A 269326-nucleotide genomic window follows, 5' to 3' on the forward strand; every position below is an offset into this window, starting at 1 on the left:
TGCCATACAGGGCCAAGGCGGCCAAGGAACCACCGCTGACATCCGCCGATATACCGCGGGTTCCAGCCCCTTCTCGGCGCTTGTGCTGCTTAAGCTTGCCTCATGGCTTGTGAAGATGGCTTCCTCCCTATGGGTCAGCGTGCGTTCCACCTAGTGCGCATGACCGGAAGTGACGTATCTGACGTATGACGTCAACGCGTTTCGCCGATGGGCGTATCTCACTCAGCTTCGTCAGGACCAATGAAACAACCGCATTTCAATTGCCTATTTATAGTGGGTTGAGACCCACCCATTTATGCAAATCACCAACCTGCAGTTATTCCCAATGGAAAAAAGAAAGGGCTAAATACTGGGGACATTATGGTGCTATGTATAGGAAATAAGATATACCATCATATATATCTCAACAGGCAGAAGAGTCTTTGGGATGTGTCGTATCTTTTCCTACAAAAAGTGGTGTATAGTCCACATGCAGTGGTGAAGAAACCATTTCAAGCAGAATGCTGCTGTGTGCATCTTTTCCTCCATCCTGGAAATAAATGGGGCATATTTCCATCTAAGAGCTTTAGGAAACAGCTATCTATATTACAGATGAATGGGCCCCAACCACTTGTGCCGGCACAGGAATGTATTGTATAATATATTTGACATTTATGTCTTTCTTCATACAGGCCTGAGGCCTGCTACTCTCCTTTTTGACGCATATTGTGCTTGCTCTATTGCATACATGTGATATACACATTATAGCATAATTTTTGGATTCCTTGATAGGGATTTGCCATAATGGTTACTGCTTAATCCCTTATATCCTCTATTTTGGTATGCCCATGGCATAATTTTTGGATACACCTCCCTAGGGAAGTGTTCACCTATGTGTTTGTGCTACAGGGACACTAGACTCATGTAGCCATTTTCCCTGCTGTACACACACATTTAGACCGGTTCTGGTGTCATTTTAAATGGTTTTAGGTCTGTGTGTATTGTCTCATACTGAGGTGATGGTAAACCAGGGCAAATGCCCATATGTCATATCTATATATGTGTAATAAAGCATAATTTTTGGAAATTATTTCCTGAGTGTCACGTTCTGTTCATTATGTAGCCGCTTTTCTGTGAATCTCTTTTCACAACCCTCTTTTTTTGTATGCCTCTTTTGGCTACTGAATGGAGACCATACATTGGGTGACACGCTAATTTATCCAATAACCTCTTAAATAATTATCTTGGCCCCATGAGATGCCCCTGGTACCTTTTTCATAGGCTTTTTTGAGTTTGGGCAAGGACACAGGGGCCCTATGATCCCCTATTGCCCAGGGGCCCCATGAGTTGTCAGTCCGCCCCTGCTCCCATCACAGGCCTTTTCTCAGCATGTGTTACAGGTATTCAAGGAAGTAAATATATAGAGATCTTCACAAACTAAGTCTACACATTTCAAGATCATTCAGATTAATAGGAGTGGACTAGAAATAACTGAATTCCAATGTGGAAATGTATATATGATTTTACAATTTGATCATACATATTCATTAAGAGAAGTTCTTTTTTTAGAGTTTACCCTTTAAAAACGACACCACCCAGCGTGGAAAAATGTGTTATCTGCAGTTCCTTTTTGTAGAGAGACTGTTTTTAAAGAGTCAAATCAAGAGTCAAAAAAGGTGTATGTGTCCCCTGAGAGCTTTATGATTTATTTGTGTTTTATGTTACCCAGACACTGATAACAACTACTAACATGACTGTAACAATAATGAGATAGAGAATGAGGACAAGCCTGTCCAACACTGTCGCCGCGATATGCCACTCCGATTTGGCTTCGTCTTTGTCTTTAGACAGGATGAGTTCTTTATGGATTTTCATAATTTCAGCAAGTAATTTTTTTAAGAGTTTCACTTGTAGTGTTGCTTTATTCTTTTCCCGAGCAGCTATGCTTTTGTTTGCTGTCTTGCCAACTGTGTCATCTAAAATCAAATTGCATATAGGTAAAGAGATGGAAATGTAAATATTGCATACAATTAGGTTTTTAAAGCTAAACTCCAGAAATTATTTATATGGCATACTTACATTGGTCCAGCTTGACACGATGTAGGTATGCATTACTTATGTCTGATGGACCCACTGGGGAAGCTGGAAATCACTATAGCAGTCATTGCTACTACAGTGACAGCCAAGATCTTCTGGGTTCTGCTCAGGTTCTATGCAAGCAGCTGCTCCACAGCACCACTAAATGATTTGTATGGCATAGTTACATTGGTCCAGGTTGGCACGATGAAGGTATACATTACTTATATCTGATGGACCCACTTGGGAAGCTGGAAATCACTATAGTAGTCGTTGCTACTACAGTGATAGCCATGATCTTCCAGGTTCTGCTCAGGTTCTATGCAAGCAGCTGCTCCACTGCACAACTAAATGATTTGTATGGCGTAGTTACATTGGCCCAGGTTGGCACGATGAAGGTATGCATTACTTATATCTGATGGACCCACTTGGGAAGCTGGAAATCACTATAGTAGTCGTTGCTACTACAGTGATAGCCATGATCTTCCAGGTTCTGCTCAGGTTCTATGCAAGCAGCTGCTCCACAGCACCGCTAAATGATTTGTATGGCATAGTTACATTGGCCCAGCTGGACACGATGTAGGTATGCATTACTTATGTCTGATGGACCCACTTGGGAAGCTGGAAATCACTATAGTAGTCATTGCTACTACAGTGAAAGCCATGATCATCCAGGTTCTGCTCAGGTTCTATGCAAGCAGCTGCTCCACAGCACCGCTAAATAATTTGTATGGCATAGTTACATTGGCCCAGCTTGACACGATGTAGGTATGCATTACTTATGTCTGATGGACCCACTGGGGAAGCTGGAAATCACTATAGCAGTCATTGCTACTACAGTGATAGCCATGATCTTCAGGGTCCTGCTCAGGTTCTATGCGAGTAGCCGCCCCACTGCACACTGTCCACAGTTAGTTGTTTGCTCAGCACCGCTACTGTGTAACTAATGTATCCCAGCTGACATGAATGGGACTGCACATGGACACATGGAATACCCGTGCATCTATACAGGCCAAACAAGGCCCTCACATAGGTGTATGCTTAAAGTGAAGCTCCAATCACAATATAAAAAACTAATAGTCAACAGCTACAAAAACTGTAGCTGCTGACTTTAAAAAAACAGACACTTACCTGTCCCTCGATCCAGTGGTGTCTTCACCGCAGCCAGGATCACCGGCAGTCCTCTCTCCCCGGCACTGGTATCTTCAGTGTGGGCACCTGGCTGTGACAGCCTGTGGATTCACATCCAGGTGCCCACTACGCATATGTGAGTACAACTGTGCCTTCTGAATGGTCCCGTAGTATTCTGGGACCTGTCACATGTTCTTGAAGACTAAGAGGAGGAAGGCAGGACAACTAACCGATCACAGCGGAAGTGGGAGCGGGTACTTGTCAAAATCAGGTACCCGCTCACCAAAGTTGCCAATCCTTAATGGGGAGTGGGGGATGAAGCCTTAAAGTGGATCTTCCTCTTTTGGGTGGAGCTCAACTTTAATATGTCATTGTGAATGAGGCCTGTGAGTTTGGGGAACAGCATGCACCCACATGGATGTCAGATTGGGAGCAGAGGCCATGTCTATGATTCCTCTAAATGACAATTGACATGAATGGTACTGTCTGCACACAGATGCAGGCAAAACATGTGAACGATACCATACATAAAAATACTTATAACTGACACTTGTAAGTACAGTGTCTACCATTCCCATTGTCATTTAAAGCATTTCTGGGAAAATTAAAAAAGCACTGTGCTAACTGCAGAAGCCCATAAGAAGACAATCATACTGACCAATTAGCAGTGTAACTGTGCACATGGTCATTGCTATACATAAGTGGTTTCCAGACTACGGCCCTTTGCTTGCCCTTATCCGGCCCTTTTTCCTCCACTGATACAAAACACTATTTCTGCCACTGACACCAACAAGGGGGCATAATTCCTGCTACTGGCATCAACAACAGTCACTATTACTTCCATTGACACCAATGATGGGGCACTGTTCCTCCCATTCACACCAACAATTGGACACTATTCCTCTCACTGAAAATAAAATTGGGGCACTGTTCCTCCCACTGACACCAACAATGGGGCACTATTCTACCCACGGACACCAACGATGGGGCAATATTTCTCCAACTTACACCAAGAATAGGGCGCTATTCCTCCCCTAATGCCAAAGATGCATTGTTTACACCCAATGAAGTAGGTCAATTTCTACTCCCAATGGCCTCAGTCCGTCTGGCCCCTTATAGTCTGAAAGCCACTAAACTGGCCTTTTGTTTAGAAAGTTTGAAGACCCCTACTATACAGTATGCACTTCTTCAATAAATGACATTCTTCAACAATTCATGCCTACAGCAAAGTCATAGGACCAGTTTATTATTCCAGCAACTTGATCTTACCCCTTCCAGCATCACTGATTGGAATCCCTTGTTTCATGAACTCTGTTTTGAAGCACAGGACATGGGCTAGATGTTTCATAACCCAGATCTTTATCCATGGTGGGACGTTCGGTTTAGTTTCAGAGAGCATCAGCATGTAAGAAGTGGCAATGCAACCTAATATGCTGACAACCATGATGGCAAGACATACACAGCAAAATATACCTGTTCAGAAAACATTAAGTAATGCAGAGTATATCAAACTGAATATATTACATTTTTTGAGTGGTGCATTTGATTATCACATTTCTCTGCACAAAGTTACTAGAGATGTCATTTCCAATGTGCGCTGTGTTCACCACCTACTATTGCGAGGGCAATAGTAATAGTTAGTTGTCATAATCGCAGTCACTACATTGGACCATTTCTTGGTTTTATAACGTTTACTTATTTATACTGTATATTACATAAAGAAGTTCGAATCGACCAAATTGTTGTGCTCTTGCAGTTCGTATTTGTAGTACATTTTCATCACCAGGGCCGGGACAAGGGGTGGGCAGGAGGGGTGGCTGCCCTGGGCACAATGGTTTACTGTAGGGATGGGGGCACCTTCCTTCTGTTACAAGGCTAACAGGAGTAGTGATAGCTTCAATGATTTTGACAAGCAAGTAACTTCGAGGCGTAGCATCCCCTGAGCTTGAACTTTATGAATGGGGTGGGGTCAGGGCATCTTTAGCATCTTTGCCCTGGGCACTGCATGGCCTTGTTCCAGCACTGTTCATCACTATACACAAGCTTAAATTTGCACTTGCCATGGACCACAGGAAGAGAGGGGGGGAGATACTGAGTCTCCTGTTTGGATTACAATAAAAATAAATGACCCGAACTGGGGCGGACTGACAAATCATGAGGCCCCCGGGCAATAGGAAATCATGGGGCCCCTGTGTCCTTGCCAACACTCAAACCACACCCAAAAAAGCCTGTGAAAGGTATCAAGGGCATCTCATGGGGCCCCCTACTGACCCTGGGCCCTCAGGCAGTGCCTGAGTGCTCGAATGGTCAGTCCGCCCCTGGCCCCCGAACTGTAGAGCCTGTGCCCAAAAAAAACCAAAAGGTTACTCACCAGTGTTGCTGGTGGTCTCCCTGCAGCTGAACTATTCCCCAGTACTGACTTATCATGCCCTGTTCTGCACTGTGTCTCTGTATGAAGGCAGTCAGCTTGGCAGGGAAGCAGAGCTTTGCTACATCATTTCAGAGATGCCTCTGCCCCCTGGCCCTTTTTATTTAAATTTCTGTATAGCTGACAGCTGAATAGTATATCAGTACTCTGGGAACTATGTTTTTTTTCAGAATAGCTGAAATTAGTGTCACTTTGCATCACTTAGTTTAATTTAATAAACTCCTGCATATCCGAATGATCATTTTTTGGATATGGATTCCTTTTAAAGTACACCCATATTAAACAAATATATAAACTAAAAGCACTGTGGGTTGAACATAAAAAATGAACCAATTCCCTCATCTACACATTCAAGGTGGATGGGGGAACAATTCCTGCTGCGATATTGTATTCTGCCAGCAGGGTGCCTTCTCCTATTGCAGAATACAATGATCAGTGCTGCCAGCTATAGCCAGCAGCACTGATTATTTGAGAAAAACCTGATAGGCTGGCTGTACACAAATTGATCGATAGACTGAATTTACAACCAGCTAGCCTCTGCTGTCTCTGCTGAACCAACCAAATTTTGACCAATGTATGGCTGGCTCAAGAAAAACAAGTCACATAATCACATAAGTCAGGTCTTAAAAAAGTCACAAGTCCATCTACTTCAATCAATATAAAAAAAAAAAAATAAATTAGAAACTTTCATTTACAGAATCCTATACCCACCGTCAATCCAGAGCAAGGACAAAAAAGCAATAAAGCACAATCCAATTTGCTCAGGAGGGGAAAAATAAATTCCTTTCTGATCCCCCCCTAAAGGCAGTCGGATATCCCCTGGAATCTCTGCAGTACTATATTATATTAAATGGAAAATGGAAATGTATTTAAAGTAGGCCAGGAGTGTAGAAAATGGAATGTTGACCTACTTCTCTTGGTACCACTTTATAGACATGCAGCAGAAATCTGGTACAGGCATACTGTATACCAGGCATCAATAAATGGCGGACCACGGTCCGGATCCGGACCCATAAATATTCCTTACCGGTCAGAAGCCTCGCCAAATAGTTGCCTGAATGTCCTCTCCCTGCCACATCATTCCAGCAAGTCTGTCCCTTCCATAACATTGCAACACTCCCCCCCCCCTTTCCTTCCCACACTGTCCCACCTTATTCACGCAAGAGAGGAAGCACAGCAGGTCTGGACATAGTGCAGGGCTTTTCATGTTAGGAAGCAAGTGATTGGTTGCGGGTGATTGGTTGTGGAGCAGTCCAAGCAATCATTTACCTGCATTTAACATGAAAAGTCCCACCCTAAGTCCAGACCTGCCATGCTTGCTGTCTTGTGTGAATAAGGTAGGATAGTGTGGGGAGGGGGAGTGCTGCAATGTTATGGAAGGAAAAGGAATCTGTAATGTGCAGGGAGGACTGTGATGGGGTGATCTGTGATGAGGAAGGGGTCTTTGAAGGGGTGACTGTAATTGGGGGGGGGGGGGTCTGTGATGGAGGGGATCTGTGATGAGAGGGGCCTGTGATGAAGGGGGTCTGTGATGAGGGGTCTGTGATGGAGAGTATCTATGATGAGGGGATTTGTGATGAGGGATCTGTGATGAGGGGGATCTGTAATGAGGGGGGTCTGTGATGAGAGGGGTCTGTAATTATGGGGGTCTGTGATTTGGGGGGGCCTGTGATGGGACGGTCTGTGATGGAGCAGTCAGTGATGGGGGGAGGGGGGTCTGTGATGGGGGGAGGTGGTTTGTGATGGGGCAATCTGTGATGGGGCAATCTGTGATGGGTTGATGTGTGATGTAAAAGTGGGGGAATAGGGGTGGGTGGAGGAACTATGAAAGCACCAACATGACACTCGGACCTCCACTGGAAGAAAGTTTTACTGGCTGGTCCCCTGCCGTATACAATACAAATTTACTTTACATTCCCAGACAAGAATTCTGATATTCTCATGTTTCAGGTACCAGAAAAGAAAGAGAGGGGTTACCAACAGATAAGGCATTTTTTAGGAGTTTAGGAATAAACCAAACAAAAAAAAATATGGATTGAGAACAGAGAAAGCATAGATACCTATAATTGGTGGATTGTCTGAAGCAGGCTGTATTTTGTTTATTATGAGCAGAAGCACAGAGAACCCCAAAACCACGGTCATTTTGAAGCCAAGTCTCTCTCCAGTCCCCATCTCAATGAACATGCTGACAATATCCAAGATGACCAAGAAGCACGCCGGCAAAATGAAGTTAATGACATAGCCCGCAGGGACCCTTTTTATAACTATCTATAAAATAGAATATGAACAAGAAAGCAGAAAACAATTAACCAATTCAATACCGGGCAATTTTACACCTTCCTGCCCAGGCCAGTTTTCACGTTTCAGCGCTCTCACACTTTGAATGACAATTGCGCGGTCATACAACATTGTACCCAAACTAAAATTTTATCATTTTCTTCACACAACTAGAGCTTTCTTTTGGTGGTATTTAATCACCGCTGGGGTTTTTATTTTTTGCTAAATTAACAAAAAAAAGACCAAATATTTTGAAAATAAAACATGTTTTTCTTTGTTTCTGTTATAAAAGTTTGCAAATAAATAATTGTTCTTCATAAATTTAGGCCCAGATGTATTCTGCTACATGTCTTTGGTGAAAATAACCCAAATTAGGATGTATTATTTCGTTTGTAGGAAAGTTATAGAGTTCACAAACTATGGGATAGATCTGAATATTGATCAATCCTGAAGTACTGACAGCCAATCTAATTTCTTGAGGTCCAAGAATGTCAGAACAGTACAGATGTCCCCCAAATGACCCCTTTTTGCAAAGTAGACAGTCCGACGTACTTTATAAGAGGCATGGCGAGTTTTTTGAAGTTGTATTTTTTTTGTCATAATTTTTCGGAAAATTAAAAAATTAAAAAAATTAGTTTCACTATTTTTTTTTTTACATACTGTCACCAGTGCAGTACAGCATCATCATATAACTGGCCTGGCGGTGATCAGGGAGACTGACTGGTGACAGTATGAAAAAAATATATATATACATTTTTTTTATTAAATTTTTTTTCTTTTTTTTAAGATTTTTTTTTTTCATATTTCACTATGACCAAAGTAGTACAATGTTACCATAGTAACATTGTACTACTTTGGGGAAGTGATCAGTATTTTTTTTTTTTTTTACACAATTTGCTTATAGCAAAGAATTACTTTGCTATAAGCAAGCATTTACCTGAATGACATTGACAATGACATTCAGGGTTTTTTTTTTTTTTTGTGGTTAGCTGTGATTTGGCCACAGCTAATCACATGACATGTGCATGTGATTAGCTGTGACCATTCACAGCTAGACACTAGTATACAATGGATGGCATGAATGAAGCCATCCATTGTATACAACTGTCATGTGACCTGCTGTGATTGGTCACAGCAGGTCACATGGTACCGGCAACGGGGGCTGATACTCAGATCTGTCATCGGCCGTGTCCGAGGTACACGGCCGGTGACAGATTGCTCCGCTGCGCGGCTCTGCAGGAGCGCAATCTGCACATGTGCGGGAGGACGCCATATGGCATCCACCCGGAACGCTGATGACATTTGCCGGCCGCCATTCGGCCATAGGGCGGGCGGCAAATGGTTAAAGTCAACTAAATAAAAAATACATGGCCAGGTGTTTATCTGAGCAACATGAAACTTCTGTTCCTTCAGCTTTTATAAATTATATCTGTTCTACACAATTTTCCTGTTTAATAATGGAGAAGAAGCATCCAAAAGCATTGCTGCATCTTATGGATGTATTAGGAAGACCAATTTGTAAATCTTGGTCAGGTAGAGTTTCCAAGAGTGTTCCAAGAGTAAAGCACTTCCGTGCAACACAGGAAAATGTAAAATTCCTTGTGTGTGTAGCAGGACAACAGCCATTTCTAAACCTTAATCCTTCTGAGATAGGCTAGGGTAAAGGAGATCTTTTCTTATTTCTTCCATTTTGCATGGATTGTGAGCAAGGCTTGATCCAGACTCCAGAGCACCACAAGGATGTGATCAGGCCCTGAGGGCCCCTTTACATGTAGTTTATATGGTCTATTGTAGATTTAAAATGCACAGCTGTTAGCTAAGATTACAATATGCATGATTGTGAAGGCAGCTTATTCATTATGGTTATGGTTTGGCACAAAACCATATGTTATAATACTGTAGCACTAGCCCCCTTAGGAGTCGTTGAGTTTGGGTCCCCCTATAGTTTTGCTCAGCCAGGCAACACGCATTTTCTTCCACACCTGCACACTGAAGATAGTAAAGAGTCCTCAACCTTGGTTTTGTGATTTAATTAAAGGGGTTTAGAACTTGGATGGGGTTGAGGGGTGTATGGGATGCCCAAGGAAACTGTGAACCATGACGACAAACTCCTTAGCAACTAAGTCCACAGACAAAAAAAGTCTCTCCTTTAAAGAGCTCCTCAGCTTTTTGGTGTACCTCCTCAGACCCCGGATGAATCTTCCTCTTCACTCAGCTGCCTGAGGGTATCCCTCGGCAAGGGGACCTAGAAACTGCCAACTTTAGAAACAGTCCCTGATGAGGAGCTCGCTGGGTTCTCCACCTGGCTTCTCTCTCCCCTTATCCGACCCAGGGGGTGTAGGGTTACTCACACTGTCCTTCATGATAGCTCAATGGATAGGTGACTGCCATCAGGCCTTTCACTGGGCTGACTCCTTCCCTGCTGTTCTTTCCTAGAAGATGCTGGTACAGTGGAGATTCCCTTGTCAGCACCAGCCTGTAGGTAGGCCCCATCCCTATGCCCCCTCTCAGGCTCCACACTCCAGCCTTCACTCCATCTTCCACCCAGGATTACTACACTGCTGGTCAGGATCTCTCATACTTAAGGGCTGTCCTGGCCTCATCCCACGCCTCCCGCTTGGGGATTGGCCAAAATCCCCCAAGTATGCAGATCAACCCCTTCTCACCCACCAACTGCCTTCTAGAAACTTCTCCAGCTTCTATAGCAGGGGGAGATATTAGGGAACTGACCTGCAGAGCCCTCAGTCCTGACCTAAAATAACCTGGATGACTCACTCCCAGGCTAACTCATCCCAGGCTGTAACTCAGCCTCTACCAAAAAACCTAACTAGCTCCCCCTAGCTACACTTGAGGGGCGGTACAATACACTGTAGTGCATTGGCCTCCACTGTACAGTGTGTTGGAGCACCATTCACAATTAAAGGCTACACACAACGTAGCCCTCAAATATTTTTCACTTCTGTACTAGAAGACAAGGGTACTATAGAAGACTCATTTTGTCACTGGCCTCTTGAAATGTACAGGCTATCCTTTTGAAATGTAATTGGTTTGTGCAAGGTTATCCTCCATGGTTGCTAATAGTCTTTACTTCAACATTTAGACTGTACTTTACTGTCTTTTCTCTACTGCCTCCAGTAGAGTCAATGTGACTACGTAATACAATCTTTGCAAAAAAACTGGCACAACAATGCACCATAGTAGAACAAGTGTGTTGATGCTGATTGTTAATGAGTACATTACCACAACGCATGGGCCCTTAGCAAGTATTGACTATGTTCACTCAGGGTTTAGTAATGCCACACATGACCTATGTCTCATAAATTGTGGTATTTGGGAATTTTACTAAATTCTATTTGTGGTGTAAGTCCATTTGTTGTTGCAGCATTTTGTATGCTGTAGCCTCATTTGACACAATTACTTTATGAGATCATCCTTAAAGCAGAACTTCACTCTCTCAATCAACATGGACTATTTTAATCCTTCTGCTGCTAGCATTAGTAAATAAATGTTTTACCCTTTTTTATTCCATTTATTCAGTTACTTCCTGGTTTCTTGCCTAGGCAAATGATGTCATACATTTCAGGAGTCTTCAGGAGAGGAGGAGGGGTTTTCTCAGCTAAGCACACCCTCCTCCTCCCTGCATGTCTGCTGCATGAATCATTTGCCCTTACTCAAGATGGCCATGGCCAGTAATGTTGGGGGTCCAAAATGATTTCTCAGCAAAAATAAAGCATGGAGTCATTGATGGATGGGGGAGTTTGCTTACGGTAAAAAAAATACTTAAATAGCATTTTTGGTTTGTGGTGCTCAGATGCAGTTGTAGCACCCTCCGTTTAGCTAGGGGGAGCTAGACGCCAATCTTTAGACAGGGGCTGAGCAGCAGCCCAGATGTAATAGCCAGAAGGGGTAAAATTTGGGTCAAGAGCTGAAAGGCTCAGCAGGCTGACCCCCTCTGGCATTTCCCCCTGCTCTAGGGCTTTTGGAGGAAGGCTCTAGATGCAGTGGGTGGATCTGAGGAGTGGCTTGCTGCACTCTTGAGAGGTCCTAGCTAATCCCCAACAAGAGGTTGGCAAGGGGCTGGACACCCTTAAAAGTGTTTAAGACTGCTCAGTAGCAGGAGAGTTGGAGGGAGAGTTTGAGTGGAAGATGTGAGGCTGAAGGAAGGAGGCTGCGAGGAGGCCCAGTGGGATAGGGCCTACCTGCAGGCCTGGAGCTGGAGCGGAAGAAAGCTCAAAAGTCACCGGCCCCCTGAGAGAGGACCACCTGTATGGTAGGGGAAGGAGCGGCCAAGCTTATAGGCCTGGTTGCAGCCACCAACCCACAAGCGGTGCTGTAGAGGATCTGAGTGAGTACGCTTACACCCCTTGGGAAGATAGAGGAAGGAGCACTCTGGTGGAAAACCAGATTAGCCACCTACCAGTGACTGACTAGTTCTTAAAGTGGCAAGAACCAATCCCCTGTTCAGGGACACCTCCTGGTTGCTAGATGAAGAGGAGAAGTTCATCCAGGGTCTGGGGTGGTACATTAAGGCTAACTCTCCAACAGAGACTGTGCTGCAGAGAAGGCTTGCAAATAGTTCCAGAAAGTTGTCCTCAATTTATCAGTACCTTCCTGTACACCCCTACCCTTAACCCTATCCCAGTTCAAATCCCTCAATTAAACAACAAAACCAAAGCTCAAGGACTGATTTCTGACTCTAGATGCAAGCTTTGTTGAAATGCGTGATGCCTGGCTGAGCAGGACTATAGGGGGACCCAAATCTTCCAGCGATTCCTAAGAGGGTAGTGCTACACAGTTTAGTTCCGCTTTAAGGTGATTGTAGCCCTAATGTGTACTTGCAACAACAGAGTTCAGTACTGTCCATGATCATTTTTTAATTGGCACTAACAGTTACATTTTTGGGACAAACTTTCAGGACCTACCATTTTCTTTTGGGGCTGGTTCACACCAGATGCAGTCTAGTGCGGTTTTTTTTCTGCCTAAAAAATACATGCAGTGTTTCACATGTATTCCAATGGTCCTAGTTCATACCAGTGCAGTACGTTCCAGTGTGTTTCGGTGGAGAAAAAAAAATGTAGCACATGCTGCATATTTTCTGCACAGAACTGTACTGAAACACAGCAAAATGCCTCAAAAATGCACTGGAACAGAGTGTGGGGTGAAATGTAAGCAGAAACACATCCGGAACACATCCAGAGTGCGTTTTTGTGGTGTGGACTGACCTTTAGGGCTCATTCACACTATGGTACAGAGACGTTAGTTTTTCTGCACCCGTTCTACAAGTGCACAACAAAATCAATTAGTCTCTATGTACCCTGTTCACACCACAACCAGGGGCGGACTGACCATTTGGAAAGTCGGGCTCTGCCCGAGGGCCTGGGGTCAGTAGGGGGCCCCATGAGATGCTCCTGGTACCTTTTTCACAGGCTTTTTTGAGTTTGGACAAGGACACAGGGGCCCCATGATCCCCTATTGCCCGGGGGCCCCATGAGTTGTCAGTCCGCCCCTGACCACAACCCTAGTATCGCATGCAGATTTTTCTGCGCAGGAATCTGCAACGTGTATGAAACTCATTGAAGTGCATAAAAACTGATGTAATCTGATGTCTCTGCAAGAGAAAGCTGAGCATCAATTTTTCTGTAAGTATGAGGGCTAGTTCACACCATAGAAACACAATCCAAATGCATTCCGGATGCGTTTCCGACTCGTTCCAGTATGTTTTTTATGCATTTCAGTAAATTTTTTCCCCTCTCTTTTTCTTCAATTTAAATAGGGACATGTGCCTTCCAGTGCATTTTTGGTGCGTTCTGTGCATTTTTTATGCATTTTACCATGTTCCAGTGCAGTACTGTGCAGAAAAAATGCAGCATGTTCTACTTTTTTTTCTGCAACCGGAACGCATTGTACCTGCAAGCACTGGTGTGAGCTATGACACTGACAACCATATAACCTACTTTCTGTGCGTAAATGATAACTGTCATAGACGTTTGCTCTCCCAACCAAACTGTCAATCAATCAAATGGTTGGTGTCATAATTGACCACATGTGCTGCACCACTTCAGATCAAACAGAGGCCAGCCATACATGGGTTGAATCGCGAACGATTTTTCTGTCGAAAATCGTCATTTTTAATTATTGTTCGAATTTCGACCATTAGTGGGGCTGCAGCAACAACTGATTTTCATGCGTCTATCGAATTTGAGTAATCTGGCATTTTGAAATTTTTTTTAAATCGAATGAATTTCTAATCAATGATGGGAGAATTGTGCGAGAAATATAATCAAAAAAGAAATGCACATGAGCTGTGACCTGGAAAGAAAAGAAGATTCCTGGCCACAACATGAGGTTGGTCAAATTTCGAAATCAATGGTGGTACCATCAGTTTACAAAATGCACAAAATTTTCGATTCTGTACAAATATTTTCGATATCGACAAATCAGTTAGAATTCGACCCATGGAAGGTCTGCATAAGGTGGCAGTTTTATTGGCTGTAAAGGATAGGAGGGTTTAATTCCACTTTAAGAAGAAAAGCCGTCTGATCTGACAGCTGCATTAGGGGCAATGTCTGATGGGTGTTCTCAGAAGTCAAGCTTTTCCTAACTGAAATACACATTAGGGGGAACTTACAAAAACTGGAGTAGCTGAGCATGGCAACCAATCAACTTCTAGCTTTTGTTTTCAAAGCTTAACTACATGCCGCCCAGCCACTGTACATATACGGCGGCAGGGTGGCACTCGCAGGCAAAACCACGTTTTAAAACGTGTGTTCTGTAAACAAATAGGGGGCGCGCGAGGCGCGCCGCCGCCCTATCTGTCCTGTAGATCTCCTTAGCGGCTATATCCCGGCGATCGGCGGCAAACAGTGACAGAGAGCACAGCTGCAGTAGCTGTGCTGTCTGTCACTTCCCTGTCAGCTCGAGGATGAGCTGATTGAGAAAGAACAGTTTCTCTTTCTCGATCAGCCTTGTCCCGTCCAGTACGCACCCCCGCCCCCTAGTAAAACACTCCCCTCACTCCTATAACCCTTCCCTGCAAAATAAAGTTAACCCCTTCCTCCCCATTGCCATTAGTACAGTGTCAGTTTTTTTTTTTTGCACTGATCACTGTATTAGTGTTTTTGGGGATGTCAGTGACCCCAAGTCAGTACCCCCCAATGTCAAAATGTCCACCGCAGTCCCTCAGTCCCGCCATAAGTCGCTGGTCTCTGCCATAAGTCCCTGATCGCCGCCATAAGTCGCTGATCGCCGCCATTATTAGTATAAAAAAAACCTAAAAATCCCAGTATCTTTCCCACCATTTGTAAACGCTATAACTTTCACGTAAACCAATTAATTTACACGTATTGGGTTTTTTTTTTAGCAAAGACATGTCGCAGAATGCATTTTGGCAGAAATTTATGACTAAATTTGATTTTTGCATTTTTTTTTACTGGACATGTTTTATAGCAAAAAGTCCAAAATACTGTTTTTTTTTTCCTCAAAATTGTCAGCCTTTTTTTTTTATAGCAAAAAAAATACAAACCGCACAGGCGATCAAATACCACTGAAAGAAAGCTCAATTTGTGGGGAAAAAAAGGATGTAAATTTCATTTATGTACCGTATTGCATGACCGCGCAATTGTCCGTTAAACTAGCGCAGCCCTGTATAGCAGAAAAATTTCGTAAATTGCAGTATTTCTACCATAGTTTGTAGACGCTATAACTTCCACACAAAGCAATCAATATATACTTATTGGGATTTTGTTTACCAAAAACATGGAGCAGAATACATTTTGGCCTAAATTTATAACCAACTTTGAGTTTACTATATATTTTTTATAGCTGAAAGTAAAAAATATTGTTTTTCTTCAAAATTTTTGGCCTTTTTTTGTTTATAGCGTGAAAAATAAAAAGCGCACAGGTGATCAAATTACACCAAAAGAAAGCTCTATTTGTATGAAAAAAGGACGTAAATTTCGTTTGGGTGCAGCATTGCATGACCGCGCAATTATCAGTTGAATTAGTGCAGCGCCGAGTAGCAAAAAGAGGCCTGGTCCTTAAGGGGGGTAAATCCTCAGGAAGGCAAGTGGTTAAAGTGTTACATAACCCACAACAGTAAAATCAGTCTGTATATGCAGGAAAACATGCTTGTTATACTCACTGTGGAACCTAAGGAGTTTATCCTCTGCATTGTGTAAAAATGCTGTTTGATCCTGATGTCTCTGATCCTGCCCTTCATTCAGTGTCCCCCTCTTATCTCCTGATAAGACATATTGTGTGGAAACACTCTGCGCATGCTCAGTTTGGTGTGTAATGCTAGAGAGGGATATTTTTTTTTTCTTGAGAGAATATGTATGTGATCAGCACAGGGCAAATCAGCACTGTCCAGACAGAGGTCAGGGGATTCCGCATCCTCCTAGAGCAGAAAAAAACTCCTCCTACAAGCTTTAACCAGTGCTCTGCTGGACACTGACAGAAGTCACAAGACTGCTCTAACTGCTGATGAGAAAAGGTATTTAGCAGTTTATATTTACTAAAATAATTGCATTTCCATGTTGTGTGTACTGTGGGAGACCAGATATAGTGAATGCAGGGTCCTGAGTTTAGTAACACTTTAACTGAACAAGCTGAAGCTATAATCTGATTGGTTACTATGCACAGCTGCTCCAGATTCTGATTGCACAAGTTTCGGTAAATTCCTGCTGCAATGAGCTGTAATGAACAGTCAATTGAGCAAACAAATTTCACAGCTCAGTGCATAATTGAGCACATCTAATATGTGATATCACATCTGATAGATATTTCAAAGGTTACCTTGTAGATCACTTTGCTGTATGATAAATCTTTGTCCAAAATTGTATTGTTGGTCACACTGACTTCTAACAAGATCCAGTCCCCTTTGCTAACAAAAACATTTTGTGAGTTTTCATTAACTTGAGAAGAATTTAGTTTTGGCACCACAATGATGTCTTTTACTGGAAAAAAGCACAATAGATACAAGTTACATTTAGATGTTGGTTTATGCAAAGCTGTTTTAATAAAGGGTACTTTCACTTTCGTGGGGAAAAAATAGCAAAAAAAAAAAAAAATTAATATAGCATATACAATTGCAACACAAGTCATATTACAATTGAATGTTACTGAAAATGATTTTTCCTTTTCTATCTGCAGCGCTGTAATTTTCTGTAAAATGCAATGTAATATGGCTACATGGAGGCGTTCTGTACACACATGTGTACAGAACACCCCCCAGAAATGTCATATACAGCTTATGTGATTGGCTTACTGATTTTCCCAGAAGTCTGCAGTACGATACAAAATTAGATTTTGCGCATCCCGTGCAACAAAAATGTAATTTTCGGTGGGATAATCTCAAAGGGAAATCACGTCTAAAGGAATGCAGACCCTGCCACTTTCCTCATTAGAGCCCTGCAGGTCCAGCAGTTAATTGATAATTAGAAAACCACTCCCATACAGATTCACTCTGCACACAGACAAACAAACAGCTATTCCTTCAGAATAACAAGGTAGGAATCTGCAACCTGGTTTGTTAAAATTGGAATGTATATAGATCACCCAGAGGGAAATGTGTTTTTCTCAACAAAAGTGGAGTTACTCTTTAATCTTCATACATAAAAACAAAAAGATCAAATTAACTAATTAGAATTTAATACATCATATAGTAATGATCTACATTTTCCTACACAACAACCCTTCTGTCCAGTGGGTCTATTGTGGAATCCTACCTCTGTGTTTCCCAACCTCCTTTACAATACCCAAAAATGGCAACTAATCAAGAGCAATAGTTGACACTGCTAAACCACATAAACATCGATCATTTTCTTTAGGCTCCTCCAACTTTCCATTTCTATTATTAGGGAGCCCCAATACTCCTATTCGATCTTTAGTTTCTATTTTGGCAAACAGAAATTGCAGAAGGCGCTTAGAGGTGGGGCCACTATTAGAACCTATGGGGACCTTTAGTACATAATGTCTTAGGACAATCATTCTGTTTTACTATAGTAAATACCATCCCATAGCCCTTTTGTTCTTACACTCTTTAAGAATTGTATAATGACAAGGCATGTAAATTCAACAATTATGCATATTGCATTTACATGCATGCTAATCTCCAATTTAAAATACAGTCTTTTTTTAACATATGTAGGATATCTGACCCCAATTTAAAGAATTACTAGAATCGCTTTGTTGACTAAAAATTTGTCAGCATGGATCCACTATTCCTTTTTCTTGCTTCCCGAAAACTCCCAGAAACCTTCCCTGCATGGCAGGTGATGTGCATTTTGGATGGCAATGGTCCCATTCTATGCCCAGGACCCCTATCATACAAGATTAATGCTATTACTTCCCTGATGGTGGTGCTTAAAGGGGCTATGTAATGCTGGCCATAGATGGATCAAAATTTGGCTGGTTCAGCAGGTTTCATCTATAGCCGTTCTCACTAGACAGAAGTCGATCTAACAATTGGCTTCTATCCACCTGGAATGTAGGAAATTTTTCCTTCGATCGGGGCTTTGTTGATCATTGTATGTTTACAGTGGAGGAGTCCTGCTGTCAAAATACAATAGTAAAGTGGGGGGGATTCCTTCATCCACCTGGAATGTGTGGATGGGGGAATCTAGCTGTTTTCTTTTGGTCAGCCAACTGGCTAATCAAATAAAATGAGTGCAGTAAATAATCAAAGCCCAGTTATGGATGTCATTCAACCTCAAAGACTGGTGACATGTAATGGTAGAAAGGAATTAGTCTAGGGGACAACACCACATTAATGGTACGTATTACAGCAAAAGTAGCTTTTTTTGTACTCATACTGGGCTATTAATGTACTGTACCTGTAGTCTAACAACATTTAATAAAATATAATAATAATAATAATAATAATATGACATTTGCTGCTAATGAAGTTACTTCAGCCATTAATAAATCCACCTGGAAGGAGACAGAGGCACCCAAGGTAGTTTGGCCATCTAATATGGGTGATTCCTAGAACTTCTGGAGCTGTTCTATGAGCATTCATCTTAAAGGAGACCCCAAAGCCAAAATTGAAGACCATTGAATGTTTTCACCTTTCAGCTGAATAGGAAATTCCCTGGATCCTAGGAACAATTTGGCTCTACAGAGGGAGGTTTAGGTTGTGCTACCCATCGCTATGACCCTGCTAACCCCAGAAGAACGATACGTACTAAAATAGATAACAATGATTCACTGAAAGTAATGGCCAAAAGTCTTCAACTTACCAGTGTGTATATATGGTCCAAAAGACAAGTAACATGTCTGTGTGTCAAATGGGAATTTATAAACATCCAGAGTACAGGTACTGACAATCCGTATTGGCTTTGAGTTCCTGATTTCACCATTGCTATAGACAAGGTAGTATGGGATCACTGGAGGTGTGTCCTTTGCCTCTGTCCTATTTAATAAAGGACATGTTAAAATGCACCATTATGAATATGTATTGCTTGATATCATAAAAAATATCTGTTCACCTTTACATGCTTCTCATACCCTGTGCAACAATCCAACCCACCAGACACTCCTGGGGTTCAGTAATTAAAAGCTCAAAATGAACAGCAACATGGATTCAAATTAAAAAAATATATCTCCAAACATTTCCTACTTGAGAAGGGGTCATGTTGAACCCGAAACATAGAAATATGGAAAAAGGGGGATTGTCTTTGTTGTTGACACCCAATGGAAACAATAACATCTTTTCCAAAGGATTTATTTATTCAAAGTTGCTGGCGCTGTTCCTGTTGAGTTATGTAATTTTGAATAACACCGTACAGCTGTTTTTGCACTGGTTTGCACCATAAAATGCAGTGTTTTACTGTGCAGGCAGCTGTCAGCGTGCACTGTGGTGGGGAACGCACAATGTATGCTTCAGTATTGCCATATAGTGACACTTTGGGGTTTATTTACTAAAACTGGAGAGTGCAAAATCAGGCTCATTTAGAAACCAATTGAAAGGGATTTGTGCTTCTAATGACCACTGGTAGGTTCCGGTCCCCCATTGGACCCAAGAGACTGTGTTTTGGCAGGAAGAAATTAGCATGCACACACAGGTTTTCAGGAGACAATCTGAATCTTTATTCGTAGATTCTTCTTCTTATATTGTAACAAAGAAAACCATACAACAGGATTTCGCTGGGTACTTGTAAAAGCTGTGAACGTGAGATTTCTCAGACCTTGAAATCAGTTACAAGTAACCAACAGTTATTTTCCCATGGGACAGTAGTATTTGACTTTTAACTATATCATAGCAGAAACAAATGCTGTTAATACAAAGAAATAACTGGATACTTTCCCTGCCTCTACCAAGGCTAAGCTAAGATAAAAAACAAAAGAATGTGTGAGCACAGTTCTGTAACACATAACTGACACAGCATATTTTCATTAACTCATTCTAGGTATAATATAAAACAATTATTCAACATGGAGTACAAAATATAAAATGGAGGGGGAAAACAAAATAACAGACAAAAAAGACATACATTTCCCTTCACCAATCAGTTTCTAACTTCAGCTTGTTCAATTAATCTTTGGCAATAAAACCTGGAAGCTGATTGGTTTCTATGCAGAAGTCAGCCTGATTTCACACTCTCCGGCTTTAGTAAATAAACCCCTTCATGTCTTCTCTCAGCAGCATGGTGCATTGCACTGCAGTATGGTGACATACGGTGACATCCATGCTGCACATTGCCACACTGCACCACACATTTTACCAATGTTGTAGTGCTCTGGTGACCAACCTGCTGTGCGAGGGCCACATGCAGCTCTTTGGCACTTTTTTTGCAGCCCTCGCACCCTTTGCAGACACTAATCTGTGTTTCCCTGTTATAGTAGTGATTTCTAGCAGTGCTATGTAACATGTTTCCAGTCTATGACTGTCTCCTGAAGCCTGTCTCCAGTCTCCAATAATTTCTAAAGCATGTTCACAGTCTCTGACAGTCTCCTTCAGCATGTCTGCAGTCTCTGACCATCTCTTGTGTCATGTTTGCAGTCTCTAACCAACTCATGTACCATATCCGCAGTCTCTAACCATCCCTTATATCATTTCTGCAGTCTCTGACCATCTCTTGCAGCATGTCTGCAGTCTAAGACCATTTCTTGTATTACAGTATGTCTGCAGTCTCTAACCATCCCTTGTATTATATCCACAATCTCTGACCATCTCTTGTATCCTGTCCTCAGTCTCTGACCATCTCTTGTAAGGTATCCACAATCTCTGACCATCTCTTGTATCCTGTCCTCGTCTCTGACCATCTCTTGTAAGGTATCCAGAATTTCTGACCATCTCTTGTATCCTGTCCTCATCTCTGACCATCTCTTGTATCCTGTCCTCGTCCCTGACCATCTCTTGTATTGTATCCACAGTCCCTGACCATCTCTTGTATTGTATCCACAGTCCCTGACCATCTCTTGTATCCTGTCCTCAGTCTCTGACCCAGGGTTCCTGTTAGAACCACAGGGCCCCCTACATCCAACCTGAAAGGGCCTGCCCACCCCCCCAGAAAAACAGTTTACTATGCTTCAGCTATGAATTAAAACAATGAGTGATCCGTACCGATCACTCACTGTGTTCCATCAGGAAAGGAAGGGGCTGGTAAATGTGACATATTTATCCTCCATCCTGAAGGATCCTATTGTGTGCTTGCTCCCCCCCCGCTGGCCTGGGCTCCGTACGGGAGGACTGGTGGTACCCCCTTATCCACCGCCCTACTCTGACCATCTCTTGTATTATATCCAGAGTCTCTGACCATCTCTTTCATTATATCCACAGTCTCTGATCATCTCTTGCATTATATAACCAGTCTCTGACCACCTCTTGTATCCTGTTATCAGTCTCTGACCATCTCTTGTATTCTATCCACAGTCTCTGAGTATCTCTTGTATCCTGTTTGGGCAGCCATTTTTTAATTCCATAAACAGAAGATTCTGCATCATTCAGGATACTCACAGTGTGGGAGTAATGTATGAACAGAGCCTGACTGGTTAGGGAGAGAGTAGGGATAGTATTAGGGAGAGTACATCTGGAGGTGGGAGAGAGTCAGCCTTCCAATTTCAGGGTGTATCCTATATGTATCCTCTGTCAGCTTCCTGTAACAGTCTGCCACTAGCAGCTGGACATCTACAGGGACATTTGGGGATCACAGAGTGACTAGGCTCTGATAGACCCAACCCGGGACAGGGTCTTTTGGTGGAGAGTGCAGGCTAGCCCCTTGCCTAATGACTACATGAAATAAGTGAACAGGATTGGATAATGTACTTTATTGTGTGGAGATTCTTAACCTATAAAATAAAACAGCCTAAAAAAAAATCCAACCTATACAAACCTCATTGTACATATAGTTGACTTACAGTTCATAGATGTAGAGATCTGGAATCCATAGGTTTGTACCAGTAATTGAAACTCTTTCAATGCCACAAAAGTCATCCGGTTTCCAGTCTATAAATTCATTTTTCCATTCCTAAAGTTAGGGGTTTACAGTTAATACAAATCTAAAAGCAATCAGCATGTTATATCCATGTATTGTACTGTATTGGGAAATACCCTGACACACAGTATTTAGGTCCAGACAGACTGAACTCTTTGATCATGAAAGGGTCTTTATCTACAATTATGTGAAGTAAAATGAAACTTTTGGGGCCCATTTACACTAATGTGTCGTGTAATCATTCTGAATGGCTTCCTAATACACACACACTGCAACCCAGTTATAGTTATAATTTTGCTTAGTTACTAAAGTTTTACATCTCTTTCCATTTGGACAATTAACCTGTAGTTTGAAATAGTACAGTATTTTGCAATTTTCAGGCTTAAAGTATAACCAAAGATTTTAATTTGAATAGAGTATTAGGGGAATAGAACCAATGTCAGATTTTAACCTCTCTATAGCAGATACACTGCTACAGGGTCACACCTGTGCACAAAATCAAATATATATATATATATATATATATATATACACGTGATTTTGCATTTCCAGGTAGGGGGTGCGCGCGAGCCGGGAGTGCGCGCGAGCCGGGTGCGCGCCCTACCTGCACCGCCATTCACGGCCGTGTCAGTGCTTTTTTTTTTTAGCACTGATCACTGTATTGGTGTCACTGGAGATGTCAGTGACACCAAATTAGTTCCCCCCAGTGTCAGAATGTCCGTCGCAGTCCAGCTAAAAGTCGCTGATCACCGCCATTACTAGTAGAAAAAAAATCCCATTAACTATACCGCCATTTGTAAACGCTATAACGTTCACGTAAACCAATTAATTTACATGTATTGGAATTTTTTTAGCAAAGACATGTCACAGAATAAAATTTGGCCTAAATTTATGACGGAATTTGATTTTTTAATCAAAAAGTCCAAAATATATTTTTTTTTTCCTAAAATTGTCAGGTTTTTTTGCTTATAGCGCAAAAAATAAAAAACATACAGGCAATCAAATACCACTGAAAGAAAGCTCAATTCGTAGGAAAAAAAGGTGCAGTGTTGCATGACCGCGCAATTGTCAGTTAAAATAACGCAGTGCCGTAATGCGAAAAAAGGCCTGGTCATGAAGTTGAGTAAATCCTCAGGAGGGCAAGTGATTCGACTAGACACCACTCCTGTAAATTTCCAGGCCAAATCTTCCTTGATTTGGCTACAGTTTTTTTCAGAAGATAGGTGCCCCAGCTATTACTGAGCTGCAACCTCGATGAACTCCTGCAAACTTCAGCGACACTGCAAAGAAGGGCAGAAGCCCTTCAGGCTGGGGTCCTCACCTCCTGTACAAGAACCCTGCTACTTCAGGCTCCAGACTATTTATGCACTCGCTCAACCACGTACTGGGCATCCTTTGCCCCAGAAATTGGCTGAGACCACATGAATATTCAAGCCCAGGGTCTGCCTTTTCTAGCCCACTACATTCCAGAATCCACAAGAAGACAGGTGGAAGCAGTTGAGCCTGCAGCCAGTGAGACCCAGAGCAGCCAAAAATAATCACACACCGCTCCAATAATTACAGAAGAGCTAAAAGAGCTAAAAGAGCTAAATTTACCTGAACCTCTTTAGCAACCTATTCAAGGAGGTTGCTACATCCACCCCCCACCAAAAATAGACCCTGTCCTCATGGGCCAAATTGGACTAAAACTCTTGTTACCAAGAGTGGAGTATCCCAAAGCAATGAGGGAAGTGGAGAAGGGAATTAACAAGTAATAGAATTTATGCAACAGACAATAGGAGAACAAGCAACCCTGGGACTTCAAGCAAAGGAAAGGTCCCAATTCAGCAGCACTGGAGCAAATGCTCAAAGGGTTAGAGCAACAAACCAGAGCAGCCAAAATAATAATTACTATTGCAGGTTTACTTGAGAAAGAAATATAATATAGTAATAAAACAAGAAGCAGTGTAGCAGTGATATCACTGAAAAGGAAAAGATCAGCTCAGGTAATAAACCTACAAACGTACTAAATAATCCCCAGAATCTTACCATAGAAAACCAAACATATGTGATTAAAGATTGAAGGCTTGTGTCCTAATAAAGAAAATATGTATATTAGTACACATTCATTATTCATTCTTAGGATGACAAAATATTTTCACATCAGCCATAAGAGATTGAAATCATAACATTTTTAGGAAGAGATATACCATAAGATACTATTCTTGGAAAATGTCTTCCCTTATTTCTCATTTCTCTTAGATTGTAAGCTCCAAGGATCAGGCCCTCCTATCCCTCTTGTATTAAACTTTATTGTTGCTGTATTGTCTCCCGTTATATTGTAAAGCTCTGAGTAAACTGTTGGCGCTATATAAATCCTGTATAATAATAATAACTTCTAGTGTTCAACAGAAAACTTGAAAACACATTCAGGGGAATTTCCAAAGAGTGTCTAGAACACTCTGCAGAATGCCAATGTGCCTCAGCACTACAAATGTTGATGCAGGTGACAGATTCATGCACCTTTTAGAAACAGGTACATGAATCTGGGGCAGGCACCACATGCAGATGCACACAGAGGCATCCCTAGGGTTGATGCAGTAACACGTGGTGTCACCCCTCCAGAGAGGAAGGAGCGGTGCCGGTGTAGCGGTAAAATGAGTATCCCTTGAAGATATGTATCCCCTGAAGCAACTGCGCATGTGCCAGTTTCAGGCCGAAGAAGCCGATCTCCGACTTTAGCACAGAGCCGGTGTCCAGGTCCTACCTTTTCCCAGAGGTTATGCTGCTCCATGTGCTGGCATCCATCTTGGATTTCTGCAGAGCATGGTGGGAGTCTTTTATGCCTTCAGGCCTCTGCGGTCCATCCCCCAGAGGGGTGTGGTTGATCACATATAAGGCTGTTGTCCGCACGTGCCCTTTGCATTCGTGTCTTGTGTGTTAGTGTGACTATAGCTCTGTTTATACTCTCGTGGCTCTCCTGGAATCTGACTCGGCTTTTGACTGACCATTCTCTGCGGTTTCCATTGATCTGACCTTCCGTTGCTGAACCCGGCCTGTGACCTGTTATTCTTGTCTACCGCTCTGTACCGTTTGTCCCGCTGTTATTGACCCGGCCTGCCCAACTACTCTTTGTCTGTCTGGTCCCTACCAGCTACACGCCATTGGTGGCGGCCATTACCGCAGCTGGGGTGTCTCGGGGGCCGCGACCTGGTTCCTGGCTGCGTCAAGTCCATCCCCACCATCAGGGGCCCTGGTGAAGGGCAGCCTGGGACTTAGACTCCGTGCCCTAAGGGACTCCGGACTCCGGTCTACTCATTTTACCGCTACACTGGGGTGGGGGAAGCTGTCACTGTGCCTGCAGTCAATGTGCTGGCATCCTGCTCCTGCACCCCCTGTGATGGTGTCACCTCGTGCAGTTCGCACCCCCTGCACCCCCCCTAGGGATGCCACTGGATGCACATTGAGGCTGGAGTGTCCATATGGACACTATGTTCTCAATGCAGCTTAGCTAACTACTCAATACTGCAGCTGTCACATAGATAGAGCAGCAGCTGAGGAGTTCAATAGCTGTATGAGCAGAGCCTATCAGGTTCACTGTCCTTGTGAATGACAGCAGACACTGTGCAGATCAATAGCCAATAGACAGCCTGCTACTGGCTATAGTATCAGCCCACCGTTTGCTGTGGATTACAAGGAGAGAGAGCTATCAGTATGTAAAGCTGATAATGTCCTTGACAACTGGGGAAACGTGGGGAAGGAGTAGCGATGGCAAACATTCTGCTCTGCTCCACAGTGTACAGAGAAAAGCACTCTGCCTGTCTCTGTATGCCAACTTAGAGTTGGTCTTAATTACCTGCAGTTTTCTTTCTAAGAACAGAGGTAATTATTTTTTAACTTAGTGCAGCCAAGGTGCCACTTTATAAAATTGGTGCTATTAAGAATTACTGAACATGTCAGTAAAGTTACCGAAACGCTCAGCAGATATTTTGGAATCTAGCGCAGGCCATTTTAAAGCGCCACACCACCAAAAAAGTGTTGTTTCATTGGATTGGATGTTGTTGCAAATGAGGACATACGTATCTTCAATAAGATTTTAATTTACATATTCATTCAATCTATATGGCACAGAGATATATCCTAAAATTCAAAGCTAAATTGTAAGTAAACATAAAACATATTTTTAGGTTTGGATAGAGTAAGGAATGGTTATGACCCCTTTGGAGTATTATTTTTCTGCCTGTATCTTGTCAGGTGGGTTAAGACAGTTGTCACCAGAACATATATACATACCAACCGTGTGGTGAGCTACTCCTTAAAATCTCTTGATAAAAATATATATATTGTTCTATATATCCTAAGTAATTAAATATGTCTGTTTAGTAAATACTAAAAAAAGTCCATAATAGTGTACAGTATTTAGTCCATTGTCACAAATTCGGTGCAAACAAATAACGTGCTGTCCCTCCTTTGCATGAAAAACTTGCTCACCTTGTAATTAGACCTACAAATTAATATAGGTCAACTGCGCTGTGTTAATCAGTGATAATAATTCAGACTTTTCCATTCAAACTCTATTTGATGGCTCCAAAGATGTGGAAAATGCGCTCAAAATAAAAACATATATTTCATAGTGCAACACTGTATGACTACTATAAAGTGAATAACCTTAATAAGTGCACTGACATAAAAGTGTAGTAAAAATGTGCCCATTCAACCAAAATATCCTCTCTTGTGAGTGGTGGTGATTCTCAAACAACACCTCCAAAGTGTGCTCAATGCCCCATCACCACTAGGTGCAATGCACGCTCACCTTGTCATTAGACCCATATAATCAGAGGTCATAATTTCTTGAAATTCATCCCACTTGGTATATTAGCTCCCACCACTTTGCAGCTACTTCACTCCTCCTGTCCCTTTAAGGGACCGATATCTTGCTGTATCCACCCAAATGAGTATAGGTTCACAGGGAGAAAGGATAATTCATAGTGCAACCACGTAAATACATAAAATCATTTATTAAAGTAAAATATCACACTCACACAGTAAAAACCAAAAGGAAAGCTGATTTCCTTAATCAATATGGCTCCTGCTGTACTACTTCTGGTTTCCGCGGTACTGGAAGTGACATCGCTAGGCTGCTCTCTACGCATTACGTCACTGGTCATGTGAATTCCTCAGGGTGAGAAACCCTTTATAACCCTTTATAAGGGCTCATGTGCACTGCAGATGATGAACGCACATTTAGGAGCTGTTCAGCGGGTTTTTTTCAGCAGCTCCTGAACTCACCCTAATGTTTTCCTATGTGTCCATGTACACATCTTCGTTTACAGTCTGTATCAACATTTATAAGCATTTGCATTTGAATTTTTTTTTTCAACTCTTCCAGTTCCTGATGCTGTCCAGAGCCTTTTTTCATCATGGAACATGCATGCAAAGCGTATTCAAGGTGTTCAAATGGACAAAACACTGAACACAGGATGTTCCTACCAAGCTTGTCACACATTGTATTGACCAATTCACACCTCAGACCTCTCCCACCATTGGAAACAAAAGATATGTTAATGACCATTCACACCTCAAATTCCTCATGAAGACCCCATGCCAGTTGGCCTTAATGACTCACTCCACGAGACACCTTTCCCACCCTTGTAAACAAAAGAAATGTTAATGAGCATCTCACACCTAAGCTAATCTCAACACATACTGCTCTCTCTGCTTCTACTCTCTGTATTTCTCTGAAACAATCTGAAATATTTAATAATTTACCACTTTTCAGTGCGTTCTGGGCATTTGGGAGGTTCTCCTGTGCTTATCTTTAAAAAACACTTCTAAATGCAAACGTACATAAACGAGTTATGCAAACGCAGCTAAACAGACGTTTTTTAACCTACGTTTTCCAGCAGTCAGTTTCCATCGTTCAGAAGTGTCCCGTGTATACGGGGCCTAAAGGCCTCGGATGGTAATCATTAATTGCCATAGTAACCACACTGCTCCTCAGACATGGTCGGTCGCTACACAACCATCACCACCTGCCCTTCCATACCAGCACAAATCTAAGGCTGATAAAATCTACCATCTAAAAAGGGGGGACTACATCACTAAATAACAACAGTAATGCCTACAATCCTAACCTAGCACAGAAATAATATGATAACATTGATAATATAGTAATTTAGCATCATAATTGTTTGCACAGCACCGAATTTGTGACAATGGACTATATACACTATTATGGACTTTTTTAGTATTTACTAATGGACATATTAACTACTTGCCAACCGCAGATAGCCAAATGACAGCTACACTGTGGCTGGCCAGTTCTGGGAGGGCGGCATATGACGTCCTCCCAGAACACGCTCTCCTGCGCGCCCCCGGGGACGCGCACCCGGTGATCTTCGTGATTGCTGTGTCCTACAGACACAGCTGATCACGTGATGTGGTAAAAGGACAATCACAGTGGCCTTTTACCATGTGATCAGCCGTGTCCAATGACGCTGATCCCCGGGAAATGCAATTGCCGGTTCTCGGCTGCACTTTCCTCACGCTGTCAGAGCGTGAGGAAAGTACTGCCGAGAACCGGCAGTTGTCAGAGCAGGGATCGGCACCGATCAGTGCCCTGAAGATCGGTGCCCAGCAGTGCCACCCACCAGTTCCGCCCACCTGTGTCCAGCAGTGCGCCCACCTGTGCCCGGCAGTGCACCCACCTGCGCCCAGCAGTGCCACCCACCAGTTCCGCCCACCTGTGTCCAGCAGTGCGCCCACCTATGCCCAGCAGTGCCGCCCACCTGTGCCCAGCAGTGCACCCTCCTGTGCCCAGCAGTGCACCCACCTGTGCCACCCAGCAGTGCCACACACCTGTGCCCAGAAGTGCCACCTACCTGTGCCCAGCAGTGCCACCCATCTGTGCCCACCCACCTGTGCCCACCAGTGCCACCCACCTGTGCCCATCAGTGCAGGCCAGTCAGTGCCCAGTGCCCAGTGGTTGTGCCAGTCAGTGCCCAGCAGTTCCACCAGTCAATGCCTAGCAGTGCCGCCAGTCAGTGCCCAGCAGTGATGCCAGTCAGTGCCACCTATCAGTGTTGTCTATCATTGCCACCTATCAGTGCTGCCTATCCGTGACACCTCATTAGTGGTGCCTATCAGTGCTGCCTATCAGTGTCGCCTATCAATGCTGCCTATCAGTGCCCATCAATGCTGCCTACTAGTGCCCATCAGTGCCACCTATTAGAGCCCATCAGTGCTGCCTCATCAACGCACATCAGTGAAGGAGAAAAATTACCTGTTTGAAAAATGTTATAATAGAAACAAAGAAACTACTTTTTTTTCAAATTTTTCGCAATTTTTGTTTATAGCGCAAAAAGTAAAGTGCCCAGTGGCGATTAAATACCACCAAAAGAAAGCTCTATTTATGAGAAAAAAATGATAAAAATTTCATATGGGTACAATCTTGCATGACCGCGCAATTGTCTATCAAAATGTGACAGCGCTGAAAGCTGAAAATTGGCCTGGTAAAGAAGGGGGTATAAGTGCCCGGCAAGCGGTTATTAAAAAATATTTTTTTAATTTTTTTTATCAAGAGATTTTAAGGGGTAGCGCATCACATGGTTGGTATGTATTCTTGATAGGTGTGTTAGAGGACACATTATTAGTGGTAGCAGCATCCCTGGTGTTGTCATGTATCACTTTTTTGCATATTTTATTTTGTTTTATTTTTGATATTTTCCTCACATTATTTCATATTTAGGAATTGGGTGCTGACCATACTAGCACACCAAGCGCTGCTACCCCTTACTGTCACCAGAACATGTTTCCCAATAGGAATATTTGCCCTCCATGAATTGTCAATGTCAATTCAAAAATTTTAGATCTCCCATCACTTTATATACTAAAGACCAATACAGAGGCTAAATCTCCCCAATGGGGGCACAGACAGCGCTAAAAACCTAAAACTGGTTTTATAAACACTTTAAATTGTGTAACAAAGCGGCTGCTTAGTCTGTGCTATAATCTTCAGTTCACGTTGTACATCTCTGTAATAGTCATTGTGTGCATGAGAACATATGTGGACTTGTCCTGTGAACTTTATCGTGTTTTTGGAATTCAAAAATGATTATGAATCTCTTGCTAAAGCTGATTTAATAAGACATTGTTTATACACCATATCTATTTATCACTATATACAGTATATATTTTGATGAATCCTAAAATTGAAGGGAAATGCTGCATGTATTATGCTTGCAAACTTACAAGAAAAAATATTCAAAAGGTAAAATACAATCAAAATTATATTCTTACTAAGTTGACAACAGTGTACAGGGACAGATTAATCTCCACTAAAGTTGGAATGGTCCAGTCTTGAACAGGTCGGACATTGGAGTCTGGGATAGTTGGGCCATTTTTCAGGTATTGTACCAAATCATTGAAACTGCAGTTAGTTTCGCCATTGGATGTGCCTGTAAGTATACCTGTAAGTATAGCAGAGATCTGAGAATAAACTTATGGATACCACAGATATTAATATTAGTAATTGATTCTAAGGAAAATTCAATCACTCCACATGCAGCTGGTGCGTACAGTGATCATCAAAGACATGTACAATCTTGTGACAGGGTGGACTTCCATCATTGCAGCCTGTAGGCACACAACCTTCACCACCTATTATTATTATTATACAGTATTTATAAAGCACCAATAGTTCGCTCAGCGTTGTACATTACAAAGAGGGACAGAACATGTGACAGAACAATACCAATACAATGCAAACCATGAGGGGATCGTGGGCCCTGCTCTTTCGAGCTTACAATCTAGGAGGGAGGGGATAGTGGTACAGGAGGAGATAGCTGTGGGGGATGGAGTGGTAGGAAGAGTGGAGGAGGTCGGCAAGTTAGCAGGGGGTAGGCTTCCCTGAAGAGATGGGTTTTCAGGATGCGCCTAAAGGAGAGGAGAGTAGGTGATAATCTGATGGGTTGGGGCAGGGATGGGTGACACCCTGGAGAAGTCCTGGAGGCGGGCATGGGAGGAGGAGACCAGGGAACTAGAGAGAAGGAGGTCTTGTGAGGAGCGGAGTGTGCGTGTTGGGTGGTACTTGGATATTAGGTCGGTGATGTAGTTCGGGGCAGTATGGTGGACAGCTTTGTACGTCAGTGTTAGGATTTTGAATTTGATCCGTTGCGCAATCGGAAGCCAGTGGAGGGATTGGCAGAGGAGGGTGGTGGAGATGGAGCGGTTGGAAAGGTGAATGAGTCTGGCAGCCGTATTCAGGATCGACTGAAGCGGGGATAGCCAGCTGTGAGACAGGCCAGTGAGGAGGGAGTTGCAGTAGTCGAGTCGTGATATGATGAGGGAGTGGATGAGCTGTTAAGTGTTTTCTGGGGTTAGGAACGTGCGTATTTTGTAGATATCCCTCTGCCTAGATCGCCACTGGTACACAGAACATTTTCTTGTGTTAATTTCTAGTATTTTTAATGTTGATAGAAAAAGATACAGGGCCAAACACTGCACGTAAAACTGCTGCCTATTTGTATCTGTCATCTACAGGTACTAGTCTACTTTGCCTAATGGTAAATCAGGCCCTGCCTGTTGGCCGGGGTGCCAAAAAAGAAACCATTGTCATGTTTTTGGGATCTCTAGATTATTAGATATGTATTCAACTTATCTACTATCTTATCTTTCTGGAGATTCTAAGCCCTCATACCATGTGGAACAATAAATTGTTATTGAACAATTACATTTTTAGTGTATGGCCGGTGCTTCATTGTGGATTAGCATAGGACCATGGGCGAGCTCCATCCGATGTCTGATCCTAGTTGGACATTTAACTTTCCTCTTCAGTGACTGTCTCCATGAAAGCATGGGGCAAAAGACAGCAATATAAAACTGAAAGAGGATCTTACCTGTCCTCATGCAATCTAAATCTAGAAAAAAGATTGCTAGAGATATACTTTAATGGTGCGCCCTTTCACTATATACATAGTTGCATGAGATGGCTTTGAAATAATAGCTCTTTATGGCCCCAAACACGGGCATTGGAGCTTAGTGCATAGAGCCTATTACGCTATGCGGCATTTTTTGTATATGCACTTCAGGGAATAGTTGTCAAGCTATGATAAGGGGGTCACTCTGAGAAAATCTTTTCTTGAGAGTGACTATATCTAAACATTATTTTGTTAGCTGCTTTTCTCTGCCACCTCCTATCCCCCGGGATACAATACTTGTTCCAAGAAACAATTGAAGCTGAACCCATCCAATACTGATACTATCGAATTGCAGAGCTGGTTAGGAGTAAGCTCAGTGGGGTAAAATGCGTCTGTATGGGCCGCCTCTAGGTGGAAACTATTGTTATGATCATTTGTGGAATAAACTTGTGAACATGGTGTCATAAGAGTGCAGCTGTTGGTTTTTTCCTCGTTGTGTCGGAATACAGATAGCTCCATTCTAGACTGGCACCTGCTGTTCTTGTGATAGTAGGAGTGCATGCTTGGGAGTGGAGGATGGTGCTCTTTTTATTCAAACTGACATCATTACTTGTTCAGATTGTGGGCAGGGCTTACTGCGCCTAAGTGGGGAACTGGAGGAAGTGCTTGCTAGTGCCCCCAAAAGTGGGCTGAGGATGCCATTTAATGCCAGGTTGGCTTTAAGGCAGTACTCCAACTTAAATGCCATGCTTCTCCAAAAGACCACAACTAACGTGAAATTATAACTTAACTAACTGTACACCCACTCCCACCCCCATTCTAAAGCTATTCTATCTAACCCTGTAAAGAAGAGATCACTATACTTATGTATTCTGAAGCCGCTCTGGTCTGGTCCTAGGCTAAGCTGTCAGCGGCGGTATCTGTATAGAGCAGAGGCAGCCAACAATGGATGTGGCCCATAGTAAGTCTATCGGTGATGTCATCAACTATTTATTTCCCAGCCATTGTAGGATTTCTCCACACAGAAGCCATTGCTGGAGACTAGATCTGAACAGCTTCAGAATAGATAATTATAACAATGTCTTCTTTACAGGGCTAGATAGAATAGCTTTAGAATGGGCGTGGGAGTGAATTTACAGTTAAGTTATGGCTACTTTAACTCCTTGTAATCCATGGCACAGTTCTTTCACCTATTAGACTTCCTCAATACCTTCGTAACTTTTCTCTCTGTACTGTGTGGCTGAGCCTGTATCGGACTCCATCAGTCCAGTAACCCATCACTTCATTTCTAGTGACATTGATCCTTATATTACACTTGAATACTAGGAAACTTGACTCTTGTACAACATCGTGCCTATTATCTCCCAAGGCCTCACTCCTTTTTCCTTCACTATCAGGTTGAGTCCCTAGGATGCCCACGTTGGACCCAGTATTGGAAATATGGTCACTAGGGAAGGAGCCTAAACACACAAGCTCCTCCACTACCAGGGTCTTCGGTCACCTATGTCATGTCACAATGTTTCCCAACTGGCTGGTTGCTTATGCACTCAACACTAGTACTCTAGTTATGGATAATGCAAAACAGCCTCCTCCGAATAACTTCACTGCACGTTAGACATTTCATCTTCTCTAACTCATCTTGTCCCCTTTACATAAGAAGTGGCATAAGTTCATATCTCTGGAACCCCAACTGGGTTCCCACTGGGGGTGGTTAAGTGCAAGAAGTAGTTCACAGACCCAGAACTGTACCTCCAGCTATCTTACTAACGACTGTACCTCCTGAGAGATGGTTACTCTCCTTTTTTATGTGTTTGCCCCAGCAAAGGGTTTTACTTCCCCAAAAAGCCCAGGAAAACCTAGCCAGCAGAGTTAACCCTTACCTCCCATGGAGTACCACCTAAGCAGGGTAAGCACAAGGGTAAGTGTATTATTCTAACACAAAAATATAACCATAGAGATCAATTGAAAACAACAGAACATTTTAGTAAAGCATACACATCTGACATCCACCTGCTTAAAAGATTATAGAAATGTTTTATGATACAAATGTTAAGGATATTCCAGCAAATAAAAAACAGTTGACAACTGGTGTCTGTGCAGAAACCTATGATAATATGTTGTCAGAACCTTTGTTATTATAACCTTTAATGAACATACAATAAACAAAAGTATTCTAATATAAATAAATACATACATAAATCTGTTTCCCATAAAAAATGTATTTAATCATAAACTTACTGTTATAAATAAATAAATAATAGATAATATAATACTTTTTTATGGGATGTAGGAGCAGCATTTAATACTGCACCGAGAGTCTCTCCACTGACACCATTCCTGATAGACTAAGGTTATTAAAGGGTTAGTCCACCCTAACTTATATTTAAGGTTTTGTCTGGCAGCAGTAAGGTAAACCACCTAATGGCTCCTTGCTGGTTTTAGAAATTCTTGCTGTGTTATCACTGCACTTGTGTTGCCAGATCAGGGCACAAAATTAGATGTTAACCACATGCCGCCCAGCCACTGTAGAAATACGTTGACAGGGCAGCACGGCTGGACAAAACCACGTTTTAAAACGTGTGTAATCAAAACAGGTAGGGGGCGCGCACGAGGCACACCCCGCCCTACCTGTCCCGCCGATCACAGCCAGGCCGATGTCAGTTGCCGGGTCACAGTCGGTCATTACCGGCTGTGTCCCGGCGATTAGCGGCAATCACTGACAGAGAGCACAGCTGCAGTAGCTGTGCTTTCTGTCAGTTCCCTAGCAGCTCCTGACATGCTGAGCCAGAGAGAAGAGGTTATCTCTCCCGATCAGCATGTCCCTGTGCAGTACACACCCCCACCCCTAGTAAAACACTCCCCTCACACAGTTAACCCTTTCACTGAATAATAAAGTTAACCCCTTCCTCCCCAGTGCCATTAGTACAGTGTCAGCGGGTTTTTTTTGCACTGATCACTGTATTGGTGTCACTGGGGATGTCAGTGACCCCAAGTCAGTTCCCCCCCACCCGTGTCAGAATGTCCGCCGCAGTCCCAAAGTCCCGCTATAAGTTGCTGATCGCTGCCATAAGTCGCTGATCGCCGCCATTATTAGTATAAAAAAATTTTTTAAATCCCAGTATCTTTCCCGCCATTTGTAAACGCTATAACTTTCATGTAAACTAATTAATTTACATATATTAGGGGTTTTTTTTAGCAAGGACGTCGCAGAATGCATTTTGGCCGACATTTATGACTAAATTTGATTTTAAAATTTTTTTTTACTGGACATGTATAGCAAAAAGTCCAAAATATTGTTTTTTTTCCTCAAAATTGTCAGCCTTTTTTTTTTATAGCGCAAAAAATAAAAAATGCACAGGCAATCAAATACCACCAAAAGAAAGCTCAATTTGTGGAAAAAAAAGGATGTAAATTTCTTTTATGTACCGTATTGCATGACTGCGCAATTGTCCGTTAAACTAGCGCAGCGCTGCATAGCAAAAAAATGGCGTAAATTGCAGTATCTATACCATAGTTTGTAGACGCTATAACTTTCACACAAAGCAATCAATATACACTTATTGGGATTTTTTTACCAAAAACATGGAGCAGAATACATTTTGTCTTAAATTTATAACTAACTTTGAGTTTACTATATATTTTTTATAGCTGAAAGTAAAAAATATAGTTTTTCTTCAAAATTTTTGGTCTTGTTTTGTTTATAGCATGAAAAATAAAAAGCGCACAGGTGATCAAATACCACCAAAAGAAAGCTCTATTTGTGTGAAAAAAGGACGTACATTTCGTTTGGGTGCAGCATTGCATGACTGCGCAATTATCAGTTGAATTAGTGCAGCGCCGAGTAGCAAAAAGAGGCCTGGTCATAAGGGGGGTAAATCCTCAGGAGGGCAAGTGGTTAAATTCAATTTATAGTTAAATACAGTTATTTGCATTTATTTAAGACAAATGCTAGTCATGTTTAACCTTTCAACTTCTAGAGGTTGCGAACCAGAGGAAGGCTAATCCATTATGTTGTACGGGAAGAGTGGGAGCACCAAATGGTGGGTTTGAGACAATGCAACATTAGAAGGTTGGTGGAAACAGGGCCAGAAACTCTTACAGAAAATCTAATTGCTGCTTTCCCCAAGAGATCTGAGAAACAGTGGGTGAGTGTTACTAAATCAAGACCCTGAATTCACTATATCTGGTCTCCCACAACACAAAGAACATAGAAATGCAATTATTTTAGTAAATACAAACTGCTAAATACCTTTTCTCATCAGCAGTTAGAGCAGTCTTGTGACTTCTATCAGTGTCTGGCTGAGCACAGGTTAATCTTGTAGGAGGAGTTTTAATTTTCCTCTGACTGTCCTATGATGCTGCATGACCCATGACCCTCTGTCTGGACAGATTGACCCTGTGCCAATCACATGCAGCCCCCCCCAAAAAAAAATCTCTATGAATACACACTAAAGTGAGCATGTGCAGAGTGTCTCCAAGGGCTCAGTACTATCATTAGATGGATTGGAGGGGATGTGGAAGAAGGGGAGGATCCGAGATGACAGGATCAAACAACCTTTTTACATAAATCGGAGGATTAACCCTTTAGGTTCCACAGTGAGTATAACAAGCATGCTTTACTGCATATGCAGAGCCTTTTTACTGCTTTGGGTTTAGTAACACTTTAAGTCAACAAATGTAAAGGTATGTATAAAAAAAATTATATTACATATACCTTGGGATACCGTCAATGGAGGGAGGGGGCACCGGAGTGGCAAATTGCCAAGCCTGAAGTTATCATTTAAATTACAGCTAAATGAATTTTTTTTTGTTTTGGATTGAGTAGAGAGGTTTAGAATACCTGTCAGATTTGTATTGCTGTCTCAGCTCCCATTAAGGAGAATCACATTCTTTATTTGTCCCATAGTTCCCAACTATCTCCTTTTGAAGGGACTGTCCCTCTTTTACAACCAACTCCTCTTGTCCCATTTCTTCTTCAGTTGTCCTGCATTTTAGCCAGATGTATAAAAATACATTATTTAAAAAACAGCAGTGTTATATTACACTAAATATTTATTCCAACCTCTATATTGTTGCTTCTGTTATTTTAAAAAGTCAGTATAAAGTAAAAATTGGGGTGAAAACAGGCACTTTTGGGTTTAACCAATCATAAATTGCATTATATTTCCTCCTGGTTTGGGCAATTAGGGATGTGGCAGGGATTTTGTCCTTTGCTTACATATTTTGTGTTATAAGGGGTGTTCCTCTTCCTCATCTCAGAAAGTTGGGAGGTAGGATTTGTCCTGTCCACCAATATTACCAAGGGTAAATGTAAAATGAAATCCCAAATTTTGGGTTGTCATCAGAATAATAATAGAGGGGGAATCTTCCAATGGGGACATTAGTTCCAGGGAGCCTGGTGACCACTAGGGATTCCCTCATTTTGGAGAAATGTCCTCTAACTTTCTGTCTTGGCTAAAGGACAGGAAATGATGGAAAATCTCCCCAAAGTGACACAAACACTGATAGGGGTTTAAATCTCCCTTAAGCTGGTGATACACTGTTAGTTGGGGTTTTTCTTCTTGTTTTTTTTAGCCTGTGGGATTCTTTCACCCTGTTTGTGCAGATGGAGTAATTCCCCCTCCACATTGTATTCTGTTAATGCCCCTTAAATAGAAGTTGTTTAAATGAGTGACTTCTGTTCAGCTGAAGTTTGATAGAAGCTGATCCACCTGAAGTTCGATCAGTGTATGTTCAGCTTTACTCTGTACACAATATTTAAAAAGTTTTGCATTAAGTTGTACTTTAACCTGTCATTGATATATCCCTTCCTGGTGGAACACCCTTTAAATAATTTGTACAAATAACTAATATTGCAGTCTAATAAAGCTTAGATGGATTAGCAATGTTATTATATCATGAATAGTGCACCTCTATTAAATGAATACATTTGTCAGTATCAGCTTCATAATAGAGTATGCAGCCCTTATTGTAGTACTATAAACCAAGGGTCTCCAAACCTTCTAAACAAAGGGCCGGTTTACTGTCCTTCAGACTTTAGGGGGGCCGGATTGTGGCTATTGAAATTAGAAAATGTCCTGACATCAGTGGGAGTAAACAATGCCCCATCTTTGATGTCTGTGTGAGGAATTGAGCCCCCTTGGCGTCATTGGGTGGGAAGAAACATGCCCCATCATTGGTGTCATTGGGAGGAACTGTGCCCCATTGTTAATGTTATTGAGAGGAATGGTGCCCCTTCGTTGGTTTTAGTGAAGGGAATTATGCCCCATTGTTTGTGCCTGAGGATGAAATATTGCCGCAAGGGTCAGATAATTGTCAGGGCAGGCGCTGAGGAACAAACAGGCAGGCCTAATAACAATGTAACGCACTGGCTGACGACAACCACCACAGACCGAAGTCCCTTAGGGCATGGAGTCTAAGTCCCAGGCTGCCCTTCACCAGGGCCCCTGATGGTGGGGATGGACTGGACGCAGCCAGGAACCAGGTCGCGGCTCCCGAGACACCCCAGTTGCGGTAATGGCCACCGCCAATGGCGTGTAGCTGGTGGAAAGGACAATAGAGTAGTTGGGCAGGCCGGGTCGACAACAATGGGACAAAACGGTACAGGACAGCAGACGAGAATCACAGGTCACGGGCCGGGTTCAGCAACGGAGGGTCAGATCAAAGGAGAACACAAAGAATGGTTGAGTCACAAGCTGAGTCAGATTACAGGAGAGTCACGAGAGTCAGAACAGAGCTGTAGCAACACAAAGACACAAGACACGGCATGTGCGGACCACAGGCTTATATGTAATCAGCCACACCCCTCTGGGGGATGGACCTCAGAGACCTGAAGGCATAAAAGATTCCCACCATGCTCTGCAGAAATCCAAGATGGATGCCAGCACATGGAGTAACACCGCTGCTCAAGGTAGAGAGACTCCCAATCTCCAAGTACAACTCCTCCTGTACATGCTAGACCAGCTCTTGTGTTGCATAGATGAGAACAATAGAAGTCCGATCGGCTGCACTCCAAACAATCCATTTATTTGAACCAAGATAAAAGCAATACAGACAGTGTAAATACAGTGGGGAACTGGCAGATAAATGCGTTTCATGCTAAAGACAGCTCTTATTCATTACTCCTTAGGGCAGGGGTGTCAAAATGGTGGCCCTCCAGCTGTTGCAAAACTATAAGTCCCATCATGCCTCTGCCTTTGGGAGTCATGCTTGTAACTGTCAATCTTGCAATGCCTCATGGGACTTGTAGTTTGGCAACAGCTGGAGGGCCGCTAGTTTTACACCTGTGCCTTAGGGGTAATTAATTACCCCTTTAGCATGAAATGCAGTTGCCTGCCAGTCCCCCACTGTATTTCCACTGTCCGTATTGGTTTAATCTTGGTTCAGTAAAGTGGACTGGATTGCAGCCGATCGGACTTCCTTTGTTCTCATCAGTGTATGTTCAGCTTTACTCCGTACACAATTTTTAAAAAGTTTTGCATTAAGTGGTACTTTAACCGCCTCCTGCCCACCATATAAGGAAATGACGGATGGGCGGTGGTTCTCTCATTCTGGGAGGATGCCTGGGACACAGCGGATCACCGATCAGCGGAAAGAGCCGATGACGTCGGCTCTGTCATGTGATCAGCTGTGTCCAATCACAGCTGATTGCATGTAAATAAGGAAATGCTAGTTATCGGTATTCCTCTCCTCATGGGCTGTCACATTGACAGCTTGTGAGGAGAGGAGAGCCGGTAATCAGCATTCCTCAGAGGGGACATGTACACTGATCAGTGCCCTGATGATCAGTGTAGCCCCATCAATGCCACCTGTCAGTGCCCATCAATGCCACCTGTCAGTGCCCATCAGTGCACATCAATGCCACCTGTCAGTGCCCGTCAGTGCCCATCAGTGCCCATCAATGCCACATATCAGTGTCTATCTGAGCTGTCTTTCAGTGCCACCTATCATTGCCAGTCAGTGCCGCCTATCAGTGCCCGTCAGTGCCGCCTAAATGTTCCAGTCAGTGCTGACTATCAGTGCCAGTCAGTGCTGCCTATCATTGCTGCCTATCAGTGCCATATATGAGTACTGCCTTACAGTGCCCATCAGTGATGTCTGTCAAAGTCCACCATTGATGCCTGTCAATGCCCATCAGTGCCACCTACAAATGCCTCCTCGTCTGTGCCCATCAGTGCAGCCTATCAGTGCCCATCACTGCAGCCTCATTAGCGCACATCAGTGAAGGAGAAAAATTACTCATTTACAAAATTTTGTAACAGAAACTAAGAACAAAACCTTTTTTTTTTTCAAAATTTTCAGTCGTTTTTGGTTTGTTTAGCAAAAAATAAAAAACCCAGAGGTGATTAAATACCAAGAAAACTCTACCTGTCTAAAACAAAATGACAAAAATTTCATATGAGTGCAGTGTTGCATGACTGTGCAATTGTGATTCAAAGTGCGACAGCGCTGAAAGCTGAAAATTGGCCTGGGCAGGAAGGAGGTGAAAGTGCCCGGTAGACAAGTGGTTAACCTGTCATTGAAGTATCCCTTCCTGGTGGAACAACTCTTTAAAGATTTTTCCTACAAATAACTAATATTGCACAGTGTAATAAAGTTTAGATGGATTATCAATATTATGATATCATGAATAGTACACCTCTATTAAATGAAGACATTTGCCAGTTACCACTAGCAGTTAAGGTTATGCATTAGTGGATACCTCTGTATCAATGTACAGTATATTACATACACGTATATACACTAGAGTAGACTTACAAATTACTGTACAAGATAAGTATTATTATATTCAATTACTTACTCAGCTGGATTAATATACGCAGCAATAAAACCCGGCGATAAGTCATTTCAATAAGAGTGTGGCTCCTGTGTTCTCCCCTGCACACTCATCCATCTGTAGTCACCGGCTGAGCAATGGGTGGTGATATAGTAGGAAACTTGAAGGATGTTGTAGAGGTGAACAAACTTGTTCAGAAATTAGATGTGTCTTGTGATTTTTTGAAAACTGATGTCTTTCTGTCTGAATTAGCATTAGCAAGACATCATGGAGCATGGGTCATCAAAAACTCATCACTATGTGTGTAAAATATGTTCTAACCTTTGTCGCCGAACATTGCTAAGAGAAATATGTCATTATCCTTGTAACTATCCATGGTGACCTGGACATTGCCTGAGGCAGGACATTACTGAAGCCAGAACTGGTTTTGATGTGTACATGGGTGAGGAGACTCTACTGAAGGACAATAAATTAGTAGGTCAATGGCCAGTCATGACGAGGGGCGGACTGACCATTTGGGAACTCGGGCATTGCCCGAGGGCCCGGGGTCAGTAGGGGGCCCCATGAGATGCCCCTGGTACCTTTCATAGGCTTTTTTGGGTGTGGTTTGAGTGTGAGTGAGGACACAGGGGCCCCATGATCTTCTATTGCCCGGGGGCCCCATGAGTTGTCAGTCTGCCCCTGGTCATGACAGCTGAGTCATAGCTGATTCACTGCTTGTGTGCTGAATGCTTGTTCAGGGTTTGCAACTGAAAAATCCTGAAGCCAGGCATTTAGCAATTCCAGCAATGGCAGGACCCATATTTCTCTAGCAATAGGTGTGCTTTTTTTTTTTGTTTTTTTTTTTAAGCAGACAAAAAATTTCTTTATTGAAAAAGAGATCATCACATACAATGCTGGAAAATTAGAAGATCCTACATAGAAAACAGGAATTTTCCCATTGAAAACATTATTATTATTATACAGAATTTATATAGCAGCAACAGTTTACTCAGCCCTTTACAATATAATGGGAGACAATACAGCAACAATACAGTTCAATATTTATTTATTTCAGGTTCCTTATAATAGCACCATCAATTTACGCAGCACTTTACACATACATTGTACATTCACATCAGTCCCTAACCCTTAAGGGGCGTACAATCTAAAGTCCCTAACTCACATTCATACATACACATACTAGGGACAATTTAGGAGCCAATTAACTTCCCAGCATGTCTTTGGAGTTTGGGAGGAAACTGGAGTACCCGGAGGAAACCCACGTAGTCACAGGGAGAACATGCAAACTCCAGGCAGGTGATGCCGTAGTTGGGATTCGAACCAGCGACCCTAAATACAGGAGGGTTAGGAGGGCCCTGCTCCTTGGAGCTTACAATCTAGGACATGGATCATTACTGATACTTATTGAGAAAGGGACATTCTGCAGATGACATACTGTATCATTTAAAACCCAGGTACAATAGTAAAAATTATCTGGTGTATAACCATAAAGACATTGAATGTTAATAGATAAACCGCTGGAGCATCTTGAGTAAGACACAACAATACACATTCCGGGTAGCGTGAAAATCATGAAAGTCAAGACAGGTGAAACTCGAAAAATTAGAATATTGTGCAAAAGTTAATTTATTTCAGTAATGCAACTTAAAAGGTGAAACTAATATATGAGATAGACTCATTACATGCAAAGCAAGATAGTTCAAGCCGTGATTTGTCATAATTGTGAGGATTATGGCTTACAGCTCATGAAAACCCCAAATCCACAATCTCAGAAAATGAGAATATTACATGCAATCAATAAAACAAGGATTGTACATAGAACAAGATCGGACCTCTGAAAAGTAGAAGCATGCATATGTACTCAGTACTTGGCTTGGGCCCCTTTTGCAGCAATTACTGCCTCAATGCGGCGTGGCATGGAAGCTATCATCCTGTGGCACTGCTGAGGTGTTATGGAAGACCAGGATGCTTCAATAGCGGCCTTCAGCTCTTCTGCATTGTTCAGTCTCATGTCTCTCATCTTTCTCGTGGCAATGCCCCATAGATTCTCTATGGGGTTCAGGTCAGGTGAGTTTGCTGGCCAATCAAGCACAGTAATCCCACGGTCATTGAACCAGGTTTTGGTGCTTTTGGCAGTGTGGGCAGGTGCCAAGTCCTGCTGGAAAATGAAGTCAGCATCCCTATAAAACTCATCTGCGGAAGGAAGCATGAAGTGCTCCAAAATCTTCTGGTAGATGGCTGCGTTGACCCTGGACTTAATGAAGCACAGTGGACCAACACCAGCAGATGACATGGCTCCCCAAATCAACACAGACTGTGGAATCTTCACACTGGATTTCAAGCATCTTGCAGTGTGTGCCTCTCCATTCTTCCTCCATACTTGGGTCCTTGGGCCTCTCTATTCTTCCTCCATACTCGGGGTCCTTGGTTTCCAAATGAGATGAAAAAGTTGCTCTCATCAGAAAAGAGGACTTTGGACCACTGAGCAACAGACCAGGTCTGTTTTTCTTTAGCCCAGGTAAGACGCTTCTGATGTTGTTTGTTGTTCAGGAGCGGCTTGACAAGAGGAATACGACATTTGAAGCCCAGGTCCAGGATTCGTCTGTGTGTGGTGGCTCTTGATGCACTGACTCCAGCCTCAGTCCACTCCTTGTGAAAGTCCCCAACACTTTTGAATGGCCTTTTCCTGACAATCCTCTCCAGGCTGCGGTCATCCCTGCTGCTCGTGCACTTTTTTCTTCCACACTTTTCCCTTCCACATAACTTTCTATTAATGTGCTTTGATACAGCACTTTGGGAACATCCAACTTCTTTTGCAATTACCTTTTGAGGCTTTCCCTCCTTATGGAGGATGTCAGTGATGGTTTTCTGCACAACTGTCAGGTCAGCAGTCTTTCCTATGATTGTGATTCCTACTGAACCAGACTGAGAGACCATTTAAAGGCTCAGGAACCCTTTGCAGGTGTTATGGCTTAATTAGCTGATTAGAGTGGGACACTTTGAGCCGAGAATATTGCACCTTTTCACAATATTCTGATTTTCTGAGATTGTGGATTTGGGGTTTTCATGAGCTGTAAGCCATAATCCTCACAATTATGACAAATCACGTCTTGAACTATCTTGCTTTGCATGTAATGAGTCTATCTCATATATTAGTTTCACCTTTTAAGTTGCATTACTGAAATAAACTATTGCACGATATTCTAATTTTTTGAGTTTCACCTGTAAGTAGCATAGCTTGATGAAACAACACCACTCTATGTGGTTGTGGAAGGCTCATCACATGTAGAGGCTTGATCTAACCATCTATCCCAAATCTTATAGGATAGGTGTGCTTTTATTAAAGATTAGAGATGAGCGAATCGAACCAGGCAAACCGGAATTCGAGTCGAATTTCAGGAAATATTCGATTCGCGTCGAATCCGAAATTTTGCCTACTTCGGGTGCGCGAATCGAATATTTCCCGATCAGCCGGCAAAAGTGTCCCTGCAGTGAGCTCCGCTATTTCTGACAGTTCTCTGACAGAAGGAACACATGTTTAGCGGTTGAAACATTGTATCTATTAGTTTCCATTTAGGATACAGATGTTTCAACCGCTGTACATGTGAAGAAGCTGTCAGAGAACTGTCAGAAATAGAGGAACTCTGCACATACACTTTTTGCCGGCTTGGAATTATTCTTATTTTCATCCTACTTCTTCTTCTTCTTCTTCTTCATCCTCATCCTCATCCTCTTCTTCTGAGGATGAGGATGAAGAAGAAGAAGTAGGATGAAAATAAGAATAATTCCAAGCCGGCAAAAAGTGTATGTGCAGAGTTCCTCTATTCTGCAGATACACTTAGAGGAGCTCTGCATATACACTTAGAGGAGCTCTGCACATACACTTTTTGCCGGCTTGGAATTAATCTTATTTTCATCCTACTTCTTCTTCTTCTTCTTCATCCTCATCCTCAGAAGAAGAAGAAGAGGATGAGGATGAAGAAGAAGAAGAAGTAGGATGAAAATAAGAATAATTCCAAGCCGGCAAAAAGTGTATGTGCAGAGTTCCTCTATTCTGCAGATACACTTAGAGGAGCTCTGCAGATACACTTAGAGGAGCTCTGCACATACACTTTTTGCCGGCTTGGAATTAATCTTATTTTCATCCTACTTCTTCTTCTTCTTCATCCTCATCCTCATCCTCAGAAGAAGAAGAAGAGGATGAGGATGAAGAAGAAGAAGAAGTAGGATGAAAATAAGAATAATTCCAAGCCGGCAAAAAGTGTATGTGCAGAGTTCCTCTATTCTGCAGATACACTTAGAGGAGCTCTGCACATACACTTAGAGGAGCTCTGCACATACACTTTTTGCCGGCTTGGAATTAATCTTATTTTCATCCTACTTCTTCTTCTTCTTCTTCATCCTCATCCTCATCCTCAGAAGAAGAAGAAGAGGATGAGGATGAAGAAGAAGAAGAAGAAGAAGTAGGATGAAAATAAGAATAATTCCAAGCCGGCAAAAAGTGTATGTGCAGAGCTCCTCTAAGTGTATCTGCAGAGCTCCTCTAAGTGTATCTGCAGAATAGAGGAACTCTGCACATACACTTTTTGCCGGAAACCGCTGTATGGAGGGAATGTCCCAGAACTGTCAGAAATAGACTATTTCTGACAGTTCTGGGACATTCCTTCCATGCAGCGGTTGAAACATTGTATCTATTTGTTTCCATAAATGGATCCATTTATGGAAACAAATAGATACAATGTTTCAACCGCTGTATGGAGTGAGTGTCCCAGAACTGTTAGAAATAGTCTATTTCAGACAGTTCTATGACATTCCCTCCATACAGCGGTTGAAACCGCTGTATGGAGTGAATGTCCCAGAACTGTCAGAAATAGACTATTTATGACAGTTCTGGGACATTCACTCCATACAGCGGTTGAAACATTGTATCTATTTTTTTCCATAAATGACATTCTGCAAATACACTTAGAGGAGCGCTGCAGATACACTTTTTGCCAGCTTGGAATTAAACTTATTTTCATCCTACTTCTTTTTCTTCATCCTCATCCTCATAAGAAGAAGAAGAGGATGAGGATGAAGAAGAAGAAGAAGTAGGATGAAAATAAGAATAATTCCAAGCCGGCAAAAAGTGTATCTGCAGCGCTCCTCTAAGTGTATCTGCAGAATGTCATTTATGGAAAAAAATAGATACAATGTTTCAACCGCTGTATGGAGTGAATGTTCCATAACTGTCAGAAATAGACTATTTATGACAGTTCTGGGACATTCACTCCATACAGCGGTTGAAACCGCTGTATGGAGGGAATGTCATAGAACTGTCAGAAATAGACTATTTATGACAGTTCTGGGACATTCACTCCATACAGCGGTTGAAACCGCTGTATGGAGGGAATGTCATAGAACTGTCAGAAATAGACTATTTCTGACAGTTCCGGGACATTCCTTCCATACAGCGGTTGAAACATTGTATCTATTTGTTTCCATAAATGGATCCATTTATGGAAACAAATAGATACAATGTTTCAACCGCTATATGGAGTGAGTGTCCCAGAACTGTTAGAAATAGTCTATTTCAGACAGTTCTATGACATTCCCTCCATACAGCGGTTGAAACCGCTGTATGGAGTGAATGTCCCAGAACTGTCAGAAATAGACTATTTATGACAGTTCTGGGACATTCACTCCATACAGCGGTTGAAACATTGTATCTATTTTTTTCCATAAATGACATTCTGCAAATACACTTAGAGGAGCGCTGCAGATACACTTTTTGCCAGCTTGGAATTAATCTTATTTTCATCCTACTTCTTCTTCTTCTTCTTCATCCTCATCCTCATAAGAAGAAGAAGAGGATACAATGTTTCAACCGCTGTATGGAGTGAGTGTCCCAGAACTGTTAGAAATAGTCTATTTCTGACAGTTCTATGACATTCCCTCCATACAGCGGTTTCAACCGCTGTATGGAGTGAATGTCCCAGAACTGTCAGAAATAGACAGAAACTGTCACAGAACTGTCCTTCTTCTCATCCTTCTCCTTCTTCTCATCCTTCTTCTCATCCTTCTTCTCATCCTTCTCCTTCTTCTCATCCTTCTCCTTCTCCATCTTCTCATCCTTCTCCTTCTCCTTCTTCTCATCCTTCTCCTTCTCCTTCTTCTCATCCTTCTCCTTCTCCTTCTTCTCATCCTTCTCCTTCTCCATCTTCTCATCCTTCTCCTTCTCCTTCTTCTCATCCTTCTCCTTCTCCTTCTTCTCATCCTTCTCCTTCTTCTCATCCTTCTCCTTCTTCTCATCCTTCTCCTTCTTCTCATCCTTCTCCTTCTCCTTCTTCTCCTCATCCTTCTCCTTCTCCTTCTCCTTCTCTTTCTTCTCATCCTTCTCCTTCTTCTCATCCTTCTCCTTCTCCTTCTTCTCATCCTTCTCCTTCTTCTCATCCTTCTCCTTCTTCTCATCCTTCTTCTCATCCTTCTCCTTCTCCTTCTTCTCATCCTTCTCCTTCTTCTCATCCTTCTTCTCATCCTTCTCCTTCTTCTCATCCTTCTTCTTCTCATCCTTCTCCTTCTTCTCATCCTTCTCCTTCTCCTTCTTCTCATCCTTCTCCTTCTTCTCATCCTTCTCCTTCTTCTCATCCTTCTCCTTCTCCTTCTTCTCATCCTTCTCCTTCTTCTCATCCTTCTCCTTCTCCATCTTCTCATCCTTCTCCTTCTGCTTCTTCTCATCCTTCTCCTTCTTCTCATCCTTCTCCTTCTTCTCATCCTTCTCCTTCTTCTCATCCTTCTCCTTCTTCTCATCCTTCTTCTCATCCTTCTCCTTCTTCTCATCCTTCTTCTCATCCTTCTTCTTCTCATCCTTCTCCTTCTTCTCATCCTTCTCCTTCTTCTCATCCTTCTCCTTCTTCTCATCCTTCTCCTTCTTCTCATCCTTCTCCTTCTCCTTCTTCTCATCCTTCTCCTTCTCCTTCTTCTCATCCTTCTCCTTCTTCTCATCCTTCTCCTTCTCCTTCTTCTCCTTCTCCTTCTTCTCATCCTTCTCCTTCTCCTTCTTCTCATCCTTCTCCTTCTTCTCATCCTTCTCCTTCTCCATCTTCTCATCCTTCTCCTTCTCCTTCTTCTCATCCTTCTCCTTCTCCTTCTCCTTCTTCTCATCCTTCTCCTTCTTCTCATCCTTCTCCTTCTCCTTCTTCTCATCCTTCTCCTTCTTCTCATCCTTCTCCTTCTTCTCATCCTTCTCCTTCTCCTTCTTCTCATCCTTCTCCTTCTCCTTCTCCTTCTCCTTCTTCTCATCCTTCTCCTTCTTCTCATCCTTCTCCTTCTCCTTCTTCTCATCCTTCTCCTTCTCCTTCTTCTCATCCTTCTCCTTCTCCTTCCTCATCTCCAAGGGCATTTAAATTAAAGGTACAGTGTTCTGCACTAATTTAAAGGCTCTCTGAAGCCTAGAAACCCTTTTAATAAGTTAACTTCGTAGCGAATTAATTCGCATCGAATCGAATTTCATACTGGAATTCGCCGAATCAGCCGAATCGAATTTTTGAGAAATTCGCTCATCTCTATTAAAGATCATAAAGAAGGATAGCCCCTCTGAGTTCCTTTGTATTTGGAATATATGGATTGACTATGCAGCTTCATAATAGAGCATGCAGCCCTTATTGTAGTACTGTAAACAGTAGACTTCTTTCAACACAGCTAAAACATAATCATGCCATTGATGTGAAAAGAAGACTAGGGCTCCACCTGCTGGTAGGATAGAAGATGACATCTTATTAATATGCAATTATTCATATTTACCCAAGAAAACATACATTTTTTAGTTCTTACCATAAAAACCACTGTACATGCGTTTTAAACTAGGTAGCTGCCTAACTTAGTCTGCACCTTGATCAGTCTCTGATACAGTGGTCACTAGTGTAGAGAATCTTGCATAGAAATATGAATGAGTAGTATATGTTTTAGCCATATTTGAATGAGTTTTGTGTCACATAACACAAAAACTAAAACAACAATACCACTACCTTTTCCTAATTTCCATAACACTGTGAACCCTGATGTAAAGGGGAACTCTGATGCAAAGGGGAATCTGCGAACCCTGATGTAAAGGGGAACTCTGATGAAAGGGGGAACACTGCGAACCGTGATGTAAAGGGGAACTCTGATGCAAAGGGGAACACTGCAAACCCTGATGTAAAGGGAACTCTGCTGACTGTGCTGTAAGGGAAGGGGGGGCTTTGGTGACCAGAGACCACCTTTAATTAGAGTTCCCCTTTACATCAGGGTTTGCAGTGCCCCCTTACATCAGAGTTCTCCTTTATATCAGGGTTCACAGAGGTCCCCCTTGCACTGTAAGGGGCAACCCTGCAGATTCTGATGTAAAGGATAACTCTTAAGACACTGATGTAAGGGGAACTCTGGGGACTGGTGACCAGAGACCCCCTTACATCAGAGTTACCCTTTACATCACAGTCCGCAGTGTTCCCCTTTACACATATAAAAATATTGATATAAAAATATTTTATCAGGAAAAAAAAGTTAGTCTTACTGCCTTTTTTTGCGGGGCGGGGGGATGCTTCAGAATTCTCAGCCTATAGGCTCCTGAGATGCAAATCTGGCCCTGTTCACCCCACTGGAAACATGTCTGTATTCTTCTACAACCATACTAGATCACTATTTTATTCCTCCTGACTCATGTGCTACATCCATAGGTATGGGGATACCTAAGGACAGTCCTAGAAATTGCACAGAGGGGACATAAAATCAACCTTATACTTGGTACAACTCTTTTTAAAGTGAAGTTCCACCCAAAAGTAGAAGCTTTGTTTGTTTGCCTCCCCCCCACTGCCATATTTAGCACTTTTTGGGGGGGAGCAGATACCTGGTTTTGACAGGTACCCTTTCCCACTTCTGTCTCAGTTCGCTGCAAAGTGAGCCGGAAGTTTGGTCCCTTCCTTCCTCCCGCAGTCTCCTTGGAACCTTCACAGATCCCAGAAGACTGCTGGACCAGTCAGGATATGCAGCGTGACTCGCGCCTGCGCAGTGGGCACCCAGCTGTGAAGCCACAAGTTGTCACAGCCTGGTGCCCACAGCCGGAAAGAGAAGAAGGAGAGAAGGGACGGCTTGGATGAGCACATCGCTGGACCCTGGGACAGGTGTGTGTTTATTAAAAGTCAGCAGCTGCAGTTCTTGTAGCTGCTGACTTTTAATAAAACACAAAAACGTCTGGAACTCCGCTTTAAGTAAGTACAAGTTATTTCCTTTTTATCATGAACCAAATTTTGAGAAATGCCTATTCACTTCAGTCAATCTGTGCTATAAGTTGAAATACCTGTCTGCATGATTTCGTAAAAATCTGGCTAACTCTAGGTTCACACCTAAGCGTTTTCCACAGCGCTTTGCGTTTTATAGAAACACAGTACAGTGCATTTAACATGATCTACTATGTGACACATTTACATCTCCGTGTCTTCACCTAGTGAGTTTTTTTAAAAGGGTCAGGGACTTTTATGTGTTTTTGGTTCTATAGAATTCAATGGGATCGCTGCAGAAAACCATGTAGTGTGGTTTTGATGTGTTTTTTTATGTGTTTTGCGCTTTAAATCTGCCTAGCAACAAGAAAAATGAAAAACAAAAAAATTAAAAAATGCAAAACACATCAAAAACACGGCAAAAATGCAATCAATGCAGAAATGGCTCAAACGCAACCTGCATAGGTGTGAACCTAGCCTAAAGGTGGGAATACACAAATAGAAAATCGACCAATTGGTCATCCGATGACCGAGAGGCATTCGTTCGTTGGTGGAAATCGTGGCCGACATTAACCAATCTACAAAAATAATTCATTGGACAATACGTAGTGTTGACGTCTTCCGTACAAGTGGAAGTGATGCGGTGTGCATGTGACCTTGTAGCCACGCCCTTCCGGCCAGAACGAGTGATATACACAACAATTACCAGCAATGAGTATAATATCGTTTATTACATGACCTATATACATAAATAGTGATACATAAAATATAATCTGCAGAATTCTGCTTTCATTATCTCATTGGGCCAATCTACTTTTAACATTTGGATTTTTCGTTCGTGTTTATGAAGATTCCTTGGACATCCGGGTCATCTTCTCTTTCCGCTCATGCGTGATAGCGCTTGATAGATTTTTTTTTGTACGACCATCATACCAGGGGCGGACTGACAACTCATGGGGCCCCGGGCAATAGGGGATCATGGGGCCCCTGTGTCCTTGCCCAAACTCAAAAAAGCCTATGAACAAGGTACCAGGGGCATCTCATGGGGCCCCCTACTGACCCTGGGCCCCTGCGTCATACCACCGCATAGAAAATCGGTCATTAGTACTGAAAACGACAACATTTTTCACTGTTATTCAACCGGATTTTTTTGTTCACAATATTGTTATCAGTTAAAACATCCTGCTCATCAATAAAGAGAAAATTGTTCAATCAGTGGTTCCGCAAAATTTTTCGGACAATTTTCTTATCGTGTGTACGGGGCATTAGGCTAGCCATACACTTTACAATTTTCTTATAATTTTCTGCCCAATTTCCTTTAGATTTACCTTCAACTATGTAGTCCAAGGGCCTGTCTAATTGGATACAATTAAAAGTGTGGTTTAGGTTTGATCTCATATTATATGGTTTTTGGTAAATCTAAAGCAAAATTCTCAAGAAAATTGTATATTGTATGGCCAGCATTAGAGAGAGGAGAAATATTCTGCTACCAGGACTACTGGTGCACCTGCAAATGGTTTATGCACATGGTACAAGGTAAGGTAATGAGAAGCAGAAAAAAAATCAATACTCTGTATTACCAGAAGAGGGCAGCAAATGACATCTATGTCCATGCATAGGGGACAACAAAATAGTAACATCACTGCAAAGAAGTGTTCAGAATATCTCTGGAGAGTCAGGCATAGGGGCAGACTGACCATTTGGAAACTCGGGCACTGCCAGAGGGCCCGGGGTCAGTAGGGGGCCCCATGAGATGGCCCTGGTACATTTTTCATAGGCTTTTTGAGTTTGGGCAAGGACACAGGGGCCCCATGATCCCTTATTGCCCGGGGGCCCCATGAGTTGTCAGTCCGCCCCTGGGTGGTGGTGGCGGCGATGTGCTAGAAAATGAAACTCGGGGGGAGGATTAAGGGAGAAAGTATTTGTGCTGTGAATGGATTTTGGAGGAGGGATTTGAGGGAGTAGGGTGGGAAATAATAAAAATAAAATGGATGTGCGCTAGGAGGGGTGAAGTAGAACTGCAGATGAAATTTTAGTGATTTTTTTTTTAATTTATTTTGGGGGGGGGGGAATGCAAGCAGCAGGTCTTGCCTAGGACGCAGAGTAGTCTAGCACCAACCCTAGCTATCATGTACAGCCCCAACTTTAGTATAGGAATCCCAGTCTATTCCCACTGACCAGAGTCTTCTCCCCTTAGAGTCTGATGAACAGCAAACTGGCTCTTTGTTTAGAATGTTTGGAGCCCCTGGTATGTGGTCAGCCTTGAAGAAGTCTTTTTCTGGCCAACTACAGTGTTCTTCAATGGAATACTACTCACCTGAACCTTGTATATGGGTTTGCATCTTTTATCGAGGTTCACCTCCAGCTTGCCCTCATTTAAGTTTGCTTTGAGACTGAACCCGATGTGATTTGACCTCTTGGTCAGTAGACAGTCAGTGATGCAACTTGGTGAAACAACAATTTGACATTCTTTATTATCAAAATACAAAGTTACATAATATTTTTTCTTCTCTCTTTTAAACATACATTACTGCACATGACTGGTAATCAACAACAATACACTGCAGACAATGAACACTGGAAATTCATTGGGTCACTTGCAACAACTGCAGGTATCACATCCCTTTGCGCATTCACAGCCCTGGCTGCATTTAGCACAGTCTGCCGGACAGCAGGAGCAGCAACCTGAGAAAACAAAAAGTGATACAATGTATGCAAAAAGTTATTGGTGTGTAACATTGATCTGATATAACCCGTACCCAGGGGCGGACTGACCATTTGGAAACTCAGGCACTGCCCGGGGGCAGTAGGGGGCCCCATGAGATGCCCCTGGTACCTTTTTCATAGGCTTTTTTGAGTTTGGGCAAGGGCACAGGGGCCCCATGATCCCTTATTGCCCGGGGGCCCCATGATTTGTCAGTCCGCCCCTGCCCGTACCTTTAATTTCTGCAGAGATGTGCTTTGAACAATAATTAGAGACCCAACACAAATCTTAGCATATTTTATAACTGGCTCAGGGTCACAAGATTGATCCATACCTGTGATGTTAAAACTTAAGATCACAGCAAAGAAATTCTATGTGGCCTGATGGTCTGATTTGTCCTAAGTTCGTTTTTTTTGCCAAAAAAGAAGTCATAGCAACACTTATATAAAATGTGTTCTTTTCTGTGGAAGAGTGAAGAACCTCTTGTAGAACTAGATCACAAGTATGAACATTCAGATGACCAATGGCCTTTTACTTCATATACAATGAGCAACAGGCTTTGCTTGGGTTAGGCTAGTGCAACACTGCCAGTTCAATGCAACTGCTTGTTGGCAGTCAACTTTCCTGTAGCAGTGGGGTTGATTTACTGAAACTGAAGGGGGAAAAAATCTGGTGCATAGAAACCAATCAGCTTCCAGGTTTTATTGTCAAAGCTTAACTGAACAAGCAAAAGTTAGAAGCTGATTGGCTACCATGCACAGCCGTGCCAGATTTTTCACGCTCCAGTTTTAGTAAATCAACCCCCAGTGAATCCAATGTAATGGCAATTAGATAACTGTTAAGCATTTAAATCTCAGCAGGAGATACATTTCATCATCAGATCATTATCCAAGCCAGCTTTTCCCCAGTGTCCCACCAGCAGTATCAAAACTGCATTCTTGAGGCACTATTGACTCCAACCATGTATGTATGAGCGGGGGTGTATTTACCACAAGGAAAACAAGGCATTTGCCTAGGGTGGCATTTTTCAGGGGGGGGCAGCACTGCCCCCCAGAAGCAGGGATGGAAGAAGGGACACATGCAGCATGGGGACCAGGTGGGATTTGAGAGAGGTTGCGGGTTGTTGATGGTGTATGCCGAGCCCGACTCTTGTTCCTGGGGCTGTCCAGAGCTGTGAAGGTGAGGGTCTTCCTTGACGAGGGGGGGGTTGTATTAGTCGAAGGCTCTCACAGGTGGCCAGGGGTGTTGTTGGTCAATGTCAGGTTCTCTCCATGGGGGAGGGGCACCCTATTTTTGTGTTGCCTAGGGCAGTACAAAACCTAAATACGCCACTGTGTATGAGGTTACCCACAACATGCATCATTGATGGGTTTTTAGGATACCACAATACACACAGACCTATGCATCATACAGTGTGTTTGCCATATGGTGACAGTCCGATAGCTGTAAATATATCCTAGATCAGTGGTTCTCAACCTTTCTAATGCCGCGACCCCTTGATACAGTTCCTCATGTTGTGGTGACCCCCAACCATAAAATTATTTTCGTTGCTACTTCATAACTGTAATTTTGCAGTGGGAGGACTAGTGCCCCATCGTTGGTGTCAGTGGGGGGAATAGTGCCCCATCGTTGGTGTCAGTGGGGGGAATAGTGCCCCATCGTTGGTGTCAGTGGGGGGAATAGTGCCCCATCGTTGGTGTCAGTGGGGGGAATAGTGCCCCATCGTTGGTGTCAGTGTGGTGGAGGGGGGAATAGTGCCCCATCATTGGGGTTGGGGGGGGGATAGTGCCCCATCATTGGTGTCAGTGGGGGGGGGGTGAAATAGTGTCCCATCGTTGGTGTCGGTGGGGGGAGGAATAGTGCCCCATTTTTGGTGTCAGTGGGAGGAATAATGCCCCATCGTTGGTGTCAGTGGGGGGAGGAATAGTGCCCCATCGTTGGTGTATGTGTGGGAGAAATAGTGCCTCATCGTTGGTATTAATGACACCAATGATGGGGCACTATTCCTCCCACTGACACCAATGATACTTACCTTGCTGACCCCTGCTCCAGCCTGGGCTCGCTCTCTCCCTCTCCCATCTACAGCCTGCATACCTGGCTGCAGCAGCAAAATTTGCACTTACCTGTCAGCTGTCTTCCTTCTCTGGCCGCTCTCCTCTTCACTTGCTCCGGCAGCTCCCTCGATCTTCTTTGATCTACGCGCGCAGCCGCTCGGCTCCTCCTCTCCAAGCTCCACCTTCTCGCCGGTGATTGGCCGCCTGTGTGCCTCTCCTGAGCTACAGTTCCAGTGGCCAATCAGCGGCGAGGAGGCAGAGCTGTTGAGCGATCCCGGAGGTGTGGCCAGGTGACAGGGGCAGCATATCATCCCGCCCACACATCGCCTGAGACATAGGAGCGGTGTCTCGGTTCCTAAGACCATCGGAAATATGTGTTTTCCGATGGTCTTAGGCGACCCCTGTGAAATGGTCGTTCGACCCCCAGGTTGAGAACCGCTGTCCTAGATAATCTCTAAATGCAGGCCACACCAAAGATGCATGTAACCCAGTCTCATCCAATAGGTGTCCTATTTTTATTACCGTTCCAATAGTATAAGTATTTACAATCCCCCCCCCCAATAAAAAAAAAAAAAAATTAAAAAAAAAATCTAGGTGTTTTTTTTTTTTTTTCTATTTAAAAACTAAACAAGACAAACCCACACAGTTTACTCAATTATATGGTTTTATAAAAGATGTGGTTGATTTCCCCATCATAAATAGGGTTTCCACCATATCCCTTTAAAACCGAACACATTAATGACACAGGTTCTGTGGCAGATTAAGGTGGTAATTACATTCACTTAGGGAGTTATCTGCAATAAATTAGCCTCAGGACCTGTGTCATTAATGTGTTCGATTTTTATAGGGATGAGGTGGCAACCCTAATCATGAGCAGTAAGCAATGTACAGAGCCATCAGACCTCTCAAACTGAAAGGTTCCCCTATAATCTGAGAATATATTGTCTGCACCATGTAGGTATGATTGGAGTGGAGTAAATATCAGCAAAACATGCACATTTTACCAGTTTAAGATCCCCCCCCCCCCCCCCCCAGAATAAAAAAAAAAAAACTCTACTTACTAATTTTGTTTTTTTTGTTTTTTTCCTTGGGGGGTGGGGGGATCTTAAACTGGTAAAATGTGCATGTTTTGCTGATATTTACTCCACTCCAATCATACCTAAATTTTTCTGCCAAAAATACAAGTCCTGTTGTGGGCTGACAACACAAAAATTAGCTGCATGATCTCTTGTCTAACTGCTCCCACCCACCTACTCCCCAATTTAAAGGCTAATTATTCTATAGTCCCAAGATAGGACTGGCCAGGCTAATTGCTCTTTTGAGACAACATGGAGTGAGCACTGGAGAAAAGTACAAGTCTGCATGTCCAACTATTCTAATGGTATATTTAAGGCTGACCAGACACTATACAATCTGATTGTACGATTTCCTTTCCATCAACTATGTAGTGCAAGGGCCTGCCTGATCTGGTTTTATTGAAGGCATTTCTTTGTCCTCCTGTTGTACAGATTGTATAGTATATGGCCAGCATAACAGACCAAATACAAGAAGTTAATGACATACAGTTTAAGCAGGAGGGTTAAATAATAGGTTACAAAGCATACAACACTACTGATTAACCCCAGGTTCACAACCAAGCATTTTCTGCAGCATTTTGCAGAAACAGTACAGTTCATTTAACATGATTTCCTATGGGGCATATTCACATCTCCATGTTTTCACCCGGTGCGTTTTTTGGAAAGGGTCGGGGACTTTTTTGAACGCAAAAAGTTGCGGTTTTGGTTCTTTAGACCTCGCAGCAGAAAAGCATATAGTGCGTTTTTGCATTTTAAATCTGCCTAGCAACAAGAAAAAAAAAAGCAAACGCATCAAAAAATGCAGTGCAATGCAGTAACTGCTCAATTGCAACCTGCATAGGTGTGAACCTAGCCTAAAAGCTTGGCAGCAGACTTCGCCCGTTCAGTCGGGTGGACCCACAGTGGTCTGTATTGTATCAGAGTACTTGCTTTCGATCTGTATGTTTGGGATGCCAACTCTGGGCCCCTTTGGAGTGGGGCCATTCTGGTTCCAACCCTTGTCTGTCCCAGCTCCTGACTCTCTAGGGGCGGACTGACAACTCATGGGGCCCCTGGGCAATAGGGGGATCATGAGGCCCCTGTGTCCTTGCCCATACTCAAAAAAGCCTATGAAAAAAAAAAAAAAAAAAAAAAAAAAAAAAAAAAAAGGTACCAGGGGCATCTCATGGGGAATCCTACTGACCCCGGGCCCTCGGGCAGTGTCCGAGTGTCCAAATGATCAGTCCGCCCCTGTGACTCTCTCTTCGATCTTCCCTCTCTTTCTATGTTCACTTCTTATTTTTCTCTGTTTTATATGGTGAACTTTGCATGGACATGTATTGATGTTCTTCATGTCTTTTTATAGGACAGTTCTTTCGAATATATGTCTGTTATATACCTGTTATTTCTCAAGATTTTTAGAATTTGGCTAGTGATACTCGCTGACTGCAGGTATCTCTTTGGCTCACCTCATGCTTGAGCCTGCTGATTGTCCGTATGTATGTGTAATCGTTGGTCCTTTTTTTTTTTTTTTTTTTTTCTTTCCCCTTCTGTATGTTAAAACTTAATAAACACAAATTTGCCTTTAATAGCTTGGCAGCAGATAGGATTGTAAAGGTCATGATCAGGGGCAGACTGACAACTCATGGGGCCCCCGGGCAATAGGGGTTTCATGGGGCCCCTGTGTCCTTGCCCAAACTCAAAAAAGCCTATGAAAATGGTACCAGGGGAATCTCATGGGGCCCCCTACTGACCCCGGGCCCTCGGGCAGTGCCGGAGTTTCCAAATGGTCAGTCCGCCCCTGGTCATGATTAGTGACCAATGAAGACCAATCTATTGCAAGGTAAGGTAGACATTTAAGAAGTTACATTTCTATTCCCTTTATATTGACAATACACACAAACAGCAGTCATGCAATACCCTGATAGTATTCTATATGCACTTTGGATTTTTTTTTTATACAGGTAAGTACACTTACTCTTCTTGCAGCACTTGCATTTGCAGTCTTTGCACTTGCAGGAATCGCCGCAGGAGCAGGTGCCACCTAGGAGAGAAGGAGAGTACAGTTATCGGGGCACTAAAAGAAAACCTGTATACATAATATATTCCACCATCCATCAGCTAGTACCCAGCAGACACAATCTACATACCTGTAGCACAGTTGCAGTCACGAGGGTCCATGGTTGGCTGTTGTTCTCTCTAGATGCCGAGTCTGGATTTTGTTGTGATGATATTGCCGTATGAATCCCTGAGCTCTATTTACTGGTTTATATAGAGCACATCCAAAGCGGAGTGCAAAACACAGACAAGTGCAGATACACACCCCCTGGTCACATGACTCTCTGCGACATGTGTGAGGACAGACCATAAACAAGACGTGATGAGTGCAATAACTGCCAAGTCAAGCAGTGTGCAGAATGACAAGGCACAAACCCCAGCCTGTGTGCAGCACAGACAGTTTCTGCGAAATGGATTGACCGACCAAATCAATCATAAACTTGTTAGTTTTTTTCCCCTGCTATGTTTATAAAAATAATAACATATATAAAACAGTATTATCTTTTTTCATTTTCTTCTTTTACGTGTTTATTTTAAAGCAGTAATAAACCCAAAAGCAAACGTTTATTATATTGCAGCCAATTTTTAGATGTCAGCTGCAATCATTTTCTTTTTTAGGCATTCTTTCTTTTGTTACTAAAAAGTTAGTTACCAAAGAAATGTTCCAATAAATACAACACTTCTATTATACCAACATCATTGTGCCAATGTAATAAAGAGAGGAAATACACTCACTGGATGCTGCTATTATTAACCACTTCCAGTCCGGACACTTTCACCCCCTTCCTGTCCAGGGCAATTTTTAGCTTTCAGCGCTATCACACTTTGAATGGCAATTGCGCGGTCATGCAATACTGTACCCATATGAATTTTTTACCATTTTTTTGAGACAGATAAAGCTTTATTTTGGTGGTATTTATTCACTGCTGGGACTTTTATTTTTTTTACTATGTAAATGAAAATGTCTAAAAATTTTGAAAAAAAGTGTTTTTTTTTTATAAAATTTTGCAAATAAATAATATTTCATCATAAATCCTGGCCAAAATTTATTCCGTTATTTTTTTAGTAAAAAAAAAAATCCAAATTAGTTTATAACCAAAAATTATAATTTTTAAACATTTTTTTTTACAGTTTTATTTTATTTTTTTTATATTATTATTATTAAATTTTTTTTTTACATACTGTCACCCTAGCAGTACAGTGTCACCATGGTGACACTGTACTACTTGTGGGGGGTGATGAAGATTTTTTTTTTTTTTTACACTGATTGCTTTTACACCCATATAGGATATAAAAGCAAACATTTCTCTTTCTCTCTGTCTGCATTCTTGCAGTCATTGAGAAGTACTGAGTGAGCTGTGATTGGTCACAGCTTGTCACATGGTACAAGGCTGTTGTGAATAGCCTTGTACCATGTGACCTCTGTGATCATTCACAGATTTCACAAGTAGTAAGCAATGATGTCACAAGTGACATCTTGCTTACTACTTTGCATGTGATCACTGATTCGCCAATCAGTGATCACATGATCGGGACCTCGTACAGAGGTCCTGTCTGACGATCGGTGTTTCACTGTGTCCGGAGGACACAGCGGGCACCGGATCGCGGTGGCGCGCACTCCCAGGGAGCGCGCACAGCTAGAAAAGGCGGGTGCCGTTTAGGAACGGCAACCCGCCCCTGGACTGCCACCGCCCTGCCGTTTATAAACAGCAGGCGGACAGCAAGGGGTTAAAAAACTCAAAATAATACATGAGGATCGTCCTTTGAAGTCTGTTTGGTGAATGCTGGATATATACTGACATGCTGGTTAATTACTAGCACATGGTGAGTGTGCATTTTGATGGGGTGTTTTTGAGCAATGAATACCACATTGCTTATGAAGGAGGATCTCATTACTTCATTTACTGAGGATCATGTTTATATGGACTTTTCTGAATGGACTATATTGAGATTCCCTATTTATTGATTTTTTTGTTTGCACTATTAATATGCACTTTTTTGGTGGTGGTTATAATTAGTTGTGTGGTTTGGTTTGCGCTATTATTTGTGATTTGTATATTTTTCACATTTTTATTATTCTTTCTTTTGTGTTTCACTTGTGATCTAGCCAGTAAGTCTGTTGTTTTTCAACAGAACAAGCTTTGCTGCAAATGTAGCAGCCATGTCATTAATAACGGCTGCACAATGGCTAAATGGTTAGCACTTCCGCCTGGCAGTACTAGGGTCTTTGGTTCGAATCCCAACCTTGGTGCCACCTGCCTGGAGTTTGCATGTTCTCCCTGTGCCTGCGTGGGTTTCCTGCCACACTCCAAAGACATGCTGATAGGTTAATTGGCTCCTGTCTAAACTGGCCCTAGTATGTGTATGTATGAATGTAAGCTAGGTACTTTAGATTTTACACCCATTGAGGGTTAGGGACTGCTGTGAATGTACAATATATACAGTATATGTAAAGCGCTGCGTAAATTGATGGCGCTATATAAGTACCTGAAATAAATGTATACAAGGCAGTCAAAGTCAAAAGACCACCAGCGCTCAAATCTTCATGCTCCACAGAATCTCACGGTAACTGTCACTAGTTGAGGAGCAGACCGATGGAGGGGCATGTTTCCTTCCAGTGATACTACCAATGCAGGGGCATTTTTCCCCCACTGACTCTAACACAGAGCCATTTTTTTCCCGATGTAGGGACATTATTTCCTTCTAGTGACCAAGGCTAGGACAATGGGGGAGGCAGAAGGGAAATGTGGCCCAGGAATAGCAACCCTATGTAGAGGCAGGGGCAAGCTAGAAGCTCCCCCCCCCCTCACTGACAGGAGTGACTGCAGTGTCACTCTTGTCAGCAGGGCTTTTTTTTTTCATCTGGGGCAAGGGGATACTCAGTACCACCGCCTTCGGCACTCACACTGTGCTCACAGCTGTCGCTTGTTCAAAAAACGGGCCCACGCTGCATTGGCCCTATTATAAACTGACACTCAGCAAAAAAAAAAAAAGGTATTCAGGAGGTGGCAGGATTGCGTCTTGAAGGTTTGACAGTGGCTCTGAAAAGTGATCCGCTGCGGCTAGTGTGAGCCTCTCCTAATAGACATTATTCCTCTGCTTCTGATTTTTATTTTTGTTACACAATAACATTTTGTTCATATAGTAGCAACATTTTCCATGAAATTTTACAGAATAATAAAAGGAACAGAGAACAACAAACAATTCAAAGATTAAAAAAAAAACTGAATGGATTCCTCCATCCACACAAATAAGGTGGATGCAGGGCCAAACTTAGACCTTGGGGGGCACAATGCACTTCAGGTTCGGGGGTCCCTCATACACAGAGTTGGTTTACATTTTCAGTGACAGTTACACATTTTCAAAATACATGACACAACCTGAGGTCATGCGCACAAACACACGCACACATGCAGTCATTGGCTGCCTTCCATAAGACCGTAAGGAAATTTGTGTGGTTCGCTTGAGCTGCTAAAATGTAGTTTTTAACCACTTCAACTCCAGCGATGAATGCGCAAGTTCGTGGAGTTTGAGCCGTTATACTGGGATGATGCCTGCAGTGGGAGGGGACATTCCCCCCTCCCCCGCCGCCTTCCACAGCTTTAAGGGGATCTCCTCTCCTACCCGATCGACCAGTTGGCACTTCCGCAGGCTGATCATAGAGCCCAACAAACACTGCATCGGCTTTGTTCGGCTCTATGATATAGTAACCCTGAAGCGATGACCTTACATCACTTCTAGTATACTCGGAAATACGCGGCACCATTTTTTAAAAAAGGAGAGAATTAATAATCCCAGTCTTGTAGTGATTAAATGCTTTTAAGAACAGAAGAGGGGTTTGGTGTCTTATGGTGTCCTTCCATAAAGAGTACCTGTCACATGCCCATTGCTGTCACAAGGGAATGACCAAATTTTTTTAGCCACTATAATTTTAGAAGAAATGAGAGTGCCCCCGTCCCCCGTGCTTGCGCGCAAAAGCGAACAGACACATCAGTCACGCACACACGCAAACAGCGATTGTCCCATAAATTAGATATTACCATGAACGTCAGATCATGGGAAGTAATTCTAGCACCAGGCCTCCTCTGTAAATCTAAAGTGGTAACCAGGGGCGGACTGACAACTCATGGGGCCCCCGGGCAATAGGGGATCATGGGGCCCCTGTGTCCTTGCCCAAACTCAAAAAAGCCTATGAAAAAGGTACCAGGGCCATCTCTTGGGGCCCCCTACTGACCCTGGGCCCTCCGGCAGTGCCGGAGTTTCCAAATGGTCAGTCCGCCCCTGGTGGTAACCTGTAAAGGCTTTTAAAGTGTCGCTACTGGGTAGTAAAATGTACGTTGTTTGTCACTGTTGCACGGGCGTGTGCAAGGGCGGACTGACCATTTGGAAACTCGGGCACTGCCCGAGGGCCCGGGGTCAGTGGGGAGCCCCATGAGATGCCCCTGGTACCATTTTCATAGGCTTTTTTGAGTTTGCGCAAGGACACAGGGGCCCCATCATCCCCTATTGCCCGGGGGCCCCATGAGTTGTCAGTCCACCCCTGGGCGTGTGCAATTATAAATCGTGACATGTTTAGTATCTATTTACTCGGTGTAACATAATTTTTTTATTTGACAAAAAATGGGTTTTGTACTGTTTTTTGGCATTAAAATTCAAAAAAGTGTTTTTTTTTCCATCCAAAAAAAGTGTTTGAAAAGCCACTGCGCAAATACCGTGTGACATAAAAAATTGCAAAACCCAGCAATTTATTCTCTACTTTTAAAAAAAAATATACAACGATACAATGTTTGGGGGTTCTAAAACATTTTCTAGCAAAAAATACTGATTGTTACATGTAAATAAAAAGTTCTAGAAAAGTCTTCAAGTGGTTAAAAACGATCCAATATATCAGTCCAGAGTAAAAACTTTTACAGATGATCTATCTATCCATTTAGTTGTATCTGACCCTTGGCAATTGCATGGACTGTCACTCGTAAGCAACTTTTCCCATGAATTCTCTTAGCAATTATTTTTACAGGGTAGGTTGCCAGGTCTTTCCCCAACCTCTATCATGCAGGAGATCCCGCATGGCCAGGGATGAAACTAGGACAATTTTAGACAGGAGCCAATTAACCTACCAGCATGTCTTTGGAGTGTGGGAGGAAACCCACGCAAACACAGGGAGAACATGCAAACTCCATGCAGAAGGCACCATGGTCGGGAATTGAACCCATGACCCATTTACTGCAAGGCAGACGTGCTAACCACTAAGCCACTGTGCTGCCCTTACAGATAATAACAGGCAAAATATTTACTTTATTATTATTATTATTTTATTTTATTTTTTAGAATTTTGTTTTGTTTGTTATTGTTTTATATTATTTCTGTATAGAGGGGGCCCCTTCTGTCATTAGGGACCAGGGCAGTTGCCACTTTTGCCCTTTTATAGATCCAGCACTGGGTGGATGGAGGAATCCCCCCTGCTATGGAATTGCATTCTGACAACTCTGCTGTCACCAGGGGCGGACTGACCATTTGGAAACTCGGGCAGTGCCCGAGGGCCTGGGGTCAGTAGGGGGCCCCATGAGATGCCCCTGGTACCTTTTTTTTCATAGGCTTTTTTGAGTTTGGGCAAGGACACAGGGGCCCCATGATCCCCTATTGCCCGGGGGTCCCATGAGTTGTCAGTCCGCCCCTGGCTGTCACACTCTAAATATACTAATCAGCCAATTGACTGCAGCGCTAATAGAACAAGAATTTTCCAACAAGCCTGTTCATGAGAAGTCGATTCCTAGATCGACTTCTCATGAACGGGAAATGCCACAGATGTATCGAAAATTCATCCTGTTGCTGCTGAACCAATCAAATGTTGATCAATCTATGGCCAGCTAAACAAATAATGAAATAAACATTTTGAATGCCCTGCCATCGAATAAATGTACTTTGTAAAAGGATTGTAATATTTGATTATATATACGTACTATTATTATTTTTTTGCGTGTAGAAGAACGACGTACGCATTGAGGAACAGGGAAGTGAAAGCAGACAATTGAAATGACAGGTCACGTAGCTGACATTGCTGATGATTTCCTCCAGCATTGCATTAATAGGGCGAGAGGCGGGGGAATGTGTGCACACTGCTCCTGCCATGAATGAGTGGAGCTGCAAGACTCTGCACACGGCACAGCGACCTGTAAACAAGGGCTGGACCAATCCCTGTAGCCAAGCAGCCACGACGCCTGCAAACTTGGATGAAGTCATTCTAAATACTCTCAGTGCTTCCACTGATTTGTAACGATGATAAAAAAGGAAATTTGCAATTTTTTTTTTCTGTAGCAACAAATCATATTCTATGAGCCAAACATATTTAGTGATCTAATGCAGAGGCACCTAGAAAACAATGATTTTTCCATGTGCCTTCACACCACAATGTTATGTACTGTACATGTGCATTGCCTCGAAATGTAACCTACTTTCGTTTAAGGCTGGCCATACACTATACAATTTTCTGCTTTAGATTTACCCAAAACCGTATAATATGAGGTCAAAGCTGAGGATGGCCATACGCTATACAATTTTCTGCTTTAGATTTACCCAAAACCGTATAATATGAGGTCAAAGCTGAGGATGGCCATACGCTATACAATTTTCTGCTTTAGATTTACCCAAAACCGTATATTATGAGGTCAAACCTCAGGCTGGCCATACATTATACAATTTTCTGCTTTAGATTTACCCAAAACCATATATTATGAGGTCAAACCTGAGACTGGCCATACGCTATACAATTTTCTGCTTTAGATTTACCCAAAACCGTATAATATGAGGTCAAAGCTGAGGATGGCCATACACTATACAATTTTTGGCTTTAGATTTACCCAAAACCATATAATATGAGGTCAAACCTAAGGATGGCCATACAATATACAATTTTCTGATTTAGATTTACCCAAAACCGTATAATGAGGTCAAACCTGAGGATGGCCATACACTATACAATTTTCTGCTTTAGATTTACCCAAAACCGTATAATATGAGGTCAAACCTAACGATGGCCATACACTATACAATTTTCTGCTTTAGATTTACCCAAAACCATATATTATGAGGTCAAACCTAAGGATGGCCATACACTATACAATTTTCTGCTTTAGATTTACCCAAAACCGTATAATTTGAGGTCAAACCTGAGGATGGCCATACACTATACAATTTTTCGGTTTTAGATTTACCCAAAACCGTATAATATGAGGTCAAACCTAAGGATGGCCATACACTATACAATTTTCTGCTTTAGATTTACCCAAAACCGTATAATATGAGGTCAAACCTAACGATGGCCATACACTATACAATTTTCTGCTTTAGATTTACCCAAAACCGTATATTATGAGGTCAAACCTAAGGATGGCCATACACTATACAATTTTCTGCTTTAGATTTACCCAAAACCGTATAATTTGAGGTCAAACCTGAGGATGGCCATACACTATACAATTTTCTGCTTTAGATTTACCCAGAACCGTATAATATGAGGTCGAACCTAAGGATGGCCATACACTATACAATTTTCTGCCCACTTTCCTTTAGACTTACCTTCAACTATGTAGACACTACTAAACAACTCATTCACTCCCTCATCATCTCACGCCTGGACTACTGCAACTCCCTTCTCACTGGCCTACCCCAACACAGGCTATCCCCGCTTCAGTCTATCCTGAACTCAGCGGCGAGACTCATCCACCTCACCAACCGCTCCACATCTGCCTCCCCCCTCTGCCTATCCCTTCACTGGCTCCCGATTGCCCAGCGCATCAAATTCAAATTACTAACTCTGACCTACAAAGCCATTCACAATGCCACCCCAAACTACCTAACTGACCTGATACCCAAATACCACCCTACCCGTGCCCTTCGCTCCTCACAGGACCTCCTACTCTCCAGCTCCCTGGTCTCCTCCTCCCACGCCCGACTGCAGGACTTCTCCAGGACTTCCCCCATCCTCTGGAACTCCCTACCCCAATCCATCAGACTGTCACCTACCCTCCTCACCTTCAGGCGCACCCTGAAAACCCATCTCTTCAGGGAAGCCTACCCCACCCTCACCTAACAACCGATCTCCTCCACTCCACCTACCACTCCATCCCCCACAGCCACTTCCTCCTGTACCACTATCCCCTCCCTCTTAGATTGTAAGCTCGAAAGAGCCGGGCCCTCGAACCCCTCGTGTAGTGTATTGTTACTGTATTGTCTCATGTACTGTCCCCCCTGCTACTGTACAGCGCTGAGCATACCCTTTGGCGCTATATAAATACTGTATAATAATAATAATAATAATAGTAGAAGAGCCCACCTAATTGGATACAATTGAAAGTGTTGTTTAGGTTTGACCTCATATTATATGGTTTTTGGTAAATCTAAAGCAAAATTCTCAAGAAAATTTTATAGTGTATGGCCAGCCTTAGATATACTAAAAACCATATAATATGAGGTCAAACCTAACAACACTTTCAATTGTATCCAATTAGGCGGGCTCTTGCACTACATAGTTGAAGGTAAATCTAAAGGAAATTGGGCAGAAATTGGACAGAAAATTGTATAGTGTGTGGCCAGCCTAAACAACATTTATAATTGTATCCAATTAGGCAGGCCCTTGGACTACATAGTTGAAGGTAAATCTAAAGGAAATCAGACAGAAAATTGTATAGTGTATGGCCAGCCTAATGCAGGCCATAAACGGGTCAAACAACGACCGATTTTTCGAACGATAAATGAAAAATTGGTCGCTCGTTAAGCCGACGTTAACACCAACGCTTACAAAAATCGGCCGACTAAATCATGAAGTTCACTACATATAACAGCCAAACTTCTGTTCCTTGCAGGTCACGGCTCATGCACAAATTTTTAAACAATTAACTCGTTAAAACAATTGGCCGATTTGGCCATCATTGCCGGGAAAATCGTCTGTTTTTCCAAATCGGACGTGAATTTTCCAACATGAAAATCAGCCGATTTTTCTTTCGGCCAAAAAATCAGCTGATTTTCGAACTGTCTATGGTCGGTATTAGTCCTCATGCACACTGGACGTTTTTACAGCGGCTGTTTTTGGCTTTTGGCTTTTTTTTCTACAGCCAGTAAATCCCCCAGCACAGGGGCGAACTGACAACTCATGGGGCCCCCGGGCAGTAGGGGATCATGGGGCCCCTGTGTCCTTGCCCAAACTCAAAAAAGCCTATGAAAAAGGTACCAGGGGTATCTGATGGGGCCCCCTACTGACCCCGGGCCCTCGGGCAGTGCCCAAGTTTCCAAATGGTCAGTCTGCCCCTGCCCCAGCATGTTCTCCTATGTGTCCATGCACACATAGTTCTAATCAGTGTTTTTTGGCTGCGAAAGAAACCCAGAACTAGTGGGTTTCTAGAGGTTTTTTTTAGCTGTAAAAACGCTCTAATGCTGAAAAACGCAGCAAGCCAGCGTTTTTGGACTTTTTTTAGTAAGAAAAAAAAATGCTAAAAAACACAAATGTGAAAAAGCACGGCTAAGCGCTAATGCAAAAACGCTGAAAAACAAGTTTTTAGCATGACTTTACACAGCTAACATTACCAGTGTTATTAAAACACCCCGTGTGCACGGAGCCTTACAGACATGAACACACAAAAATGCAGTGCAACTGGTTGTAAATAATTAATACTTTGATGCTTCTAGGGAACTGTCACTTGATGACATGAAAACACAAAACGCATATAAATGTATGCAATGCAATACACATGAAAACGCATGTTTAATGCACATTAACGCACAAGCATTTTCATTGCGTTGAGTTGCATTTTTTTAAGTTCAGTATGATGTGGAAAGGCTCCTAGGCTAGGTTCACACTAACCTTTATGGTAAAGTACGTTGATTTACTGTGCAGGCTCCTGCAGGGAGCGGTGCAGGGTGCGTTTTTGAAACATCCCAATGCTTACTTGTATTTTTTTCTTTTTAACTTTTTTTTTAAGTTTTATATTTTGACAGCTGACAGGCTGATGGAAAAAAACTGTAGCTGCTGACTTTTAAAATACAGACACTTACCCCCAGTTCACATCTATGCGGCCGTGCAGGCCGCATTTTGCACGGGCACGAGAGCCCATTCATTTGAATGGACTCCCGTGCACGTGACACACGGGGAAGAAGTCCCTACACTTCTTTGGAAAACACAGCCCGCAGGGGAACCTCGGTTCCCAGTACGGTTGCATTTTCCAGTGCAGGCGGCATACCATTAGAACTAATGGCACCTGCCTGCGGGTTTGCATTTCCCTGTGCGGTTGGTGCAGCTGCACTGATTTTCGTGCGGATCCGCAGTGGCACCACCCGCACAGATGTGAACCTAGGGTTACCTGTCCCTCGGTCCAGCGGTGTCCTCACCTCCGCTGGTTTTACCGGCCATCCTCTCTCCCTGGCGCCGGCATCTGCAGTGTGGGCACCCGGCTGTGACTGCTTGCGACTTCACAGCCGGGTGCCCACTGCACATGCTCGTGAAGCGCTGCACTTTGTGAATGGTCCTGTAGTCTTCTGGGACCTTTCATGTGTCCCAGAAGACTATGGGGAGGGAGGGTAGGAGGCGATTGCAGCGGAAGTGGGAGCGGGTACCTGTCAAATTCGGGTACCCGCTCCCCAAAGGTGCCAAACCTTAACCCTTTGAGGACTGTAAGATTTTGGAACGCCAAAAGAATCAATTTGTTTGTTTTTAAAGTTCGTACACTTCAGTTGCTGTAACTAAGCCATTTCATGAAATAATTGGCAAAAAGCTAGATCCATTTGTTGTTTGTTGATAAGAACTAAAATTTTGACTCAAACCAAAAAAAAAAGAGTTTTAAGTTCTTAATCAGATGATACACGCAATTAAAAACATGGGACAAATACGTCCCTTGGACCTCAAAGGGTTAAGCGGGGGGGACAAAGGCTTAAAGCAGAACTTCCCCTTTTGGGTGGAGCTCTGCTTTAATTTACCACTAACCAGTCTGGTGTTTGCCTTTTGTATTTCAATGTTTTTTATTAATTTTTAAACCGTTTAAGACAGGAGCAACAAATCATGCCCACGCAGGGGCTATCTGCTGTTTGCCTTTTAATACTGAACCTTAGTTGTATGCAGGGTATCTGTGTTTATGTTCCCAGTTGCAGTGCAGTATCCATTTGCTTAACCTGGTGTGTTGGTGGGACTGAGAACCTAATCTACCAAGTGGTGGCGGAGGGGGGGGGGTAGCACTTCATTTATTTATTTCAGGTACCTATATAGCGCCATCAATTTATGCAGTGCTTTACATATATATTGTACATTCACATCAGTCCCTTACCCTCAAGGGGTGTACAATCTAAGGTCCCTAACTCACATTCATACATACACATACTGTGCAGCGCTGAGCATACCCTTTGGCGCTATATAAATACTGTATAATAATAATAATAGTAGGGACAATTTAGACAGGAGCCAATTAACCTACCAGCATGTCTTTGGAGTGTGGGAGGAAACCCACACAGGCACAGGGAGAACATGCAAACTCCAGGCAGGTGGTGCCGGGGCTGGGATTCAAACCAACAACCCTAGTACTGCCGGGCAGAAGTGCTAACCATTTAGCCACTGTGCTGCCTTATTAAAACAAATTGTAAGTGAAAAATGTTCCAAGTCAAACAGACGTATAAAAGAGATAAAGATAAAGGACTGGGGGACAAGGTACGAGGGGTCTTCAAAAACCTATTGAAGAACCCTTGTATAAAGGGAATCTGTTATGCACATTATTTGATTATCTGTGATATTTCTGTAACAGAAAACCCATTTAGAAAGAAAATGCTAACTTCAGCCTACTACATTCTCTGGCTGGTCATATCGTCCACCAAATGTACTGATTGTGTTCTGGAATTCTGTTCTGTGCAGTGCCAATAACAAAGTGATCACGAGTAAAAGTGCCATTTAGCACTCAGGGCTGAATAGGCACCAGATTTTCCCACTGCAAGCCAGGCATACCAAGCAGGGATATGTTTACTAGAAGCTAGAAGAGAAAAACAAAACAGTACGTACATTTTATTCAAAAAGCAGAGAAATGTGCAGATTGCATCTGTGTAATGAATCAGTGATCATGTTTTTAACTCTGAACTGGTAAAGTCTAGTTAGCTGCTATGTACTATGAACTTTCTAGTTGCAATTTGCACTTATTGTTCTTTTACTAATAGGATAAATGGGAGCGCTTCAAATAATAGCAGCTATAGCAGGTAAGGCAACCAAAACATAAACCTCATAACAGGGGTGGACTGACAACTCATGGGGCCCCCGGGCAATAGGGGATCATGGGGCCCCTGTGTCCTTGCCCAAACTCAAAAAGCCTATGAAAAAGGTACCAGGGGCATCTCATGGGGCCCCCTACTGACCCCGGGCCCTCAGGCAGTGCCCGAGTTTCCAAATGGTCAGTCCGCCCCTGCCTCATAAATATATATATGAAAAGTGCAGCGCTGAAAGGTATGTACTCCAATAAAATATATTATGATCAATATGTACTCCAGTCCAGATAAAAGTAATATAAGTATTAAAAGGATTAAAATTAAATTAAATAAATTAATAAAATGGTGACAGTTTGTGATAAGTGATCAATACAGGAGTTGTTAGTGACTTCACTATCCAGTGGTCTGGTGACAAATAGTAAAAATACGCACTCACCAGATGCGTTATTTTAATACGCATGTGATAAATAAACCAGAGGTCCCCCTCATGGGATGGGATGGACGAGCTGGGATATACGTATACCATGCTGCTAGCTTAACTTTACCTGCAGAATTCTAATTAGTAGATGTACAGTCAGGGGCGTCCCTAGGGTTGGTGTCACCCGGTGCGGTAACACTTGGTGTCACCACCCTTGGTGTCACCCCTCCGACTATCCCCGCAGGATGGATCAGATCTGTGGAATGAGCATAATGGATTGGAGTCTGATCCATTATGCTCCCCAATCCACAGATCCGATCCATCCTGCGGGGATCGTCGACTTGCAACCTATATGGGGTTAACTGATCTCTCCACGAGCTCCACGAAAAGGTAAATTTTAAAGGAAGCCGTTGATCCCCGCAGGATGGATCGGATCTGCGGATTGGGGAACATAATGGATCGGACTCTGATCCATTATGCTCAATCCGCAGATCTGGTCCATCCTGCGGGGATCGTCGGCTTGCAACCTATATGGGGTTAACTGATCTCTCCACGAGCTCCACGAAAAGGTAAATTTTAAAGGAAGCCATCGATCCCCGCAGGATGGATCGGATCTGCGTATTGGGGAGCATAATGGATCGGACTCTGATCCATTATGCTCAATCCGCAGATCTGATTAATTCTGCGGGGATTGACGGCTTCCTTTAAAACTTACCTTTTCGTGGAGCGGGTCCGGTGTCACCCCGTGAGATAGGTGTCACCCGGTGCGGAGCACACCCCCCGCACCTTCCTAGGGACCCACTGTGTACAGTTAAATAAGACCTCTACATCTGTGTTTCTCAGCCTTCCCTTCAGCTCCGGGATGCTTTAAAAGTATGCACAATCCTGAGGCACCGCAGTCTAAAATGTTAAAAGCATACATTTTACTTCTCAGTGGGAGGCCTGAGTCTGGGACAATGCACACAACAGCCTTCATTAAATTAACTTCTACTAAATGTATAAACCACAAAGAAAATATGTCAGACTTCAGCTGTACACAAGACACCATATACAAGGTGGTATCAAAGCGTTTTGAAACTAGTTTTGTAACCCACTAGCAGATGGCAGCACACACAGTCACGGGGAGCACCGACCTTCATAAGTCAGTGTACCAAAAGACATCATCCTGTGTACATTGAGAACCGTGCAACTGGTGCTATTCTGACCATGTGCCTTGCCATGTCTGCAATTTCATCAAGGACAGCAAGTTAGAACAAAGAGAAATTGAGAAACTCTGCGCGAAACTAGGCAAATCTGCTACAGAGAAGTTTGCATGATTTAGCAAGTTTACGGCAATGCTGCAATGAGTCGTTCGAGGTGTTTTGAGTGGCACAGGAGCTTCAAGAGTGGAAGAACAAGAGATCAGGAAGACCTTCAATGAGCTTAACCCTCAAAATGCTCTCTTTCCGAAGATGAAGATCCAGCTCAAAGGTCGCCGTTTTGACATTGTGAAGATCCAGTGATTTGCCCAGTTTCATGCAGAATTTTATGTTTTCTCTTTGTTGTCCATGATGAAATAGCAGACGAGTTAACACACGAGGTCAGAATAGCACCAGTTGTGCAGCTCCCGATGTACACAGGATGATGTTTTTTGGCACACTGACTTATGAAGGTCGGTGCTCCCTGTGACTGTGCATGCAGCCTTGTGCTTCCATCTGTTGGTGTGTTACAAAACTAGTCTCAAAACGTTTTGATACCACATCCTATAATGATAAATCTTCTTTAAAGTGGCTGTAAACACTTACATATGCCCAGTGAAGGGACAAGCCTAAGGTGATACACAGAGTTGAAACAAATCCTGCTACATTAGTTGTACCTGTTTATCTGCAATCCTTCTCCTCCAAAGTAATTCAAAGTCCAGGATTTACACAGCAGGCAAGGGGGTAGGGGTCTGATGTTACATACTGCACAGCATAAAGCAGGGAGTGTAATCTGGGAACTGAGTGGAGGGAATGGACATGAACCCGTCTACAAAGTCTCATAGGGAAATGTACAACTGAGGCTGTCAATCACCTTGTGTGTGCTGGAAGGGGCACAAGGCCATCCCCTGGGATCCCTTGGTGTAGGCATAATCTGTCAGAAGTGACTCATGCAGATAGCAGTTGAAGGAGACAGCAGACAGAATTTACGCTAGGTGCTGTAGGCTGAGGCAAGTGTGCACTGTGGAGGGATATGCTTTGGTTATTTTTCATTTTTGAGGTTTACCATCTCTAAAGGTTCTTTAAGTGTCACTTGTTCTGTAGTACTGGACTGTATATGCTTCATAAATAATTCATAATGAGACTTTGAAAATAAGATCTGTATTTATGGTTGTAGATATTTTAAGAATACACAAATACTTGAAATATTAGACTCACGCATTCTCTTTGATATTTCTTTTTATCAGATGATTTTTACTGGGGTGTCTCTGCACACTACCGTCTAATTTTTCTGGAAATATAGTAACCTACAAAAAAGTACAACACCAGAACCACCCCTTATAGCTTTTTAAAGGTCTCTAGATTTTCCACCTAAGCTTGGCATATGATCCTATTGTGGAACCAAGGTCCTTGCATGGAAAATTATATTCTTCATGAGCTTCAGTATAGGTTGCTAATTCCTTATGGTTTCAAGCAAACCTGCAGATACGGGCGGCACAGTGGCTAAATGGTTAGCACTTCCGCCTGGCAGTACTGGGGTTGTTGGTTCGAATTCTAGCCATGTCCCTACCTGCCTGGATTTGGCATGTTCTCTCTGTGCCTGCGTGGGTTTCCTCCGGGTACTCTGGTTTGCTCCCACACTCCAAAGACATGCTGGTAGGTTAATTGGTTTCTGTCTAAATTGTCCCTAGTATGTGTATGTATGAATGTAAAGTTTAGGGACCTTAGATTGTAAGCTCCTTGAGGGTTAGGGACTGATGTGAATGTACAATATATATGTAAAGTGCTGTGTAAATTGACAGAGCTATATAAGTACCATAAATATACAGTATATATTTTATAGCTCTAGTCACCTATTTAAGATCTCTGCATAAGAGGTCCTACTAAGCCTTTTATTCATTTTCCTATTTTATTTTTAGAGTCATCACAGACCGGACTGACAACTCGGGCAATAGGAGATCATGGGGCCCCTGTGTCCTTGCCCAAACTCAAAAAAGCCTATGAAAAAGGTACCAGGGGCATCTCATGGGGCCCCCTACTGACCCCGGCCCTCGGGCAGTGCCCGAGTTTCCAAATGGTCAGTCCGCCCCTGTCACAGACTATAACTCTGCCATGGCTGGTGTCAACAAACAACAGGATTGTGTAGTAGTCCATCAACATGCTCCCATCTCCCAAAAAGCTATTGCCAAATAATAATGCTGGCAATACACACTGCAAGTTCTGCCCGAAACACATAAAATTAGGCATTACGTGTTGGTGCAGCTGGCGTGTGTCACTGAGAGCCTGGCTGCCTGAACAACCTTCCTACCTGGAAAAGGCAGCTGGGATCCTGATGACTGAGTGTACCAAGATGGTGGCCCAAAACACAGGCTGTAACACCTAATTAACAGATAACAGAAGGACAATGCTGATGGGCAGGTAAATGTTTCCTGATGAGAGTCCAGTGTCATAGGCAGGACTTGTTTTCAGCAGGAACGTGGGGGAAGGCAGTTCCGGCACCTCCAAAACTGAATGTATGTAATGGCAAGGGGTGCTGGGGTGTACTGCAAGGTCTATTGATTCTGGCTACTAGGGTTGAACTATTGTTGCTGGAGGGGATCTAGTTTTACATGGTGGTCTATTGTTGCTGGGATGGTTTATGTTGCTGTGGGGTCATTTGTTGATGAAAGGGATCTACTCCCCCCCCCTTTTTTTTTTTTGTTCTTTCTCTCTTCTTCTCTCTCTCCTTTCTCTTCTTTCTCTCTCCCCTCTTTCTCTCTTTTTCTCTCTTTTCTTTCGTTCTTGTTACACGCCCAGTTTGCTACTGGTTACCTATCTAGAGAAATTTAGGCTTGTGAATATCATACTCTCTTTATCTACTTCAGCGACCTTCAGGACAATCTAAACTAGACTACAAGCACTTTCCTTTGAGTACGATCCCAGCTTAGTCTCCATCATTTGTGCCGCATCTTCCCTCCCTCCTGCTGTAGCTCTGCAGCGAGAATTACGCACATAGGAGGCTCGATGCACATAGGAGGCTCGATGCGATGCATTCCCATCCAGACTACTACAATGCCTGAGTATTACAAACCTGTCTCTGTCGTTGATTGGTTTAATAATGTGGCATATGTCTTTCTCTCTGCAAGAGATTTTCTATTTTTTCATGGTTTGTATCGACAATTGTCATATCTGAGTATCATTTGCATTCCTTTTGTAACATTTTGTGCTTCTTCAATAAACATTTTTTTTTGGGGAAAAAAAGAAAGGGATCTACTGTCGATGGAGGGGTTTATTGCTGCTGGGAGATATATTGTTGCTGTAGGGGATCTATTTGTGTATGATGGTCTGTTGTTGCTGGGGAGTTCTATTATTGCTGGGGGGCTTATATTTTTTGGGGGTGTAAACTGCTGAAAGGAATCTACTGCTGGAGAGTCTATTGATGCTGAATGCTGGGAGATGTGTTTATTGCTGCTGGGGGTCTATTGCTGGGATGGTAATTTGTTGCGGTGGTCCATTGTTGCAGCGGGGGACGCCCCTGATGTCTTTTTGATGACGAAACGCGTAGGATAGAGCCTCGCCATGTGACAACTACGCGCTCTGTAGAGACAGTGGCCATCTTGTTGGTTAGAAACATCCTTTTTTACCATGCTGGTTGTTTTATTCATTCATGTACGTGGAACCTAAATAAATTGATTGATTATAATTTTAAATACTACACTGAGTTGCCTTTCTTCTCTATGCATTCCTTTACCATCTCATGGGAGATTCTGCCATTTGGAGGTTTATTGAAGTTGGAGAAGTTACTTATTATCCTGGAGGGGATTTCTATTGACGATCCATTGCTGCATTTGTTGATATACCACACTGCTCATGTTGACCGACCATTTGTGCGGTCAAACTATCTGGTAAGAGGCCAATGTTTTTGGGTGAATGGTGACAGCTTTTCAATCGAATTTTTCCTCTCGTGCACCTACTTCCATCCATTTAGGAATCCATATTATTTATTTATTTATATGGACTTTATTACATTTAAAGTGCTATAAGACCATTGTATAATCAGTGCTACATTTATCTATCTACATCATATTATTGCCTTCAAATGTGCAAGCTGCTTTTATTTATTCTTGTTGTTTAAATTCTGAGCGCAAATGTTCATTTATAATAACAGAGCTTTGACCACCAACACAAGGGGGCAAAATTTCACTTACCACCAACAGCTAAAATATTGTGTTCATAAAAACGAATGTATTAAAACTCACATCCAGTCCAATATATATATCGTTGGCAGCGCACTGACCGGCTATGCGAAAGCTCGGACGAGTTGTGGCTAAATGAGTCGTGGTTCGTGATGTCATTGCCTGACGCCGCTACTCCTTTGTGAGCATGCGCATGGCCTCTATGTGCGCTGTTATACTATGCTCGGCTGCTGGGGCGACTTGGCTCGCGTGCCGACAGAGAGGGCTCTGTGTGCCCGCTGCGGCACGTGTGCCATAGGCTCGCCACCACTGCCCTATAGTCTCATAAGGGTGTTTGGTAATGAGTTAGATTGTGTTCAATTTGTGAATGTTTCTTTATTTTAAAATATCTCTGCGGGTACAGCCAGCATTATAAAAGAAATACTCAGTTGAATTCAAAGCATGGACATTGCTATAGGTTGTAATTTTCCAGGACTGATTGAGGACAATTGGGAAGTTGTTTCCTTCCACAAACATCTCTGCACTCGTCTCTCTCTTCTGTTCTCTGCTCTGCACACGGTTCTTCCTGGAGCGAAGCCATGGTCATCCACATTATGCAGTGTGTGACTTGTCACCAGGCAGCAGCGGAGGAAGCTGGAAGAATGTACATAGACTGCTGAGGTCAAACCCAACCAAATCATGTGGCGGTATGAACCAATACATGTGTAACAGGTTCTCACCAAACTGAATGGGAAAACTGGGTCGAAGTAAAGCAACATAAAAGGTGCAATGTAGTGAATAAAAACAAAAAACAACGTAAAATGCAAAACAGCTGATCAGAATGTACTCAATAAAATGCTTTCCAAAATAATAATAATAAATATAAACAGCTTGAAACTCATTGAAAACATCTTTTAATCCTCCACAGGAACATGCCATTGGTTCACACCTGAAGTCTTTTTTCATTCTAAAAACTGAATTAATTAGACGATGGAATGGCAAATGAAAAATTGGGTTTACAAAGGCCAAATGTCTAGTTCCTGTATGCTGTGAGACTCCTGTGCACATGAAGCCATGAAGAATGCAGTACTGTGCAACAACCCACAGTTCCTTAGAAACCCTACTGATACTTGGATGGACTATGGGGCCAGGGGCGGACTGACAACTCATAGGGCTCCCGGGCAATAAGGGATCATGGGGCCCCTGTGTCCTTTCCCACACTAAAAGCACACCCAAAAAAGCCTATAAAAGGTACCAGGGGCATTTCATGAGGCCCCCTACTGACCCCGGGCCCTCGTGCAGTGTCCGAGTGTTCGAATGGTCAGTCCGCCCCTGTATGGGGCTAATGTTTCCTAAAGAGACGCTGTCAACTTAAAGCAGTAGTAAACCAGCACAAAAAAATCATGCCTCTGCAGGTTTAACCACTTGCCCTCCTGAGGATTTACCCCCCTTAATGACCAGGCCTCTTTTTGCTACTCGGCTCTGCAATAATTCAACTAATAACTGCACGGTCATGCAATGCTGCACGTCCTTTTTTTCACACAAATAAAGCTTTCTTTCGGTGGTATTTGCTCACCTGTGCGCTTTTTATTTTTCACGCTATAAACAAAAAAAGACCAAAAATTGTGAAGAGAAATGATATTTTTTACTTTCAGCTAGAAAAAATATATAGTAAACTCAAAGTTAGTTATAAATTTAGGCCAAAATGTATTCTGCTACATGTTTTTGGTAACAAAAATCCCAATAAGTGTATATTGATTGCTGTGTGTGAAAGTTATAGCATCTACAAACTATGGTATAGATACTGCAATTTACTCCATTTTTTGCTATACAGCGCTGTGCTAGTTTAACAGACAATTGCACTGTCATGCAATACGGTACAGAAATGAAATTTATGTCCTTTTTTTCACACAAATAGAGCTTTTTTTCAGTGGTATTTGATCGCCTGTGCGTTTTTTATTTTTTGCGTTATAAAAAACAAAGGCTGACAATTTTGAGGAAAAAAAAACAATATTTTGGAATTTTTGCTAGAAAACATGTGCAATAAAAAAAATTTAAAAATCACATTTCGGCATAAATTTCGGCCAAAATGCATTCTGCAACATGTCTTTGCTAAAAAATAACCTGATACGTGTAAATTAATTGGTTTACGTGAAAGTTATAGTGTTTACAAATGGCGGGAAAGATACTCGGATTTTAATTTTCTTTTTTATACTAATAATGGCGACGATCAGCAACTTATGGCATCGATCAGTGATTTATGGTGACGATCAGCGACTTATGGCAGGACTGCGGCGGACATTCTGACACTGGGGGGGAACTGGCCTGGGGTCACTGACATCCCCAGTGACACCAATACAGTGATCAGTGCAAAAAAAACCACTGACACTGTACTAATGGCACTGGGGAGGAAGGGGTTAACTTTTTATTCACTGAAAGGGTTAACTGTGTGAGGGGAGTGTTTTACTAGGGGGTGGGGGCGTACTGCACAGGGACACGCTGATTGGGAGAGATAAACTACTACTGCAGCCTTGCTCTCTGTCATTGATTGCCGCTAATCGGCGGGACACGGCCGGTAGTGACTGGCCCTGACACTGACAACCGCGGCCGGGATCGCAGGTGCAGGTAGGGCGGCGGCACGCCTCGTGCATGCCCCCTACCTGTTTTGCAAACGCACATTTTAAACCGTGCTTTTGCCCAGCCGTGCCGACCTGCCACCATATTTTTACAGTGGCTGGTCGGCAAGTGGTTAAGTCATAATGTATTAGTATGCACCATATACTAGCACATTATGACAGACTTACCTGGACATGGAGCCCTCTAGTGCAGTGCTGTCACAGCTCCTGGGCGCATCCATCTTCACCCAGTCTTCCTTCTGGGTTTGTGGACTCCAGCTGTATGAATGACTGGGGCAAGAATGACGTCAATCCCACGCATGCATGCAGGAGCCCTGACAGGTAGCTCTGAAGACATGGCACAGGTATGCTGTCCGTTCAGAGCAAATGTGCCAGTGACGTCACCAGCTGCATGCTGGAAGTACTGCTACAGGGTGGCAGGGCTGCGCAAAATCACACACACATATACATATATATACTGTATATATATATATATATATATATATATATATATATATATATATATGTATCCAATTTGCTCCAGCAGGGGAAAAAATTATTTCCTGATCCCCCAAGAGGCAATTGGATATTCCCTGGATCAACTTTACTTATAAATGTTAGTATCCAGTTATATTCTGTGTATCTAGGAAAGAATCCAGGCCTTTTTTTAAGGCAATCCACTGAGCTGGCCAGCACCAACTCTTGAGGGAGTCTATTCCACATTTTCACAGCTCTCACTGTGAAGAAACCTTTCCGTGTTTGGAGATTAAATTTCTTTTCCTCCAGATGTAAAGAGTGCCCCCTTGTCCTCTGTGATGACCTCAGGGTGAATAGCTCTACACCGAGTTCACTATATGAACCACTGATATATTTATACATGGAGATCATATCCCCCCTTATGTATTATACATGGAGATCATATCCCCCCTTATGTATTATACATGGAGATCATATCCCCCCTTAATCTTCTCTTCTCAAGAGAGAATAAATTCAGTTCCTCTAATCTTTCCTCATAGCTGAGCTCCTCCATGCCTCTTATCAGTTTGGTTCCCCTTCTCTGTACTTTCTCCAGTTCCCCAATGTTCTTTTCGTGAATTGGTGCCCAAAACTGAACTGCATATTCCAGATGAGGTATTACTAATGATTTGTACCGGGGTAATATGATATCTCTCTCTCTGGAGTCTATACCTCTTTTAATACAAGAGAGGATTTTGCTCACTTTAGAACCACTATTAAGCTTGTGATCTACCAGAACTCCCAGATCCTTCTCCACCATTGATTCCCCCAGGTGTAGCCCCCCCTAGTATGTATGATGCATGCATATTCTTAGCCCCCTAGTGCAGAACCTTACATTTTTCAACATTAAACCTCATTTGCCACATAGTTGCCCAATTAAACAGAATATTGAGGTCGGCTTATATATTGAAGACATCCTGTAAGGACGTTATTCCACTGCACAGCTTGGTGTCATCTGCAAAAACTGAAATTGGATGTTTAATCCCAGACCCTATATGGTTGCCCTCAAAGTGCTGGTTGTATCTGTAAGACTAGATGTCCAGAGCACCCCCCCCCATTACATCAAATGTCAAGAATCCTCCACCCTCCCAAACATCACCGTGTACCCCCTTTGGGGGCAGAGCTGGAATGGAGAAAGTGAAGGGTCTGGAGGAGAACCAGAGGAGGAGTGGAGTCGGTTATCAGAGACTGCTAAATGCTGAGACCAGGGGAGGCAAAGATGAGGGGGTCCTGCAGCTGCACTGAGATTTGTCAGAGGAGTTCTATTCTCCTCTCTACTGCTGAGACAAGGTGGGGGACAGAGACAAGGGAGTACCTGCAGGAGAGGTGCAAGGGCCACATGAAATTCTGCCCGCGGGCCTTGTGTTTGACACCTGTGCTCTAAAGCATCCAGTGATTCCAGTGTGCCCTGATGGGCGCTGTGACACCTGTGTCTCCACACATCCTCATGTATGCTTCTATATTTCCAGAACTGTCTCTCAGTGGATAGGGACCCCTGTCTGTGACAGCTAAAACTTTTGTGGTTTTGGCTTAAGTAGGAAAGGGTTATTTTTTGCTGTCTGTGTACCATTGGGGAAATGTCCCTTCACTTCCTGACCCAGATACACAACAAGAACTTTTAGGCAATCTCCCAAAGTAACGGGAAATCCCCCTCTTACGCAACTGTACCTGGAATATCTGTCCCCTTCACAAGACTTTTTTTTTTGTATAATCAATTTTATTAAGGTATATAAAAGAAGAGAAACAACAAAACTAAGTTTTAACATAGGAGAATTGTCAATCAATTCAGAACAAGATAAGCAATAAAAAGTCATACCACACATCCATGATGTTATTACCAAGGGTAATATAACCAGCAGTATAAGAATTGTATATATTATTAAATTAGCCAGCACTGAGGAGGCACTGATGGGCACTGATAGCCAGCACTGAGGAGGCATTGATAGCCAGCACTGAGGAGGCACTGATAGCCAGCATTGAGGAGGCACTGGTAGCCAGCACTGAGGAGGCACTGACAGCCAGCACTGATGGGCACTGATAGCCCGCACTGAGGAGGCACTGATCAAAGTGTAAACAGGAAATGCAGGTTATCGGCAGTCCTCTCCTCACACTGACAGCGCGTGAGGAGAGGAGAGCTGGTAAGCTGCATTCCTCAGAGGGGTCATCTACACTGATCATCAGTGCCATGATAATCCGTGTAGCCCCATCAGTGCTGGCTAATAGTTCCCACCAGTGCTGGCTAATAGTGCCCATCAATTATCAGTGCCCATCAGTGCTGGCTATCCGTGCCTCGTCAGTGCTGGCTATCCGTGCTGGCTATTATTGCTGGATAATAGTTCCCACCAGTGCTGGCTACCAGTGCCCATCAGTGCTAGCTATCAGCGCCCGCTATCAGTACCCATCAGTGCTGGCTGTTAGTGCCTCCTCAGTGCTGGCTACCAGTGCCCATCAGTGCTATCTATCAGCGCCCGCTATCATTACCCATCAGTGCTGGCTGTTAGTGCCTCCTCAGTGCTGGCTACCAGTGCCCATCAGTGCTAGCTATCAGTGCCGGCTATCAGTACCTCCTCAGTGCTGGCTATCAGCACTCATCAGTGATTCCTGTCTGTGCCCATCAGTACCACCTATCAGTGCCCACAGTGTTGCCTATCAGTGGCCATTAGTGCCGCATATCAGTGCAACCCCATCAGTGCATCCTCATTAGCGCACATCAGTGAAGGAGAAAAATTACTTATTTGCAAAACTTTATAACAGAAACCAAGAAAAACTTTTGGTCGTTTTCTGTTTGTTTAGCAAAAAATAAAAACCCCAACCCCAGTGGTGATTAAATACCACCCAAAGACAGCTGTAATTGTCTAAAAAAAATGATAAAAATGTCATATGGGTACATTGTTGCATGACTGTGCAATTGTCATTCAAAGTGCGACACTGCTGAATACTGAAAATCGACCTGGGCAGGATGGGGGTGAATGTGCCCTGTAGGCAAGTGGTTAAGGTGGAAGTTAAACTCATGTAGTGATTTATGTGCATTAAATTAAAGCCTCGGAACCTGTGCCATTAATATGTGTTCAGTTTCTGGTGGGATAAGGAGGCAATACGTTATATGTACATTTTCTATTTCAGCCATCCTGCTGTTAAGTTGCTGGAACTACAATTCCCACAATGCACTTCACGTCTAATTCCCAAACACTGATCTGTAATCCTCTATGGCTTTCCCTCCCACCAATCAAGTGTCAGGAGGCGTGTTCTAACCTTTCCTGACGTTCCCTGCTTCACTCCCTCAATGAACATTCATGGAACTTTATTGACAACGGACAGTCTGACAACAGAGGGGTAGCTGGCTTCTACTCAGGGGAGGTGAGTTACTTTTAGTAAATACTACTGGAATAGGGACATGGAGGGGGCTGGAGGTGTATGAGGGGAACATTACAGGACGGGGGGAGCAACACCTAGCTGGGGAGGGAGAGCGGCCTGGAATGCCCAGGGAGAGGGTTGTCATGGTGACAGTAGACACAGCCTGGGCTATGTATAGGCTGATCCTGATGACTGCTCCTATGGACGCATACACAGCAGTCTAATCCTCATCTACAGCACTGAGGAGATACATCATTGTGCAGAATGGCACTATGGATAGCAGGCTATGGGGGTCATTCACTAAATCTGGTGCAGCTCTGTATAGAAACCAATCAGCTTCCAGGTTTTATTGTCAAAGCTTTATTGAACAAGCTGAAGTAAGAAGCTGATTGGCTGCCATGCCCAGCTGCGCCAGATTCTGAGTGAACAAGTTTTAGCAAATCTCCCCCCCAACAAACATCTAAACTTACCCTTAAAAGAGAAATATGGGTTTAAAAGAGCCTCTCACATCCTCTGTAACTCCCTACCCCAGCATGTACGGTCAGCCCCTCACCCACCCTGTCTACCTTTAGGGAATCTTTGAAAACTCATTTATTCAGTGAAGCGTACCCCACTGTACTTGAGTCACCTCCATCAGATCATCCCCTGCAGCTATCACCTCTTGTACCCCTTCCTTAAGGCCCCATGTACACGGGACACTTCTGAACGATGGAAACTGACTGCTGGAAAACGTAGGTCAAAAAAAGTCAGTTTATACGCGTTTATGCACGTTTGCGTTTAGAAGCGTTTTTTAAAGATAAGCACAGGAGAACCTCCCAAATGCCCAGAATGCACTGAAAAGTGGTAAATTGTTAAATATTTCAGACTGTTTCAGAGAAATACAGAGAGTAGAAGCAGAGACAGCAGTATGTGTTGAGATAATTAGGTGTGAGTTGCTCATTAACATTTCTTTTGTTTCAAAGGGTGGGAAAGGTGTCTGGTGGAGGGAGTCAGTAAGGCCACCTGGCAGGGGGTCTTCATGAGGAATTTGAGGTGTGAATGGTCATTAACTTATCTTTTGTTTCCAAGGGTGGGAGAGGTCTGAGGTGTGAATTGGTCATTACAATGTGTGACAAGCTTGGTAGGAACATCCTGTGTTCAGTGTTTTGTCCATCTGAGTACCTTGAAAACATTTTGCATGCATTTTTCATGATGAAAAAAGGCTCTGGACAGCATCAGGAACTGGAAGAGAGAAAAAAAATTTCAGATGCAGACGCTTATAAACGCGATTTGACGCGTTTAGAAGCGTTTTGCGTTTGAAACACTGATAAAATCTGCTGCTGAACGCAAGTTTTCTGCTTTCAAAAAACAACTGTAAACTCAAATTCCTGTAAACAAAGACGTGTACATGGACACATAGGAAAACATTAGGGAGAGTTCAGGGGCTGCTAAAAAAAAAAACCGCTGAACAGCTCCTAAACATGAGTTTATCAGCTGCAGTGTACTTGAGCCCTTAGATTGTAAGCTCCAAGGAGCAGGGCCCTCCTATTCCTTCTGTATTGAACTGTATCATTACTGTATTGTCTCCCCTTATATTGTAAAGCGCTGAGCAAACTGTTGGCGCTATATAAATCCTGTATAATAATAATGAAGAAACATACATACTCACCTAGGTGGATGCTCCATCCCCGCCAGCTGTAAGACCAAAAACTGAATGATCACAGACCATTGATCGCTCAGTTCTTGGCCTACAGTCTGCAGAGAGCCGGTGACTGTCAGCCCCTCCAGCACTCCCTGGAGCTCTGGGCTGTGTGCTGAGAGGCTAAGCCAGCTGCCGATCAGGCTAGTTCTGGGCAGATCCCGACAATAAAGTCAGGCTATTTCCAGAGCCAGGCTTTAGCTTGCTGTTGGCTAAAAATGGGTCTCGGGAGTTCAGAATGAAGTGCATTTCTGTGATCCATAGGAGAAGCAGAGCCAAAATACCTTTGGCTCTACTTCTCCTTTTAACCTGGCCATAGATGGATCAGCAAGGACCAGCTGAATTTCGATCCATCAATGGCCATCGGAATGACGTTCCGACATAACAACTTCTGCTGAAGGGAACTGTTGGAAATGTTTTACTCGATCAGCAGCTGCAGTGCTGATCATTGTATTTTGACAATGGAGGGGTCCCCACTGTCAGAATGCAGTATGGTAGCACAGCAAAGTGGATTCCTCCACTTCCTGGATGGAGGAACCTCATCTATGTCCAACCTTGAGTTCCCATAACTTTGTAATATAGGGACAAACCTAAACAATCCATTAATTAATATAAAATCAGACAGGCCCTATATATTTGAGGGTAAATCTAAAGAAGATTGTACAATCAGATTGTATATGGAAGGGGATGTGCCTGGTTTGTGGCTGGGCTGCACTGAAGGAGCTGAGCCAGGCTTGGTTGCATCACTGCTGTTTGGTCGACCTCCATGAAATTCTCAATCTCATAGGAGTGGAAACCTGTGTAATCAACTACGCATTTGTCAGATTTCCCTGCTCCTGACTTGCAATGCTGGATTCCTTGCCTAGGCTGCAAAAAGCTTTACTTGTAGTAATTTATTTCACTGCACAAAGAAAACCCTTAAAAATTGACCTTGCAAAGTGACATGCTGCATCTGGTGACTGTGGTGGCAGGTTACAGTAACGCACTGCATTTGGTGGCTGCAGTGGCAGGCTAGAGTGGCACACTGCATCTGGTGGCAGGATACAGTGACAATCTACATCTGGTGGCAGGATACAGTGACACGCTGCATCTGGTGGCAAGATACAGTGACACGCTACATCTGGTGGCAGGATACAGTGACACGCTGCATCTGGTGGCAGGATACAGTGACACGCTGCATCTGGTGGCAGGATACAGTGACACACTGCATCTGGTGGCAGGATACAGTGACGTGCTACATCTGGTGGCAGGATACAGTGACACGCTGCATCTAGTGGCAGGATACAGTGACACGCTGCATCTGGTGGCAGGATACAGTGACAATCTACATCTGGTGGCAGGATACAGTGACACACTGCATCTGGTGGCAGGATACAGTGACACGCTGCATCTGGTAGCAGGATACAGTGACACGCTGCATCTGGTGGCAGGATACAGTGACACGCTGCATCTGGTGGCAGGATACAGTGACACGTTGCATCTGGTGGCAGGATACAGTGACACGTTGCATCTGGTGGCAGGATACAGTGACACGTTGCATCTGGTGGCAGGATACAGTGACACGCTGCATCTGGTGGCAGGATACAGTGACATGTTGCATCTGGTGGCAGGATACAGTGACACGTTGCATCTGGTGGCAGGCACCATATTACTGTCTAGTTGCAGGAAAACAAGCTCAGGTTTCCACTGATTCTGCATTGGGGTGAGATGAACTATCTCATTATATATTACAATATAACAATAGAAATAATGCTGTTTAATCATCATGCCACCGTATCAACTATGGTGTTGGGATGATTGAAGTGCTAACACCCCCTGACCATACCTCTTTCCAGTCCTTGGCAAATTTTCTCCTAATAGGGTTGAGCTAAGGTTCAGGCCAAATTTAGTTTGGTTCAGACCCCCCGGTAAACTATCACGTGACAGCAGGCTACCATCCTAATCAGCTACAGCTGTGGAGTTCCTAACCCGCAGCCACATGTAACAGGGATGCAGGTGACATCATTGATTTAAAGGAGAAGTACTGCTGAAGCTCTTTTGGCTGTACAGTCATGGGCAAAATTATTGGCACCCCTGCGTTTCTATCAGATAATGCACCACTTCGCCCAGTAAATTGTAATTACGATGTTTCGTCATTCTCAGGTTTGTTTCTTTTGTTTGTGTTGGTATGACACAATGAAGTGGAGAAACAAAAAGTCAAATCTGACACATTCCATGCAAAACCCCAAAAATGGACTGGACAAAATGACCCTCAATTTTAATATTTGGTAGCACGCACCTTGGAAAAAATAACTGAAATCAGTCGCTTCCTGTAACCATCAATGAGTTTCTTACACCTCTCTACTGGAATTTTTGGACAAATCTTCTTTCACCAACTGCTCCAGGTTTCTCAAATTGGAAACGTTCCTTCCTTTTCCCAACTGCTGTTCTGAGATCTCTCCACAGGTGCTCTATGCAATGGAGATCTGGACTCATTGCTAGCCAGATCAGTACTCTCAGTGCTTTGTCTGAAACCATTTCTGGGTGCTTTTTGACATGTGCTTTGGGTCATTGTCCAGCTGTAAGACCCATGACCTCTGACGGAGACCCAAATTTCTGACACTGGGCCCAACATTGCACCCCAGAATTCTTTGGTAGTCTTCAGATTTCATAATGCCATGCACACGGTCAAGACATCCAGTTCCTGAAGCAGCAAAGCAACCCCAAAACATCAGTGAACCTCCACCATGTTTGACTGTAGGGACTGTATTCTTTTCTTTAAAGGCCTCATTTCTTTGTAGAATGATGGGCGTTACCAAAAAACTGGAATTTTGTTTCGTCTGTCTACAGCACATTCTCCCAAAAGGATTTTGGCTTCCTCAGGTAAGTTTTGGCAAATTCCAGTCTGGTTTTTTTTATGTTTTATATGTCAGCAGTGGGGTCCTCCTGGGTCTCCTATCATAGCGTCCCTTTTCATTCGGATGGCGACGTATAGTGCGAGTTGACACAGTTGTACCCTGTGCCTGAAGGTCAGCTTGAATATGTCTGGAAGTTGATTGAGGTTCTTTAGCCATTATTCGAACACTCCTTTGTTGAAATCTTTGATTCATTTTTCTCTATCGTCCACATGCAGAGAGATTAGCTACAGTGCCATGGGCTGTACACTTTCTGACAATGTTGTGCGCAGTGGCCACAGTAATTTTATGATCTCTGGTGATGGACTTGTAACCTTGAGATTGTCCATGCTTTTCCACAATTTTTGCTCTCAAATCCTCAGACAGTTCTTTGCTGCTCTTTCTCTCCTCCATGCTCCATGTGGCACACAGACACACAACGGAAAGGTTGAGTAAATTTTTACAATTTTAACTGGTTGTTGGTGTGATTTCTGTATTGTCAGCATCTGGTAATTGATACAGGTGAGTTTAATTACAAATTACAGGAGCATTACAAACTTGGAATGCAATTATTTCATTCAATTTTGAGAAAGTGCCAATCATTTTGTTCAGTCTATTTTTGGAGTTTTGCATGGAATGTGTCAGATTTGGCTTTTTGTTTCTCCAATTTCTTTGTGTCATTCCAATACAAACAAAAGAAATAGACATGAGAATGCCTAAACAGTTGTAATGGCAACAATTTTCTGGACGAAGTGGTACATTATCTGACAAAAATGCAGGGGTGCCAATATTTTTGGCCATGACTGTACTTCTCCTGTGGATCACAGGAATGCAGTTCGTTCTGCACTCCTGTGACTTGTTTTCAGCTGACAGAGGTCTGAGGCTCGCTGTTGGCTGATGTCACTCAGTCGGTCCAGGCTGGGGACAAATCTGGACTTTAAAGTTGGGATTCATCCCAGAGTCTGGAGCAGCACCTGACTCCTCAGCCTCTCAGTGGTGTGTGTTTTTTTATATATATATATATATATATATATATATATATATATATATATATGAGTAGCTGTCTTTCCTGTCAAAGTATTGGTAATTGAGCCAGTCTTTTTAATCAGAGAACAGAGCCAGGACCACCCTGGAGATTACACTGCAGCTGACCAATATGGCTGGTCCAGGACCCACTGCAACCTGGACAAGAAAGGGATGGCAGGAAAACACAAAGGTCATCCCTCTGATTTCCCCTGTAAGCATGTTCAGGAAGGAAGACTGTAATCATCGTGCAATGCAATAAAATCCGGAATGACTTGAAGTGCTGCCCATTGCTCAGTCGGCTGGGCAGAAGCTGGTATCAGATTAATTTACTTACATTTTCTTTGTTGTATATAATATGATATGTAACAATTTTAATAAATTCAAAACTGAATTAATTAGTCTTTTTAAAATTAGTATTTTTTTGGATGCACTGGCTGCTTGGATCCCAGAAGGTTTTCAGTCCTAAACATACATTTTTTACCAATACTTCATATATAGGGCTTTATGTTTACACCCAGGGCACCATATTCTCTCTGGCCTTATGTCAGTGATTTACTGACTTGTCCAGGGAGCAGTATTGTTATTAGATTTAGTGGTTTTATCTCCTTACAGGCTAATCCTTACGTCTGCTGGGAGGATGGGACTCAGCAGATCACTGTTGTGTGCAACATAGATGTGTGTGGAAATAGTGGAAATGTGATTTGTGAGCAGCTGACACAATGTCCCTCCACTCTGAGATTCAAGGGGCACCATTTGGGAATTGGTGGCTTTGGCATGGAGATGGTTTTTGTTTACCATAAACCTGGTGTCATTGGCCCCCATACAGTAGTGAATTTTTTAGAAGGCTATATGGATAGTGCCTTCAGAAGAGGGAACCTGAAAACTAAGCTCACAGCAGAACTGTGACTGTTTAGGTCAGTGGTTCTCAACCTGTGGGTCGCGACCCCTTTGGGGGTCGAAGGACCCTTTCACAGGGGTCGCCTAAGACCATCGGAAAACACATATATCCGATGTGTAAAGAACAGCTACAGTGTAGAAAGCAGCTACTGTGTAGAAAGCAGCAGTATTGAAGGTAAAACGATACTTCGTGAATTATAATTACTAGGTAAATAATTTTATGGTTGGGGGTCACCACAACATGAGGGACTGTATTAAAGGGTCGCGGCATTAGGAAGGTTGAGAACCACTGGTTTAGGTAGTACTGAGGGTGAAGGAGGTCTTCTTACTAGGATCTAGATAAATATGTTTCTCATGAAAGATGAAGCCATGCGACGTGGGAAATCACATTGTTTTCAGTGGTGCCTGTCCACATCAATTCAACTTAGCTGAACAATAAAGTTAATTTTACCCTTTTTGAAGTGGCTTGCAACTCAGAACCTTTGCTCCGTGAGCTTTCACATCCAGGGTGAGCCATTGAGTCCCATATATACATATATTTGATTAAATACTTAGTATTGGATATATAATAAACTTGTTTGGTAATTATATAATTGTCCTTTGATATACCTTTAGTCTGCCTTGGCGGTTGAAATTCCTTAAAAAAATCTTCCCTGAAGAAGCCCGTGAGGGCGAAACATGTAAGGAGTAACTACAATTACCTAACCAAGTTTGAATCTCAGTTTTACCCTTAGTACTGAAATTGTTTTTATGTTCTTTATTTTTTCCTTTCTTGTGTTTTCTACAAAAATAAAAATTATATAACTTTTTAATATATTTGGTATTCATGTTCATGCACCCTGAAAGTTTCATCTTCTCTATTGAATATTTGCAATTTTAAGGGATGTGGTGCAATAATCACATCCGGTCTCCCGCTCGCCACTTCACTGTTATTACTAAAACTGGTGCACACATAATGTGGTGCAGCTGTGCATAGTAACCAATCAGTGTCCAGGTTTTAGGGCCAGTTCGCACTACATGTGTTTCGGTTGCTTTTTTTCTTTATCCAAAACGCACAGGAAGTAGGTTATATGGTTGTCAATATCATAGTTCACATCAGTGCTTGCAGTTCCAGTTGCAGAATAAAAAGTACAACATGCTGCATTTTTTCTGCACAGTACTGCACTGGAACGTGGTAAAATGCATCAAAAATGCACCAAAACGCACCAAAAACGCACTGGAACGCACATGTCCTTATTTAAATTGAAGAGGGGGTAGGGGAAAAGGACCTGGAATGCATCAAAAACGCACATGCGGAAATGCATCTGGACTGCGTTTTCTATAGTGTGACCCGGCCCTTAGGCCCCTTTCACACGGGACGGATTCTGCCAAGAGTCTGCTTGCTGTATTTATGTACTGCACCCCGCTGAGCAGGCAGATGACTGGTTCATGTCCTCTCCTCTTGTACAAATCAAACACAGGCAGTCAGATGTAAACAGACCGTCTGTTTACACCTGACTGCCATTCGATCCTATCCATCCAGATGCAGGGGAATGGATCCCCATCTGTTTCTTTTTAGCGGATTGGGCTGAATGTAGGCAGGTGTAAACGGACACGTGCATTTACACCTGCCACTCCATAGAGGAGAATAGAGGGTCCGATCAAGTCCACCTGAAAAACGGATAGATGGACCCAATCAGACCGCTAGTGTGAAAGGGACATTATTGTCAAAGCTTAATTGAACAAGCTTAAGTTAACCCTTTGAGGACCATAAGATTACCGTCATCAATTGGAACGCCAAAAGTTTTTTTTAAAGTTCGTACACTTCAGTTGCTGTAACTAAGCCATTTCATGAAATAACTGGCAAAAAGCTAGATCCATTTATTGATAAGAACTAATATTTTGACTCAAACAAAAAAAAAAGTATTTTAAGTTCTTAATCAGATGATACAGGCAATTAAAAATATGGGACAAATACGTCCCTTGGACCTCAAAGGGTTAAAAGCTTCTTGGTTACTATGCACAGCTGCACCAGATGCTGTGTGCACCGGTTTTGGTAGATCTATCCCCGTAAAGTTTTACTCCTCATGCACACGGGACATTTTGATAACGCTGGTAACATTAGCTGTGTAAAGTCACGTTAAAAATGTGAGTTTTTAGCGTTTTTGCATTAGTGTTTAGTGGAGTTTTCCTGTGTTTTTGTTTTTTAGTGTTTTTTTTTTCCCCCCAAAAAAAAAAATTTGAGGGGGTCAAAAAATGTCCAAAAACGTCGGTTTGTGGCGGTTTGCCACGTTTTTCAGCGTTCCAGTGTTTTTACAGCTAAAAAACTCCTCTAGAAACCCACTAGTCCTGGGTTTTTTTTCCAGCCAAAGAACGTCCCTGCCAAAAAAAGTTGATTACAGTCTATGTGTAGATAAACACATAGGATAACATGCTGGGGAGTTTACTAGCTGTAGAAAAAGTCAAAAGCCAAAAACAGCTGCTGTAAAAACATCCAGTGTGCATGAGGACTAACCCTAGGATCACATCTGTGCAGGTGGTGCCGCTGCGGATCCGCTCGAAAATCTGTACACCCGCACAGAGAAATACGGACCTGTGGGCAGGTGCCATTAGTTCTAATGGCACGCCGCCCACACTGGAAAACGCAACCGTACTGGGAACCGAGGTTCCTGTGTGGGCTGTGTTTTCCAAAGAAGTGCAGGGACTTCTTTCCCTGCATGTCTTGGGCATGGGAGTCCATTCAAAATGAATGGGCTCTGGTGCCCACGCAAAACGCGGCCCGCACAGCCACATATACAGTATGTGACCCAGGGGTTATGGATAATCTGCATTTCCTTATGTATAAAGAGATGACTTCTGAAAACAAATGTAATATAAGACATGTAATATAAACTATTGTAATAGAGACTATTGTGTTCCAGCAAATCAGGATCCGCTGTACAAGGAACTAAATTGTCTTGTGTTACCATTAAGCTTGTTCAAACACATTATGTGGTGTGCAATAAGACATTCATTTTTCATGAATTTTGCTTTAGGTAGCACAATGGCTGTCCTTGTGTGTTCCTGGTATTATTCAAATACATGCTTTAGATTAATGTCAGGGATCCGGGTGTGACCAGAAATGTGTGGACTGACACAGAGAAGTAGTAGGCTTCAGGAACACAGGCGTAGTCAGGGCTGGAGAGGTGGAATGGTCAGGCGGGCCGTAAGGTACTGTCAGGCACCGCCCGGCGGGATCTCTAGTGACCCACAGAACAGGATTCCCCAGGGCGCGGAGTCTAAGCCCCAGTCTGCCTTTTCACCAGAGCCCCTGATGGTGAGGTTGGACTTGGCGCAGGACTGAGACTAGGTCGAGGCCCCTGAGTGCACCCAACTGTGGCAGAGGGGTCCACCGAGGGTATGTACCGGGGGAAAGCCTGATGTGAAGGGGCTGGCAGGTTTGGACAGTAGTAACTGGATCCGTGCAGGATAGATGGATCGTCTGGGTAGCATCAGGCGGCCAGGTCAGCAACGTGCGGGCAGTGAGGTACCGGATGAGCAGGCAGAGAATAGTCAGGGTCACAAGCCGGGTTCAGTAACTCACGGGCAGCGTGGTACAGAGAATCAGGCAGAAGGATGGTCAGGCAAGCCAGGGGTTCAACAGGAGACGGTCAGCAGAGGTCAGGATGAAAGCAGGGTCAGCAACTAGGCAGATAGGCAGGAACACAGGATACCAGGTACAGGGGCTCATGGGAAACATACACCAAGGCACTGACTGCAGGTCTGGCCATTCCTTAAATATACCTCCTGCAATCAGCCCCAGGTGTTGGCTGATTGCAGGAGTGAGCTTCTGGCTGCTGAGAGCACCCGCTGGTCAGCCGTGGTACTGCAGCCCACACGGCAGGTGAGTCCCACCACCAGTGCTGAGTCCATTCCTGACAATTATATTACTTGAAAATCTGTACAGTATTAACAGCTGAGCTCTAGGAAGATATTATAAATACCAATTAATGCAATTTTGTATTCTTGAAATAAAAAAATGCATCAAATGTCAGTAGTGAGCAGATGGATGACCTCTTCAGTGTGCTGCTTATTCTTCATTGTCTAATCAGCTGGTTGGGGATGTGTCCAAATCCTGCTGCAGGTGCAGTGTAGGTGTCAGACCTCCACTGTCTTATAGGAGTGGCTGAATCACAAGATTGGCTGAAGAGAATTATAAATCCTTTGGCAGGTAAAACAGATCCCTTTTATGTATTTCCCCTCAGATTTTAGATGTTTACATTTACTTCTTTTTTTAATAATTTACCGTTGTTCTTTGTGTGTCTGCAGGGATTCATCATGCTTGTCCCAATATTTACCTTGAAATTAAATCACAAAATCAATCCTCGAATGGTGGCAGTGGGAAAATATGATGGCGTTCACCCATGTCTGACTGCAGCTACACAGGCTGGAAAGGTATGTGTTTATGTTTAGTAGGCAAACCCAATCTTAGCAATAAAGAAGGAAAGTGAGAATCGCCTGCTGTGGGGGTTTGATATCTGGAAGTGTTTCCCCAAGTAAAGCTAGACATACTGTATTTATTTAAGCATTTGCCTACCGGGCATTTTTACCCTTTTCCTGCCCAGGCTAATTTTCAGCTTTCATCGCTGTCACACATTGAATGACAATTGCGTGTTCATGGAACACTGTACCCATATAAATTGTTTTAATTTTTTTTCACACAAATAGAGCTTTCTTTTGGTGGTATTTAGTCACCACTGTTTTTTTTATTTTTTACACTATAAATGAAAAAAGAGCAAACATTAAAAAAAAAAAAAACTTTCTTTGTTTCTATTTTAAAATTTTGCAAACAGGTAATTTTTCTCCTTCACTGATGTGCGTTGATGAGGCAGCACTGATGGGCACTAATGAGACAGCACTGATGCGCACTGATAGTCCTCACTGATGAGGTGGCACTGGTGGGCATTGATGAGGAGACACTAATGATGCTGCAATGATGGGCACTAATAGGTATCACTGAAGGGCACTGACTGGCAGCACTGATGGGCACAGATTAGTAGCACTGCTGGGCAGCACTGTTGGGAACTGATGAGCAGCACTGATGGGCACTTTTGGGGCTGCACTGATAATCAGTGCCTTGATTATCAGTGTAGATGTCTGCTTTGACAGTTACTGCTTACCGGCAGTACTTTCCTCACGCCGTGGCAGTATGAGGAAAGTATTGCTGAAAACCGGTAAGTGTATTTACATAGTGGTCAGCTCTGATTGGACACAGCTGATCACAAGGTAAATGGACGCTATGATTGGCCTTTTACCATGTCACGTGATCAGCTTTGTCCAAAGGACACAACAATCACAGACAGCACTAGGTGCGCGCTGCTGGGGGCACATTCGGGGAGGATGTCATATGATGCCCTCTCAGAACTGGACAACCGTGCTGTAGCCATCATTCGGCTATAGCACGGTAGTAAAGTGGTTAAGCAGACCAAAGATCATTCAATGTTCTTTTCTGCAACCACAGGTTGAAGGGAAAAAAAATTGCTCAATTCTCCAATTAACACTATCTGTGTTGGTGGGGGAATCCCTCCTATGGAACTATTGCGTTCTGTCGGCGGGGAGCCTTTCTGGCTGGCAAAACACAATGATTACAGTGATTGAATCCAAAAAATCTGACAGGCTGGTTGTACTGAAGTTGATCGATGGATTATCTTCAGTACAACCAGTCTGCTCATAGATGGATGGAATCATGGCTGGTCCCTGCTGAACTGGCTGAGATTCGATCCATCTATGTCTGGCTTTAGATCTCTAAACACAAAAATACAAAGCCAGCAGGGGAAACTCCATCTATCTGATAGGCTGCATTCATATTTGGCCAATGATTTTCCACTTGACTCCTTTTAATTTTTCACTTGACTTTTGTCGAGCTGAGTAGTGCTGATGGGGACAACCATGCCTTAAATTTTGGTTGCTTCACCAGAAATCTGCTGAAATTTGAGCCGTGAATGTCCAGATTAAACTGCTTGAAGCACATGGGGCAGTTTGGCATTCTTAGTCTACGAAGAAAAGTGAAAATACCAACCTCAGGAACAGGAGTCAAGCTCAGGCCCATCCCCTGCTGTATCCCGTGCCTAAATTTTGTCCCATCACAATGACACCCCCCCACTGACCAATAGGGTAGGGAGCAGGCCAAACCTTGACTTTAATTCTTACAGTTGACATTTGTATAACAGAGCATCCTAGATATCAGGGCCACAGATTTACCCTCCCGTTTACAACCTCAGCATTTCAGCACCCGGGCACTAACAGGGAGGGGAGAAGCCTTGCAGTGTGATGAGCAACGACTGGGTAGGGGAGTGTCAGGCTCTTTTAACACTCAGCAGAAGCACATCTGCTAAGCGAGTAACTTAGAGGCAGGCCCCAATGAGAAAAAAAAGCAAAACTTTATTCCTTCAGGTTACCCTCACACATGGAGGCACTTGTGTGCTCAGTATTATTGCCTGCTAAGCAGCCAAATCAAGCACTGGTGTCCACTCCATTAGGCCCCATTCACACCTCGGCATTTTGAAATTGCATCAGAATCCCTGCAATTCTGCCTGCAATCTCAAAACGCACTACAATCACAAAACGCATGTTCAGGTGTCATTATTTTCAACGGCATCTAAAACACGGTGTGGTTTTGCCACAATTGTCACACGATTTACAGCTCGGCAATCGCGGCACATCACTTGAAGCTTGTCACCCAAAAGTAGCAGGAACTTCTTTTGGGTGACAAGCTTCACACAATGCAATTCGCTGTGTGACAATTTCTGCAAAACCACAGCATGTTTTAGATGCCATTGAAAATAATGGCACCTGAACCTGCATTTTGCGATTGCAGGCAGAGGTGCAGCAGTTTTTGCATTGAAGTCAATGGGAGGCATTTTTGCATTGAAGTCTTTCTTTACACGGTTAGATACCTGAGGCTTAGAATGGGGCTGGGAGTAAGTTTAGCGCAAAAAAAAAACATGAACAGATTCCTCCATCCAAACAAATGAGGTGGATGGAGAAATTACCTCTGCCAGGACATTGTATTCTGACAGCGGGACTCTCTGCTGCCAGAATCCACTGATAGGCGGCTGTAGCCGATTGGTTGCAGCCGCTGATTGACAAAAGTTTCCAGCTTGCTTGTTTGACAGAAGTTGGTAGGGAAAGCCGCATACGGATCAAAATTTGGCTGGCCCCTGCTGAACCATCCGAATTTTTACCCATCTATGGCCAACGTAAGTCTTCAGTCTAAGACAGTCTTTGTCTTACAGTATGTAATATTTCAGGCAAAGTTACCTTTTAAAATGAAGTATTTTATAGATCCAAAGTTTCCATTTTATAAGTATCTTTTTCATGAGTAGCATGTTTGTATGTTGTTTTTTTTTATGTCTGTGTGTATTTTTGTAATAATTATCTATTTTCAGGTTTTCATACATAACCCTCATGCCAGGAATCAGCGGGCTTCCTCAAATCGCTTAGTTCAGAGCATTCAGGACACAGATATTTCTCTACTAAACATCAACCAGAGTGTCAGCTGCTTGACTGCTGGATTGCTGGACCCTCATCAAAGCTGTGATTCCCTTATAGTGGGAACCCAAACCAATCTCCTGGCCTATGATGTCCACAACAACTCTGACCTGTTCTACAAAGAGGTGACTGATAATAATTCTTCTAAATGAGAGGCTGTGTAGGTGGAGGACATTGAGGTTGATTTACTAAAGGCAAATAGATTGTGCAGTTTCTCCAGAGCAGTAAATGAGGCGAGGCCTCACTGTATAAAGAGTACCCAATCACATGGGCAGCAAAGTGGCTAAATGGTTAGCATGTCCGCCTGGCAGTACTAGGGTCGTTGGTTTGAATCCCAACCACGGAACCACCTGCCTGGAGTTTGCATGTTCTCCCTGTGCCTCAGTGGGTTTCCTCTGGGTACTCCTGTTTCCTCCCACACTCCAAAGACATGCTGGTAGATTAATTGGCTCCTGTCTAAATTGGCCCTAGTATGTGTATGTGAGTTGGGGACCTTAGATTGTATGCTCCTTGAGGGTTAGGGACTGATGTGAATGTACAATATATATGTAAAAAGCGCTGCGTAAATTGACGGCGCTATGTAAGTACCTGAAATAAATAAATAAATAAAAACATGCAAAGAAAAGTTTAAAAAACAACATTTTTGTTTGCACATGATTGGATGATGGAAGTCAGCAGAGCTTCCCCTCATTTACTAAGCTCTGTAGCAAATTTACAGTTGCAGAGTGTAGCTGAAATTGCAAAGTCCACAGTCTTTTTGCCTTTAGTAAACCAACCCCATTGTCTCTACATTTCTGTTACTACATAATGAATACAATATTTTGGGTAGACCCTACTAAATAGCATGACACATTAGAGACAGCTGTGCCTTGTGCCTAATTAATTATATAAACCTTTCCAGTGTTCGTGAAATTTTACAGAACATAAAAAAACCCCAAAACAAAGTCCAAAGAATTTTTCTTCAATTTCTGATTTAAATTCGCCGTGTGATTCCAATAATTGCCGTGTACCTCAAAAACAAAGAAAAACTTAATGGTGTATTATCCTCAGTAAGTAAATGGACAATAATAAATTCATAAATAATAAATCAAACCAGACATTTCAAATTATTAATAATAATAATAATAATAATAATAATAATAATAATATTATTATATTAATCATTTGAAATTTCTGGTTTGATTTATTATTTATTGAGGTTTTTTTTATGTTCTGTAAAATTTCACGGACACTTGAAAGGTTTATATAATTATTTTGGACTTTCAAGGGTGAAAGTGGGACTTTTTATTGTCATTTACACAGGGAGTTTATTTGATATTATTGTTGTACTTTATAGAGTGTATAATTATAGGATACCGATTCATATTTCACAAATTGTGCCTTGTGCCTAGCAAAGCAATGCATGATCCTGATAGGACTCTAAAAAAGGGGAAGAGGAGAATTCTTTTTCGTACCCATTTGAGGCTTTTAAAGATGCTGCATGTCCTATTATCTTCCTTCAACAGCTGCTGCAACCTTCTCATGGTATAGGGAGGTGTACATACAATTTATCGATCCCCAAAGTCCTTGCTACATTTTTTTGGTGTGTCTATGAAGGTTTTTGATTATGCAGGCCATGAGATAGTTAGTAGCTAGCTCAATATATTCTTCTATTGTTGAATCCCAGCTTGATTAGTATTCAAAACATCCAAAATATTTGTGAATGCACCCCCTCAAATTAGAACCTCACTAATCGAAGGGAAGAACCCTTTTTGTACACAGATTGAGCAGTATATAAATGAGGAGCTGAGTGATGATAAAAACAGGTGCATACCACTCAGGTTTGTGCTGTCCTCCACCCAAAGGAATGGCTTTACTCACCTACAGGGAGAGAACTCTATTACAAGATGTCAGAATGACTATCAAATAGAAAAGTCTATCTCTGCAAGTGAGCACCATATTTTGTTTGGGTGGAGAATAGCACAAAAGCACTGAATAAGTTTTATCTTTACTGATGTGGACACTGATGGAAATATAAACCTGACAAAGTTCTATATCACCTTCACTCTGTCCAAAACAGAAGAAAAGTTATCTCCTAGATTGTAAGCTCCAAGGATCAGGCCCTCCTAATCCTCTTGTATTGAACTGTATTGTTGCTGTATTGTCTCCCGTTATATTGTAAAGCGCTGAGCAAACTGTTGGCGCTATATAAATCCTGTATAATAATAATTTCTGGACTTTCATGTTAGCTTTGTAGCTCCAGCATTGCGACCTTCTTCTTCCTGCACAGACAGCTAAGTAGGCCTTCTGCACTTCCTTTAGGTATGACTATGACTGGTAGAATGTGCTGCAACAAGAACATTTTAGGAATACTTTTCCACTCAACCATCTTGCCGTGTACCTCAAAAACAAAGAAAAACTTAATGGTGTATTATCCTCAATAAGTAAATGGACAATAATAAATTCATAAATAATAAATCAAACCAGACATTTCAAATTATTAATAATATTATAATATTAATCATTTGAAATTTCTGGTTTGATTTATTATTTATTGTGGTTTTTTTTATGTTCTGTAAAATTTCACGGACACTTGAAAGGTTTATATAATTATTTTGGACTTTCAAGGGTGAAAGTGGGACTTTTTATTGTCATTTACACAGGGAGTATAAATGACAAGATTCATATATTTGTCCAAATAATTTATTCTGGACCCAAAAATAAAAAAAATGTATAATTAAATTTACCGGTAATTAAAATAAAATATAGTTATACACTGCAGTAATTTTCCCTTTGTGCCCTGTGTTTACTTAAAGCTGAATCTGTTGCTTGTGTTCTAAAAGTAACCTGTGGCTCTCACTATGATATCAGTAATAAGTCTTTTTGTTTTTTTGTTTTTTTTAGATTGCAGATGGAGCTAATGCAGTAGTGCTAGGAAGTCTGGGAGACGTCAGTTGTCCCCTTGCCATCATTGGTGGAAACTGTGCCTTGCAAGGATTCGACTGCAAAGGAAATGACATGTTTTGGACTGTAAGTGCGTACAACACATTTGCAAAAATAATTTGGTCTAGTGTACATAAACATTTACCTCTTCTAGAAATTTCTGTACAAATTGCATAATCATTGATTAAAGCTTATACAGAAAATGTCAATTAATACTCAGCTGTTGTTTTTTTTTCTTTATTAAATGCAACTAGCATAAGTACATACGCCTCCGGTAAGCATCAGCATTTAGACTGAAAGATATGCTCACAGGGAGCATGCTAACAGGAGAAAGGAGCAGTGGAATGACTGATTACTGCCCTGCTGCTCTTGCAGTCTCCAGTCACGTGCTGGGGTTGAGGTGATGGAACTGTGTTTCTTAAAGTGGAACTAAGCCCTGCTGTAATTGCTAAAAGTTTTAATTTTATGGCAAAATAAATATTTAAAGTCTATTTTGCTATAAAAACCTTTGTCATGTGCTTCTAGCAATTTTGTTTGTTTTTTTCCCCTGTACATTACACACTGTGTGTGCTGTAGTGTATATCCTGGCTTATTTGTAGCCTGCTGAGAATAAAAGCGGGTGCCAGGAACGATGCAACTCCTATGCCAATGTACTGGAGTTACTTCATCAGTGGCCATCCAATGACTGAAGAGGAGTATCGTGGGACCCGCAAGTAGTGGCAAGGGACTTGACAGTAGTATTGCAAGGTGCACTGACTGGAGCCTGAACATGTCAGTGCTGGAAATGACACACCTGAAGGCAAGTATTCTGTAGAAGGACTTCTATCTTCTCATCTTTTTCCACTGCTATTTATTCCTGGGCTCTCCATTGCATCCATTGGGTTTCCAGGCCTGAAGCTGCACCAAACTGGAGGGTGCTGGGAGTCTGATCCCAACTAACGCTTTGGGATTGTTAAAATATGTCTCTTAAACCAAACTGTTTTGGATGTATTTATGCTTGCAGAAGATTATATAGAGTGCACTAAAGTTGACCTTATTGTTTTCTAACGCCCAATACATTATTATTTTAGGTTACAGGCGATAATGTACGCTCATTAGCATTGTGTGATTTTGATGGCGATGGAAAGAAAGAGGTAAGAGTTTTATACTGCATGCACACTACATTTTTAGAAATATGTCTCTGGCCATTTGATCATCAAATAATGTTTTTATCGCACATGCACATTCAACACTCATACATTGTCATCATCACTGATAAATAATCTTATGTCATGAGGGACGCAGGTCTTTGCTTGTTGAACAAAACCTACAAAGTGTGACAAGACTTTCATAAAACAGTTTGAAGGACATTTATCAAGCAAACAGGCTGCCTACCAGTTAACAAATAGTATGCAATAGTTTTCTGTGTATTTGTGACCACTGAGCTTTCAATCCTGGGCAGCCAGGTGCAGCAGATTTTCACTTTTCTGCAACAGATTTACCACTGGAGATCATATTTTCACTCCAAACAGGCACGTTTAGGAAGTAGCCAGGAGAAGGTTTTTTTCACCCGCTACCTTAGAGCGGCTAAAGAGGAATGGGTGAATCAAGCTGCCTAAGTATGATAAATCTGTCTCAGATCAGCTACAAATCTGCCTTACAGCTCCTTTTTAGCATTTCCTGGCTGTGCAAAAGAATTGATGAATGTCCCTGTCACATCCAACAAAATCTAAGGAACAGTAATTAGTTTGTTATTTTAGGATTGTTCTCTGTCTGAGCATTCAGAAGTGCTAGTGTACAACACAGTACAGATTTAGGCAGGCCATAGATAATGCAATTTTCTTTTCTGCAACCATGGGTTGCAGAAAAGAAAACTGCTCAATTCCCCCATCAACACAGTCAGTTGGTGTTGATGGGGGAATCCCTCCTGCGGAGCTATTATGTTCTCCCAGCAGGGGGCATACCAGGAGAACACAGTCATTATTGCTAGTGGCTATAGCCCCTGGCAATAATCGCATGTAAAGATCTGACATGCTGGTTGTACCTAAGTTGATCAATAGACTGACTTAGGTACAATCAGCCTTCCCATAGATATCTCAAATCTTGTCAAGTCCCTGTTGAAATGCCAGTTGTCTGGCTGTCTTGTCATTCCTTGGACTATAATAGCAAGCATTTGGGTGAATGTTATGGGAATTTTCATTTTCATTTGATCGTGTTTCTGGACTACCTGCTCTGTCCCTTTCTCTCAAGGCCAATACTGTGTCATACTCCACCCATCAGTTTTCTATAAAACAGAATGGGAACTTGAGGGAGGAAAGAGACTTTAACCAATTCAATACTGGGCAATTTTACACCTTGCTGCCCAGGCCAGTTTTCAGGTTTCAGCGCTCTCACACTTTGAATGACAATTGCGCAGTCATACAACATTGTACCCAAACTAAAATTTTATCATTTTCTTCACACAACTAGAGCTTTCTTTTGGTGGTATTTAATCACCGCTGGGGTTTTTATTTTTTGCTAAATTAACAAAAAAAGACCACAAATTTTGAAAAAAAAAAGTTTTTGTTTGTTTCTGTTGTAAAAGTTTGCAAATAAATAATTGTTCTTCATAAATTTAGGCCGAGATGTATTCTGCTACATGTCTTTGGTGAAAATAACCCAAATTAGGATGTATTATTTAGTTTGTAGGAAAGTTTTATAGAGTTCACAAACTATGGTATAGATCTGAATATTGATCAATCCTGAAGTACTGACGGCCAATCTAATTTCTTGAGGTCCAAGAATGTCAGAACAGTACAGATATCCCCCAAATGACCCCTTTTTGCACAGTAGATAGTCCGACGTACTTCATAAGAGGCATGGCGAGTTTTTTAAAGTTGTATTTTTTTGTCATAATTTTTCGGAAAATGAAAAAATGAAAAAAATTAGTTTCACAATTTTTTTTCACATATTGTCACCAGTGCAGTACAGCGTCATCATATAACTGGCATGGCGGTGATCAGGGACACTGACTGGTGACAGTATGAAAAAAATATATATATATATTTTTTTATTTCTTTATTTTTTATTAAAATTTTTTTTCTTTTTTTTAAGATTTTTTTTTTCATATTTCACTATGACCAAAGTAGTACAATGTTACCATAGTAACATTGTACTACTTTGGGGAAGTGATCAGTATTTTTTTTTTTTTTTTTTTACACAATTTGCTTATAGCAAAGAATTACTTTGCTATAAGCAAGCATTTACCTGAATGACATCGATTCATTCAGGGTTTTTTTTTTTTGTTTTTTTTGTGCTTAGCTGTGATTTGGCCACAGATAATCACATGACATGTGCATGTGATTAGCTGTGACCATTCACAGCTAGACACTAGTATACAATGGATGGCATGAATGAAGCCATCCATTGTATACAACTGTCATGTGACCTGCTGTGATTGGTCACAGCAGGTCACATGGTACCGGCAACGGGGCCGATACTCAGATCTGTCATCAACCGTGTCTGAGGTACACGGCCGGTGACCGATCGTGCCGCTGCGCCGCTCTGCAGGAGCGCAATCTGGCGCTCCTGCAGATGCATATGGGTGGACGCCATAGATGCATATGGGTGGGCGCTCCTGCAGATGCATATGGGTGGACGCCATATGGCGTCCACCCGGCACGCTGATGACATTTGCCGCCCGCCATTCGGCCATAAGGTGGGCGGCAAATGGTTAAAAATGGTGGGAAGAAAGTCAGCTGGAAAACTACATCAATTTCCCCACTGTGCTCTCCGTCGTAGGTCGCACGTGCACCATGCTTTTCCCATCACTGAATCTTCATCTTTTTATTATTTTGATGGCTTTTAGGTGATGAAAGATGAATTCTTATTGGTTGTGCCTAACCTATAATTTCACTTTACTTTGTCAGATATATCTGTTTGTGTTAAATGTCTTTGTGAATACTGATTTCAGAGAGTACACAATGTTCCCTGTGCTTTTGTTTTCCATCCCATATTGGGAGATTTGCATAATTCTTGTAGCACATTATTATTTACATTAGTATTTTTACAAACTCCTAGTTCTAGTTTCCAAATCTACATTCTACTTGCATGCAAGTACTCATACTAATATTTTGAAATTACAAATTTCAGCTTCTTGTTGGATCTGAAGACTTTGATATAAGAGTCTTTAAAGAAGATGAGATTGTTGCTGAGATGACAGAGACAGAGGTAAGATTCATTAGCTGTGACTTCTATATGCAGCTGTAATGTCTGTATGCAAGTCATATCATGCTTGGCTGCTGAGAGAGGCAAAGATGAAAGTGTTACCAAGAAACATGTTCATGTATGTTAATTAGTATGATGAAAACATAGTGTGGAGACAGTGTTAATACTTTTAAGATTAGAACATTTCTCCAACTTTTGCAGTCTCTGTGTCTGCGGAACAGAGTATACACACAAGAAATTAAAATAATAACTAATTGAACAGATGTCAGAACATGTTAAAGGCTTTGCAGGAAAAATTACCTGCTTTTTCTTGATATCCTCTTAAAGTGTTCTAAAGGCAGAAGGTTTTTTACCTTACTACATTCTATGCAGTAAGATAAAAAACCTGGGTGCAGCTCCCCCCTCAGCCCCCCTTATACTTACTGGAGCACGATCTCGATCCAGCGATGTGAATGAGTGCTGTGGCTCTCCCAGATCTCTTTCTCCTCATTGGTGCACACAGCAGCGGGAGCCATTGACTGCTGCTGCTGTCAGTCACATCCAGTGAGCCAATGTGGAGAGAGCAGAGGGCAGGGCTGAGTTGCGCTCTGTGTGCATGGACAATGTTCATTCACTGAAGCGTGACACGGGAGTGAGCCTACTCAAGTGCCACCATAGCAAGAGGCTTGCTATTGGAGGCACTCAGCAGAGGGAGGAGCCTGGACTGCTGGCGAAGGACCCAAAAAAAAGATCAGAGGTGCTCTGTACAAAGGCATTGCACAGAGAAGGTAAATATAACATGTTTGTTATTTTAAAAAAATAAATACAACCTTTAGAATCACTTTAAGGTGATTCTAAGGCCAGCTAATTCCTACTCTATCCACCTTCTCCATCAGCTCATCCCTCACCTTTTTAGTATCAATCACCCCTCCCTTTTAGACTGTAAGCTTCCACGAGTAGGGCTCTCCAACTGCTTTGTCTCCGTTTTATTTTGTAAAGCGCTGTGCAAACTATTGGCGCTAAATACATCTTGTATAATAATATTATGTTATAATCAAATTAATATGGAACGTTGGATATCTTTAAATCAATATGTTTTAAAAAATATATATTTGAAGACAAATATATACTCAGAGGTAAAAAACATACAAGTGTTTCACACAGAAACCCAAAAAAAACTCAACTCCTGCTCAGGATGAATATCCTGTCCCCACCCCTAATGCAATTATTAATATTCTCTAAAAAGCCTGCTGTCACACTGCTCCCTTTTTCTTCTGCTTTTGCGTAAAAGAAAAAAAAACACAAGCAAAATGTGTGATCATATATTCCTACGGAACTCTTCACACTGATCTGTTGTGAGTCAGGTGCGTTTTTCAAAGTCCTGCTTGCTGCATTTTTTTTGCACCAAATACACTCCAAGGAGCAGGGCCCTCCCATCCCTCTTGTATTGAACTGTATTGTTGCTGTATTGTCTCCCGTTAAATTGTAAAGCGCTGAGCAAACTGTTGGCGCTATATAAATCCTGTATAATAATAATAATAATACACACCTCCCCATTGAAATCAATGGAAAATGCTGCATTTTTGGGGCAGTCTTTGAGTCACATGTCATGTAAAAACACACCGCAAAACGCAGTAAAAATACGTGTTTTTGCCATGCATCAGTCAGAAAGTAGCCTAATTTGTATATTTAAAGAGCTCAATTCAGAATCATGGACGTGAACAAAATGTTTCTATGCTCTGAATGTTCTCTTTGTTTTAATAAAATAAAAATGATCTCTGTGTAAGTTGGAACATAAACAACATATCTAGTGATTTTTTTTTTCTCTATGCTCATTTTGGAATAATCCTACCTTTAATCTCAAGGCATATATTTATAGAAAGAAGTTGATTTAAAGATATTCAACCTTCCATGTTAATTTGATTTTAACGTAATGTATGTCTTTTTGTATGAATATACATAATTATTAGAAGTTGTTTTTTAGGGAGATTTTTTGACAGTGGTTTACCTGTGGGTGCTGTAACTTTACCACCATTGTATCATAGGTATTCAAGGTATCCTCTGTGAGGGCAGGAACAATGATACAAGGATGGCCATTAGTGGAAAAAAAACAAACAAGGGCGCACTCTCATCGTGCATTACCATGGTAATTCACGTATTTATTATTAAAAAGGATTATATACTCACAAACCAACGTGATAAAAAGCAGTAAGGTGGTCCACAAAAACTAGTCTAGTGATGCGGATAATCTAACGCGTTTCGGGAGCTGTACCCCCTTCCTCAGAGCTGAGGATGGCCATGCAGTGGTTTCATTATAGTTTATTGACATTGGCAGAAAAACCTTAGCGGTGTGTGGCCTGGGCATTTGTTTGACTTGTGACAGGTTACTTTTTAATGAAAGATATTAATATCTTCTTCTTTCAGACAATCACAGCAATGTGCCCCATGTACGCCAGCCGATTTGGGTATGCTCTTTCCAATGGTACCGTGGGAGTGTATGACCGCATGTCGCGATATTGGAGGATAAAGGTGGGTGTGTTAAAAGTGAAGTATTGGATTTTTTTTTTTTTTTAAATCATACATACCTAGGTGGATGCAGTATCAATTCAATTCTGCATCTGTCCTCTGCCGGCTCTAAGGCTGAGAACTGAGCAGTCAAACACTGCTGATTGCTTTTTTCTCCCCACTGCTCTGAGCAGACAGCCGGCACTGTAAGTCTCTGGCTCTCTGCTCTACCGCTGCCAGCACTCACTGGAGTACTAATCTGTGGAGGGGGCGGGAGCGGCTCAGGCTCTCAGTGGCTCACTGAAAGGCTGAGCCACATGCCGGTCCAGGCTCCTGGGTGGATCCTGACCATATGGTTGTGATCTTTCCCCAGCGTGGGCCAGCTTTGTGAGAAAGCTAAAGCCTACTGTTAGCTGAAAACTGGTCACAGGAGTGCAGAACGAACTGCTCTCCTGTGATCCTCAGGAGAAGTACAGCCAAACAAACTTAGCTGTACTTCTCCTATAATTTGCCAGGCACTAGATTTAATTCATTTTATTCAGGTACAGCTAAAATCTACACTAGTTTTAAATAAATAAATTATTTTTATTCTCTCCTCTTGCCAATGTCCCTGCATGCTCAGATTGCTAAAAATGTTATGGGATAGAAATAGCAGAGACTAGGGCTCAACATGACAACAGACAGAGATGGAGGCGATAAAAACAGGTGTACCCAGGGTTTAGTTGTAGTAATCAGGTAAGCCGGCCATAGATCAATTGAATCTTGTCCAGTTCAGCAGGGACCTGCCAAAATTCAGCCATCTGTAGGCAGGCTGGTTTTACTGATCCATCGATCAACTTCAGTATAACCAGTCTGTTGGATATTTTTCATGGGATCACTGCTGACGGCTTTAGCTGCCAGCAGTGATCATTGTGTTCTGCTAGCATGGAAGGCATCCTAATGAAAGAACACAGTAGCGCTGCAAGAGGGATTCACCAAACATTGTGTTGATGGCGAGAATGGAGCAATATTATTTCCTGGAACCCGTGATTACAGGTAAGAAAATTGCTTTATGCATGGCTTGCCTTGTATAATAAGCTCAGTCCACTAGGTAATTACAGTTTCCAAACAAACAGAAAAACAGATTGCATGAATCTAGACAGTTGTAGCCAGTCCCAAATTTTTTGCAAAAGAGTCCAGTTGGTTATGTAAACTTGCTGCGAGTTTCTCTATTATGTACACAAATTCCAACTTGCATTTGGCCCTGGAAATGGTTGGAGCTTTAAGAGATTTCTAATTGGCCATAGTAGGACAGCAGACTGACATCAGCAGGTGGTTAGGCATTTATGAACTCTGCATTACTGAGGTTTTGCTAATAAATAAATGGTTCTGGGTGCATCTACCCACATTTTTAAATATATATATTTTTTAAATATATTCTTCAGATTGTTTTTAACATATAAAAAAGTAATTGTAATATCTATTTTTACATATATTTGTAAATGCATTCCAAAAATGTAGATTTGTATTTTTAAAGACATACAGTATATTTGAAATGTATTTTTAAAAATATTTTTCATATATTTTGTAATCAAAACGCATTTCAACATGCAGTATATATGTGTGTGCATGTATGTATGTGTGTATATATATATATATTGAATATGGCCAAAATTGTAGCATTTCAAATATAAGGCAATATATTTAGGAAGAATATTTTTAAAATATATTTCAAATATATTTTTCTTCCATATGGGTAGTTCCAATTAGTTTCTGATATAGCAGAAATGTGGGTGCTGAAAAAAACAAACACACCTACCTACCTAACAGCTGATTGCTCAGTTCCGAGGTCTGTTCTGAGCACAGAATGGTGACTGTTAGCCGCCACTCTGTGCACTGCCCCTCCATTATTCACTGGAGTACCGGCTGTGGAGGAGGTGGAAACAGCTGGCTCTGGCTCTCAGTGGCGCTCTGAGAGGCTGAGCCAGCTGCCTGCAAGGCATCTGGGTGGATCCCCACATTATTGTCAGGATTCCTCCAGAGTATTGAGCGGCACTGTGATGCCAGTGGAAAGTGGGCTTTAGACCACTGTCAGCTGATTCTGGGTCACAGGATAGCAGAACTAAGTGCACTTCTGTGACCCACATGCATGGCCAAATAAGTTGTGGGCTTTTGATTTTTCATGAATATGTTAACCTTCAGTGGAACCAGTGTGAAAAAAGGATCATGTGGCTCACATGTGGCAAAAGGATCTTGTGGTTCCTCTAGCACAATAGAAAATATTCTCTGTACATAGGGGCTAATCTGTCTGGTGAATATAGATATTTTGGAAGCATTCAAACAAATGAGAGACACATTTTTGAAGGATCTTATAGCCTCAACCTCCCAGTATGTCGAAGTGTTGCTTATAGTCTGGGAAAGAAATGGAGTCTAGAAGGAAGTGAATCAGAGTTACAGTAAGTGGCCTTTGCCTTCTTTAGAGATTTCATGAAAGGATATAGAGCCCAAAGAGAAGGTCAGGGTGGGACTAGTGTATGGTCTAAAAGGCAGACAATAAAGTAAACTAAAGATCTGAGGTCAATATTTGGCCCCAGAAACATGTTGGCTTTTGTACTAAATTTATATTTGGAATAAACTTAATTTAAGATGGGAACATTTTGGTATGGCGCTTAAGTCCCAGATCCAAATATTCTTGAAGCTGATATCACAACCTTACTGACCAGTAGGGAGGCTCAGGATACATGTGGGCCCAGGCCAAACTGAAGTTTTAAATAAAATATCAAGATTTTCATATAACTACAAACCGTATCTCATAGTTTTCAATATATGTTTATTTTGAATTGTTTGAATTGCCCAAGTTTATAATTGGTTTACTTTAGATATAAACTTGTGTTTGTAACGTTCATTTCTTCACAGTCTAAAAACCTTGCAATGAGTATACATGCCTTTGACCTAAATTCTGATGGTGTCTGTGAGCTGATTACAGGATGGTCCAATGGGAAGGTGAGTATTGCATCAATGTTGCTGCTTAACTTGTGATGTACTGCTGGTTGATGGCTATATGTGGGTATACAAAGCTTTGACCGCCCATCTATTGGCCTCAATAACTCTTTAATATAGTAGGTGGCCTTGTGCCAACAGCACCATTAACCTCCCTAGCGGTCTGATTATGTCAATATTTTTGTGTTCAAAGCGGTACATTTGTTTGCATGGAAATATGTTGTTTTCTTATTGTAGGCCTGTAATTTTTAGGAATAATTCACTGAAATTCGTCCGAACAAGAGTCTAGTAAACATCCCGGTATGAAAAATTTGAAACACAAAATCATAAATTATAATATAATAAATAATCATAAAAAATAAGAATATAATAATAATAAATTGAATTCAATAATATAATCAAACCAAAAACACTGACATTTTAAATAGAGCGCCACGTTCGCACATCACTGAGCAAAGTCGCAAAATCGTTTTCTGTGTCTGATGATGAATTTCCAAACGAATTATCACTCAATTCTGCAAGTGGTTCTGATTTACTATTGTTGATCTCTAGCCGGTCTAAAACCGCTTTTGACCTAAAGGGACGCTTTTTGGACGCCATGGACTTTTCTCAGTTTCAAGACAGAAAGAACAGTAAAAATGCAGGCAGGGCACAGGACAAAGCACTCGGGACAAAATGTATGTGAAATGGTTTGATACAGTAATATTATACTATGAGATTTTAGTATATTTAGTGAATGTCATTTTTTTAACATTTTTAAATTTCCCGCCGGTTCTGGCAACTTTGATATGTGTTAGTAAAACTGTACGTATCATCACAACTACTTTGTGCATCCAGGTGGATTATACCTTGTTTTTTTCATGACAAATTGGGCTTTCATTTGGTGGTAAATGGTAATGGATATCTCCTGATTTTTTACATTATCAAAGGAAAACTGACCCAAAAGATTAAAAAAAAAACAAAAAACATTTTTATTTAATTAGTTTTATATTTCTTGCAGGAAAAATGGAAAATTGGGTATTTGAAGCACTCCAAGATGGGGGTTAAGGTGGTAGGTGGTATGCGGCAAAAATTGAGAATAAGAATATACTTAAAAGGAAAATATGCATGTAATTACATACATATGTGCGAACATAATGAATAATAAATAATAAAAGTCCTTATATAAATAGTCCTGGAAGGAGTTCTGATGCACCGTGGGATAGGGGCAGCCAGTCATTGACAAGCTTCATGATCTTGTATATTCCTTGCTACTACCATAACCAACCTCCACAGAACAACCCAAAATAATTTATCCTGCTCCTGATGATTGCAGCAAAAGCACATGTGTATGTTTGCTGTTGTTTGTACCCGTAGTATGGATCAAATAGTGCACATTTTGCTTTTTTTTTTTATCCTACCACTAACTGACACTGATACTAATTTGAAAAAAAAGAAAAAAAATCCTACCAAAAAAATACTGATCCTGACCCTTGACCCAAACACTAACCCTGGCACTGACCTAGATCAAACCTTGATCTAGGTATTTTTATTTATTTAATATTTTTATTTATTTTTTTACAAACCCTATTTTTTCTGTCTGAAAGGACAGAGATACAATGTATCTCTCTCCTCTATTCAGAGAGAGAAAACAAGGCTGATCACTGTGATATCCAATCAGAGGTTTTCACAGCAATCATGTGACCCCATAATTGGGAGTTACGGGTCCCGATCGTTAGAACGTGACCTGGGGCTCTCACTGACACCTTGGTCTTTGTGCTGGGAATTAGCAAATTAGCGGCCCCACGGAAAAAAGCCCAGTCCAGTGGGGCCGCTAATTTGCGTTTGCTCGGCGCAAAGGGGTTTTTGCATTCCTTGCAGCAAGGTAAAAAATGTTTAGGCATCAGCATTCTTCCTCACCCCCCCAGCGATCATTCGTGCACTTCTGCAACTCTTCTTTCCCCTTACCTCCATGTCTCACGGGCTTTGCTGGGGCACCAGGAACCATTGGCTCCCAGCATTGTCAATCAAAGCCAGTGATGAGGGAGCAGGGGACGAGTCCGATTCCCGCTGTCTGTGTCAATGTAAGCATTGTGTCGGGAACGAGCTCACGAGTGAGGCCATGGGAAGCGGAAGAAGGGAGGGGCCAGGAGCGCTGGTGGAGGACCCGAGAAGAGGAGGTTCGCAGTCGCTCAGTGCAGGTAAGTATAGACGTGTTTGTTATATTTTTGAAAAATAAAATTTACCTTTACAATCGCTTTAACCACATGCCGCCCAGCCACTGTAGAAATACGTTGGCAGGGCGGCACGGCTGGGCAAAACCACGTTTTAAAATGTGTGTTTGCAAAACAGGCGGGGGCGCGTGCTAAGCGCGCCACCGCCCTACCTGTCCTGCCGATCACGGCTGCGGATGTCAGTCGCCGGGTCACAGCCAGTCGTTACCGGCTGTGTCCCGCTGATTAGCGGCAATCACTAACAGAGAGCAGGGCTGCAGTAGCTCTGCTTTCTGTCAGCTTCCTGTCAGCTCCTGACATGCTGAGCTGGAGAGAAGAGTTTCTCTCTCCCGATCAGCTGTCCCCTGTGCAGTACACACCCCCGCCCCCTAGTAAAACACTCCTCTCACACAGTTGACCCTTTCAGTAAATAAAAAAGTTAACCCCTTCCTCCCCAGTGCCATTAGTACAGTGTCAGTGTTTTTTTTTGCACTGATCAATGTATTGGTGTCACTGGGGATGTCAGTGACCCCAAGTCAGTTCCCCCCCAGTGTCAGAATGTCCGCCGCAGTCCCGCCATAAGTCACTGATCGCCGCCATAAGTCGCTGATTGCCGCCATTATTAGTATAAAAAAAATTAAAAATCCCAGTATCTTTACTGCCATTTGTAAACGCTATAACTTTCACGTAAACCAATTAATTTACACGTATTGGGTTTTTTTTAGCAAAGACATGTCGCAGAATACATTTTGGCTGAAATTTATGTTTTTTTTTCTCAAAATTGTCAGCCTTTTTTTTTTTATAGTGCAAAAAATAAAAAACACACAGGCGATCAAATACCACCGAAAGAAAGCTATATTTGTGTGAAAAAAAGGACATAAATTTCATTTATGTACCATATTGCATGACCGCGCAATTGTCCGTTAAACTAGCGCAGCGCTGTATAGCAAAAAAAGTGCGTAAATTGCAGTATCTATACCATAGTTTGTAGACGCTATAACTTTCACACAAAGCAATCAATATACACTTATTGGGATTTTTTTTTACCAAAAACATGTTGCAGAATACATTTTGGCCTAAATTTATAACTAACTTTGTTTACTATATATTTTTTATAGCTGAAATTAAAAAATATTGTTTTTCCTCAAAATTTTTGGTCTTTTTTTGTTTATAGCGTGAAAAATAAAAAGCGCACAGGTGATCAAATACCACCAAAAGAAAGGTCTATTTGTGTGTAAAAAAGGACGTAAATTTCGTTTGGGTGCAGCATTGCATGACCGCGCAATTATCAGTTGAATTAGTGCAGCGTCGAGTAGTAAAAAGAGGCCTGGTCATTAAGGGGGGTAAATCCTCAGGAGGGCAAGTGGTTAAAGAGGAACTAAACTCTAAAAGCTGTGCCCCGAAAAAGACAGAGAGGGACTGATCACCAGTATTCCTGTGACCTCACTGCACCTGATATTTCCACCATTACAGGCAGCCTCCAAGTTACAAATATCCAACTTACATACAACTCATCCAACAGTAACCAGAAACCAGCGCTCAGATCTTCTTTACTGCACTCAAAATATGGAATCTAGCACTTGCTGAGGTGCCACCCTTGGTAGATCGGGGAATCTTGATACTAGCAGAAAAGAACAAAACAGGGCGCACTCTCCTCGTGCATTACCGTGATATGTAGGAAATTTATTATAAAAATACAAATGCGTATTCACAAGCCAAAAGAGTCATAAAAACAGAGAGGAATCAAAGGATGCAAGTCGTGGACAACATAGTTCCCCCGAGGACCTATGTTGTCCACGACTGGCTTCCTTTGACTCCTTGTCTATGTTTTTATGACTCTTTTGGATTATGAGTACACATTTGTATTTTTATAATAAATTTCATATTATCACGGTAATGCACGAGGAGAGTGCGCCCTGTTTTGTTTTTTTTTGCTTACATATAACTCGTACTTAAGAATGGAGGCAGCATGACGTTACGCTGGTCTTGGAAACCACCAGGCGGCCATCTTGCTGCTCGCCACATGCTGCAACCTACTGTCCAGCGGACCTGTCAGCAATCCCACATCACTACATGGCCAGTTAACCCTTCCCTATGCTATCCAAAACGTAAAAATTATTTTTTGCCTGCAGTTACACTTCAAAAATGTACCTGTTTCAACTTACATACAAATTCAACTTAAGAACAAACCTGCAGAACCGATCTTGTTCATAACCCGGTGACTTCCTGTACTGACATACAATGTATGTCTACACTGTATATCTGTATAGGCAGAGTTTTGCTTCCTCATGTCAGGGCCTTAAGCAAAGAACACAGTGAGCAGCGTAGTAGTGACATCGCCAAATCTTACGCCACATTTCTTGAAATTAGCAGTCAGAGGCAGCAGTGCCTTAGATCTCACACAGGATACATACAGCTATGAGGCTATAGCAACGGGAGTGCCTAGGCACCCTCACATATCAGGAAGTGCACTGATGTTTTTCAGGAGGAATTCAAGACAAACAGTACTACTTCCAGGGTGCAAGGCACAGTAACATTTCTAAATGTTCCCTCTAACATATAGTAAATCATTACTTTTTGAATTCTGGCCCACTTTAATTGCAGCCACCCATGGGCCAAGAAGTGTGCATCCAGTGGTTGCAGGTACCCGCCATGCTCACGTCTGCTAATAATAAAAGCTGTGCATGACATGCTTATGCATATTTAAAAAATATTATAGACATTTGCAGAACGCAAAAATGTGTTTCGTTTTGATTCATTTTTAAATAATTATGTTTAGTTAAGTTTGTTAAATTCATTTAATTTGTTTTTGGATTTCGTTTAGTTTTGTTTATTCGTTTTTTAATTTGATTCAAGTTTTCCGAATTCGGTCAAATTAAATTAAATTCGACCAAATCGAAAAGTATCGAATTGTAATTTATTGTGTTTGAATTTCAGAAGACTGTTATACTCTTTCTATTGTTTTTCTATTCTTTTATTTTCTATTCTATTTTAATCTATTTTATTCAAATTTATTCTATTCGAGATTCGAATTTCAGAAGGCAGTTATATTTTTTCTGTTCTATTCTTTTATTTTCTATTCTGTTCTGTTTTACTTTATTCTTTTCTATTCTGTTTTATTTTTTTCAAAATTTAAATTAGGGAGGTGGCTATATTCTATTCTTTTTCTCTTCTGTTCTATTTTTTTGATTATTTTCTTTTATTTTCTATTCTAATCCTATTTATTCTGTTATTTTATTTCATATTCTATTCTGTTCTGTTTTACTGTATTCTTTTCTATTACTTTCTATTCTAGTCTATTTCTCTTCTATTTATTTATTTTAGGTACTTGTATAGTGCCATCAATTTACGCAGTGCTTTTACATATATATTGTGCATTCACATCAGTCCCTAACCCTCAAGGGACGTACAATCTAAGGTCCCTAACTCACATTCATACATACACATACTAGGGACAATTTAGACAGGATCCAATTCACCTACCAGTATGTCTTTGGGGTGTGGGAGGAAACCGGAGTACCCTGAGGAAACCCACACAGGCACAGGGAGAACATGCAAACTCCAGGCAGGTGGTGCTGTGTTTTGGATTCGAACCAACGACCCTAGTACTGCCAGGCAGAAGTGCTAACCATTTAGCCACTGTGCTGCCCATGTGATTGGGTACTCTTTGTAAAGTGAGGCCTCGCCTCATTTACTGCTCTGGAGAAACTGCACAATCTATTTGCCTTTAGTAAGTAAACCTCAATGTCCTCCACCTACACAGCCTCTCATTTAGAAGAATTATTATCAGTCACCTCTTTGTAGAACAGGTCAGAGTTGTTGTGGACATCATAGGCCAGGAGATTGGTTTGGGTTCCCACTATAAGGGAATCACAGCTTTGTTGAGGGTCACTGTGCTGCCCAATTCTATTCTATTTTTTTGATTATATTCTTTTATTTTCTATTCTAATCCTATTTATTCTGTTATTTTATTTCATATTCTATTCTGTTCTGTTTTACTGTATTCTTTTCTATTCTATTATTTTCTATTCTACTCTTTTCTGTTCTATTATTTTATATTCTATTCTGTTCCTTTATTTTCTATTCTATTTTATCCTATTCTTGTATTCTAATTCGATTTTGTTTTCAAATTCAATTAAAGTTTTGAATTAAGTTTTGTTTTGTTATTTCGGACGTTTAAATTCTTTACTATGTAATTCGGAAATTCGGATACATCCAAATAACGAAAAATGAATCCAAATTTTGATTCGGATTGAAACAAACCGTACTGTCTAATATTTTATCATTGCTATTTGGGCTTGTTTCACAGGTTGATGCTCGCAGTGATCGCACAGGTGAGGTGATCTTTAAAGATAACTTTTCCTCATCTATAGCGGGAGTGGTGGAAGGTGATTACCGCATGGATGGGAAGACGCAGCTTATTTGTTGCTCTATAGATGGGGAAGGTAAGGCAAGTTTACCTTGTGTGCTCTCACAGTATCCATTTCATCCAACCTGTACATCTGTAACCTAGTGATTTCCAAATTACAATGTGCAAGGACTGCTCAGTTCCTTTTATCTGTATCAGTAGAGATGAAATTAATATTGGTTGATAAATTCCAACATTCCTGCAAGATGTGAGCTTAATGTCTGCTGCCTTGACCTTGTAACAGTATGTCCCAACTTTGCATCTGATGTATTCCAACCAGAAGGCGGGTTCTGTATTGACTAAATGGATGGCAATATCTAAGAACAAACAGTAGTTTTTCACCAGCACCATAATGCGTCACTCAGTAGAGCTTTGTTTTGGAATAATTACAAGAAGTTATGACTTTAAAAGACCGCACAAGGTCCCCATCATTAGTCATTTGGTGATGGTTCAAAACAATGCAACCTATTTTGTTTCACTGAGTTGAGCATTGGTGTGCTGGAGCCATACTATTACTGCTGCCTTGATGTTTTTACATGCTATGCAAGGACATGGTTATTGCCACTTTATGGACTTACCCTCATCTTTGTTGAGGTGGAGTACGTTTTTGCAGCTACCTTAACATACTGGAGATTGGGTCAGGCTTCGAGAAAGTGGACTGCATTGTTTTATGACAGGTTTTGAATGGCTGTGAATTATTACCCAACTTACTGTATTTTTTGCTCCATAAGACGCACCTGACCATAATACACACCTAGGTTTTAGAGAAGGAAAACAAGAAAAAAAATATTCTGAATCAATGGACTGCAGACATAGTACAGGAAATGACCAGAGACTGTGGACATCGTACAGGACATGGCCAGAGACTGCAGACATTGTACAGGAGATGACCAGAGACTGCGGACACAGTACAGGAGATGACCAGAGACTGCGGACACAGTACAGGAGATGACCAGAGACTGCGGACACAGTACAGGAGATGGCTAGAGACTGCGGACACAGTACAGGAGATGGCTAGAGACTGCGGACACAGTACAGGAGATGACCAGAGACTGCGGACACAGTACAGGAAATGACCAGAGACTGCGAACACAGTACAGGGGATGACCAGAGACTGCGGACACAGTACAGGAGATGACCAGAGACTGCAGACATAGTACAGGAGTGACCAGAGACTGCGGGCATAGTACAGGAGTGACCAGAGACTGCAGACATTGTACAGGAGATGACCAGAGACTGCGGACACAGTACAGGAGATGACCAGAGACTGCGGACACAGTACAGGAGATGACCAGAGACTGCAGACATAGTACAGGAGTGACCAGAGACTGCGGGCATAGTACAGGAGTAACCAGAGACTGCGGGCATAGTACAGGAGTGACCAGAGACTGCAGACATTGTACAGGAGATGACCAGAGACTGCGGACACAGTACAGGAGATGACCAGAGACTGCGGACACAGTACAGGAGATGACCAGAGACTGCGGACACAGTACAGGAGATGACCAGAGACTGCAGACATAGTACAGGAGTGACCAGAGACTGCGGGCATAGTACAGGAGTAACCAGAGACTGCGGGCATAGTACAGGAGTGACCAGAGACTGCAGACATTGTACAGGAGATGACCAGAGACTGCGGACACAGTACAGGAGATGACCAGAGACTGCGGACACAGTACAGGAGATGGCTAGAGACTGCGGACACAGTACAGGAGATGGCTAGAGACTGCGGACACAGTACAGGAGATGACCAGAGACTGCGGACACAGTACAGGAAATGACCAGAGACTGCGAACACAGTACAGGGGATGACCAGAGACTGCGGACACAGTACAGGAGATGACCAGAGACTGCAGACATAGTACAGGAGTGACCAGAGACTGCGGGCATAGTACATGAGTGACCAGAGACTGCAGACATTGTACAGGAGATGACCAGAGACTGCGGACACAGTACAGGAGATGACCAGAGACTGCGGACACAGTACAGGAGATGACCAGAGACTGCAGACATAGTACAGGAGTGACCAGAGACTGCGGGCATAGTACAGGAGTAACCAGAGACTGCGGGCATAGTACAGGAGTGACCAGAGACTGCAGACATTGTACAGGAGATGACCAGAGACTGCGGACACAGTACAGGAGATGACCAGAGACTGCGGACACAGTACAGGAGATGACCAGAGACTGCGGACACAGTACAGGAGATGACTAGAGACTGCGGACACAGTACAGGAGATGACCAGAGACTGCGGACACAGTACAGGAAATGACCAGAGACTGCGAACACAGTACAGGGGATGACCAGAGACTGCGGACACAGTACAGGAGATGACCAGAGACTGCAGACATAGTACAGGAGTGACCAGAGACTGCGGGTATAGTACAGGAGTGACCAGAGACTGCAGACATAGTACAGGAGATGAACAGAGACTGCGGACACAGTACAGGAAATGACCAGAGACTGCGGACACAGTACAGGAGTGACCAGAGACTGCGGACATAGTACAGGAGATGACCAGAGACTGCGGACACAGTACAGGAGATGACCAGAGACTGCGGACATAGTACAGGAGAAGACCAGAGACTGCGGACATAGTACAGGAGATGACCAGAGACTGCGGACATAGTATAGGAGATGACCACACACTGCGGACATAGTACAGGAGATGACCAGAGACTGCGGACATAGTATAGGAGATGACCAGAGACTGCGGACATAGTACAAGAGATGACCACAGACTGCGGACATAGTACAGGAGATGACCAGACTGCGGACATACTACAGGAGATGACCAGAGACTGCGGACATAGTACAGGAGATGACCAGAGACTGCAGACATAGTACAGGAGTGACCAGAGACTGCGGGCATAGTACAGGAGTGACCAGAGACTGCAGACATTGTACAGGAGATGACCAGAGACTGCGGACACAGTACAGGAGATGACCAGAGACTGCGGACACAGTACAGGAGATGACCAGAGACTGCAGACATAGTACAGGAGTGACCAGAGACTGCGGGCATAGTACAGGAGTGACCAGAGACTGCGGGCATAGTACAGGAGTGACCAGAGACTGCAGACATTGTACAGGAGATGACCAGAGACTGCGGACACAGTACAGGAGATGACCAGAGACTGCGGACACAGTACAGGAGATGACCAGAGACTGCGGACACAGTACAGGAGATGACCAGAGACTGCGGACACAGTACAGGAGATGACTAGAGACTGCGGACACAGTACAGGAGATGACCAGAGACTGCGGACACAGTACAGGAAATGACCAGAGACTGCGAACACAGTACAGGGGATGACCAGAGACTGCGGACACAGTACAGGAGATGACCAGAGACTGCAGACATAGTACAGGAGTGACCAGAGACTGCGGGTATAGTACAGGAGTGACCAGAGACTGCAGACATAGTACAGGAGATGAACAGAGACTGCGGACACAGTACAGGAAATGACCAGAGACTGCGGACACAGTACAGGAGATGACCAGAGACTGCGGACACAGTACAGGAGTGACCAGAGACTGCGGACACAGTACAGGAGAAGACCAGAGACTGCGGACACAGTACAGGAGATGACCAGAGACTGCGGACATAGTACAGGAGAAGACCAGAGACTGCGGACATAGTACAGGAGATGACCAGAGACTGCGGACATAGTATAGGAGATGACCACACACTGCGGACATAGTACAGGAGATGACCAGAGACTGCGGACATAGTATAGGAGATGACCAGAGACTGCGGACATAGTACAAGAGATGACCACAGACTGCGGACATAGTACAGGAGATGACCAGACTGCGGACATACTACAGGAGATGACCAGAGACTGCGGACATAGTACAGGAGATGACCAGAGACTGCAGACCTTTTGGGAGTGGAAAGGGGGAGGAGCAGGTACGCACTCCCACCTCCCCGTAGTTGTCCTTTCTCCCCGTCTTCTGGGACACGTGACAGTTCCCAGAAGACTGTCGGACCATTCACAAAGCGCAACGCTTCCCGCACATGTGCAGTGGGCACCCGGCTGTAAAGCCGCAAGCTGTCACAGCCGGGGGCCCAAACTAAAGATGCCGGCGCCAGGGAGAGAAGACGGTAAGGACACTGCTGGACCGAGGAACAGGTAGGACCGAGGAGCAGGTTCTGCTGCACAGAAAAGCCGAGCGGCTGGCCCGGTATTCTAACATGACAGTGGCGGGAATACTGGGCCGGCCGCTTCATATTCGCTCCATAAGATGCACTGTCATTTTCCCTAATTTTTTTGGGGGGGAAAAAGTGCAGAAAATACGGTATATTATTGGTTTTGGAGTATGGAGTCCTAAGTAATGTAGATGTATGGAGGAAGACATACACATTGAAATAGTCATATTTTAGTAAAATCCATTCCTTTTTTGTGAGTACCTGACTTGTGTCAGATTTTACATTGCAAGATGTGCATATTCAAATATGTGAAAACTCATACAAATGAGCGCAGAGAGGCCACTCCAGGTGGAAACATGTGAACAGTTAATCATGAGCTCACCACTGCTGCCTTGTTAATCATATGCATGATGAAGAGAACTGGAAAAAAAGGCGCTGTGGAAAATGCTCTCAGACAAGCACCTTAGTGGAGGTGCATCTTTATTGGGTGAGATAAAGTAGCAAGTATAATAAAATTAACCAGCCTGAAGTGGACAGTGTGATTCCAATGGACGGCCCGTCCGCTCTGAGGGGAGCTGAAATCAAAGAATGCTCCTGTCGGCTTCAAATCACGTGGTGTCAGCGTACCAGCGTCCTGGGTGGTGTCACCATGGCAAACGAAGGCAGTGTCCGGCGTTAGCTTCAGCTGGGAGCATATGTGGGTTTACCAAGACGACATGTTTCGCGCAGTTGCGCTTTGTCAAGACTTGTACGCTGACACCACGTGATTTGAAGCCGACAGGAGCATTCTTTGATCTCAGCTCCCCTCAGAGCGGACGGGCCGTCCATTGGAATCACACTGTCCACTTCAGGCTGGTTAATTTTATTATACTTGCTACTTTATCTCACCCAATAAAGATGCACCTCCACTAAGGTGCTTGTCTGAGAGCATTTTCCACAGCGCCTTTTTTTCCAGTTCTCTTCATATTCAAATATGTAGTTCTGCAGCAATTAAAAAAATATTTCGTAAATGTGTGTACAGAACTTCGATAGCATGTTTGTAGCACTTTTATAAATGACATTATCAGACATTATTTTCTCTTTAATCCAGAGGGGCAAACCGGTATGTAGACATGGACAGATCTAGAATAGTTCAAAGATGCCAACATATTGCTGGGTTTTATATATCCCATTCGTCAAAAATTATTAGTGTAAAGTGCAAGGTGTCATCATTAGTAACATGTTTTTTTCTGTACTTGTTAAATGTGAGCAACTTAAAAAGAAGAGCTCGGTACTTTTACAGAGTAGGACGCCAGCAGGCAGAGAGAGGAGCCAGTCTGGTGCGGCTGTAACTGTTCACTTTATTCCATCACAGTCAGGGGCTATCTTCCCTCTAGCCAAGAAACCGCCGGGAGTCTTATGGATACGAGTGCAGAACAGGAGCTTGTCAGAGAACTCAGTCAGAAGAAGCAGAACCTGCTATTAGAACTGAAGAATTACCAAGAAAATTCAAAGGTGTGCAAAGCCATTTTTACTGTATATCCCTAAAATTCAATTGTAGGAAAACTTTTTTTTTTCCCCTACTTTTGAACAGAAAATGGAAGAACTGGAAGCCCTTTAAGAGTTTAAATGCTATTTGTGTCCCCAATAAAGTGATTCCTCCACTGTTTACATTCATACACCTAACAGGAAGTGAGGGAAAATCTACCCACTGGGGTCACAGACAATGTTAGTAACTTGATAGTGGTATTAACCCTTCCCCACTGTGTTAAAACATGTTTTATTTGCAATATGTGCCCCTGTTAGTAAGATTCCTGCCTCACTCCCTTTGCTGTATGATTGACATCTGTCAACAGATGGGGACACAGGTAGGGATAAACAGATAGAGCTTCTAAACTACCTTCACTCTATTCAAAACATATTCTGGTGGGATTTGGGCTTCAAAGCTCCATGCACACTAGCATTTTTTTTAATAATAACTAATAGCAACGCTGTTCAAAATCTTATCGGTTACCATTAGCCACATCGCATAATCCTCGGGAGGGATTATTGGTACCATTCGTATTGCCACGTATTGGGTTAGTGCCAAATAAAGTGCATAAGACCATTCTAGAGATAGGTGGTCCACAGATGATGGTGAGCATACATCCATGTGGGGCACCGTTTGAGCGCAGTGGAGCACCTGTCATTTTGTACAAAGTACACAACTAAGCATTTAACACCTGGGCACTTTATTCTCATGAATTGCGACTGAATGTTGTTATTATTTATTTAACGTGAAGCAATATTATTATTTATTTATTGCTCATTTTATTGCACTTAGTTTATGCACGGTTCATATGGTATTTTGTTTGGCATTTTTTTAAGCTCAAAAAATGCTAGATAAAAAACTCTGGTAATAGGATTTTTTGTAGCGTTTAGAAGCATTGTTTTATTAGCGTTTTTACAGTACATGTAGAGGAAAAATAAAAATCTAGAAAAAGGCTGTTAGGAGCGTTTTAGTAGCATTTAGGAGCATTTAGTTTTTTTTTTTGTTTTTTTTTTTTGCTGGAAAAACGCTACAAAAAACTCTACAAAGGTAAACCATTTTTTTCTGCTCCTAGACGCTGAAGCTCAAAAAATGCTCAAAAAAAGCAGAAAAAAATATGATGGTAATAGCTTCTAGGAGCTTAGAAAAATGCTATTGTGCATGGCACCCAAGGCGCCATGCACACTAGCGTTTTTTTTTAAAGCTCAAAAAACGCTGGATAATAGCATTTTTAGTAGTGTTTTAGAAGAGTTTGGGAGCATTAGTGTTTTATTAGTGTTTTTACAGTGCATATAGGGAAAAAAAAGCTAGACAAAAGCTGTTTTAGTAGTGTTTAGCAGCATTTTGGAGGGTTTGGCAATTTACTATGCTGGAAAAACGCTCCAAAAAAACTGTACAAAAATTATTCTTTTTCTTTTTCTGCTCCTAGACGCTGAATAGAGATGAGCGAATCGAAGTATCCGAAGTGGAATTCGAGTCGAATATCGGAAAAATTTCGATTCGTGCCGAATCCGAAAAACAGCCTAATTCGGACGCGCGAATCGAAATTTTTCCGAAAATGGCGGCTGACATGTGCGGCGACGGAGCGGGGATGTCGGGGAAGGCGCGCAGACAAGGCGCGCTGCCCCATAATGCATTCCTCAACGACATGTGATCGCATCAGCCAATCAGCAGCCAGCCAGCCAGCACTGTGTAATGGTCGAGGTATATATAGCGGCCATTTTGGAAATCTTCATTTGCCTGCAGTCATTGAACAGAGGCAGACCGCTCTGTACTAGGGACAGGGACAGAGTTAGGGCCACAGAAACGAGAATTGGGGACAGAGAGAAGTTACTTAGGGACAGAGAACCATTACTCAGGGACACAGACTTGTTAATGAGGGCCACAGAATCGTTATTTAGGGACAAAGAAACGCTAGTTAGGGCCACAGAATTCATACTCAGGGACAGACAGAATTGTTACTCAGTGCCAGAGAATTGTTACTTAGGGCCACAGAAACGTTATTAGGGCCACAGAATTTTTACTCAGGGACAGACAGAATTGTTACTGAGTGCCAGAGAATTGTTACTCAGGGACAGACAGAATTGTTACTGAGTGCCAGAGAATTCTTAGGGCCACAGAATTCATTCTCAGGGACAGACAGAATTGTTACTCAGGGACAGACAGAATTGTTACTGAGTGCCAGAGAATTGTTACTCAGGGACAGACAGAATTGTTACTGAGTGCCAGAGAATTGTTACTCAGGGACAGACAGAATTGTTACTGAGTGCCAGAGAATTGTTACTCAGGGACAGACAGAATTGTTACTGAGTGCCAGAGAATTGTTACTCAGGGACAGACAGAATTGTTACTGAGTGCCAGAGAATTGTTACTCAGGGACAGACAGAATTGTTACTGAGTGCCAGAGAATTGTTACTCAGGGACAGACAGAATTGTTACTGAGTGCCAGAGAATTGTTACTCAGGGACAGACAGAATTGTTACTGAGTGCCAGAGAATTGTTACTCGCACAGACACAAAATTGTTACTTGCACAGACACAGAATTGTTACTCAGGGCCACAGAATTCATACTCAGGGATAGACAGAATTGTTACTGAGTGCCAGAGAATTGTTACTCAGGGACAGACAGAATTGTTACTGAGTGCCAGAGAATTGTTACTCAGGGACAGACAGAATTGTTACTGAGTGCCAGAGAATTGTTACTCGCACAGACACAAAATTGTTACTTGCACAGACACAGAATTGTTACTCGCACAGACACAGAATTGTTACTCAGGGCCACAGAATTCATACTCAGGGACAGACAGAATTGTTACTGAGTGCCAGAGAATTGTTACTCAGGGACAGACAGAATTGTTACTGAGTGCCAGAGAATTGTTACTCAGGGACAGACAGAATTGTTACTGAGTGCCAGAGAATTGTTACTCAGGGACAGACAGAATTGTTACTGAGTGCCAGAGAATTGTTACTCAGGGACAGACAGAATTGTTACTGAGTGCCAGAGAATTGTTACTCGCACAGACACAAAATTGTTACTTGCACAGACACAGAATTGTTACTCGCACAGACACAGAATTGTTACTCAGGGCCACAGAATTCATACTCAGGGACAGACAGAATTGTTACTGAGTGCCAGAGAATTGTTACTCAGGGACAGACAGAATTGTTACTGAGTGCCAGAGAATTGTTACTCAGGGACAGACAGAATTGTTACTGAGTGCCAGAGAATTGTTACTCAGGGACAGACAGAATTGTTACTGAGTGCCAGAGAATTGTTACTCAGGGACAGACAGAATTGTTACTGAGTGCCAGAGAATTGTTACTCGCACAGACACAAAATTGTTACTTGCACAGACACAGAATTGTTACTCGCACAGACACAGAATTGTTACTCAGGGCCACAGAATTCATACTCAGGGATAGACAGAATTGTTACTGAGTGCCAGAGAATTGTTACTCAGGGACAGACAGAATTGTTACTGAGTGCCAGAGAATTGTTACTCAGGGACAGACAGAATTGTTACTGAGTGCCAGAGAATTGTTACTCGCACAGACACAAAATTGTTACTTGCACAGACACAGAATTGTTACTCGCACAGACACAGAATTGTTACTCAGGGCCACAGAATTCATACTCAGGGATAGACAGAATTGTTACTGAGTGCCAGAGAATTGTTACTCAGGGACAGACAGAATTGTTACTGAGTGCCAGAGAATTGTTACTCAGGGACAGACAGAATTGTTACTGAGTGCCAGAGAATTGTTACTCGCACAGACACAAAATTGTTACTTGCACAGACACAGAATTGTTACTCGCACAGACACAGAATTGTTACTCAGGGCCACAGAATTCATACTCAGGGACAGACAGAATTGTTACTGAGTGCCAGAGAATTGTTACTCAGGGACAGACAGAATTGTTACTGAGTGCCAGAGAATTGTTACTCAGGGACAGACAGAATTGTTACTGAGTGCCAGAGATTTGTTACTCGCACAGACACAAAATTGTTACTTGCACAGACACAGAATTGTTACTCGCACAGACACAGAATTGTTACTCAGGGCCACAGAATTCATACTCAGGGACAGACAGAATTGTTACTGAGTGCCAGAGAATTGTTACTCAGGGACAGACAGAATTGTTACTGAGTGCCAGAGAATTGTTACTCAGGGACAGACAGAATTGTTACTGAGTGCCAGAGAATTGTTACTCAGGGACAGACAGAATTGTTACTGAGTGCCAGAGAATTGTTACTCAGGGACAGACAGAATTGTTACTGAGTGCCAGAGAATTGTTACTCGCACAGACACAAAATTGTTACTTGCACAGACACAGAATTGTTACTCGCACAGACACAGAATTGTTACTCAGGGCCACAGAATTCATACTCAGGGATAGACAGAATTGTTACTGAGTGCCAGAGAATTGTTACTCAGGGACAGACAGAATTGTTACTGAGTGCCAGAGAATTGTTACTCAGGGACAGACAGAATTGTTACTGAGTGCCAGAGAATTGTTACTCGCACAGACACAAAATTGTTACTTGCACAGACACAGAATTGTTACTCGCACAGACACAGAATTGTTACTCAGGGCCACAGAATTCATACTCAGGGATAGACAGAATTGTTACTGAGTGCCAGAGAATTGTTACTCAGGGACAGACAGAATTGTTACTGAGTGCCAGAGAATTGTTACTCAGGGACAGACAGAATTGTTACTGAGTGCCAGAGAATTGTTACTCGCACAGACACAAAATTGTTACTTGCACAGACACAGAATTGTTACTCGCACAGACACAGAATTGTTACTCGCACAGACACATAATTGTTACTCAGGGCCACAGAATTCATACTCAGGGACAGACAGAATTGTTACTGAGTGCCAGAGAATTGTTACTCAGGGACACCTAATCGTTGAATTAAATAGTATGTCAGACAACATGCAGAGGAGTGGCAGAGGAGGCAATGTTTTAGGAGCGAGCAGACGTGGCAGCAGAGGAAGGGGTCGAGGCAGCAGTATTCGCAGCCAGAGGCCAGTGCTCCCGGTGTCATCCAGCGGTCGTGTCTCCACCGACAACCCTGCCGTCATTGATTGGTTGGCTCGGTCGTCTTCCTCTTCCCAGGTCACCTCTGACACCTACAGCCAACGGTCGGTGGGTACGTCAGACACAACCGTTAGTTGGCATGGCCCGGGACCAAGCCCACTGAAATCACGTGTCCTCTACCTGCCCCTGTCCTTTGCTGTTCCCTCACCAAGCGAAGTATCGCATGCTGTGGGCTCAGCCCCACTGTACAGTGAGGAAGAGCTAACAGAGGGCGGTCAGGAACGGGGGGAGACATCGGCCTTTTCAGCAGCCAAGCGAACAAGTACTGGCGAGGAGAGTGGCTCGGTAGCCGGTCTAGAGACAGGTCTGTCTCCTGACCCAGACGCAGCCGAGGGGGCTAGTAGTGAGGCGGAGACCCTACTTGATGATGAGGAGGTTGATCGCACTTGGCAGCCTCGTCGTCATCAGGCAATTTCTTCCGCATCATCAGGAGAAGAGGGTGGCAGCTTGGCAGCGAGCAAAACAGTCGGTGGGTTGCCCAGGAGACAGCAGCAGGGTCGCATCAGTGTCAGTGGAGCCAAACGTCCACGGAGTAGAGCACCAGCTCCACTGCAGCCTACCACCACGGCCAGTAGTGGTGCCGTTGCGCACGGAGGAAGTAGCAGTCAGCCAGTGAAGAGTAGCGGGGGCAAAGTTTCCTACTCGGTGGTGTGGCAATTTTTCCTCAAGCCGCCCGAGGAAGTAAACGTAGCCGTATGTCGACTATGTGGCCAGAAATGCAAGCGTGGCCAGGGGGCCCATGTTGGGACTACAGCGTTGCGTCAGCATATGCAGCGTCACCATTCGGTGGCCTGGGAAAACCGTGATAAACATACGGCGGTTCTGCCTGCCCCAGCCCCCGCTCCATCACCCGCTCCGTTACTTGCTCCGTCACCCGACGTCGTCAATCGCCCTCTATCAGCCAGTCAAGGCTCCAACACCTCTGCTGAGGGGAGTTGTCGCTCATTGGCATCTTCCGCTCGTTCAGATGCTCCTTCTCCTGCTACTCCTCTTCTCGGATTCCGTCAACAGTCTTTCTTGGAATCCGTATCCAAGAGACAACAGTTTGCGAGCACGCACCCGACGGTGCAAAAGCTGAACGTCCTCCTGTCCAAGTTGCTGGTGCTGCAGTCCCTCCCTTTCCAACTGGTGGACTCAGCACCTTTCCGAGAAATGATGGCTTGTGCCGCGCCGCGGTGGAGAGTGCCAAGCCGTCATTTCTTTGCCCAAAAGGCAGTGCCAGCCCTGCATTCACATGTAGAAGAGATGGTGGGCCAGTCTTTGAGCATGTCGGTCTCTGCCAAAGTGCACGGCAGCGCCGACGTGTGGAGCTGTAACTACGGTCAGGGACAGTACATGTCATTTACGGCCCACTGGGTGAACGTGGTGCCGGCACAGCCGCACCAGCAACTTGGACAGGTCACGACGCTTTTGCCTCCACGTTTGCACGTCCTTGGTCCAGCAAGCATGTCCGCCTCTACCACCTCTTTTTCCGCCGTGTCCTCAGCCGCCACCCCCGTGCCAAGTCCCATTACCCGACCGGCATATCACATGTGCAGGGCGCAACGGTGTCACGCTGTGCTGCACCTGGTATGCCTTGGCGAACGTAGTCACACAGGGGAGGAACTGCTGAGTGTAATGAACAGAGAAATCGACAGATGGCTGTCTCCGCGCAAACTAAAAATCGGAACCATGTTGACTGACAACGGAAAGAACATGGTGTCTGCTCTGCGTCAAGGAAGGTTGTGCCATGCGCCATGCATGGCTCACGTGTTCAATCTGGTTGTCAAGCGGTTCCTAAAATCCACCATCCCACTGCAAGACATCCTTAAAATGTCACGTAAACTGTGCATGCATTTCAGCCATTCCTACACCGCAAAGAACACCCTCATTGAGCTGCAGCGGCAGAACGGAATTCCACAGCATCGCCTGATCTGCGACGTTGCAACAAGGTGGAATTCAACCCTACACATGTTAGACCGCCTTTACGAGCAGCGAAAGGCCATCACCGATTTCCTGATGTTACAAGCGGATAAAGGTACTCCCCTGTGTAACTTAGATGTCAGCCATTGGCAGCTCATGCGTGACACCTGCCGCTTGCTCAGGCCCTTTGAGGAGGCCACGCTATTCGTGAGTCGGCAGGACTATGGGATGAACGACGTCATTCCTCTGTTGCACGTCCTGGAACAAATGCTGTTAACAATGGCTGGTCAGGGTGCGGTAGACGTGGCGCACAGATCTCAACGCCACATGACCCCTGTGGGGGCAGGACAGGAAGAAGAGGAGGAGGTAGAGGAGGACATTTGTGCTCAGGAATTATTGAGTGAAATGGGTGGTTTTTCCACTCAGCGGACAGGAGTGGAGGAGCAGGAGCATCTGGTAGAGGAGGAGGAGGAGGAGACAGAGGACCCAGACGCACCGTGGCAGTATGCTGTGGAGATGGAGGCAGGGAGTCCCTCGCATTCCTTGGCACAAATGGCCCATAGCATGCTCGGTTGCTTGCGTAGCGACAGCCGAATAATAACCATCAGACAGAGGGATGACTTTTGGCTGTCCACCTTGTTGGACCCTCGCTACCGGTCCAAAATGGTGGCCTTTTTCACACCTGCTGAGAGGGAGGCCAAAATTACGTACTATAAAAACCACCTATGTAGTCAGTTGGTCTCTGCCTTTGTGCGCCAACGTCCATCCTCAGACACTGTGGGCCCTGTGCGCTCGCGTTCCGCTGGCATGGCAGCAGGGGAGGCGTGGGGTGGTAGGAGCAGTGGCAGCTCCACCAGCAGTGGCTGCCTCAGTCTGCAGTCGATGATGAGTAGCTTTCTTCACCAGCGCAGTGAGGAAACTACTAACCAGCCGCAGCAGCAGCAGCAGCATCAGGTGGACCTGGAGCAGGAGCTCAAACAACAGGCTTGGGCCTACTTGGACAGCACCCTGCCAACCGAGGTAGACAATCCCCTTGACTACTGGGCAACGAAACTTGACCTTTGGCCCCAACTAGCTGAATTTGCCCTTGAAAGGCTGTCATGCCCGGCCAGTAGCGTGGCATCGGAGCGCGTGTTTAGTGCGGCAGGAGGTATTGTAACTCCGCGGAGGACACGACTGTCCACCCAAAGTGTGGAGAGACTCACGTTTGTGAAAATGAATCAGGCGTGGATTAGTCTGGATTTCAAACCACCAGTTCCTGACACAACTGACTAAATCCGCCATGAATCATGCCTCAAACATGTGCCACTTTCAGGTCTCCTCACACTGCTGGTGTGTTTAATTTTTTGACATAGGGTGCTGGCAGATTACGGGCCTCACATAGCTGCTGCCAGGCCCCTAATCTGCCATAGGCCCCTATATACCGCCTCCTCATGCTGCTGCTAGGTCCAGAGTCTCTCATGGGTCCCTGTACGGCCTCCCATTGCTGCTGTCTCCATCGCCACACTCTGCTGCCATGTGCCACTTTCAGGTCTCTTCACACTGCTGGTGTGTTTAATTTTTTGACATAGGGTGCAGGCAGATTACGGGCCTCACATAGCTGCTGCCAGGCCCCTAATCTGCCATGGGCCCCTATAAACCGCCTCCTCATGCTGCTGCCAAGTCTAGAGTCTCTCATGGGTCCCTGTACGGCCTCCCATTGCTGCTGTCTCCATCGCCACACTCTGCTGCCATGTGCCACTTTCAGGTCTCTTCACACTGCTGGTGTGTTAAATTTTTTGACATAGGGTGCAGGCAGATTACGGGCCTCACATAGCTGCTGCCAGGCCCCTAATCTGCCATGGGCCCCTATATACCGCCTCCTCATGCTGCTGCCAAGTCTAGAGTCTCTCATGGGTCCCTGTACGGCCTCCCATTGCTGCTGTCTCCATCGCCACACTCTGCTGCCATGTGCCACTTTCAGGTCTCTTCACACTGCTGGTGTGTTAAATTTTTTGACATAGGGTGCAGGCAGATTACGGGCCTCACATAGCTGCTGCCAGGCCCCTAATCTGCCATGGGCCCCTATATACCGCCTCCTCATGCTGCTGCCAAGTCTAGAGTCTCTCATGGGTCCCTGTACGGCCTCCCATTGCTGCTGTCTCCATCGCCACACTCTGCTGCCATGTGCCACTTTCAGGTCTCTTCACACTGCTGGTGTGTTAAATTTTTTGACATAGGGTGCAGGCAGATTACGGGCCTCACATAGCTGCTGCCAGGCCCCTAATCTGCCATGGGCCCCTATATACCGCCTCCTCATGCTGCTGCCAAGTCCAGAGTCTGTCATGGGTCCCTGTATGGCCTCCCATTGCTGCTGTCTCCATCGCCACACTCTGCTGCCATGTGCCACTTTCAGGTCTCTTCACACTGCTGGTGTGTTAAATTTTTTGACATAGGGTGCAGGCAGATTACGGGCCTCACATAGCTGCTGCCAGGCCCCTAATCTGCCATGGGCCCCTATATACCGCCTCCTCATGCTGCTGCCAAGTCTAGAGTCTCTCATGGGTCCCTGTACGGCCTCCCATTGCTGCTGTCTCCATCGCCACACTCTGCTGCCATGTGCCACTTTCAGGTCTCTTCACACTGCTGGTGTGTTAAATTTTTTGACATAGGGTGCAGGCAGATTACGGGCCTCACATAGCTGCTGCCAGGCCCCTAATCTGCCATGGGCCCCTATATACCGCCTCCTCATGCTGCTGCCAAGTCTAGAGTCTCTCATGGGTCCCTGTACGGCCTCCCATTGCTGCTGTCTCCATCGCCACACTCTGCTGCCATGTGCCACTTTCAGGTCTCTTCACACTGCTGGTGTGTTAAATTTTTTGACATAGGGTGCAGGCAGATTACGGGCCTCACATAGCTGCTGCCAGGCCCCTAATCTGCCATGGGCCCCTATATACCGCCTCCTCATGCTGCTGCCAAGTCCAGAGTCTGTCATGGGTCCCTGTATGGCCTCCCATTGCTGCTGTCTCCATCGCCACACTCTGCTGCCATGTGCCACTTTCAGGTCTCTTCACACTGCTGGTGTGTTAAATTTTTTGACATAGGGTGCAGGCAGATTACGGGCCTCACATAGCTGCTGCCAGGCCCCTAATCTGCCATGGGCCCCTATATACCGCCTCCTCATGCTGCTGCCAAGTCCAGAGTCTCTCATGGGTCCCTGTACGGCCTCCCATTGCTGCTGTCTCCATCGCCACACTCTGCTGCCATGTGCCACTTTCAGGTCTCTTCACACTGCTGGTGTGTTAAATTTTTTGACATAGGGTGCAGGCAGATTACGGGCCTCACATAGCTGCTGCCAGGCCCCTAATCTGCCATGGGCCCCTATATACCGCCTCCTCATGCTGCTGCCAAGTCTAGAGTCTCTCATGGGTCCCTGTACGGCCTCCCATTGCTGCTGTCTCCATCGCCACACTCTGCTGCCATGTGCCACTTTCAGGTCTCTTCACACTGCTGGTGTGTTAAATTTTTTGACATAGGGTGCAGGCAGATTACGGGCCTCACATAGCTGCTGCCAGGCCCCTAATCTGCCATGGGCCCCTATATACCGCCTCCTCATGCTGCTGCCAAGTCTAGAGTCTCTCATGGGTCCCTGTACGGCCTCCCATTGCTGCTGTCTCCATCGCCACACTCTGCTGCCATGTGCCACTTTCAGGTCTCTTCACACTGCTGGTGTGTTTAATTTTTTGACATAGGGTGCTGCAAGATAACGGGCCTCACATAGCTGCTGCCAGGCCCCTAATCTGCCATGGGCCCCTATATACCGCCTCCTCATGCTGCTGCCAAGTCCAGAGTCTCTCATGGGTCCCTGTACGGCCTCCCATTGCTGCTGTCTCCATCGCCACACTCTGCTGCCATGTGCCACTTTCAGGTCTCTTCACACTGCTGGTGTGTTAAATTTTTTGACATAGGGTGCAGGCAGATTACGGGCCTCACATAGCTGCTGCCAGGCCCCTAATCTGCCATGGGCCCCTATATACCGCCTCCTCATGCTGCTGCCAAGTCCAGAGTCTCTCATGGGTCCCTGTACGGCCTCCCATTGCTGCTGTCTCCATCGCCACACTCTGCTGCCATGTGCCACTTTCAGGTCTCTTCACACTGCTGGTGTGTTAAATTTTTTGACATAGGGTGCAGGCAGATTACGGGCCTCACATAGCTGCTGCCAGGCCCCTAATCTGCCATGGGCCCCTATATACCGCCTCCTCATGCTGCTGCCAAGTCTAGAGTCTCTCATGGGTCCCTGTACGGCCTCCCATTGCTGCTGTCTCCATCGCCACACTCTGCTGCCATGTGCCACTTTCAGGTCTCCTCACACTGCTGGTGTGTAGAATTTTTTGACATAGGGTGCTGGCAGATTATGTGCCTCCTATAGCTGCTGCCAGGCCCCTAATCTGCCATGGGCCCCTATATACCGCCTCCTCATGCTGCTGCCAAGTCTAGAGTCTCTCATGGGTCCCTGTACGGCCTCCCATTGCTGCTGTCTCCATCGCCACACTCTGCTGCCATGTGCCACTTTCAGGTCTCTTCACACTGCTGGTGTGTTAAATTTTTTGACATAGGGTGCAGGCAGATTACGGGCCTCACATAGCTGCTGCCAGGCCCCTAATCTGCCATGGGCCCCTATATACCGCCTCCTCATGCTGCTGCCAAGTCTAGAGTCTGTCATGGGTCCCTGTACGGCCTCCCATTGCTGCTGTCTCCATCGCCACACTCTGCTGCCATGTGCCACTTTCAGGTCTCTTCACACTGCTGGTGTGTTAAATTTTTTGACATAGGGTGCAGGCAGATTACGGGCCTCACATAGCTGCTGCCAGGCCCCTAATCTGCCATGGGCCCCTATATACCGCCTCCTCATGCTGCTGCCAAGTCTAGAGTCTCTCATGGGTCCCTGTACGGCCTCCCATTGCTGCTGTCTCCATCGCCACACTCTGCTGCCATGTGCCACTTTCAGGTCTCCTCACACTGCTGGTGTGTAGAATTTTTTGACATAGGGTGCTGGCAGATTATGTGCCTCCTATAGCTGCTGCCAGGCCCCTAATCTGCCATGGGCCCCTATATACCGCCTCCTCATGCTGCTGCCAAGTCTAGAGTCTCTCATGGGTCCCTGTACGGCCTCCCATTGCTGCTGTCTCCATCGCCACACTCTGCTGCCATGTGCCACTTTCAGGTCTCTTCACACTGCTGGTGTGTTAAATTTTTTGACATAGGGTGCAGGCAGATTACGGGCCTCACATAGCTGCTGCCAGGCCCCTAATCTGCCATGGGCCCCTATATACCGCCTCCTCATGCTGCTGCCAAGTCTAGAGTCTGTCATGGGTCCCTGTACGGCCTCCCATTGCTGCTGTCTCCATCGCCACACTCTGCTGCCATGTGCCACTTTCAGGTCTCTTCACACTGCTGGTGTGTTAAATTTTTTGACATAGGGTGCAGGCAGATTACGGGCCTCACATAGCTGCTGCCAGGCCCCTAATCTGCCATGGGCCCCTATATACCGCCTCCTCATGCTGCTGCCAAGTCTAGAGTCTGTCATGGGTCCCTGTACGGCCTCCCATTGCTGCTGTCTCCATCGCCACACTCTGCTGCCATGTGCCACTTTCAGGTCTCCTCACACTGCTGGTGTGTAGAATTTTTTGACATAGGGTGCTGGCAGATTATGGGCCTCCTATAGCTGCTGCCAGGCCCCTAATCTGCCATAGGCCCCTATATACCGCCTCCTCATGCTGCTGCCAGGTCCAGAGTCTCTCATGGGTCCCTGTACGGCCTCCCATTGCTGCTGTCTCCATCGCCACACTCTGCCATGTGCCACTTTCAGGTCTCCTCACACACTGCTGGTGTGTAGAATTTTTTGACATAGGGTGCTGGCAGATTATGGGCCTCCTATAGCTGCTGCCAGGCCCCTAATCTGCCATAGGCCCCTATATACCGCTTCCTCATGCTGCTGCCAGGTCCAGAGTCTCTCATGGGTCCCTGTACGGCCTCCCATTGCTGCTGTCTCCATCGCCACACTCTGCCATGTGCCACTTTCAGGTCTCCTCACACACTGCTGGTGTGTAGAATTTTTTGACATAGGGTGCTGGCAGATTATGGGCCTCCTATAGCTGCTGCCAGGCCCCTAATCTGCCATAGGCCCCTATATACCGCTTCCTCATGCTGCTGCCAGGTCCAGAGTCTCTCATGGGTCCCTGTACGGCCTCCCATTGCTGCTGTCTCCATCGCCACACTCTGCCATGTGCCACTTTCAGGTCTCCTCACACACTGCTGGTGTGTTAAATTTTTTGACATAGGGTGCAGGCAGATTACGGGCCTCACATAGCTGCTGCCAGGCCCCTAATCTGCCATGGGCCCCTATATACCGCCTCCTCATGCTGCTGCCAAGTCTAGAGTCTCTCATGGGTCCCTGTACGGCCTCCCATTGCTGCTGTCTCCATCGCCACACTCTGCTGCCATGTGCCACTTTCAGGTCTCTTCACACTGCTGGTGTGTTAAATTTTTTGACATAGGGTGCAGGCAGATTACGGGCCTCACATAGCTGCTGCCAGGCCCCTAATCTGCCATGGGCCCCTATATACCGCCTCCTCATGCTGCTGCCAAGTCCAGAGTCTGTCATGGGTCCCTGTATGGCCTCCCATTGCTGCTGTCTCCATCGCCACACTCTGCTGCCATGTGCCACTTTCAGGTCTCTTCACACTGCTGGTGTGTTAAATTTTTTGACATAGGGTGCAGGCAGATTACGGGCCTCACATAGCTGCTGCCAGGCCCCTAATCTGCCATGCGCCCCTATATACCGCCTCCTCATGCTGCTGCCAAGTCTAGAGTCTCTCATGGGTCCCTGTACGGCCTCCCATTGCTGCTGTCTCCATCGCCACACTCTGCTGCCATGTGCCACTTTCAGGTCTCTTCACACTGCTGGTGTGTTAAATTTTTTGACATAGGGTGCAGGCAGATTACGGGCCTCACATAGCTGCTGCCAGGCCCCTAATCTGCCATGGGCCCCTATATACCGCCTCCTCATGCTGCTGCCAAGTCTAGAGTCTCTCATGGGTCCCTGTACGGCCTCCCATTGCTGCTGTCTCCATCGCCACACTCTGCTGCCATGTGCCACTTTCAGGTCTCTTCACACTGCTGGTGTGTTAAATTTTTTGACATAGGGTGCAGGCAGATTACGGGCCTCACATAGCTGCTGCCAGGCCCCTAATCTGCCATGGGCCCCTATATACCGCCTCCTCATGCTGCTGCCAAGTCCAGAGTCTGTCATGGGTCCCTGTATGGCCTCCCATTGCTGCTGTCTCCATCGCCACACTCTGCTGCCATGTGCCACTTTCAGGTCTCTTCACACTGCTGGTGTGTTAAATTTTTTGACATAGGGTGCAGGCAGATTACGGGCCTCACATAGCTGCTGCCAGGCCCCTAATCTGCCATGGGCCCCTATATACCGCCTCCTCATGCTGCTGCCAAGTCTAGAGTCTCTCATGGGTCCCTGTACGGCCTCCCATTGCTGCTGTCTCCATCGCCACACTCTGCTGCCATGTGCCACTTTCAGGTCTCTTCACACTGCTGGTGTGTTAAATTTTTTGACATAGGGTGCAGGCAGATTACGGGCCTCACATAGCTGCTGCCAGGCCCCTAATCTGCCATGGGCCCCTATATACCGCCTCCTCATGCTGCTGCCAAGTCCAGAGTCTGTCATGGGTCCCTGTATGGCCTCCCATTGCTGCTGTCTCCATCGCCACACTCTGCTGCCATGTGCCACTTTCAGGTCTCTTCACACTGCTGGTGTGTTAAATTTTTTGACATAGGGTGCAGGCAGATTACGGGCCTCACATAGCTGCTGCCAGGCCCCTAATCTGCCATGGGCCCCTATATACCGCCTCCTCATGCTGCTGCCAAGTCTAGAGTCTGTCATGGGTCCCTGTACGGCCTCCCATTGCTGCTGTCTCCATCGCCACACTCTGCTGCCATGTGCCACTTTCAGGTCTCCTCACACTGCTGGTGTGTAGAATTTTTTGACATAGGGTGCTGGCAGATTATGGGCCTCCTATAGCTGCTGCCAGGCCCCTAATCTGCCATAGGCCCCTATATACCGCCTCCTCATGCTGCTGCCAGGTCCAGAGTCTCTCATGGGTCCCTGTACGGCCTCCCATTGCTGCTGTCTCCATCGCCACACTCTGCCATGTGCCACTTTCAGGTCTCCTCACACACTGCTGGTGTGTAGAATTTTTTGACATAGGGTGCTGGCAGATTATGGGCCTCCTATAGCTGCTGCCAGGCCCCTAATCTGCCATAGGCCCCTATATACCGCTTCCTCATGCTGCTGCCAGGTCCAGAGTCTCTCATGGGTCCCTGTACGGCCTCCCATTGCTGCTGTCTCCATCGCCACACTCTGCCATGTGCCACTTTCAGGTCTCCTCACACACTGCTGGTGTGTTAAATTTTTTGACATAGGGTGCAGGCAGATTACGGGCCTCACATAGCTGCTGCCAGGCCCCTAATCTGCCATGGGCCCCTATATACCGCCTCCTCATGCTGCTGCCAAGTCTAGAGTCTCTCATGGGTCCCTGTACGGCCTCCCATTGCTGCTGTCTCCATCGCCACACTCTGCTGCCATGTGCCACTTTCAGGTCTCTTCACACTGCTGGTGTGTTAAATTTTTTGACATAGGGTGCAGGCAGATTACGGGCCTCACATAGCTGCTGCCAGGCCCCTAATCTGCCATGGGCCCCTATATACCGCCTCCTCATGCTGCTGCCAAGTCCAGAGTCTGTCATGGGTCCCTGTATGGCCTCCCATTGCTGCTGTCTCCATCGCCACACTCTGCTGCCATGTGCCACTTTCAGGTCTCTTCACACTGCTGGTGTGTTAAATTTTTTGACATAGGGTGCAGGCAGATTACGGGCCTCACATAGCTGCTGCCAGGCCCCTAATCTGCCATGGGCCCCTATATACCGCCTCCTCATGCTGCTGCCAAGTCTAGAGTCTCTCATGGGTCCCTGTACGGCCTCCCATTGCTGCTGTCTCCATCGCCACACTCTGCTGCCATGTGCCACTTTCAGGTCTCTTCACACTGCTGGTGTGTTAAATTTTTTGACATAGGGTGCAGGCAGATTACGGGCCTCACATAGCTGCTGCCAGGCCCCTAATCTGCCATGGGCCCCTATATACCGCCTCCTCATGCTGCTGCCAAGTCCAGAGTCTGTCATGGGTCCCTGTATGGCCTCCCATTGCTGCTGTCTCCATCGCCACACTCTGCTGCCATGTGCCACTTTCAGGTCTCTTCACACTGCTGGTGTGTTAAATTTTTTGACATAGGGTGCAGGCAGATTACGGGCCTCACATAGCTGCTGCCAGGCCCCTAATCTGCCATGGGCCCCTATATACCGCCTCCTCATGCTGCTGCCAAGTCTAGAGTCTCTCATGGGTCCCTGTACGGCCTCCCATTGCTGCTGTCTCCATCGCCACACTCTGCTGCCATGTGCCACTTTCAGGTCTCTTCACACTGCTGGTGTGTTAAATTTTTTGACATAGGGTGCAGGCAGATTACGGGCCTCACATAGCTGCTGCCAGACATGTAATCTGCCATGGGCCCCCGTACCGACTCCTCATGCTGTGACGTTGCAACAAGGTGGAATTCAACCCTACATATGTTAGACCGCCTTTACGAACAGCTAAAGGCCATCACAGATTTCCTGATGTTAAAAGCGGATAAAGGTACTCCCTGTGTAACTTAGATGTCAGCCATTGGCAGCTCATGTGTGACACCTGCGCTTGCTCAGGCCCTTTGAGGAGGCCACGCTATTCGTGAGTCGGCAGGACTATGGGATGAATGAGGTCAAATCGGCCATGGGCCCCCGTACCGCCTGTTCACGCTGATGCTGGTCCCACAGTGTGACCTGGGTCCCTGTACGGCCTTCCATTGCTTCCACTCTGCCATGTGCCACTTTGAAATCTCCTCACACTCCTGCGGTTGTCCATTTTGTCATAGGTTGCTGGCAGATTACAGGCCTTCCATAGGTGCCACCAAGCCCCATATCGGCCATGGGCCCCCGTACCGCCTGGTCACGCTGCTGCTGGGCCCATAGTGTGACCTGGGTCCCTGTACCGCCTCCCATTGCTCCCACTCTGCCATGTGCCACTTTCAGGTCTCCTCACGCTCCTGCTGGTTTCCATTTTGTCATAGGTTGCTGTATGGCCTCCCATTGCTGCTGCCTCCACCGCCACACTGTGGCTCCAAACACTGGTTTTGGCCCCGTGACTGGCCAAAGGAGTGAAGTGTGCAGTGATTCTAAGATCGACGGCACTCATCTGCATGTCATACTGACAGACAGTATTATTTCTCTTCCCCAGCAGACTCCAAGGGCATTTAAATTAAAGGTACAGTGTTCTGCACTAATATTAAGTCTCTCTGAAGCCTAGAAACACCCTTTTTTAAGTTAAATTCACAGCGAATTTATTCGACTCGAATCGAATATTGTCCACGAATTCGCCGAATCAGTCGAATCGAATTTTTCATTTCTTCGCTCATCTCTAACGCTGAAGCTCAAAAAGTGCTAATAGCCTAAAGTAGTGTGCATGGATACATAGGATGACACTATTAAGTTTCTAGGAGCAGAAAAACAAATGCTAATAACAGCTTCTAGGAGCTAGTGTGCATGTAGCCTAAGGGCTCATGTACACGGGGCGTTTGGAAAACTCTTCTGAATGATGGAAACTGACTGCTGGAAAACGTAGGCTAAAAAAATGTCAGTTTAGCTGCGTTTGCATACCGCATTTGACCGTTTGCATTTAGAAGCGTTTTTAAAAGATAACTTCAGGAGACCTTCCAAAATGCCCAGAATGCACTGAAAAACAGTAAAAAATTTATTATTTCAGACATTTTGATAGAAATAGAGAGAGCAGAAGCAGAGAGAGCAGTATGTGTTGAGATGACCTGTCTTTTCTGGTTGTATTCACTATGGATCCCATCATGAGCATAATGCGGCACGTTCTACCATTTTTTCCTTCACGCAAAACCTGGAACTGACTGCGCTGGTGTACCGGGTCCATTTGAATACATGGAAAATGCTTTCTGATGATGAAAAAAGGCTCTGGACAGCATCTTGACATGGAACAGTTAAACGCTTCTAAATGCAAACGATTATAAATGCGGTTAACTGCGTTTACAAGTGTTTGAAACGCTGGTAAAGTCTACTTCTGAACGCAAGTTTGGTGCTTTCAATAAAAAACGACTGTAAACTCAACTGCCTGTAAATGACTGTAAACGACGATGTGTACATGGAGACATAGGAAAACATTAGGGAGAGTTCAGGGGCTGCTGAAAAAAATGCTGAACAGCTCCTGATTGTCAGTTTATCACCTGCAGTGTACATGAACCCTAAAAGCTTCTCACAAGTGGCCCAATTAAACTAGTTTTAGGTGTACATGTAGGGAGATTAAGGGCCCAGTCACACTAGGAACAGCATGTGAATCGCATAGGAATGCTTTGCGGTTCCTGTGCGATTCACATGCAGTTCTGTGTAGTGCAGTTTCAGCCCCCTTCATTTTGAATGGGCTAAAATCACACCGCACGGCAACAAAAGTAGTACTTTTTTGAAACGCACAGCAACTAGATTGCATGTTACTTTTGTACCATGCAATCCGGTTCGGGCAAATGCACTCTGACCTGCGTTTGGGATTTCATTAACTTTGCACTGACATCTGCTGCCGAATGCAAGGACAGCGTGAATGGAATGCAGTGCAGGAATCCCCATGGGTACGCAAGTCTGCTGCACTGCGTTCTAGTGTGAACAGGCCCTAAAAGAGTTGAGGTGAAACAAAGTGAAAGTTTACTTTGCAAAATATACCCAATCAGGTGTAAGGAAAGTTAAAAAAAAACAAGATTTGCGCTCACAACTTATTGGATGATTGTAGTCAGCACAATATAACCTCATTCACTAAACTAACTACATTTTATCTTTGTAAAGGAAATTTCTCTTAGCTTAGTGAATGAGGTGAAGTGATGATGTCTTTAAGTGTCCATTCATGTGAAAGCAAAAATCCTGTTTTTTTAAACTTTCCTTGCACATGATTGCTAATTTTGGATTTTGTCACCATATTCAAGATAGATGGAAATTAACTTTGACAGTGAGTATGCCTAACTCCGTTAGTAAATAAGGGTCACTGGGTTTTTTTTTTTTATAAAATAGTAATATGGTTGTATTTTAGATGTGTATATTGCTTTGAGAAGCTCTTTTTTATGTATATACAGATACCATGCCTCTTTTTTACATCGTTGCATATACCAACCATATAGTATTCAATTTTGTTTTCCTTGTAACAGGCAGATTCAAGGGCACAATCAAGTGAGCCTGATGGCCAAATGGGAGTGATTCCAGCAAACACACAGCTGCAGACTGCCCTGTCTGTCACTCTGGGATCAGAGACTCAGGCTGCCCATGTGGAGCTGAGCATATCAACATCTAATGGTGAGGAATGGTACCTGGTCCCATGGGGTCAAAATGGGCCTAATAATCATTGTGGGCAGCACAGTGGCTAAATGGTTAGCAATTCCGCCTGGCAGTACTAGGGTCGTTGGTTTGAATACCAACCACAGTACCACCTGCCTGGATGTTCTCCCTGTGCCTGCATGGGTTTGCACTGGGTACTCCAGTTTCCTCCCACACTCCAAAGACATGCTGGTAGGTTAATTGCTATATAAGTGCCTGTAATAAAGAAATAAATAATAAAATATTGAATAGCAATGTAGAGTAATGAGGTACACCTGTAATAAAGTCAAGTTTTTTTTATTAAAAAAATAAAAATAAAACACCAACTCCCTACATCTGAATTAAATCCTTAAAATTTTTTAAACAAAGATGACGTATGCCTACAAATCTAGATCTTAACAGCAGATATATGGGATGATTAGATTATGTATTTGACCAGGATTATTTTACGAAATGTCAATCTAATCATAATAAACACGGGCTAGATGTTTTGTTTGGTTTTTTTTGTTATAATATTTTTGTTGAATTTTACCTATGCGTACAACAACACATAGAAAAACAGTAAAACAACAGAAAATAACTTAAGAAGAAGTCAGCAGCCTAGCAGGGCCAATTAACATAACAAAACCTATAGAAAACTGATACCAAACCCGGCTACCGCAACCAGCCACGCAATAGCTATAGAAAAATAAGTAGATAGTGTGTGCAAAAGCAGCAGCTCGCACAAGAAGGATAGTCCGCTATATCTTCAAAGTGATAAAGGAAAGTGCAACGCTCATAAAGAAATATGATAATCAATAACTCAATGCTATAGTGTCATAAAATAAATGAATAAATACATGAATTAAATAGCTGGTGACTGTAAGTGAATAGGCACAACAGTCATTTATAGGTGAAGTGCCCTGAAACGGCGCTATAGTGAGCAAATAAATAATATATAAACAGTACCACGCTGAAATGACAGCACAAAAGTGACAAAGAAATACAGGCTGCTCTGGAAAAAGATGGTGTGGTTGTTTGTAGCCTCCCTGGCGGTATTCCCGAGTGTAGCTCGGGGTAAAGTTTCAGTACCACAAGCGGTAACCCCGAGCTACACTCGGGAATACCTTGCAGCGTTGCTCCGGGATCTGTTCTGCACTTACTTTGTCCTGCACTCCTGCGATGTCCCTCCTGCCGTGTCCCCGGCAATGTCCTCCGGCAGATGCCAGCATCTGTCTTCTGGGTTCCATTCTCTGCGACGTCGGGACGTACGGGGACGAAACGGCGGGAAATTTGAAAATGACAAAAAGTGACATTCACTAAATACACTAAAATCACATAGTATAATATTACTGTATAAAACCATTTCACATACATTTTGTCCCGAGTGCTTTGTCCTGCGCCCTGCCTGCATTTTACTGTTCTTTCTGCCTGGAAACTGAGAAACGTCCATGGCATCTAAAAAGCGTCCCTTTAGGTCAAAAGCGGTTTTAGACCAGCTAGAGAACAGCGATAGTAAATCAGAACCACTTGCAGAATTGAGTGATTATGATTTGTGGGGAAATTCGTCATCAGATACTGAGCGACTTTGCTCAGTGATGTGCGAACTTGGCGCTATATTTCAAATTTCAGTGTTTTTGGTGTGATTATATTATTGGATTAAATTTATTATTATATTATTATTTTTATGATTATTTATTAAATTATAATTTATGATTTCGTGTTTCAAATTGTAACATACCGGGGATGTTTACTAGACTCTTGTTCGGACAGATTTCAGTGAGTTATTCCTAAAAATGACAGGCCTACAATAAAAAAAATACATATTTCCTTGCAAAAAAATGTACCGCTTTGAGCACAGAAATATGGACATAATCAGACTGCTAGGGAGGTTAAGGAGTACAATACGGTGATACTTGAACAAAAATGGGCTGTTTGGTCGAGGTGCCAGAAAGAAGCAATTATTTTCAAACATTGTTTCCTAGTTTGCTTTTGTGTGTTTGTGGGAAAAAAATAAGTCCTTTTCAGACTCCACATAAAACAGAATGCATTAATTAATAAGTAAGGTATGCAGTACTTATTTGTGCTTTCCTGTTTTGAATCTGGGGGTACAAGATGGAAAATATATATATTTTTTTAAGATTTCTTTTTTAGTGTGTGTGTGTTCATGTGTTCTGCTTCTCATACACCATATTTCTGATACACTCTGTAATTTTATACATCAGCCCTTGCCCATCCAAAAACATATCAATGCTTAGCCTGACATTTTTAGGTTAAATCGGTTAATCAGCGGCAAGAACAAAGTTGTATTTCAGATTATAGTAATCCATAGCTACCAGTCAGAGATCCCTTACTGAGGACTGATGATAATAGGTTGCTGCACCTTTGCACTTTGGCTTATTGACTTGCTTTATCCAGTACATTCAGGTACAAATCACATTCTGAACACATACAGCATCATTAGTAGACATGTCATGCGGACTTTTGTTAGCTTGTGTTCAACTCACAACTTCAAAAATCCTCAAAGATTGTTTGCTCAGAGCAACTGATCATATCGTAGCTTTTATTTTCCAAGGGCAAAAATCTGATAGCAGTAGACAGCACCACTAATTTTCGGTTTCCTTCCCCTTATTGTATGTGATATTCTAATAGGATATGTTTCTTTTAGATACGATTATCCGTGCAGTACTCATCTTTGCTGAAGGTATATTTGAAGGTGAAAGCCATGTTGTGCATCCCAGTGTCCAGAATCTCACCGGCCGCATTCGGGTCCCTATCTGCCCTCCTAAAGATGTGCCTGTGGATCTGCACATTAAGGCATTTGTTGGTTACAAAAGCAGGTATGAGCATAAATTAGGTGATTAAGGTACTGTATAGAAATATATACTCTAAAATAAAAAAAAAAAGTTTAGTAGAAACTAAGAAAGATTAATATCCATACAAACCAATATTAAAGTGGTTGTAAACCCTCACATATATCCAGTGAAGTGACTGGCCTCAGGTAATGCACATAGGTGAAACAAATCCTCCTACGTAAGTTTTACCTGTCTATCTTCAGCCATCTTTCCACTACATCCATTCCAAGTGCAGAATTTACAGGGGATCGCTCAGCTCTGTAAAGCATCAGGAGAGCTCTGATAGCTGATTGGAGGGAAGGGACACCCCCCCCTCCCCTTCACACAGAACAGAGCTGGAGGTCCCTCCCCTGTAACCATTTTTCTCTTGGTATCAGGAAATTTGCTTATAGCGGAGGAACGAGGCAGAAGACCGCAATGACACACTCTGGATTGAGACATACACACACTATAGAGGGATATGCTTTGCTAACATTTCATGTCCAAAGTTTACAACCACTTTAAGTAAGAAGATTGCATAACCAACATTAATATGAATAGTTTCACTAGACCGCACAGGTCAGAGATTCTGGAGCATGGACTTTCTGAAGCTGGCCATAGATATCAGAAAGCTGTTTGACAGCTAGGTTGTGCATGCACAGCCAACCATGATCTAATGTCTGTAGGCAGCCTTAGTCATTGTGGTCAAGCGACCCAAGATTATTATTGTCTTATATTTCTAACTTCAGCAAGGTAATACTGAAGGTCCTTAACGCCTCCCGCCTGCCATGTAAGGGAATGATGGGAAGGCGGCGGTTCTCTTGTTATGGGAGTACATCATATATACTGCCGCAACGTGGCGATCTGTGGTGCACTATGTCCCTGGGACACAGTGGATCACCGATCGCAGTAAAGAGCTGATGACATAGGCTCTATCATGGGATCAGCTGTGTCCAATCACAGCTGATCGCATGTACATAGGAAATGCCGATTATCAGCAGTCCTCTCCTCACGCTGACAGCGAGTGAGGAGAGCCGGTAAGTGGCATTCCTCAGAGGGGACATGTACACTGATCAGTGCCCTGATTATCAGTAGCACCATAATTTCCACCTGTCAGTGCCCATAATTGCCACCTGTCAGTGCCACATGCCAGTGCCCATCAGTGCACATTAATGCCACATATCAGTGCCCATCAGAGCTGCCTATCAGTGCCAGTCAGTGCCACCTATCAGTGACCATCAGTGCCGCCTAACAGTTCCAATTAGTGCCGCCTATCGGTGCCACCAGTGATGCCTGTCAATGCCCATCAGTCCCGCCTATCAGTGCCACCTATCATTGCAGCCTATCATTGCCCATCACTGCAGCCTCATTAGCGCACATCAGTGAAGGAGAAAATTACTTATTTACAAAATTTTATAACAGGAACTACAAAAAAACTTTTTATTTCAAAATTGTAAGTCTGTTTTAGTTTGTTTAGCAAAGAATAAAAAACCCAGAGGTGATTAAATACCACCAAAAGAAAGCTCTATCTGTCTCAAAAAAATGCTAAAAATTTTCTCTGGGTACAGTGTTGCATGACCACGCAATTGTCATTCAAAGTGTGACAGCGCTGAAAGCTGAAAATTGGCCTGGGCAGGAAGAGGGTAAAAGTGCCTGGTAGGCAAGGGGTTAAAGCTTATCTGTACCTGCAGCAAGAATCTCAGCAAAGCTCTGTTAAAAGGAAAAGGCCATTCTACAAGGTTTAAGGATTGCTATAGGTAAAGGTAGAGCAGAGGAAGGGAGATAAACAGGAAAAAAAAAATGATAAAAGAAAGATTTCATATACAAAAAAAACCCAAGGTGAAGTGTAAAGGTCAATGTATATCTTTTTATAGTTGGTTTTCTGATTGACTGAAATATTGAAGCATTTTGTTTACTCACTGACAGTGTACAGTTCCACGTGTTTGAACTAACCAGGCAGCTTCCTCGGTTTTCAATGTATGTGCTCAGTAGCCCCGCCTCTTCACCAGAGCCATCTAGTCATGTGACCTTCAGCATCAATGAACGGTTGCAGAGGGTGAGTTTTCTACAGACACTTTATTCTAGATATTTGTTAGAATTACAGAGTGGTGTTACATAGTCAGGCTGAAAAAAGACAAAAGTCCATCCAGTTCAACCATTAAAAAGAAAAAGTTATAATCCTATACCCACAGTTGATCCAGAGGAAGTAAAAGAAAACCCAGAAAAGCATTATCCAATTTGCTCCTGCAGGGAAAAAATTCCTTCCTGATCCCCCGAGAGGCAATCGGATATTACCAGGATCAACTTTACCTATAAATGTTAGTATCCAGTTATATTCTGTGTATCTAGGAAAGAATCCAGGACTTTTTTAAAGCAATCCACTGAGCTGGCCAGAACTAACTCTTGAGGGAGTCTATTCCACATTTTCACAGCTCTCACTGTGAAGAAACCTTTCCGTATTTGGAGATTAAATCTCATTTCCTCCAGATGTAAAGAGTGCCTCCTTGTCCTCTGTGATGACCTCAAGGTGAATAGCTCTACACGGAGTTCACTATATGAACCACGGATGTATTTATACATGGAGATCATATCCCCCCTTATGTATTATACATGGTGATCATATCCCCCCTTATGTATTATACATGGAGATCATATCCCCCCTTATGTATTATACATGGAGATCATATCCCCCCTTATGTATTATACATGGTGATCATATCCCCTATTATGTATTATACATGGTGATCATATCCCCCCTTATGTATTATATATGGAGGTCATATCCCCCCCTTATGTATTATACATGGAGATCATATCCCCCCTTATGTATTATACATGGAGATCATATCCCCCCCGTATGTATTATACATGGAGATAATATCCCCCTTATGTATTATACATGGATATCATATCCCCCCTTATGTATTATACATGGATATCATATCCCCCCCTTATGTATTATACATGGAGATCATATCCCCCCTTATGTATTATACATGGTGATCATATCCCCCCTTATGTATTATACATGGAGATCATATCCCCCCTTATGTATTATACATGGAGATCATATCCCCCCCTTATGTATTATACATGGAGATCATATCCCCCCTTATGTATTATACATGGAGATCATATCCCCCCTTATGTATTATACATGGTGATCATATCCCCCCTTATGTATTATACATGAAGATCATATCCCCCCTTATGTATTATACATGGAGATCATATCCCCCCCCTTATGTATTATACATGAAGATCATATCCCCCCTTATGTATTATACATGGAGATCATATCCCCCCCTTATGTATTATACATGGTGATCATATCCCCCCTTATGTATTATACATGAAGATCATATCCCCCCTTATGTATTATACATGGAGATCATATCCCCCCTTATGTATTATACATGGAGATCATATCCCCCCTTATGTATTATACATGGAGATCATATCCCCCCCTTATGTATTATACATGGAGATCATATCCCCCCTTATGTATTATACATGGAGATCATATCCCCCCTTATGTATTATACATGGAGATCATATCCCCCCTTATGTATTATACATGGAGATCATATCCCCCCTTATGTATTATACATGAAGATCATATCCCCCCTTATGTGTTATACATGGAGATCATATCCCCCCTTATGTGTTATACATGGAGATCATATCCCCCCTTATGTGTTATACATGGAGATCATATCCCCCCTTATGTATTATACATGGAGATCATATCCCCCTTATGTATTATACATGGAGATCATATCCCCCCTTATGTATTATACATGGTGATCATATCCCCCCCTTATGTATTATACATGGTGATCATATCCCCCCTTATGTATTATACATGGAGATCATATCCCCCCTTATGTATTATACATGGTGATCATATCCCCCCTTCATCTCCTCTTCTCAAGAGAGAATAAATTCAGTTCCTCTAATCTTTCCTCATAGCTGATCTCCTCCATGCCTCTTATCAGTTTGGTTTCCCTTCTCTGTACTTTCTCCAGTTCCCCAATGATCCTTTTGTGAATTGGTAACCAAAACTGAACTGCATATTCCAGATGAGGTATTACTAATGATTTGTACCGGAGCTTTAAAAACTGCAGCTTGGCATTGCATGCCATTATTAACCCCTTCACGCCTAAGGATAAAAGAAATCTTAATGCCTAAGCACAATTTTGCAATGTTGCCATGTGTTAGTAAAACCGTCCATATCATCACAACTACTTTGTACATCCAGGTGAATTATACCTTGTTTTTTTCAGGACAAATTGGGCTTTCATTTGGTGTTAAATGGTAATGGATATCTCCCGATTTTTTTTTTTTATTATCAAAGGAAAACTGGCCCAAAATAGTAAACAAATTATAATTTTTTTAAATTTAGCTTTGTATTTCTTGTTACTACCATTACTTACAAACAGCCCAAAATAACATTTCCAGCTCTTGACGATCACATCGCTACCATATATGTGTATGTTATTTGTTGTTTGTACTACAGCCCAGAAACAAGAGTACGCATTTGGTTTTTGATTTTTTACCTTAAACACACTGACACCAATTAAAAAAAAAAATCCTGACCTTTAACCTCGACCCAAACACTAACCCTGACACTGAACTAGATCAAAGCTTTTATTTTTTAATATTTATTTAAATTTTTTTTTTAACAGTTGCTTTTTTTTCTCTATGCAAGGAGCGAGAGAGATACAATGTATCTCTCTCCTCCATTCAGAGAGAAAAAAACCCAAGGGGGGTGGGCTGTACAGTGACTGATCACTGTGATAGCCAATCAGAGGCTATCACAGCGATCATATGATCGGGAGTCCCAGGTCCCGATCGTTAGAACTGGACCCGGGGCTCTCAGTGACACGCCGGTCTTTGTGCTGGGGGCGCGACTTCCCATAGAAGCCTATGAGGCGCGACTTCCCATAGAAGCCTATGAGGCGCGACTTCCCATAGAAGCCTATGAGGCGCGACTTCCCATAGAAGCCTACGGGGCGCGACTTCCCATAGAAGCCTACGGGGCGCGACTTCCCATAGAAGCCTACGGGGCGCGACTTCCCATAGAAGCCTACGGGGCGCGACTTCCCATAGAAGCCTACGGGGCGCGACTTCCCATAGAAGACTACGGGGCGCGACTTCCCATAGAAGCCTACGGGGCGCGACTTCCCATAGAAGCCTACGGGGCGCGACTTCCCTTAGAAGTCTATGGGAGGCAGTGTGTGAACCCAGGTGCCAGGATGCACCTGCAAGGCTATCACAGCGATCATATAATCGGGAGTCCCAGGTCCCGATCATTAGAACTGGACCCGGGGCTCTCAGTGACACGCCGGTCTTTGTGCTTGGGGCACGACTTCCCATAGAAGCCTATGGGGCGCGACTTCCCATAGATGCCTATGGGGCGCGACTTCCCATAGATGCCTATGGGGCGCGACTTCCCATAGAAGCCTATGGGGCGCGACTTCCCTTAGAAGTCTATGGGAGGCAGTGTGTGAACCCAGGTGCCAGGATGCAATTTCTAGTCGCCCTGGCACCTGGGATTTGTCAAGCCCTTCCTTAGTGATGCTAGACATTCCATGTGATTTTATAGACTCCCAAAGCCATGTACAGGCAGTAGGTACACATAGATTTATGTGAACAAAACCCACTATATTTTCCCATTGTTTTGGAAGGTTGTCCTGTGGTTGAACCAGAACTTTCTGTTACCAGAAGACACAGAAGTACAAAGTGCTCCATTTCAGATCTGCTTTACATCACTGCGAGATGGGGGGACTCTTCTCATAAACATGAAACCGAACGGAGAGGTAGGTGATCCCCAATTCACTGTGAGATTTGTTTGTCCCAATTTCTGTATAATATCATTCTCTCTGTGCAGATCACACTATGTACAGATGACATGGATCTAGCTGGTGACATTATTCAGTCACTGGCAACATTTCTGGCCATTGAAGACCTGCCTGTGGAAGCAGATTTTCCCAAATACTTCAGTCAGCTCCGAAAAGTGCTTGTGCAGGTGAGTTAAAGCTTGCTGCCCTGATTAAATACTAACATTTTTACAGTCTCTTATGTTTATAAATGTAACTGTGGTATATCTGGTATGAACTATAGGATTCAGAGGGATCGATGCATTAGGTTTTTGGTCATGGAGAACATCCTGTACAATTATTGCCACTGTGGAAGGTAGCAGAAGTTCATTAAAAGTATACTTTTTATTTTGAGTAGACTGGGATGGGAGCTGAAAATAAAATTACACAGGCTTTTAAGGCCCCTTTTACCCTTGTGAATGGGGCCATTAGCTTTTACATGTGGGAGATGCAGCAGAGAATCTCAGTAATTAGCCTTGGGGGGGGGGGGAAGCCCCACTGAAAACAATGGGAGGCTGACAGCTCCCTCAGCTATTCGCAGTTGCTCGCATGTAATCACTCATGCAGGCCTGTGTATTGGTTTCATTATCTTTATTGGAGAATGCTCCATCCAAGGATTGGCAGCAGCAACTCCAATTTTGAGGAGGAGAGCACTGGAAGAATTTCCGCAATGTATCTTTACATTGCAGCTGCATGAACAAAACTAAATTTTGTGGATTTTGCCTTTTGAATAATGAAAACTGTGATAAACCCTGCTTGTTAGATGAACAGAAAATAAATATTTTATCTCAATTCTTTTTCTTACAGGTAGATGAATCCCATTCAGTACACCAGAAGCTGACTGCAGACATGGCTGATCAGTCTAACCTGATACGCAGCATGTTGGTACAAGCCGAGGATGCCCGCCTCATGAGGGACATGTAAGCCCTCTTCCATACTAGCTTGAACACTGTCTTGTGATTGCAGGTTTTAACCTGTAACCAGATAATTATGTCCCTTTGTAACTAGAATAAAAGAAGTTCATGTTTAGTGAACCTGTTGTCATGAGTTCTCTTGCTCCCCCTGTATAGTTGGTGTGCAAGAAGGAACTTAAAGCGAACCTTGCAGCACAGTGCAGGGTCCATATATGCTTTTTGGAGCACCTCCACCTTAAAGCGGAGCTCCACCCAAAAGGGGAAGTTCCGCTTTAAGGACTGCTCCCCCGGTCCCCATTAAGGATTGGCACATTTGGGGGGCGAGGGGAGCGGGTACCCGAATTTGACAGGTACCCGCTGCCACTTCTGGTCCGATCACCTAGGCGATCGGAAACGGAAGGTGTCCTCCCTCCCTGTAGTCTTTTGGGACATGTCACAGGTCCCAGAAGACTACAGGACCATTCATGAAGTGCAGCACTACTCGCGCATGCGCAGTGGGTACCCTTCTGTGAAGCCGCAAGCTATAGTGCCCACACTGAAGATGCCAGCCTCCTGGAATACAGGATGGCCGGTGAAACGGGCTGCAGGGGACACACCACGGGACCGAGGGACAGGTAAGTGGCTGTTTTTTAAAAGTTGTAGCTGCTGACTTATTTTTTGACAGGGTGAATGGAACTCCGCTTTAAGAATCTGAAGTTAGCAGGTGCAAAATGCCCAAAAAAGTTAGATTTATACTTACTTTACACACGTTTTATGCGCCGCTGGCTGTGACATCACTTTCTTTCCAAGAAGATGCCAGAGGAATGCAGAATAGATGAAATCTCATAAGAAGACACTCCAGTCCATTGTAAGATTGTCTTCTCGTGAGATTTTAGCTACTCTGTATTTCCCATGGTACAGCTGGAAGAGGAATGTTGTCATCCTTGCCTATGTGGTGCATGCAGAAGACGTCTGGTAGGTATAGATCTAACTTTCCTCTTTACAGATATATTTTCCACCTGCTAACAGCAGGAGATTATTTTTACAAGAGTAGAGGTCCCAGACAGTATAAGCAGACCTTGCATTATACTACAAGGCCAAACCTGCTGCAGCGAAGGCCCTTTGCTATCTGTGGGAAACAGTGGTCTTTTTGCAGAGGTCTAATATGCCCCCCCCCCCCCCCTGCCTGCTGAGGCAGACCTATAGCTCTACAGCTGGCAAGGCTCATGCTGCCTCTCTGATTTGAGAGACCATCGCTTCAGTAGCAATTGTCCCTCTCTACAGAATGCTTGTAGGGGACAGGCTTTTCCACTGAGGCTGTTGCTGCTTTCAAAAGTAGATGAAGCGTAAGCCTTTGCAAATCTTTTGTTTTGATGCATTTGGAATCTGTTTAACTGATTAACCCCCAGTTCACATCTATGCGGCCCTGCGGGCCACGTTTTGCATGGGCACAAGAGCCCATTCATTTGAATGGACTCCTGTGCCCGTGACACGCAGGGAAGACGTCCTTGCACTTCTTTGGAAAAACGCAGCCCACACGGGAACCTCGGTTCTCAGTACAGTTGCGTTTTCCAGTGCAGGCGGCGTGCCATTAGAATTAATGGCACCTGCCCGTGGATCTGCAATTCTCTGTCTGGGTGGTGTGGCTGCACGGATTGTCGTGCGGATCTGCAGCGGCACCACCCGCACAGATGTGAACCTAGGGTTAGGCTCCATTCACATTTGTGTGACCTGTCTTGCCAATTTGGGCATGACAAGTCGCATTCCATTCTTTTCAATGGCACCTCTTTGGACTGTCACAGCAATTTTGAAATGATGGTCCAGAGAGTGTGAAGTTGGATCATCAAATTCAAACAATGAAATTGTGCGCCTTTGGAATCGTGCAAGTGGGAATAGAGCCTTCATCTTAACGTTCACTTGGACTTTAACTGAAGTAGTCTGTATCCTCTACTGAGCCATCAGTTAACATCAGTGACATGGAAATGTGAGAAAGAAGCATCTCTATCCTTACTAGCCTTGCTGACAACTACCCACATTTAGGGCCATGTCACAGTAGAGATCCTGTCACTAAAAACTTTAGAGGAAATTCTCCCCTGCCTGTCTGTCACTCCCTTACTGGCGGGATAAGTGATGAAACACTGTAGAATGTAAGTCACCAGCAAGGGAGCAACAAACAGAAACAGGTATGTAAAGTAATTCTGCTATCCTGTTTACCCCTCTGTAATGATACTGGTGCTTGCAAGGTCTCACCAGCAACCAGATTGCTAGTGTTATATAGCCCTCACACTTTGGTATACACGTCAGTGTGACTTTCCTTACCAGCCTGTCTATATTTCCGTCACACACATTCCTGGATTTACGGCTCATAAATAACGGTGCTGTAGAGACTACGAGCTGGGACTGGAAACATCATAGGCAAACATACATATTCTCCAGCACACCATGGATCTCCAAATATGGTCCAAAGAGGTTTTGTTGCAAAGATCACACTACAGAAGAAAGTGCAACATTTCGGAGCTGTGCAGGACCCCTTCGTCCGGCATATGACAAGGAAGCCTTATCACATGCCTGGCAAAGGGGTCCTGCGTGCGCAGCTCCGAAACATTGCACTGTCTTCTGTGGTGTGATCTTCTTTGCAATGAAAACCTCTTTGGACCATATTTGGAGATCCATGGTGTGCTTTTGAATATGTACATTTGATTTTACTTACCAGGTCGCCCCTGTTTAACCATCTCCCTTCCCACCACTGTATATATGCGGCCAGATAGGAACAGCACTGATGTGGGAGAACGCACCCATTTATCTTCCCGTATCGGCCGTTTGTGCACGCTCTCTACAGCATGCAGCGGTGGGAGCATTGTGCCTTGCAGACACAGTGGATCACTGATTATTGTACCGGGCCACTGTGAGTGGCCCTGGTACCATGTGATCGTGGCGACGGATCACAGTAGAGTAGAAAAACAAGTTCTCCAGTAGCATCCAACTCATCCATGAGAAGCACAGCTGTGTCCATCAATGAACGATAGAAAAAAGGGACTTTTATACATTGTGATTAGTGTAATGTCATTATTTTCTCCTGACACAGGAAGAATATGAAAAATCGTTATACAGAACTCTATGACCTCAACAGAGACCTTGTAAATCGCTACAAGATCCGCTGCAACAATCATACAGAATTGCTGAACAATCTCAAGTGTGTAAATCAAGCAATACAGAGAGCAGGACGTTTACGAGGTGAGTTTGGTTTAATTTGGTGCTTATATTGAAGAGGAAAATTTATTTCTCACAGTGCTAAAGCTCCAGCTGGCATTGTTTGCAGTGCATTTGCAAGTAAGCAGACATTTGGTTTCTATAAAATGTTTTCTTGTAGTTTATATTGTAAAACATAAAAGTGCAGCGCTACATTTATATTTTATTGTTTGATGTATTGTTGCCTGCAGTATTGACGTGGCTGCTCATGTTCTATTGATACTTTTATGTTAGGGAGTCACAGAACTTTTAAGTTATTTATTGTAGTTTATATTGACATTGTAGACAGTCTGTGGTATAACAATCCTGTCTGCTGACATGTGTGCCAGTACTGGACTAGTTACATGTGAAAAGGATATGTCATTTACAGTTGTGTTCAAAATAATAGCAGTCAGACATCACTAACCGGATCAATCACTGTTTTTGGTAGAAATGATATTTCTACATGGCAAATTATTTACTAGCAGGTGTAGTAGAGTAATAGAAATCCAACAGACCCAACAGTCACGACATGCATGCTGCTGATTCTGTGTAATTGAATCACTAATTGAAAGGGGCATGTTCAAAATAATAGCAGTGTGGCGTTCTATTAGTGAGGTCATTCATTCTTTGAAAAACAGGTGGCAATTATTGCCCTTATTTAAGGAAGGAAGGAAGCAAATGTTGGACATGCTGGTTACAGTGCATTTCTCTCTGAAATTCTGAGGAAAATGGGTCGTTCCAGACATTGTTCAGAAGAACAGCGTACCTTGATTAAAAAGTTGATTGGAGAGGGGAAAACATATAAAGAAGTGCAGAAAATGATAGGCTGCTCAGCTAAAATGATCGCAAATGCTTTAAAATGACAACCAAAACCTGAAAGACGTGGAAGAAAGCGAAAAACTACCATTCGAATGGATAGAAGAATAGCCAAAATGGTCCAGACATTGAAGCATGGTTGTGCAAGCATCATGATATGGGGATATTTCTCATACTACGGTGTTGGGCCTATTTATCGCATACCAGGGATCATGGATCAGTTTGAATACATCAGAATACTTGAAGAGGTCATGCTGCCTTATGCTGAAGAGGAAATGCCCTTGAAATGGGTGTTCCAACAAGACAACGACCTCAAACACACCAGTAAACGTGCAACATCTTGGTTCCAGACCAACAAGATGGACGTTATGGAGTGGCCAGCCCAATCCCCGGATCTTAATCCAATAGAAAACTTGTGGGGTGACATCAAAAATGCAGTTTCTGAGGCAAAACCAAGAAATAGAGAAGAACTGTGGAATGTAGTCCAATCATCCTGGGCTGGAATACCTGTTCACAGGTGCCAGAAGTTGGTTGACTCCATGCAACACAGATGTACAGCAGTTCTCAGAAACAGTGCTTATACAACGAAATATTCATTAAGTGATTCAAAGGAGAGCAAAATCTTCAAACATTTTTCAGTTTATATAGTGAATGTTTGAGTTTGTAAAGAAGAATACAAACACTGCTATTTTTTTGAACAATCTAATATTCACTTTTCTTCAATTTTTTAGAGGAACAACACAAATTTGATATATTTTTCTTCATGTTTTGATTTGGAATAGAATGTGTAGTGTTCCTAATGCATTTGTGTGGATGGAAATAAAAGCTATTAGAAGGATTTTGAGCTTTATTCACTTTTTTCAACACACTGCTATTATTTTGAACACAACTGTATGTCTGCATAGGAGTTTTTATGAAGGCAAATCACCAGAGATCTTAGAATAGAATGTTTAACAGTATTACAAAATTGCAATCCCCTAAAAAAAAAGACATTGTTGACTTCTGAGGCACTGTCATTGGATACCAAGTTGGTGAAGAAGCAGATTAAATCTCCATAATGAGAGAAGTTGAAACCTTAGTTACAGTGTGGGCTTGGGAATGTGGTACTTACCCATTGCACACAAGAGGATTTGGTATTTAAATATATTTACTTGCAGTGCCTTGGGTAACATGCATGTAGCTGGCAGTCCTGAAAGTAAACCTGTGTCCAGATCATGCACACTAAAGTATATACATATTCTGAACCAGCAGTAAAATAGCTTAAAGTGATACTAAAGGTTCAGCTTTGAAAGAAAAAACAAAACGTTATACTTACCTGCTTTCTCAGTGCAGTGGTTTTGCAGAGAGCAGCTCTGATCCTTCTGTTCACAGGTCCCCACCAGCGCTCCTGACTCCTCCCCCTTGTTGATTGCCCCCAGAGAAAGCTGTTTGCTTTGGGGGCACCCGTTCGTGCTCGCTCCCGAGCCACCTCTAAGGGTCCATAAGACACACAAACTGTAGTTTGTCCCCGTTCCCTCCTCACTGGCTGTGATTGACAGCAGTGGGAGTCAATGCCTCCCGCGGCTGTGTCTCAGCTAATGAGGAATAAGAGAGCCAGGAGAGCCGCTGCTCTCGTGCATATCGCTGGATTGGGATCAAGCTCAGGTAAGTATTGGGTGGGATCGGGGGCTGAGGGGGTAGCTGCACAATGAAGGGTTTTTACCTTCATGTATGGAATGCGTAAGAGTAAAAAAACCTTCAGCCTTTACAACCACTTAAAAAAATTAATCTCTGTATCTATAGACAGTGTGAGGAAATTAAAAGAGAAGTGTGGATTTTGAAAAAAAAAAATTGAACATACATAATCTCCTGGGTGGCATCGGTCCCTCACCACCTCTAAGACTGAGAAATCAAAGATCGCTGATCACTCGGTCTTTAGTGAGCAAAGAACGCTCTCTGCTCTGCCCCTGCAGGACTTCACCAAGAGAGGTTATCGAGAGCTACTTTTAAAGCTCCTTTTTTTGCTTTTTAAAGTGTTACTAAACCCAGGACCCTGCATTTATTATATCAGTGTCTAGCTGAGCACTGGTTAAAGTTTATAGGAGTTTTAATTCTCCTCTGATTGTCCTATGAGGCTGCATAACCACTGACCCTCTGTCTGGACAGCACTGATTGGCCCTGTGCTGATCACATGCACCCTCCCAAGAAAAAAAAAACTCTCTAGCAATACACATCAAACTGAGCATGTGCAGCTTGCCCCCAAGGCTCTGTTCTATCAGCAGATGGATTGGGGACAGTAGAGGAAGGGGAGGATCAGAGGAGACAGGATCAAACAGCCTTTATACACAATGCGGAGGATTAACCCCTCGGGTTCCACAGTGAGTATAACATGCATGCTTCACTGCATATACAGACTGATTTTTCTGTTGTGGGTTTAGTAACACTTTAAGAAAGTGTAAATAGGTTAATATTCATAGTCGGGCACAGGTGCACTTTAAGACCTCATTCACACCGGTTCTGTCAAACCTGCATATAGAGGACATTTCCAAATGCATGTAATAATTTTTCAGTGGTGTTATTCACACTGAGCTAAACTAAAGGTAAAATAAAGTTTAACTCCCCCACTACTACTTTCTACTGCAGGAATGCCACCTATGATATTGCTTGAGACTAGCAGCCAGTTGCTATGCTCAAGTACTGTCACATGACAATGGAAGTGCATAAGTGGTAAGGGGGGTTGGTGGGGAAAGTTTTGCAGGGACATTGTAGCTGTATGGTCATGGTGACAGGGTCTCTTTAAGCTCCAGCCAGAACGTTTTCTTTTTACATTTCGTATAGAGTGGTGATAGTTTAAAACTTCCTAGAATTTTATTGCTGTCTGTATCCTATTTTCTAAACTGGTGCCAACTGTCACTTTAACTGGAAGGGAGGGGATATCTTCCCAAAGGGTACAAAGACGGCAATGAAAACCAAACAGTTTAAATGATCTTCAGATTTTGGATAATGAAACTTTAGATTTGTATACCTCTGACCTGTGTAAACTCTCCACATTTATTTACAGTTGGTAAACCGAAGGCCCAGGTGATCACAGCATGCAGGGATGCAATCCGCACCAACAACATTAATGCCTTGTTCAGGATAATGCGTGTAGGAGCTACTCCCTCCTAGCGAAGGCCTTCAGGGGTCGTGGATATCCACAGAAGACTTGCAAACCAAAGGGCTGTGAGGTGTAGTTTTAAAAGTGTCAATTTGCACATAACAAGCCTCGCAGCACCATCATGGCTTTATATGGGTGGAACCGGTCCTTGTAAAAATGATCACTGTCAGTCTAAGAGGAATTGGAAAGGCTTTAGAGCCTGTGCTATTGAATGGTGTATAAAACATGGAAACAAGCCTCTCTATGTTTGATTTCTTAAACCGTTAGTGGGTTTTCTATTTATATACTGTATGTATCTATATGAAACTGGGATCAAGTTATTTCCAGATCTGGTCCTACTGATGTTGCACAGTAGGCAATTTATTTATTGATTGTTTATAGTTTTTTTTGTAGTCCCGTTTTTTTTCATTAAAATTTAAATACTACATTACCCGGTCTTTGTGGTTGCATTTCCTAGAATGATCACTTGGGATTATAAGCGGTATTTCAGGCTACAGATTATTATTATTATACAGTATTTATAAAGTGCCGATAGTTCGCTCAGCGCTGTACATTACAAAAGGGGGACAGAACATGTGACAGAACAATACCAATACAATGCAAAACATGAGGGGATTGAGGGCCCTGCTCTTTAGATCTTACAATCTAGGAAGGAGGGGATGGTGGCACAGGAGGAGATAGCTGTGGGGGATGGAGTGGTAGGAAGAGTGGAGGAGGTCGGCAGGTTAGCAGGGGGTGGGGTAGGCTTCCCTGAAGAGGTGGGTTTTCAGGGTGCACCTAAAGGAGAGGAGAGTAGGTGATAATCTGATGGGTTGGGTCAGGGAGTTCCAGAGGATGGGTGACACCCTGGAGAAGCCCTGGAGGCGGGCATGGGAGGAGGAGACCAGGGAACTAGAGAGAAGGAGGTCTTGTGAGGAGCGGAGTGTGCGTGCTGGGCGGTACTTGGATGTTAGGTCAGTGATGTAGTTCGGGGCAGTATGGTGAACAGCTTTGTACGTCAGTGTTAGGATTTTGAATTTGATCCGTTGCGCAATCGGGAGCCAGTGGAGGGATTGGCAGAGGGGGGTGGCGGAGATGGAGTGGTTGGAAAGGTGAATGAGTCTGGCTGCTGTATTCAGGATCGACTGAAGCGTGGATAGCCAGCGGCGAGGCAGGCCAGTAAGGAGGGAGTTGCAGTAATCGAGTCGTGATATGATGAGGGAGTGGATGAACTGTTTAGTGGTTTCTGGGGTTAGGAACGTGCGGATTTTGGCGATGTTGCGGAGGTGGAGTCTGCACGAGTTTGTTAAAGATTGGACTTGGGGCTGGAAGGATAGGTTGGAGTCCAGAATGACACCAAGTACTCTGGCCTGCGGGGCGGGTTTGATGGTGGCGTTGTTGGACATGATGGAGAAGTCAATGGGGGGTGGTGTCCGGGATGGGGGGAAGAGAAGAAACTCTGTCTTGGAGAGATTCACTTTAAGGAAGTGGAGCGACATCCAGTCAGATATGTCGCTCAGTAGGATTCGGGCAGAGACTGAGGGGGTGAGGTTGGGGGTTGAGAGATAATTTGTGTGTCGTCAGCATATAGATTACACTATACTCTGATTAGTTAAAGGAAATGTATGTCTCACCATGACCTATCCAAAGTGTTTTGTGGCTTTTCCTTGTGGTTTTTTTTTTTCACCATAGTACAACATTTTTGACAAATCTAAAGATTACCATGCAGACTTCAATCTGATGGTACATTCTCCTTTATGCATTCCATTTATATCCAATCAGGTAGAAATGTCAAATTTGTTGGTAAATCTTGCAGTGTGCCTTTCCTAATTTGTAATTTACGTTTCATACAACCTTCTTCAAATCTATAATTAGCAAATGTACTGCATTTTATGTGAAACCACACTTTTAGATTTCTGTGCAATTTACTGTATACTTAGTAGCTTGTAAAATCAGACTGTAAATATCTAGGACCAGTTGTTTAGAACTTCACCACAATGGTTAGCTAAGACCTTAAGAATTCATTACCAAAGCAAAAGTAATGTAACACCAGCAATCTGAACTATTTATTTGTATTTCAATGGTTTTTATTAATGTTAAACAATATAAAACAGAGGCAACAAAACACGCCCACGCAGGGGCTATCAATTGCACCGATAAAAAAAGCAAAATAGAAAAAACAGTGCTCTAACACCAACAAGGCAAAAGGTACGCCCATGCAGGGGCTATCAATGGCACATAAGTTACAATAACAATGAAACTCTGACTATAATAGCTAAAGGCAGTTGTCCACTGTCACCCAAAAACAAACAGAGAAAGGAAAAAAAAAAAAAAGAGCAGGGGTCCAAGAGCACCAATACTAAACGCCATTACATCCCCAGACTAGCCGGGGGGGAGCATGGGAAAGGCATATTGCAACCACAGCTCCCATATTTTAAAAAATTTACGTTGGGAGTCGTTGCAGATACTCGACATCTGTTCGTTGAGCATCATAGTGGTCATACGATCCCGCACCCCCTGAAGATGGACAAACGGACTCTTCCAGGCCTGAGCAATTGTTCTAGTGGCCAATAAAAACAAATAGGAAGCCAGCTTCTGCTGGTGAGCCAAGAGGCCCGGTATGGGGCAATGAAGCAAGGCATACCGAGCATCCCGGCGTATGGAGAGATGGAACAAGGTGAAAAGGAGGCCAAACACACGAGACCAAAAATGAAACAGTCTCGGGCATGACCACCAGATATGTAATACATCGCCACGATGGCCACAACCCCGAAAACATCGATCACTACAGGCAGGGTTAGCCTGGGCCAAATGAGCCAGAACCCAATACCAACGAAACAATACCTTATAGGCTGCCTCCAGCGTGGTCGTATTGAATGAGCATTTAGCTATGAGTGACCAGGCCTTATTCCAGTCCTCCGGATCCACAGCCACTCCCAGGTCTCGCTCCCACTGAACAACATATGAAAGAGAAGTATGCGACGAGAGTCTCTTCAGAGCTGCATAAAAGAAGGGATATAAGGCCTGGGGCGCCCGGACACTGCTGGCAAAGCTGTTCAAAGGCAGATTTCTGGTACGGGAAAGCAGAAGTGCCCCGCAGAGAGAGCAGCCAGTGCCGCAATTGAAGGTATCGAAAAAAGTCCGCCGGGGGAACATCCCAGGACCCCCGAAGAGAATTCCAGGTGGGGAAGGACCAAAAAATCAAAAAGTGTCGCACCTGCGAAAAACCATTAGTCACCCACCAAGAAAACGCCCTTGGGTGATCTAAACCCGGTGGGAAAAGAGGGTTGTTAATAATTGGGAGCAAAGGCAGAAAAGGTGAAATCAGGCCACTGGAGTAACGTACCGAGTCCCAGATTTGTAAGCCATAGAGCAACATCGGACTCAGTGCCATAGGGCGCAGGGCATGGGGAAGCCATAGAAGGATTGACGGTGCGATAGGGGCACAATTAGGTAGTTCCAGCAGGACCCAGAGAGGAACGTTAGAGGAAGCATGCAACATAGACAGCGGGGCAATCTGGCTCGCCTGATAATACTTAGTTACATTAGGCACCCCAAGACCACCCTGGAGTCTATGAGCAAAGAGCGTATTTCTGGAGACTCTGGGGTGCTTATCGGCCCAGATAAAACGCATAAACTTCACCTGAAGCAACCGAAGAAAATGAGGGGGAACCCGCACTGAGAGGGTGCGAAAATAATATAACAATTTCGGCAGGATGGTCATTTTCACCGAATGAACCCGTCCTATCCAAGACAGGTGCGGAAATTGCCAGGAATGCATAAGAGAAGATAGAGAGCTAAGCCAAAGTAATATTGAGAGAGACAGTCTTATCCAAGTTAATTCGGAGACCCGAAATCAAGGAGAAGCGCTCAAGAACCCGTTGCAAATTAGGAAGCGTCGTCAGAGGATTAGTAAGAGTCAAGAGGGCATCGTCCGCAAAAAGGTTCAGCTTAAACTCCTGTCCCGCGTATGAAACCCCCGATACATTGCAATTGGTCTGGAGCGCTAAAGCCAGCGGCTCAAGCACCAGGACAAAGAGTGCTGGGGACAGGGGGCAACCCTGTCACGTTCCTCGCCCAATAGGAAAGGGATCCGAGAAATACCCAGCGTAATAAGGATCCCGAAGGAGAAGAATACAAGGCTTGAATCCAAGAAAGAATAGAATCCCCAAAACCCCAACGAGACAGCACAAACCGCAGATATTCCCAGGATAGAGAATCAAAGGCTTTATATGCACCCTGTTCCAAATTATTATGCAAATTATATTTTTCTCATTTACCTAAATAATTGATGTAAATAACAGTCAGCATAATTCTCATGTTATCAACTATTAAGAGTACAATTCAAATTTTATTGAACAAACCTCCTAATAACAGTATTTTTTTTAAACATAAAAAAAACTTACAATGCACTGTTCCAAATTATTACGCACAGTAAGTTTCAAAACACTTTATAGGTTGTAAAGAACTGAAAATTGTCATTTGTTGTGTTTGCAGCATATTTACTGAAATCAAAAGCTATTTCAATCAAACTTTTAACAACATTTTAACAGGTCACGTTACATTTTAACATAGGACCCCTTATTTGATAGCAGCTTCACAAGTCTTGCATCCATTGAACTTGTTAGTTTTTGAACAGTTTCTGCTTGAATTTGTTTGCAAGAGGTCAGAATAGCCTCCCAGTTTGGATGTAAACTGCCTCCCACCCTCATAGATCTTTTGCTCGAGGATGCTCCAAAGGATCTCAATAGGATTGAGGTCAGGGGAGGATGGAAGCCACACCATGACTCTCTCTCCTTTTATCCCCATAGCAGCCATTGATGCAGAGGTATTCTTTGCAGCATGAGATGGTGCATTGTTATGCATGAAGATGATTTTATTAGGGAAAGCATAGTTCTTCCTTCTGTACCGGGGAAGAAAGTGGTCAGTCATAAACTCCACATACTTTGCAGAGGTCATCTTTACACCTTCGGGGACCCTAACGGGGCCGACCAGCTCTGTTGCCATGATTCCGGCCCAAAACATGACTCCACCACCCCCTTGCTGATGTCGCAGCCTTGTTGGAACAGGGTGGCCGTCCACCAACCATCCACTACTCCATTCATCTGGACCATCCAGGGTTGCATGGACCTCATCAGTGAACAGGACTGTTTAAAAATTAGTCTTCATGTATTTTTCTGCCCGATGCAGCAGTTTCTGCTTGTGAGCATGGGTTAGTGGTGGCCGAATAGAAGGTTTATGCACAGTTGCAAGACTCTGGAGGACTCTACACCTTGATGTCCGTGGGACTCCAGAGGCACCAGCAGCTTCAAATATCTCTTTGCTGCTATGTAAGGGTATTTTAGCAGCTGCTCTCTTGATCCGATGCATGGATCTGGCAGAAATCTTCCTCGATGTGCCTTTATCTGCACGAACCCTTCTGTGCTCTGAATCAGCCACAAATCTCTTAATAGTGCGATGATCACGCTTAAGTTTTCGTGAAATATCTAATGTTTTCATACCTCGTCCAAGGCATTGAACTAATTCACTCTTTTCGGCAGCAGAGAGATCCTTTTTCTTCCCCATATGGCTTGAAAATGGTGCTCTGCTTAATAATGTGGAACACCCTCCTTTAGTAGTTTTTCCTTAAATTGGGCTCACCTGCCAATCTAATTATCACAGGTGTCTGAGATTGTTTTCAGTGATCAAAAGAGCCCTGACACACAATGCCATCCATGAGTTAAACTGAAAAACAAAATGTTTAATCTTTGTGACACTTAAATAGAATTTGCATAATAATTTGGAACAGGGTGTATGTCTAAGGACCGTAAGAATCCCAGGATTTTCCGATGTTGCAGAAAATGTATAAGATGGACCACCTTACGAATGTTATCACCCTACTTGGTCCGTGTGGACCAGGCTAAGCAAATATTTATTGATGCAAAAACTAAGGATCTCGCCCAATATCTTCAGGTCTTCATTATGAAGAGAAATGGGCCGGAAGGCTTGCAGTTCCTGCACATCATCGGTCGTCTTAGGAATCATGGAGATATGCGCTGTAAGCGCGTTTGAAGAGGGCAAGGAGCCCTGTCGTAACTCATTAAAATAGTCAGCCAAAAAGGGCGCCAACAGGGCGAAAATTTCTTATAATAGAGACCGGAGAAGCTGTCGGGACCTGGGGCCGCGGTGGACCGTAAAGATTTGATAGCTTGGAGCACTTCCGGTACGGTGACATCGGCGTTGAGGGCCACCTGTGCTGCCTCGGATAATCCAGGAAGTAGGAGATCTTGAAAGAATGCCTCTGCTTGAGCCACAGGGAAGGGATCTGGTTTAGCGTAGGGGAACGAAAGGAAGTCTGAAAAACGGGAAACAATCTGCTGGGGATTAGAAGTACAGCCACCTGTGGGAAGTCGCCGTTGGATCGGTTTATGGGGTTTCCCCACAGAATTGAGTTTCCTGGCCAGCATTGGACCTGGCTTATTAGCACAGGAATAAAATTTGTGTTTGGTCCAACGCAGGGCCTCTTCCGCCTCCGAAGAGGCAAGTAAGTCCAACTCTGCCACCAGAGCGTCCTGAGCGTGTTTATGGGGCGCGGATGGAGATGACTTCCAACGCGCATCCGCAGAGGCCAGGAGAGAATGAAGCTCCAAAAGTCGGCGCTCCCGCTTCCGGACTGCCACCAGCTGTATAACATGACCCCGCAACGTGGCCTTATGCGTCTCCCATAGGGGCACTGCCGAAGAGACCGATCCCGAGTTTTCCATGAAGTATGTTTGTAAAAAAAATTCTATTTGTTGGCAGGTAGTCTGAGTGGTCAATAAAGAGTCATTGATGCGCCAATGAAAAGGGCACCGTTCTGCCCCAGAGAGGGAAAGGAGGAGTACCAAGGGATCATGGTCCGACCAGGGTGAGGAAGGAATAGTTATCCGCCGGACCAAGGGAAGCTGCTGAACATGCATGAATATATGGTCAATTCTACAAAAACTGTCATGAGGATTGGAATAGAATGTAAAGTCGCGTTCAGTTGGGTGAAGTTTCCACCAGCCCCGCCATCCGCAAGAGAGAGCGTATACGTTCCTCCAACACTAAGTCGTGAGAGGGGGCTGCCCCCCGTGTGTAGCACCTATCCAATGTGGAATCCAAGGTAACATTTGAATCCCCCAAAACAAGAAGACCCTTGGAGTGTCAGGAAACAATGGTGCAAAGATGCAAAAATAATTTATGCTGAAAACGATTAGGCACGTAGTAAGAGACAAAAGTAACCTCCTGGTCCCAGAGGGTGCCTTGCAGAAGCAAATACCTGCCCGTGGGGTCCGCTATATTCCAAGCACAGACAAAAGGGAGATTGCGCTTGAAAGCTATCAGTACACCCCGACGCTTCTCAGGAGCCGAGGCCGTGTAAAAGATGGGATAGTGAGGTGAAAGCGGAGGACTGAGAAAACCTGGTCTCTTGTAAACATACCACGTCAATTTGTTGCGATTTGAGGTGATGAAAAACTTTAGCCCGCTTCTGAGGCGAATTGAAGCCTTGAACATTTTGTGAATGTATTTTCAAAAGGGGTAAGGCCATGGCGGCACCAGCGCAACACGCTCAGCAGAAAAGCATAAAGCAGCCAACAATTTCCACTCCCAATGGCGATCGGACCGTGGCGTCCCAGAACCCTGCATAAAAACAAAAAAAACAAAGAAGAAAAGAAACAAAGAAAGAAAAAGTCACAAAAAGTATATACAACAGTGCAATCGTTTCACGCCAATGGAGGCGTGCATCCTGCACTTGAAGGATACCAGTTAGGGGTGGCTCTACCACCGGACACATGGCTGCAAATGGAAACATCAAAACCATAAGCCCTCATGGGGCAAGAAGGCAATAAACATAATAGAACGGGATACCAAAATAATAAAACTATGAGTCCCAGGAGCGAGAACCTCTGTGATGACCTCCCCATAGAAACCCGGAGAACCATGGGGGCCAATCCCCTCCCACCCAACCGGGCCTACCGAGTCAGCCTCCAACCCTGGAGCCCGAGGGAACCATCACCCTATGTCACCAACGGAGACCCGAATAACATCACCCGGACCCAAAATAGGCTGCGGCAGCAGAAAGTCATAAATCTTAAGTCCAGAAAGAGACATCCCACCAACCAAAGATGAAACCCAAGGAAGCAAGCCGGATCAGTCCCAACCTGGAATGCTAACAAACCGGGAAAGCCCTAAGGGCCAAACTCACGGTCTGGTCAGAGAAGTCCATCAGTGAAACGATACGTGGGAGGTCCAAGATGCATCTTCAGCCCGGAGAAGAACAGGAAGGACTTGATCGTAGAGGGGTCTGAGGGAGGGCCCTCTTCCTGTAGGACGACCGCTCCCAGATGTGGCCCGGAGGAAGCGGCCTCGCCGGGGATCCAGATGAATGAGCTGGGCTCTGATCAGCAGCTTCCGGCGAAAGAAGGTGTAAAGATTCCAGGAGAGAATGGGCCTCCTCCGGCATAGCAACAGTGACTGTGGCCCTGGTAGTTGAAGTGAGGGGGAACGGAAAGCCCCAGGCGTATTTAATACTGCGTTTCGCCAGGACCGAAGTGAAGGGCTTCAACTGGCGGCACTTCTAAAGAGTGGTCTGGGAGAGGTCTGCGAAGAACTGGTAGCGATGCCCCTGGAAGCTGAGATCAGGGTTGTTTCTGGCCGCCAAGAGGATAGTTTCATTAGTGTGGTAATAAGTAAACTTGATGATAATGTCCCTCGGGAGCCCATCCGGTTGTCTGGGGCCCAATGCACGATGTATGCGGTCAAATTCAAGCCAGTCAATGGGAATGGCGGGTGTCAGGTCCTGAAACAGAGCAGTAGCGGTGGAAGTGAGATCTGCGACCGTTTCCGGGATACCCCTTAACCGCAAATTGCCACGGCGGGAACGGTTTTCGAAATCCTCAAGCCGTAGCAGCTCATCCGCCAATTCTTTCTTGACGTCGCACAAATCCTGTTCGTGATTTTCAATGACTGTGGCCGCAGCGTCCATTTTATCTTTGAGATCGTCCGGTTGCCCAACTCCCGAATTTCCCGCGAAAGACGGTCGGCCAGCTTCGAGGTAGCGGAGGACAATTCCGACTGCAGCATGAATTTGAAGCGGCACAGGAGCTCAGCATCCCGCAAAGATGGAATGGGAGACTGCCGGGATGTCTCTGATGCCAGGTCTTCCATACCGCCAGGATCTGGCCCACCCACAGGTAGCGACGGTGGGGGACCCGAAATCGAGGCCAGGGCTTCATATGCAGCCTCCGGCAAGAGCCGCGAACTCGCGGCCCGGGGTCCTGGAAGCCTCCGGCGGCCGGCCCAAAATCGAGGCCGCGGCTTCAGCCACGACCTCCGGCGCGGCCCGCCGGGTGCTGGAGGCGCGGCCGGCGATTTCTTGCCCATCGGGGTACTGGAAGGACAAGGGGCCAGGGAGAAAGCAGGGGGACCCCCCCCCCCCCCCCGACGGTCAGAAATCAGCCGATGTGTCCGGCGGCTGAGAAAGATATCTAAAAGGCAGCCATCCTGCTGCTCACCCTAAACTTTTTATTTAAGCTAAACATTTGGTAGTTGGTCGTATGACTGGGAACCTTCTGATGAAGAAAATCGTCACTCTGCTGTGCATTGCAGCTCAGGGCAGTTACTGAACTGAATAGATGCCTAAAGCCAGCCATAGATGGAGCAACTTTCTTTCCTGCAACCAAAAGTCCAAGTTGATGGGGGAATCTATCCCACGAAACCATTGTGTTCTTGTGGGGGGGGAGCCATCCCTGCCGGGAGATCAGTGATTACTGTTAGCAGCTATAATAGCTGCATGTAAAATCCGAAAGGCTGGTTGTACCCAGGGCTGTGGATAAAGGGGTACCACTAGTCTTCCTGTACAGGGCCCAGAGGGTGAATTAGATATGGGCACGGAGGGTGATTGGCGTGGTGGCGAAGGCGGGGGGAAATTCCTAGATTCGATCCCCTGTATGGCTCTCTATGCAGCAGTTGAAAACTGGCTTCTCCTCTACCTCCCGTTGGCTTTCAGCTGCTGCAGAGAGCCATACAGGGGATCCGTTTCAGTTATTGCCCTGCCCCAACCCCCCCTCCCCAATCACCTTCTCTGTGAACCATATGTTTCCCCCTACTGCACAGGCTCCCCAGTGTACCCCCACCTCACAGTGCTGCCGGATTCCCTCCTCTCCTTCCCATCGGCAGGTGCAAGCATACAATACGATCCTTCAGGATGGAGAGTGGGGGAAGTGTCTGTTAAATATGTCACATTTACCAGCCCCTTCCTTTTCTGAATAAGCATAAGTGATCAGTACCGATCACTCACTGTGTTCATTCATAACTGAATAATAAACTGTGTTTTTTTTGGAGGACAAGGCCCTGTCAGATTGACTGTAAGGGGCCCCGTGGTTTCTAACAGTAGCTCTGGTTGTACCCAGGTTGATCAATCAACTTGGGTACATTCAGCCAGCCCATACATGGTTCAAGTCCCTGATGAACCAGCTGAGATTTGATTTAAACTGTCTATGGCTGGCTTTACTGCCCAACCTTAGCATGCAGGCCAGGAGCTGGACAGTCAAAGTTCCCATCAAAAGCCTTTCAAAGACATTAAGTTTCACAACATATTTCCTGTAAGCATTATGGACCATGTGTGTTTCTGCATGAGTGTTTGTGAATTTTTTACTACAGGTAAAGGCTAGGCGGTACTGCCAGGCATAAACCAGGTTACCAGAAGACCAGGTGTCCTCTCCAGCAGCTTTTCATTAGACAGGTAATCTTATTTTAATGAGAAGAATGTGTTCTTATACATCATTACTGCCGGCAACATCAGAACTGCTTTAGGTTTCCTCTTTGTCTGGTATCAGAGATTTATAGGACAATTATAAGAGTGTTATGGTGAGAATCAAACACACAATCTGGGAGTGTTGACCTGTCTCCACACGCTGACTTGACTCATCTGTCACATTATGTAAACATTGGAAATTTCAATCCCTCAGCCTACCTTGTGATAAATAACACAATAGCCTATAAAGCTGTGCCCTGAGCATTAGTACTTCTAAAGCTGTCTACAGCCATCAGAAAATGACTGCATAATTACATAAATACAACAATCTGTACTGGTGAGTTACATAAATCTGCCTCTTGTAAACCCCTACATAGATGCATTCAGACAAGGAAAGTGTCATCCCCCCCATTGGTTTGCTGCTGCTCGGTCACAGGCTAGGGCTCTGGACCAGGCAGGACTGTCATCTACAGGGATGTCCTAGATCTGACCACAGTTAAAGTGAATGCCAGCACCTGGAAAATATTTGGGAAAAAAAAAAAAGCGTTCCCTGTAGAGGAAGTCTTTTCAAACTCACTTGTCCCACTGCCCACATATCCATATCCTCTGCATATCCAAAGCCCCCCTCTGCTAACTTCACATAAGTGCCAATGGGATCATCCACAGCAGGATACAGCATGTCAGAAACATTATAGGCTGGCCCCACTTTTTCATTCTGGTGAGGTCTGGACACAGTCCCCCAAGGCTCTGTCAAGTAGTCAACCAATCTAGAAGCTGCAGGAGCTGAAATGGCTATGGTTTAGCAGGAATCTTGATAGGAGCATCACATTACTAGAAGAATCAGCATCAGAAAGAGAAAAAACTTGTACAGGAAGAATACAAGTTTCTCTCAGTATGGGGAAATAGCATATTTTTAGCTCCATAAGACGCATAGATGTACGTCATATAGAGCGTCTGGGCCCGGAATTCCCACCTCCGCTGCCTTGTTAGAATACCAGGCCGGCCACTCGGCTCTTCTGTGCTCCTCGGTCCAGCGCTGTCCTCACCGTCTTCTCTCCCCGGCGCTGGCATCTTTAGTGTGGGCACTCCCGGCTGTGACAGCTTGCAGCTTCCCACTGCGCATGCGTGAGAAGTGCTGTGCTTTGTGAATGGTCCGGAGGTCTTCTGGGACCTGTCATTTGTCCCAGAAGATGGGGAGGGAGGACAACTCCGTGGAAGTGGGAGCGGGTACCTGTCAAATTCGGATACCCGCTCCGCTCTCCCCCCTGCTCCCCAAAGGTCCGCAGTCTCTGGTCATCTCCTGTACTGTGTCCGCAGTCTCTGGCCATCTCCTGTACTGTGTCCGCAGTCTCTGGCCATCTCCTGTACTGTGTCCGCAGTCTCTGGCCATCTCCTGTACTGTGTCCGCAGTCTCTGGCCATCTCCTGTACTGTGTCCGCAGTCTCTGGCCATCCCCTGTACTGTGTCCGCAGTCTCTGGCCATCCCCTGTACTGTGTCCGCAGTCTCTGGCCATCCCCTGTACTGTGTCCGCAGTCTCTGGTCATCTCCTGTACTATGTCCACAGTCCATTGGTTCAGAATATTTTCTTCCTGTTTTCCTCCTCTAAAACCTAGGTGCATGTTATGGTCAGGTGCGTCTTATGGAGCGAAAAATACAGTACATAAATACATTGTCAAACCTAAGGCTATCTGAGAGCAGGAGGGGTTATGTAGGGAATGTCCCTGCAGCCTTTTTTCTCTATCACCAGAAGGTAGCTGCATATAATACAGTGGTAGTGGCTACAGATCCTATGTCCCATACTGTGTGACTAAAAATAATTTAAACAAGCTAGGAAAATTTCCAAATGTCTACTGGCATCTACTTCCAAAGGACAATAATTAAAATGTTTGTATAGCCCTGGGGGGAGGGGGTGTGCTCCCCTCTTTTGTAGTGGAAAAAAAAAAGCATACACCCGAGAGGCTATGCTATGCTTTCCTCCAAAAAAACAATTACTGACTGTAGACAGGCACACATATGCCTATGCAGTCTGACAGTGAGGTATGTGCAGTAACAAATATCAACCAGTCATAATTTATGTACACTTCTCTTAGAAAACATTTAGCCAATATAAAAGAATGTAATAATTGTATATTTAATATAAATATATGTACACTCATCCAATCACTTTGACATTTAATAAAGTTGGGAATATTCTCCACATTTTGTACACACAATTCTTCATCAGGGTTTATGTCGATTTTACCAAACTTCAAAGTTGTTGAAACATGCTGAATTCATGTGAGGGATATTAAAATCACTTTCAGGAGTAATTATGCACACTTTGAAGTTTGTCAAACAATAAGCATCATTCATGGTACACAAATGCAAAGTCCCAGAATCCTTTGTGATTTTGAAGGCTGGTATTTCTCTGTATGCTCTTGTGGTTGATGTGTTTTACAAACCTCATTGTTTCTTTATCTCGATAAACCAAGGCCAGGCAATTGTTCTCTGGATAAACTGTAAGAAGCTGACACATAAATAGGCTAGTTAGTATGATTAGTAATAAGCCATCTTATCCATAGGCCATGCTTATTTTTTCATACAGAACAACATAAACTTATACATCTTTTAGTGAAATATTTTTTTTTTTTAAACACACAGTCTCACTAGGTATGATTGGTTACAATATAAGCTAGTGGTGGGTCAGCCTACTAGATATAGGGGGCCTTCAGTGCAGCCCCTGACATCCCTAAAGGGCCGTATATAATATTCAGTGAACGTAATACTACAACTTTCAGAGGGATGCTAACAGACTGTGAACATATCATAGAACAGTGGTTCTCAACCTTCCTAATGCCGTGACCCTTTAATACAGTTCCTCATGTTGTGGTGACCCCCAACCATAAAATTATTTACCCAGTAATTATAATTCATGAGTGTCGTTTAACCTCCAATACTGCTGCTTTCAACACAGTAGCTGCTTTTAACAGAGTAGCTGCTTTCAACACAGTAGCTGCTTTCTACACAGTAGCTGCTCTTTACACATCAGAAATATGTGTTTTCTGATGGTCTTAGGGAACCCCTGTGAAAGGGTCGTTCGACTCCCAAAGGGGTCGCGACCCACAGGTTGAGAACCACTGTCATAGAAGTTGTTGGGGGCTGGGAACATACAGGAGACAGTTGTAGTCAGGAGACACCATCTTCCAGTAAAAGAAAAAAAATATAAAAGACACACAAAGATTATTTAATATATAAAAAGGTACATTTTAATAACTAAAACATAATTGTGGTCCTAGTAACCAGCAGGTAACATATTGTAGCATTAATGGTTAAGCAACATCTTAGGCACCTTTTCTTCTCTCCCCAGCGCTTTGTTCAGCTGCCTGCAGTAATGAAATGCTCAGTACTTCTGGGTATAGGGAGTATGCTACTCAACCCCCTACTCCCAAATGACAGTTTGGTACCAAGTGATTGGTCATGAGGAAGGGAAGGGGACATGGGCAAACAAGAGGGTTCCTTAAAGGTTCACATAATACAGATGCAAAATACTGCTTGTGTTTAAATGTGAAACAAAAAAGCAAAATACAAAAGGCTAACACTTGAGAGGCACCTGTACTGAAACAATATGTAAGCCAAGTTAAAAAGTAAGCAAGTTAATAATCATCTGGTGGTTTCCAGTGGTGTCAATGGTTTCTAAGACACTGAAATGGGACAAATACACATATCAGAGGTTCTGACTTTCGACAGACTTCACTATCTGCAAGCTTATTCCAGTGATTTCGACTCATGTTATGCCCGTCAACTAGCATTTTCAGAAGGTCAGCAATGGCATACTTCTATCAGTATAAGTTTACTTTAATATGGTTTTCATAGTTTTGTTTACCTCTTCATCCTCCTCCTTAGCAATGTAAGATGTGAATCCTCCATACTGTGCCTCCCAATCTAAAACAAAAATGTCAGTAGTAGTCGTACATGTAACAATGAGAATGCTGGGGCTTTCTGCATTAATAGACCTAGTAGTAGCAGATATGTATATAAATCCATGAAAGGAAATAGTCATTACTGACCTTCACATCCACAGAACCACAAAAGATCCAAGGCAAACTCCTGTCTCTCGGGGTCATGGTCATGAATCAATGTGTAGTGCCCGTGTTCCCAGTGTCTCAGCTCTCCAGAGCATACAGGAACTCTCACACCTACAGAAAGGACAGACGTCTGTGTCAGTAAACTTTAGCCTAGCAATAGGTTATGACAGGATAAGATTGACAGATAGAGGAATATGGAACCATCATGCATTTTTAGTGTACACAACACCATATGATGTATTCTTATAAAGTCTATGGGAAAATAATTGTTATGTGACTGGCCTGTTGGAAAGCTTTATGTGCCATATGTTCAGGGATGTACAGTACTTTCACATTGCTGTCTGACAGCTTACTCACTACAATGAAATTTTGTTTTTACAGGCTAAGCCATTTGTACTGTGTGTAGCCTGGTGTTGCAAGACTCTAAAGCAGGGGTAGGCAACTGTAAAGGAGGTGGAGATCTACCTGAACAACATGGGAGAAGTCAAAGATCACCAGGCACTGTGTCACCTTCTCACACCTGATTTAAGCCTCTAATTGCCGTACTACCTTGTCACAATCACATGCATTGCACAGCAATCATGGGTTTAAATCAGATGGTGAGGAGGCAACATTTTGCCTTCTCCCCACTTGTCAAACACACTTGGATCGCTTTGCAGAGGAGCAGCACTGCCTGCTGCACTTGTGAATGAACCCTTGGTTGCATCTGGCAGCGGCAGGGGGTGTTTGTAAAACCCTGCGGTTGAGTCACAGTTTTACTGCCCCAAACCTCTACCCCCTTTAGCTGCTGAGGTAGCAGCCAAAGGTGTACAAATGCTGCAGCAGGAATTAGACTGTTGCTTTTAGTGGGTGCTACCACCTGTCAGTTGAGACCCATTCAAGTAAATGGGGCCTGTCAAGTTAAAGTGTCCCGTAACTGTATGCTTATGTGGAGTCCAAGGGGTTAAAGCAGGTGATGAGAAAGCAACACAACCCTGCCTCGTTAGCCCTTGTTTGTTATACTGCACAAGGTTACAGGGCACTTTCAGGGCAGCCTCATTCACTTGAATGGGTCATGCTTAGCAGGTGCTACACCCACCAACCATGACAGGGCACAGGAGCCAGCACAACAGAGGAGACATTGGCTCTTGCTCCCTACTACAGCTCCAAATTTACAAGTAGTCCCTCTGCACTGCACTGTTTGACGCTCTGGGATGGCGATTCGGCAAGCCCTGACTGTGATCTCACCTATTTGTGATCACGACCTACTGGTTGCTGACCCCCACTCTAAAGCCTAACTGCAACCTTGGGTTAAGAAAGCAGAGGGCAGCAAAAGGGATATGTGCACTTCTTAGGGGGACGTTTCCTTTAACGCGTGTTGATAGTTTTTTATTAGAATCAACTATAACAAAAACAATTTTTTGTAACCTTGTTGGAGACACCTTACTTTCTATCCCAGTGATTTCAAAAGAGGGATGAAGTATCCCCAACATAGACAGCGATAAAAATAGAAGTTCTAGACCTTCCCTAATTAAACATGATCACACACTGTGTCACCTAAAGAAGGCACTAAGGGAAGTGATTTTGTTTCTGCAAATTGCATCAGTGTTTTGGGTACAAGAGTATCCATTCGAGAAACAAATAATTTTCACAATGTGGTAATAGCTAATGATCCTTAACCAAATTCTAACCCTAAACCTACATATTAACATCAACATAACTTGTAAAAGGTAACAACCCAATCCTAGGAGTACAGTGAGTAGAGCCTGTGGGATTACAAGCCCCCATTGGGGATGTGCAAACAACAGGGTGGGCTCACAGAAAATAGAAAGAATGACATGACTGACGATCAGCCTGAAGAGGACTGTCAGCACTGCAGCAATGAAGAAGCCGAGGACTGTGCTGAATTGTGGCGCTGAAAGACATATCAAATACTCTGTCCCTGAGGGAACCCAGTGGCAGATAAAACAACAAACCCTAAAGATTTGTTTTAACAATCAAAACACAATAGGGTTGATTTTTGTCAAAAACAGATATATACTGCACATTGCAAGTGAAGTTGCTGTAGTGCTTAGTAAATGAGGTAAAGCTTCACTTTACAAAGAATACCCAATCACATGCAAAAAAAAAAAAACAGCATTTTTGCTTGCGCATGATTGGATGACAGAAATCAGCAGGGCTTCCACCAATATCAAGAGCAACTGCACTTGCAGTGCAGAATATTTGCCTTTACTAAAGCAACCCCAATGCAAGTTCTACTCACTTCCTGCCTGAGCAATAGAATCGCTGTCATCCCCTTGCGCAGAGGCCCTGCCATTCAGTTCTGAGGATCCCTCCTCTTCATCAGACTCTTCATTGTTGGCTGCCAGGAAGTGCAGCTTCAGACCAGTGAGGTTGGACATTAGCAGAAAGAAGGCCTCAGATTTTAGAAACTCCATGCAGGACCTCAGAATTTCTGGAAGCTCACCTTTTGCTCTTTCATAACACCTAAACCATATTCAGAGAGGTAAGAGGAAGCAGCAGGACGGGCACAGAATCAGCAGGACGGGCACAGAAGCAGCAGGACGGGCACAGAAGCAGCAGGCCTAAAGTTTGGCACCTACCTTCTGTTGGGGGGACCCAGGAGCTCCCATTCAACACTCTGTGTTTCAAGTGCTGCAGAAACTGCATTAAACTTCTCTTCCTAGAAAATCAACACAAGGATATCTTAAAGTTCCTGACTAAAACTCACACACTACTTAGGCCTGGTTCACACCAATGCAGTGTGCTTTTGATCTGTTTTTGCATTGGGCTTTGCGTTTTTGACGCATTTTTCATTTTTTCAGCTTTTTTTTTATGCCTTTTGTTAAAGGATAAATGTTTTTGTTGCTGGGCAGAATAAAACACACTACATTCATTTCAGCAGCATCTCCATTGAACTCTATTGTAGCAAAAACACTGCTTTTTAACCCCTTGGCGCCGGCACCTCCCGGCCCTTTAAGGGTTTCAGAAGCCGGGAGGTGGGGCGGGGTTTTAGGGTCATGTAACCGCCGTGATTCGCCGTCACATGATCGGGAAAGGTCCCAATCGAAAGAGGAGAGCGGGACCTTTCCGTGAGTACCTGGCATGTGTGCTGGGAGCGAGCAGGGCGCGTGCCTCTTAGCACATATGTTTTTCTTAATTGCACACAAATGTGCGGCTGCTCGGCGTCAAGGCCCAGACGCCGGGAAACCGCACATTTGCGTGCGGCCTGTGCCAAGAGGTTAAAGCCCCTGACCCTTTCCAAAAACACAGAAAAATACATAGATATGAACATGTCCCATAGGAAACCATGTTAAATGGACTGTAATGCGCTTCTGCAAAAAAAGCAATAAAGAAAAACTAATTGGTGTGAACCAAGCTTTAATCATGCTGACCCCACTGCTGTGATTGGGTGTTAAAGGGAAACTAAAATAATTTGAATTAAATGGGTTTTCTAAAGGGACAGCACAGTAGCAGATGTTTACTTTTAGACTCTCTCATCAACTAAATTTTCTTAGATAGACATCTTAAATCAATCATTTAATACATTTCAGCTTACTAAAGCTTTAGATGTGGTGGCTGTATTAGTTTTCTTTTTTTTTTACTTTCTTTTATTTTAACCTGGTGATCCAGCCAGTACATCTGTTTTTCAATAGAACAACTTTTATTGCAGATGTAGCAGTTAGAGGGTTTAAATAAACCATTTAACACTGTTAGGGGCGCTTACAAGAGTCAGATTTCATTTATTTATGTAAAACCTTTATTCCAAAAGGAACAAAACTGTTGCTGTAACTGCTTGTAATGTGTTAGCTGGAGTTTGGCTTCAATTTGTTGCTTGCTGGTGCATTTTGTATACTTGTATTAAGGCAGGCTCTAACTTGCCCTTTTTGCACTACTCTGACAAAATCACTTGTGTATTAATAGCTTGAACTATTGATCTCTGTGAGCATTTTTTTTTCTCCAGAAGAACATATAAGGATAGCCTGAAAAAATATGAAAAGGAGCCTAGTGCTTCACGGATGGCCAATAAATTGATACAAAATATTCATATGCAATATTTTGTGATTACCAGACTTCCCTGCTGTCAGAATACATTGATCAGCACTACCGGCTACAGCTGGCGGCACTGATCTAGAGGCATTTATCCGACAGCCTGGTTGTACAGAGAAGTCAATCGTACAACCAGCCTATCCACACATGGATCGAAATTTGTTCGGCTAGACTGGCCGAGTTTCAATCCATGTATGGCCGGCTTAAGTGTTTCTCACCACTTCTCAAAAAATGTACTTTGTAACTGTTGCTTCCAAAATCTAAATGTTCAAAGTCAAAATTTTTTCCAAGCTTTCTACTGGAAATATAGCAGGTAGGGTGTAGGACAAACCTTAAGAAAGTCCTTCAGGAGTATCTCAGATGTGTCTTCAAACTCCTCCTGAATTTGAGCCTGATACTCAACTGAGAGATAAACTGGATTTATCCACTCATACAAGATTTCATGCTGTGGAGACAGGCAAAGGTCAGCAGGCACATTATAAGCTTTCATTTACTGAATTAGGCAAAGATGAAAGAATCTTACATCACAGGGGATGTGGGGGCTGCGGACAGGCACCGGATCCAGGGAGCGTGGTGGTCTCTCCAGGGATGAACCATGAAACCAACCGCCTACTGACAGGCGGCATTTTCCCTCAGATAGAACCTCTGAAACCTTTTACGAGAGCAAAGCATATATTAAATTGACACATATGTATTAGAAGAAAAAAAAAAAAAAGACAGGACCACTTAAAGTACAGTGCTCAGCATAAATGAGTACACCCCAACAGATTTGTCAGAAAACCTTTACTTTCCTTTCAGAATCAACATTTTCTATGGGACACTATACTACAAAATACTCCCACAAATGCAGGCTCATTGATTGAAAACAAGATTTGTTAATTTACACACACAAAAAAAGTATTTTTCCTAACAAATTCATTCAAGACCATATTGCAAAAATGAATACACCCCAATGGAAGTCTTAGGAGCAAAGCTAAGTTTTAGACAACAAAATCCTAATTAACAAGAATTCAACTACAGGTGAGTAATTATTCATTAAACAGATGTCCAGCAGACAGTTGATTATAAAAGGGTGTTACTCGAAGAAAATAGGAAACAGACACAGCCTGCACTCCTCTATGGGCAGTCGGATGTAAATGGACCGCCTGTACATTTACACTTGACTGCCCTCTAATCTGATCCGTCTAGACCGAAGTGAACGGATCCTCAGCCGTCTGTTTTTACCGGATCAGATTGGATTGGATGTAGGCAGGTGTAAAACAGACACATGTCCGCTCCACAGAGAAGAATGGAGGATCTGATCGGGTCCGCCTGAAAGACGGACAGGCAGACCTAATCGGACCACTAGTGTGAAAGGGGACTAAGAGTGATGTTTTCTCACCCTTTTCAGTACCTCAGTATGTTTATGGTTGAGAAGATACACAGTGTGAACATATTTTGTACGTGTCTGCAACACAATTCTAAATATATAATAATTATAATGCATTTCTAAATGACTTGATCATATTTACTGTACTGGTAAATATTCAAATTCATAACATCTGCTTAATCTAGAAACATTGAAATATCTGCCAGTGAAAACAGAACAGCAGTAATAAAAGAATGCCTGAGACTAATATGGCTCACTAATAATATCAGTAAGACATGAAAATTAAAGCATGCTACCTGCCATCGTACCTACCTGGTGGAAAGAGACTGGAGAGACCTCAAAGAAAACCAGCGTGTTCCAGGATGGAATCAATGACTTGACAATATGACCAGGCTGTGCCCTCTCTGTGAAGACAGAAAGGATAATAGGAATGGAGGTCGTAAGACAGATTCTTACAAAGGATAAACTGGTACCAGAACTGTAATGCAAGGGCAATAAGAAAGGGATTTCCAACACTGCAGTTATTATGCATTCTCTCAATGGATATTGGCAATCAGAACCTTTATGCTGCATTCTATCAGCTTAACCAATAGCCGCCCAGCCAATAGCCGTTTGGCGGCCGGCAAAATGCTGTAGATTTCCGGGTGGATGCCATATGGCGTACTCCTGGGCATGCGCAGTTTTTGCGCTTGCAGAGCCACGCAGCGGCGCGATCTGTCACCGGCCGTATACCTCAGACGCGGCCGATGACAGATCTGAGTACCGGCCCCTGTTGCCGGTACCATGTGACCTGCTGTGACCAATCAAAGCAGGTCACATGACAGTTGTATACAATGGATGGCTTCATTCATGCCATCCATTGTATACTAGTGTCTATCTGTGAATGGTCACAGCGATAACATGCACATGTCATGTGATTAGCTGTGGCCAAATCACAGCTAAGCACAATAAAAAAAACACTGAATGAATCGATGTCATTCAAGTAAATGCTTGCTTATAGCAAAGTAATTCTTTGCTATAAGCAAATTGTGTAAAAAAAAAAAAAAATACTGATCACTTCCCCAAAGTAGTACAATGTTACTATGGTAACATTGTACTACTTTGGACATAGTGAAATATGAAAACAAATCTTAAAAAAAAAAGAAAAAAATGTAAAAAAAATTAAAAATAATAAAAAAAAACTATATATATATATATATTTTTTTTTTTTTTTGCATACTGTCACCAGTCAGTGTCCCTGATCACCGCCATGCCAGTTATATGATGACACTGTACTGCACTGGTGACAGTATGTAAAAAAAAAATAGTGAAAATAATTTTTTTAATTTTTTCATTTTCCAAAAAATTATGACAAAAAAAATACAACTTTAAAAAACTTGCCATGCCTCTTATGAAATACATCAGACTGTCTACTTTGCAAAAAGGGGTCATTTTGGGGATATCTGTACTGTTCTGACATTCTTGGACCTCAAGAAATTAGAAAATTAGAAATTAGGCTGTCAGTACTTCAGGATTGATCAATTTTCAGATCTATACCATAGTTTGTGAACTCTATAACTTTCCTACAAACTAAAAAATACATCCTAATTTGGGTTATTTTCACCAAAGACATGTAGCAGAATACATCTCGGCCTAAATTTATGAAGAACAATTATTTATTTGCAAACTTTTATAACAGAAACAAAGAAAAACGTGTTAATTTATTTAGCATGTTTATTGTTAATTTAGCAAAAAATGAAAACCCCAGCGATGATTAAATACCACCAAAAGAAAGCTCTAGTTGTGTGAAGAAAATGATAAAATTTTAGTTTGGGTACAATGTTGTATGACCGCGCAATTGTCATTCAAAGTGTGAGAGCGCTGAAACCTGAAAAATGGCCTGGGAGGGAAGGGGGTAAAAGTGCCCGGTATGGAAATGGTTAAAGTGGAACTGCACTGTATCTAAGCACCACAAACCAAATATGCTATTTAATTCATTGTTTATGTTCAAACCAAACTGCCCTATCCATCCGTGTCTCCGTGCTTTATTTTGCTGAGAATTCATTTTGAGAAACACCCTTTGGTATTTCTGGCTGTGGCCATCTTGAGTAAGAGCAGATGATTCATATACTGTAGCATTTACTTCCTGAAATCTATCTGCCCTTAGTTCAAGCATTGGTTGAGCTGAGAACCCTCCCTCCACTTCTGAAGACTCCAGGGATGTATGACCACATTTGCCTAGACATGGATATCAGGAAGTAACTGAAGAAATGTAAAAAAAAAAAAAAAATTTTGAAAACTATATATATATACATACATATATATATATATATATACACATATACACACACACTTTATAATATATATATAATATATACTTTCCTATCTATTTACTACTTTTAGCAACATGAGGATTAAAAATAGTCAATGTTGATTAAGGGAGTGAAGTTCTGCTTTAAAGTTTTAATCACATATTGTCTGTAAATTTAATTTGTTTTTGCCCATAAAGTAATGCGGAATAAAGGGTGCATTTCAGATAGGACTTGCCATCAGTGCTGTAGAGGTCCAGGGATCCCCCATCTGCTTCTGTCCACTCTGGAACAAGATACAGGATAAAAGCAAATCTTCTCCCTTCCAGCTCATCATCATGACAGAGCAGAATATCTGACATCAGAGAAAAGATAAAAAATAGATTATAACGCAATAAACAAGAGGCAGAAGCGTAGCAATCATGGGAACGCTTATACAACTTTGTAGGTATAGTCCATCCAAGGTTAATTCCATTGTACATTAGCTGTAACACCTCACAGACTGAACAGTACGTGTACGAGGTCTGTCCAGAAAATATCCAGCCATGTAATATGAAAAATATTGAGACGTTTATTGAAGAAGGTACAAGATACATTGTACATAGGACCATGACTTTCAGCATGGATGGAGGCACCTCCCTTGCCGGCAATTATATTCTGACACAGTGTTTTTCAACCTTTTATATTTGTGGCACCCTTTAAAATGATGCATAATCTCAAGGCACCCCATTCTAAAATAAAAAAAAAAACTAAAAGTGGTTCTAAAGGCTGTGTTTTTCTTTCACCCAAAAGCGGTAGTAAACCTTACCCATGAAAAAAAAAAAAAAAAAGGTAATATAATGCACTAATATGTGATGCATACTAGCACAATATGGGAGACTTGCCTTAAAAAGAAGGCCTTCCAGTGGCATGCTGTCACCGCTAACAGGGCTTCTATCTTCCAGGTTTGCAGGCCCAGGTTGTTTGAATGGCCAAGACGCGATGACGTCATTCCCATTTATGCTCATGTCATTCAAGGGCTGTGAGGAGAAACCGGGGGGGGGGGGGGGACCAAGCCACTCTGTGCAAGTCTATAGAGGAGTACAGCTCCATAGACACACATAGCTCAGGAGTGAGCATGCCTTTGTGCCACCGTGACAAGCAGCTTTGCTATGGGGCACACAGAGAAGAGAGGAGCCTGGAACACCGGTGGAGGACCCTAGGAGAGGAGGTTTGGAGCTGGTCTGTGCAATGGTAAGTGTATCATGCTTGTTAGCTTAATAGAAATAAATATTGACCTTACAATCACTTACACTAATAGTTTTACATAACGCAGCAACATTCACACACGTAGGACATCCAATGTTAGGGGTGATTTATTTCTCCATCTTTGCACACTGCTACGGACTAGTATTCTAGCATCTCTCTTCTCCCTTAGTTTCTCTTTTTTATCTGTTAATGTGACCCCAGTGCTGATGGAGAGGGACACGGGAGGGGTAATCAAGAATGTGGTGCAGAAACCCAAATTTCTCCTTATCAATTGATGAGGTCATTGGCTGTCAGGATCATTGGCTGTGCAATTTTAGGCATTTTGCCAGGGACCCCTGAAGAATCCAGAAGGCACCCTGGTTGTAAAAGGCTGTTCTGACAGCAGATGATTCTGCAACGGTCAGAACACCTGAACAGTGACTTCATCTGATTAGCTGCAGTCACGGTTGATCCAGGATTTTCGGATGAAAGATTGCCTGTGATGCTGACAGGGCCACTCACATATCCAATTTCGGCCAATGCAGCAGGAATCAGAGTGAGTGGTCAGCATTACCCTGAAAAAACATGAAGGTTGGAGGTGCCGCCTTTACTGGCTGCATAAATAATGAGAACACTGGTTTTCATTCTCAAAAATATTACTAAAATATTTTAAAGTACAAGTTGTAACATGGAGAAACGTGTATATAAGCAATGCACAGTGACTACACTGACTTTAACCACAAGCCTACAGGGCACTTATACCCCCTTCTTGCCCAGGCCAATTTCCAGCTTTCAGCGCTGTCGCATTTTGAATGACAATTGCGCGGTCATGCAACACTGTACCCATATGAAATTTTTATCATTTTTTTGTGACAGGTAGAGCGTTATTTTGGTGGTATTTAATCACCTCTGGGTTTTTTTTATTTTTTCTTAAACAAACCAAAAACCACTGAAAATTTTGAAAAAATAAGTTTTTTCTTAGTTTTTGTTATAAAATTTTGTAAATAAGTGATTTTTGTCCTTCACTGATGTGCGCTAATGAGGCTGCAGTGATGGGCACTGATAGGCTGCACTGATGGACACTGATAGGTGGCACTGATGAGGAGGCACTGGTAGGTGGCACTTAAGGGCATTGACAGGCATCACTGATGGGCACTGAAAGGCAGCACTGATACATGACACTGATATATGGCACTGTTAGGTGGCACTGACTGGCATTGATAGGTGGCACTGACTGGCATTGATAGGTGGCACTGACTGGCACTGATAGGCAGCAATGATAGGTGGCACTGATTGGCATTGATGGATGACACTGAAAGGCAGCTCAGATGGGCACTGTTATGTGGCATTGATGTGGCACTGATAGGCACTGGCACTGATGGACTTTGACAGGTGGCACTGCTGGGGCTACACTGATCATCAGGGCACACTGATCATCAGTGCCCTGATGATCAGTGTACATGTCCCCTCCGCGGAAAGCCGATTACCGGCTCTCCTCTCCTCTCGAGCTGCCAGAGTGACAGCTTGAGAGGAGAGAAATGCCGATAACCGGCATTTCCGTGTTTACATGTGATCAGCTGTGATTGGACACAGCTGATCATATGACCGAGCCAACATCTTCGGCTCTTTCCGTGATCGGTGATCCGCTGTGTCGGAGGGACACAGTGCACCACCGATCTGCGCGCTCCCTGAGCCGCGCATGCGCGGTGAGAATGGGAGGACGTCATATGACGTCCTCTCAGAACGAGAGAACTACCTTGTGCCCGTCATTGGACTATATGGCGGGCGGGAGGTGGTTAAAAGGGACAATATTGATATAGTCTGCTACTGTGTCCCATACTAGAAGTGCATGACCCTTCATTTAGCAGTAAATTATTAGAGATCCAAACTGACCTACAGGCTTGCATTGAGGGAAGAGTAATAAAGCACAAACCACAGCAACTGGGGTACAAATAACCAAGAATCAAACAATGCCCTGCAGGAACAGAATTACAAATGCTATACATTTTTTTAATGGATATATTGATACCATTTTTATGGGAAGATTACCATATAGATTTTAAACTTTAAAGTATTTTTTTCTTGTTGACAGGTGGGCGGGATTAGAATCTGTCATATATGTATTGCTGTCTGTGTCCCTGTTAGAAGGATTTCTCTAGCTTCCTATCCCGTTGATCACATAGGACATGAGTGAAATGTGAGCACATGCAGAAAGACCTGGCAGAGGTTCTGACTTATCTGCTCTGCCCCCCCACCCAAAAAAAATAATAAATAAATGGTGGAGTCAGAATGTAAAAGGGCTAATAATTGCCTTTCAAGCAACTATCAGACCTTATCAGCCTTGCTGAAGATGTGTAGCATTGTAAGCTGGATGTTTTCAGTCTTTGAATATGTGAGCCTTTGTGTGCCCCAATACCCTCCCACTATGTTTTAAAAGATAAGGTGCAGCCAACAATCCATAACATACCACGCACGTCACTACATTGTAAAGGCAGTTCAGGGGCTGGCAATGTCCCCATTTGACCAGGTTTGTTTTTATCAGATAATACAAATTATGGGGTATATATATATATATATATATATATCTTTGTTTAGTGAAGAACATTCTTTTGCAGGTATATAAAAAAAACCTAATTCTGTTTAACAAGCACTACTACATCAATTATAACTGACTGGTGACTTCATGTGTCCGTCTCATACCTGTGTAATTGTACTGAGCACATGATAGGTCTACAGTGGTCTCCAGCTCCACTTTCGTCACCTCTGACAGCCACTGTCGGAAATCCTCAAACAGAACTTTTCTAGAACATGGAGAAGACAGAAAAGAGATTGTTTTATGGCTGTTAGATCTAAGAATCATGCTTGAGACCATGAAGGAAAAAACACTAGTTATTCATGTCAGTATACTACACTTTTTTTCAATATTTCGTGTTTTGCTTTAATGAAAGAAAGAGTAGTGATACTGTCAATAAGGGTAACATAGCAACTTTCTTTTTTTAATACGGTGATTTGTCCGTTATTATAGAACCATTTTATTGGCGCCAGTAATACTAAAGAGACAGTTAGTTAAAAAAAACCACAGGTGTTATGAGTGCCATGTACAGACACCAGTGTTGGTCAGAAATACCCTGAGGCTAGGTTCAGACCTATGCAGTTTGCGTTTGATCCATTTCTGCAGTGCATTTTGGCACATGCGTTTTGTTCCCTTTTTTCTTTCTTGTTGCTAGGCAATTAAAACACAAAATGCATCAAATACGCGGCAACAACATGCTTTTCTGCAGCTTTTCCATTGAAGTCTTTAGAACCAAGAACGCAACGTGAATGTGTCCCATAGGAAATCATGTTAAATGGACTGTAGTGAATTTCTGCAAAACTCAAAACACTGCGGAAAACGCTTAGGTGTGAACCTAGCCTGAGTCTGCGTGGTATAGTTTTCTACAGTAAAACCTATACCAAAGTGTCATTCATTTTCCAAGGCACCCAACACACTGTTACAGCAGCAGGCAGCACACACACTCATAAGCACATCAAAAGGAAAAAAAAAAAATTAAAGAAATAAAAACACGTTCAAATTCTCCTGCATCAAAGTGATTGTAAAGACAAAAAAAAATCTCATACTTACCTGCTCTGTGCAATGGTTTTGCACAAAGCACTCCTGATCCTCCTGTTCTCGAGTCCCCTGCTGTTGCATGTGGCCCATCCCTCCTGGCAAATGCCCCTTCAGCAAGCAGCTTGCTATGGGGGCACCTGAGCAGGCTTGCTCCCAAGCCACTGCTCTGTGTGTCCATTCACACACAGCCGCAGCAGCTCGGTCCTGCCCCCTCCTCATTAGCTCACTAGCTGTGATTGACAGTAACAGGAGCCAATGACTCCCACTGTTGTCTCAGCCAATGAGGAGAAAAAACCAGGACAGCTGAGGCTCGCGTGCACATCACCAGATTGAGAGGGGGCTCAAGGTAAGTATTAGGGGGGCTGGGGGATTCGCGGCACAAAGAAGACTTTTTTACCATCATGCATAGAATGCATGAAGGTAAAAAACGCTGCGTCTTTACAACCACTTCAAGGTATACAACCATCCCATTAATTTTAAATAAATGCAGTGCATACTGAGAATGGGTCCAAAGGAATTTGTCATGATAGAAATTTTGGCACTGCCACTAGTGCCTCATTTTCAAAGCTGCGGGTTCTAAGTCTGCCATCTAGGTCCTTGCTTTACTACTTGGTGAGTTACCGACCTGAACACGTAAGCAAGTAGAAATTGCCACTTTACTGGCGGTATACTCTCTTCAGCTCAGTATCCCACTAAGCAGTGAAAAAAGCATCAGGATGACAGTCCCAAAGCTGGACCCTCTGAAAATATGTCACAAGAGAGAGTGATGTGAATGAAAACACACTTAGAATAAATAAGTGAAAAATAGAGACAGATGTCTCCATTATGAGAGGTCAAGCTGTCTGATCAAAAATCATAGAGACATGCATGAGTGGGGCTTGACAAATTGCTTTGAATCTAGAAGCCAGCTAAAAAAGTTAGGAGCTAGTTTTTTTTAACTAACAAAGCTTTATTTTTAATGACAAAACCCCTTCTCTTATTTAGCCCTGATGTGTATCTTTACTGGTGCATGACACAGGTTTACACACAGTTTTGCCTCTCAGCTTTTTCCTATTAACCTTCTTAGGATCCCTAAGAACTCAGTACATTTAATATTGTAGGTTCAGCACATGCTGGGACTTGTAGTTCTATCACAGTCTGCAATGAGGCTACAGCACATGCTGGGACTTGTAGCTCTATCACAGTCTGCAATAGAGGTAAAGCACATGCTGGGACTTGCAGTTCTATCACAGTCTGCAATGAGGCTACAGCACATGCTGGGACTTGTAGTTCTATCACAGCCTGCAATGGAAGTATAGAACATGTTGTTACTTGTAGTTCTATCACAGACTGCGATGGAGGTACAGCACATGCTGGGACTTGTAGTTCTATCACAATCTGCGATGGAGGTACAGCAAATGCTGGGACTTGTAGTTCTATAACAGACTTCAATGGAAGTACAGCACATGCTGGGACTTGTAGTTCTATCACAGTCTGCGATGGAGGTACAGCACATGCAGGGACTTGTAGTTCTATCACAGACTGCGATGGAGGTATAGCACATGCAGGGAATTGTAGTTCTATCAGTCTGCAATGGAGGTACATCACATGCTGGGACTTGTAGTCACCCAGCAGCCCCTGCCCCCAGTGTACACACTCAGGCGGTATCCCTGTACCATTGGCAGAACACAACTGTGTATTGCCCCCTCATAAATGATATGACACTCCTCCAGCCCAATGTCCGAACGCCTGCCCAACCGTCTACCACCCACTCTAGCCCCGTCCCACCCCCGGGGCCCCTCAGGTCTGCTCTATTACCTTGCTTCACTTGTCAGTGACTTCACCACAGACACCCAGGCAGAAGTGAGCACCAGGCCCTTTCACCCCCGCCACAACCAATCAACGCTCTGGCTACTCCAGACTGGCGGGCCGCTCAACCAATGGCCAGTGGGCAGGAGCTGACAGCAGCCTCAACACAAGGCTTGGAGCGTGTGAGGTGGTGTCAGCTTGGACTGTGTGATCCCAATGAATAGGCTGACAAAAGCCCAGGTGCCAGAACACAATTTCTAGTCACCATGTCGACCTGGCACCTGGGATTTGTTCAGTTCTATTCATAAGGTTTTGTATAATGCTTCTGGGCTCAGCTCATGAATGTACATACTTACTACCAACACCACAAAAGCTCCAGCCAATTCTCACCAACTGTCTATTCCTTATCACAGCATACAGCATGTAGGAAAAACATCAACTGTCATGTCTACATGTAGGAGACTCTGAAGCACAAGAGGTGTGAAGGGAAAAAAATGTACCACCAAATCTCTCTTACCTCAGGGCCCGAATGTGTGGTTCCTTTCTGCTCTTCAAATCCTCCGACTGTATAAAGAAATATATAACTATCAGCAGAGACTACTAATGTCATGGAGCAAAACAACACCGGAGAATCCTAATGAAATGTAATTTCTATCAACTCGGCAGTATACACCAATCAGCCATAACTTTATGACCACTATATCCTCCTGAAGAAGCGAGTATGTCACGAAACATATAGAGGACTCTCCGCATTCTCTTGCTCATACCCACTTGTGTTTGGAAGCTCATCCTGATGCTGGATGTTGCTACACAATATTTTGGAAATTTATGCTTCTGAATTGGAGCCTTATCATGGTTAGGATTTTATGGGGTTTTTTCTAATGTATGATTTTAAATATCATTGTAATAAAAATTAAGTTTTTTTTATCTATATATGTGAACTTTTTATTCTTTGGGTACGGAAATAGTCTACTTGTATTTCCCCCCCATTTTAATTTGAATAGTCAATGTTTGGATAATGGTGCCCCCTAGTGCTTACTTAGTTGTCTGCTCTGGCACTTGCTTCTTGTGATTTATGACCAATGACATAAATTCTAAGATTCTATTCTTTGCATTATACTTTAGAAGCTGGTTTGGTTTGCTACTGTTCCTCCATTACGACACCTGATAAACTAAGTATGGGGTTGTAGTTTGAAGTTTTGTAGATATATAACATTTGATGAATAGCTTATATTTCAACATAAAAAATGCGTTTTCTCTAGATAAGATATCATGTGTTTAGCTTCAGTGTTTAAGAATAAAACAGACAACACTTGTTCTATGCCAGGGGCCTCCAAACTTTCTAAAGAAAGGGTCAGTTTACCATCCTTAAGACTTCGGGGGGGGGGGCGCTATACCCAGTGGAGTAAACAATGCCCAATCTTTGATATTAAGGGGAGAAATAGTTAGGTGTCAGTGGGAGAAATAGTGCCCATTTTTGTTGTCAGTGGCAGGAATTATGCCCCATTGTTGGTGTCAGTGGCAGGAATAATTTCTCAAGGGTGGGTAAAGCCAAGCAAAGGGCCAGTTTGGAGACCACTGTACTATGCAATGGAAGAGTCTCTGTCCATTGTTCTGTTTGTCCTTTAAACCCTTGGCCCTGGCGCCTCCTGACCCTTTAAGGGGTTGTAGATGCCGGGAGATAGTGCAGTGTTTCTAATCATGTGACCGCTGTGATTGGCTGTCACATGATCGGAAAGCACCCAATCACAAGTAGAGATCAGGAGCTTTTTGTTAGCCGTAACTGTGCTGGGAGCGCAAAGGGCGCGCACTTTTGGCACAGATCTGTTTCCCTTTAGGTACGCATATATGAGGCCTCTCAGCGTTAAGGCCCACACACCCAGAGGCTGCATATACAGTTGTGTTCAAAATAATAGCAGTGTGTTGAAAAAAGTGAATAAAGCTCAAAATCCTTCTAATAGCTTTTATTTCCATACACACAAATGCTTTGGGAACACTACACATTCTATTCCAAATCAAAACATGAAGAAAAATATATCAAATTTGTGTTGTTTCTCTAAAAATAATTGAAGAAAAGTGAATATTAGACTGTTCAAAAAAATAGCAGTGTTTGTATTCTTCTTTAAAAACTCAAACATTCACTATATAAACTGAAAAATGTTTGAAGATTTTGCTTTCCTTTGAATCACTTAATGAATATTTAGTTGTATAAGCACTGTTTCTGAGAACTGCTGTACATCTGTGTTGCATGGAGTCACCCAACTTCTGGCACCTGTGATCAGGTATTCCAGCCCAGGATGATTGGACTACATTCCACAGTTCTTCTCTATTTCTTGGTTTTGCCTCAGAAACTGCATTTTTGATGTCACCCCACAAGTTTTCTATTGGATTAAGATCCGGGGATTGGGCTGGCCACTCCATAACGTCAATCTTGTTGGTCTGGAACCAAGATGTTGCACGTTTACTGGTGTGTTTGGGGTCGTTGTTTTGTTGGAACACCCATTTCAAGGGCATTTCCTCTTCAGCATAAGGCAGCATGACCTCTTCAAGTATTCTGATGTATTCAAACTGATCCATGATCCCTGGTATGCAATAAATAGGCCCAACACCGTAGTATGAGAAACATCCCCATATCATGATGCTTGCACCACCATGCTTCACTGTCTTCACAGTATACTGTGGCTTGAATTCAGTGTTTGGGGGATCGTCTGACAAACTGTCTCCGGCCACTAGACCCAAAAAGAACAATCTTACTTTCATCAGTCCACAAAATGTTGCGCCATTTCTCTTTAGGCCAGTCAATGTGCTCTTTGGCAAATTGTAACCTCTTCAGCACATGTCATTTTTCCAACAGTGGGACTTTGCGGGGGCTTCTTGCAGATAGCTTGGCTTCACATAGACGTCTTCTAATTGTAACAGTACTCACAGGGAACTTTACACCTTCTTTGATCTTCCTGGGGCTGATTGTTGGCTGAGTCCTTGCCATTTTGGCTATTCTTCTATCCATTCGAATGGTAGTTTTTCGCTTTCTTCCACGTCTTTCAGGTTTTGGTTGCCATTTTAAAGCATTTGCAATCATTTTGGCTGAGCAGCCTATCATTTTCTGCACTTCTTTATATGTTTTCCCCTCTCCAATCAACTTTTTAATCAAGGTACGCTGTTCTTCTGAACAATGTCTGGAACGATCCATTTTCCTCAGAATTTCATTGCACTGTAACCAGCATGCACAACATTTGCTGCCTTCCTTCCTTAAAATAAGGGCAATAATTGCCACCTGTTTTTCAAAGAATGAATGACCTCACTAATAGAACTCCACACTGCTATTATTTTGAACATGTCCCTTTCAATTCGTGATTCAATTACACAGAATCAGCAGCATGCATGTCATGACTGTTGGGTCTGTTGGATTTCTATTACTCTACTACACCTGCTAGTAAATTATTTGCCATGAAGAAATATAATTTCTACTAAAAACATTGATTGATCCGGTTAGTGATGTCTGACTGCTATTATTTTGAACACAAATGTATGTGTACTGCCAGCAGGAAAGAGTTAAAGTGACACTAAACTGTTTTTTAAATCTATTCAAGCATGATTTAACTCAACAAAAATATCTTCTGTTGCTCTCAGCCTTCAATTTCCTTTTTTTGCTCCAGTGATCCAGCTTCCAGTTACAATGTGACTACCTACATTCTCTATTCATTCTCTGTCTATTCTCACTGCATGTAGGAGTGTAGCCACCCTCTCTTGCTTTACAGATGGACTATAAGTAGGATGCATTGAGCAGTGCACATGACAGCAGCTAATGTGAACTGTTTGATCTAAATAAAAAGAGGAGGGAAAAGGAGAGGATCGGAAGTTCATGGAGGACATTACAGAGAGGCAGATAAATAAAGTAAGAAACAATTTCATGAAAAATAGATTACATGGCCATTAGTGGATGTGTCTATACTGTATTATACACTGCTCAAAAAAAATGAAAGGAAACCTTTTTAACCACATGCTAACCGCGCTATAGCCAAATGACAGCTACAGCGCAGTTGTCCAGTTCTGGGAGGGCGTCACATGGCATTCTCCCAAAACACGCCCCCCGTGCGCCCCTAGTGGCGTGCACCTGGCAATCTCTGTGTCCTACAGAGACACAGCTGATCACGTGATGAGGTAAAAGGCCAATCACAACGGCCTTTTACCACATGATCAGCTGTGTCCAATGACACAGCAGATCACCGAGTAAATAGTTGCCGGTTATCGGCTGCACTTTGACAGCGTGAGGAAGGTACAACTGATAACTGGCAACTGTCACAGGGCAGATCGGCACTGATGATCAGTGCCCAGCTGTGCCACCCAGTGCCCCCAGTCAGCGCTGCCTATCAGTGCCCATCATTGCTGCACATCAGTGCCTACTTATTAATGTCCACCAGTGCCGCCTCATCAGTGCCACTTCAGCCTATCAGTGCCCATCAGTGCTGCCTATTTGTGCCAGCTCATCGGTGCCCATCAGTGCTGCCTATCAGTGCAGCGTCATCAACCCACATCAGTGAAGGAGAAAAATTACCTGTTTGCGAAAATATATAATAGAAACAAAGAAAAACTTATCTTTTCAAATGTTTTGCACTTTTTTTGCTTATAGTGCAAAAAATTAAAAAAGCCCAGTGGCGATTAATTACCACCAAAAGAAAGCTCTATTTGTGTGAAAAAAAATTATAAAACTTTCATATGGGTACAGTGTTGCAATTGTCATTCAAATTGTGAGAGTGCTGAAAGGTGAAAATTGGCCTGGACACGAAGGGGGTAAAAATGCCCAGTAGGCAAGTGGTTTACCAGAGTATAGCAACAAGTCAATGAAACTCCTGGGATATTGACCTGGTAAGGCAAGTAGCAGAGGGGGTTGTTAATCAGTTTCAGCTGCTTTGGTGTTAATGAAATTAACAGGTGCACTAGATGAGCAACAATGAGATGACCCCCAAAACAGGAATGGTTTTACAGGTGGAGGCCAGTTACATTTTTTTTCCCTACTCATCTTTTTTGACTGTTTTTTCACTAGTTTTGCATTTGGGTAGGGTCAGTGTCATTACTGGTAGCATGAGGCCATACCTGGACCCTACAGAGGTTGCATAGGCAGTCCAACTCCTCCAGGATGGCACGTCAATACGTGCCATTGCCAGAAGGTTTGCTGTGTCTCCTAGCAGACTCAAAAGCATGGAGGAGAGCTGAGCAGGGCTGTAGAAGGTTCTTTTTTTTTTTTTTTCCAAAAAAAACGTTTTATTGAAGTATGAAAGGTAAACAAATGATAGACAGATACGGATCGCAGTCCGTGCAAAGTTTCTAGTACGTTCTCCCATAACGCAGACGGGATCAAGACAATATATTAATTTGTAGAACATCAGAGGACGGAGTTCCACAGTAAGGCAAAAGTGATAGACGTAACCATAGCAATACTGACAGTAGCATGTACTTTAGATAATTATGGTATACACTAGGCTCTATGTAAGGAAAGTATACATAAGCGGATTCTGAAGTGGTCGTCAAAAGTATCCTCTCAAGGCATCTATGACATATATTTCCATCTCAAAAAAAATGTGGGTTACTGTTGTAGAATATTGTTACATCTGTATAGCTATGGGTGTTCCGTACCGAATGAGAATAATAGCTAATTAGACTATGAGAAAAGAGGGTGTAAATGAGAGAAAGAAAAGAAAAGAAAGAGAGGAGCGTGGGGATGGAGGAAGAATATGAGATGAGATATCAAAATGAGGTGGGAGGAGACGCACATGACAAATAGAAGGGGGGAATGGGGAGAGAGAGATGGAGAGAAAATAAAAAAAAAAGAGAGGGGGGGGGGGAAGTGGTTGGATGATGAGGTTCATATTTAAATAAGCATAACCAAACCAGTTACATCTATTCGTAACAGCCTGGCTGTATCTAATTCATCTTTTTAATTAGCGATATTTAGAGGCCTTCGGTGTCTCCAAATCTTTCTCGTTCAATCCCTCAGCAAGCCAAGGTAAGTATCAGTAGTTTGGAAGTGGGTCCAACAAGCCCAAGTCTTCCTGAATCGCTCGGGGTGATCTTTTGCCACTGAGATCAGTTCCTCCATTTCAGCAATCCTCTGGATCCTAAGAATCCACTCTCGTACGGTGGGAATATAGGCTGATCGCCAATGAACAGGGATACACTGCTTTGCCGCATTTAACATGTGTAATGCAAGGGACTTACGGTAAATCCTCACCGGAAGGGAGGAGTGATGGAGTAGACATTGTGCTGGTGTAAAGTCTAGGGTGTAAGTGGTTACTTGTCTAATGATGTCCAAAATTCGTCTCCAGAAGGGCTGCAACAGCGGGCATTCCCACCATATATGGAGAAGAGTACCATTTGCCTGGGAGCATCGCCAGCATAAATCTGGCACTTTAGGATCAAATTTATGAATCACAGATGGAACTCTATACCATCTGGAAAAAACTTTGTAGTTGCTTTCTTGTGTAGAAACACATATGGAACCTTTATGCATGTGATCGTAAATGTGGTTCCATTCCTCAGGTGAGATTGAAATTTCTAGATCATGCTGCCAGGCTGCACAGGCCTTCAGTGAGTGAGATGTATTGGAACTTTCCAATAGGGAATATAATTTGGATATTACATGCCTCTGTGGGAGATCTGTAAAGCAGAGTTTTTCGAAAGCAGTAAGCGGTCTTGAATAATCCTGTGGGGAGTTACGTAGAAAATGGTGGATTTGTCTATACATCCAAGGCGTTAAGGTAAGGGCTGGCCACGCCTTTGTAATGTCTTCTCTAGATCGGAGCTTAGAATCTTTGAGAAATTGACGTACTGTTAGGTTATCTTCCCGTCTATACCCAGCGAGAAAGGTCGTAGACATCCCTGGAATAAAGTCCGGGTTCAATTTGATCGGAGTGAAAGGGCTCGGAGAGGAAGAAAGTACTTTTTCCTGAAACACTTGCGCGCTACATCGTAAAGTGGGACCTATAAGTGGGTGCGTCCGAAATTCAGAAGGGACATGGGCGGTTTTCAGCCATGGGGAGGTGGAAAGTGGTATCTTCGAAAAATCAGCCTCCAAACCGACCCAGATCTTATGAATGTGATTCGTGGTCCAGTCTACTAATCTGGCTAGGTGGCAAGACCTGTAGTAACGAGAAATATCCGGTAATCCAATACCTCCATTCTTCTTGGACATAGTGAGTTGGGTGAAGCTGATTCTTGGGCGTTTATTATACCAAAGAAAAGAGGAGCAGAGCGTTTTATATGATTGAAAGAATGAATTTGGTAATTGAATTGGTATTGTTTGTAGTAAATATAATATTCTGGGGAGCATGTTCATCTTAAGTATGGCTGCTCTACCAAACCAAGAGAACCAAGGTTTATTCCACATCTGAAGGTCTTTGGAAATGTTACGTAAGAGGGGTAGAAAATTTGTTGCATATAGTTCGGTAAGATGGGATGGTAGTTGGATACCTAAATAAGTGATAGTTTCTCGTTGCCAGGTAAAGGGAAAATTTGATGTCGCTTGTTTAACCACCTCCGGTTTTAATGATACATTAAGCGCTTGGGATTTAGAAAAGTTAATTTTGAAGTTAGCCAAATACTGAAATAATTTGAAATCCTGTAACAAATTAGGTATCGTGATATGAGGATCTGTCAGGAAAAGCAGTATGTCGTCAGCAAAGGCTGCCACTTTATGCGTTTTGCCATTGATCAAAATCCCTTTAATGTTGGCATTATCTTTGATGCAATTCAATAAGGGTTCCAGTGTAAGAATGAATAGGAGAGGTGACAGAGGGCATCCCTGTCTGGTCCCGTTGCTGATCAGAAAAGAGTCTGATAGGTGTCCGTTCACTCGCACTCGCGCTGTGGGGGCTTTATATAGAGACATAATATAGGTCAAAAAGCGCAAAGGCAGTCCAATGCCAATCAAAACTGCCTCTAGGTAATCCCAAGCTAGTCTGTCAAACGCCTTCTCGGCATCTAAAGAGAGAAAGAATCCGGACTGTTGATTTTGGGTTAACCAATGATGTATATTTATGGCCCTTATTGTGTTATCTCTGGCTTCTCTTCCCGGAACAAAACCCACCTGATCCGGAGATATGATGGATTCTATAACATGTAGTAGACGATTAGCCAGAATCTTGGCAAAGATCTTCAGATCAACATTCAATAGGGAAATTGGTCGGTAGTTCGCTGGGGACGTGTGATCCTTATTCTCTTTGGGTATAACCGTAATGTGAGCCTCGGAAAGATTGCGCATGGACTGCCCCGGAGTGTTTAAGGAATTGAAAGCCTGGAGAAATGGGAGTGCTAATACGTCAAGAAAAGATTTGTAATAAGAATTAGTAAAACCGTCAGGTCCTGGACTTTTACCAGGTTTCAACTGCGTAATAGCTTGTTGTAGTTCCGCTAACGTCAGAGCACTCTCTAAATCTTTTGCTTGCGATCTAGAGATCTGTTTAGGAAGATATTGTGTGAGGAATGACTGTATAATGACCTCACGTGGCCTAGTATCAGCTGCTGATTTGGACGGTAGGGATAAATTATATAAATTAAAGTAATACTCCTCAAATTCCGCTGCAATATCCGACGGTGTTTTCAGTGTGCGTCCATTTTTGGAATGGAGCTGATATACGTGCCGAGCAGCCTTTTTGGATTGTAAAGCCCGAGCAAGAAATTTGCCACTCTTATTTCCATGTTCGTAGAAAAGTTTTTGTTGAAGAATAAAATTACGTTTAGATTTCTTTTCCACTACCTCGCTGAGTTGTTTACGTGCTTGCTCCAGTTCAGTAAAAGATCTTAATGCCATAGATCGTTTATGGGAGCACTCAAGTGTGCGGACTTTGTGCAATAATGCGTTGAATGATGCTTGCGCCATACGTTTCCGTTTAGACGAGATAGATATTAGAATTCCACGTATCACACATTTGTGCGCTTCCCACCGTACGAGAGGGGATGTTTCCGAGGATGCATTTTCTTGAAAGTAGTTCGTCAAAGAACTACGGATCTGAAGAATAACTGATGCGTCCGTTAGGAGAAATGGGTCCAGTCGCCATATTTTGGAAGTACTTGGTGTATCCAGGAATTGCAAAGTGATCATAATCGGGTGATGGTCTGAAAGGATCTTCGGTTCGATCGAGGCTGACTTCAAGGCGTATAAATCTTGTTGCGAAAGAAAGAAATAATCAATTCTTGAATGGCGTTTGTGAGGCGCAGAGTAAAAGGTGTAATCTTTGTCCGAAGGGTGCAAAGTACGCCATGCATCATGTAGGAGAAGGTCTTTCAATTCAATTTTAATTTGCTTAAGTGCTTGAAACGGGATGGATGAGACCCCCGAAGATGTATCTTCCAATGGGTTCAATGCTACATTAAAGTCGCCGCCTAGAATCACAATACCCGATTGAAATGTAGCAAGTAACTTAGCTATGTTACGAAAAAATCCTACTTGTGCTGTATTGGGACTATAAATGTTGACTAAGGTAAGTGGTTTATTAAAGAGGGTGCCTTTAAGAAAAAGGAATCTTCCCTCAGGATCCTCGAGCGATTCAGAAAGTTCAAACGGAAGAGTTTTGGAAAGTAAAATGGATACCCCCTTGGCTTTCACCTCCGTATTAACCGAATGGTATGCCGTGGGATAATGAACATTGGAGAATCTAGGGACTTGGTCTGCTCGGAAATGAGTTTCTTGGATAAAGAGCACATCTGCACGAAGGCTTTTCATGTAGGTAAGAAGTTGCGAACGTTTTTCAGGTACGTTTAGGCCCCTCGCGTTAAGAGAGGCCACGGAAAGTGTGCGAATTGACCGATTCGATGTGTGGTTGTTCGTCATTGTGTAATCTACCCAAAAGGGTTGCTTAAGGGCAATATGTGTACCAGAAAAGTATCACGCGGGTAGGGAAAAAAAAAAAAAAAAGGGGGGGGGGAGGGGTAGAGGGGGGCAGGGGTGATGAAAAGGGGAGTAAAGAATAGTATAAAGACTGTAAAGAGACTAGTATGAATTAACAGAAAAGTTAAAATAGAGACGGAATCATAAAGGAAAGATTCAAGAAATTTGAAGAAGAAGAAAGGAAGTGTTAGGTGTATGCCCCATAAACCCAAATGTATGTATGAGGCTATTTCCCTTCCACTTCCTTTAAAGATTATATTCCAGAGGTAGAATAGACCAGCTACTCTATCTCATAGTACAGCTCCCAAGAATTGGTTATTTGCAAAATGTTATCTGGGAGTCTGAAATTAGAGTCGGAGGGTATTCAAACCCAGAGATGGCCGATTTGATAAAATACAGAATAATCTGAAAGAGGCCTAACTCTCCTGAGTAAAAGGTGTAGAGGGGAAGTAATCTAACATGAGGTGTCCTTGACACATAAACGTAGGTGGGAAATGGCTCATTGAAGACGAGAAATAAATAATGTGTAGCAGGGGGTGGATAAAGGCTAGAGTATTATATGCCAAAGCATATAGAGCAAAATGGTGTATGTATCCACGTGGACCGTATCAAAGCTCAAGAACAGTGAAGTGTAACTATATGAGTGGAATTGAATGTGTACCAGAAAAAAAAAAAAAAAAAAAAACCCCATAAGTTATGAGAGTATTACATGTGAATTTGGACAGATACTGAGAAAGTACAAGTCACTTGCGCATAGCTTAAATTAACTGTAAATATGTTTTGTTATCACAGGTAAAACATAATGCAATCTATAATCTGTCTTTTCCGTAAAGATGTTGTAAACCAAGCTAAATAAACAACCAAGTCAACTAACGAGAGATTTCCATATGCCATCTCAATTGCGAATAAAGATATCTACTTCACATGAAACATTACATGACAGTAGCAACAATATCACTTATGAGTAAACTGGTGTGTAGGCCTCAGATCAAACCTCTACTTAAACCGTATTCTAGAGACAATAGAAATATGAGACCCAACGCGGGGATGTAATATATCGCTGAACACCCCGTTGCTTACCGAACAGATACAGGATGGTGGGGGGGGATGTGTCCAAAAATCCGTGGCCCAAAATGATCCCGTTACTGATCAGAGCAGCTAAATTTTTGGGGCCAAACTAGACCCGACCACGGAATAGACTGTTAACGTAAATATCAAATATGACGGTCCCAACTCCCATAGCTGAGATAGCACCCTAATCATATCTAAGTAGAAGGTATGTAATAAGCCAGGGCCCAAATTGCATATTGAGGCATTTCCCATTGCTATGCAGTACGCAAACCATTTAAGGAGAGCGATGGGGACGTGCGAGAATACTATTAAAATATTGTTTACAATGATCAAACCAAAAGATAAGGGTCAGAGATATTTATGTATAACGGTACATGAAGGTGGTCCGGAGTCCCAGGAATCCAGATTACAGCATCATGTCTTAGTATACAGTAGGAGCGAAATACGCCTCTCCGTGCAATAATAAGCCATATGGGCTGCTATCCTCTGTCAATACAGTAACTATATGTGTAGAGGCTAGGCCCAAGGCGAATCAGAGTTTATAGAGAGATAGACATGACATATAACTTTCAAAGACCATAATATTAAGATTCAAATAGTAGGATCATAAAGACTCCCCAACCACCTGTAACACGTTCTCAATATAGTGGGATCCAGAGAGGCAGGCCGCAGCCCAAACAAGGGCTTAGCCCGCATCTCTGGATCCCAACCGCGTTTTCGCTCCTATATCCGACAGGGTTCATCATGTATTATGTTGGGCCTTTACTTACCACGCTAGTAAATTGTAGCACTGGTAAGGATATTCACAAGAATATCAGTAGGGTTGTCCTGACCTAGCTCATCAATACCACAACCGAGGGTACAACAACAATTATATGCCAGCAAGACAAATATATATCACTGAGAAATAATATACGTAAAAGTTTTAACAACGTGATACGATACACATACCCTTAAGTCCAGACTTCAGGTATACCAGAGAAGTTAGATATGACATATAACGGAACCTAGAATACAAAGAGAAGCGCATACTCGATCCACTAGAGGAGTAGTCTCGAAGTGCGGGGTTGCTTATACCCCTTCGCCTTAGTAGGTGGTAACGGGGAGAAGTTATTCATGGCGCGCCTTGCGGTGTGCAGGTGATGCTGGTAGACTGTCTCCAGTAATAAGCCTCCTACGAACCGGGGAAGTTGAGGCTTGATGTGTTAACTTGCGTCATCTGTCTCCGCTCGAGGGGCCAGTAGATTGTGCTTCCATAGAGCCTTCATCTGGCTGCGATTGTAGAAAAGGTTCAGTGGACCAATTTGGAATGTCAGGTAATAGGATACTCAAGATTTCACAGAATGGTGCAAGATCCTCCGGAAACCTCATGAGAGCTGATCTCCCCAAATGTGTTGCAGAGAGACCAAACGGGAACTTCCAACGGTAGGCGATACCTTTAGAGCGAAGTAGATCTAGTAAAGGGCGTAGGTCTTTCCTGCGTTGTAGGGTAAGATGGGAAAGATCTTGGAATAGTTTAATTTCGGAATCCTGGTATAACAAGGGTTGTTTATCTCGAGCTCTGCGTAATATGTCCTCTTTAAGTCGGAAGTCGACTAGACAGCAAACTATATCTCTCGGTGGGTCAGAATCTCTGCCTTTAGGACGCAAAGCCCTGTGGAGGCGTTCAAACTCAATTGGAGATTCATGTGGTCTTTCTAAAAGATCATTAAAGATGGAGAGAAGAGTTTGGGCAAGGTGGCTAGGCTCAATTGCTTCTGGTACACCGCGCACCCTTAAATTGTGTCTTCTTCCCCTATTATCCAAATCTTCGATGTGACGATCGAGTTCTCTTAGGTGCATGGTGTGTGTGTCAACCTGCTTACGCATATCATGGATAGCAAGGCCTTGCATATTAACTTTATCTTCTACCATGTCCAGCCTATAGGCTACTGCCTGTAAGTCAATGTGTAGCTCAGCTATTGCCGAGGAAAGAGACTCTTTGATATCCGATGCAACCGCTTTCAAGTCTCCTATGGTGAGGTGAGCAGGTTCAGAACGACCCGCTGCGGCAGCCGCCGCCATGCTCAAAGGCTGAGAAGAGAACTCCTTTGCAGGCGAATGCAATGGGGATGCAAGGGCGGATGAATCCGCGTGATCCGGAGTGTGAGATCGAAATAATTCCGGAATGCTGCGATTAGCCGGACCACCTGTACGGCGAGGGGATCTGGAGCGAGGAGTGACAGCCTTCTTATCTGCTTTCCCCATGTCGGCAGCGACTCTTGATTCTGATTGCGTAGCCCCACCTACGTGTGTCAAGGCTCAAGGAATTATATTACCATTTTCTCTGGGGTCAGACTGTGTCCCCCAAAACTAGAAAGTGAAAATAGGGATAGATAGTGGAAAACAAGCCCTAGGTTGTACTGTACGTCTCCACGTGCTTGAGATTAAAGGCGAGACAAGGAAGACACTTATTTTGCTGTGGAAATGCAGTGACTATCGCTGCCTTCCCTGTATATGAATCTGTGGGTGATATAACGACCGTAAGCCTAATCTCAGCACAGCTTCCTTTTTTTTATGGGCTGTAGCAAGGTCTCCGCAATAAGCCGGTGTTCCCTGGGTTTGTGTGGGGGATGTCTCGATGGACTCCGGAATGCCGGTAGTTGTCTGAGGGATGAGGTATGCGTGCTAGGCAAGTGATCCTCCTTTGGGTGTGATTGCAGCCAGCCTGTGTAGGGTGGGAAAGGTCCTGGGCCCACTAGGCCGCATTAATCCTCGCCACCCCTGTATCCCATATGGGGGGGAGGGAAGGTGATCAGGATGCTCCTCCAGGACGTCCTGACAGGCACGGAGGGATGACAGGCAGCAGACCACAGAACGAGCGGGAGGGGGGGTTATCAGTCCTCCCCCTTCCTGATCCTGCACCCACCTTCACACCACCGCTGACCGGCCCGTCGTGCACCAGAGGGCTCCGCGGCTCCACTCGGCCGCAACAGGCCGCACCAGATCGCCACCCCAGAACGGCTCGGAGGGATGACAGGCAGCAGACCACAGAACGAGCGGGAGGTGGGGGTCATCAGTCCTCCCCCTTCCCGATCCTGCACCCACCGTCACACCACCGCTGACCGGCCCGTCATGCGCCAGAGGGCTCCGCGGCTCCACTCGGCCGCAACAGGCCGCACCAGATCGCCACCCCAGAACGGCTCCAAAAGCGCCTCCGGCTGCCCGGCCGCAACGTAGCAGGGACGGGTGAGTAACCCGCTCAACCCTACCCTCTCATACGACCTGGATGCCAGTGGAGCATATATCGAGCCGCCGGAGCTCCAGGTCATGCGACTTGTCCGGTCGCCATCTTGGACACGCCCCCCTGTAGAAGGTTCTTAACCGAGCAGCAGGACTGGTATCTGCTCAAGGAAGGACAGGATGAACACTGCCAGAACCCTACAAAATGACCTCCAGCAGGCCACTGGTGCAGGAGCGGACTGACCATTTGAAAACTCGGGCACTGCCCGAGGGCCTGGGGTCAGTAGGGGGCCCATGAGATGCCCCTGGTACCTTTTTCATAGGCTTTTTTGAGTTTGAGTTTTTTGAGGGGCCCCATTACCCCCTATTGCCCGGGGGCCCCATGAGTTGTCAGTCCGCCTCTGCACTGGTGTGAATGTCTTTGACCAAACAATCAGAAACAGACTTCATGAGGGTGGCCTGAGGGCCCGATGTTCTCTAGTGGGCCCCATGCTCACTGCCCAGCATCATAGCGCTCGACTGGCATTTGCCCTTAAACACCAGAGTTGGCAGGTCCACCACCGGCGCCCTGTGCTTTTCACAGATGACAGCAGCTTCACCCTGAGCACATGTGACAGACAGGAAAGGGTCTGGAGAAGACATGGAGAACATTATGCTGCCTGTAAATTCGTTCAGCATGACTGTTTTGGTGGTGGGTCAGTGATGGTCTGGGGATGCATATCCATGGAGGGACGCACAGACCTCTACAGGCTAGACAATGGCACCCTGACTACCATTAGGTATCGGGATGAAATCCTTGGACCTATTGTCAGACCCTACGCTGGTGCAGTGGGTCCTGGGTTCCTCCTGGTGCACAACAATGCCTGGCCACATGTAGCGAGAGTATGCAGGAAGTTCCTGGAGGATGAAGGAATTAATACCATTGAATGGCCCCCATGCTCGCCTGACCTTAATCCAATAGAACATCTCTGGGATGTCATGTTTCGGTCCATCTGATGCCACCAGGTTGCACCTCAGACTGTCCAGGAGCTCAGTGATGCCCTGGTCCAGATCTGGGAGGAAATACCCCAGGACACCATCCGTCATCTCATTAGGAGCCGCCCCCGATGTTGTCAGGCATGTATACAAGCACATGGGGGCCATACAAACTACTGAGGACCATTCTGAGTTGCTGCAATGAAATATCAGCAAAATGGACTAGCCTGCTGCATCATTTTTTCACTTTGATTCGTCTTTGAATTCAGTCCTCTGTAGGTCGATCATTTTCATTTCCATCAAACGATGGAGCACCCTTACATTCCTAACACATTACCCCGTCCATATCAGTATAGAGATCCAGCATGAGATTTTCCCCATTGAGATCTGATGTGTATTCATAGTGTTCAATTTTTTTGAGCAGAGTATTTACAGAATAGGGATGTTGCTTGGTGTCCCTCTAATTTTGTGCCTAGCCTCTGCATTTTCCTGCTTTTCTTCTCACCCAGCGTGCTGTCCTACCTGCTGATATTTGTACAAGTCATTGGATTTGTCATGGAAATTCAAGGCCAATAGTTCATCTTTCAGCCCATCCAGGAACTCGGAGTTTTCAATGAAAGAACGGATGACACAGTGCTGGAAGGGGACAGAATCCAGAAGAACAGAGCCTGCAGAGGAGCACAAATGAAGAGGATGTAAAGCCTGGACAACATGCACCCCCTCAGGGGCACGACTCCCCAACCTGACTCCACCCCACCCCCTCAGTCCCCCCACTTGACTCCACCCCCCTTAGGGGCTCCACTCCACCCCCCTCAGGGGCACAACTCCCCAACCTGACTCCACCCCGTCCACTCACCTGACTCCACCCCCCTCAGGTGCTCCACTCCACCCCCCTCTGGGGCCCTGCTCCCCCACCTGACTCCACCCCCACAGGGGCTCCGACCCCACCCCCTCAGGGGCACGACTCCCCAACCTGACTCCACCCTGTCCCCCCACCTGACACCACCACCCTCAGGGGCTCCACTCCACCCCCCTCAGGGGCCCCCAGCTCCCCCACCTGACTCCACCCCCTCAGGGGCTCCGACCCCACCCCCTCAGGGGCACGACTCCCCAACCTGACTCCACCCTCCTCAAGGGCTCCACTAGACCCCCCTTAGGGGCCCTGCTCCCCCACCTGACTCCACCCCCTCAGGGGCACAACTCCCCAACCTGACTCCAAACCGTCCCCCTCAGTCCACCCACATGACTCCACCCCCCTCAGGGGCTGTGCTCCCCCTGACTCCACCCCATAGGGGCTCGACTCCATCCCCTCAGGGGCACAACTCCACCCCATCCCCCTCAGGGGTCTCCGCACCCCCCACCTGACTCCACCCCCTTAGGGGGGCTCCACACCCCCACCTGACTCCACCCCCTCAGGGGCTCCACTCCCCCACATGACTGCTCCCCTACATGACTCCTCCCTCTCTGAGGGGTCTGCTCCCCCTCCTGACTCCACCCCCTGAGATGGCTCCGCTCCCCCACCGCACTTCCTCAGTCCTCCCCACGTGCCCCCCTCACTCACCACACTGCGCAGTCTCCCGGCTCTCCCAGGCTCTGCTCACCTCCTCTCGACCAGTTTTCTCCCCCAGTGACACTGACAGCTCAGCCCTCACCGGCCCCCTGGCCTTCTTCCCCCCACTCCCCCCTTCCCCTCTCTGCCTCCTCTTCCCACTCATTCCTCCACTCTTCTAACTTTAGAACTACACTTCCCAGAACTCCCCGCACTGCGGCGCATTCTGATGACTCGCCTCTCCCCGCTACCGGACGTGACATCCCGCTCTTTCCGCTTCAACATTGTCGGGGCTGTGAGCGCTCGAAACTCGGAGAAGAGGCGGCACAGGGGCCCAGACAGCAGCTCTCCACCCCGACCAGCATGTCGGTGATTCCGCCGAACCGCTCGCAGACAGGCTGGCCCAGAGGGGTGAACCAGTTCGGGAACAAGTACCTGCCTCAGACAAAGCCACTCACCCTGGAGCGGACCATTAACCTGTGAGCCGGGGGGAGGGGAGGGCGCAGTGCAGCGCCTTATTATTCCTGTGTATGTGGAGGAGAGGATGGAAAGGGCCGGACATGTGCGGAGGAGGACGGCCTCGGAGCCAACCTCGCCCCACACAATGGCCTCTACTCCCAGATCCCAGGGGGGAGGAGGAGGCGGCAGTGTATGTATGGCCGACATCTGTAGTCATGGATGGAGAAGGGGAGAGGTTTATCTCTGACAGGGCTTTGCTGGTTGTGTACCACTGGGGAAATTTATCCTCACTTCCTGTCCCTGAGACAACAGGAAGTCAGAGGAAATCTCCCAAAGTGAGAGGAATTCCCCTCCTAGGGCTCAACCATACGGCAGAGAAAATGCTGCGCTTAGATGAGTACAGCCAATAGATCTGTGTGCATCTAAACCCAGCACTGTAGTGATCAATCAGCCCATACACAGCAGTGTCTAGAGGTGACAATGTGCAGCAAAAATAAGCCACAGCAGCGGGTTTGGCTCCCGTAGACCTGCGGGTTTGGCTCCCGTAGACCTGCGGGTTTGGCTCCCGTAGACCTGCGGGTTTGGCTCCCGTAGACCTGCGGGTTTGGCTCCCGTAGACCTGCGGGTTTGGCTCCCGTAGACCTGCGGGTTTGGCTCCCGTAGACCTGCGGGTTTGGCTCCCGTAGACCTGCGGGTTTGGCGCCCGTAGATCTGCAGAGTCTACATGTGTACGCAAGTACCATGGGTGCATATTTTACACAGGATCGTCTAGCTCGGCCAGCAAGTACTTTTTTTTTCATTCAGAAAATATGCATTAGCCCATATGAACGAGCACTTAGGCTCACCATAAACAATACAATCTGACCATTTAATCATTTACAATCTAATTTACTAAAATGATGGACTATGAGGACCTACCTAATCCACCCAACCAATTTGTGCCCAATCAGGAAGGCCCTTGTGCTACATAAGTGTTTGTACAATCTTTTTTTTTTTTTTTTTAGATCTACCGTCAGATTGCAACATTTGGGGTAAGCTTTAGAGCAGGGGTGTCAAACTGGCGGCCCTCCAGCTGTTATGAAACTACAAATCCCATCATGCCTCTGCCTTTGGGAGTCATGCTTGTAACTGTCAGTCTTGCAATGCCTCATGGGACTTGTAGTTTGGCAACAGCTGTAGGGCTGCCAGTTTGACACCTGTGCTTTAGACAGTTGTCCCTGGAACAGACAACCTCATTGGATAATTGATCCTAGGGTCAACACTAAGATTTTGGATTTCCTCTCGCTTTCTTGTTAGTAATGGTCACCAATACAAGTAGAGGTAAATATCTCCATTGGGGCCACAGACCGCAATAAAACACAACTTCGCCCTACTGTGTCTAAATTAAATAAAAACTACCTAGAGATACATTTTAAATCTCTGGTCTGTTTTTTATTTCTGTCTGTGACCCCATTGGGACATTTTCCCTCACTTCCTGCCTCTGACTCCCACATAGAAGTGGGTTATCCCTGGACATAGGAAATGGGAGATGTGGCCATCAGAAGGCAACACTCTAAAAGGGAAGTGTGGTCTTCCCTGGGACATACAGGAAATGGGAGGTGCAGTCATCTCCCAGACACAGGAAATGGGAGGTGTGGTCATTCCTGGGTCATACAGGAAATGGGAGGTGTGGTCATTCCTGGGTCATACAGGAAATGGGAGGTGTGGTCATTCCTGGGTCATACAGGAAATGGGAGGTGTGGTCATTCCTGGGTCATACAGGAAATGGGAGGTGTGGTCATTCCTGGGTCATACAGGAAATGGGAGATGTGGTCATTCCTGGGTCATACAGGAAATGGGAGGTGTGGTCATTCCTGGGTCATACAGGAAATGGGAGGTGTGGTCATTCCTGGGTCATACAGGAAATGGGAGGTGTGGTCATTCCTGGGTCATACAGGAAATGGGAGGTGTGCTCATTCCTGGATCATACAGGAAATGGGAGGTGTGGTCATTCCTGGGTCATACAGGAAATGGGAGGTGTGGTCATTCCTGGGTCATACAGGAAATGGGAGGTGTGGTCATTCCTGGGTCATACAGGAAATGGGAGGTGTGGTCATTCCTGGGTCATACAGGAAATGGGAGGTGTGGTCATCCAAAGACCACATAGTAAAAGAGAAGTGTGGTCTTCCTTGGGACATATAGGAAATAAAAGGTGTGGTTATTCCCAGGGCATACAGGAAATGGGAGGTGCGGTCAGCTCTGGAAACAAAAAATTGGAGGTGAGGTCATTGGAAGGTCACACAAAAAAAGGAGGTGTGGCTATCCCAGGGACATACAGGAAATGGGAGGTGCAATCATCGCCCAGACACAGGAAATGGGAGGTGTGGTTATCCCATAGATATACAGAAAATGGGAGGTGTGGTTATCCCCAACCAGGAAGGCACAGATAGCAATAAAAAAAAATGTTTTAAGCTACCGGCTCTAATAAAAAAGCATTATTTTTTTTTGGTGAGCTCTTCTTTAACTTCTGTCCTGGCAGGAAACAAGGGAAAATCTCACCAATGAGAACACAGAATAAATACCTATTAGAGGCTCTAACCCTTCCCCACTTTGTTCAGAATAGACAAAAGGTTTTGTCCAGAGTTGACGCTGAATTCTGGACTGCGGACAGTTGTCTTTGCAGTGATGACTCCTCTGCATTGTGGGGAATAACCGCTTTCTTGCCTGAGGGATGAAGAAGGAGGTGATGTACTTAACCTGTTGCTTGCTCCCTCAGTAGCTAACGCTCTCCTGCTGTTTGATGCATCAGGGATGTGTTTTCAGCTATTCCAACCCCCTAGACAAAAGCGCATCTAAAAAGTTCACCTTTAATACTTTTTCAATGAAAGACCATACCTTCTCTTTCGCAGCAGAGCAGAGTGCACATGCATGGGTGGGGAATGAGGCCAAGTGCTCGATCATGCAGTGTAGGGGCCACGCATCTTAGGCAAGACAGAGAGGGGAGGCCAGTCAGAGATGAGTGCTGTCAATTAGACCCTTTATTACGTATTCATCTCTTTTTAAGAAGTGTGGTTGTACAGAAGTGTGTGTGTGGGGGATACATCATCCATCCAGGCTAAGTGACTACAGCATTGATACCTGGGGGGTGGATTAAGCTCAAACATTTAGAATGTAGTGATATTTCTTTGTGCTTTGAACATTTTTTTAATGGGCCTGGAGGCATGGGGCTTGGTCCCAGGCCATTCAGTGAAACTGTTATTTTGCCTTAGGCCTGTTAGGTGGTGGTGACATCACTTTGACACTTGTGGTTTCTGTACATCAGGTATATCATATGGTATTTTGAGATTCTGGTGAAATGTCTGTGTTTTATCTCTTCTTATGGTACCTTTTGTATTTTCAGATATCCTCTTACAAATTATACTTTTGGTACTAAGGAGCCTTTATATGAGAAGGATAGCTCTGTGGCGGCCCGGTTCCAGCGGATGCGGGAAGAGTTTGATAAGATTGGAATGAGGCGCACAGTGGAAGGAGTTCTGATCGTTCATGAACATCGGCTTCCCCATGTCCTCCTACTGCAACTGGGAACCACATTTTTTAAGCTGTGAGTTGGGCTACCAGAATTTGTTTTACATTGTACGTTTCTCAGTGACACTGTAAAGTTGGTGTAGTGTCGCTTACTAGTCACATTAGTTTGGAACTGTAGAAATACTTTATGAATGAGCTAATAAGAAAAGAATGTTTATTGGTTAGAATCAGGGTGGATAAAAATCAATGATTTTTTTAAAAAAATCAAAAAAAATCGGATTTTTTTTATTTAAATCGGATTTTTTTAAATAAAATGCTTTTTGAGGAAAATATATTACCATCCAAAGGTTATTCCATCATGAAATAAAGATTAGTTTTTTAATTATGTAGAATAAGGCTGTATATGTTTAATTTTTTTGGTAAATAAATTCCATGAATCCATTCACAATGTCATGCTCTTCCAGAGGTTTTTGTAAGATTATTGGGCAGTTTCTCTGCCTACAAGATATTATCACAGATGATTGGTTTACTTTTGCAGTTCTCAAAACTGAATTTGACTCAGCGGAGATCACATGCCTCTTCTTCACAGCAAAAATGTTATAACATGAACAGAGTTAACAAAAAGACCTTAATCCTAACTTCTACAAACCTATGAATACAGAATCAACCCCTTCAGTGCCAAGTTTCAAGAAGTTCAGTGAATAGAATAGAAACAATATTTTTCTGATTGTTTGGAGTGGAATAGATCTGCACAAGAAGAAAGTGAAACTAAGTGTGAGGAGGAAGGGGCTGACAGTCTAAGTTTCTTAAAATATATATATTTTGTTTAGCCAAATTAGTTAACAAACATGGATGTTTAAGCAAATACCATATGCTGTAATGTTATTGTTTCAGTTGAATAAATCTATTTAAATTGTTATTATTAAGGTAATGATTATTTTTCTCCTTCCTAAGTACAACAGAAAAGTTGTCCAAATATGAATGATTAACCTATTAAACTGGGGATAAAAAAACGAATATGAAAAGTTGTTATTCTAAAAATCTTCATCTACTTGCATATTAAAGTTATACCAGCAAGAATTAGTCTTTATGTAGAAAACTAGGATTTAAATCAAGCCTTACTGACTAGTGATTTAAATCGTGATTTAAATCAGTTTGATTTAAATCAAATCCACCCTGGTTAGAACTGCCCTCCTCATCCTTCTTGGCATTAGTTCAGATTTTCAATGAAAAGTTTTATTTCAGGTGGAATACCTATGTAGTACACATTAGTCTGGGTTCATTTTGTTGCTTGGCATTCATATTGGCACGCCAACGCAATTGCATTGCAGTGCACTGCAACATACAGTATCACACTTCCATGTATCTTGGTGCACTGCATTACAAATAGTGCATTCAGTTTTTTTGGTGCATTAGCCCATTCGAATGAATGGGCTGCTGTAATGCAACAGATATTAATGTCATACATTATCTAAGGCATTAACAACGTGAACCAGTCTTAAATCTTTATCTCCTTTTCATAACTAACTGGGTATCGTATTGGGTATTCACAAGGAGTGTTGCCAAAATGGGGGGGGACTGTAGATGAAGCCTATGTTAGCTTACAAGCAGATGAGGTTGATCCTTGTGGTGTGCACCTCCTCATTTTGCTATTTGGTATGCACAAGCTGATTACATAAACCTCCGTGGGCTGCAGGAACCTTCAGTAAAAGGACAGTTCCATGCAACCCTCTAGTCATCTACACATTCTAGGAGGATGAACTATTCTGCGTTCTCCCCTGCAGACTATTCCTCAGATGCAGACCTGAGGCGAGCCTTCTTCTCCAGGTTTATTCTGGCGAGGGTCTCATGTCGGCCGGCGGCCCGTTTTCCAGAAATGACCATTCCAATACAGCCCATGTTGGTGAGAAGTATCATTATCATGGATAACTGCAATATTGTAACCAGCCAGGTGGAAAGAAGAGATATAGAACCACCATCCTATGTTGTCTTTCACCTGGTGTAAGGAAACATAGCACTATCTTCCTAGATGAACTGCTCTTTCGCATAGTAGAGTACCCCATGTTTAGGCCTCCTGGAGTGCTCCAGAAGAAAATGAACAAACCTGGCAGTTGTGTAATATTAATATCGCCACAGGTTTGCCCTATCACTAGTTTTACATTTTGTGAACTGCTAACATTCGGTTTCAGCATATTCCTCTTATTTTGTTTGCAGGCCGGGAGGTGAACTGAATCCAGGGGAAGATGAAGTGGAAGGGTTGAAACGACTCATGACAGAAGTATGTCATCATTTTAAAGCACTTGTTCAGTGTTGGCAGCAAACGTAGACTGTGAATACATACAAAGGTCAAAGCCTAGCAGCCCACAATCAAAAATCCAAATGCTATGATTTCATAGGCGAGAGATTTCCACTTTGAATTCCTGGGAGATATTTACATACAAAATTGAAAGTGATTGTTAGGGCATATATATTTAAAAACAAAAAAAAGGACATGTTACACTTACCCGCTCTGTGCAATAGTATTGCGCAGAGTGCTTCCCAAACCTCCTCTTCTGGGGTCCCCCTTTGGCGCTCTTTGCTCCCCTTCTTCTCATGCGTACCCGCCGACTCCTTCCTGAGCCAGGCTGTGTGCATCTATTGACACACACAATCTGATTCGTCCTTTCCTCTCCTCACAGCTTTTGATTAACAACGGCAGGAGCCAATTGCTCTTGTTGTCTCCGAGCCTGCGAAAGGGGGGTGAGAGAACCAGCACTGCTGCAGATGGATACAGTGATGGAGCAATCAGAACTTGACTAAATATGTGGGAGGGAGGTGCTCTGGGTGGGGGCAACTAGTGGAAGATTTTCTTACCTAAATGCAGCTAATGCATTAAGGTAAAAACATTCTGGCTTCCGAACCTCTTTAGCGAGTCATGCAATAGACCCTGTTATGTCCTTTCAGCAACTAGAAAAGGATTTCAGCTTAACCAGGTACTTTACTTACAGCTACACCACTTACTGCTTTCTTAAGCAAAACAATAAAAATTCCTCCTGCACTGCCAATGCTAAAAACAGAACTGGGTGGCTGCTAACACCTGCCTATAATGCCAGTAGTGTCAGGTGAATAAAAAAAAATGATGCTGCGCAAATAAAAAACTCGTGATAAATGGAGTGAGCAAGAAAACAAATAAAATGAACGTAGGTTGTTAAATCACATGACACATGAAAAATGATCATGATCCAAAATAGGAAATATAAAAAATGTATATAATAGTTAAAATTAATCACTCAAAAAACAAAAGTGTAAACAAAGTGACGTGAACAACAATGAATAAAAGGGTACCATAGAGATCATAAATTCATGAAGAATATATAAGTAAATGTGAAAAATGCCATAATAAAGTGCATAGTCCCAAAGAATCTGTGGATCTTCAAAAAAAGCCGTGGAACATCCAGTGATCACAACAAATCCTCCACCACCTAGCGTGCGCGCTCACCTACAGGTTGTGACCTGCAAGGGGTCATAGGGCTACAAAAAAGGCACTCATCTGATGATACCCCTTCGGTAATAATCAGGGCATTCCTCTATAATGGCGATGGTAGAAACTCATCAGCGTACCACTGTAGAAGTCCCCACATGGATATGGCCAAAACTCTCTCCTCTATCACAAGCTGAAGAGAAATGGTGCAAGGTTTCATCCACATAGAATAATGTATTCTAATCGCCTGTTGACATGTATCTGCTGTACTATGATACTATGTGCCCTGAATGCTGTGCTCATCTATTCATCTTGCATAGAGCTCTGTTCACAGAGACTTTTACATGTCAACAGGTGATTGGAATACAGATGCATCTTTGTAGATTGGTTTCATCTGGCTTTTTTCCCCCTTAGAATGTCCAGTTAGCATTTTTGGGAAAAAAAGTTCAATGTAACAGCCTGCATATTGTTGGAACTATTCTGTGCTTGCAGAATTAAACTGTAGAGCCTGAACTTGTCATCTCTGCATAATGTAACATGGGCCTGCTGGAAGCTATTTTTTTTCTTTGTTTTAATTTCATGATTTCTGAACAAAGACTAGCATCACACATTCTCAGTTTCTTATGGGATGCTTTCCCAGGCTTTTAATTTGGGGGGTATGGTTGAACTAGACAGTCATTTATAAAGCGCCAATAGTTCACTCAGTGCTGTACATTACAAAGGGGGACAGAACATGTGACAGAACAATACCAATACAATGCAAAACATGAGGGGATCGAGGTAAGGAATGATCACGGTACCAATTTGCTAGATTAATTGAAGAGTCCGTGTCTCGACCGAACAAAAGACAAAACTGTTCACAATTATTTTTTTTTTTCCATGAACATCTGGAAAGGAGTTCGTATTAATATTTACATTGCTTATGGTACTATTATTTGATAGAATTATTTTAATCAAATCTGTCAATTGTGTTATTATTGTATGAGGTAAATACTTGCTTGATTAAGTAGTTTGGGTTTTCTATTACTTTGTTCAATCTCTCTCATATATACACACAATCTTCTCTGTATTGGTTTTAGTAATTAATACAAATTGGTATATATTATGGATGGATACATATTGGTATATATTTTGAATATTATGTTTTCAACATTATAAATAATTATTTTGAGTTTATTATATTACAACATCTGTATGCAAAGGAAGAATTTTAGAGTAAAAAAATTTTCAGTGCAAATGACCTCAGTGAATGTCTAAGATTGTAGATAGAAATTTGAATCATTTAGTAAAGGAAATGACATTTCGAATGATCTCATAATTAGGTGAGATAACCTTTGCCCGCCTAAGTCTTTTGGGGGATAAAAATTAGGAGATAGTTGGAGCATGGGGAGAGACATGCAAAGGAAAGAGAAAAAGATGGGCGACAACGGACACACACACATTCTCTTTGGAATATCCCCGAAGCTGATTTCAGCTTCTAGTCAAGGGTTTAGTTGGGTATATATCACAAAGTGGACAACTTAGTGGAATATTTATTTTTTGACCTCAGATTCTAAGCTTATTGGATTGTCCTGTGTATGGTATTTTAAATCAGTTCATGACAATGTGAACTTTGAGCTTTGAATATCTGGTTGTAGGGAGATCATGTGGTCAATTTGCATAGTCTTTGTCATGTTCTGCTGAGTTACTGGTAGTTTCCTATGCTACATTTCTAGACAGTTGGCCCTATTTCATTAATATTTGATAATATTGCTGGTTTGAATTTTTAACTATTAATTTTGATTAGATAATTGAACTGTTATTTTGATTGCTTATCATCAACAGTTATATTTTAACTACCACTTTGCACTGATTTTTATATATATATATATATATATATATATATATATATATATATATATATATAAATGTTTTGGGTTTTTTTTGTACATTACTGCTTTCTATTTTGTCTTCAAATTAGCGCAAATAAAGCACTCAGATTATCAGTTGATTTATGAAAATTGGTAGGGAATCTCCTTAATTCCAGATCCCTTCCTGTTTTCATAAGTTATATGCTGATTATTTTCTCAGCTACAGTTCTGACAAGATTTTTCTCAGTTTTCTTGTTATATCATTAGTAGATCTTGTCATAGAAAAGTGAATAATAGATTATGGGATCTTGCCTAGAAAGAGGATAGATGTGTGCTGTCCAAAATTCTTTAATTTTTATTTTTTTAAATGTCAGTGCCAATTTGTAAAAATGTTTTTTTTTTTTTTTTTTTTTTCTTCCTCTAGATTCTTGGCAGGCAGGATGGGGTGCAGCAGGACTGGGTAATAGATGACTGCATTGGCAATTGGTGGAGGCCAAACTTTGAGCCCCCACAGGTCAGTAGTGCAAACATTTCCAACAGATGTATCCATTTAGTTCATTGCACAAAAGAATAAAGAAATTGATTTGCTGTTTTTTTTTTTTAGTATCCATATATTCCTGCACACATTACAAAACCCAAAGAACACAAGAAGTTGTTTCTGGTGCAGCTGCAGGAAAAAGGTAAAAAACTGAAAAATTAATCCTTAAGATATATGGCTGTAGGCAGACTAACTTAGGGTTGATTCTAAAGGGCACATTTCATTCAATAAGTAAGCATCTTCTCAGTTTTTTTTATATCTTCTAGTTGGAACATGCTCCACCAAATGTTCCTGTAATTTGTATCTATAAAATATCAACCACAAGGCTTCTGTTCTGTTCTGAATTTTCTGTCACACTATACATTGATGCCCTAAACTGCTCTAATATCTTTACCTAACCTGAAGAAGCCTTAGTTTCATACTATTGTGGTGTCAAATCATGTTACCAGATAGCATTTTTATGAAGAAAGCGATGCTTAATGGGAAAGATGATCAAAGTACAGAGTACAGGCAGAACATTTTTTTTATTCAGTTTTGGACAGAGTTGAGATGGATTAGAATACCTGTCAGGTAGTGGTGCACCGAATTGAAAACTCTGGTGCTGAAACAGATACCGAAAATTCAGAATGCACGTGGCCAAAAAACCAAACCGAAACGTCTACGTATATGGGGGTGGGGAGGCTCCAATTTTTTTTTTCGTGTGTGTGTGTGTGTGTGTGTGTGTGTGTATGTGTGTTGTATGTGTGTATATATATACATACACACACAATGAATGTAGAGTCAGGTTCAGGAGGGGTCCATTCGATCTAGTCATCTGTTGGCAGTCTCCGGTTCCTCAAAAGATATAGATATATCTCCACAGAGAAATCTGGATAAACAGCAATTTTTGTGTTGTCAAAAGGTATATTACCCTTCAACCTGGAAAGGTAATATAGCATCCCGATCTTTGTAATTAAGAAATTTAGCAATGAAAGTCCATGGCGGAGCTCCCTGAGGGGGCGGTTTAGCCACCATGTGGTGGGGCATGCTCCACTACAAACATAGTAGAGAAGGCATCTCTACCATAGGTAGAAAAAGGATTTTTCCCTCTGCGCCCTCAGGAAGGCCGATGAAACTCATCCTATTTTCGAGGTCGTCCTGCTACTGTTGCAAGTGGGAGAGAATATGGCGCGCCTGTTCAGAGGAGTCCTGCAGCCGGAGGAGGGCATCCTCCACTTCAGATATGCGGGCATGGAGCTTTTGAAGATCCTGCCGAAGAAGGGAAATATCCACCTTTTACTTCTTCTATTTTGGATATACAGTTATGTCCATATATATTTGGACACAGGCACAATTTTAGTTTTTTTTAGGTATTTACCAAAACATATGCATGCTATAGTTTTTTAATGGATATGGGCTGAAAAGTGCACACTCTCAGGTTTAATTTGAGGGTATGTACATTCACATTAGAAGAAGGGTTTAGAAATTACAGCTCTTAAGAGTAGCCATCCAACTTTTTCAAGGGACCAAAAGTAATTGGACAAATGAATATAATTATAAATAAAATGTTCATTTTTAATATTTTGTTGAGAATCCTTTACTGGCAATGACTGCCTGAGTCTGGAACCCATGGACATCACCAAAGGTTGGGTTTCCTCCTTTCCGATGCTTTGCTAGACTCTAACTGCAGCTGTCTTCTGTTGTTCTTTGTGGGTTAATTCTACCTTTTAGTTTTGCCTTCAGCAAGTGAAATGCATGCTCAATTGGGTTAAGATCAGGTGATTGACTCGGCCATTGCAGAATATTCCACTTCTTTTCCTTCAAAAGCTCCTGTTATTTCCCTCAGTGCAGCTGGCGCACAAATCTGTGGTGTTGGTAATTTTGGGGAGTGTAGTTGTCATTACTTCAGCTATGACTGTACTCAGACCTAACGATTGGCTGGTAGGCCTAGGTGCTTTTCACCAAGGAACAGGTCACACGCTCCCCTATTTCTGAAAGTGCTGGGTATTTCTGATAGGAAAACATTGCAAAGCAGCTAAGATGAGTTTAAGGGTGTCAAGGGAAGTGGGAACAGCTTTGCTAAAACTCTGGGGTTTATTTACTAAAGCTGGAGAGTGCAAAATCTGGTTCACTTCTGTATAGTAACCAATCCGCTTCCAGTTTATATTGCCAAAGCTTAACTGAACAAGCTGAGGTTAGAAGCTGATTGGTTTCCAAGCATACGGGAGCCTGATTTTGCACTCTACAGCTTTAGTAAATAAACCCCACTGTCACTTTGCCTTACAAGGGCAAGATGACAATGTCTAATGTAATGTACCCAATCTCTAACATGTAACAGGTTAATGTAATTTCAAATATATTTTTGTACTGTATTTTTAGCACTGTTTGCAGTCCCGAAAAACTACAAACTTGTTGCCGCCCCTTTATTTGAATTGTATGACAATGCCCCAGGCTATGGACCTATCATTTCCAGCCTTCCACAGCTTCTCAGTAGGTAAGTAAAGCAGAGCCCATTGCTTTATATGTAGAATTCTTTAGAATATTGTTGTAGATATATTTTGCTGATCCAGAAAAAGGTTGTTGATAATGAAGCACAAACAAAGCTTAGATATTGATATTTTTCCTCATAAATATAATGGTGTTCAATTTGTAAATCGTGTTAGTCCTGGGCAATCGTTATTTTAATGTATTGCAAAGAAGCAGGGGAAAAATGAGTGGAATTAAACTCATAAAGCAGAACTTCATTCTCGCAGTCAACATCGACTATCTTTAATCCTTATGCTGCTAGTATTACCAAATAGATAGGAAAGTATATGATATTTACATTTTTACAGTTTTTATTATTTTTTTATTTTTATTTTTTTTAACATTTCTTCAGTTACTTTCTGGTTTCCAGGCTTAGACAAATGATGTCATAGATTCCAGGAGTCTTCAAGGAGACTCCTGAAAATGGCAGATGAACCTGTGTTAACCGCTTTCCCAACGCCCTATAGTAGATATACTGCTACAGGGAGGCAGGGGTGCGCAACATCACATGATATATATGAGATTTAGCATGACCGGGAAGGGGGCGCATGCTGCTATTTGCCGGCCTCGGCTGTCAATCACTGGGTCCCAGCCGGTGATTGCCAAGCATTACCGACGGAGAGAGAGAGCTGTATGTAAACAATACAGATCTCTCCCCTGTCAGCTCCTGCACACTGCTTTGTATGGCTCTGCATAGCAAAGCCATACAAAGAAGTGTGCTTACAGCTGAAAGCACTAACACAGCACACAGTTAACCTTTTGATTGCCCCACATGTTAACCCCTTCCTACCCAGTGCCATTAGTACAATATCAGTGCTTTTTATTAGCACTGATCACTGTATTGGTGTCACTGGGGATGTCAGTGACACCAAGTCCGTTCCCCCCAGTGTCAGAATGCCCTCCGCAGTCCCACTATAAGTCACCGATCACCGCCATTAGTACTACAAAAAAAAAAAAGTGTGGAAACTTTTTGAAGAACCTTCGTAGTATCAGGAAAAAATGTATGCAGGCTTTTGTTTTACATAGACAAGGGAAAGAGAGAGCGCACAGGCTCCTAGTGCAGTAACCTTTATTAAATTGCTAAAAGCAAGGTAAGTTACACTCACAAAGATAAATTTGTGTCAGGCATATCACCCCTCCACGTGGATATCGCTGCCATTGGTTTCCTCTTGTAGCCCCCATCGGAATGACACTTCGGCCATCAGCTGCAGCTCCACAGGCTGAGCACATGCTCTCCTCAATGACCACGGTATCCACGCAGACAGGGAACCAAGCCAGCAGCGGGGCAGAGGAACACTTGCAGTAAGCGACCGAGCTGGCTCAGTATGCAGCACTGCAAGCATTCCTCCTCCCCGCTGCTGGCTTGGTTCCCTGTCAGCGTGGATAGCGTGGTCAGTGAGGAGAGCATGAGCTCAGCCTGTGGTGTTGCAGCTGGGTGCAGAAGTGTCATTCTGATGGAGGCTGCAAGAGGAACGGCGGATATATCCACATGGAGGGGATGATATGCCTGACAAAAGTTTATCTTTGTGAGTGTAACTTGCATTGTTTTTAGCCATTTAATAAAGGTTACTGCACTAGGAGCCTGTGCGCTTTCCCCTTCCCTTGTCTATGTACAGCTTCTGGTGTCCTGCTGGTACATAAAGCAGCATGGCCTCCCTGGACACAGCAACCTTGATACAATTAATGCTACTGTCGATCTGTGTATTGTGTACTCATTGGGCACGTTATCTCTGGCGTTAGCACAAATCACTAGTTAATTTGTTTTATTTTACATAGTGGTTAGTAGCTCTAAAGGAGATTGTACAATCAGTAGTATATGGCCAGCTTTGCTGTTATTTAAAGACGCAGTTTGTGACCATAGAACAGAGGGTGATTTCTATGACCCCATTACAGTATTATTATAATGCAGGATTTATATAGCGCCAACAGTTTGCGTAGCGTTTTATTACATCATCGGTATACGTGCAATAAACAAGAAGCTGAAATCTCTCTATTTCTATGACAGGTTCAACTTCATTTACAACTGAGCAAGAACGAAGTCTGGACAACCTCATATAGGTGAAGCGGTCTCTGTGAGCACAGCTTTATAATGTGGGAATCTGGGCAAAATGAATTTTTTTCCTCTGAATCCACATAACGTTGCTGTTGGCGTAAATAGACTGTATGCAAAGTTATACAGCAACAATATTTGTTAGTGTTTTTATTTTTTATTTCCATTGTGTTTCAGTATGTGTTAACTCTGTTTTCTTACACAATTAAAAATGATTCTTTTCCTCTGTCTGTATGTTTATTTTATAATGCCCAGATCTAGATCTCTGCATTCTTCGACTGTTTGTTGCAGGGTAACTGAAATGGTAGCTCTACATACAACCCAATCTAAACATACTTCAGCGTAGGTTTCTTAGTACAGAAATGACAAAGAATTGGATGTGTTACACACGTGCCCGTCACTGGTTTGGGAAAATCTGGTGTTTGTACGAATGAAAATCTCAGTGATAGTATGTAACAACTAGTATGGAACTTCCCTCTTATCCAGAAAATTACAATAAAGGCACCTTTTTGTAAATGTTTAGTAATAACAATCTACAAACAGATACATGAAGATAATGGATTGTTATTCTTTGCGTACCTTTTATATTTTTTCCGTTCCTAGTCTTCTCGTGGTGGCCATTTTTACTAAGCGCAGATAAATCCATCTCCCTTTATTTCTTGGAACTCTGCCTAGAATTCTGTTTCAACCTCCTGGAACATGACAGGAACTTCCCAGAATGCAGCTGTATAGCCAGGATGAAAGCACCATTTCCTTTTAAATGGTTAGTTCATCTTTACCAGTAACCTGTCTATGCAGATAAGGGGTGTCTGTAGATGAAAATAAACTGTGTGTCTGACTAAAGTTGAATAGTGTCCTTGCTATAGTTGTAGGCCAGAATCTGAAGTATTTTTTTTTTTTCTAGGACGAAGAACCTCTAACTTAGAAACAACTTTAGTCTCTTTCATACAGTCAGTGGGATGATTAAATGGCTATCCTGTGCTGCATTATCTACTTGTATTGAAAGTGGATCTTTCCCTTAAAAATCATAGCAGCAATCTTCACGCTGAAATGAAATCATCTTACATTCATTAGCTAAAAAACATTTTTTACTTTTACTTATATTTACTGTTTTTCCACTTCCTGTTTTTTTCAAATGGTTAGTTCACCTTTACCAAAACACTGCCTGTGCAGATAAGGGGTGGCTGTAGATAAAACCAAACAGTGCAGCTCTGACTAAGGTTTAATATTGCTTATACTATAGGTGTAGTCCATTTACATATCTCCTGAAGCCAGACTGGAAAACTCCCAGGGCATTGCTAGGTGAGGCCTAGTCATTACTGCTCACCTCCACCATCACAGGAGTTAGCTCTCAGACGCTGAGCTCAGAGCTACTACATCAGGAGAAAGAGCATGTGAGGTGGTAAAAATCAGAGAAAAGCTCACTCCTGTGATGGTGGAGGTGACAGTAATTACTAGGCCTCACTTAGCAACAACCTAGCAATGTCCTGGGAGTATTCCAATCAGGCTTCATGAGGTACATAAATGGATCCACAGCACTGGTGTAAACGTCACAAAAAACGCCAAGAGGAGAAAGAGGAAGAATCCTTCACCACCACCAAGCACACTGCCTCTTACCGGATGGTAATGACCCCCGATTAAGGATGGGTCAAAGTGTGCTGCATGATCCCCAGGTACAAGCTATAGACTTAGGCACTCATTAAATCCAGATCTTTACACTAAATGGACTCAAGGATGAACCTAAAAAAGCATTATCCTCATTGAGGACAGTCCAATTCAAAAGATATAAAGGATCTTCATAGTGTAGTAATTAAAATAAATTTTAATGCTTCAAACTCAGTAAAAAAGGTACATCATAAAAAGTACAAAACAGCATGTCACCATGTCTCTGGTAGCAAATTTCAAACCAACAAGATGGGCGCTACGTTTTAGTGCACAATGATGTCATATGCTCTGGCTCTTCCCTTTGCGTTTTGTCATGAATGATGTCATCATTGCATGAGGCAATACCTGGACCCTACAGAGGTTGCACAGGCAGTCCAAGTCCTCCAGGATGGCACATCAATAAGTGCCATTGCCAGAAGATTTGCTGTGTCTTCCAGCACAGTTTCATGAGGATGGAGGGGATTCCAGGAGACAGGCAGTTACTCTAGGAGAGCTGGACAGGGCCGTAGAAAGACCTTAATCCATCAGCAGGACCGGTATCTGCTCCTTTGTGCAAGGAGGAACAGGATGAGCACTGCCAGAGCCCTACAAAATGACCTCCAGCAGGCCACTGGTGTGAATATCTCTGACCAAACAATCAGACTTCATGAGGGTGGCCTGAAAGCCTGACGTCCTCTAAAGGGCCCTCTGCTTCCTGCTTGGCACCATAGAGCTCGATTGGCATTTGCCATTGAACACCAGAATTGGCAGGTCCACCACTGGCACCCTGTGCTTTTCACAGATGAGAGCAGGTTCACCCTGAGCACATGTGACAGACATGAAAGGGTCTCGAGAAGCTGTGGAGAATGTTATGCTACCTGTAACATCGTTCAGCATGACTGTTTTGGTGGTGGGTCAGTGATGGTCTGTGGAGGCATATCCATGGAGGGATGCACAGACCTCTACAGGTTAGATAATGGCACCCTGACTATCATTAGGTATCGGGATGAAATCCTTGGACCCATTGTCTGACCCTACACTGGTGCAGTGGGTCCTGAGTTCCTCCTGGTGGACGACAATACCAGGACTCGTGTGGCGAGAGTATGCAGGCAGTTCCTGGAGGATGAAGAAATTGATACCATTGAATGGTCCCCACACTCGCCTGAACTAAATCCAATAGAACACCTCTGGGACATCATGTTTCGGTCCATCTGACGCTGCCAGGTTGCACCTCAGACTGTCCAGGAGCTCAGTGAAGCCCTGGTCCAGATCTGGGAGGAAATAGCCCAGGACACCATCTGTCATCTCATTAGGAGCATACCCTGATGTTGTCAGACATGCATACAAGCACATGGGGACCATACAAACTACTGAGTACCATTCTGAGTTGCTGCAATGAAATTTCAGTAAAATGAACTAGCCTGCTGCATCATTTTTTCACTTTGATTTTCGGGGTGTCTTTGAATTCAGTCCTCTGTAGGTCGATCATTTTCATTTCCATCAAACAATGGGGCATCCTTACGTTCCTAACACATTACCCAGTCCATATCAGTATAGATATCCAGCATGATGTTTTTCTCCATTGATATCTGATGTGTATTCAAAGTGTTCCTTTACTTTTTTTTAGCAGTGTATATAAGAAATATGCAGTATCTGTGGAATGATTAAATAGTCCAATGTGATGCAGATCCCAACATCAAGCTGTGATACAATAGTCCTCAGAGATGATTCTTCTCTACTTGTGTTCAAAAATATAAATACACATTCACCCGAGGTGCCTGACCCCTTTTTACAGGCAGGTTAAGCAGTGTCTTTTGGCTCTCAAGGGTTCTTAGCACTTTGCCTCTGAATGAACACAGTGAGTGATTGGTACCAGGGACCGAAATGCTACAGGAAAGTGCTTTCCATGCTGAGCTAATCAAAATGACCACAACTGATCACAGTTGAAAGTCAAATGGCTTTGTGTGTCATTGAGAAGGTGGTTAGCTACACCTAAGTTTACAAGTCATTTATAGGAAGGGGTGATCCTTTTTACAACTCAGTGATTCTGTTTTTGATTTAAAAAATAATTCTGACATATTGGTGTTATATCTTTCATTTGGATATAAATACAGGTGGATAAAACAAAAACTGTGTCTGTCTTCATTTCAGGCTGCAAAGAAACAAAATGCGATTATTTTAAAGGGGGGTGATTCCTTTCTATATCCACTGTATTTGTATTTCTCATCATTTAGTTTAGAGATTACAGAGCTTTGCCACCAATCACAGCCCTGAACCAGCTGCTGGCAAATGCTGTGCTAATTCACAGCCAATTATACACTCATCGGTCACTTTATTAAGTACACCTTGCTAGTACCGGGTTGGACCCCCTTTTGCCTTCAGAACTTCCTTAATTCTTTGTGGCATAGATTCAACAAGGTGGTATTCTGCATACCTTGGTTGTATCGAGTGGTTATTTAAGTAACTGTTGCCTTTTTATCATCTCAAACCAGTCTGCCCATTCTCCTCTGAGATCAACAAGGCATTTTCGTCCACACAATTGCTGCTCACTGGATATTTTCTTTTTTTTGAACCATTCTCTGTAAACTTTATGATTTTTTCTTTTACATTTATGTCTTAGCCCTGATGAAGGGGATAATGTGTGGTCCCTGAAATGCATTGGCTGTAGCACCTGCTATAGTTTTTGAGATAAACTTCATTTTAGGCTCTTGATGTGGCACTTCAATTTTCAACAAACACCGTTTCTATGATCTGAGGCAACTGTTGCAGTTTCTTACTTCACAAGGGCAGCCCACCCATTACCAAGATACGCTGTAGGGGTATTATCAGTACATTTTTGTTCAATACATGAATTGGGATCAAATGGAGAAAGAACGTAGCCAGCCTGTAACAGGAAGTCAGTTCACAGTAGCAAAAAAGATATTTACAGTTGCAAGAAAAAGTATGTGAACCCCTTGGGATTACGTGGAGTTTTGCATGAATTGGGCATAAAATGTGCTCTGAACGTCATCTAAGTCACAACAATAGAAGAACACAGTCTGCTGAACATAATACTACACAAACATTAGATGTTGCCATGGTTTAATTGCACATAACATGTAAACATTCACAGTGCAGGGAGGAAAAAGTATGTGAGGCCCTAGCTTAATGACTTCTCCCAGAGCTAATTGGAGCCAGGAGTGAGCCAACCTTGACTTCAATCAGTGTGATGATATTGGATGTGTTGCTGACAGCTGTCCTGCCCTTAAAAAACACACACCTGTTATGGGTTTACTGATTTCAAGAAGCGCTGTCTGATGTGAACCATGCCGCGCAGAAAAGAGCTCACAGAAGACCTACGATCAAGAATTGTTGACTTGCATGAAGCTGGAAAGGGTTACAAATGTATCTCCAAAAGCCTTGATGTTCATGTGTCCACAGTAAGACAGACTGTCTACAAATGGAGAAAGTTTAGCACTGTTGCTACTCTCCCTAGGCGTGGTCGTCCTGTAAAAATGACTGCAAGAGCACAGCGCAGAATGCTGCATGAGGTAAAGAAGAATCCCAGAGTGTCAGCTAAAGATGCAAAACTCCATGTAATCCCAAGGGGTTCACATACTTTTTCTTGCAACTGTAGAGTTGTGGAGGAGGCAGAGAGCAACAGAAGGTATTTTTGTATCTTAAGAATACATACTTCAATAAAATTAAAAAATAAAATAAACAGCATTTAATGTCATTTTTAATACTTTTGGAGTAACTGACCCCTAACAAGCACCCAGATCAGGAAAGTAATTTATTTATCTGTGTGCTTGATGCAAGAATGTCAGCGTGACAGCCAGTCAACTAGTATTGCACAGAATTAGCAATGACAGCTTCCATGTTTTTCTAACAAGTTATTTTAACCTGAAACTGCTCAACTCAAACAGTGCCAATAATTAATAAAAACTCATACTTCCTATTTAATGTATCAAATATTCAACATTTATTAAAAAAATATAACATATATACACATCTGATTGTTTTTACAGCAATAAAAATACATACAGAACAGATTTAGACTTGCAGTGTAGTGACAGTAAGTTTACTATAGCAGCGAATCTTCTAATAGGTTGGAAAGTATCTCTGGGTCTCCAGCTCTGTTAGAACAAAGTCAGTCTTTCCCTGAGTAGGCAGGATGAGGAGAAAATAAAAGATCAGCTTAAATAACCCCTCACCCCTGGTTCACATATGTGCAGCCGTGCGGGCCGTGTTTTGCACAGGCACAAGAGCCCATTCATTCGAATGGACTCCCATGCCCGTTGACACGCAGGGAAGAGGTCCCTGCACTTCTGAAAACGCAGCTCACACGGGAACCCAGTACGGTTGCAATTTCCAGTGCGGGCAACATGCCATTAGAACTAATGGCACCTGCCCGCGGGTCCGTATTCCTCTGTGTGAGTGGTGCGGCTGCACGGATTTTTGTGCGGATCCGCAGCCGCACCACCCACACAGATGTGAACCTAGCCGTAAGGCATATTTCCATTTTTGCAGTCAAAGTTATAAAAACCCCATTATTATGTTTCTTTCTTATGTATTCTCTTTCACACAGCATGTCTAATTTTTTTTTTTAGACATCTCTTACCTTATAGATCTTTCTCAAGTCAAGGTGTCATGGATAACTACAAGTTTTTTTCAACAATTAGAGGGAGTCTGTCTCAAGTATGTCTTCATACATACAATGCAAGAAGTCTAGCCCCTAAACCTCTAACCCTTTGAGAGGATGGGGGGGGGGGGTGATTTACTAAAACAGGAGCATGGTAGCCAATCAGCTTCTAACTTCAGCTTGATTGATTAAGCTTTGGCAATAAATCCTGGAAGCTGATTGGTTTCTACACACTACTACACCAGGTTTTGCACTCTCCAATTTTAGTAAATAACCCCCATAGTGTTCAAATCTAGTTACAACTGATAATGAAGATCTGCCTGCACAGTACAGACATGGTTAATTATAGCAACACAGACCCCTCAAACAAAGAAAACTACGTAGTGATTTTCTTGTTGAATGGTCCATAATAGAACATCTACCAAAAGTAAGCTGCAGTTTTACTTTTTTTTGTATATGTTAGTTAAAAGCTATGTTATGTGAAGCAGATAATGTAACAAATATAATGTAGTGTGATCCCAATTTGCAAAAGTGGAAATACTCTATTATACAGATAGCCTGATGATTATGTCAATATATGCTGGCCTCTAATGTGGGAAATGCAAACGAAATTACTATAGAATGGGGATGCACTCCACCCGCACATCAAAAACCCACTTGGGCCTAAAAAGTAACCTTTATTTTTATATCAGCTAAAACATATTACAACTAGAATGAAATTACTTCCACCATGATTCAACTCTACTTATAGGGATGTGCCAAAAACATAACCATATGGAGATGAAAATATAATATTGAGAGTTGGAGACATCCCAACCTCAGGTTATTCCATACATTTGTCCAAAATGGGCTATATTTAAATGCTGGGGGAGGAACGTGCCCCCAAAGGTGGTATGGGATCCTCACCTTACATAAGGGGGTATTTATAGGAGGGGTAATCGCTGTTTGCAATACCTCTAAGCTGACTACTGACATAGACTAAAGTCAGTGGCTATCAAAGGGCTTACTGGCCTCCCTGAATTCCAAAACACCACAGCCCCTATTTCCAGCCTGGTTCCTTTCCTAAGTTGTCGATAAACCGTTCCTCTTCCAGCAGCTAAAGAGCCCTATTACAATCTCCATTCTCAGGTGCAGGCACATCCCCCAAAAAATATGTGAAATAAAAGTGCTAATGAAGTGCAGAAATTCCTCCCAAACCCAACATTTCATCTTATACAATATGGCTTTGTCAATGGTGTAGAAAATGTGGAGTGTCACATAAAAAAGTGTCCTGTAGAGCGCACAGTGGCAAAATAGAGCGCATCCCCATTCTCTAGTAAAAGCAGAAATACACCTTGGAGGCCATCTCTGACAGTATTTTTTTATATTGCAAAATAGATTAAAAAAATCAAACAGGAATGGAAAATTCCCTCATAAAGGATATGTTCACTTTTTTTCAAAAAATAAAAAGGTGAACTAACGCCAAATATCCTGGCCACCCCTCCAGACCCTACAGCACATTGAGGATGTGATGATCCGTGCTACCAGTGTAGTGGTCTGTACACCGTACACCGCAATACACAGCCATGTAAGTGGCAAGCACTCATTGGTAAGGTGTCCCAGATGAAAGAAAGAAATGCTTCTCATTGGTCAGCATGGTCAGGTGGTCATGCCGACCAATCAGTACTTGCCATTAAAAGCATTATGATGGGGAAAAGGGGGGGAAGAGGGAAATGTTTTAAGAGGGAAAAAGAAAGGTAATAAAAGATAATTATGTATATTTATTGTGAATATGAAAGTGTTTGTAATTACTTTGAAAAATTAATAAATATTTAAATTAAAATAAAAAAAAAAAAGCATTATGATGGATGCTCACTCTGGGGCTGTTTATTGCATTGTATATTGTACAGACTGCTACACCTGTAGTGCAGGGCTGCCAAGTACAGAGGGGTGGCCAGAATATTTGGAGTTATTTCACGTGTTAATTTTTAATGAAAAAATCAACGTACCCTTTAAACTGCATTTCAGGGCAAAAACATATGCAGTGCATCCTTGCAGTATATTGTATGCAGATTTCCCCGTGTTGTATCCCTTTAAACACCCTGAATGTACAGAACAAAACCTGTTGATCTGCTAGAAATGCATTCAGTTCCTAAGTTCTGTTGTGGGCTGCCAACACACAGCATTTTTATGGACTGAATGGTGTCAGCCCTCCCCTCCCAGTTTTGTTTTTTGTTAAACTACTCAAACCTTCCCACTCTCACATGTCTACAATGTAAACACGTGGGCTCTGCACAGATACCAATCAGCTTCCAGGTTTTATTGCCAAAGCTTAATTGAACACATTGAAGTTAGAAGCTGATTGGCTACCATGCACAGTTGCACCAGATTCTGAGTGCACCCGTTTTAGTAAATTTACCCCTAAGGGTCTATTTCTTAACCATTTCCACAAGCACCACACATTTGCTGTATTGTTTGGAAAATAATTCTCTCCTAGGTTTGCCAGCACCATCTAGTGGCCACAATGCAGTATTTTCCTGAAATACCTCAATAAGAATCTAAATATATTCTGCATTATGGCAGAAGGTGGAGATGATGATCATAGGAGATAAATATATTACAAACAATATGACAGACATTTGTGGGGCTTGTGTGAACAGTTAAATAAGAAGTACAGCCAAAGCTTTTTTGGCTATACTTTTATGGATCACATGGGTGTAGTTAGTTTTGCACTCCTGTGACCCATTTTCAGCAGACAGCAGGCTTTAGTGTCATAGAGCCAGCCCAAGCTCTGAAAGGATCTTGCCCAAATGGTCGAGATCCATCCAGAAGCCTGGACCAACAGATGTCTCAGCCACTGAGAGCTTAAGCCACCCGTTCTTGCACCCTTCAAAGCCCAGCACTCCAATGAGCACTGGAAGGGCACAGCAGAAAGCCAGTGACTGACAGTCACAACTCTCTGCTAAGAACAGAGGGCAGAACTGAGCGATCAGCCGTGTTTGATTGCTCAGTTCTAAGTGCAGGGCCAGCAAGGACAGATGTAGCATCAAATCAAAGCTGCATCCACCTAGGTGAGTATACATTTTTTTTTTGTGAATCCCATACTTCTCTTTTATGACATCTGTCCAGCAGATGTTTATATATGAGGGTCTTCAAAATGCTTCTGCACTTTTATATATATAATAGAGTTTAAAACAGTGTGGAAACTTTTTGAAGAACCCTCATACATAGAACCCTTATTGTTGTGTGGTCCAAGATAAGAACTAGGAGGGCTGATTAGACTCCTTGGGATAACACAGGAAGTGTGCACCAGAAACAGAACAGCTCTGAATATTTGATATAATCAACAGGTTTTTTTTACACCTATGGAATAGATATACAGATCAATAGGGAGCAATTAGGAGAAGTTAATTGTTAGGGTTTACATGAACTTTGATAAAAGAAGCACAAGGTTGAAACTGAGAGCTTAAGGATGAAGATTTTGACACCAGTCTCCATGACATAAAAGAATTTGGTGAATGATTCAACTCTCCAGGATGTATCAAACTATGATTATTATTTTTGGAAGAAATGATCCTTTAGCCTCTAAGAAGGTGCCTTTATACACCTGATCTCTAGACATAGACATTACCCTTCTTTTATCACCAGTTTTAAAGTTTGCCACCAGTCTTAAACCTAATTATTAATATATATATATACACTATATTGCCAAAAGTATTGGGACATCCCTCCAAATCATTGGATTCAGGTGTTCCAATCACCTCCATGGTTACAGGTGTATACAATCAAGCACCTAGGCATGCAGACTGCTTCTACAAACATTTGTTAAAGAATGGGTCGTTGTCAGGAGCTCAGTGAATTCAAGCGTGGTGCCGTGATAGGTGGCCATCTGTGCAATAAGTCCATCCATGTCCATCCTTGCTACTAAATATTCCAACTGTTAGTGGTATTATAACAAAGTGGAAGAAACTGGGAACAACAGCAACTCAGCCATGAAGTGGTAGGCCTCATGATAGTGCAGGGTCAGCGCATGCTGAAGCGCACAGTGCGCAGAAATCACCAACTGTCTGCAGAGCCAATAGCTAAAGACCTCAAAACGTCATGTGGCCTTCAGATTAGCACAACAACAGTGTGTAGAGAGCTTCATGGAATGGGTTTCCATGGCCAAGCAGCTGCATCCAAGCCTTAAATCACCAAGTGTAATGCACGCTGCCACTAGACTGTACAGCAGTGGAGACAAATCACGCTTCTCTATCTGGCAATATGATGGACATGTCTGGGTTTGGTGGTTTCCAGGAGAATGGTACTTGCCTGACTGCATTGTGCCAAGTGTAAAGTTTGGTGGAGGGGTTGATTATTATTATTATACAGTATTTATAAAGCACCAACAGTTCGCTCAGCGCTGTACATTACAATGGGAGACAATACATGAGACAGTACAATAACAATACAATGCAATACACGAGGGGTTCGAGGGCCCTGCTCCTTGGAGCTTACAATCTAGGAGGGAGGGGATAGTGGTACAGGAGGAAATGGTTGTGGGGGATGGAGTGGTAGGAGGAGTGGAGGAGGTCGGCAATTAGCAGGGGGTGGGGTAGGCTTCCCTGAAGAGGTGGGTTTTCAGGGTGCGCCTAAAGTAGAGGAAAGTAGGTGATAGTCTGATGGATTGGGGTAGAGAGTTCCAGAGGATGGGTGATGCCCTGGAGAAGTCCTGGAGGCGGGCATGGAAGGAGGAGACTAGGGAACTAGAGAGAAGGAGGTCTTGTGAGGAGCGGAGAGTGCGTGTTGGGTGGTACTTGGATATTAGGTCGGTGATGTAGTTTGGGGCAGTATGATGGACAGCTTTGTACGTCAGTGTTAGGTTTTTGAATTTGATCTGTTGGGCAATCGGAAGCCAGTGGAGGGATTGGCAGAGGGGGGTGGCGGAAACGGAGCGGTTGGTAAGGTGGATGAGTCTGGCTGCCGTATTCAGGATCGAATGAAGCGGGGATAGCCTGTGGCAGGACAGGCCAGTGAGGAGGGAGTTGCAGTAATCGAGTCGTGATATGATGAGGGAGAGGATGAGCTGCTTAGTGGTTTCTGGGGTTAGGAACGTGCAAATTTTGGCGATGTTGCGGAGGTGGAGTCTGCATGAGTTTGTTAGTTATTGAACTTGGGGCTGGAAGGATAGATTGGAGTCAAGTATGACACCAAGTACTCTGGCCAGCGGGGCGGGCCTGATGGTGGCATTGTTGGACGTGATGGAGTAGTAGGGGTGGTGTGCGGGCTGGGGGGAAGACTAGGAGCTCGATTTTGAAGAGGTTCAGTTTAAGGAAGTGGAGCGACATCCAGTCTGATATGTCGTTCAGTAGGCTTGTGAATTGGGTGGAGACTGAGGGGGTGAGGTGGGGGGTCGAGAGACAGATTTGCGTGTCGTCGGCATAGAGATGGTAGTTGAAGCCGTGAGAGTGTATGAGTTGGCCAAGGGAGGAGGCGTAGATGCAGAAGAGTGATTATGGTGTGGAGAGCTTCATGGAGTGGGTTTTTATGGCCGAGCAGCTGCATCCAAGCCTTACATCTTTCAACATGTCTGTGCACCAGTGCACAAAGCAAGGATTATTATTATTATACAGTATTTATAAAGCGCCAATAGTTCGCTCAGCGCTGTACATTACAAAGGGGGACAGAACATGTGACAGAACAATACCAATACAATGCAAAACATGAGGGGATTGAGGGCCCTGCTCTTTCGAGCTTACAATCTAGGAATGAGCAAGTTTGGGGTAGAGGAACTTGACTGGACTGCACAGAGTCCTGACCTCAACCCAATAGAACACCTTTGGGATGAATTATAGCGGAGACTGCGAGCCAGGCCTTCTCGTCCGACATCAGTGCCTGACCTCACAAATGTGCTTCTGGAAGAATGGTCAAACATTCCCATAGACACCCTCCTAAACCTTGTGGAGAGCCTTCCCAGAAGAGTTGACGCTGTTATAGCTGCAAATGGTGGGCCAACTCAATATTGAACCCATTAAAGTTCATGTGCATGGCGGGTATCCCAATACTTTTGGCAATATAGTGTGTGTGTGTATATATATATATATATATAAACACAGATCAAAACTGACATGTGAATTATAATTATTTATAAAAACTTAAAATTAAAAATTCACATCTGTGGACCAAAATCCCAGCATGCTCTGGGAGTCATCACAGCTTTTAATTAAAATGTAAATAATTCATTGATATCTCAGATATCCTTTTTCTAATATTGTCATTCTCAATAGTGTACAATAAAGGGCAAGAAAAATTACTTTTCCTTTCCTGTCTGTACGCCAACTGTGCTGTTGTTCTACATTCACTGCAGCAGACCTGCATCCCCTTACTCTTTTTTTATGGCATGTGGTACTAATACAAGCTGTAAATGGAGCACTGGAGGAACAAACAAACACAAATAACAGAAATAAAACCTCTTCATCCTGAATTATGTGTCACAGAAAAAATTACATGACAACTTACTTATCAGCCATGGTCACTATAGGCCATGATGCTGGCTTCTTATCGAACTTGAAAATGTTTTGGTTTCTATATTTTTGGTGGTTCAGCAACTTTTCTTCTTTCAGGTCTGCTGTAACAGTGTTGATGGTGATTGCTGCAATTTTGCAGTGTATAGTAATACATTTATTGGGTCACTGCTCAGTTATTGTGTGGGATGAAGATTCCATGCAGGTCCAGATGTATGTTGGCATTGATATTGGCACGACCTATTTCTTTAAATGTTTTGGCATCCAGTACGAGTAGAAATGCAGGTTTATTTGGGTTGGAAGACACGATGGAAGATAATATTACCCCTGAAATGACAAAATAAATATATAATGAGTATTTGTTGAGAAATTCTGAAAGAAGGACCATTTACTGCATGTTGTAAACAAGGGCGGACTAACAACTCATGGGGCCCCCGGGCAATAGGGGATCATGGGGCCCCTGTGTCCTTGCCCAAACTCAAAAAAGCCTATGAAAAAGATACCAGGGGCATCTCCTGGGGCCCCTACTGACCCCGGGCCCTCAGGCAGTGCCCGAGTTTCCAAATGGTCAGTCCGCCCCTGGTTGTAAATGACATCTTAGCTTTTATTGTCAACTGTATAGACAGGGAAGATACATTTTAAGATTTTCAGTTTAGAGATGTATCCAATCTTCTTTTGAAGTTGTCGTTAGAAGAGTGTTAATTACTGGAGAAAGGAAAACTTTTTTAAATGTCCTTTTTGCTGAGTTCCTACCTTTACCGAATATGTCCTCCATCTTCTTGTTAACTCAGTAATTGCTCTGAAATAGGCTGAATATTTTCAAATGAAACCGTTAATCCCCTATGGCTTTCTGTTTGCAAGACCAGTGGCTGCTATTCCTCCTATTCCCCCAGCCCCCTTGGCCCTTCCCATCTGTAGTTCTATACAGCAAGAAGAGATGTACTTCTCTGTAGTGGGCGGACCAGGACTCAGAGCCGGCTGTCTGTACCGCCCATAGAGGTGGTGTCCTAATCCTGCATACAATCAGTCCAGCCCACTGGCAAAAACTGTACTGTCCACTCATTATCAGTTTCCTTTCTCAGCCTTGTCATCCATTATATTACAACCAACCGGCTTGTCATTTCCACTTTAGCCACCTGTCACTGCCGCCGATACCTTCCCTTGCATGTGTCGCCAGCTGCTCTCTTCCTGTCATCCATTATCTTCCCACATCTTCCCCTCCACCGCATATGTCTCTAGCTGCTCTCCTCCTTTCATCCACTGCACAGCTCATTAACTTCCCGCATCTCCCCCGCATGTGTCTCCAGCTGCTCTCATCCTGTCATCATCTCACCCACTCACCATTTACCATCACCATCCATCTTACTTCCAGCGGGTTTTTTTGTTGTCACCCTCTTGAGCAGTTCATACATTCCCTCTTGCCACCTAGCTTTTTGCAGCCTTCTCATCTCCCCCTTTGAGGTCATTTTACCTTCCAGCCCTATCCACCATCCCCATCCCCCAACCACCCATCCAACCATCCCACCATACCCCCATCCTAACCCCCAGCCCGCTCCTCACCTACAGCCCCCCCCCCACCCCTTTACCCATATTCCCCTTCCCCCCTCCCTCCTTCATCCTCCTCCTCTCTCTGCCCCTTTCCCCCCCCCAGTACCCCCCTACCTGCCCAAACCTTCTCCTCATCCTCTTCCCTCCTCCCTTCCCCAAGCCTGGTGCCCCCTCCTTAGCTTTCTCCATTATTGCTAAGGGATCTGTACTTGGGAAAGGGGGGTTCTACTGCTGAGGGGTCTGTGCTGGTGAAAGGGGGGTTCTACTGCTGAGGGGTCTGTACTGGTGAAAGGAAGGTTCTACTGCTGAGGGGTCTGTACTGGGGAAAGGGGGGTTCTACTGCTGAGGGATCTGTACTGGGGAAAGGGGGGTTCTACTGCTGAGGGGTCTGTGCTGGTGAAAGGGGGGTTCTACTGCTGAGGGGTCTGTACTGGGGAAAGGGGGGTTCTACTGCTGAGGGGTCTGTGCTGGTGAAAGGGGGGTTCTACTGCTGAGGGGTCTGTACTGGGGAAAGGGGGGTTCTACTGCTGAGGGGTCTCTACTGGGGAAAGGGTGGTTCCACTGCTGAGGGGTCTGTACTGGGGAAAGGGGGGTTCTACTGTTGAGGGGACTGTACTGAGGAAAGGGGGGTTCCACTGCTGAGGGGTCTGTACTGGGGAAAGGGTGGTTCTACTGCTGAGGGGTCTGTACTGGGGAAAGGGGGGTTCTACTGCTGAAAGGGGGGTTCTACTGAGGGGTCTGTACTGGGGAAAGTGGGGTTCTACTACTGAGGGATCTGTACTGGGGAAAGGGTGGTTCTACTGCTGAGGGGTATGTACTGGGGAAAGGGGGGTTCTACTGCTTAGGGGTCTGTACTGGGGAAGGGGGGTTCTACTGCTTAGGGGTCTGTACTGGGGAAAGGGGGGTTCTACTGAGGGGTCTGTACTGGGGAAAGGGGGGGTTCTACTACTGAGGGATCTGTACTGGGGAAAGGGTGGTTCTACTGCTGAGTGGTCTGTACTGGGGAAAGGGAGGTACTACTGCTGAGGGGTCTGTACTGGGGAAAGTGGGGTTCTAGTGCTGAGGGGTCTGTACAAGGGAAAGAGAGGTACTACTGCTGAAGATTTTGTAAGATTTTATGGTTGGGTTTACTTCTTTAAAAGAGCAGTAGGGAGGATCAGCAAATGGGTGGGCTGGGGCTCCAACTATAAAGTAATAGTCAAGACTTTCATATAATTGCAGCTTTCTCTATAGACCATTTTAGGTCTACAATTGAACTCTCAGTGATTACTTTCACACTGATCCATAGAAAAAACACGTCAGAAACGCATAATGCGTTTGCGGTGCATTTTTTTTTACAAGATATGCAACGAGGGTGCGTTTTTGTTGTGTTTTGCCATGTTTTCCATTGACTTTAATGGAGAAGTGTGTTTTTGGTGCTGTTTTTGTACTGTACCAAACTTGCACCAAAAATGCAGCAAGTAGGATTTTACAAAACACACTGGACCCTCAACGGATCAGTGCGTAGAACTCATAGGAATACATGGTCACAAGTTTTTCTTCTGCTTTTGCGTAAAAATACTTTTTTTTCTGCACCGGAAACTGACTGGAACTGACTGCACTGGTGGGACATAGGGCCATTGGAATACATGGAAAACAATGTGCATGCATTTTTGATGCAAAAAAACGTACCGGACGGCATCAGCCCTTATGGAAAAAAGCTGAAAGGAACTCAGAGTTCCCTAAAGTTTTATTGTTTGTCTTCTGCTGTACTATACCATTCTGACCAGTGGGTCCACCAAGGCTGGAGTCACACCTTTGTGTGCATGTTGTCATATCTTTTTATGTGCCTTATGCAGTATCATGTGCTGTCATTGTCATTAGATCCTTGAGCCCTGTTCACACTGATGCGGTGCGGAATTTGCAGCATTTTCTGTGCGAATTCCTCACCGCATCAGAATCGCACCCCCTTCATACGAACCGCTGCGGGTGCGTATGTTAAGTTAACAACACCCCGAAAGCGGTTCGCAAAACTTGGTGTGATGTGCAGAATCAGATCGCATAGGTGTGAATACCCATGCGATACGATTCTAGTGCAGACCAAAAAAAAGCCCTGCACGTTTTTGGTGCGGGTGCATGCGATTAGAGCCATACAAAATATATAATGAAAAGATAATATGCGAGCGCTATCCGGAGATCTCAAAGCGGCTAGAACACCAAAAGGTAACCAAGAGAGAACCTTCCAATAAAGTTCATAAACATATATATATCTAAAACCATATATAAGGTGCAGCGCTATAATAGTAAAATGGCATATATAACATATATAATAAAGTGCAAATGTCAAATCACACTGCAGTGAAGTTAAGTGAGATGAACAAGTCCCAAAATAGGTCAAACGTGGGGATCTAATAGATCCTAGTAGGTGCGTGGGATGAGATTCTGTGTATCACACGGTGAATCTGAGGTAAAAGTTGCGCACTCACCAGAAGTGCGTCAAAAAAACGCATGTAGGGTTTATCCTGTGGTATCAGATAGCGATCAATGGCCAAGATAGGGACAAGATCCTACACCTTCCAATAACACCTTGGGTATATACTTCAAATTTCATAAGCGTGTCTCAAGCGTGTCACCATCCGGGGTCCCCTTTTAGAGCAGATTCTGCAAGTGGGGTCTCTCATAGAAGAGAGCCCAATAAGGGACACCACATAGTGTGATACCGTATAAACTGAGTTTATTTAAAGGTACAACATGTATAGTAAAGGTAAAAATGCAAAAGCAACACTGACCAGATATTAATCAGGATGACCACCTGCGGTGGTCAGACGTCCAGATACTGCAGCCCCACTGACGCGTTTCGTGCGGTGCACATTATCAAAATATATGGCTCCCATTGCACCGCACACAAATCGCATGTGATTTGCACAGGAATGCGGTGCGGTTCCTGTGCGAATCACATGCAGGGGCGGACTGACAACTCATGGCAATAGGGGTTCATGGGGCCCCTGTGTCCTTGCCCAAACTCAAAAAAGCCTATGAAAAAGGTACCAGAGGCATTTCATGGGGCCCCCTACTGAACCCAGGCCCTCAGGCAGTGCCTGAGTTTCCAAATGGTCAGTCCGCCCCTGGTCACATGCAATATACCGCACCCCATATATTTGAACCCAGGATCAATGTGTGTTGATGCATCAAAATGTCACACAGATGTGAACTAGCACCATTCAGATCCATGACTATCTTGACTACATTTATTGATGTGTATTAAAATGTATGCATTAAAATGCATAGGTATAAATGAGCACTATAGTCAAAGCTTTCATGAAACGTTGGGTGTAAATTGGCCATGTTTGTTACATACTTTGTGAAAGTAGTAAGAGGAATCCAATTGAAACTTACCATCGTCTTCTTCTTTGGCATCTGGATGTGGTACAAACAAAGGTTCAGCAGGCCAGCACGTATCATCAGTCCATTCTAGCATTTCCTTGGTAACAAGGTCAAACTTCACTATCTAAATAACGTACACCAGTTATTACAAAGGCTCTACACAGCAAACACATGCACAGAAGATAACATTTAGAAAAATATCAGGTTTGATTAAATTCACATTTGTATACTTTGTTGTTTCAAAAATATGTAAGACTTAAAGCTGTATTAAACCAAAAAGCAAACATTTAATATATTGCATGTTATCAATTCTTAGATGTGGTGGCTGCATTCGTTTTCTTTTTTAGACTCTCTTTTTATTTTCTCCTGGTGATCTGACGGGTAAGTCTGTTGTTTTTCAGGCTCTCCTGCAGATGTTGCAGTTACAGGGTTGAGACAAATCCAATAATCCAGGACTTTTTTAAAGCAATCCACTGAGCTGGCCAGAACCAACTCTTGAGGGAGTCTATTCAACATTTTCACAGCTCTCACTGCTGCATGTTTATGTGTTTCGGTGCATTTTTATGCATTTTACCTCGTTCCAGTACAGTTCTGTACAGGAAAAATGTAGCATGTTCTACTTTTTTTTTGGAACTGGAACGCACTGGAACTGCAACCACTATGCGTTTTGGATGCAGAAAAAAACTGAGAACTAGCCCTAACTGCCTAAAAAGTATTAGCTGCAGTTTGGCTTCAATGTTAGTGCTTTTAAATCTGCTAGTACATCTAACACTCCCCTCCCCCCATGCTGCTGTCCTATGGTGTCTCTGTTGCTCCTTCATTCAGTGTGTAGGCACTCTATGGGCCTTACATCTGCATGTCGCATGAATGCGCATTTTCCCACTTTTTTTGCACATTTTCGCATGACACGCACAGGGCAGAAGTATCACCTGGCGAAACAATGAGAACAAAGCCTGACAAAAAACAAATGCAGCCACCACATCTGGAGGACTGGTAACCAACTACATTTTTGTTTTTTGGGTTTAGATGTTAAAACAGAGTTCCACCCAAAAGTGAAAGCTCCACTTGTTTGCCTCCTCCCCCTCTCCACTGCCATATTTGGCACCTTTGGGGGGGAGAGCAGATACCTGGTCTTGACAGGTACTTACTCCCACTTCCAGCTCAGATCGCCGCAGCAAAGTGAGCTGGAAGTTCCTCCCCCCTCCTTCCTGCCGCAGACTCCTGGGAACCTTCACAGGTACCAGAAGACTGCAGGACCAATCGGGAGGCGCAGCAAGACTCGCACGTGTGCAGTGGGCACTCGGCTGTGAAGCTGCAAGCTGTCACAGCCTGGTACCCACAATTGAGATGCGGGCGCCGGGGAGAGCAGAAGAGAAGGGACAGCACGGGTGAGCACATTGCTGGATCCTGGGACAGGTAAGTGTGTGTTTATTAAAAGTCAGCAGCTGCAGTTTTTGTAGCTGCTGACTTTTAATAAACACAAAAACATCTGGAACTCCACTTTGATTAACCCCTTCATGCCTAAAGGTAAAACAAATCTAAATGCCTAAGCACAATTCTGCAACATTGACATGTGTTAGTAAAACCGTTCATATCATCACAACTACTTCATACATCCAGGTGGATTATACCGTGTTTTTTTCAGGACAAATTGGGCTTTCATTTGATGGTAAATGGTAATGGATATCTTCTGATTTTTTTTATTATCAAAGGAAAACTGGCCCAAAAAAGTAAAAAAAAATATTTTTTTTATTTAGCTGTGTGTTTCTTGTTACTACAATAACCTACCACCAAAGAACAACCCAAAATAAATTCTCCAGCTCTTAACGATCGCAGCGATACCATATATGTGTATGTTATTTGTTGTTTGTACCCGCAGTACAGCCCAGAAACAATAATGCGCATTTTGTTTTTGTCTTTTTTTTTAACCTAAAACACACTGATACTGACACTAACTGACGCTGATACCAAATTTTTTTCTAAATCCTGACCTTTGACACTGACCTTTTGACCTTGACCTTTGACCCTGACCCAAACACTAACCCTGGCACTGAACTAGATCAAACTTTGATCTAGGTATTTTTTCTTTATTTTTTAATATTTATTTAGTTATTTATCTTTTTTTTTACAAACATTTTTTTTTTCTCTCTATGCCAGGAGTTAGAGATACAATATATCTCTCTCCTCCATTCATAGAGAGAGAAAAAAACAAGGGGGCCGGGCTGTACAGTGACTGATCACTGTGATAGCCAATCAGAGGCTATCACAGCGATCACGTGACCCGGAATCGGTAGTCCCGGGTCCCGGTCATTAGAACGGGACCCGGTGCTCTCAGTGACACAGCGGTCTTTGTGCTGGGAGCATGCCGAGCGGCGCACTCCCAGCACAAAGACAGGTACGCAAATATGTGGCTCCACGGAAAAAAGCCCAGTTCTGTGAGGCCGCATATATGTGTGACGTCGGCGTCAAGGGATTAAAGCATTTGTTGGAGCAGTGCAATAAAGAAGATTGAAGCGGCATTGAGGTTGATTTACGAAAGGCAAATAGACTGTGCACTTTGCAAAGGACAGTTGCACTCTGCAAGTGTAGTTGCTCCAGAATTAAGTAAATGAAGTAAAGCTTCCCTTTGCAAAGAATACCCAATCACATGCAAGGAAAATGTAAAAAAAAACTGCAATTTTGCTTGCACATGATTGGATGATGGAAGTCAGTAGAGTTCTCATTTACTAAGCTCTGGAGCAACTGCACAGTCTAATTGCCTTTTGTAAATCAACCCCATTGTATTCAGTTATAACTGTGACAAGCAGCTTTTATTGCAGTTATAATGATATCAAAAAGTAGGAGCGATTCTCCTGCCTGGCATTCACCATAATTGAAAGTTCATTCTTCTGGGGTTAGGAGATTGTCTGTCAATGGCATACTGAACTTGGATAGCTCATTTGGCACATAAAGATGCAAGCTGTGATCCTTACCCTGGTGGGAATTGGACGCCATTCAACATGAGACGCATAAACATATCTGTACTTCTTGCCATTGTAAGCATAGTTAATTCTAGGTAGTTCAATTCCTAGGAGGACAAGACACAAGATTACATACCAGTCAGGAAAATATAAAGACACGAGCTATTACTACTTTTTCCATTTTTTATTGGATAAAAATGATGGCTATAGGTTAGGTAGACAGTATGAATGACACTAAAGTGATTCTAAAAGTACATTTTTTAAATAACAAACATGTCATACTTATTAGTCTGCGGAATGGTTTTGCATAGAGCAGCCCTGATCCTCCTCTCCTGGTGTCCCCCGCCAGTACTCCTGGCTCCTCCCCCCTTCTGAGTGCCCCCATAGCAAGCCGCTTGCTTTGGGAGCACTCATGCGGGTTCTCTCTCTCAAGCCATGCTCTGTGTGTCCATTGACACACACAGTGCAGCTCAGTTCCCTTCCCCCACTGTCTCCTCACAGACTGTGACTGACAGCAGCAGAAGCCAATTATTATTATTATATTATTATACAGTATTTATAAAGCGCCAATGGTTCGCTCAGCGCTGTACATTACAAAGGGGGACAGAACATGTGACAGAACAATAACAATACAATGCAAAACATGAGGGGATCGAGGGCCCTGCTCTTTCGAGCTTACAATCTAGGAGGGAGGGGATGGTGGCACAGGAGGAGATAGCTGTGGGGGACGGAGTGGTAGGAAGAGTGGAGGAGGTCGGCAGGTTAGGAGGGGGTGGGGTAGGCTTCCCTGAAGAGATGGGTTTTCAGGGTGCGCCTAAAGGAGAGGAGAGTAGGTGATAATCTGATGAGTTGGGGCAGGGAGTTCCAGAGGATGGGTGACACCCTGGAGAAGTCCTGGAGGCGGGCATGGGAGGAGGAGACCAGGGAACTAGAGAGAAGGAGGTCTTGTGAGGAGCGGAGTGTGCGTGCTGGGCGGTACTTGGATATTAGGTCGGTGATGTAGTTCGGGGGCAGTATGGTGGACAGCTTTGTGCGTCAGTGTTAGGATTTTAAATTTGATCTGTTGTGCAATCGGAAGCCAGTGGAGGGATTGGCAGAGGGGGGTGGCGGAAACGGAGCGGTTGGTAAGGTGAATGAGTCTGGAAGCCGTATTCAGTCTGGCTCCTACTGCTGCCTCCATGTCCAGTAAGGAGAGAGAGAGCAGAGAGAGCTGCTGGACACAGCGCTGGATCGAGATTGGGCTCAGGCAAGTATTTTTGGGGGGATGTGGGGGGGGGGGGGCTAATCACAGAAGGTCTCTTACCTGAATGCAGAGAATGTATTAACCAGTTGCCTACCATCGGTGTGTTACACACGTCCCTAAAACCTCCCCCTCTGTACACAAGGCATCTCCTGTACATCCAGGAGATTGCCTGCAGTTTCATATATCCCCTGATCCGATCCCCACCCTGCTCAGCCCTATAAAACCTGTTGTCTGTAGAAAGATGAGCTCCCAATCCTACGATTGGGAGCCAGTTGGAAGCCTTCCTCATTGAAGGATCACTCTGACAGCCAATCACAGTGATCATTCAGTGGAACATATGTAAACAATAACAAAAGTAAGGTCGGCCATACATGGGTTGATTTTCAAACGCTTTTTAGTTCAAAAATCAGACCTAAGTATAATCGGCCGATTTTTGCTCTGTTAGTGGGGCAATGGCACCGGATGATTTTCGTGGTTCCTCTCCATTTCGTTTATCGGGCGTGCTGGAAAATTTGTGAAAAACAACTGATTTTCGAAATCATTGCTGGCACCATCGGATTACAGGCCGAACAATGTTTTCAATCGAAAAATCATTTGGAATGCGACCAATGTATGGCCTGCTTAATACAGCAGCTGTCTTATCTCCTCAGTTCTCTGACAGACAGTGATCTATGAGTGCTGCAACCAACACAGATTGTTTATTGTGTTCACAGAGAATTAGTTATCTCCTAATTAACCAGGAAATGCCCTTATTTAACCTTTGTTTTACTACTTAACCCATTCATTTCAGTAGATCACCCTGTATATGCACTATTTATTTATTTAAGGTACTTATAAAGCACCGTCAATTTACGCAGCGCTTTTGTATATTTTGTACATTCACATCAGTCCCTGACCCTCAAGGGGTATACAATCTAAGGTCCCTCACATTGATACATACACATAGTAGGGCCAATTTAGACAGGATCCAATTGACCTACCAGCATGTCTTTGGAGAGCGGGAAGAAACTAGAGTACCTGGAGGAAGCCCACGCAGGCACAGGGAGAACATGCAAACTCCAGGCAGGTGGTGCCATGGTTGGGATTCGAACCAACGACCCTAGTACTGCCAGGTGAAAGTGCTAACCATTTAGCCACTGTGCTGCCCACCATTATTTAACAGTTTAATTTCCTGTTTCATGTTTCCATTTGATATTATTTGTTGGAAAAAAAATATTATTAAGTAAATACATACATTGTTATCTTTAACCCCCCTAGCGGTCTGATTATTTCAGATTTTTTTGTGCTGAAAACGGTACCATTATTTTGCATGGAAATATGTAGTTTTTTTTATTGTAGGCTGTAATTTTTAGGAATAACTCACTGAAATCTGTCCAAACAAGAGTCTATTAAACATTCCGGGTAGGATAAAATTTGAAACACGAAATCATAAATTATAATTTAATAAATAATCATAAAAAATAATAATATAATAATAATACATTTAATTCAATAATATAATCAAACCAAAAACACTGAAATTTTAAATAGAGCGCCAAGTTCGCACATTGCTGAGCAAAGTCGCAAAATCGTTTTCAGTGTCTGATGACGAATTTCCCCACGAATCATTATCACTCAATTCTGCAAGTGGTTCTGATTTACTATTGCTGTTCTCTAGAACAGCAACGGTCTAAAACCGCTTTTGACCTAAAGGGACACTTTTTCGACGCCATGGACGTTTCTCAGTTTCCAGGCAGAAAGAACAGACAAAATGCAGGCAGGGCACAGGACAAAGCATTAGGGACAAAATGTATGTGAAATGGGTTGAAACAGCAATGTTTTGCTATGTAAAATTTGTTTGGAAAAAAATCAAATTTTTTAAAATTTTCAAATTTCCCGCCGGTGGCGCCCGTACGTCCCGACGTCACAGGGACCGGAACACAGAAGCCGGATGCTGGCATCAGCCGGAGGAGATAGCAGGGGACGCCGCAGGGGACACATCACGGGAGCAAAGGACAAGGTAAGCTCTGCAGGGACTCCCTATGCAGCGCCGCATGGTAAGCCCGAGTGTAGCTCGGGGTTACCGCTTTTGGTACTGACATTTTACCCCGAGCTACACTTGGGAATACCGCTAGGGAGGTTAAGGGTTTACTGTTAAAAAATGCATGGTTTAGGGTATGTCTGTTTTATTTTAAATCCGTAAGAACATTAAATTACTGATGGATTATGAGAAAAATTAAATATATGCAAAATGTAAAAAAAGAACAATTACTTTTGTAAATAACTTGAGTTGTACCAAATATGTAATTTGAATGTTGCAGTAAATAGAACAAGCAGCAGAATAAAATGTATGTTTCCCCACAGTAATGATACTTTAAAATGTTACTGATCCCCTAACTTATGCTCAGTTGTTTGAAGCTAAGTACCCCCCAATGTTTCAGGAAATGTATGGTCTTCTAAATCAGTGGGATTCTTATAAGATATCTTTCCTGGGTAGAGTAAATGCCTTAACCTCCCTGGCGGTATGATTATTTCAGATTTTTGCTGCTGAAAGCGGTACCATTATTTTGCATGGAAATTTGGCATTTTATATTGTAGGCCTGTAATTCTTAGCAATAACTCACTGAAATCTGTCCAAACAAGAGTCTAGTAAACATCCCGGGTAGGATAAAACTTGAAACATGAAATCAGAAATTATATTTTAATAAATAATCATAAATATTAATATAATAATAATAAATTTAATTCAATAATGTAATCAAACCAAAAACACTGAAATTTGAAATATAGCGCCAAGTTCGCACATCGCTGAGCAAAGTAGCAAAACCGTTTTAAGTGTCTGATGACGAATTTCCCCACGAATCATTATCACTCAATTCTGCAAGTGGTTCTGATTTACTATCGCTGTTCTCTAGCTGGTCTAAAACCGCTTTTGACCTAAAGGGACTCTTTTTAGATGCCATGGACTTTTCTCAGTTTCCAGGCAATAAGAACAGTAAAAATGAAGGCAGGGCACAGGACAAAGCACTCGGGACAAAACGTATGTGAAATGGTTTGATACAGTAATGTTTTACTATGTGATTTTAGTGTTTTAGTGAATGTCACTTTTTGTCATTTTCAAATTTCCTGCTGTTCCATCCCCCGTACATCCTGACGTTGCAGGGGACGGAACCCAGAAGACAGATACCGGCATCCGCCGGATTACATTGCCGAGGACACTGCAGGGGGGACATCGCGGGAGCGCAGGACAAGGTAAGTGCAGAAGGGATGCCGGAGCAACACCGCATGGTATTCCCGAGTGTAGCTCGGGGTTACCGCTTGTGGTACTGAAACTTTACCCCGAGCTACACTCGGGAATACCGCCAGGGAGGTTAAAGATGTCAATTTTGCCAAAACTACTTTACCTTTTTGAGACTCTACCAATCGCAATCCCTCATGCTCAACTGCAGACCTTACAACGAGCATTTCTTAGATTTATTTGGCATGCTAAAAAGCCCAGAATTCGAGAACGGTTCTTTTGTCATCTAGAAATAATGGAGGCTTAGGGGTACCAAATATTATCAAGTATTATCTAGCTACTCATCTGAGACAAACGCTATCATTGTTCACCCAAAAACCTCAGAATAAATGGGTGGAGATTGAATTAGGCAATATTTATCCGATCCACACACGTTCATTATTACGCCCTTTTCATTATACATCGCCACTATTCCCCCCCCCCCCCTTTGCTTGAATCTATTAAATTCACCCTCAAAGTTTGGTTAACCTGTGTGAAAACCCAGCAGTTACTGTCCATGTGCTCTCCATTATTAAACATTTTATATAACCCGGAGCTCCCGGATAGTCTGTCATACCCACAGATGAGCCCTTGGGCAGTTAATGGGATATTTCAACTGCGCCATCTGATTAATCCTGTCTCGCGCAGGATTCGGTCATTTGAGAAGATTAGGGCATGGAAACCCAGAATACCTATATTGGCTAGATATACCTATCTACAGTTCCGTCACTTCTTCCACTCCTTGAATTCCTCTTTAACCTACCTGGCGGTATTCCCGAGTGTAGCTCGGGGTAAAATTTCAGCACCAAAAGCGGTAACCCCGAGCTACACTCGGGCTTACCATGCGGTGTTGCTCAGGGAGTCCCTGCAGCGCTTACCTTGTCCTTCGCTCCCGCGATGTGTCCCCTGCAGCATCCCCGGCCATCTCCTCCGGCCGATGCCGGCATCCGGCTTCCGTGTTCTGGTCCCTGTGACGTCGGGACGTACGGGCGCCGGAACCGGCGGCAAATTTGAAATTTTTAAAAAATGACTATTATATAGTAAAACATTGCTGTTTCAATGCATTTCACATACATTTTGTCCCTACTGCTTTGTCCTGTGCCCTGCCTACAATTTGACTGTTCTTTCTGCCTGGAAACTTAGAAAAGTCCATGGCGTCCAAAAAGCGTCCCTTTATGTCAAAAGTGGTTTTAGACCAGCTAGAGAACAGCAATAGTAAATTAGAACCACTTGCAGAATTGAGTGATAATGATTCGTGGGGAAATTCGTCATCAGACACTGAAAACAATTTTGCGACTTTGCTCAGCGATGTGCGAATTTGCCTCTGTATTTCAAATTTCAGTGTTTTTGGTTTGATTATATTATTGAATTAAAATTATTATTATTATATTATTATTTTTTATGATTATTCATTAAATTATAATTTATGATTTCAAATTTCAAGTTTTATCATACCCGGGATGTTTACTAGACTCTTGTTCGGACAGATTTCAGTGAGTTATTCCTAAAAATTACAGCCTACAATAAAAAACTACATATTTCTATGCAAAAAAATGGTACCGCTTTCAGCACCAAAAATCGGAAATAATCATACCGCCAGGAAGGTTAACGCTAGAACGCCCCACAGATTTTGAGAGGATAGCTAAAGGTCCCTCCCAACAACATCTTATCACCTGTCTATATAAACTGCTTCTCAATAAAGACTCTCTTGTTGAGAGGCCTCACCATTATATGCAGAGATGGGAGGATGAACTCCAACGCTCAATTTCTTTAAAATGTTGTCAGGTGATATGGGATTCTGTCGCTAAGACCTGTCGTTGTGTTGTATATAAAGAAAACTTATATAAAATATTGATGTATTGGTATAAGACCCCTGTAGTGCTCCATGCGATCAACCCGAATCTATCTGACAAGTGCTGGAGATGCATGGAAGGAGTAGGCACACATTTTTTGGTTTTGTCCACAGATTGCAGGTTATTGGGCTACGGCTAGAAAGGTATTCGAACAAGTACTCAATGTTATCCTACCCCTAGACCTGCTACACTATCTTTTGGGGTTACCCTTTAGGGGTACCCCCAATCAATCTGAAATGTTGGGAGTGCATATTCTGATGGCCTCTAGAAGGGTGATACCAAGACTCTGGAATTCAGTACTAAATCATCTTTTAAGAGCGATCTGGGTGAACACACAGGTCACTTTCACTCTATTTGGGAATTATGGGATCATTCTCCCTTTGGTAGACTTCCTCCCCCCCCCCCCTTATATAGTCCAGACACCTTTTCAGGTAACATGCCTTTGACAAATAATGTAATCCAATGATGTGTAGGTTTATGTTGATTTATGTTTTTGAATTGCGCAGACTACCATGCTGTTTATCTATGTTCATACTTCTCCTGATTTTCTTTTCTTTTATATTAATGATTGTTTTCTCTCATTGCAACAATTACACTTAAAGTGTTGTTAGTGTAACTATGTTTTGTTTTAAAAAAAATCTCACTCTCTCATACTGGTCACTGGAGGTTCAACATGGCACCTCATGGCAAAGAACTCTCTGAGGATCTGAAAAAAAGAATTGTTTCTGTACACAATAAAATATTTGCAAAAATGTGAGGGGTGTACTCACTTCTGTGAGATACTGTATATACATACAATATCTATATATTATCTGTATTTATTATTACTTTATGGGGAGATTTACCAAAACTGAACACCTACAATTGACTTGGTTTCAGCCTCTTGCAGTCCTTGCACAGCAGAGATGAGGTAAGGTAAGACAGAAGTGCAAGGAGCCATTTAGTTGTGATAAGGAGTATGCTGATTGATAGGAGAATAATCAGATTTCCTTCCCTGCCAGACAGAACTGTTCTGTGGAAGAACTGTGTATATCTCAGGACTGGATGGACATAAATACAAATCCTTTAGCAGGGTAAAACAGCTCTATTATATGTATTTCATCTGTGGATTTAGCTGTTTGCTTGGAGTTCAGCTTTAAGCCTCTTATCCTGTTATTCAGTCAACCTTAAAACAACAACTGTGAACTGCTTACCTTCACATTTGATCTCCGGCTGGCAATATATCTCTCCTTCTTTAACTTTGACCGCTGTTGCAGTCGTTTCTGGAAGCCTTACAAGGTTCACTCCCACTTCTGCTTTCTTCAAAGTTAAACAAGAAGAATATTAATATTTATTTTAATTAACGTGTATACAAAATGCAGCAGCAAGCTGTATATCTGGACAGAGTGGCAGGATAAGCACATGACATATAGCACAGAAGAAATATAAGTACCGTATTTTTCGCTCCATAAGACGTACTTTTTTCCCCCCAAAAAAATGGGGAAAATGTCTGTGTGTCTTATGGAGCGGCTGGCCTGGTATTTCCGCCGCCACCGTGTCAGAATAGCGGGCTGGCCGCTCAGCTCTTCTCTGCAGCAGAACCTTACCTGTTCCTCGGTCCAGCGGTGTCCTCACGGTCTTCTCTCCCAGCGCAGGCATCTTTAGTGTGGGCACCCAACTGTGACAACTTGCGGCTTCACAGATGGGTGCCCACTGCGCATGCGTGAGAAGTGCTGCGCTTTGTGAATGGTCCGGCAGTCTTCTGGGACCTGTCACGTGTCCCAGAAGACGGGGAGGGAGGAAGTGGGATGGGGTGTCTGTCAAATTTGGGTACCCGCTCCTCCCCTCCCCAAAGGTCCACAGTCTCTGGTCATCCCCTGTACTGTGGTCGCAGTCTCTGGTCATCTGTAGTATATCCGCATTCTCTGGTCATCTCCTGTACTGTGTTCGCAGTCTCTGGTCATCTCCTGTACTATGTCCGCAGTCTCTGGTCATCCCTGTACTATGTCCGCAGTCTCTGGTCATCTGTAGTATGTCTGCAGTCTCTGGTCATCTCCTGAACTATGTCCGCAGTCTCTGGTCATCTCCTGTACTATGTCCGCAGTCTCTGGTCATCCCCTGTACTATGTCCGCAGTCTCTGGTCATCTCCTGTACTATGTCCGCAGTCTCTGGTCATCTCCTGTACTATGTCCGCAGTCTCTGGTCATCTGTAGTATGTCTGCAGTCTCTGGTCATCTCCTGAACTATGTCCGCAGTCTCTGGTCATCTCCTGTACTGTGTCCACAGTTTCTGGTCATCTCCTGTACTGTGTCCACAGTCTCTGGTCATCTGTAGTATATCCGCAGTCTCTGGTATCTCCTGTACTGTGTCCGCAGTCTCTGGTCATCTCCTGTACTATGTCCGCAGTCTCTGGTCATCTCCTGTACTGTGTCCACAGTCTCTGGTCATCTGTAGTATATCCGCAGTCTCTGGTCATCTCCTGTACTGTGTCCGCAGTCTCTGGTCATCTCCTGTACTATGTCCGCAGTCTCTGGTCATCTGTAGTATATCCGCAGTCTATGTTATCTCCTATACTGTGTCCGCGGTCTCTGGTCATCTCCTGTACTATGTCCGCCGTCTCTGGTTATCTCCTGTACTATGTTAATAGTCTCTGGTCTCTTGTTTTCCTCCTCTAAACCCTAGGTGCGTCTTATGGTTAGGTGTGTCTTATGGAGCGAAAAATACGGTATATGCATACGATTTGCATAGAAACCACAGAATACAAATATTCTAATACAAAATGTATATACTATCAACAGTTTGCACAGTGCTTTACAATATAAAGGGAGATAGTACCTTAACAATACAAATTGAGACAAGAGGGTTAGGAGGGTGAAAACACCCACCAGCTCTACACATACCCTGGGGACTATGATGGTGCAAGCCCTGAGCCCCATTCATTTGCTGTAGATGTGGACCATTACTAGAGGGTTTTACACTTCTCGCTAGATTGTTAATATATTTTACAAAACAAAAAAGAGCGTTAGAGTAAGCCAAACCCTGGAGTAATGCTGGAGCTAATTTTTTGGTGGACTTGCTCTTTGGGTTGGTTTACCAAAGGCAAATAGACTGTGCACTTTGCAAAGTGTAGTTGCACCCTGCAAGTGCAGTTGCACCAGAGCTTAGTAAATGAGGTGAAGCTTCACTTTGCAAAGAAAACACAGTCACATGCAGGAATAATTTAAAAAAAACAGCATTTTTGCTTGCACATGATTGGATGATGGAGGTCAGCAGAGCTTCTGCTCATTTACTAAGCACTGAAAAGTGCACAGTCTATTTGCCTTTAGTAAATCAACCTGTTTGAGTTATTCTATTAAATCCTAGGTTGCTCAAAGGTGGCTTCAGATCTGTGAAAAGGCAACGCACATAGTTACATACATAGTTAGTCTGGCTGAAAAAAGACAAAAGTCCATCCAGTTCAACCATTAAATAAAAAATATATAATCCTATACCCACAGTTGATCCAGAGGAAGGCAAAAAAAAAAAACAGCAAAACATGATTCAATTTGCTTCTGCTTGGAAAAAAAATTCCTTCCTGATCCCATGAGAGGCAATCAGATATTCCCTGGATCAGAACAAAGGTGGCAAATTTATGGGTGAGGTGGATTGGAGGCTACAAAAATAGGCTGTAGGAACATGCTATTGGATTAATCTGGCCTTTTAGGCAGGCCATAGATGAATCGAAAACCGAACGTTCTGTCGCTCAGAAAACAAAAATGGTGCATATGATTGTGCCATCAATTGCTTTGTTTTTCAAAATAACATTCAGCATGTTGGATCAGGCAATTTCAATTGCCAAGCGAAAACCGCATGTCGCAACTGGCACATTGTGATCTGGAAAAACGAACGGCCAAAACGTTTTGTTCGGTTTCCGATTCTTCTATGGCCTACCTTAGTCACTATATGATTGAGCATACATGGGCAAGCAGAGCAAGCTTCAGCCTCAGAAACAGGTCAAATGCAGAAATAATAAGGAATGATTTTAATTGTTTTGAGGGAGAAAAATTCTATTGAGAATTTGATATAATTCAATTATCATTACTAGAGATGAGCGAATCGAAGTAGGCGAAGTGGAATTCGAGTCGAATATTGGAAAATTAGCCTACTTCGGACGCGCGAATCGAAATTTTTCCTAAAATGGCGGCGGACATGTGCGGCGACGGAGCGGGGATGTCTGGGAAGGCGCGCAGACAAGGCGCGCTGACCCATAATGCATTCCTTAATGACATGTGATCGCATTAGCCAATCAGCAGCCAGGCAGCCAGCACTGTGTAATGGTCGAGCTATAAATAGCGGCCATTTTAGAATTCTTCATTTGCCTCCAGTCATTCAAGAGAGGCAGACCGCTCTGTATTAGGGACAGAGTTAGGGCCACAGAAACGTTACTTGGGGACAGAGAAACGTTACTTAGGGACAGAGAAGCATTACTCAGGGACACAGAATTGTTAATGAGGGCCACAGAATCGTTACTTAGGGCCAAAGAAACGCTAGTTAGGGCCACAGAATTGTTACTCAGGGACAGACAGAATTGTTACTGAGTGCCAGAGAATTGTTACTTAGGGCCACAGAAACGTTAGTTAGGGCCACAGAATTGTTACTCAGGGACAGACACAGAATTGTTACTGAGGGCCACAGAACTGTTACTTAGGGCCACAGAAACGTTATTAGGGCCACAGAATTGTTACTCAGGGACAGACAGAATTGTTACTGAGTGCCAGAGAATTGTTACTTAGGGCCACAGAAACGTTAGTTAGGGCCACAGAATTGTTACTCAGGGACAGACACAGAATTGTTACTGAGGGCCACAGAACTGTTACTGAGGGCCACAGAAACGTTAGTTAGGGCCACAGAATTGTTACTCAGGGACAGACACAGAATTGTTACTGAGGGCCACAGAACTGTTACTTAGGGCCACAGAAACGTTAGTTAGGGCCACAGAATTGTTACTCAGGGACAGACACAGAATTGTTACTGAGGGCCATAGAATTGTTACTTAGGGCCACAGAATTGTTACTCAGGGACAGACAGAATTGTTACTGAGTGCCAGAGAATTGTTACTTAGGTCCACAGAAACGTTACTCAGGGACACAGAATTGTTACTGAGGGCCACAGAACTGTTACTTAGGGCCACAGAAACGTTAGTTAGGGCCACAGAATTGTTACTCAGGGACAGACACAGAATTGTTACTGCGGCCACAGAATTGTTACTTAGGGCCACAGAAACGTTACTCAGGGACACAGAATTGTTACTGAGGGCCACAGAACCGTTACTTAGGGCCACAGAATTGTTACTCAGGGACAGACACAGAATTGTTACTCAGGGACACAGAATTGTTACTGAGGGCCACAGAACCGTTACTTAGGGCCACAGAAACGTTACTCAGGGACACAGAATTGTTACTGAGGGCCACATAACCGTTACTTAGGGCCACATAATTGTTACTCAGGGACAGACACAGAATTGTTACTGAGGGACACAGAATTGTTACTGAGGGCCACAACCGTTACTTAGGGCCACAGAATTGTTACTCAGGGACACAGAATTGTTACTGAGGGCCACAGAACCGTTACTTAGGGCCACAGAATTGTTACTCAGGGACACAGAATTGTTACTGAGGGCCACAGAACCGTTACTTAGGGCCACAGAATTGTTACTCAGGGACAGACACAGAATTGTTACTGAGGGACACAGAATTGTTACTGAGGGCCACAGAAACGTTAATCAGGGACACAGAATTGTTACTGAGGGCCACAGAACCGTTACTTAGGGCCACAGAATTGTTACTCAGGGACACAGAATTGTTACTGAGGGCCACAGAACCGTTACTTAGGGCCACAGAATTGTTACTCAGGGACAGACACAGAATTGTTACTGAGGGACACAGAATTGTTACTGAGGGCCACAGAAACGTTAACCAGGGACACAGAATTGTTACTGAGGGCCACAGAACCGTTACTTAGGGCCACATAAAAGTTAATCAGGGACACAGAATTGTTACTGAGGGCCACAGAACCGTTACTTAGGGCCACAGAATTGTTACTCAGGGACAGACACAGAATTGTTACTGAGGGACACAGAATTGTTACTGAGGGCCACAGAACCGTTACTTAGGGCCACAGAAACGTTAATCAGGGACACAGAATTGTTACTGAGGGCCACAGAACCGTTACTTAGGGCCACATAAACGTTAATCAGGGACACAGAATTGTTACTGAGGGCCACAGAACCGTTACTTAGGGCCACAGAATTGTTACTCACGAACAGACAAAGAATTGTTTCTTGAGGGACACAGAATTGTTACTGAGGGCCACAGAACCGTTACTTAGGGCCACAGAAACGTTAATCAGGGACACAGAATTGTTACTGAGGGCCACAGAACTGTTACTTAGGGCCACAGAAACGTTAGTTAGGGCCACAGAATTGTTACTCAGGGACAGACACAGAATTGTTACTGAGGGCCACAGAACTGTTACTTAGGGCCACAGAAACGTTAGTTAGGGCCACAGAATTGTTACTCAGGGACAGACACAGAATTGTTACTGAGGGCCATAGAATTGTTACTTAGGGCCACAGAATTGTTACTCAGGGACAGACAGAATTGTTACTGAGTGCCAGAGAATTGTTACTTAGGTCCACAGAAACGTTACTCAGGGACACAGAATTGTTACTGAGGGCCACAGAACTGTTACTTAGGGCCACAGAAACGTTAGTTAGGGCCACAGAATTGTTACTCAGGGACAGACACAGAATTGTTACTGCGGCCACAGAATTGTTACTTAGGGCCACAGAAACGTTACTCAGGGACACAGAATTGTTACTGAGGGCCACAGAACCGTTACTTAGGGCCACAGAATTGTTACTCAGGGACAGACACAGAATTGTTACTCAGGGACACAGAATTGTTACTGAGGGCCACAGAACCGTTACTTAGGGCCACAGAAACGTTACTCAGGGACACAGAATTGTTACTGAGGGCCACATAACCGTTACTTAGGGCCACATAATTGTTACTCAGGGACAGACACAGAATTGTTACTGAGGGACACAGAATTGTTACTGAGGGCCACAACCGTTACTTAGGGCCACAGAATTGTTACTCAGGGACACAGAATTGTTACTGAGGGCCACAGAACCGTTACTTAGGGCCACAGAATTGTTACTCAGGGACACAGAATTGTTACTGAGGGCCACAGAACCGTTACTTAGGGCCACAGAATTGTTACTCAGGGACAGACACAGAATTGTTACTGAGGGACACAGAATTGTTACTGAGGGCCACAGAAACGTTAATCAGGGACACAGAATTGTTACTGAGGGCCACAGAACCGTTACTTAGGGCCACAGAATTGTTACTCAGGGACACAGAATTGTTACTGAGGGCCACAGAACCGTTACTTAGGGCCACAGAATTGTTACTCAGGGACAGACACAGAATTGTTACTGAGGGACACAGAATTGTTACTGAGGGCCACAGAAACGTTAACCAGGGACACAGAATTGTTACTGAGGGCCACAGAACCGTTACTTAGGGCCACATAAAAGTTAATCAGGGACACAGAATTGTTACTGAGGGCCACAGAACCGTTACTTAGGGCCACAGAATTGTTACTCAGGGACAGACACAGAATTGTTACTGAGGGACACAGAATTGTTACTGAGGGCCACAGAACCGTTACTTAGGGCCACAGAAACGTTAATCAGGGACACAGAATTGTTACTGAGGGCCACAGAACCGTTACTTAGGGCCACATAAACGTTAATCAGGGACACAGAATTGTTACTGAGGGCCACAGAACCGTTACTTAGGGCCACAGAATTGTTACTCACGAACAGACAAAGAATTGTTTCTTGAGGGACACAGAATTGTTACTGAGGGCCACAGAACCGTTACTTAGGGCCACAGAAACGTTAATCAGGGACACAGAATTGTTACTGAGGGCCACAGAACCGTTACTTAGGGCCACGTAAACGTTAATCAGGGACAGACACAGAATTGTTACTGAGGGACACAGAATTGTTACTGAGGGACACAGAATTGTTACTGAGGGCCACAGAACCGTTACTTAGGGCCACAGAATTGTTACTTAGGGACACAGAATTGTTACTGAGGGCCACAGAACCGTTACTTAGGGCCACAGAATTGTTACTTAGGGACACAGAATTGTTACTGAGGGCCACAGAACCGTTACTTAGGGCCACAGATTTGTTACTTAGGGACACAGAATTGTTACTGAGGGCCACAGAACTGTTACTTAGGGCCACAGAATTGTTACTCGGACAGACACAGAATTGTTACTCAGGGATACAGAATTGTTACTGAGGGCCACAGAACCGTTACTTAGGGCCACAGAATTGTTACTCAGGGACACAGAATTGTTACTGAGGGCCACAGAACTGTTACTTAGGGCCACAGAATTGTTACTCAGGGACACAGAATTGTTACTGAGGGCCACAGAACTGTTACTTAGGGCCACAGAAAGGTTACTCAGGGACACAGAATTGTTACTGAGGGCCACAGAACTGTTACTTAGGGCCACAGAATTGTTACTCGGACAGACACAGAATTGTTACTCAGGGACACAGAATTGTTACTGAGGGCCACAGAACCGTTACTTAGGGCCACATAAACGTTAATCAGGGACACAGAATTGTTACTGAGGGCCACAGAACCGTTACTTAGGGCCACATAATTGTTACTCAGGGACAGACACAGAATTGTTACTGAGGGACACAGAATTGTTACTGAGGGCCACAGAACCGTTACTTAGGGCCACAGAATTGTTACTCAGGGACAGACACAGAATTGTTACTCAGGGACACAGAATTGTTACTCAGGGACACAGAATCGTTGAATTAAAGAGTATGTCAGACAACATGCAGAGGAGTGGCAGAGGAGGCAATGTTTTAGGAGCGAGCAGACGTGGCAGCAGAGGAAGGGGTCGAGGCAGCACTATTCCCAGCCAGAGGCCAGTGCTCCCGGTGTCATCCAGCGGTCGTGTCTCCACCGACAACCCTGCCGTCGTCGATTGGTTGGCTCGGTCGTCTTCCTCTTCCCAGGTCACCTCTGACACCTACAGCCAACGGTCGGTGGGTACGTCAGACACAACCGTTAGTTGGCATGGCCCGGGACCAAGCCCACTGAAATCACGTGTCCTCTACCTGCCCCTGTCCTTTGGTGTTCCCTCACCAAGCGAAGTATCGCATGCTGTGGGCTCAGCCCCACTGTACAGTGAGGAAGAGCTAACAGAGGGCGGTCAGGAACGGGGGGAGACATCCGCCTTTTCAGCAGCCAGGCGAAGAAGTAGTGGCGAGGAGAGTGGCTCGGTAGCCGGTCTAGAGACAGGTCTGTCTCCTGACCCAGACGCAGCCGAGGGGGCTAGTAGTGAGGCGGAGACCCTACTTGATGATGAGGAGGTTGATCGCACTTGGCAGCCTCGTCGTCATCAGGCAATTTCTTCCGCATCATCAGGAGAAGAGGGTGGCAGCTTGGCAGCGAGCAAAACAGTCGGTGGGTTGCCCAGGAGACAGCAGCAGGGTCGCAGCAGTGTCAGTGGAGCCAAACGGCCACGGAGTAGAGCACCAGCTCCACTGCAGCCTACCACCACGGCCAGTAGTGGTGCCGGTGTGCACGGAGGAAGCAGCAGTCAGCCAGTGAGGAGTATCGGGGGCAAAGTTTCCTACTCGGCGGTGTGGCAATTTTTTGTCAAGCCGCCCGAGGAAGTAAACGTAGCCGTATGTCGACTATGTGGCCAGAAAGTCAAGCGTGGCCAGGGGGCCCATGTTGGGACTACAGCGTTGCGGCAGCATATGCAGCGTCGCCATTTGGTGGCCTGGGAAAACCGTGATAAAGATACGGCGGTTCTGCCCGCCCCAGCCCCCGCTCCATCACCCGCTCCGTTACTTGCTCCGTCACCTGACGTCAATCGCCCTCCATCAGCCAGTCAAGGCTCCAACACCTCTGCTGAGGGGAGTTGTCGCTCGTTGGCATCTTCCGCTCGTTCAGATGCTCCTTCTCCTGCTACTCCTCTTCACGGATTCCGTCAGCAGTCTTTCTTGGAATCCGTTTCCAAGAGACAACAGTTTGCGAGCACGCACCCGACGGTGCAAAAGCTGAACGTCCTCCTGTCCAAGTTGCTGGTGCTGCAGTCCCTCCCTTTCCAAGTGGTGGACTCAGCACCTTTCCGAGAAATGATGGCTTGTGCCGCGCCGCGGTGGAGAGTGCCAAGCCGTCATTTCTTCGCCAAAAAGGCAGTGCCAGCCCTGCATTCACATGTAGAAGAGATGGTGGGCCAGTCTTTGAGCATGTCGGTCTCTGCCAAAGTGCACGGCAGCGCCGACGTGTGGAGCTGTAACTACGGTCAGGGACAGTACATGTCATTTACGGCCCACTGGGTGAACGTGGTGCCGTCACAGCCGCACCAGCAACTTGGACAGGTCACGCCGCTTTTGCCTCCACGTTTGCACGTCCTTGGTCTGGCAAAGATGTCCGCCTCTACCACCTCTTCTTCCGCCGTGTCCTCAGCCGCCACCCCTGTGCCAAGTCCCATTACCCGACCGGCATATCACATGTGCAGGGCGCAACGGTGTCACGCTGTGCTGCACCTGGTATGCCTTGGCGAACGTAGTCACACAGGGGAGGAACTTCTCAGTGTAATGAACAGAGAAATCGACAGATGGCTGTCTCCGCGCAAACTGAAAATTGGAACCATGTTGACCGACAACGGAAAGAACATGTTGTCTGCTCTGCGTCAAGGAAGGTTGTGCCATGCGCCATGCATGGCTCACGTGTTCAATCTGGTTGTCAAGCGGTTCCTAAAATCCACCATCCCACTGCAAGACATCCTTAAAATGTCACGTAAACTTTGCATGCATTTCAGCCATTCCTACACCGCAAAGCACACCCTCCTTGAGCTGCAGCGGCAGAACGGAATTGCACAGCATCGCCTGATCTGCGACGTTGCAACAAGGTGGAATTCAACCCTACACATGTTAGACCGCCTTTACGAACAGCGAAAGGCCATCACCGATTTCCTGATGTTACAAGCGGATAAAGGTACTCCCCTGTGTAACTTTGATGTCAGCCATTGGCAGCTCATGCGTGACACCTGCCGCTTGCTCAGGCCCTTTGAGGAGGCCACGCTATTCGTGAGTCGGCAGGACTATGGGATGAACGACGTCATTCCTCTGTTGCACGTCCTGGAACAAATGCTGTTAACAATGGCTGGTCAGGGTGCGGTAGACGTGGCGCACAGATCTCAACGCCACATGACCCCTGTGGGGGCAGGACAGGAAGAAGAGGAGGAGGTAGAGGAGGACATTTGTGCTCAGGAATTATTGAGTGAAATGGGTGGTTTTTCCACTCAGCGGACAGGAGTGGAGGAGCAGGAGCATCTGGTAGAGGAGGAGGAGACAGGGGACCCAGACGCACCGTGGCAGTATGCTGTGGAGATGGAGGCAGGGAGTCCCTCGCATTTCTTGGCACAAATGGCCCATAGCATGCTCGGTTGCTTGCGTAGCGACAGCCGAATAATAACCATCAGACAGAGGGATGACTTTTGGCTGTCCACCTTGTTGGACCCTCGCTACCGTTCAAAAATGGTGGCCTTTTTCACACCTGCTGAGAGGGAGGCCAAAATAACGTACTATAAAAACCACCTATCTAGTCAGTTGGTCTCTGCCTTTGTGCGCCAACGTCCATCCTCAGACACTGTGGGCCCTGTGCGCTCGCGTTCCGCTGCCATGGCAGCAGGGGAGGGGTGGGGTGGTAGGAGCAGTGGCAGCTCCACCAGCAGCGGCTGCCTCAGTCTGCAGTCGATGATGAGTAGCTTTCTTCACCAGCTCAGTGAGGAAACTACTAACCAGCCGCAGCAGCAGCAGCAGCAGCATCAGGTGGACCTGGAGCAGGACCTCAAACAACAGGCTTGGGCCTACATGGACAGCACCCTGCCAACCGAGGTAGACAATCCCCTTGACTACTGGGCAACGAAACTTGACCTTTGGCCCCAACTAGCTGAATTTGCCCTTGAAAGGCTGTCATGCCCGGCCAGTAGCGTGGCATCGGAGCGCGTGTTTAGTGCGGCAGGAGGTATTGTAACTCCGCGGAGGACACGACTGTCCACCCAAAGTGTGGAGAGACTCACGTTTGTGAAAATGAATCAGGCGTGGATTAGTCTGGATTTCAAACCACCAGTTCCTGACACAACTGACTAAATCCGCCATGAATCATGCCTCAAACATGTGCCACTTTCAGGTCTCCTCACACACTGCTGGTGTGTTCCATTTTTTGTCATAGGGTGCTGGCAGATTACGGGCCTCCCATAGCTGCTGCCAGGCCCCTAATCTGCCATGGGCCCCTATATACCGCCTCCTCATGCTGCTGCCAAGTCCAGAGTCTGTCATGGGTCCCTGTACGGCCTCCCATTGCTGCTGTCTCCATCGCCACACTCTGCCATGTGCCACTTTCAGGTCTCCTCACACACTGCTGGTGTGTTGAATTTTTTGACATAGGGTGCTGGCAGATTACGGGCCTCCCATAGCTGCTGCCAGGCCCCTAATCTGCCATGGGCCCCTATATACCGCCTCCTCATGCTGCTGCCAAGTCCAGAGTCTCTCATGGGTCCCTGTACGGCCTCCCATTGCTGCTGTCTCCATCGCCACACTCTGCCATGTGCCACTTTCAGGTCTCCTCACACACTGCTGGTGTGTTGAATTTTTTGACATAGGGTGCTGGCAGATTACGGGCCTCCTATAGCTGCTGCCAGGCCCCTAATCTGCCATAGGCCCCTATATACCGCCTCCTCATGCTGCTGCCAGGTCCAGAGTCTCTCATGGGTCCCTGTACGGCCTCCCATTGCTGCTGTCTCCATCGCCACACTCTGCCATGTGCCACTTTCAGGTCTCCTCACACACTGCTGGTGTGTTGAATTTTTTGACATAGGGTGCTGGCAGATTACGGGCCTCCCATAGCTGCTGCCAGGCCCCTAATCTGCCATAGGCCCCTATATACCGCCTCCTCATGCTGCTGCCAGGTCCAGAGTCTCTCATGGGTCCCTGTACGGCCTCCCATTGCTGCTGTCTCCATCGCCACACTCTGCCATGTGCCACTTTCAGGTCTCCTCACACACTGCTGGTGTGTTGAATTTTTTGACATAGGGTGCTGGCAGATTACGGGCCTCCTATAGCTGCTGCCAGGCCCCTAATCTGCCATAGGCCCCTATATACCGCCTCCTCATGCTGCTGCCAGGTCCAGAGTCTCTCATGGGTCCCTGTACGGCCTCCCTTTGCTGCTGTCTCCATCGCCACACTCTGCCATGTGCCACTTTCAGGTCTCCTCACACACTGCTGGTGTGTTGAATTTTTTGACATAGGGTGCTGGCAGATTACGGGCCTCCCATAGCTGCTGCCAGGCCCCTAATCTGCCATAGGCCCCTATATACCGCCTCCTCATGCTGCTGCCAAGTCCAGAGTCTGTCATGGGTCCCTGTACGGCCTCCCATTGCTGCTGTCTCCATCGCCACACTCTGCCATGTGCCACTTTCAGGTCTCCTCACACTGCTGGTGTGTTGAATTTTTTGACATAGGGTGCTGGCAGATTACGGGCCTCCTATAGCTGCTGCCAGGCCCCTAATCTGCCATAGGCCCCTATATACCGCCTCCTCATGCTGCTGCCAGGTCCAGAGTCTCTCATGGGTCCCTGTACGGCCTCCCATTGCTGCTGTCTCCATCGCCACACTCTGCCATGTGCCACTTTCAGGTCTCCTCACACACTGCTGGTGTGTTGAATTTTTTGACATAGGGTGCTTGCAGATTACGGGCCTCCCATAGCTGCTGCCAGGCCCCTAATCTGCCATGGGCCCCTATATACCGCCTCCTCATGCTGCTGCCAAGTCCAGAGTCTGTCATGGGTCCCTGTACGGCCTCCCATTGCTGCTGTCTCCATCGCCACACTCTGCCTTGTGCCACTTTCAGGTCTCCTCACACTGCTGGTGTGTTGAATTTTTTGACATAGGGTGCTGGCAGATTACGGGCCTCCTATAGCTGCTGCCAGGCCCCTAATCTGCCATAGGCCCCTATATACCGCCTCCTCATGCTGCTGCCAGGTCCAGAGTCTCTCATGGGTCCCTGTACGGCCTCCCATTGCTGCTGTCTCCATCGCCACACTCTGCCATGTGCCACTTTCAGGTCTCCTCACACACTGCTGGTGTGTTGAATTTTTTGACATAGGGTGCTGGCAGATTACGGGCCTCCTATAGCTGCTGCCAGGCCCCTAATCTGCCATAGGCCCCTATATACCGCCTCCTCATGCTGCTGCCAAGTCCAGAGTCTGTCATGGGTCCCTGTACGGCCTCCCATTGCTGCTGTCTCCATCGCCACACTCTGCCATGTGCCACTTTCAGGTCTCCTCACACACTGCTGGTGTGTTGAATTTTTTGACATAGGGTGCTGGCAGATTACGGGCCTCCTATAGCTGCTGCCAGGCCCCTAATCTGCCATAGGCCCCTATATACCGCCTCCTCATGCTGCTGCCAGGTCCAGAGTCTCTCATGGGTCCCTGTACGGCCTCCCATTGCTGCTGTCTCCATCGCCACACTCTGCCATGTGCCACTTTCAGGTCTCCTCACACACTGCTGGTGTGTTGAATTTTTTGACATAGGGTGCTGGCAGATTACGGGCCTCCTATAGCTGCTGCCAGGCCCCTAATCTGCCATAGGCCCCTATATACCGCCTCCTCATGCTGCTGCCAGGTCCAGAGTCTCTCATGGGTCCCTGTACGGCCTCCCATTGCTGCTGTCTCCATCGCCACACTCTGCCATGTGCCACTTTCAGGTCTCCTCACACACTGCTGGTGTGTTGAATTTTTTGACATAGGGTGCTGGCAGATTACGGGCCTCCTATAGCTGCTGCCAGGCCCCTAATCTGCCATAGGCCCCTATATACCGCCTCCTCATGCTGCTGCCAGGTCCAGAGTCTCTCATGGGTCCCTGTACGGCCTCCCATTGCTGCTGTCTCCATCGCCACACTCTGCCATGTGCCACTTTCAGGTCTCCTCACACACTGCTGGTGTGTTGAATTTTTTGACATAGGGTGCTGGCAGATTACGGGCCTCCTATAGCTGCTGCCAGGCCCCTAATCTGCCATAGGCCCCTATATACCTCCTCCTCATGCTGCTGCCAGGTCCAGAGTCTCTCAAGGGTCCCTGTACGACCTCCCATTGCTGCTGTCTCCATCGCCACACTCTGCCATGTGCCACTTTCAGGTCTCCTCACACACTGCTGGTGTGTTGAATTTTTTGACATAGGGTGCTGGCAGATTACGGGCCTCCTATAGCTGCTGCCAGGCCCCTAATCTGCCATAGGCCCCTATATACCGCCTCCTCATGCTGCTGCCAAGTCCAGAGTCTGCCATGGGTCCCTGTACGGCCTCCCATTGCTGCTGTCTCCATCGCCACACTCTGCCATGTGCCACTTTCAGGTCTCCTCACACACTGCTGGTGTGTTGAATTTTTTGACATAGGGTGCTGGCAGATTACGGGCCTCCCATAGCTGCTGCCAGGCCCCTAATCTGCCATGGGCCCCTATATACCGCCTCCTCATGCTGCTGCCAAGTCCAGAGTCTGTCATGGGTCCCTGTACGGCCTCCCATTGCTGCTGTCTCCATCGCCACACTCTGCCATGTGCCACTTTCAGGTCTCCTCACACTGCTGGTGTGTTAAATTTTTTGACATAGGGTGCTGGCAGATTACGGGCCTTCTATAGCTGCTGCCAGGCCCCTAATCTGCCATAGGCCCCTATATACCGCCTCCTCATGCTGCTGCCAGGTCCAGAGTCTCTCATGGGTCCCTGTACGGCCTCCCATTGCTGCTGTCTCCATCGCCACACTCTGCCATGTGCCACTTTCAGGTCTCCTCACACACTGCTGGTGTGTTGAATTTTTTGACATAGGGTGCTGGCAGATTACGGGCCTCCTATAGCTGCTGCCAGGCCCCTAATCTGCCATAGGCCCCTATATACCGCCTCCTCATGCTGCTGCCAGGTCCAGAGTCTCTCATGGGTCCCTGTACGGCCTCCCATTGCTGCTGTCTCCATCGCCACACTCTGCCATGTGCCACTTTCAGGTCTCCTCACACACTGCTGGTGTGTTGAATTTTTTGACATAGGGTGCTGGCAGATTACGGGCCTCCTATAGCTGCTGCCAGGCCCCTAATCTGCCATAGGCCCCTATATACCGCCTCCTCATGCTGCTGCCAGGTCCAGAGTCTCTCATGGGTCCCTGTACGGCCTCCCATTGCTGCTGTCTCCATCGCCACACTCTGCCATGTGCCACTTTCAGGTCTCCTCACACACTGCTGGTGTGTTGAATTTTTTGACATAGGGTGCTGGCAGATTACGGGCCTCCTATAGCTGCTGCCAGGCCCCTAATCTGCCATAGGCCCCTATATACCGCCTCCTCATGCTGCTGCCAGGTCCAGAGTCTCTCATGGGTCCCTGTACGGCCTCCCATTGCTGCTGTCTCCATCGCCACACTCTGCCATGTGCCACTTTCAGGTCTCCTCACACACTGCTGGTGTGTTGAATTTTTTGACATAGGGTGCTGGCAGATTACGGGCCTCCTATAGCTGCTGCCAGGCCCCTAATCTGCCATAGGCCCCTATATACCGCCTCCTCATGCTGCTGCCAGGTCCAGAGTCTCTCATGGGTCCCTGTACGGCCTCCCATTGCTGCTGTCTCCATCGCCACACTCTGCCATGTGCCACTTTCAGGTCTCCTCACACACTGCTGGTGTGTTGAATTTTTTGACATAGGGTGCTGGCAGATTACGGGCCTCCCATAGCTGCTGCCAGGCCCCTAATCTGCCATGGGCCCCTATATACCGCCTCCTCATGCTGCTGCCAAGTCCAGAGTCTGTCATGGGTCCCTGTACGGCCTCCCATTGCTGCTGTCTCCATCGCCACACTCTGCCATGTGCCACTTTCAGGTCTCCTCACACTGCTGGTGTGTTGAATTTTTTGACATAGGGTGCTGGCAGAATACGGGCCTCCTATAGCTGCTGCCAGGCCCCTAATCTGCCATAGGCCCCTATATACCGCCTCCTCATGCTGCTGCCAGGTCCAGAGTCTCTCATGGGTCCCTGTACGGCCTCCCATTGCTGCTGTCTCCATCGCCACACTCTGCCATGTGCCACTTTCAGGTCTCCTCACACACTGCTGGTGTGTTGAATTTTTTGACATAGGGTGCTGGCAGATTACGGGCCTCCTATAGCTGCTGCCAGGCCCCTAATCTGCCATAGGCCCCTATATACCGCCTCCTCATGCTGCTGCCAGGTCCAGAGTCTCTCATGGGTCCCTGTACGGCCTCCCATTGCTGCTGTCTCCATCGCCACACTCTGCCATGTGCCACTTTCAGGTCTCCTCACACACTGCTGGTGTGTTGAATTTTTTGACATAGGGTGCTGGCAGATTACGGGCCTCCTATAGCTGCTGCCAGGCCCCTAATCTGCCATAGGCCCCTATATACCGCCTCCTCATGCTGCTGCCAGGTCCAGAGTCTCTCATGGGTCCCTGTACGGCCTCCCATTGCTGCTGTCTCCATCGCCACACTCTGCCATGTGCCACTTTCAGGTCTCCTCACACACTGCTGGTGTGTTGAATTTTTTGACATAGGGTGCTGGCAGATTACGGGCCTCCCATAGCTGCTGCCAGGCCCCTAATCTGCCATGGGCCCCTATATACCGCCTCCTCATGCTGCTGCCAAGTCCAGAGTCTGTCATGGGTCCCTGTACGGCCTCCCATTGCTGCTGTCTCCATCGCCACACTCTGCCATGTGCCACTTTCAGGTCTCCTCACACTGCTGGTGTGTTGAATTTTTTGACATAGGGTGCTGGCAGATTACGGGCCTCCTATAGCTGCTGCCAGGCCCCTAATCTGCCATGGGCCCCTATATACCGCCTCCTCATGCTGCTGCCAAGTCCAGAGTCTGTCATGGGTCCCTGTACGGCCTCCCATTGCTGCTGTCTCCATCGCCACACTCTGCCATGTGCCACTTTCAGGTCTCCTCACACTGCTGGTGTGTTGAATTTTTTGACATAGGGTGCTGGCAGATTACGGGCCTCCCATAGCTGCTGCCAGGCCCCTAATCTGCCATAGGCCCCTATATACCGTCTCCTCATGCTGCTGCCAGGTCCAGAGTCTCTCATGGGTCCCTGTACGGCCTCCCATTGCTGCTGTCTCCATCGCCACACTCTGCCATGTGCCACTTTCAGGTCTCCTCACACTGCTGGTGTGTTGAATTTTTTGATATAGGGTGCTGGCAGATTACGGGCCTCCCATAGCTGCTGCCAGGCCCCTAATCTGCCATGGGCCCCTATACCGACTCCTCATGCTGTGACGTTGCAACAAGGTGGAATTCAACCCTACATATGTTAGACCGCCTTTACGAACAGCAAAAGGCCATCACAGATTTCCTGATGTTAAAAGCGGATAAAGGTACTCCCTGTGTAACTTAGATGTCAGCCATTGGCAGCTCATGCGTGACACCTGCGCTTGCTCAGGCCCTTTGAGGAGGCCACGCTATTCGTGAGTCGGCAGGACTATGGGATGAACGACGTCATTCCTCTGTTGCACGTCCTGGAACAAATGCTGTTAACAATGGCTGGTCAGGGTGCGGTAGACGTGGCGCACAGATCTCAACGCCACATGACCCCTGTGGGGGCAGGACAGGAAGAAGAGGAGGAGGTAGAGGAGGACATTGGTGCTCAGGAATTATTGAGTGAAATGGGTGGTTTTTCCACTCAGCGGACAGGAGTGGAGGAGCAGGAGCATCTGGTAGAGGAGGAGGAAGAGGAGACAGAGGACCCAGACGCACCGTGGCAGTATGCTGTGGAGATGGAGGCAGGGAGTCCCTCGCATTCCTTGGCACAAATTGCCCATAGCATGCTCGCTTGCTTGCGTAGCGACAGCCGAATAATAACCATCAGACAGAGGGATGACTTTTGGCTGTCCACCTTGTTGGTCCCTCGCTACCCTTCAAAAATGGTGGCCTTTTTCACACCTGCTGAGAGGGAGGCCAAAATAACGTGCTATAAAAACCACCTATGTAGTCAGCTGGTCTCTGCCTGTCTGCGCCAACGTCCATCCTCAGACACTGTGGGCCCTGTGCGCTCGCGTTCCGCTGCCATGGCAGCAGGGGAGGGGTGGGGTGGTAGGAGCAGTGGCAGCTCCACCAGCAGCGGCTGCCTCAGTCTGCAGTCGATGATGAGTAGCTTTCTTCACCAGCGCAGTGAGGAAACTACTAACCAGCCGCAGCAGCAGCAGCAGCAGCAGCAGCAGCATCAGGTGGACCTGGAGCAGGACCTCAAACAACAGGCTTGGGCCTACTTGGACAGCACCCTGCCAACCGAGGTAGACAATCCCCTTGACTACTGGGCAACGAAACTTGACCTTTGGCCCCAACTAGCTGAATTTGCCCTTGAAAGGCTGTCATGCCCGGCCAGTAGCGTGTCATCGGAGCGCGTGTTTAGTGCGGCAGGAGGTATTGCAACTCCGCGGAGGACACGACTGTCCACCCAAAGTGTGGAGAGACTCACGTTTGTGAAAATGAATCAGGTGTGGATTAGTCTGGATTTCAAACCACCAGTTCCTGACACAACTGACTAAATCCGCCATGAATCATGCCCCAAACATGTGCCACTTTCAGGTCTCCTCACACTGCTGGTGTGTTCCATTTTTTGTCATAGGGTGCTGGCAGATTACGGGCCTCCCATAGCTGCTGCCAGGCCCCTAATCTGCCATGGGCCCCTATACCGCCTCCTCATGCTGCTGCCAAGTCCAGAGTCTCTCATGGGTCCCTGTACGGCCTCCCATTGCTGCTGTCTCCATCGCCACACTCTGCCATGTGCCACTTTCAGGTCTCCTCACACTGCTGGTGTGTTCCATTTTTTGTCATAGGGTGCTGGCAGATTACGGGCCTCCCATAGCTGCTGCCAGGCCCCTAATCTGCCATGGGCCCCTATACCGCCTCCTCATGCTGCTGCCAAGTCCACAGTCTCTCATGGGTCCCTGTACGGCCTCCCATTGCTGCTGTCTCCATCGCCACACTCTGCCATGTGCCACTTTCAGGTCTCCTCACACTGCTGGTGTGTTCCATTTTTTGTCATAGGGTGCTGGCAGATTACGGGCCTCCCATAGCTGCTGCCAGGCCCCTAATCTGCCATGGGCCCCTATACCGCCTCCTCATGCTGCTGCCAGGTCCAGAGTCTCTCATGGGTCCCTGTACGGCCTCCCATTGCTGCTGTCTCCATCGCCACACTCTGCCATGTGCCACTTTCAGGTCTCCTCACACTGCTGGTGTGTTCCATTTTTTGTCATAGGGTGCTGGCAGATTACGGGCCTCCCATAGCTGCTGCCAGGCCCCTAATCTGCCATGGGCCCCTATACCGCCTCCTCATGCTGCTGCCAGGTCCAGAGTCTCTCATGGGTCCCTGTACGGCCTCCCATTGCTGCTGTCTCCATCGCCACACTCTGCCATGTGCCACTTTCAGGTCTCCTCACACTGCTGGTGTGTTCCATTTTTTGTCATAGGGTGCTGGCAGATTACGGGCCTCCCATAGCTGCTGCCAGGCCCCTAATCTGCCATGGGCCCCTATACCGCCTCCTCATGCTGCTGCCAGGTCCAGAGTCTCTCATGGGTCCCTGTACGGCCTCCCATTGCTGCTGTCTCCATCGCCACACTCTGCCATGTGCCACTTTCAGGTCTCCTCACACTGCTGGTGTGTTCCATTTTTTGTCATAGGGTGCTGGCAGATTACGGGCCTCCCATAGCTGCTGCCAGGCCCCTAATCTGCCATGGGCCCCCGTACCGACTCCTCATGCTGCTGCCAGGCCCGTAATCTGTCATTGGCCCCTGTTGTCGCTTGTTGGCATATTCCGCTCGTTCAGATGCTCCTTCTCCTGCTACTCCTCTTCACGGATTCCGTCAGCAGTCTTTCTTGGAATCCGTTTCCAAGAGACAACAGTTTGCGAGCACGCACCCGACGGTGCAGAAGCTGAACGTCCTCCTGTCCAAGTTGCTGCTGCCAGGCTCGTAATCTGTCATGCGCCCCTGTACCGCCTCCTCATGCTGCTGCCAGGTCCAGAGTGTGTCATGGGCCCCCGTACCGACTCCTCATGCTGCTGCCAGGCCCGTAATCTGTCATGGGCCCCTGTACCGCCTCCCCATGCTGCTGCCAGGTCCAGAGTGTGTCATGGGTCCCTGTACGGCCTCCCATTGCTGCTGCCAGGCCCGTAATCTGCCATGGGCCCCCGTACCGACTCCTCATGCTGCTGCCAGGCCCGTAATCTGTCATGGGCCCCTGTACCGCCTCCTCATGCTGCTGCCAGGTCCAGAGTGTGTCATGGGTCCCTGTACGGCCTCCCATTGCTGCTGTTTCCATCGCCACACTCTGCCATGTGCCACTTTCAGGTCTCCTCACACTGCTGGTGGTTTCCATTTTGGTCATAGGGTGCTGTATGGCCTCCCATTGCTGCTGCCTCCACCGCCACACTGTGGCTCCACACTCTGGTTTTGGCCCCGTGACTGCCCAAATGAGTGAAGTGTGCGGTGATTCTAAGATCGACGGCACTCATCTGCATGTCATACTGACTGACAGTATTATTTCTCTTCCCCAGCAGACTCCAAGGGCATTTAAATTAAAGGTACAGTGTTCTGCACTAATATTGAGTCTCTCTGAAGCCTAGAAACACCCTTTTTTAAGTTAAATTCACAGCGAATATATTCGAATCGAAATTTTTCCACGAATTCGCCGAATCAGTCGAATCGAATTTTTGAATACTTCGCTCATCTCTAATCATTACTATTGACTTGTATACTGTAGTATAAAAGCAGTTCAAATACAGCAGAGCAGGGAATTCTGTATTTACGAATGCATGGCAAGACCAACGAAAAACATGTTTCCACTGCTTGAGACCTTCATGATATTCAAAATGTACGCAATGCAGTTCAGATCCAAAGTGTTTTACAAATGCATGTCAGCAGCTAAAATTAAACGCCAATAATCATGGTCATAAATATGTTGGGAGATATCTGCCCAAGTCTGAATACACTGTAGCCCACCTTCATTATGTGTCTTGGCCAAGGGATACCATTGCAGTCATACTAACTTCCATATTGTAAATAAGATTGTATTTGATAACAAGTACTTTTATATGAGCAGAAGCACTTATCTTAAACTAGAGCCCAAATGACTCAACCAAGGCTGGGGTAGGAACGGCTTATGGCCACTCCTATTGACAGGTACAGTACATCAAGTCCCAGAAGACTGATGCAAGAATTGGCAAGTTTTTATCAAAATGCCAAATGTATCCCCATAAAGATGATCGACTTTAATTATCCATATCTCTTGTTTCATCCACAGTGAAAGTTATAAGTCCTCATGGAAAACAACAACCACAAACGTGTGTCCAGCATTATACTGTAGATATTGCATTTATTCTTTTTTTCCGTATGACAGGAGGGGCAGTATAACTAATTTGTTTAAAATCACCTACTTTTCCAGTTCCTATAACCTTTATACAGGGGCGGACTGATCATTTGGAAACTCGGACACTGCCCGAGGGCCCAGGGTCAGTAGGGGGCCCCATGAGATGCCCTTGGTACCTTTTTTATAGGCTTTTTTGAGTTTGGGCAAAGACACAGGGGCCCGATGATCCCCTATTGCCCGGGGGCCCCATGAGTTGTCAGTCCGCCCCTGCATTTATAACATTAACACAGAAGGACAGATATAATGTACAGTATGTCACATAGTTACATAGTTAGTCTGGCTGAAAAAAGACATAAGCCCATCTAGTTCAACCATAAAAAAAAAAAAAGTTATAATCCAACACCCACAGTTGATCCAGAGGAAGGCAAAAATAACCGAGCAAAGCATGATCCAATTTGCTCCTGCTGGGAAAAAAATTCCTTCCTTATCCCCCGAGAGGCAATCGGATATTCCCTGGATCAACTTTACCTATAAATGTTAGTATCCAGTTATATTCTGTGTATCTAGGAAAGAATCCAGGACTTTTTTGAAGCAATCCACTGAGCTGGCCAGAACCAACTCTTGAGGGAGTCTATTCCACATTTTCACAGCTCTCACTGTGAAGAAACCTTTCCGTGTTTAGAGATTAAATTTATTTTCCTCCAGACGTAAAGAGCGCCCCCTTGTCCTCTGTGATGACCTCAGGGTGAATAGCTCTACACCGAGTTCACTATATGAACCACTGATGTACTGTATTTATACATGTTGATCATATCCCCCCTTATGTATTATACATGGTGATCATATCCCCCCCTTATGTATTATACATGGTGATCATATCCCCCTTATGTATTACACATGGTGATCATATCCCCCCCTTATGTATTATACATGGTGATCATATCCCCCCTTATGTATTATACATGGAGATCATATCCCCCCTTATGTATTATACATGGTGATCATATCCCCCCTTATGTATTATACATGGAGATCATATCCCCCTTATGTATTATACATGGTGATCATATCCCCCTTATGTATTATACATGATGATCATATCCCCCCTTATGTATTATACATGGAGATCATATCCCCCCCTATGTATTTATACATGGTGATCATATCCCCCCCCCTATGTATTATACATGGAGATCATATCCCCCCTTATGTATTATACATGGTGATCATATCCCCCCCTTATGTATTATACATGGAGATCATATCCCCCCTTATGTATTATACATGGTGATCATATCCCCCCCCCCTTATGTATTATACATGGAGATCATATCCCCCTTATGTATTATACATGGAGATCATATCCCCCCTTATGTATTATACATGGAGATCATATCCCCCCTTATGTATTATACATGGTGATCAATCATATCCCCCCCTTATGTATTATACATGGTGATCATATCCCCCCTTATGTATTATACATGGTGATCATATCCCCCCTTATGTATTATACATGGTGATCATATCCCCCCTTATGTATTATACAAGGATGATCATATCCCCCCTTATGTATTATACATGGAGATCATATCCCCCCTTATGTATTATACATGGAGATCATATCCCCCCTTATGTATTATACATGGTGATCATATCCCCCTTATGTATTATACATGGAGATCATATCCCCCCTTATGTATTATACATGGAGATCATATCCCCCCTTATGTATTATACATGGTGATCATATCCCCCCTTATGTATTATACATGGAGATCATATCCCCCCTTATGTATTATACATGGAGATCATATCCCCCCTCATGTATTATACATGGTGATCATATCCCCCCTTATGTATTATACATGGAGATCATATCCCCCTTATGTATTATACATGGTGATCATATCCCCCTTATGTATTATACATGATGATCATATCCCCCCTTATGTATTATACATGGAGATCATATCCCCCCTTATGTATTATACATGGAGATCATATCC

At 44.1% G+C, this 269326-nt stretch overlaps 6 protein-coding genes across 8 annotated transcripts; 2 read left to right on the forward strand and 4 right to left on the reverse strand.

Moving 5' to 3' along the window:
* Window positions 1-1656: 1656 nt before the first annotated feature.
* Window positions 1657-41374, reverse strand: LOC149436808 (5-hydroxytryptamine receptor 3A-like). The gene is made up of 9 exons (XM_089661441.1): window positions 41320-41374; window positions 30604-30773; window positions 24355-24399; window positions 22250-22359; window positions 19129-19301; window positions 16685-16845; window positions 7675-7882; window positions 4456-4659; window positions 1657-1955 (listed from the first exon to the last, which is right to left on the reverse strand). Exons 1-9 carry the CDS (start codon window positions 41372-41374, stop codon window positions 1696-1698), a joined length of 1386 nt encoding a protein of 461 aa, XP_089517567.1. The 3' UTR covers window positions 1657-1695.
* Window positions 41375-52683: 11309 nt separating this feature from the next.
* LOC149436809 (metallothionein-1-like) lies at window positions 52684-58352 on the reverse strand. Its single transcript, XM_089661434.1, has 3 exons — window positions 58198-58352; window positions 58026-58091; window positions 52684-52919 (listed from the first exon to the last, which is right to left on the reverse strand). The coding sequence occupies exons 1-3, from the start codon at window positions 58226-58228 to the stop codon at window positions 52828-52830; spliced, it is 189 nt and encodes a 62-aa protein (XP_089517560.1). The 5' UTR covers window positions 58229-58352; the 3' UTR covers window positions 52684-52827.
* A 24072-nt stretch (window positions 58353-82424) lies between these two features.
* Window positions 82425-158107, forward strand: BBS2 (Bardet-Biedl syndrome 2). The gene is made up of 18 exons (XM_089661435.1): window positions 82425-82571; window positions 93330-93455; window positions 96449-96676; window positions 99435-99560; window positions 100544-100606; window positions 103584-103661; window positions 106062-106166; window positions 109038-109124; window positions 115623-115758; window positions 121229-121368; window positions 140741-140885; window positions 143554-143725; window positions 145646-145775; window positions 149410-149541; window positions 149613-149750; window positions 150409-150521; window positions 153580-153728; window positions 157582-158107. Exons 2-18 carry the CDS (start codon window positions 93339-93341, stop codon window positions 157686-157688), a joined length of 2166 nt encoding a protein of 721 aa, XP_089517561.1. The 5' UTR covers window positions 82425-82571; window positions 93330-93338; the 3' UTR covers window positions 157689-158107.
* Window positions 158108-170520: 12413 nt separating this feature from the next.
* OGFOD1 (2-oxoglutarate and iron dependent oxygenase domain containing 1) lies at window positions 170521-203654 on the reverse strand. 3 transcript variants are annotated; one of them, XM_089661436.1, is made up of 13 exons: window positions 203501-203654; window positions 202462-202607; window positions 187306-187352; window positions 184091-184191; window positions 180402-180518; window positions 178188-178279; window positions 177030-177158; window positions 176838-176951; window positions 175060-175139; window positions 174720-174943; window positions 172460-172588; window positions 172276-172334; window positions 170521-170919 (listed from the first exon to the last, which is right to left on the reverse strand). In XM_089661436.1, exons 1-13 carry the CDS (start codon window positions 203652-203654, stop codon window positions 170758-170760), a joined length of 1554 nt encoding a protein of 517 aa, XP_089517562.1. In that variant the 3' UTR covers window positions 170521-170757. The 3 variants fall into 3 exon arrangements, with proteins under 3 accessions (XP_089517562.1, XP_089517563.1, XP_089517564.1); XM_089661437.1 differs by lacking the exon at window positions 203501-203654 and adding an exon at window positions 203338-203393; XM_089661438.1 differs by lacking the exon at window positions 172276-172334.
* A 68-nt stretch (window positions 203655-203722) lies between these two features.
* Window positions 203723-218082, forward strand: NUDT21 (nudix hydrolase 21). The gene is made up of 7 exons (XM_089661439.1): window positions 203723-203967; window positions 207327-207527; window positions 209666-209729; window positions 213186-213275; window positions 213366-213441; window positions 215658-215772; window positions 217810-218082. Exons 1-7 carry the CDS (start codon window positions 203852-203854, stop codon window positions 217829-217831), a joined length of 684 nt encoding a protein of 227 aa, XP_089517565.1. The 5' UTR covers window positions 203723-203851; the 3' UTR covers window positions 217832-218082.
* Window positions 218083-230364: 12282 nt separating this feature from the next.
* LOC149436813 (beta,beta-carotene 15,15'-dioxygenase-like) lies at window positions 230365-238579 on the reverse strand (the record flags this gene model as incomplete). Its single annotated transcript, XM_089661442.1, has 3 exons — window positions 230365-230928; window positions 235525-235636; window positions 238485-238579. Coding segments are annotated over 3 exons (362 nt in total), but the record flags the coding sequence as incomplete, so codon positions are not given.
* Window positions 238580-269326: the final 30747 nt, after the last annotated feature.

The sequence above is a fragment of the Staurois parvus genome, unplaced genomic scaffold, assembly GCF_062004578.1.
Source record: "Staurois parvus isolate SC_StPar_1 unplaced genomic scaffold, SC_StPar_1.0 ptg001336l, whole genome shotgun sequence".
NCBI lineage: Eukaryota > Metazoa > Chordata > Amphibia > Anura > Ranidae > Staurois > Staurois parvus.

Excerpts from the sequence above, each read along its gene's own strand:
- LOC149436809 (XM_089661434.1), bottom strand. The coding sequence starts at position 58,228 with ATGGACCCTCGTGACTGCAACTGTGCTACAG. Across the intron at positions 58,092-58,197 it reads TGACTGCAACTGTGCTACAG|GTGGCACCTGCTCCTGCGGC; the intron begins GTATGTAGATTG and ends CTTCTCTCCTAG. Across the intron at positions 52,920-58,025 it reads ATGCAAGTGCTGCAAGAAGA|GTTGCTGCTCCTGCTGTCCG; the intron begins GTAAGTGTACTT and ends TTGTTTTCTCAG.
- OGFOD1 (XM_089661436.1), bottom strand. The coding sequence starts at position 203,654 with ATGAGTGGGAAGAGGAGGCAGAGAGGGGAAGGGGGGAGTGGGGGGAAG. Across the intron at positions 187,353-202,461 it reads ACTTGTACAAATATCAGCAG|TCGGAGGATTTGAAGAGCAG; the intron begins GTAGGACAGCAC and ends TTCTTTATACAG. Across the intron at positions 178,280-180,401 it reads GGACCTCTACAGCACTGATG|AGAGGGCACAGCCTGGTCAT; the intron begins GCAAGTCCTATC and ends CTGTCTTCACAG.
- BBS2 (XM_089661435.1), top strand. The coding sequence starts at position 93,339 with ATGCTTGTCCCAATATTTACCTTGAAATTAAATCACAAAATCAATCCT. Across the intron at positions 103,662-106,061 it reads CTGAGATGACAGAGACAGAG|ACAATCACAGCAATGTGCCC; the intron begins GTAAGATTCATT and ends TTCTTCTTTCAG. Across the intron at positions 153,729-157,581 it reads GAGAGCAGGACGTTTACGAG|TTGGTAAACCGAAGGCCCAG; the intron begins GTGAGTTTGGTT and ends ATTTATTTACAG.
- LOC149436808 (XM_089661441.1), bottom strand. The coding sequence starts at position 41,374 with ATGGATAGTTACAAGGATAATGACATATTTCTCTTAGCAATGTTCGGC. Across the intron at positions 30,774-41,319 it reads AGCAATGTTCGGCGACAAAG|GTATACTTACAGGCACATCC; the intron begins GTTAGAACATAT and ends CTATACTTACAG. Across the intron at positions 7,883-16,684 it reads ACAGCAAAGTGATCTACAAG|ATAGTTATAAAAAGGGTCCC; the intron begins GTAACCTTTGAA and ends TCTATTTTATAG.
- NUDT21 (XM_089661439.1), top strand. The coding sequence starts at position 203,852 with ATGTCGGTGATTCCGCCGAACCGCTCGCAGACAGGCTGGCCCAGAGGG. Across the intron at positions 203,968-207,326 it reads CTGGAGCGGACCATTAACCT|ATATCCTCTTACAAATTATA; the intron begins GTGAGCCGGGGG and ends TTGTATTTTCAG. Across the intron at positions 213,442-215,657 it reads GGTGCAGCTGCAGGAAAAAG|CACTGTTTGCAGTCCCGAAA; the intron begins GTAAAAAACTGA and ends CTGTATTTTTAG.